The sequence below is a fragment of the Chanodichthys erythropterus genome, chromosome 4 (genome assembly GCF_024489055.1).
Source record: "Chanodichthys erythropterus isolate Z2021 chromosome 4, ASM2448905v1, whole genome shotgun sequence".
Taxonomy (NCBI): Eukaryota; Metazoa; Chordata; class Actinopteri; order Cypriniformes; family Xenocyprididae; genus Chanodichthys; species Chanodichthys erythropterus.
In genome coordinates this window covers 28623201-28895448 of record NC_090224.1, presented here as the reverse complement: position 1 = coordinate 28895448, position 272248 = coordinate 28623201, and the positions used below count along the sequence as shown (strand labels likewise).

The following is a 272248-nucleotide window of genomic DNA, read 5'->3' as shown; positions in this document are numbered from 1 at the left end:
ACCATGACTTTTACATCCAGATAAACACTTTAAGACAATAAATACACGATTGAGACAATGAATGCATGTATTGCCTCTGAATTTGCGTCTGAATAGCGCTCCCTCCGTAGGCGTGGCCGCATTAGCAGATAATGAGCTGAATCACAGACTTCTGACATGGCTCTCTTTTCATACAGATTACATAAACACAGAAGGTTTGTTTTCAATTTGACTTACATGATTTAAAACCTGACATCTTAACGTTTTTTAGACATAAGTTTAATTTTTCTGTGATTAATATTAGTGATTGACCGATATTGATTTTTTATAACCGATACCGATACCGATTATTTGCATGTTTATGTACCCGATAACCGATATGCAGAACCGATATTTATTTACTGTTATACTTCTGTTTTTGACAATTATTACAACACAAATGAGCTGAACAAACCATTTTATTTATAACAATCACTCCCTCGGAGTGAATAATATTAGCTGGAATATATAACATTGTCAGGAAAGTAACAAACAAAACAGCATACATCATTGCATTTTCCAACTAGTGTTATTAGGGCCCGAGCACCGATGGTGTGAGGACCCTATTGGAATTGCTCCGTTTATTATTATTATTATTATTATTATTATTATTAGGGCCCAAGCGAAAATTCGCGCAGGGCCCTCTTGTTCTTCTAAGGATTATTATTTTTTTTTATTTTTTTTATTTTTTTTTTTCCCGTCTTCCGGGGCTTTTTGGGGGCCTTAACATGCTCAAAAACTCTTGAAAATTGGCACACACATTGGAATCCGCGGCCATTAGGATGCCGGAGAGGCTGGTACCCGGGCGTGGCAGGGGGGCTCGACAGCGCCCCCTTGAAAAAAGTCTGAAAATTTGGTCCATATATTAAACATGCTTGCACGTATTAGTATGAAACTCGGTACACATATAGACCTCATCGGGCCGAACAACTTTCGCGCTCTAAGTTAATCGCCACGCCAACAGGAAGTCAGCTATTAAGGGTTGTTTGAAAAACGCATGCTCTGGAATTTGATATACTCCTCCTAGACGATTAATCCGATCGCCACCAAACTCGGTCAGCATGAAGTCAAGACACTGATGATTAAAAATTGCCAGGGGATTTTTGACATCTCGAACGGTTTGGCCGTGGCGAGGCAACGAATTTATGGCGAGAAAAAGGAAACAGGAAATGTGTTATAACGTCTGCATACATATATTGATCTTTATGAAACTTCACGAGTGTGTTGGTTGTAGTAGTCTGATCACATGGATGTGACTATTGTGAGTCAAAGTTATAGCGCCACCAACTGGCAGCAGGAAGTGTATCACTTTTTGAAATGCTTTGAGATCACCCTCTTATTTTTACCTGATTTGCTTCAAACTTCATCAATGTAATGGCAATACACAGCAGATGTAGACCTATGACAGGATTTTTGATATTTGAAATATTGTTGCCATGGCAACAGGTCAAACTGTAATAATATTCTTGAGTGTTTTTGAGGCTCTTAACATGCTTCAAATTGCATGAAACTCGACACACACATCAATATTGTCAACCAGTAGACATGGACAAAGCCATAGAAATGGGCGTGGTGGAGGGGCTCAGTAGCGCCACCTTTTGACAAAAGTGGGGGGGTTAGTTTTTCCTACAGTCACCAAACTCGGTACACATATTGTTCTCATCAAGCCGGACAATTTTCTAATTTACATTCATTAGCTCCGACCAACAGGAAGTTGGCTATTTTTGTTTGAATGTTAATTTTTTGAAAAAACAGGCTATGAATTTTATACTACTACTCCTACAGGATTTATCCAATTTACACCAAGCTTTTTTTAACTTGTTGCTAACACATCGAAGTTGTTTAATTGCAAACGGATTTTGGATACCTCAAACGGTTTGGCCGTGGCGAGGCAACGAATTTATGGCAAGAAAAGGGAAACAAAGTGTTATAACTTCTGCATACATTAATTGATTTTGATGAAACTTCGGCTTAGTCTTCGTTGTACAAGGCTGATCACATGGATGTGACTATTGTGATTCAAAGTCATAGCGCCACCAGCTGGAAGCAGAAAATGTGTCACTTTCAGCATACATTGAGATCACCCTCTTATTTTTACCTGATTTGCTTCAAAATTCATCAGAATAATGTTAAAACTTGGCACATGTAAACCTTTGAAAATGAGCTGGGAGGAGGGGCTCTATAGTGGCACCTTGTAGTGCAGTAAATGTGGAGTGAATTTGACATAGTCCTTTGATGTTTTACCGTTTTAAATGCCTATTGCCCGCCGTGCACAGTTGCACTGAAGCCACCGGGGTGGCGGTGCCACCGGGCTTGGGCCCGCCATCGCTGCTCGCAGCTATATTTATTTTTATTTATTTTTTTCCCCGTCTTACGAGGCTTTTTGGGGGCCTTAACATGCTCAAAAACTCTTGAAAATTTGGCACACACATTGGAATCCGCGGCCATTAGGACGCCGCAGAGGCTGGTACCCGGGCGTGGCAGGGGGGCTCGACAGCGCCCCCTTGAAAAAAGTCTGAAAATTTGGTCCATATATTAAACACGCTTGCACGTATTAGTATGAAACTCGGTACACATATAGACCTCATTGGGCCGAACAACTTTCTCACTCTAAGTTAAACGCCACGCCAACAGGAAGTCAGCTATTAAGGGTTGTTTGAAAAACGCATGCTCTGGAATTTGATATACTCTTCCTAGACGATTAATCCGATCGCCACCAAACTCGGTCAGCATGAAGTCAAGACATTGATGATTAAAAATTGCCAGGGGATTTTTGATATCTCGAACGGTTTGGCCGTGGCGAGGCAACGAATTTATGGCGAGAAAAAGGAAACAGGAAATGTGTTATAACCTCTGCATACATATATTGATCTTTATGAAACTTCACGAGTGTGTTGGTTGTAGTAGTCTGATCACATGGATGTGACTATTGTGAGTCAAAGTTATAGCGCCACCAACTGGCAGCAGGAAGTGTATCACTTTTTGAAATGCTTTGCGATCACCCTCTTATTTTTACCTAATATGCTTCAAAATTCAGTGTAATGTCAATACACAGCAGATGTAGACCTATGACAGGATTTTTGATATTTGAAATATTGTTGCCATGGCAACAGGTCAAACTGTAATAATATTCTTGAGTGTTTTTGAGGCTCTTAACATGCTTCAAATTGCATGAAACTCGACACACACATCAATATTGTCAACCAGTAGACATTGACAAAGCCATAGAAATGGGCGTGGTGGATGGGCTCAGTAGCACCACCTTTTGACAAAAGTGGGGGGGTTCGTTTTTTCTACAGTCACCAAACTCTATACACATATTGTTCTCATCAAGCCGGACAATTTTCCAATTTACATTCATAAGCTCCGACCAACAGGAAGTCGGCTTTTTTTGTTTGAATGTTAATTTTTTGAAAAAACAGGCTATGAATTTTATACTACTACTCCTACAGGGTTTATCCAATTTACACCAAGCTTTTTTTAACTTGTTGCGAACACATTGAAGTTGTTTAATTGCAAACGGATTTTCAAACGGTTTGGCCGTGGCGAGGCAACAAATTTATGGCAAGAAAAGGAAACAAAGTGTTATAACTTCTGCATACATTAATTGATTTTGATGAAACTTCGGCTTAGTCTTCGTTGTACAAGGCTGATCACATGGATGTGACTATTGTGATTCAAAGTCATAGCGCCACCAACTGGAAGCAGAAAATGTGTCACTTTCAGCATACATTGAGATCACCCTCTTATTTTTACCTGATTTGCTTCCAAATTCATCAGAATAATGTTAAAACTTGGCACATGTAATCCTCTGAAAATGGGAAGGGAGGAGGGGCTATATAGCGGCACCTTGTAGTGCAGTAAATGTGGAGTGAATTTGACATAGTCCTTTGATGTTTAACCGTTTTAAATGCCTATTGCCCGCTGTACACAGCTGCCCTGAAGCCACCGGGGTGGCGGTGCCACCGGGCTTGGCCCGCCATCGCTGCTCGCAGCTATATTTATTCTTCTTCTTCTCCAAAGTGAATCTCATTTTAGAGGGCCTAAATGTGCTCGAAAACTCACGAAACTTTGCACACGCATCAGAAGTGGTGAAAATTTACGTCTGTTATGGGTTTCGGAATTGGGCGTGGCAAAATGGCTCGATAGCGCCATCTAACGTACAGCCCCCCTCGCTACATTTCACTAGGGTTTTGAAATTCGGTACACACATTTATAAGCCCAAACCCTACAAAAAAAGTCTCTCTGAGCAAAATACGAAACTGAACAGGAAGTCAGATATTTTGAGTTAATTCACCGTTTTTTGCATTTTCCAGACGTTGTACTTTAACGAACTCCTCCTAGATCTTTTATCAGATCAAAGTCATATTTGGTCAGTCTAATCTAAAGGCCTTTGCGATGTTAAATTGCGAAGATCTAGAGTTTTCACTGAAGGGCGTGTCCGAGGCGGCCTGACAAAGTTTGATGTTTCGCCATGAAACAGGAAGTTGTTGTAACTCGGGTATACAATGTCGGATCTGCCCCAAACTTCACGTTTTATTAGAGTCCTGGCCTGAAGACCTCTTCATGACAATATTCAGTTATAGTCATAGCGCCACCTGTAGGCAACAGGAAATGGCATGTTTTACACTGTGATTAACTCCTCAGAGATTTAACCAGATCAACATCAAATGTTATCAGTCTAATCTTAAGACCTTAACAATGATAAATATCAAAGATCTTGAGTTTTCGGTGAAGGGCGTGTCCGTGGCGGCCTGACAAAGTCTGATGTTTTGCCATAAAAGAGGAAGCTGTTGTAACTCAGGCATACTATGTCTGATCTGCTCCAAACTGCACATGTGTGATAAGAGTCCTGGCCTGAAGACATCTATATGACAATATTCAGCTAGTCATAGCGCCACCTGCTGGCAACAGGAAATGGCATGCTTTACACTGTAATTCACTACCAGATTCACATTTCATTATGCCACAAAGTACCAAACATGCTAGAAACATGTTAAATCATGCAACACTTGGCTGAGTGCTAATGTATGCGTATAACGACACGAAAGAAACAGGAAGCTGTTGTAACTCAGGCATACAATGTCCGATCTGCTTCAAACTTCACATGTTTGATGAGAGTTCTTGCCTGAAGACATCAATATGGCGATAATTTAGTGATGATCAAAACACCATCTGTTGGCCATAGGAAGTGTGGCATTTCGAAATGACTTAATGGCATAATTCTCCTGTATTAACTCGCTTACATGTCGCCCACTGATCACTGTTTTCCTAAGGCCAACGGGTGGTGGTGAGCCCGGGTGCGAGGGCCCTTTCATCGCTGCTTGCAGCTTTAATTTATGTTTGTCTTTCTTCAGAAAAAAAATAAATGAAATATATAAAAAAAAAAAAATGAGCAGGGAAAGTTTCTGAAATTTGGTTGATTTTGACACAATTACCCAAATGTGTTAATGTCTGAGAACCTTATAGGCTACATCTTTTATATACATACTTAACCCTCCTATTATCCTCAAAAATCAGCTATGCCAGTTCCCCACTGAGGTCAATTTGACCCCAGCAATTAAAAACCTCCAGAATATGATTTTATTTTCAAAGGTTTATGTATCAGGTACTTTATGTTTCTTCTAGTGTTGTCAAAAGTACCGGTAGTTCGGTACCAAGTCAGTACTGAAATTTTGAAAATGTGACGATACCAGTATTTCTGTAGTACCGAGAATCCGGATATATTCGGTACCCACTGATAGGGCTGTGGCAGTATTTACGTGAATATGACATGAGTGAAGCACAAAGCTTTTTTTACAGAAGAAATAATAGCTAGGTTAGCAATTAACACTCTGAGGTCTGAGGGTATCGCCGGCGATACCACCGCGTTTTTTTTCTTACCAGTGTGAAAGAGACTCAAAATACTCCATTAATGTTGCACATACAATTAAGAGTTATACACCATTTTAATCTGTGGAATATTTTCTTTTATTTGTGTACACTCTTGGCATGTGACTGTATCAAATGTTCATGTTGCGATTAATTGATGAAGCTTTTATCATGGTATACGGTATTATCACGATATTAAAATAAGTTGCAATACCATTTTTGTCATAGTTTAACAGGTTTAAGAACTCTTTTTGTAATAACTGAAACTGAAAACTGAAATTTTCAAACAGATTAAAATGCAAAAGAATTAGGCTATAAAGAACAACAGATAACACTTTACTCTATTTAATGCATTAACTAAGATTGAGCAATAGCTACATTTGATACAGAAAGTATTTTTTGTTAATGTTAGTTTAGAAACAACTGATCATTGTTAGTTTTATCTCAGGTCCATTAAATAAGTTATTTTGATTTTAGTAATGTTATTAAATAGTAACTAAGAAATTAACATTAATTTATAATAATTAATACTTTATAAGTATTTTTATTGTCAGTTTAGTGATAATGAATTAACATGTTAACTAATGAAGCTGTAGGTTTTCAAAGTTTTACTGAACAATAACAAATAATCAGAACATTTCTAATCATTAGGGCATGTTGTAGTCCAAATTAAAATATAAAAATGTTTAGGTTTGGAAATAAATATCCTTTTAAGTCTTTAAGTATTCAGTATTTGGTGCTGTGATGAACAACCAGTGGTGTATAAAGTACTCGAAAACCATACTTGAGTAAAAGTATAGTTATCTTACCAGAAAATCACTTTGGTAGAAGTCAAAGTTGCTGTTTAGAATGTTAGAGTAAAAGTTTTAAAGTATGTGATATTTTTTGTACTTAAGTACGAAAAGTATTTTTTTGATATTAAACGTACTTAAGTATTGAAAGTAAAAGTACAAGTAAATGTGTATAGAACAATTCTTATATTTTTTGCTCCTTTGGTATTTTACAGTTTGAGCAGCATGATTATGTTCAGTTTTAACTCTTACATTTTGTTTCTTTGAATTAAAAAAATGGCTAAATGTTTATTGTATTTTTTAAATATAAAAAATACTAAATATATTAATTATACATTGATCGTTGTTAATGTTAATTCATAGTGCATTATAACTAATGTAAGAGAACTTTAAAATGTAAAAATGTAAATGTCGAAATTAACAATGAACAATACTTTTATTAACCTTTAATTTACAAATGGACTCTTATTGTAAAGTGTTACCATTTCATAACAGTCATGTTTAAAACTTACCATCTTTACACACAAAGGCACAGCATGGGTCAATTATATGTATACTTTCACACATTATTTGCCTCTATTTTAGAAAACTTGATGATCTAATCAAAATATGTGTTACAGTGCCATTAAAAAGAACAAATCGAATGCATTTCTGATAAATGTTTCTGTCGCTGCATGATGAGGATACAGTTTAAATATGCAACTTCACTGGATAACGAATGCATAACAGCCAACAAATGGATATAAAATAATGCAAATGAATGGTAACAATCGTGACATTAAACAGTTGGTATTTTTGTCACATTGTTTTAAACGCTTGAGGTACTACTAATGTTAGCCTCGACGGAGAACATACTACTGTTCTCCACAAATGCAGCATCTAACTAATTACTTTATAATGATATGAAAACATGTACTGTTAAGTACACTATAACATACCGTTTTGTTGTTCGTTTTAAATCCGTTTTTGAAGTGCCCCGCTCTGTGCAGCGCGCATAGAGGCAGCGCGCAGCCTCACGTCACGTGTCAAAACAAACAATACGAGGCATATGTAATAGTTTTTATTTCGCCTCTAGAGGCCACTCTCGTACTGTATAATGACAGCGCATATTCTCAGCCGCTCCAGCAACGGATGCAACCCGGAAAATGAAATTAACCGCGGTTGTGCGAGCACTTGCTTGCAGTCTGTGTTCTTCCGACTTTATTTTGTAGTAAGTAACGAAAATGCTTTGGGAAAATGTATCGGAGTAAAAGTATACATTTTATTTAGGAAATGTAGTGGAGTAAAAGTAAAAGCTGACAGAAATATAAAGACTCAAGTATTTTTTGAGAGAATCTGTACTTTACTTAAGTACTGTAACGAAGTATTATTACTTCGTTACATTACACCACTGTGAACAACACTGAGATTACAAAAAAATGAATGGCTGTTTAAAGCATTTTAAAAACTTCACTAGCGCAGTTACTTTGTTTGCACGGTTTCCGTGGTAACCGCTGCACACTGCTGTTCCATCAGCGCCCTCTGCTGTCAGACAGTTCCGCCATGTGCTTCTCGTGCACGTTGGGATTGTTTACATCTGAGCGCGTGTCCTTTTGACGCAGAATACAGCGGTGTTGTGCTTTTTATACGATTGATGGGTAAAGTATTCTTAATTGCCTTATAAAAAAATTAATAATTGGTAATAAATTATTATTTACGGTATTCTGAAGTGCCGACGATTACAATATCGTGCATATTCATTATCGCGATTTATCGCATTACCGAATATCGGCACAAGTCTAGTACACTCAGAGTAAAAACTAACATGATGCATGATCTCTTGTCTCCCTCTGAAGGAAGTCCAATCTGATAGTTCTCAGAAAATGAACTGTAACTTAGTGAATACTAATCACAAAAAAATTTGACTTATGTCTATAAAAAACGTTGAAATGTCAGGTTTTAAATCGTGTAAGTCAAATCGAAAACAAACATTCTGTGTTTATGTAATCTGTATGAAAAGAGAGCCATGTCAGAAATCCGTGATTCACCTCATTATCCGCTAATGCGTACACGCCCACGGAGGGAGCGCTATTCAGACGCAAATTCTGAGTCAATACATGCATTCATCGTCTCAATCTTGTATTTATTGTCTTGAAAAGTGTCTGTTATTTCCTGGATTGCCTATTCTTCTTTAGCATTGGCATTTGTGGACTAAAAGTGCACAGAGCGCCCTCCGGCTGAAAGTATGAATTGTAAACACAGTATCCAGCGTTCACAGTGACGACAATAAATAATGAATAAATACTCCTCTGTATAGAAAATTGACAAACATGAGAATCCATCAATATTTCTCCAAATGTGCATGCTTTTAAGCTAAAAGCCTATATGAAATGCCATAGAGGTAACAATTGTTCAGACACTTTGCATCACAGAAATACATTATATTTTAAAGAATATAATAGAATACCATTATTTTAAATTGTAATATTTCACAGTATTGCCGTTTTTTCTGTATGTTTGATTTACACCATGATGAGATTTGAATCATGATCACAGAGGGTTTTTTCACAGCCTACCTGACTGAAAGGCCTCATTAATATGAAAGTACTTTTCAGGTAATTATTATGTGATTCTTTTGTCTTCTCAGGTGAGAATCACCCATTATACATGAGGATTCACGCCTCCACGCATACTGTGTTCACAAGACTTCTGGGTATTTGAGGTTGTAGACGAGAGTTTTTGCTTCAAAATTAGGTAAAAATTATGCTGCCTGCTTGTTCATATAAAACAATAGAGAGATTAAAATTTTCTGAAACATCTTTGGTCAAGAAACAAAGATTTAATATACATTTTGGCTTTATTTCAGTGACTTAAGTTTTTTGTTTTTTCAATAACCCTGCATAAACATTATTCCTTCAAAAATACAAACATGATACATGTTCCTCACATATTATTGTAGCCTAGTTTGTGCTGAATACAGTGTAATGACACTTTTTCCATTAATATGTTTATGAACAACTGAAAAAAGCACAAATGTCAGGGCATGTCAAAACTTCTCCAGGGTCCCAAAAATCCTCAGACCCCTGAGGGTTAATTGTGACATCGAAGCCATGGAAACATTTTGGTTCATGCCGAATGAGAGAGGTACTTGAGTCCATACATTTAAGCTTTGTATTCTGTTTTGCAAATCGCGATATTAGCTGAGAATTTAACAATATTCCATTAGTTATTCCACTCAACATGGAATCAGTTTCTTTTCCCAAATATTCACTCACGCAGGGGATTATAAAAGTTTCTTTCATTCGCATTTAGGCCTATTATAGCCTATTCGCATTCTTTACTGTGGTACAGTACAAAAAACAGTGTAGGACAGAAACCTTTTTGCTTGCACGTCAATTTATTTTTAACAGTTTGCACTTGTTATTAGACTTTATAAGGCGCGTCAAGTTTATCTGTATAGCACGTTTCACACACCAGTGATTTTTACTTTCGCTTTCTCTGGCAGCGCAAAATCAAACATAGCCTGAATGTCTGAAGATAAAACTCGCTCTTCAGACCTTTTACAACAAGTGTCAGTTGCTTGTAACATAAGGAGATAACATAACATTATTAAAGAGAAATGGTCTCTTTCCTGCTCGTGTCCCCATTCCTCTTGAAGCGCAGAGCGGTCTATATCGAAGACCATAATAACGGGACTTTGGCTATGTGATGCATCTTTGTGTGGAAATAAAAAAAACAAAATGTTCCTTTAAATAATATTTTACTTTCTTATTATTTAGGTTACCATTATTTACCTATACATTTCATAGTTTTACAGGCTTGCTTGTTGTTTCATTTACGGAATAGTTAAAATAAACACGCACATCCGTTACCCCTGTTGAAAAAAAACAGCAGATCCTGGTAAGGTAGGTTTTGAAGCTAGTATGCTGGTTTGAGCTGGTTTATGCTGGTCCAAGACCAGCATGGACCAGCACTTGACCAGCATAAACCACCTCAAACCACCAGCTTCAAAACTTACCTTACCAGCATGCTGTTTTTTTCAACGGTACAAAATGGATGTTTGAGCATTCATTTTTATTTGTTCCAACAAATTTTGCTGTGGTACCGAAATTGGTACCGAGAACCGTACAATTTTCATGGTATCGTACAGACTACTGGAATTTTGGTACCGTGAGAACACTAGTTTCTTCATTGACTACTCAAATAGCTATTTAAATAAAACAACACCCCCCACTCCCCCCCGACAAAAAATGGAAAATGGACAAAAAATGGTTAATTAATACATTCATGGCTTTATTATATTATATTATATACTATAAATTATAATTCCCCCCTCCCCCAACATTATTATGATGTAATACTTACAGGTATGGTTATGATAGGTTAGGGCCGCAAAGCAGATGAAAGTTGTTTGAAGATTAAAAAACTGCATTTTATAATGACCTCAGTATTTTATAATAATATAATATAATATATAATATATTTGCCATCAAGGGTAATAATGTGCAGTATGTTCAGAGGCAAATTTGACACTCCCTTGGGACCGCCTCACCCATGGGTGGTCTCAAGATGCTTCACTGTTGGCATGACACAGGACTCATCATGGTAGTGTTCACTTTTATTTCCCTGGACTATTCATTTTCCAGATGTCTCAAACAGTCGGATGGGGGCTTCATCAGAAAAAATTACTTCTTTCCGTCTTCTGCTGTCCAATAAATAATATTTAATAAACACTGCAGAATTCCATCAAAAAAAAATGTGTCCATGTTCATTTTATGGTGACTTTAAGAAATATAGGGTATAGCATTTCAATTAGTAACGTCTACGTAAAGAAACACGAAATGTTCGTGCATGTGTTAAACACTTAATATCACGACCCTAGAACAATGACCCTGTCTGTCTTTCTCCCTGCAACCGGTCTTTCTCTCCTTAAACCACAACGAAGACCGTCAGTGTCATATGATTTATAAAATCAGACACAATACTGATTTACTGCTTTCATTATACACGTTTTTGGCTTGTGTGCTAAATGTAACACAGGAATAGCCAACAGATAGGGTTTGGGTTTTAAGGTATATGATCGGAGTAAACACGTCCACATGGCGTTCAGACCGTGTTGACAACATGGCGCATACCCTCTAGAACACCAAGAAATGTGTTCCTTCCCCACTTATTTAATGCACACAAAAAAAAAACCCACAGGCCCAGAAACTGCATTTAACTCCAGTATAATATATATATTTAAGACTCGAGCGATAACGTCAGCAACAGTTTTCACGCAACATGAACACACAAATGAATGCATGCATACCTGCTGGTGTTGCCCCAAAGATCCGCACCACGGGCACTTTCTTGACATCGTTCTCTCTGAATTCAGAATAACAGACGTCCAGCTCTCTGATCGGGCTGCTCATGTAATAATCCGCCGTGACGATCCTCAATGAAAACATTGTTGTCCTGCAGAACCGAACATGAGATGCTATTGACAAATTAAGATAACGGTAGCAGTCGATCCTAGTTGTTCCTTAAATGTTCACCGATGTTTTGTGTTTCTGCAGAGAGCTGCGTGAACCAGGCGGCTTTGAACAGCGCGTGATTTCCAGAATAATGGAGCGCAAACATTCGATAATCCTATGTTGCAAATGATTCCCAAAGATCACAACCGTATAATTCCTACCCAGACTCTTCAAATACAACATGTATTCCAATTTAAAAGAAAATCGAATGTTCACTCCCCCGACTCTATACGATCACGACACTGTTGGGTAACCGTAATCATTCCCATCCAACCCATATTCACGTATAGTGCACTGTCTATGAGTGCACTGCAGCATTCCTTGCAACTAGAGCTGGGTCAGCCAGTTCACTTCACTTCTGCTGAGAAAGGAAGCTCCACGCTGTCTCTGCCCTTATTGGTCCGGACCAAATACAATGCGCCTTCTGATTGGCTTACAAGAAGATAAGCGCACTGATTGGCTTGTGTTAGGCGGAAGTAACAGAGACGTTAAAACGCATTAAAAGCCTCAGATTAATTATAAATGTGTTCGTAAAATGGTCGAACAGACACCGACGACATGAAAATAAACGACGGACCACGCCAGCTTTTATTTTATTATCTACTCGGATATGCTGATGAGAGAGGCAGTTTATATGCTCTGACGTTGTTCCAATCAAACTACTACTAGTGCTACTAACGTTACCTGTTGGTTTTGAGGATTTTTTATGTGTGAGTGTGCATAGCTGCATTTATCTCACTGATCTATATAAATTACATTTATATTAGTGATGGGAAACTGAGGCATTCTGAAGCGTTTGAGGCGTTTATCAAACTGTGCCAAACGCGAAGCTTTTCAACACCGTGCACACTAACGACATCTTGTGGTCAAAAGGTGAAAAAGCTGCCTTTGCGTGATATAGGAGTAGGGGGAGGCTGCAGACCCAAGAAGTCCTCGCTGCAGCCTGTAGCACGATGACGTAGCTGGATCAGATCCAATACGTACTGGACGTTGTTACGCGTCATACACGCATGCGCAGTACCGATCTCTGGATTATAACGTGCATGCGCTGGTCTTGAGTGACACGCATAATATTGTATTGAGATGATGTTCTAACCTCTGTAGTAGTATTGATGAATAAGTAATTATTTACATAAATATGATGCTTAAGTCATCGTAGTTTCTCTACACACATGCAAAATAGTTGTCTGGACAACATTTTAAATCACACAAGTTTAGTTTTTAAACCTAAATTTGATAATGTCACCACAAGTATTATTCTTTAATGTGTGTATATAGAACATTTTAAAATAAAGCCATTTTATTTTATTCAGGTATATTTGCTGTTGAGTGGAAGCAAAAATGAGTCAAATAATTGTCTCTGTAATTTTAATCCTAAAAAGGTATCATACAATAAAGTCTGTATACAACTTATAATACAAGTACACATTCAAGGGAAAATGCAAAAATATTAACAGCACCAAGAAAAAAAAAATTCTGTAAGATGTCAAAAAAAAAGCCTAATATTTTTGTCTAGTTTTCAACATTTATCTGTACAACAAATTAAGAGGAATCTTAGTTTGTTGTTCAGCATCTGCAAGACATGAAACTACCTTTATATATATATATATATATATATATATATATATATATATATATATATATATATATATATATATAAACAAAAAAAACAAACAAACATGATTTTAAATTTAATATACAAACTGATCACAGCAGTCAGATCAAGCAGTTGTCACTCAAGTGACCTAAATAGTGAACTTTGTTAATAGTTGTCCTTGGGGCTATAGTAATTACCCTTACAGATGAAGCAGTCTGCTGAGCAGTAACCTTCAAACTCTTTGATTAAGTAAAATGCACGAAGGATTCCTTTCCTTCCATCTCCAATATATCCTGGTGGGAAGTCTTTAAAGCTGCAGTCCGCAACTTTTTTTGTGTTAAAAATTTACAAAAATTATATAATGAGAATATACAACATGAATCCATTTTCCAAACCGTGTTTTTGTGTTACCCTGAATCATTATGGTACACTTATAATAAGTGTTTATATTCTGACTATTTCAGACCGGACTGGTAGGACTCGCCGCAGAGTATCACAGCAACTGCGTGACTCACCATAGACATACACAGAGAAAAGTAGCTCCGGCTACAATGTTCTTCTGCAAGACGCGTGCAGTTCTGTTTATTAACCACTAGAGTGCCAAAAATCGCAACAAAGGCAACTGGTCACTTTATATGGCACTCGATACATCTCCTTGTAGTCACTGGAGTGTGCACTCCAGTAGATAACACCTATTGTAAGAAAGAGATTTAAAGTAATAACAAGTTCTGAGCAAAGCTTAAAATGCATTTGCAGCTTAAACTTAATATGTAGAACTATCTACTGGTAAAAATCTAAAAATAATAAAATGAAATTACTTACTGTCAAGCCAGGCAAAATGAGCCTCTTTTCTAAATGATCCCTCACAAACAGCATCATGGAAAAGCCAGCACATCAGAGACAGTCTGAAGAAAGCCATCTTCTCCATCTTCTTTGACCACATTCATGAGAATATGTCTCAGGATCTCAGGTGGCATCTGCTGGAAAACAAAATAGTTTGATATTATTCAATATTAAAATACTAGTCAAATAATAGCATACATTTAACATGTTCAAAATAAAAGAATTTGAAATAGGGATAACTCTCACCTTACTTATGTAATCAGCTTCCACTTCAAATTCTCCGAAAGAAAGAAAGAAAAATTATATTCACACCAATACATCATTCATGAAATATTTATGGAAGATGGATCTTGAACATTTTATCAACAGTTGTCAGATCAGTTGTTGCAAAACTATTTTTTAGTTAAAGTTATACCTGTCTCCATTTCTTTGCACCTTTTTCTGAGTAGCTTTCTTTCAGCATCTGATCTGACCACCTGATTATATATATTAAATAAGAAGAAGAAGTGAACTACAGTCTGCCTAGAAAGCATTTACTCAACACAGGAAAAAAAAAATCACCATAAAACACCAAATACTGTGGAAATTAACATTATTAAAGAGAGGATAAAAAACCCTGCTACTTCTACTCCTCCATCACCTACTACTAATAAATATGTTTTATTTATTGGGAGTACTTGCAAATAGGCTTACTTCACAGGATAATTTGTTAGCAGGAGCAAGCACCACCATCTCCTTACTGCAGCCATGTCAGACTGGAAAATATGCTTAATGTAAATCACAATCACCCTTTGAGAATAAACTTTTTCCCAAATTATTAATTTTGATAGCTCACCTCAGCAAAATCAAAGACACCTCCCATTACAACACAGAGTACGTACAGCAACATTAATAGCAAGTTACATCAAAACAGACATAAACAACATTAATGAACTTTAATTAAATGGTTTTGTTTGATTGTATCAATATCCTCAGTTTGTTGGATATTGATTTTGCTCATAAACTAAAAAAAAAAAAATCACAATAAAAGAGAGCAATCTGACAAAGCTATCAAGGAAAATAAACATTACTTATTGTTAACAAATAATTCTTCCTGGCATCAACACAAACACTCCACAGTTATTTGAACAATTCTGCCTTGGAGCACCCTGTTGAGTTAAATTGAAATAAACATGAAAAAATTATTCAAAAATAAACAAAGGGGTTGAATATCTAAAATGGAATTTAGTGATGGCAACAAGAAAACTGCTTACGTTGAGATCATCACGTCCATACTCTTTCCACGGCCCAGGATGTAGTTGCTGTGCAAGTAGTCTACAAAGCATTTAAACAACAATTTAAACAAAAATGGACTAAAAATAAAATAACAAAAACAAACAAAATGGGGTGGAACAACCCCAAACAAATTCATGGCTCATTTAGACAATTTTATCCTTGAACTATAAAAAATATTTCCAGCAATTAGGTAGATTTAAATAGTTTAAGAATCAATGAAAAATGAGCCATAAAATAAAATGCATGCAAAAGGATGTATGGCACAAAACAGAACTACCATAATCCTGAACTTCTTTTGAACTCTTAATATTTTATTTTCTGAAAAAAAAAAAAAAAAACCTGTAGGGATCAATGTAACGACAATCGCTGAAGTCAGTGCCGTGCAGTGAATCAAGCAAATACATCTCTCTGCTTTTTGGTTTCATGATCTGTAAAACTGGTTCTATTAGATGATTCTTGGAAGATACAACTGTTAGTTATGTCAAAATATCTTTTACTGTTACTTGCATTAAGGAGAACTGATAATTTAAACACAATAGACTTACACATATCATCCAATGGTTTGATGCCCAGGAAGGCAGTAAGATGAAGTAATGATCTGCTATATGGTCCTAATACAGAAAAAACATTTTTAAATGTCAGTCATATTACGGGTAAGTTAGTTGAAGGGTCTGCACACAATGGTGGCAACCATGTCACTGACACATATGAGCTAAACAATGGACCTTTATGTTCTGTTAGATTCCATTTAAAATTACAGTTAATAAAGGATTACTTATGCACATTTTCTCACAATTAAAAAGCAGGTATTCAAAATCTGAAATAATTTCAGAGAAACCAAATTTAATATTTGCTCATCACAAAACAAAACATCATGATTGTGCATGTGATAATACTCACAGTCCCATGGTAATAAAATCTGATCTGTCCAGAACTGTTGCTCCCACTTGAGCCAAAAATTGTTGTGATTCCTTTTCATTTAAAGCATTTTTTATATAGAAAAACAAAAACAATTTTAACCCTTTGATGCACAAGCTATGAAAACCCCTTCTAATGCGCAACATGGGTCAAAAATGACCCGTATTCATTTCCTATGTAATTTCAATCATGGTTGAGTGTTTCTTCGCTGAATCTTTGAAAGAAATGTATTTTGTCATTTATTTATTCCAGGTATTCCTTAAATATCTTGTTTTTGATTTTAACAAATCATTGTGTTTATTTTTTCTTTCTTTTTTTCATAAACAAACACAGGTTTTGTATTTCTACATCAATTTTACACACATGGGTCAAAAATTACCCATATAGAAACCTTTGCAAATTTTCGCAAGAAGGAACATATTTACTGCAGACAACTGTTCATCCGCCACACATTTCATGTCTCAACATGGCTGCTTTTGTATATTTGATGGATGAAAGACATATTATATTTCATATAATAGGCTGTATATTATATTTCATAATTTGTATTTTTTGTCATAAACCAATGTTACTGGTCACCTTTTACATCTATCAGTGTTCCTGAAAAGTAACAGTTTTGAACAAGGTTTCTGTCCAACAGTGAAAATATATAATAAGTGTATCGATCAACAGTGATTTTGAATTTCTTTATCTAGAGTGTTAATGGCTGGTCCTCAACAGAACTGAGGTGGATGATGACATCACTGTAAAAAAAGCTGAAAGTGTACTTTGCGAACAGTCAAACGCAATTTAAATGTGTATGTGCAGGGTTGCACATACACAGTTACAGAAATCCGGCGGAAATTATAAAAAGTTACAAAAATCTGTATGCTGACCCTCACGTACACATAAAAAGTGAAGTATACGTTGGCCTTAAGAAAGGTAATGACACACACATTCAAAAAAATTCATTCAAAAAGAAAGGAAAAATTAAAATAAGGATTTGGTTATTGAGTAATAGATGGAATAATGAATGATAAAATTAATTTATTGTAATATATGCGATATAGAAAATAACTAATTCGGGTCACTTTTGACTCATGTTGTATTTGTCCAAAACTGTTACATTTCAGGAACGCTGACAGACATAAAGGATGACCAATTGCATTGATTTATGACAAAAAATTAAAAATTATGAAATATATAGCCTAATATATTAAATATAATAAGACTTACATCCATCAAATATACAAAAGTAGCCTTGTTAAGATGTGAAATGTGTGGCAGATGAACAGTTGTCTGCAGTAAATATGTTCCTACTTGCAAAAATTTGCAAATCTTAAAGATTTCTATATGGGTCATTTTTGACCCATGTGTGTAAAATTGATGTAGAAACTGTGTTTGTTTATAAAGTAAGAAAGAAAAAATGAACATAATGATTTTTTTACAATCAAAAACAAGATATTTAAGGAATAACTGGAATAAATGAATGATAAAATACATTTCTTTTAAAGATTCAGCGAAGAAACACTCAGTCATGACTGAAATTACATAGGAAATGAATACGGGTCATTTTTGACCCATGTGTGTAAAATTGATGTAGACAGACAAAAACTGTGTTTGTTTATAAAGTAAGAAAGAAAAAATGAACATAATGATTTTTTTACAATCAAAAACAAGATATTTAAGGAATAACTGGAATAAATGAATGATAAAATACATTTCTTTTAAAGATTCAGCAAAGAAACACTCAACCATGATTAAAATTACATAGGAAATGAATACGGGTCATTTTTGACCCATGTTGCGCATTAGAAGGGTAGTGATACAAAAATGATTTTTATTAAAAAAGTAAGAAAGAAAAAATTAAAATGAGGATTTGTGATGATCAAAAACAAGTTAATTGAGGAATACCTGGAATACTGAATGATTAAAATAATTTCTTGCAAAGATATAGAAAATAAAAACTCAGCCGGGTCATTTTTGACCCATGTTGTGCATCAAAGGGTTAAGTATGTTACATACAAATATATACATTTTGCATAAAAATCCAAAATAATTCAACATACCATCTTCATTTGGTCATTTGCTTTGTGGATGCATCCAGCATGCCCTGTTTGGCTGCACATTTCGTAGGGCTGTCATGTCCATCACTGAACCTTGGCTAGTGTCTGAAAAAAGACAAAATATTATGATCCAACTGTATTTATTAAGTGAAGTGAGATTTTGCAAGTGCAGTGTTTATCATGACATTACTTACAGTGTACTTGGTCTACTTGTGTAATATCAGAGGTGTGTCTATACTTCGGTAAAGTTGGTTTTATATTCGCACATTCGGACTTCCGCTTTCAATAACTTTGTGAATCAGCATTAAAAAAGGCTAATTTAATTTTATTATCGTTACTGACTGTTATGAGCACAAAGTACAACACAATTTTCTGTAGAACTCGACAGCAAACAAACACACTTACCTCTATGGAGTGCTGTGACGTCATCGTTAATCTGAGGCACCATCTACAAAGTGCAAGTTTCGATTGACAGCGTGATAAAGACTCACTGTCCATGGTACTTAAGTCTAGTGATGGGACGGTTGATACCGAGGCTTCGAGGCACAAATTAATTAATTTAGATGAGATTAGTTTATATTAGATATAACTGATTCAAGACAAGAGTGATTCCGTATGTCACGGACTTCCGAAGCTTTGGTCAAGTGCTTTTTCAAACCGTAGATATGTGATTTAGATGATTTAGATATGGTGGAGAAACAAGTCTGACCACCAGATGTCGCTAATGCGCATTATGTGGAACTGGAACTGTCTGTGTGCATCAAAACAGCCTTAGACCTTCGATACTGAACTTTTTCAGATAAAATGACTTCATTAAACACTTTTCATTTGTTCTTTACATTAATATAAATATTTTCCAACTTCTTTTGAAAGGCTGTGAGTGTGTTATCAAAAGCTATTGAACTGGAACTGTGTGTGTCCATCAAAAAAAAAAAAAAGCCTTAGACCTTTGATACTGAACTTTTTCAGTTAATATGACTTCATTAAACACTTTTCATTAGTTCTTTACATTAATATAAATATTTTACAACTTCGTTTGAAAAGCTGTGAGTGTGTTTTCAAAAGCTATTGAACTGGAACTGTGTATGTGCATCAAAACAGCCTTAGACCTTTGATACTGAACTTCTTCAGTTAATATGACTTCATTAAACACTCTAACATCAAGATGGAAATATCCTTAATGCAGACAATATTTAAGGACATTGACGAAAAATACTTCAAAATACCAGGCTACATACAGCATTTCAGTGTGAATCGGTTCATTGTTCATTTGTACTCTGAGTTGAGGATCAGCATTCTTGTGCATCATTTGCGAAGTAAGTCTCCTGTGTCCCTCTATCTTGATGCCACTGGTGGTGTAGTGTCAAAAATTCCAGAACAGCCCAAACCGGTGTTGTACTATGCGCTCACTCTTCCAGGAAATGCAGGTCGAGATGCACCACCACTGCCTATTTGTGAAATGCTCTCCAATGAAGCACTCAGTACCACCAATCACATTTTGGCTCATGCAATTCACTTTGCATTTATCAAAGTACACCCAAATAAAAATTCACCAGGTCGAAACTGATTATAGCTGGGCTTTAATACAAAGTGTGATGCTCGCTTTCAACAAAGAGCACATCAGCACTTACCTCAACAGAGCATATAACTTCTGCATGAACAAAAAAATCAGTGGATGAAATGAAGTCATATATTGTACTACACATTTGCTCTGCTCACATCCTGAAAGCTGTCAGACAGGCAATCTGTAGGCAAACAGATGACAAAGGACTGAGATACTTTGCCATATATGCTTTTGCAAGACAAAATGCCAGCAACATGACTTAAAGGTACAATATGTAACATTTTTGCAGTAAAATATCCAAAAACCACTAGGCTAGTGTTATATATTTTGTCCAGCTGATTACTAACAATATCTGTAATGTTTTCAACTACTTGTAAATCATGAGAAAATTCCCATTCTAAACAGTGACACGGGGCAGTGCAGTCGCCTGTCAATGACGTCAGTTACCTTTGTTACCGCCTTTACTGACGTAGAAACCACATGACAACAGTGCCGTGGACAAATGCGGAAGTAGAGTCTAGCGTCCAGCAAACCCATAGCAAACCACTAGCTTGCTTCAAGCAGTTCCTTATTTACTTCTTGCACGTTTTATGGTGGATTGTGTTACTTATTTATGGAACATAATTACTGTTTACCATCTGCCGCTGGTTCTGTCGACAAGGACAGCTCCCGTAAACTCATAACCGGAAAAGCGGCGCCGGCGGCTGTGTCATAATAAAAGTCTCGCTGCTCGCGAGGCGTGTGTTGATCAATCGCTCCAGCTCCTCGTTCAGCTCCCGCAACACTCGGTCCTGCTCTGCTTCATACTACAGTAACGTTAATAATCGCATCCACAAACATGAGTTCTTCCAGACTCCAATCCCTATTCTTTTGCACCGTCCATTGAGATGGAGACCACATGTCCCAAGTTTCCGCTCTAAAACTTGGCGTCATCAAACTACGCCTTTGTTTTGAATAGGCTTCTAGCGACCTCTAGCGGAAAAAAATATCACAAATTGTACCTTTAATCAAGAAAGGTGTTCCGTGCATTATGTGCCTTGCTCACAACCCAACAAAACACAGACCTCATCAAAGAAAGTCTGCGTATTTGGAGAGTGTCATTTCAAGATCCAAAGAGGAGCCACTGGAAGAAACTCCCCAATCTGAAGACTAGGAAATGTGTAAAAGTGAAGACAGAACACATGCAATGACCATCAGTGGCAAATCACCATTCTATGCCTTTTTTCAGCAGATTATGAAAGAGGTGAAGGAAGAAATGGTTGATGATGACACAGGGTTGGCAACAGAAGACAACCCATACTTTTGTCCAGGCATCCCCCAGTCCTCTTTGGTATACCTTGCTATCTTTCCTCTTTGGAGTGTTGGGAGACCTGATGGATGAATGTCATGAACAGTACATGGAGACAACAAAGAAACAACCAAAAACAAGAGATGCCAACTGTCACATTGAAAGGTGGTTTGGAATTGTCAAACATTCCATAATGCATAAAGAAAAAAAAGTCAAACCAGGGACCTTCATAAGAAAAATGCACAAGTCTCTACAAGCGAGGTATACAGAGCATATCATCAAGCATGAACTTCCTCAAAAGCTTGTGCGGCAACCTGAGGCACCTTTGAACCTTGATCAGTCTCAAGAAACTTGGAAGAAGGAAGAACGTTTCCCATCCACCAAATCCAAATTCTTTTCTGTTCCACATAAAATACCTGCTCCCCAAAAAGAGGATCAAGAAGGATGTGGAAGTGGAAACTTCAAGTTCTGATGCATGTCAGCCTCCTGCAGATGGACTCCATGTAGATGAACAGGTAATGAAGTCATTAGAACAAAACGTTAAACTATTAATTGCATATATGAAGGTACGCTATTATTTACTCTATGAACTTCATATCATTACAGATCCAGATGCTATTGAAGAAGAAGGAACATACAGAGCTGCTAGTTGTTGTAATTGTTCAGACTCCTAGCCAGTATCTCGAGTTCCTTTTACATCACAAGGAATTCAATGCACTGAGGCCACATGAATGGTTATTTGGAGAGGTACACATTACAGAACAAAAATCTAAATGCATAATTACAATTATATTTGTATGTAACAGTAAATGTTGTCCTCAATGTATGTCAATCAAGTAATGTGATTCAAATTGAAATGCTTTATCATTTTAGACTATTGAGTGCTATTTCAGAACTGTACTTAAGGAGGATGCAAATCTCTACCAGCTAAGCCATTACACCACAGGTGTCATTTTAAATGGCACAAGAGAGCAGATGGAACAGCAAGGATTTTGAAGAGTGCAACTACTTATGATATTTAATTTTCACATGTACACTGCACAGACATGATCTTTTAAATTTTTGATAAACAGGTCAACTTAGAGCAATATGATGGGGTCATCACTTTTGTCAATATCACCAAAAATCACTGGAGGTTTGTGGTAAGTAAAAGAGTGCTAATTTCAATGATAAGCTACTACATATGCCCATTTAGACATGTTTGATCTTTCAGTGACATTTATTTGCTAATTTATTTGTTTCTTTTTATCCAATTTAGTTTGTATATGCTCAGACTGACACCCTTTTCATGCTTGACTCTCTGAGTGGTACAAATGAAATGAAATGAAAAGGCCTGCCAAAAATTCGGGTATGATAGTCTGTTTTAAAAAAGATATTTAGCATGTGTAGATCAAAAACAGTAATAATGGAAACTAAGCAAAGTTCATGTTGTGTAAGACTATAATCACACACTGCAAAAAGAATTACCCCCAAAAGAGAAGCAATGCATTAAGTGTGAACGCAAAGAAATACGTCACAAAAATGATCAATGCTCAAACTGTGGATACAGACAAAGAGATCCAGTAGATGTGCTCTACGACTGGGTATTGTTTATCCGGCTGTTGACTTTTCGTTTTAAGTGAAAGCATGTGTTTTCACAACTACATTTAATAATTACAACATTGTGCAAATAAATCTAACAACATTTCCTATTTTCCTCCCAGGTTCAATGTGAAATTTATCTGAGGTGGTATCGTCTTAAAGTGCCAGCACAGGAAGAACCATGGACTTGTGATTTGTGTCTGTAATTCAGTTAGAGGAGCTTATGCTGAAAGTGTTCTTACATTGTAAGAAAAAATGTTTTGCCTATTTGATATGTTATGTAAATGCTTTACACTTTTTTAGTATTTGGTATAGGCTTCATATTGTTGTGTTGCTTGTTGTCCTCTGCTGGTCTTTTATGTGAATGAATTTTGGGGGAAGAAATACTTGCATTTGGGAGGTTGAAATATTTGTGATATTGGGTAGTTTACTTTTTATTATCTACAAAAACATTTAAAACACCTAAAATGTTTTTTTTTTCTTCTATTTTTTCATAATTAGGATGCAAGTGAAGTGATATGAACAATGTAAGGGTTTTCAATAACAACCTCTTTTACTTTAAGAAAGTGTTGTGGTTTATGCTCTATGTAAAAAAATGACTTGTCAAAGATCTTTGATTACAGAAGTATTTTTACTTTATTGTACAAGGAGATAGCCTCTTCAGGAGACCGCTCCTGATTTCTGCTATCGTCTCACTATATATACAGGCAAAAGCCCTTCGCCATACATTTTATAGATATTCTGAGAAATTTAACATTTACCATGTGACACATATTCTTCAGCTTGAAATATACATTTCCATACATGTAAACACATTCCTAAATTTTCTCATACAGCATACTTTTTTACTAGCAAGCGCACACCCTTTCTGCTCTTTGTTCATGTATGATTATATTTGTGGAGTGAGACATGCTTATATTATGCTGTATTATTATCAATTTTACTATAATAAAATCTTCTTCAAAGGCAACTATACATTCGTGTTTTACTTTCGTATTATTTTGAACATTATTTTGTTTGTTTTTATAAAAAAATTCATAATCATTTATAGTTATGTATGCAGTTGTCATTGATTTATCATTATTATGGTAGTACTTTAAAACATAAATAATACACAGATACAAAACATAAATTACTCATTAATCAAACATACTCAAACATACTCATAGTGTTTAATATAGTAATATTGACTGGAAAAGGATACTTTTTACTCTTAAACTGTAATAAAGCTATTTTGTATTGACACACTTATAAAATTAATATCTTTTGAAAAAATTATCATATCAGTGTAAAAGAGGTTGCAAAATATTTATCTCAATGTACAGAACACACTAATAGTGTTTAATATAATAATATTTACTGTAAAAGTGTAGTTTGTACCCTTAAAGTGTAGTAAAGCTATTTTGTATTGACACATTTCTAAAATTAATATCTTTGGAAAAAAGCATCAGAACAGTCTAAAAGAAGTTGCAAAATATTTATCTCAATTTAAAGAACACAGTCACAGTGTTTAATATAGTAATATTTACTGTAAAAGTGTAGTTTGTGCCCTTAATGTGTAGTAAAGCTATTTTGTATTGACACATTTCTAAAATTAATATCTTTGGAAAAAAGCATCATATCAGTGTAAAAGACGTTTACAAATATTTATCTCAATGTAAAGAACATAGTCATGGTGTTTAATGTACAAATATTGCCTGGAAAAGGATACTTTGTACCCTTAAAGGGTAATAAAGCTAATTTGTATTGACACACTTATAAAATTAATATCTTTTGAAAAAATTATCATATCAGTCTAAAAGAAGTTGCAAAATATTTATCTCAATGTAAAGAATATAGTCATAGTGTTTAATATAGTAATATTGACTGGGAAAGTGTAGTTTGTGCCCTTAAAGTCTAATTAAACTATTTTGTATTGACACACTTCTAAAATTAATATCTTTTGAAAAAACCATCATATCAGTCTAAAAGAAGGGGCAAAATATTTATATCAATTTAAAGAATATAGTCATAGTGTTTAATGTACAAATATTGCCTGGAAAAGGATACTTTTTACTCTTAAACTGTAATAAAGCTATTTTGTATTGACACATTTCTAAAATTAATATCTTTGGGAAAAAGCATCATATCAGTCTAAAAGAAGTTGCAAAATATTTATCTCAATGTAAAGAACACACTTGTAGTGTTTAATATAGTAATATTTACTGTAAAAGTGTAGTTTGTGCCCTTAATGTCTAATAAAGCTATTTTGTATTGACACACTTCTAAAATTAATATCTTTTGAAAAAAGCCTCATATCAGTCTAAAAGAAGTTGAAAAATAGTTATCTTAATGTAAAGAACAGTTGAAAAGTGTTTAATGAAGTCATATTAACTGAAAAAGTTCAATATCAAAGGTCTAAGGCTGTTTTGATGGACACAGACAGTTCCAGTTCAATAGCTTTTGATAACACACTCACAGCCTTTCAAAAGAAGTTGTAAAATATTTATATTAATGCAAAGAACAAATAAAAAGTGTTTAATGATAATTTTAACTGAAGAAGTTTAAAACATAAATGACACACAAACAAAACATAAACGACTGGTTAATCAAGCTACTTAATACCACTCCCCTTCACCGCTGGAAAAAAAAATCACGAACGTGGGCTATATAAAGGTATCTGTCACATCTGGAATGATGATCTGGCGTGGAATGATCATAAAATCTAGGCTAGGCAGGTCAGTTAATACCGTTTAAAAAATTACTATTAAAACGTGGTGGAAAACATGTGTATCTTTCATTTCCAATGTGTATATCGTAATGTATTACCTTGAAAAATATTTATTGTCAAATGTGTTGAATGTAAAGTCCTCTGAGGAATTACACCATTCAGTGTGAATTTATCTGAGAATATTCTTAAATAAGGAAATCTATTCAGTGATTGGTCCATGCCTATGTCGTCATCCAAAATACCATTTGTGGCACAGCAAAGTGTCGTGAATCATCTCTAAGACGCTGACGCTCTGACACTTAAGATGTAGTTCACTTAAATTATGACTGAGATGCTTCATGAGTAACTTTTAAGCGCAGATTTGAGGCAAGATTTTTTTTCAGTAGTGTTCTTGTGAATAATTGTCAGAGGCTTGATAAAGATGGGTTACCATGATGGTGATTGGTGGTTCCAGTAGTTGGCCACTAAACGTTTAAACGTTTGGTTTATGCTTGGCTGCTGAATCTGTGTGTGTTAAAACACAATTGAAGCAATAAACTGAAGTGGTAATATATGAGTAGAAATATTTTTTTTTTTTAGATGTCATTAATTATATCTTGTTTTATCAATGAGTTTGAAATATAATAATTAATATGAGCCCTTAATAAATTTTATTCGCTAATCCGGTGATAGTACAACACGGATGTACTATCAACAACTGTACTGCAGGATTGAAAGAAAGAGGACTCTAATGAGAAATATAGATATCAGTAATCAGCATATGAATCTCAACAATGGTGACAATAAACAAAATATTCATAAAGATAAATTCGACATAAAAAGCGAATAAAACACAACAAAAATCACAGCAAACAACTATCGTTTTCCAACAATAGTTAGAAAAAAATATATTGTACAATTCAGTTGCATTATTTATTAATAGTGTGATGCATTCTGGGAGGTTTTTTTGTTTTGTTTACCATGGTACCCAGCATGCATTGCGGCATGAAACTTTGGTCACCGTTACTGAGAATCATGGGTTGATTGTTGATGTGTTCTTGTGTCACTGCAGAAAAGACTTAATATTTAAATTTATTAATATAGTACATGTTAACAATTATATTCAAATTAACACTGCATAAGGAAAATCCATGATTCGTATATAACCGTAATTTCCGATCTTTTATCTTTTCATAACATTACAAATATTGATATACTGCAAACATGTTTGTTAAACAAACTGTCTCAGCAACCAAAGAACGCCACTACTTATAACAAAACTTTACAGACCAATAAATGGAAACATCAATCACCATCACGGTAACCTTAAATGAAAGAAATATAAAAGTTGTGTTAATTAACAATAAGAACTGCTGCAGACGTCTGACAGAAATAAATGTCAGTGAAGTTAGTAATAAGTGAAGCTGGTAATGCTGTTTGTGGAGTTCTTTAATCCTCCTCTGCTGAGATATTAAGATATTTAATGTCTTTTGCCTTCAGTTGATTTCAGGCTGGTCGATTTGTTGCTATAAGTTGCTAAATTACGTTGTGATTTCATTGCGTGATGACATCATCACGTAGCCACAAACGCAAATCTCCGTTTTTGTGAAGTAGACACATAAAAAATAATTTTGTAATATGTTCAGATTTTGTAATATTTCAATATAGATGTGTTCATAAAAAAAGGATATACAAATATGATTTGTAAAAGTAGTAACATCTTTATGATCACATAGCCTATTACTTTTTTTTAATGCAGTAGCCTACAAATTGGGTGAATAAACATTGTGGTACCCTACCTTTCTCATAAATGTCCAGTAAACCATCTTGAAAAAAAGTTTTTACACTACTTTTTGAAGTGTTCACCCAAGTTAAACATCCTGTTTGCTGTTATACTTTGTGAATGCTTGTCAATAATCGGATTGATTCAGTACCATGGACAGTGATAATTCTGCAGGACTAAACATCCTTCAATGCACATGATTTGTGATATTGTGAGAGTTTATTGTTAAACGAAGGTGTCATACAACAGGAAAATATAAAAGATAGTTTAGAAGTTTAGCCATTTATTTTATTTAACACGTGGTGAACACTGTTTTTATTACCACTTCAAACCAGAGAAACAGAGGTGAATAAAACAGCAATACATGGGCTGTATGTTCTGTAGGTATAGAAACAGAAACAGAAAAATATCTATATTCTATATTGTACATAGTTGGATAAAATGTATAGTCTGTTTGCACAAAATAAAACAATATCGAACTTTTGAGACGCTCCCTATGTGGTTTTCCGCACAACATTGGACATTCAGCAGACATTCAGCAAGTAAGCGATTAAACAATATATGGCCGTCTTGTTCGATTCTGGAAAATGTACAGATTGATAATAATTAGCTGTGAATAGCATGCCATGCTTTGTATTTGCAAATATTCACTTCAAAGCACATATAATTAGACAAATCTTAAACGCGGAAGTCCGAATGTGCGAATATAAAACCAACTTTACAGAAGTACTGATCACTTGGTGATACAACTATTCTATTCAAAAATGTGTGTCCTGATGGCATGAGCATGTTCAGGAAATAATTGTTTTTGCAGTCTATTCACATAGTACTATGTACTGAAGTAACTGTTATAAGATGAAAATGAAAATCGCTGTGAGCATTATACAAGTCATGTCAGCTAAACAAGTTTACACCGCTTCGGATACATAACACTACGGATGACTATAAAACAACAAATAAAGATTAATTAACATAGAATCACTGTTGTTAATTAATCCACCGTTTTTTCTGTAGATTCTTCTTGGAAGACCAAAGAACGTGCGATCGCTCGCTCGCCACCTCTCTGAGCATGCATCTATGACGTCGCCAAAACACACCTTCGCGCATGCGCTTAACAACGCCCAGTACGTGTTGGATCTGATCCAGCTACGTCATCGTGCTACAGGCTGCAGCGAGGACAGTCTCGCTTGGTTGGCAAGCATCCAGATGGCAGATATTTGTGTGGAGAGTTGGAATCTGTGAAGCATGTAGTAATGGAGTGTGTAATTCATAGTGATGCAAGAATCCACATGTTTTCTGATCTGTTGGAGTCTGGATTTTTACTTCACACTGGACTTTATAAGAGGATTTAATATATTAGATGGAGTTAATCAGATGACCTGAGGAGGGCAGCAATACGCCTTTGAAACGTCTAAGGTGCTGCAAATTACACTAGAAGAAGAAGAAGAAGATCTGCATCTGCCATCCATTCCTCCAACCACCAGAGGGAGCGATCTCCTGAGTACCGAATACTGCTGGTTCTTCTTGCACCACTTCATGTTTCTATCTGTAAGCCATGCTGTTTGTTCATCATGTTGCGAAGAGTCTTTACCGTGCGTTTTTGTTACCCTGTTTGGTTTGCCATGTGTATGTTTCTCTCCCTGTTCTTGACCATGGTTTTTGGAATACGACCTTGGATTAGTTTGCTGTTTGGATTGCCGCTACTGTTATCGACCCCGTGTATGCTTATTGAACACGCTGCCTTTCTTGAACCATACTTTGTTTGTGTCACTGTGTTTAATAAAACACCACATATGGATTCAACTACTCAAGCGAGTCAGTCATCGTTACAAATAGTAAAGTGTTCATGTACCTATAATATCTGCATAATATCTTCACAATTATGAAAAGAACACATGATAGTAATGGAACTGGAACTTCTGTCCAGGTTGTCACAGCATCTTGTTTACTGCCCTTGAAACAATTCAAATATAAACGATTATTATACATATAAATATAACTTTGCCATGCTCATTTCAGCCCCAGTGGTGAACACAATTATGTTCAGAAAATTCTGCCAGAGTCAAATTTAGTTTTGTTTTATTCCTCAAAGAATCAGCGTATTTGAATGAATCAGATGATTAAATTATTCAATTAGGCTACCCATTCATAATTGCAGTATTTTGCTACATTAAATGAATTATTAGCATTTTGAACAAACCGGTTGAATAAAGGATTTAACTCGCAGTGACTTGCCGCCACCTACTGGTGGCTTTAGTTCCAATAAATGTCTAAATATGTATAAAATTGATCCTAGATCAGGTAAAAATCATACTTTTTTTATTTTTTTGCCATGTTTTTATTTTATTTTATTTTATTTTATTTATTTTTTTATTGCAGAAAGAAACAAGTACAATAAGGCAATACATAATCTTAAGAAAATCCAATAGAGCAGAGCACAACAAAATATAAGAGTAAAACGAGGGAGAAAGAAGGAAAAAAAATTTAAAAATTACACATTAGGGTCTTCTAGTTTAAATTTCCTCAATAAGCTAAGTAGTTTTCTTCCTGTTATGCATTTTAACAACTTTAAAGATTTACAGTACAACCAAAATTCTTTTTGAAAGACAGAAAATAATGGTTTTGTCTTAAGGAACTTACATTTGTGAATGAAAAATTTACCCAAAATAAGAAAATTATTTAGCAAATATTAAGGTGAGAATTCACCTTAATAGGAACTTTAAGCCACTCATTCATATCAGACCAAAACGCTCTACTAAATATACATTCAAGGAAAAGCTGTACAGTTGTTTCAATGTCAGAATTACAGAAAGTACAATTATTGTGGTCAATATTAAATCTATGTCTAAGAAATTCTGACGATGGATAGATATCATTAAAAATTTTAAAGTGTACTTCCTTGGCTTTGGGGGGTATGGGGAAAGAGAGATATAAAGTTCTTAATTTTTGAATGGAATTCTTGGGGAAAATTTGATTTACGTTATTTCAAATGGCTTGATTTGGAAATTTATCTTGGGTTAATAAAGTTCTGATTAATTTATTTGGCAAGCTACTTGTAAAAAAAATCTTGGCCATTTATTTTTAAAGATGGTAAATGCAGAGCTTGAGTTAGATTGGGCACGGTGTGACTAACCATCTGTACAAAAGCCTTTGCAATGCAGTTCAATACCATATTAAATTGTTTGTAATCACAATAAAAGTTATATTTTTCACAAAAAGTTTTGTGATTCATAAAACAACCTTCCTTATCTAATATGTGTCACAGATCCCCTGTCTCCCTGGACTCCATTTCCCAGCATCCTCCTGTTCTCCACACCTGCACTCACTTCCTTCGTCATCTCCCCATCATCACGGATCACCTGCACCTGGACTCTATTATCAGCACTCCCTTTATATTGCACTCACTCCCGTCACTCCTCGTCTGTTCTCTGTTTAAGTTAAATGTTTGTTCGGTGTTCTCTGCCTTCTGTTTATTAAAAGTATTGTTGTTATATTGGAAATCCGTATCAGCCTCATCTCTCTACCTGCATACGTAACAATAGGTGAACAGCAGACCAAATACCTCTCTCCCACCATTCTTTCAAAAAGAGTGACTTATTCCTAAATAAAATTGTTTATGTTTATCCAGTATAAAATAACCTGTTTATGAAATTCTGACAGTTTAAGAGGGAGTTTTGGTATTGAAAAATCACAACATAACAGAAATTCTATCCCACCAACACTTTTAAAGATATTCCTATAGGAGTGCAAAACCAGAAACTATTGTTATTTATTAGAAAGTTTTTAAGTCAATTAACTTTGAAAGTACCATTCATGCAATCAAAGTCTATGGCCTGTAAACCCAGGTAAAAATCATACTTAGCAGCGAACCATTGAAACCAGTGAACCTTCATGCGCAGGTAGTGCATGTTGTAACTGCTTGGGCACTTTCCCATTGAGAATGGACAACAAATTTCGATCGAAAGTAGGCTATCCAGATAGAGATTTGTTGCCCATTCTCAATGGGAAAGTGCTCAAGCAACATTGCCCGGCGACATTGTTCAAAAATTGCCCCGTGTATCATCACCATTACAATGTGCCGCGCTATTATAATGCTGTTCTATGACGTTAGTAATATAATTCACATTAATTACTTTTATTAATTTTATTGAGAAACAGGTATATAAAAACTGAGAGTCTTCAGAAATGTGAAGTTTATTTCAAGAAATGTATTCTGGCTCGTCTGTTCTCCTCATATATTTGCCCACATTGTTTTGAACTATAGGCTACTGTAGCTGTGTTTAGTGGTTTGTTCATTGTCAAACTCAAAAATTTGTCAGTTTTAATTTTTAAAAAATGCCATTATTTTATATGAAAATATACAAGCTAATTGTATTTTATTGACAAACTATTTTAGTTTGTCTTGTATATTTTTTAAATTATATTAGGCTAATATTTTAAGCTGTCATATAGGTTATGCTACAAAGTACACCATGTTGTGTGAAATTAATGTGGAAAAAAAAAATTACTACTTAGGCTAAGTTTACGGTTGTGCTCCGCTCTCCCCTACATTTTGGGCACGGTAAGCGAATTGGTACGCAGCGAATTGCGGATATCTCAGTTATTTATTATTATTATTATTATTATTATTATTATTATTATTATTATTATTATTATTATTATTATTATTAATTGTATTAATTTTTCATGTTTTGTCTTCATTCATTTACATTTATGGAGAATTTACTCATAACGTCTATTTTCGATAGTTCATTTTTTCTCAGCCATTTGACTATCAACTAGGCTATTCAATGTTTTATGAGTAGTTCTTTCATAATAGGCTATAGTGCACACGCTTCTGGTGAAAGGTGAAATCCTGCCTAGTTTATGCGTTGGATTTCAGATCATCCCGTTGTTCCAATTTGGATGGCCAGACTTTTCGCTCCGCAATATTTGCATAAAGAGAATGTAGACTTCCCCTAATTTGCATAGAAGTGAACATTTCCTGAATGAACCGAAAGCAGGTGTGACGCTGTTCAGGAAGAGACGTGTACAGGCTCTAAACAGGTAAGAAACCGACGAACCTGTAATCATTAAATGAGTTGATGCATATGTTTGAACATAAAACTTTTGATCTATTTTAAAATAAAATGTTGCCTTGAACTTTAAAGTAGGTTCTACTGTATGTACTTTGATGATTGGGATTGTTTCATAAAGAGAGGTCAGTTTTCAACTCTGGCCTCATACGAGGCTTCATGAATAGGCTAAATTAGCTACTTTTTATTTATAGCGCCATGTTTGGATTCATCTAATTATCTGAACGGTGTTGTATGATTTTGTGTTATTTTTTATCCAATAGATATCACAGTCTTAATTCAAGAAAACGGGAGAAAAGCAATGGAATCTTCTCAAGGTAAATCTGTTTTGGAAAGCTTTATTTTGCAGTATTCATTCCAGCAGCATACTGTATCACATTACAAAGAATGAATCATCACCAAGCCTTCCAGAATATTTCACCCCAAAACAACAATAAAATATTTTACACAAAGAAATCCTATTTTACAGGAATATGTGAATTAAATTATATGAATCAAAACTGAGCATATTGAGAATTACAAACAAATGTTAAACTTTCAAAATAAAACATTAAAACACATTATGGTTTTTAATTGTTCTTAATTTTCTTTATGAAAAACATTCATTTCAGTTAATCAGACCTGTATACATACATGTATACATGTTTCTCAATTGATTTTGGTTATATTTATTAGGCTATATTTTACAGTGGAATTTATGCCGACCCGTAACAGTACCAAACAGGAGTGTCGCTAATCTTTTGTAACATTTAGTAACTGTAGAACCATGAGTCCATACTATAAGATTCCTTCCTTCAGTGATTTAAAAAATGACCACTCTGCCTGCCAAATAACAATTACCGCAACACTAAAACCAGTTGAGAAGTGTACAAGCAAAGGTCAGGATCAAACACATTTAAAAAAAAATCAATAAACAATAAACAAATCAAACACATTTGATCAAAGCTTATTCACTTATTCATAATCACTTATTGTTCATAGTGCAAGAAATTAACTCTAACAACAAAATCAAAGCCATTTATTAATACACTGTAAATCATGCTTATCAGGTATGGGCAGTATTTATGATACATGTATTTCAAATACGTATTTCAAATACAAAATATTATTTTGTAATTTGTATTTGATAGGGTTGATTAAAATGGCTTTGTATTTTGTATCAAAATACTTTCTTAGTGTTTTGTATTTTTGTAGTTTTAAAATACTGTAAAATACTTTGTAAGAAGTCTACATGATGACATCATAAAAATGTGGCCTCTGATTGGTGCTTACTCAATAGTTTGCCCAGACTTGTTGAGTTCAGAACAGATCTTAAGTTTTGGTGTTTGTTTTAATAGCCTAGGCTAAATAGTTTACCAATTTACATAATGTTCTTGAAAATTATTATACCAAGCAGCAGCCCCCTATATTTATGATTAACAATCAAATGATTAATTAGTGCTATGAATACAGGTGCCATAAGTTGTCTTCTTATGAATGACTTGTTTGTCATTGAGTCAGTGTTGTTGATGCAAAGAAGGCCCTTCGTTACCAACACCAAATAACTAAATTAGGATACAATTATGAGTCATTTGCAAACAGTTAAACATTAAACTGTGGGTTACTATAAAACGAACCTTCATCTGGGAGATCACAGGGATATGGGAATATTTGATCTGTTAAAGCCACAATATGTACATTTTCGCCACTAGAGGTCGCTTATTCGGTGGCTTATCTTTGTTTTTGTGGAATCATGGGATGTGTTGTATTTACGTCTACAGACAGTGGAAAAGAATTGGGATGGGACTCAGAAATCATGTTTATGGATGAGAGTATTAACGTTACTGTAGTATGAAGCAGAGCAGGGCCAAGTGATGTTGGAGCTGAACGAGACCGCTGGAGTAATTGCTAAAGAGAGACAAATGCGTCGAGAGAGACGAACGCGTCGAGAGAGCAGTGGAACTTTTATTATGCTATAGTCGCCGGTCTAGTGTATGTGGGGTAATGCAGCGCTGTCTATCATATTAGATACATATGTGATGAAAGTTGTTATAATGCTACTCTGCGTTCGCTCAGCGGCTGCAATGAGACACTTGTTGCACACTGCAGTAAGCTAGATCGATATTAGTCATGGTAAAACATGGTACTTGCGGTAAATCAAGAAAACGAGAAAAACAATTTAAACAAGAAGCTGTATAACATGATTAGTTTTCTGTCGATTAATGAATCCAAACAGTTCCTCATCTGTCTAATAAAACATATAATATATTACATATAATATGTTTTATTAGGCAGATGAGGAATATAAAGCGTCTTTGGTGTTTCCATGGTTTCTACAAAATAAAACCAGAAATCGAGGGTAACACTGGTATGATGTCATTGATAGGTGACGCACGGACACAGCCCGTGTCCTGGTTAAAATTGCTTATTTCTCTGGATTTAAACATTCTTGGAAACATTTGGGATAATGTAAGTACACAGGTCCATAAAATATATAGCATTGTTCTAGTGTTTTTTGGATATTTTAATCAAAAATCCTACTGTACATATTGTGCCTTTAACTGGTGGCATATTTCAGATTTAATGCATGACTCAGGCAGAGAAAAGCTATCAAACATTGTTTATTTAATCAACTGAGTCAGTGTAATGGTGAAGGGATAGATCAAATAGGCTAACTGAATTTCATGCTCCCTTGTAAAAGTATTTTTTAGTATTTTTAAAACACAAAAATACAGTAGTTTATTTTGATACACTTAAAATGAAGGTATTTGATATTTTATTTTAAAATACATTTTGATGTATTTTTGCCCAATCCTGATGCTTATAGGCAGTAAGCCTTATGTAGGTCATACAGTACACCAGAGGTGGAGATTCCAGGGGTCAGAAAGTAAAAGTCCTGCCATATTTTCATTCCACCCACTGAAGCATTAATGAGATAATTAAGTGATTAATTGAGTGATGATTGCCCATTATTGAAGACACCTGATGATAAAAAGCAGAATCACCAAAGGAGAAAATCACAATTTTTAAGTTACCATCATCGAGGTCAGGGTTTGTTTTAGTTGAGCTCTTGATCCTTGACTTTTTAATGTTACATTTTGTTTGGGCAGTTTTAACTGCATTAAAACCAAGCAGACAAGCAAAGTTAAAAGATAATCAGGTGTTGTTGGTTATGTTTTTACATAAACATTATTTGATTTGAATCACTGAACTCATTTAGAGCCCAATCTCTGAGTTAGATTTACATTATTGATTACAGCAGAACTGTGATTCTACAGCACAAGCTCAGCTTTTACAATAAATTTTTTTTAAGAGTTCTGATTTAAAAAAAAAAAAAGCAGAGCTCATTTAAACACACAGACATCAAGAATCATCCTGTGAATCTCAACAGTGGTGGCCATCATAAAGCATGTTGCAGTGCATTCTGGGAGCCACCAATCAAAATTCATCCATGGCTCCCATCATGCATTGCTGCATGAATAAATTATGAGCTTAATTGTCTTAGTAATTTCATTTATTCTCACTATTAAATTGTTGCTGTTTTTCTGTGACTTTTAGTAACTTGTTTTCTAATGTTCAGAGTTGATCTGTTTATCAGAATATGTTGCTTGTCACCGTTGTTGAGATTCACAGGCTGATACTTGATGTCTGTGTGTGCCTAAAATAGTTTTTTTTTTTTTTGTGATAAGGACAACTTTAAAAAAAAAAAAATTCTGTATTGTATAAGCTGATCTTCTGCAGAATCACAGTGCTGCTGTAATCAATAATGTAAAACTAACTCAGAGATTGGGCTCTAAATGAGTTCATTGATTCAGATCAAATAATGTTTATGTAAAAACATAACCAACAACACCTGATCATCTTTTAACTTTGCTTGTCTGTTTGGTTTTAATGGAATTAAAACTGCCCAAACAAAATCTAATATTAAAAAGTCAAGGATCAAGAGCTCAACTAAAACAAACCCTGACCTCGATGATGGTAACTTAAATATTGTGATTTTCTCCTTTGGTGATTCTGCTTGTTATCATCAGGTGTCTTCAATAATGCTCAATCAGCTCTCAATTTATCACCTAATTATCTCATTAATGCTTCAGTGGGTGGAATAAAAATATGGCAGGACTTTTACTTTCTGACCCCTGGAATCTCCACCTCTGCCCCCTGGCTGTGAAGAGTATCACAGAGAGTCTCAGACACTAGTTTGCGTTGTTGACTCAAGGACGTGAGAGCCCGGAGTAACATGAACATCCAAACTATAAAACCTTATGAATGTGTGTGGTGAGGACCAACCTGCCGCATCACAAACACGTTGCAAGGGAGCACCCCCTGCCAAAGCTCTAAAAGAGGCAACCTCCCTGGTGGAATGAGCCCTGATACCTGTTGGCGAAGTGTGACCACGCACCTCATAGGCAAGGGCAATAGCATCTCTCACCCAATGTGATAAGGTCTGTTTCATGGCGCCTGCACCCTTGTTATGGCTGCCATGACAAACAAACAGTTGCTCTGACTTATGCCACTGCACTGTAAAACTCAATAAGTTCAGAATACTCAAAACATTTGAGGAAACTTATTACCTCAAAACATTTAAGTTAACTAACTTATTTTTTTTAAGTTAGTAGAACTTAATTTTTTTGTGACAAGTGGGGCGGGGCCGAGAGCCATGGAAGTGGAGCAATGCTAGTGTGGTGCACAGGTGTCTCTCATTAACAATCACATCACTGGCATTCCTTCGCTCCCACAGTTCTCAGCCTCGCCCTACTCAAGTACATATAGTTAATTTACATAAACATCACATTCAAGTCTTGGTTAAATGTTAGTTAGCAAAAAACACATGCTATTATAATTATCAAAGAGACTGTCAATATATACTTGCATGTATATAATCAAACAACATACAGTATATGTGGTCTTAAAAGTTTTGCAGCCCATCCTCAACCTAACCACACGGTCTACTCTTCACCAGAATGGTAACCCTACAAAACTAACATAACAGAACCCCCTGTCAATCCCAACATAACACAACATTAAACACTAACTTATGTCTCCCTATGTTAATTTTATGCAAAAACACACAAAATAACACTTTATTTCAACATTTAGACAGTCTGATGCAAAGCATGCTGGGAATTAGAAATCTGCTGCAACTAAAACAGTTTAGTTTACTTGAAATATGTCAGTGCTGTGAACTCAAAAGTAAAAGAAAGTTTTAAATACTCATAACTGTTAATTTAACTGAACTAATTTGTTTAATTTAAGTTTGTCCTACTCAAACGAATTAAGTATTTTGAGCATTAGGGTTTACAGTGTGGCTAGTGCGGTGGACGTAGGTCTGAAGAGCATGGACTGGATACAGTCTATGAAGTCTCTCCTGCTCCGGCGTTGTGAACGGCAGAGGGCAGAAGGCTTCGAGAGTGGCTGGATGCAAGGTCGAGATAGGTACCTTCGGCAAATAGTCAGGATGAGGATGCAAAATAGTTTTCACCATTCCTGGGGCAAAGTCTAAACAGGATGGCACAATGGACAGAGCCTGCAAATCCCCAATTCTTTTTAGAGAAGTTATAGCCATGAGAAAAAACATTTTAACAGCTTGTCAGAAAGTGACTCTAACGGTTCAAAGGGGGTTTCAACCAGGCCCTCCAGGACTATTGCTAGGTCCCATGAAGGGATCCTGGTTCTAGAAGGAGGCTTAAGCTGCCTGGCTCCTCGAACGAAGTGAGAGAGCAGGACATGCTTGCCCAAAGGCACCCCGTCAGTCAGAGCATCGCAAGCCGAAAGAGCGGCCACATAAACCCTGAGTGGCGCGGCATGTGCCTGTTGATAATTTCTCTTGCAAAAAATCCAGAACTGTGGCAATTTGGCAGCTTAATGGATCTGCATTGTGTGCAGTACACCAACTTGCAAAGACACCCCATTTGTTGGCATAACTTGATCTAGTGGAGGGAGCCCTAGCACTCAAAATGGTCTCAATAACGTCAGGTGAAAGCCCTGTATCCCTCAGTTGGTTCCACTCAGGGGCTAAACATGAAGGTTCCACATCTCTGGCCAGGGATGAAATATTGTCCCCTGCACCTGAGACAGAAGGTCCCTCCTCTCCGGTATCGCCCAAGGCGAGCTGTCAAGGAGAGATATTATCTCAGAGAACCATATTCTGTTCGGCCAAAGCAGTGCTATCAATAAGAGTCAAGTCCCTTGTTGACGAACTCTGGCTAGAACTTCTGGGAGCAGAGCAACTGGAGGAAAGGCATACAGGTGCAACGAAGACCATGTATGTGCCATCGCATCCAGACCAAGGGGGGCTGGGTGACTCAGAGAGAAGTAAAGGGGACATTGCGCTGTCTGTTGAGAGGCGAAGAGGTCCACCTCCGCTTCTCAGAATCTCAGCCATATCTGTTTCACTACGTCGGGGTGAAGTTTCCATTCCCCGCTCTGTAGTTTCTGTCTGGACAGTAAATCCGCTTCCACATTCTGGTTCCCAGGAATATACACTGCCCTCAGTGACAGGAATTTGTCCTGGGCCCAGAGGAAGATCTGTCATGCTATCTTGTTCAGATGGCGCAAATGCAGACCTGCACTAGGACATGACAGCCTCTCAGCTGCTGGAGAAAGTATTTCAGGGCCAGAAATACAGCCATCAGCTCTAGGCAGTTGATGTGCCGGATGAGCTGATGGCCCTCCCATTCCCCTTGGGCTGGATGGCCACTTAAGACCGCTCCCCAGCCCGTCAGTTAGGCATCTGTCATTAGCAATCTGCGACGACATGGTGCCCCTAGAGTGGGACCCAAGGTAAGGAACCGGGGTCTGAGCCACATAGATAGATTACGAAGCCCACGACGCGTAACCCTTACTTGCCTTAGGGGTTTGGCCCTTGGATGAAACCCCTTTGGCTTTGAGCCACAACTGAAACGGTCTCATATGCAGCAGGCCCATAGGGATCACCGAGGACACTGATGCCATGACACCTAACATTTTTTGAAACTGTAGAACAGTACGATCTTGGCCTAGCCTGACATTTTTCAGGGTGTGTAGAATGGTTTCAACTCGAGCTGGAAACAATTTTGCCCGCATCGTGGTCAAATCCCAAATGAATCCCAAATATGTCATTCTCTGGGTGCCACAGAGAATGCTTTTCTTCTTGTTGAGTCTCAACCCTAGAGAAACTAGATGAGCTAAAACAACATCTCTGTGTTTTAACGGCATCTCTCATGACTAGTGCTAGTATTAGCAGGTCGTCTATGTAATTCAAAATGAAAATGCCCTGGAGTCGCTACGGAGCCAGTGCTGCATCCATGCAGTTTGCCCAGCCAACACAGCATGGTGGGGCCCAGATGGGTGTCACCTGGGCAGCCTAACTGAGGCCCAGACATTTTTGTCCACGGTTTCCATGTAGGCCCCACATGGATTAGCCCAGATGAACTGAACACTGCTCAGTGTGCACACTACAGGCTGTTAAATGTAACACAGAAACATGCTGGAGTTAATGAGATAATTAGGTGATAACGAGCAGAATCACTGAAGGACAGAGAAACAACAAAAACTACGACTTCAGCCAACGGCCTTCGATGAAATCAACTGAAGATAAAAGACATTAAATCTCTGAAGATCTGATTAAACATCTCCACTAACACATTACCAGCTTCATTTATTACTAACCAGATTCACTTTATTTCTGACATTCATCTACAAAAGTTGTTATTGAGATTTACCAGAGGTTTAGATGTTGATGATTTGTTGAAAATACATTTGGTTTGATGTCACCGTGATCGAGGTCAGCGCTTACTTCAGTTAGGCAGTTTGACTCTTAACTGTTTTAATATTTCTCTGACTGCTCTTACTGTTTGTTATGGCAAGAAAAATAAGAGACAATGTAGTCAGCTGCTAAATGATAAAAATGTAGTTATTTAGTGGCTTAATTCACTGATTTAATGACTGAGCTTTTTGTGAGTGAAATGTGATTAACTTTGTGCTGAATCCTTTCTTGAATTACAACCATAGAAATGTTTTAATCAGAAAGTTTGAAAAATATATTATTCCCTAAACAATTCAATGCTCCTTTAAGATTGACTTACACAGACACCAAGAATCAGCGTATGATTCTCAACAATGGTGACATGTTTCATGCTGCAATGCATTCTGGGAGCCATGGATGAGTTTTGTATGAGGCACCCAGAATATATTGCAGCATGAAGCATGTCACCATTGTTGAGAATCATACGCTGATTCTTGATGTCTGTGTGTGAATAAATTTTGCAGGTATTTTAAGGGATTTAATGTACATTGTATTTTTCAGATTTCTTCTTCTGCTCTTTTTTTTTTTGTTGTTTTGGAGGAGATCCAGTACAAAATTAATAACTTTTTATCATATAAAGCTCAGTGAGCTAAGCCATAACACGATGACAATTATCATTATATCATTGAACAGCTGACAACAGCTAAATATATTGTCACTTGCTTTTCTTGCCATAATAAACAGCAAGAACAGCCAGAAAAACATTGTTACTAAAACAGTCAAGAGTCAAACTGCCTAACTGAAGTAAGCGCTGACCTCGATCACGGTGACATCAAACCAAACTTATTTTCAACAAATCATCAACATCTAAACCTCTGGTAATTCTCAATAACAACTTTTGTAGATGAATGTCAGAAATAAAGTCAGTCTGGTTAGTAATAAATTAAGCTGGTAATGCTGTTTGTGGAGATGTTTAATCAGATCTTGAGAGGTTTAATGTCTTTTATCTTCAGTTGATTTCATTGAAGGCTGTGGCTGAAGTCGTAGTTCTTGTTGTTTCTCTGTCCTTCGGTGATTCTGCTCACTATCACCTAATTATCTCATTAACTCCAGTATGTTTCTGTGTTACATTTAACATCCTGTAGTGTGCACACTGAGCAGTGTTCAGTTCATCTGGGCTAATCCATGTGGGGCCTACATGGAAACCGTGGACAAAAATGTCTGGGCCCCAGTTAGGCTGCCCAGGTGACACCCATCTGGGCCCCACCATGCTATGTTGGCTGGGTGTGCAGGGGTGGTAGGGCTAAGCTGAATGGAAGAACCTGATATTGGTAAGCTTCACCCCCGAAAGCGAACCTCAAGAACCTCCTGTGCTGTGGCAATATTTCGATGTGAAAGATCGATCACATCGAAAGATCGATCGTGACAAACCGCGCTGTTGGATTTGCGACATGATCATCTTCACGGTTAACATCTTGAACTTGAGAGCTTTGACTGAACGGTTCAAGCCTCGAAGATCTAAGATTGGACGCAGCCCCCCCATACTTTTTGTGAACTAGGAAGTATTAGCTGTAATAACCTGACTCTCTCTCTCTGTAGAGGGGGAACACATTATATGGCCCCTTTCTCCAGAAGAGTTTGCAGCTCTTGTGACAGTAACATCGCTTGCCCAGGCTTCACGGTAGTGGAGACCACGGCGTTGAAACGCAGAGGACGATGAAAAAATTTGATTCTGTATCCAAATTTTACTGTCTTTAGTACCCACGCGGAAATCCCTGACAGTAGTTTCAACGCTGAAACTCTGAAATGGGCACTAATTTTGACACTTCCTTTTAAAGGAATGTTAGGTGTTCCGCATCCTGTTCCGCATCCTGTACAGGAGTTAACAGAACACCTAACATTTAGCTGGAAACCGCTGCCCCCCGAAACACCAGAGGTGGCGGGGAAGGAGAGTTTATGTGGAGATGTCGAGAAGGAGCGGGTTTTAGATGTACTACCCGCCCCGTCCCGAGGGGTGGGCGCAAGACTGTCAGGACTTTTTTGCAAAACATTCCTGAAGTCTTGCCTGGGAGGTTGTGAAGGGCGGCGAGACTTTATGAGGGGGAGCTCGACTCATGGAAAAGCATTTCCCTGCGGCTCTTTGGTACTAATAACTGGGTTGTATCTTCTTTTGACTGAGTGTCTTGGGTCACTCGATACAACCTATCTTTAATAATCGCAAAATAGGGATAAGTCAGTGGTCGTCCAGGCTGGAGAGGCTGACCGTCGATCGTGCTGACCCTCTCAAACGCATTTTTCAGCGTGTCATCGTGAGACTGCTCCAGGGGAAAATCATCACGGTCCGAGAGAATCAGTCTCCCGATTCCGCTCTGTTCCCCTGAGGCAGTCACCACTGGTCCCCGATCAGTCTCCCCCGCCTGCACTCGCACTTCCTTTCCCCGCGAGCATCTACTCCAAGAGGCACCCGAACATAAATGTCCCAATAATTTATTAAATGCGGGCCGATTCGTCCCCAAAATTATCGGGTGCCGGAGGTGCGGATTAACTGCCACCTCCACACTATGCTCCTGTCCCCTAAATACAATCCTGACTGACACCAACGGATAACTCGCGACACGAACGGCCGATAATCCGTTCCACCCCGCCCCCGGGGCGGAACACGAGGCGGGCCGGGTGGACGGGACCTAGGTAGAGGGACTGGAGAGAGAGAGAAGAGGAAGAGAGGGAGAGAGAGAGACAGATGGCAGGGGTTCGCCGACCCCTGGGCACGCCACCAAGTGGTCCTCCGCCAATTGGATGGCCGAATCCAGCGACGTGGGCCGGTGGCACTGGACCCACTCGGCGGTCTTCTTCGGAAGCCGAGTGGTGAACTGTTCCAGCACCACCCGATCGAGGTCTTTGGAAAACCCCTAGCTAATTCATCTATCGGTGAGAAACTCTATAATTTAAAACAAGGATCCAAATCTGTGACTGATTATGCCTCGCAGTTCAGAACGCTAGCCGCTTGCAGTTGATGGAATGAACAAGCCCTCATCACCTTGTTTCATCAGGGGTTGGAACCCAGAGTGCGGTTGCATCTCGCTGCATACGAGGATTCCATCAGCCTTGAACGCTTTATCCAACTCGCCATCCGCGTAGGCACTCGTATGCAGTCGTGTCTCGAAGAGCACCAGGGCCAGGCACTTCCCAACATCCTCCTCTGTCGTTTCCAAACCTGTCAGCTCCCCAGAATCAGCCAGCGAGCCCATGCAAGTGGATAATTCACGTCTCTCACTCTCCGAATGTCAAAGAAGGCTGACCATGAATCTGTGCCGGTATTGTGGTGCTCCTGGGCATGTAATCTCTGCATGCCCAATCCGTCCTCCTCGACCAATGGTGAGTGCCATCATTCCCTCCATTAAGAAGATGAAACCACTCACTAATGTGGTAAACCTTACTGCTGTTAATGTATCTGTTCCAGTGGTGGCGCTCCTCGATTCAGGGTCAGAAGGAAACTTCATCTCAGGCTCCCTCTGTCGACAACTCAAACTCAAAACCTCGCCCTCTCCGACCATCTATCAAGTCCACTCCATCACTGGCAAACCCCTGAGCCGTAAAAGGATCAGCCGCTGTGTGGGACCCCTTCAGCTCCGTGTGGGAATTCTACACGTCGAGGACATCCAATAAGCTGGTTCTGGAGCATTCCACCGCTGACGTGGTTCTAGGGCGCCCATGGCTCGATCAGCACAGCCCCAGCATCTCCTGGCGCACGGGCGAGATCCTGAAGTGGGGCGAACAATGCTTCTCCAATTGTTTCTCCAAGTCTCCAATTCTCAAACCTCCACATTCCAAGAAGATCTCCATCTGCACTACCTCCATTGAAAGCCCCATAGAGAAACGCTCCGTGGACATCCCATCCTGTTACGCCCCCTTCAGTGACGTCTTCTGCCTGCAACGAGCCTCCAAGCTACCTCCACACCGGCCATGGGACTGTGCCATCGATCTGTTACCGGGTGAGCCAGTGCCTAGGGGAAGGATCTACCCCCTGTCAGTGCCGGAGGAGAAGGCCATGGAGGAATATATTGAAGAGGCCCTTAACCAAGGATACATCCGCCCGTCTACTTCCCCTGCTGCTTCAAGCTTCTTCTTCGTGGCAAAAGAGGACGGAGGCTTGCGGCCCTGCATCGACTATCGCTCTCTAAACAAAATTACTGTCAAGTTCTGGTATCCACTTCCCCTCGTCCCAGCGGCCCTGGAACATCTCCGTGGTGCCACTGTGTTCACAAAGCTGGACCTCCGCAGCGCATACAACCTCATCCAGATACGCGAGGGGGACAAATGGAAGACCGCCTTCGTCACGCCCACCGGCCATTACGAATATCTGGTCATGCCCTATGGTCTGGTCAACGGGGCGTAATCCGTATTCCAGGATTTCATTCATGAGGTGCTCCGGGAGTTCCTCCACAAGTTTGTACTGGTGTACATAGACGACATCCTCATCTACTCCCGGAGCCTGGCCGAACATCGCCACCACGTTGCGGAGGTCCTCCAACGCTTATGGCAATTCCTTCTATTCCTCAAGGCAGAAAAGTGCTCCTTTCACCAACCCTCAGTCCACTTCCTGGGATACTTCATAGATCGCAGTGGCATCTGGGTGGATGAGGGGAAGGTAGAAGCCGTCAAATCCTGGCCCATTCCCACAACCATCAAAGAACTCCAACGTTTCCTAGGTTTTATCAAGAACTATAGCTCCATCGTCAATCCACTCACCAACCTCCTTCGTCATCAGCCCAAGTCTCTGTCCTGGTCCGAAGATGCCACCAACGCCTTCGAAGCCCTCAAGAGTGCCTTCACCGCCGCTCCCCTCCTCGTCCACCCTGACCCTGACCTGCCATTCATCCACCACAGGAGTGGGAGCGGTACTTTCACAGCAGCAGGGGCAACCAAGTAGACTCCATCCATGTGCCTTCTTCTCCCACAAGCTCAACCCGGCGGAGGTCAACTACGACATCAGTGACCGCGAGCTCCTGGCCGTCAAGCTTGCTCTGACTCCCTCCAATCCTCCAATCACCCTTTTCAAGTACTAACCGACCATAAGAACTTGGAATACCTCAAATCCCCGTCAAGCTCGCTGGGCCATGTTTTTCTCCAGATTCGACTTTACAATCTCCTATCGTCCAGGCTCCAAGAATATTAAGGCGGACGCCTTATCTTGTCTCCACGCTCCAGATGAGAAGAATGAAACTCCTGAGACCATCCTTCCAAAGTCTATCTTCGTGAGTCCTATCCAGTGGTCAGAAGAAACTTTGCCCTCCTCCAATGCCTCCTCCTACACTCCACCGGGTTGTCCCCAAGGTCTCCAGTACATCACCGGGACACGACGCACACCACTTGTTCACGCAGCTCACTCGTTACTTGGCACTGGCCACCCGGGGGTCAACGAGACCCTCTCGCTGCTTAAAGAGCGCTTCTGGTGGCCCAACATGGCAAGGGATGTCAGAAGGTACGTGCAGGGCTGCAGGGAGTGCGCCATCTCCAAGAGCCCTCGTCATCTGCCAGCCAGCAAGCTCAATCCTCTGCCCGTTCCTGAGCGACCGTGGTCACACCTGGGAGTGGATTTCATTACGGATCTCCCAGCATCAGACGGCCACACCTGTGTCCTCGTAGTAGTAGACCGCTTCTCCAAGGCCTGCCGTCTAATCCCCCTGAAAGGTCTACCTACCACCCTAACCACAGCAGAACTCATGTTTAACCACATCTTTCGATATTATGGAATCCCCGAAGACATCGTATCAGACAGAGGGGCCCCAATTCATTTCCCGTTTCTGGAAGGCCTTCTTGTCCCTCCTGGGTGTGACCGTCAGTCTGTCATCAGGATACCATCCTCAGAAGAACGGGCAGACAGAACGAAGGTCCAGGAGATCGGCCGCTTCCTGCGTACCTTCTGTCACGGCCACCAGGACTCCTGGAACCAGTATCTGGGTTGGGCCGAGTACACACAAAACTCCCTCTGACAGCCTTCCACTGGACTAACACCCTTTAAGTGCGTACTCGGCTACCAACCCCCACTGTTCCCCTGGGACGGGGAACCCTCCAACGTTCCTTCAGTCGACTACTGGTTCCGGGAGAGCGAGAGGGTATGGGACTCGGCTCACCACTAACTGCAGAGGGCCCTGCGCAGACGCAGGATGACAGCTGACCTTCAGCGCTCCAACGCCCCATCCTATCAGCCGGGGCAGAAGGTCTGGCTGTCAACCAAGGACATCAGGCTGCGTCTGCCCTGCAAGAAGCTGAGTCCTCGCTTCATTGGCCCATTCACCATCACCAGACAGATCAACCCCGTCACGTATCGTTTGCAACTTCCACTTCAATACAAAATTCATCCAACCTTTCATGTCTCGCTGCTAAAACCTCACCACCCTTCTGTTTCTCCCTCCACAGAACCTGACGTGGCAGCCGCCGAGCCCCCCCTTCCACTCATCCTGGACGACGGAGCGGCATACGAGGTTCACGAGATACTAGACTCCCGGCGTCTTGGTGGTCTTCTGGAATATCTAGTCGACTGGGAGGGCTACGGCCCCGAGGAGCGCTCATGGGTCCCTAGAAACGATATCCTTGATCCCAATCTTCTACAAGCATTCCACGCCAGCCACCCGGACAGACCTGCCTCAAGCCCAAGAGGACGACCACCACGACGTTGGGGTCCTCGGCCCTCAGGAGCGGGTCGTGGGAGGGGGGGTACCGTCACAGACATGTCAGGTTCCACCTCCCTCCAATACCCACGCACTCAATCACCGGAGTACTAATCACCGCCACCTGCACATCGTCAGCACTAATCACCACCTCCTCAAAAACCCCACACTCACACACAGTCACTGTCCGGTCTCGTTCGTACCACAGCTACATGTGTACTTACCTCAAGGACTCCAACTTGCTACTTACCTGTTTCCATCGTCTCCAGTGTCTCCAGTATTCCTCGTGTGCTTCTCCAACTGTGTGTGAGTGTTCCCTGTTTTCAGTCTCCAGCGTGTTCATCCTGACTCTTCCTACAATCAACAAAAGGACAGTATTACCATTCTATCATCTCTTCAACTTCAGTAATTGCCATATACTCACCCATTTCTCTGCTGATATCAATAAAGATACTTTATTTGCTTTTACATCTGCCTCCGCGCCATCTCTGTTGTAACAGATACTTTTTCAGGATTCTTTGATGAGCAAAAAGTTAATTATCAGCATTTATTTAAAATAGAAATCTTTTGTAACAATATACACTACCATTCAAAAGGGATCAGTAATTTTGTTTCTTTCTTCTTTCTTTTTTTTTTTGAAAGAAATTAATACTTTTATTTAACACGGATGTGTTAAATTGATAAAAAGTGATAGTAAAAATTTATATTGTTAGAAAAGATTTATATTGATATAGATATTATATTTATGCTGTTCTTTTTAACCTTTTATTCATCAATGAATCCTGAAAATATTAAAGGTGCCCTAGAATCAAAAATTGAATTTACCTTGGCATAGTTGAATAACAAGAGTTCAGTACATGGAAATGACATACAGTGAGTCTCAAACACCATTGTTTCCTCCTTCTTGTATAAATCTCATTTGTTTAAAAGACCTCTGAAAAACAGACAAATCTCAACATAACACCAACTGTTACGTAACAGTCGGGATCATTAATATGTACGCCCCCAATATTTGCATATGCCAGCCCATGTTCAAGGCATTACACAAGGGCAGGCAGTATTAACGTCTGGATCTGTGCACAGCTGAATCATCAGACTAGGTAAGCAAGCAAGGGCAATAGCGAAAAATGGCAGATGGAGCAATAATAACTGACATGATCCATGATTACATGATATTTTTAGTGATATTTGTAAATTGTCTTTACAGATGTTTTGTTAGCATTTTGCTAATGTACTGTTAAATGTGGTTAAAGTTACATTGTTTCTTACTGTATTCACGGAGACAAGAGAGTCATCACTATTTTCATTTTTAAACACTTGCAGTCTGTATAATGCATAAACACATCTTCATTCTTTATAAATCTCTCCAACAGTGTGTAATGTTAGCTTTAGCCATGGAGCATTATCAAACTCATTCAGAATCAAATGTAAACATCCAAATAAATACTATACTCACATGATCCAACGCATACATGCAGTATGCATGACGAACATCTTGTAAAGATCCATTTGAGGATTATATTAGCTCTGTGAACTTTGTAAATGCACTGTATTATAGAGTCGCGAGCTTGGGGCAGGGAGCGCGCCATTTAAAGGGGCCGCAGCCTGAATCTGTGAATAGTTAATGATGCCCCAAAATAGACAGTTAAAAAATTAATTAAAAAAAATCTTTGGGGTATTTTGAGCTGAAACTTCACAGACACATTCAGGGGACACCTTAGACTTATATTACATCTTGTAATATAAGCAACACAACTGTTTTCAACATTGATAATAACTGAGTATCAAATCAGCATATTAGAATGATTTCTGAAAGATCATGTGACACTGAAGACTGGAGTAATGATACTGAAAATTCAGGTTTGATCACAGGAAAAAATATATATTTTAAAGTATATTAAAATAGAAAAACATAATTTTAAAATTGTAATAATATTTCACAATATTCTAGTTTTTTCTGTATTTATTATGAAATAAATGCAGCCTTAATGAGCATAACAGACTTTGTTCAAAAACAATAAAAATAGTAATGTTTTCAAACTTTAGAACGATAGATAGATAGATAGATAGACAGATAGACAGATAGATAGATAGATAGATAGATAGATAGATAGATAGATAGATTGTAAACTGTAATTAGTTTACTTAGAAAGCTTAAAGGGATTGTTCACCCAAAAATGAAAATTTGATGTTTATCTGCTTACCCCCAGGGCATCCAAGATGTAGATGACTTTTTTTCTTCAGTCGAACGCAAATTATGATTTTTAACTGCAACCGCTGCCATCTGTCAGTCAAATAATAGCAGTAATTGGGAACTTGAACAATAAGAGTCGAAAAAAGTTCCATAGACAAATCCAAATTAAACCCTGCAGCTCATGACGGCACATTGATGTCCTAATACACGAAACGATCAGTTTGTGCGAGAAACCGAACAGTATTTATATCATTTTTTACCTCTAATACACCACTATGTCCAACTTCGTTCAGCTTCCGCTCTGACAACGGAAGTGATGTCTTGCGCTCATTGAAGTATATGGGCGAGACATCACTTCCGTCATTACAACGCATTTTTTGACCTCACTAACAGGAAGATGAACGAAGTTGGACATAGTGGTGTATTAGAGGTAAAAATTATATAAATAATGTTCGGTTTCTCGCACAAACCGATCGTTTCGTGTCTTAGGACATTAATGTGTCGTCACGAGCCGCAGGTTTAATTTTGATTTGTCTAAGCAAGTTTTATTTACTGTTATAGTTGAAGTTCCCATCTACTGCTATTATTTGACTGACAGACGGCAGCGGTTGCAGTTAAAAATCATAATTTGCGTTCGACTGAAGAAAAAAAGTCACCTACATCTTGGATGCCCTGGGGGTAAGCAGATAAACATAAAATTTTCATTTTTAGGTGAACTATCCCTTTAATTAAACTGTTGGGTTTACTTAAAAAGCTTAAGGAAACCGATTGCCTTAAATTTAGCAAGTAAGTTAACTCATCATTTTGAATTGATAAAACTAGCTACCACACAGTACAGAGTACTTAGAAATCTTGAGTATTCACTGTAAAATGTAATTAGTTGAGTTTACTTAGAAAGCTTAATTAAACTGTTGGGTTTAGCTACCACACAGTACAGAGTACTTAGAAATCTTGAGGATTGGTAATTCAGTTTTACAAACTGAGTACTTAGTTCAGTCATGTTAAAAATCTTGTTCACATTATGTAGAAACTGCCTTACATTTCTCAAGCATTTTTTACTCAGTTGCAACAATGGACCATACATTTATTTGTATTTATTAAACTGGAGATACTGTTGAAAATAATAAAGTTTGATGTCACCATCATGGTGGAAAGTGTTTGCTTTAGTTGGGCTCTTGACTTTGACTTTTAACATTAGTGTTTCTCTGGCTGTCGTTGTTGTGGCCAGTCTGCAGTGTTCTAAGATGATTCTGTTCCTTCTCAAAAAAGCTCTCAGAGTCCGAAGTTCCAGGTCTCCAAAAGATATTCTTTATTGCCAGGCAACAAAGTGAGATGTCAGCTTCTCATCAGGCATCGCATCTGATCTAAACAGCGTTAATCAGCTCGTTTTATATGTTTTTCTTATCGTTACAGAGCCAATGAGCTATCTTTTTCTTTTTGCTCCACCCTGGCGTTTTGCCACCATTATCTATGAATACCCCCTAGCTTTGGTTTTAATGGTGGCGGATCGCCAGCCGCTATATTTTTTAAAAAAGCATGTTTTAATGGTTTCTTTGGTACTTTCCATAACTTACTATTGTAATTTGCATTGAATACACTTATATTTCATTTACGCTTGATGCTCTCTGTGCAGAAAACCCGGTGCTTTCCAGTGTTGTTCATACAAGCTATTCTCTACTGGTAATACGTTAATAATCAATGAATTTTCCAAACACATAACCCCTTTGGGGCTCTCTTTAGCCCCACCTCTATGCCCTTATCCCAGAGCATGTCCTCATAGGTCAGCCTGTTTCCTTCTTCTTTCTTAGTGACCAAGAACAGTCACCCATCTTTTTCTACCAAGTGACCTTCCCATGGGGACACACTCCAGAGGAGAATGAGACCAAACATCTTCCCCCTTTGTTTGTCTAGAGAGGAGTAAAAGATCCCATCTCCCTACCTAAAACCTTCTTTTAGGGGGATACTTCTTCACATTTCAACTGATTCACAAGCTTTGGTTATATCAGTAGATTAATGCACTTAAGTGATTACACCATACAGTAATAGAATAATGGCAGTAGTAGAATGCACATATATAAATATGTATATATATAGTCCCACGATGCCAGAGGAACTCTCAGGCGCTTCCGGTGGCCTGGAGCGCTATCTGGGCTGCTCCACCGTTGCCAGAGGTACCTGGACCTGCCTAAGGTACTATCTGGAGTTGGAACTGACAGCGGGTTTTTAAACTACCAGTAGAGTCAGCCCTTGCTGCTAAGCACTGAGGTACTCGTCGATCCTTCTTCTTCTCACCAGTGGAACGTGAGTGCACATTACATTCAAAAGTGAAATTTTTTAGAGGTTAAATGATAAAAACAGAAAAACTTTCATATTCTTTTCTTTTTAATCGGGTTGCATCATCCCTCGGTGGTGTGCCGGATGATGGCCTGCTTCTGACCTTCATTCGTCCCCTCTCATTCTTTAAAGTGATATTTAATAGTGTGCAGGTATTCTATAATAATGGAAAAACAAAAATGAAAATAAAAATTGGAAGGGGGTTTATGCCAAAATAACAAACAAAACATCCACTTACTAACTGTCTACTCTACCCATTATCTGAAATGCTTACTTGAGTTTTTGCTCCAAAAGAAAATACATGTTCTTGACTACCTCCCTCTCTATCAAAAACAGCATTAAATTCAGGGTCAAAAATAAAAAAGTGGCACCCCTTCCATTTCTCCCAGTTAAGGGTTTCTTCACGGGAATTCGTCCAACTCATCCAGACCTGGACCTATTGGATACACTCCAGTTGTCGTGGTGCATCCAATGTCAACCCCAGATTGTTTTACAGACACATTCACCATCTGCTTAGCTGCTGCACCTGCCATCATTGATCTGAGAAAAGGTAACACACAACAGAACAACAGTACAAAAATTCCAATAGCAACTGCTATTATTACTCCCACCTTTACCAGCCATTCTTTCCATGAGCCAAAGAGAGAGTCGAACCATTCTCCAATTTTTCTGTCTCTTCCAGAATTTACAGTGACCTCTGTTCTCAACCTCTTTAGCTTCTTCATGGCTTTGGTAAAGGATCCATCAGGTGCTATATTGTTTGGGATAAAGGTACAACAGTCAATTCCAAACATCACGCAAACCCCGCCTTTTTCCGCGAGTAACCAATTCAGCGCTTGTCTGTTCTGCCAGGTCATCTTACTGGTGTATTTCAATTGTTCTCCCAGAGTCATCAGAGCATCATCTGTGTAATTAATAAATCTCTGCTGATTATAGTAAATGTAGTTAATCCATTCAGCATTCTTATTTGGGGTTATCCAGACAAATATAGACTCAAATCCTGATTTCACTTCATCTCTTGCTTTAAATTCATGTGGTATGCCTCTAGGCTTGCCTATTGCGTCTATTATCACATTAGGATCTGGTTTGTATGCTCTTTTGGTTCTATGTCCGGGAGTTACATGCTGGCTTGGTGTTTCATCATCTGGGTCCCAATCAATCATTGTTACTTCTTGAGCTAGTCTTACTCTAGCACATATCCCTTTCCACCCTTTTGGTAAGGTGGCTCTTAGTCGTTTGCCTCCACAAATCAAAAAATGATCAGCAATTGTTTCATCTATTGCTTCAAATTGATCTATTATTGGGAAGGCTAGGGTGGCATTTTCACAGGCTTCTTTAGTTGTAATAACTGTCATGTTAATATTTACAGTAGCTGTAGCATATATTCCACTAAATGTTTTATGTACACCTGGTTTGTAATACATATCCCTATCCAAGTGCCAAATTATTCCACACTGTCCTTGAAAGGTTCCATAATCTACATCTCCTTTTGACTTGTTAAAACATTCATATATCAAAGTTTGGTCAAAAACATAGTTACTGGGAGTTTCTCTTCACCTTAGATCAATTCTTACATCTAATTTTCTACATTCATCTCCCCAATATTCTTGCTCATAGTACCTGTGATAGTATTTACTTCCCAGTAATGCCAGACACTCTGCAGGGCAATAAGGAGCAACTCGCCCTGATATATTTACACAGTGATTCGAGTAAAATCTGGCACAGTGTGCAAAGCTATATTCGTCAGGCACCACTGTTAATTTTTTCAAGGGAGATGGTGAGCACAACAAACAAGTCTTTCTCTTTGATTGTTTGGCAGTATATTCTGCCCACTTGTACCACTCATTGTGATAAGCAATGTCCAACTATTTTTCTTTGTGCATTTCTAAAGCCATATCATACCCTAATCCTTCATAGTCAGTGTCATTCAGGTCAGCATCTCGTTTCCTTATAGATCTATTTACAACAGTACCTTGAGTTGAATTAATCATTTTGAGTTGGATCACTTCCGATGATCTCCTCAAGGTCTTGAAGATTGAGGGTGGGAAAGTCTCCTGTGAGGTTGAGACCTGGGAGGTCACTGGCTGGGGATCCGCTGTCTGCAGTGGGCAGGTCAATACCTTGGAGTTCGGTGAGGAATCCATTTGGCTGAAGTTGTTCACTGGTGGAGGGTCCTGCCTCAGGAGATTGGTCACCTGACGGCTCTGGATCTGTGGTAGCTGATTCAGCAGGTACATCAGCAGCAGGATCAATGTCAAGACCCTCCTCCCCATTTTCACCTGCTTGTGGGGCATCATCCTGTCCCCGCATCTCATCTTGTGTCTCAGGTTGCTCAGCTTCCCTAAAAGGAGGTTCAGCAACAACATTACTAGATCCCTCACCTGGATCCCCTGGCCCCTCCCCTTCTTGGGCATCTTGGTCTGCATCTTCTTCTGCGTCCCTACCTCTTCTTCTCTCCGTCTCAGCCTTGGCACCCGAGTACAATGATTCAAATGATACCAAGTCGTTCTTCCTTCTACTTGGACTGCAGTTGGAGTTGCTCTTACTACAGTATAAGGTCCTTCTCGCCTTGGCTCATTCCATCTTCTCCTAAAAACTCTCAAATAGACCTGATCTCCAGGAAGCACAGGACAGGGTGCCTCTTCCTCCTCTCTTGGCCCCTCTATTTTGCTCCTGAGTATGTATGGCTTCATGTATGGCAGTCAAATGTCTCATATAGGCCCTTATTTCAGTTTCAAGCTGTTCTAGGGGCGGTCCTTCATACAGGCCCCTCAAATGGGGTGCATGCATTAGTCTCCCTGTCAACATCTCATGGGGAGTCAGATTTGTCACTCTGTTAGTTTGCATGCGATAACTCATAAGGGCAAGGGGTAACGCATCTACCCAGTTAAGTTTTGTATCTGCACAAATCTTGTTGAGTTTGGCCTTGAGGGTGCCATTAGCACGCTCAACAATACCCTGGGAGGAAGGGTGGTAAATGCAGCCTAACCTCTGCTTGATTCGTAGCTGTTGTATTACTGTCTTTACTGTTCTTTGAATGAAGGCTGAGCCATTGTCAGAACTAATCTGGGATGGAATGCCAAATCTTGGGATGACCTCTCTGGTCAAGGATCTGATTACTGTCTTAGCTCCTTGATCTGCTGAGGGTTCTGCTTCCACCCATCTACTAAATCGGTCTATTATCACTAGCATGTATCTTTTCCCCCTTACAGATTTAATCATGTCCACATAATCTAGTACTAGGTGTTTGAAGGGTCCCTCTGGAACTGGTATTGAGCCTAGTGGTGTTGCTGTTCCTCTTCTAACATTGTTTTGTGCTCAGACTTCACATTCACTTAAGTACTCATCTACTCTTTGTTGTATATAGGGTGACCAGAATCCCTGTCTTTTTATTTTCTTTAAGATCTCCCCCCTTGCGCAATGGGCAAACCCATGCGCATCCGTGATTAAAATGTTCAATAATGGGTTTGGAGCTATCATGAATCCTTCATGAGAGCGCCAAAGTCCATTAGCATCTCTTGTTGCCCCTCGTTGTTGCCATATTGCTACTTCATAAGGGGGTGCTCTGTTTTGAGTGCTCAAGAGTTGGAACCGGTTGGATTAAAACTGATGGTGACATCACAGCCAACTGACACCCTGAGGCCTGTTTGGCAAAAGAGTCCGCAGCATTATTTTCTTTTATTACAAAATCATTACCTTTCTTATGTGCCTGACATTTAATGATAGCCAACCTTGTTGGGTACATTATAGCCGAAATCAATTTAATAATTTGGTCTCCATGTTGGATTGGTGTTCCATCACTCTTTTTGAACCCTCTTTGTTTCCACACTGCTCCAAATAAATGGCATACTCCATGTGCATATGCAGAGTCAGTATAGATGTTTGCTACTTGATCTCTTGCCAATAGACATGCCTCAGTAAGTGCCCGTAATTCTGCCAACTGTGCTGAGCATGGCTGTTCACAATGTTTGAGTAAGACCGGGATAAAGTCATCTCCTTCTCTTTTTACAACTGCAAATCCAGCATGGTTCCCCAAATGATCTCTAAAACATAATCCATCAGCAAAATAGTCAACATTTGCATCAGAAATTGGAAGTGATTCCAAATCTGGTCTCAATCGAGTGAAAGCCAGAGATTCTGTCACATACTCATGTGGGGTTCCTTCTCCCTCCAAAGGGATGAAGTTTGCTGGATTTGTTGTTGTACATCGTTTGATAGTAATGTCAGGATATGTTAACAGGCTAGAATACGTAAGGCATCTTGCCTGTGTCAAAACAAATCTTCCTTTTTCTAACAGTTCAGCCACCTTGTGGTGTGTATATATAATGACTGGGTAGCCCATTGTCACAGTGGATGCTTTGTCATAAGCAAAATATACAGCTGCTAAGCCTTGCTGATAGCATGGCGGGTAGTCTTGGGCTACACTATCCAATTTGGTACTATAGTAAGCAAGTGGCTGCTTTTTCCTGCCACTGCATGTCTCTTGCATTAGTACTGCTGAAGCATAGCCATCTTTTCTATCAGCAACATATAAATGAAATACCTTACCATAGTCTGGTGTAGCAAGTGCAGGAGCAGTTTGGAGCTCCTTTTTTAATGTTTCGAAGGCAATCAGTGCCTCAGTATCCCATACAAGTTTTGCTCTGAGATTTTGATGACCAGCTTGTTTCATCATCGCCCGTAATGGGGCTGTTTTTATTGCATATTCTTCAATCCAATCAGCACTAAACCCTGTCATACCTAAAAAGGTCATCATTTGGCCCACAGTTTGGGGCTGTGGTGCTTTGCTAATTCCTTCTAATTGGCTTGGAGAAATTGCTTTTGTCTGGTGAGCAATAATTCGGACTAAATATTCTACTTGTGTCATACAATACTGTAACTTTTCTTTTGAGGCCTTGTGACCTCCTTCTGCTAATTTAGTGAGCACTTTGATGGAATCTTGATGGCACTGTTCCAATGTTGTTGAGCAGATTAATAAATCATCCACATATTGTATCAGTGTGCTATCCAGTCTCAGATCTTCCAAATCAACCTTTAATACTTGGTTAAATACATGTGGTGAGTGTTTGAACCCCTGGGGCATCCTGGTGTATGTATACTGTTTACCTTGGTAGGTGAAGGAAAAAAGGTGTCTGCTCTCTTCCGCTAGAGGAACGCTGAAAACGCAGAACAGAGATCAATAACTGTGAAGTAATTAGCAGCAGGTGGAACATTCGTCAACAACGTGTGTGGATTTGGGACCTCAGCCGACCAATCTTCCACTACCTCATTCACTGCCCTTAGGTCATGGACTAACCTCCACTTTGACTTATTGGATTTCTCAACAGGTAAAATGGGCGTGTTACAATAGCTAACTGTTTCAATTAACCCTCTGGAGTCTGAGGCTGATTTGGGGCCTGGAGAACTTTTGACATGCCCTGACATTTGTGCTTTTTTCAGTTGTTCATAAACATATTAATGGAAAAAGTGTCATTACACTGTATTCAGCACAAACTAGGCTACAATAATATGTGAGGAACATGTATGTACATGTTTGTGTTTTTGAAGGAATAACATTTATGCGTGGTTGTTGAAAAAACAAAAAACTTAAGTCACTGAAATAAGGCCAAAAAAAGTATAATAAATCTGTGTTCATAAGACTTTAGGGTATTGGAGGTTGTAGACTAGAGTTTTTGCTTCAAAATTATGTAAAAATTATGCTGCCTACTCCTTCATATAAAACAATATATTGATTTAGTTTTTGTAAGACACTTTTTGCCAAGAAACACAGTATGCGAGGAGGCGTGAATCACCACTGAAAATGGGCCATTCTCACCTGAGAAGACAAAAGAATTGGATAGTAATGAGCTGAAATGACTTGCATATTAATGAGGCATTTCAGTCAGGTAGGCTGTGAAAAAAAACCTTCTGTGATGTCTCAAGCTCATTATGATATATGAAACATACAGAAAAATATTATTACAATATAAAGTAATGGTTTTATATTATACTTTAAAATATAATGTATTTCTGTGATGCAAAGAGTCTGAATATAGACTTTTAGTTTAAAAGCATGCACATTTGGAGAAATATTGGATTCTCATATGCTTATGTCAATTTTCTATACAGAGGAGTTATATTAACTTAATATTCATTGTCATTACTATGAGCACTGGTGTTTTCAATTCATCCTTGAAGTCGGAGGGCGCTCTGTGCATTTTAGTCCACAAATTCATCTAAAAGAAGAAGAGGCTATTCCATGAATGGAGTTTCCAATACATACTGCAGCCGGAGGGCGCTAAAGAAACAAAAACTCATCTAAACTTCATCTGTAGAAGACAATTAAACAGGAAGTAACTGCATGTCTTCTAGAGATCGCTAACCATGACTTTTACATCCAGATAAACACTTTTCAAGACAATAAATACACGATTGAGATAATTAATGCATGTATTGACTGAATTAGCGTCTGAATAGCGCTGGCTCCGTGGGCGTGGCCGCATTAGCAGATAATGAGCTGAATCACGGATTTCTGACATGGCTCTCTTTTCATACAGATTACATAAACAAAGAAGGTTTGTTTTCGATTTGACTTACATGATTTAAAACCTGACATCTTAACGTTTTTTTAGACATAAGTGTAATTTTTTTGTCATTAGTATTCACTAAGTTACAGTTCATTTTCTGAGAACTATCAGATTGGAGTTCGTTCAGAGGGAGAGGAGAGATCACGCATCATGTTAGTTTTCTTTATTTTACAAAAAGCACAACATTCTGTTTTTACTCTGAGTGTACACAAATGAAAGAAGATATTCCACAGATTAAAATGGTGTATAACTCTTAATTGTATGTGCAACATTGACGGAGTATTTTGAGTCTCTTTCACACTGATAAGAAAAAAACCACGGTGGTATCGCCGGCGATACCGTCAGACCTCAGAGTGTTAACACCCCTGCTTTAATTAACCCTTCAATTGTTTTCCTAATCCCTTCCATTGCTTCAGGCTTGAGTGGGTATTGTTGTTTCCTGGGTAACTGAACACCTTGCTTTGTCTTAATTCTCACTGGGTTGGCAGATTTTACTAAACCTACATCTGTATCATGTTTGGACCACAATTTCTGTGGTACTTTTTGTTCCATTTCCATCATCAATTCATCCAATTTGGAATTCAATTCTCTTTTCGTTTCCCTAGTTTCCACTATCATTTTTGGTATTCCCCTCATTTTAGTCTGACAGAGAATTTTAAGATACATCATATCTGTAGTTTGAAAGATAAATGGGTTTTCTGTGGCCTCCCATGCTTTCCCTTTTGCATGTAGCATCATTGGTCCTAAGTCCTCAGGTCGACATCCCTCACTTATGTACAGAGTAACATGTGGAGTTGAATTATCTACCTTAAACCAATCTTGGACAAACCTATTTTCTTCAATTTGTAAGGCTGCTCCCTTTGATCCCACTACTAAATACTCAGAGTTTAAGGGTATTTCCAGTTCTATGGTCTGATCTAACCACTGTTTTTCTAGCTCAGGGTCTCTGGTAGGGTCATATCTCATTGTGCAATGAAATTCAGTTTCAGGTATGACTGGATTCTTAAGTTGTTTTTTTATATATTTTCCCCATTTGTTAATAGTTTCTCCTACTTCTTTTTCCAGATTCCCTAGCCAATATATATTTGCCTGTGGTTCTTGTGAGCTTTGTTCTTCTGTTACTACCATCTGTCTAATTCCCTTGTCATCTATCTATATTCCTTCTGGAGAGCACCATATCTGTAGTTTCAGTTTGCATATTGCATCTCTTCCTAACAAATTAATTGGTGTCTGTTCTGATATTAGGACTGGAATCTTTATTTCAGAGTCTTTGACTTTTATGGTGAAAGGGCCGTCATTTGGATTAGCTGCGTTTGTCCCGAGAATCCTACTGTCTTGACATATTTGCCAGACTTGGGAAGATGAGAGGCATATTTTGGGCTTAAACAAGAGAAAGTGGCCCCCGTATCAAGCATCATTGGCGTTATCTTGTCCTCTACTTTAACCTGCAGCATAGGTTCTTGATCAGCATCAGAAGATATCATTGGAAGCTGATTCCTCCCTGTAGGATTCTCTGGGCATCCCTAATATCCTTGATTTGGGCCTCGCCATGGATTGACGGGGCCTGATGTGGGGCTCTGAAGATTGTGTTGCCATGGTTGCTGCATTTGTCCTGTAGGTGGCATATTCAATGGCCATGGGTTGATTGGACAGTCCTTCTTGTTATGTCCGAATTGGTTGCATCCCCAGCACATTCCTGGAGGACCATTCTTCTGTTGAGTGTTGAACTGTCTCCCTCTTCCTCTTCCTCTTTGTTGTTGTTCAGCTGGGTTCCTGTTGTTTTGCTGTTAAGGTAAGTAGATTACAATTGGTGCATTTGGTTGTTGCACACCTCCTGCGGGTGCAGGCGTGTTCTGAGAGACTGGTGCTGGTACTGATGCTGGTGCTGCTGCCATTACTGGAGCCTGTGCTGGTGTCACAACTGAAGCTTGCATAGGTGGGCTTGACATGTTCACTGTGGCCATCACTGCAGTTTGGTCTTCACTACTCTTCAAGGTAGCTTGAACTTTTTTCTTCTTGTTGGCCAGGTCTTCTAGCTGTAGTTGAGTCAATTTTGTTTGCAGTTCTCTTTCTTGGTTCTTCAGTTTTTGTTCATTCTTCATGTATTGTTCCACTGCATGGGCCACATGGTCACAGAACTCCTTTGTTGTCTTTGAGTTCAGACCTACTACATCTTCCAATCTTGCTTTCACTGCTGAGGGCATGGCTTCCACTATGGCAGTTCTGAAAAGTGTTGTCATCACTATGTCTCCTTCTGGATCCTTTTCCAGTTATTCTTTCCATCTTCTTAATTGTTTCTGGATGTAGGAAGTAGGGTTCTCCATTTCTCCCAGCTGTTCTCCTTTCAGTAGCTTGGGATCCATTTGTGTCGGGTAGTGTTTCCTCAGTACTCTCCATATCATGGATTGGTACTGATCAAAGGTAGTGGCATCCTTCCTTGTTCCTCCTACTGCAGACTTCAAACCTGCATCCTCAAGGATCTCGTTGGTCTTGGCTCCTCTCACGCTCTTTGCCAGTAGGGCCTTGATGTCTCCAATGGCCAGTATCTTTCCCATTGTTTCTGCTTCCAATAGTCGAATCCATTTTCCAGCTCCTTCATGTATGTCGGGTAGATGAGCCACAAGTCCTTCCAAGTCTTGTCCCGCCCAGGGCACGCATTGCGCCTGTTCCCCCTTAATCAGAATGGGGAGTTGCTTGTTCTTCTTTTGTAGCATAGGTACTTGGGATACAGGGGTCGTCAAGTCATGTGTGACCTCCGGTTGCAACATTGAGTTGTGTCCTCCTGGAGAGTATCTCCCTTGTGCTTGAAAGGAGTTTAGATCACCCCAATTCCCTGCCAGGTTTCCTATTTGGTATGGTGTTAGGATTGGCATGGACTCTGCAGGGGATATGAGTTGTCTCTCTTTACTGTTTCTCCACATTGGATCTTCTGGAGGTATTTTCTCAAGTCGAAGGGTTCCTGAGACCCTTCTATATTCCTCCTGTGAGCTGTTTCTTCTGTGTCTTCCTACAGGGCTGGCTGAGCGTGCTCTTCTTCTTTGCCAATGTTCGTCCTCCTCTTCCTCAAGGTTCCTTCTCAGGTGTCGAGCCCTTCTAGTTAGGCGTCTTTGTTGTTTTTCCAGGCTTAGCTTTTCTGCAGCTTCCTGAAGCTTGTTCAACTCATGATCCAATAAATCCACACCGCCACTTTCTTCCTGTTCTTGTGCTATGAATTCATTGTCGTCATCTCTTCCAGTTCTGTTTAGCTCCTGTATGGCTTCCCCCATGTAGAAATAGGGATTGCTCAATAATGGATTTCTTTTTCCTCCTCCTTTTCGTTCTTCTTCTTGTCTTTTTTGTTTTACATAGGAACAGTCCATCAGTTGGTTCCTTTGTTCTTCTTCCCTTTGTTCTTGTTGTTGTTGTGTCTTTGTGTTCGCTGTTAGCCTTCTCTTCATTGGTACAGGCTTATTAGCTTTTTTCTGTCCATTGTTCTTTTGATAATCTCCTTGCTCATCATCTTCTTGGTGGGCGTACTCCTCTTCTCTTTCTCTCATTTGTTGTTCTTCATCATCTTCTTCATCATCAGTTTCATCAATACTTAAATATCCATCCACCTCTAATGTACCTCTTACCATAGGCATTTGCTTTTTTACTTCCTGATAGGGAGGTGCATAGGGAGGTGGGCGCTCCGCCTTTTCTTCCATTTTCTTTTTCTGCTCTTCCATTTGTTTCTTCTTATGATCTTTTATTGCTTGCTGTATGAAGAGATCTAAAACCTCCTGCTCTTTTTGTCTCTTTTGTTCTCTTTTCTTAGTTTTGTCATGTGGTTTATGGTTTTTTATTAATGCTTTCATTTCTCTACACATTGCTACATCAAATGTTCCCTCTGCTGGCCATTTTGTTTTTAATTTTTTGGTCCTTTTTTCCCACTTTTTTGATAATTTCTTAATAATATCTCTACATATGGGGTATTGTGTTATTGTGTTGTTCGTTCTACTGGTATGTCTGTTTCCGGTGACTTCGAAGCCATTGTGTCTTAAGACCAATCTTTTACCTCTTTAACCCCAGTTAAATCATATTCCAATTTAATTTTAATTCTTCACCGGATTAGTCAGATGAGGACCACTAAAAGTATCCGACCCCTGACCTTCACCGGACTTGCACTGGGTTGAGGACTTTAAAACAATAGTTTGATGGTCTTTCTTTTTCTCATGTATTTTAAAATTGCTTTTATTTGTACCTCAGTCAATGGCTTCGGAGTCACGTCTTCCAGATCCAGCCAACTGTAATTGTTGCGTTTCCAAATAATGTCTTCCCCCAAGCAGATCAATTCAAAACTCCAGAGCTCGTTCTCCTCAACTCTCCGCCCAATTGCTGTTATTCCTCCTGCCCAATATGAATAAGTGAGACATGGGGTTAAATTTGCATTAAATCCTCCTACTACTGTTATTGAAATTTGTAATTGTGCTTTGGGAAAGGTAATAAAATCCAATGGCTCAAACACTTCAATCAAACTTTCTCTTTCTCTAGTATTCAAAATCCTCCTCCCCTTCCTCCCCCTCTTTCGCTTCTGCTTCTCTGCTTGAAGGTCTGTCATCTTCCACAGTCACTGGCTGCTCCTCCACTTCCCTTTTGCCCCTCCTTATCTCCACCCACAAGTGATGTATGTGCTCTTGGTTTTTTCCTTAGCACCACTGACACTGTCAGTTTTCCCACCGTCCAATTAGTGGTTGTTACACTTTTGACTCCTTTTTTCCCTACTTTAAAAATCCTGTCACTTTCCCACTGTACTGGCCTTGTGCATGTACTTACAATTTTTCAGTATAGTTGCTCCCCCCAAATCCTGAGGCCAACGATACCCAACATTTCTTTTCAAATAGGGAATGAGAATTGGGTCTAATTCTATTTCTGCTGTTGTCAGCAATGTCTCCAGAAGTGTTGTTCTGGGATGGCAAAATTTAGCTAAATATGGCCTTAGTTTTTCAAGCGTTATTTGCTTTTTAATTTCTTCACTCCAATTCACTAAAGGCCATTCCTTTTCAATCAATTTTGCATTGGTGACTTTTACCAAATCTCTCAGCAACTGTTCTTTTTTCTGTTCAGTGAGTTCCCCTCTCTGCCCATTAATGTCTATATATTCAGTTTCAAGCCAAAAATGATTTCGTATCCCTTGGGACTCTTTTAATGCTTGTCTAAATTTGGTTTCTTCTCTTTCTAGCCTCAAATACTCCCTCATTCTATCCTTCTCATATTCTGAGACAAATAATTCAAACATGGGTCCTGGCCAACTGTTGCTTCTTAGAAAGGAATCTCTCTGTTTCTGCTCTACTGCACACACGCACACACCTCTCTCCCCTCCTCAAGCTCACGGATACTTCAATGAATGACTCTTTTCAATAAATTTTCTCACATTTTACATTTCCATTTTTGTTTTGATTCTCATTATCCATTAATAAGCTTGTTTTCCCAATTCACAAAAATAACTTTAAATACTTTCATCAATTCTAAGCATACTTTTTCCTCAATGCAAATTATACAAAGCCAAAGAATTCTTCTATCCACCTTATTTTTATACACTTATTATACAACACAGTTACTGGGCTGCCCACTCTTCACAAGGCTTCCCTGACACACATCAAACAACAAACGCACTTCTGCGCACACACATTCCTCTGTGCCTCCTTCAGGCAGACAGAGATGCACTTCTGCATAAAACACTTCTTATGTAGCCAACTTCTGGCAAAACGCACTTCTGCGTGTAAAATACTACTTCTACAGCCAACTTCTGGCACAACGCACTTCTGCGTGTTGAATACTACTAATCTACGCATGCGCTATCTTCAAAGACCTGGAAATTGTTCCTCATTTAATTATTCAAAATAAATCATTTTAATCAATTTAAATTTAGGTTCGTTTGGCTGAGGTCTTATAGTTACCACCCAGGCACCAGCTCACAAGGGGCCATGCAAAACAAATATAAGCAAAAGTGCTTACCTCTTTGTTTTGGCGCCTTTTTGTTTTGTAGGGCCTCCTGCAGCAGTCCTGCCGTGGGGGCCACTTCTGACCTCTCGCTGCTCCTGGCTGGGGCTCGCCAATTATGTTGTGGCCAGTCTGCAGTGTTCTAAGATGATTCTGTTCCTTCTCAAAAAAGCTCTCAGAGTCAGAAGTTCCAGGTCTCCAAAAGATATTCTTTATTGCCAGGCAACAAAGTGAGATGTCAGCTTCTCATCAGGCATCGCATCTGATCTAAACAGCGTTAATCAGCTTGTTTTATATGTTTTCCTTATCGTTACAGAGCCAATGAGCTATCTTTTTCTTTTTGCTCCACCCTGGCGTTTTGCCACCATTATCTATGAATACCCCTCAGCTTTGGTTTTAATGGTGGCGGATCGCCAGCCGCTATATTTTTTAAAAAAGCATGTTTTAATGGTTTCTTTGGTACTTTCCATAACTTACTATTGTAATTTGCATTGGATACACTTATATTTCATTTACGCTTGATGCTCTCTGTGCAGAAAACCCGGTGCTTTCCAGTGTTGTTCATACAAGCTATTCTCTACTGGTAATACGTTAATAATCAATGAATTTTCCCAACATCGTAACTCAGTGTTTGTAAGACACAGATGTTATGGTGAAAAAAGCCAAGCGAAATACTGGGATTGATCTGTACTTATAATGTCATCATCAAAAATCCACAGATTTCATTCCAAGGTTTGTACTTGATCAAAAGTGTGCTTTGTTACTATAAACAATTAAATATTTTATTACTGAAACTAGATCAAAAGACTGAGCACGGTTGAGATGATACATTTTTAATATTATATATGTCAAAAAAACATTTTGGGCTACTTTTAGACACACAGAGACATCAATAATCAGCGTGTAAATCTCAACAACGGTAACATGCAATGCATGCTGGGAGCCATCATAGTATAAAACTCATCCATGGCTCCCAGCATGCATTGCAGCATGAAGCATGTCACCGTTGTTGAGATGCGTACACTGATTCTTGATGTCTCTGTGTGTCTATATAGTCCAAAATGTTTAGATTATATTATGTTTAGATAGATAGATAGATAGATAGATAGATAGATAGATAGATAGATAGATAGATAGATAGATAGATAGATAGATAGATAGATAGATAGATAGATAGATAGATAGATAGATAGATAGATAGATAGATAGAGTTACATTAAATTAAAAAATAGTTCAGATGTCATTTTCATTTACTCAGTAATACACATACATACATATATGTGTTTTGTAATTTTTTTTTATGTACAGATGTTCAACCACTTGTTTTGGTAGGTTTCTATATCAAATAAAATAGAAATGTTCAGGTTCGAAGCCTGGGCGAATAGACGTCAAATATGTCATGTAATTTGACATCAATTTGACACCATCCATAGAAATCAATGCTTTTTTACGCTTTTATAAAACAACGATTACAAGAGAAAACAGATTTGTAGCTGATAGTCATGCTTCGCAATAATAATAATTTACTCATACGAACCTCTTTGCATACACCGTATTGAACATTATTGAAAGCAGAACTCCGAATATGTTCCAATAAAACCAACTTTCGCAGTACTTCTTACTTAAAATAATTAGTTAGTGCCTTTAAAAGTTGTCTGAATCAATTCAAATGTATAGTCAAGATTATTGCTTACGTCTATCATGCACCAAACACAAACCTCTCTCTTTGTCCAATTGTTTTGTTTTCTCAGACCCCTGTCCACATCTTAGTATGCCTGTAGAGACTGATGAGTCTATGACTTTGTCTTCTCTCAACCTGGTCTGGCCTGCATGCCAGCAGTGCCAGTCACACATCACTAAAGAGGCAGGCAAAAGTGATAGATTCAGCCCTGAGATGTGTGTCCATGATGTAAGCAGGCTGGATTATCTAGATGGTTGCTGTGGGCTTACTCCTGACGTTTTAAGGGTTAGTCCCTTCAACAAACTCTCCATAAGTGATTCACAACACACAGCGAGTCCTGCGGGCCTGCCCAGTCTCTACTTGCCTCAAAGTTCAGGAAGACACATTCAGAGAGACTGTAGAGCCCACATAGAAGATCTGAGTGAAGACTTCTCAGGCATCAACATTCAGAACCACTGCAATTCCGCTGTCCTATATTCAAATGCCCGAAACCCTGTGAGTGAGGATGAGGAGAGTCTGGAAAAGCCTAGTCCTCTTCGTTCTGACCTGGGTGAGAATTTCTGCAGGTATTCTCCACCAAAACAGCCAGGATTTTATGGTATGTCTGTTACTGGAATGATTTAAGTGGTTATGATATGAGGAATTTTCTTTAATCTGGTTTTGACATACAAGATTTTTTTACAGAAATTCTGTGTTGTAAAAACATAAAACTTTATCAATTATGTTAAAGTCTTTTAATCTTTTAAAATGTAATAAAATGACATTTGAACAATTCCTTTTATGGCATAATAAAGTGCTGGATAACATGTTTACTGTTAAAATTAAAACATGGAAGAAAAAATGTCATTATTATTATCTCTTTGAGAAGTACATTCTACTGTGCAATAGTAATATATTTCTCACAATTTATTCAAGTTAAACTGAAATTTTACTTTGAAGACCTTTGTGTTATTACCCCAGAGGTTATATATTAGAAATAAGGTCAAAGAAATCTTTTAAACTTTTAAAATCATTATTTACAGAATTTGCATTATTATTTACATTGTTTATATTAATACAGTCACTGTGATTTTGCCAAGCAAGTCTGTTCCTGAATCATCATCCTTACCATATCCGTACCCCTAAACCTAACTCTACCCATAAGTTATCCCTAAAATCAGAGGGAAAATATTAAAACTGATATAGAAGCACCTAACCCTGGTTGTAAGCCAAAACATAAAATTGTAACCTGGTTCCTCGAAACTGATTGGTAGATTGGAATGTTGTTCTAGGATCAACATAGATGTTGATCCAGGAACATGATGCACTTGGTGAAATCACATTCACTGTATTGACAGATTGTGGTAAGAGAAAATGATCAATGAAAATATTCAGTGCTCAAGATCTCTCACTTTTATGGGATTTTTTTTTTTTTTTTTTTTTTTTTTTTTTGCTTGACTGAATATTCTAAAAAGGATGAAAAGTGTTTTTATTTAATTAATTTACTTATATTTTTGACCATTATATTTTATATTTTATATTTCACATTCATAATTTCAAGTTTACTGATAAAAAAACTAAACTTTATTTCACATGTTTATTACCCTTATTCTGATTTTTATATTTTAGATTTAGCTTGGCTGACAGCAAACACTAAAAAAAAATAACTTAAAAGATTCAATTAATAAAATCCTGGTAACAATTTGCACATTTTAAGTAAATTTTACTGCTACTGCTCTGTACAACTTATCTGTTATTATCAAGTAAAATCTACTTACTATTGAACTTAACATTCATAAGGAAATTAAGTAAATAAAACTTAATTATATTTATTTTTCACATATATAATTAAGTAAAATCTACTTAACTAAGTTAAATAAATTTAACAAAATTAACTTTTTACTCAAATAATATAACATTGAATTAAACCATGCTTTTAAAGTGTATGCTTTACTTAGAAACATTTAAGTAAATGATACAATAGATATCATGCAGACGCCATATCCGTATATACATACGGTAACATTCGATAGATTGTTTTTGAGTATAAATGTTTCATTTTGAGTAGAAAATGAACTGCCAGATGTAACAAAAGCAATGATAAAACAGTGTAAATACAACTTGAAAACAGCAAAAAAAAATCAACCTTATTAATTATTCATGCCCCAGTGCATGATGGGAATACCAGTATCAGAAAAGTTGAGTAGGTTTTACTTAATTTTATATCATTGATATGAGTACTAATATAGAATGTACATTTTTCAATTCTTGCCTGAACTATTTCATGTAGAAATTACATGTTTTTTCTGTAGTATTACTTCACCACAGAACAATTTTTATCAGTGTATGTGGATTCAAACACTCTACACTTTTAGATTAAAATTTACTTAATATTTCTAAGTTTGTGCAATGAGTAAAAAATGTAAATATTTCAAGCAAGTACATAATAAGAGTTACTTTTGCCACCTAGTTCATTAGTTCATTCATTACTTGAATTAAATGTGTATATATTTCAGATTTTACTTGGGAAATTCTAGTTCCCATTCAGTCAGTCACGTTCAACGTTACATCGATACTGACGTAATGGAGTCATGCTTGGGGGCCCCAATCACCTCCAAATGGTACAAAACCAGCCAATGGAGATTGACCAGTGAGATTTACATGCCACTCCCAATCTGAGGGTTATAGTGGGAGCTTCTTTGTTGGGTCCGCACCCCACGAACCTCCCACTCCTCCAGCACGCTATGTGCCGTCGAGTTGCCGGATGCTCATGCGGCTGCCTCAACTGAGGTACCCCATTGTCACATTCGGCACTCCGGATGAGGATCTGATGTCAATCGCTGCATCGGAGAGCAGGCTTTTGTCCTCTGGACAGGATTAGGACGCCGAACTAGCACCTTCCAGGATGGTCGTTCAGGCGGAATCGGATTCAGAGTTGATGGCCATGCTTGCCCGGGCCGCCGCGGACATTGGGCTTGAGTGGAACCTTCCTCCGTGTCCAGAGAGCTCGTGGCTGGATGATTGGTTCCTGGGTGCGGGGCGTGGTTCTCAGCCACGTGCTGCCCCAGTGCCATTCTTCCCGGAGGTGCATGAGGAAATTCGGAAGACATTGAAGGCACCTTTTACTGCCAGGAACCGTTCTTCCGCTTCCACTCTCACTTCCGCCTCCACTCTCACTATCACATTACGTAGACATTCCACAAGTGGAGCATGCAATTGTGGTGCACTCCTGCCCACAATCTGCTGCCACCTGCCGGAATCATCCGCATCTCCCGTCCAATGCAAATAAGACGACGGCAGATCTGGCTGCTAAGGCTTACTCTGCCGGCCTCCGCCCTGCATGCCATGGCCATCTTGCAGGTCCAAGATGGCCATGGCATGCAAGGATTGTTGCAAGAACTGCGCACAGTGACTGACCTCACCCTCCAGGCAATGAAAGTCACGGCCAGACAATGTCTCCTTACTCTCAGCCACATTCTCATTCACCTCAGGGATGCACTGCCTCCTCACACCTCCCTGCCCCGTCCCTCAGGGCACCCTCGGAGCCACATCACTGTCTACCGGAGTCCACCGCACTCACTGCCTCTACCTCGGGATACTCTGCTTCCCGGGTTCGGACACAGTGCTCCACACTGCCCCCCGCGGGTACGTCTGTTGCCCGGATGAAAAGCATGACTTGATCATCAGGTTCCTGAGAGGCACTAGGAGGTCAAATCCTCCTAGACCTTGCTGTGTTCCCCCTTGGGACCTCTCTGTCGTCCTTGCGGGCCTCCCTTCGAGCCCCTTGAGTCAGTCAAGCTTAAAGATCAGTCTCTGAAGACAGTGCTCCTGACCACGCTTGCTTCCTTCACGAGGGTCGGGGACCAGCATGCATTTTCGGTCAGTGAATCGTGCCTGGAATATGTGCCTCAGGTCATCCTGAGACCCAGGCTTGGATATGTGCCCAAAGTTCCCACTACTCCCTTCCGGGACCAGATGGTGAACTTGCAAGCACTGCACCTGGAGGAGGCAGACCAAGCCCTTGCATTGCTTTGTCCTGTTCGCGCTCTGCATGCTTATGTGGACTGCACACAAAGTTTCAGAAGCTCAGAGTGCTGCTCTGGAGGTCAGCAGAAGGGAAAGACTGTCTCTAAACAGAGGTTGACCCACTGGCTAGTGGATGCCATCGCCTTGGCGTACCAGTCCCAAGGCAAGCTGTGCCCCCTCAGGGTGAGAGCTCACTCTACTCAGGGTGTTGCTTACTCCTGGGCATTGGTGCATGGCGCCTCTTTGGCAGACATTTGCAGAGCTGCGGGCTGGGCAACACCGAACACATTCACTAGATTTTATAATCTCAGAGTGGACCTGGTGTCCTTCCATGTGCTGTCTACAGCAAGTTAGCCAAGGGTTCTCACTTGTCGCAGCATTTCCCTCCACGGAGGGGATGCGAGCGCTTTTTCTGCTCCTCAGTTCATTTCCCAAGATGGCGAACCCCGTGGAGTTCCTCCAGCATTTTGCAACAGCAGCAGCATCTAGGTTACAGCATTTGTGAGCAGCATTTGCACTGGGCACACCATAGCCTGCCAGCATCTGCATCTCCAACACTCGTAACACGATTCAGTGATATGCCGTTTTCCATTGGGACCCTATTACGTTACTATCGACATAGCGTCAAATGTGACTGACTGTATGGGAATGCCTAGGTTACTATTGTAACCCCCATTCCCTGAAGGAGGGAACAGAGACGTTACATCCCCCTGCCATGGCCCTGATCCACTGCTGAATGGCCGGGATACCTATCTCGGCTCCTCGGTCCTATTTATACCCGGATGTGCCTGGTGGGTGTGGCGCGTCATGTAAATCTCACCTGCCAATTCCCATTGGCTCTTTTTGTACCATTTGGAGGTGATTGGGGCTCCCAAGCAAGACCCCATTACGTTAGTATCGGCATAATGTCTCAGTTCCCTCCTTCAGGGAACGGGGCATACAAAAGTAACCTAGACGTTCTCATTGAATTTTAATTTTACTAAGTAAAAACTATGATGGTTAATCTAATATAAATTACTATACCAAAATTTTTTATTTATTTATTTTTTTTCAGTGAATGCTAAAACCATGATGAAAAAAAAAAAAATGATGGAAATAAAGATAATTGTCCAGTAGATTATATATATATATATATATATATATATATATATATATATATATATATATATATATATATAATATGTACGTGTTTGCTTTGTGTGATTCATCAAGAATTTTCATTTTGGTGGATTACCACAGAGACTATTTTGAAAGCCTGTATTCTTCTTTTCAGTTAGCCAAAATATTTAATAAAGACTAAAGGGGAAGAGGAGGTGTAGAACTTTTAGAATGATGGTTGTTTCAATTCTGTGGAAATCTGCAGAGCTTTATGCACACAGATTCCAGGTGGGCCTGAATGAGTAGTCTCTGCAGATAATGCAACCATAACTGAACTGTGTAGAAATTTAATTCTGTGTTTACCATTACTCTTATATATACCATATATGTTCATATGTATCATTTTTATAGATGAATACCCACCAGAGGTTTTATATCACTGGCGCAAACAGCCCAACTATCCGCTGTATCAGCCCCTACCTGAGCATGCAAGGCATTATGTTCAGAACAGGTAACTTCATAAACATTTTTTTACAATACATAATGTGCCATCTACCTAACTTAAATTCCGGTTTTAAATTAAAGTAGTTAGTTGACAAAAGTATTTTTTCCTGATTTTTAACATACTGTAAAAGAGCTTGATATACTATATAAGCTGCAAAGACTTTGTGAAATTGTGATGTCAGATCTCAGACAGATGGATACATCAATTACTTCTTTGCAACATTGACAGTTATTGAACTGAATTGAATCAACATTGAACAAAATTGAGCTGAATAATGAGTCTTCCTTACAGCAGAAAGTGAAGCGGTTTCATAATTGATGCATTTTGCAACATTAAAACTGTTATTTTCCTGTTTATATTATGAAGCTGCTTTAAAACAATCTGTATCATTTAAAATGCAATATGTGACTTGACTGTTGAGGATGTACTCTGTTACAGTTTTTTTGGATTACTTAAGCACGATTTTCAAAACAGGGCTCGTGTTTTTAAAACACTACACACAATTAGCACAACTACACACACAATTAGCAAAACACTACAGATTCTTTGCATAATTAAACACTCTTGTAAAAACTATACACATCTGTTTAAAAAACACACTTTGTTACCATATGAAACACACACGTTTCACATTACTATACTCTGTTTGCACGAGTTACACTCTGCTGTGATAAACCTAAAACACTTTTAGCACTTCTACTTCCCTATGATTAGAGTAGGCTACCATCAACAAAGTACAAATATAATGTAAATTCACCAAACACTACACAAGACCAATGTTGCAGACTGAAGAAAGTCATTTATTTGTCAACACTCCCAAAATGTTGACCTGGAGATTCATAATACTGTAACAAAATGTCACTTTACGTATTATACTGTAAGTTTACTGTAAAAAAAACAACAAAAAAAAACTAGACATTATCTCTTCGCCTAGCTGGATCTGGCCAGAGAATTTCATCAACATCGCAGGCAATGTTGTCATTAGCAAGACACCTTGGAAAGAAACGTCTTGAATGACGAATCCATCCTTGCATTGCTGCTACCTCCATCTGGTCACAGGCCTCCTCCATGGCTTGGATGAGGGGTACCTCAGCCTGGAGACGGAGATCATATACCTTCCACCGCCATGCCGAGAAAAACTCTTCTATAGGGTTGAGGAATGGAGAGTATGGTGAAAGATATAGGACGGTGAAATGTGGATGTTGCTGAAACCAGTTCTGAACCAGAGCAGAGCAGTGGAAAAAACACATAGTCCCAGACAACAATGTATTGCATATGATCGATTTGATTTGCTGCTGTTATGTTGTGCAATTGGTCCAAGAATGTAAGTATGAGTGCTGTGTTGTAAGGGCCCATATGGGTATGGAGGTGGAGAACCCCATTCTGTGTAATGGCTGCACAGAGTGTTATATTACCCCCACGTTGCCCTGGGACATTGACTATTGTTCTACTGTTCTCGTCAGGTTGAACCCAGCCTCATCTACGTAAATGAACTCATGCTGGATCTCCTCTCCATCCATTCGTAAAACTCTCCGAAGAACAGTGTCAGGCAAAATTGTGTAGTTCAGTGTAGATCTAGTATACATATAAAATTATGAGACAGTATGCAAGATCACACTGCTAGTGAATACCAGAGGTGGAGATTCCAGGGGTCAGAAAGTAAAAGTCCTGCCATATTTTTATTCCACCCACTGAAGCATTAATGAGATAATTAGGTGATAAATTGAGAGATGATTGAGCATTATTGAACACACCTGATGATAACAAGCAGAATCACCAAAGGAGAAAATCACAATATTTAAGTTACCATCATCGAGGTCAGGGTTTGTTTTAGTTGAGCTCTTGATCCTTGACTTTTTAATATTAGATTTTGTTTGGGCAGTTTTAACTCCATTAAAACCAAACAGACAAGCAAAGTTAAAAGATGATCAGGTGTTGTTGATTATGTTTTTACATAAACATTATTTGATCTGAATCACTGAACTCATTTAGAGCCCAATCTCTGAGTTAGTTTTACATTATTGATTACAGCAGCACTGTAGTGATGGGTCGTTCGCGAACGAGCCGACTCTAAGAGTCGGCTCTTTTATGTGAACGTCGGGAGCCGGCTCACATATCTGAAGAGCCGACTCTATTTTTCAAAATATAGCCTATAGAAATTAAATCATTATGTAATGAATGGTTTTAATTTTATTTAAAACAATAGACTAATAATTCAAAGAACAACACAAAAAATTATAATTAGGCTATATAAGCACACACACTCTTTCGTTTCGACTGTCTGATCAGCCTCATGGTCTGTAGTCGAAACTCGGAGGAGAGGAAAAACAGCATTTCTGAATGCAAATCTCTCATAAAATAAAAATATGGCCAGCAGTGTGTGTGTGTGTTCATTATGAATAATATATCCTAACTAGTGAGAGCTCATATGGCAATAAAAAAAGAGAAAAAGAGGGACCAGTTTAATCCTTTCAGTTATTTATTTTTCTTTAATATTTAATATGGGTTCTATTATGTTGTTCAGATTTTATTTGTTTTGAATGTTGGTTCTATACATTAAAAAGTTGTAATTTAAATACAAATGTTTAATAGTATTTTTTTTTTATAACAAATCAATGCATTTTTAAAGAAATTGTGAGACATTGTGAGTATGAGTTCATTTAATAATTTAATTAGAACTGTTTTCACACCTATCATAATCAAAGTCATAGTTAAAACATGTATTATTTAAAGAGCCGTTTGTGAGCCAAAAGAGCCGGCTCTTCTCAGGGAGCTGAGTCAAACGAGCCGGCTCACGAAAAAGAGCCGGAATGCCCATCACTACAGCATTGTGATTCTGCAGAAGATCAGCTTATACGATACAGAATTTTTTTTTTAAAAAAGTTGTCCTTATTACAAAAAAAAAAAACTATTTTAGGCACACACAGACATCAAGTATCAGCCTGTGAATCTCAACAACGGTGACAAGCAACATATTCTGATAAACAGATCAACTCTGAACATTAGAAAACAAGTTACTAAAAGTCACAGAAAAACAGCAACAATTTAATAGTGTGAATAAATGAAATTACTAAGACAATTAAGCTCATAATTTATTCATGCAGCAATGCATGATGGGAGCCATGGATGAATTTTGATTGGTGGCTCCCAGAATGCACTGCAACATGCTTTATGATGGCCACCACTGTTGAGATTCACAGGATGATTCTTGATGTCTGTGTGTTTAAATGAGCTCTGCTTTTTTTTTTTTTTTTTAAATCAGAACTCTTAAAAAAAATGTATTGTAAAAGCTGATCTTGTGCTGTAGAATCACAGTTCTGCTGTAATCAATAATAGTGATGGGATTTATGGCTCTTTGAGGGGATCCAGATCTTCGCGATCCGTTCCTTTCAAAGAGCCGTTCAAAAGAACGGCTCTTTTGGCTCTTTTTAAATATTTAGTCAGTTTTAAGAAGCCAGCTTGGGGGCATCTCAGTTTATCCTGGAAATAATCACTGGGAGGAATGATGAGGTGAGATTTGTAGTCAAATAATTAAAACTCAGATATCACACACCAATATCTGAGTTTGAATTATTCTGAAATATTGATTATTACCTTATTTGTCATGTGTGGACTATATTCCATAGGGTTGCACAAATCCCTCTGCTTAGACAGTGACATCACTATTTTGGATTTACCTTTAGTACAAAGTGTGTGTGTGTGTGTGTGTGTGTGTGTAAAGCTATGTTGACTTATGCTATTCATACAATACCTACTCACAAATAAACATCAAAAACAAAGCCAGCTGCAATGAATTTCTGTGCAAAACAGCTTTTACTACAAACACTTCCACACAAGAACATTGTTATCACACAAGAACATTTTGATAGAAAACAAAAAATATTTAAAGTAGATAAAATTAGAATAAATAAAATGGAAATGTCTACATACTACATAGTATGTAGTACAGCTTTTACTACAGTATGTATGTAGTACATACTATCACTACTGTAAACTGCAAATAGGACATCAGCCCCTTCAAGTCACTGAACAATAACAAAGTGGGCTGCAATGAATGTGACGGCAGCGTACACACGTCATGGCTCCGCTCCTACCCAATGACAGAGGAACGCAGGGTTTTTTTCCACTGGAGTACTCACGTGAAGGATGCGTGCACAACTAATAACTAATATCATCACGCTATAAAGGGTTGGCCTGCGCTGGGTGGGTGCGCCCCTCCCCCTATATTATAGGGCCTATAACTGTTCTGTCTCGCAGAGAAGCTCATTTGTGTGCATCTGTGTGAAACACGCATAGGAAAAAAGAACGACAGAAAGAACGGCTCCCCTCCAGCCGCGACTCGGCTCCCATCGTTCATGTTTATGAGCCGTTCAAAAGAATCGGTTCGTTCGCGAACGTCACAACTCTAATCAATAATGTAAATCTAACTCAGAGATTGGGCTCTAAATGAGTTCAGTGATTCAGATCAAATAATGTTTATGTAAAAACATAACCAACAACACCTGATTATCTTTTAACTTTGCTTGTCTGTTTGGTTTTAATGCAGTTAAAACTGCCCAAACAAAATGTAGTATTAAAAAGTCAAGGATCAAGAGCTCAACTAAAACAAACCCTGACCTCGATGATGGTAACTTAAAAATTGTGATTTTCTCCTTTGGTGATTCTGCTTTTTATCATCAGGTGTCTTCAATAATGGGCAATCATCACTCAATTAATCACTTAATTATCTCATTAATGCTTAAGTGGGTGGAATGAAAATATGGCAGGACTTTTACTTTCTGACCCCTGGAATCTCCACCTCTGGTGAATACATACTTCTGCATAATCATGCCGAAGTCATTTCACCCTTTCGGAATTCCGCTCGAAAGGCACACGATAAATTTGCTTCATTTGAATATGTTTTTTTTTAGGATGCGTGCCAGTGTTGATGTTGAGGCCTGATGGATATCGTTGAAAGTGGTGTGGTTATTGACAATGTTAGCTTGGAGCTGATTGAGTGTTATAGCATTGTTGGCCAAAACCATGTTTACTATCTCCCTCTCTTGCTGTTCTGTGAACTTAGGAGGCCTTCCCCCTTGTCGTTCCCGACCCTCAATTCTATGTAGAAAAAAAACAGTATACAATAGTACAGTAATTTCACAGGAAAAGGTAACAGAAGTGCTGATAGTGCATAGAATACAGTACTGTAAGCAGTTACTGAAACCGTGCAGATGTTTTTGATATGATGATATTTTTACAATACCTATTTTCCAGTCGAAATGTTCTTATCACACTTGCCACTGTGTATCGGCTTAGATTTGGCTGTACTCGCAGTCTAGCCTCCCTCAGTGTCAGGCCGTGGTTGACAACGTGGTCAACCAGTGTTGCGCGGATCTCATTTGTCACTTCATTTGTCAGATTCGGTCCACTTTGAGCACCATCTTGTCTTCCTCTTCCTCTGCCTCCAGCATGGCCTCCTTCTCTTCCTCTTCCTCTGCTGATTCCTCCTCTGTTGATTCCTCTTCCTCCCCTTCCTCCTCCTTCTTTTCCTCTTCCTCTGTTGATTCCTCCTCTGTTTATTCCTCTTCCTCCCCTTCCTCCTCCTCCTCCTTGTCCTCCTCCTCGTTCTCCTCCTTGTCTTACTCTTTCTCTGACTCTTTCTCTGACTCTTTCCATTGTGCTTAAGGCCAATGAACTCACCTGCTGCTTTTTATAGTGCTTATACACCTGATTGGTGTGTCTACAATTAAGCAAACAAGTGTTTGCACACCTGATGACTGTGTTGAACCAATTGGTTGGACGGTGCGGTAATTTGACAGTCAGTGCTTTGGTATTGCAAGGAAGTGACTTCATGATAGATTTTTGTGTGTAGTGTATGCAAATCACTGTGTGCAGAGATGGGCGTAAATACTTGGAAATGTATTTAAAATACAAATACAAAATACTGTGTGGAAAAATGTATTTAAATACAAATACAAAATACTGTGTGGGAAAATGTATTTAAATACAAATACAGTATTTTGTATTTTGAAAATACACAAAATACATGTGAAATTGAAGATTCAGTGCAGGTATCCCTGTTAGGCTGAAATCTATCTGGGCCTATTCTGAATGCCAAAAAGCATTTAGATGTGTGCAACTACTTAGAAACTTTCGTTTTAATTTTATATACCCTTCCCCTGCCCTGTAGGAAATAAAAAAACTACAAATTTTTTTTTTTTTTTTTTAACTTTTATTATGTTTTATCATCATCATTAAAAGCCAATGTGACAATGTGTAATTTGTTAAGCTAATTATAAATAGTCACAGTGAATTAAAGGTGATAGAGAGGATTTTTTCGTCGACTGAGAATCCAAAGACTGTTACTGAGTTTTTGAAATGAGCGCATGCGTAAGAACAGCCCCCCTCCTTCGAAGGAACGCCTCCCAAAACTCGTAAACACTCGTATTGGAACACGAGTGTTTACCACCGGCATTCGCTGTGTTGTGTTAGTGGATTCATTATGTCGGACTCACCGCAGGTAACTCATAATCTGCAGTTGTTACTCCTGTCTCCGGACAAAAACACTGCATGGAGCACCTGTGGAGTGTGGAACGTTACTGGAGCACGCAGCCGCGCTCGTGTCTCACAAGGAACGTCATGGCAGTGATTGACAAGCCAGAGGGCCAATCGTTTACGCGATTGGCTGATGTTTTTAAGGCCCTACCTCGTGCACAGATGATGTATATTACAGTTTTTTCCAATTGCTAACACACAATTTTTCAAACTAGTCTGGTTTTATCAAAACACTTAACAATTCACAAAACCACACACCCAAACTGCAAAATACCTCATATATCCTGCAAAATGAAGCACTGCAACCGAAACTACACAGAGCATTATCAAAATCAAACTTTTGCATGAAATGGCACACACTTCATTCATATTACCAGATTTTTGCCTAACCACCTACACACTGTTGGGCATAATGAAAAGCACCCCCATCTTTAGTATGCTTTGCCATAATACTAAAATATGTATCAGATTGTTCACATGCACAGAAATATTTGCAGATACACACACATGCTGTTGCAACATTTTTATTTTTTTTCCTTCACTACAGTAAACAAGTCAGTACAACATAAGCACAGCAGATATATTTACATGGGACTGAACAAAAATATTCTTACAAAAAAAGTAAACTGAAAAAGAAAATTTCTGAAAAAAATATATATTACAGTAAAAAAAAAAAAAAAAAAAAAAAAAAGGCAAGAAAAATAATTAGGCAGCATCTTGCCGCACAGCCGGGTCTGGCCACAACGCCTCGTCAACATCACAGGCAATATCTTCCCTTGCCAGACATCGAGGGAAGAAGCGCCTTGAGTGCCTTATCCATCCCTGAATTGCACCCACATCAATCTCATCACATGCCTCTTCCATGGCCTGCACAAGAGGCATGCGCACAAAGGGCTGCCGGTCGTATACCTTCCACCGCCATGCCGAAAAGAATTCTTCTATGGGGTTCAGAAATGGTGAGTATGGTGGGAGGTATTGCACGAGAAATGTTGGGTGGTCAGCAAACCAGTTTTGGACTGGGGCTGCACGATGAAAGCTCACGTTGTCCCATACTACAACGTACCGGTTTCTTTGATGGTCTGCATCATTCATACGCTCTGGTGGTATGAGAATGTTGTGAAGTCTGTCCAGAAATGTGAGAATATGGGCTGTGTTGTATGGTCCAAGTTTGGCATGACGGTGGAGGACACCATGCATATTGGAGATGGCAGCGCACATTGTGATGTTCCCACCACGTTGGCCAGGAACATCTATAATGGCTCTGTGGCCAATGAGGTTTCTCCCTCTTCTTCTGGTCTTTGCTAGGTTGAACCCAGCCTCATCTATAAAGATGAACTCATGTGGGATTGCATGAGCATCCATTTCCAGTACTCCCTGAAAACAAAGAACAAAAATCACTCAATATGGTGTTATCCAGTACACTGGGAAACAATGTTGTGTGTAGTGTACTGCAGTTAATATAGTACTTACATCCACATATGCTCGTCTGAACTCTTTGTTTCTTTGAGAGTTTCTCTCAAACGGCACCTTATAAAGTTGTTTCATTCTGATTTGGTTTCGCTTGAGAATGCGAGCCAATGTGGACAGACTAACTCGTTGAATGTTGTTGAATAAGGTGTTGTCTTGGATGATGTGGCTTTGAATTTCTCGTAATCTGATTTCATTATTTTCCAAAACCAAGTTTACAATGGCAGCTTCCTCTACCCCGGTGAACATTTGGCCCCTTCCTCCACCATGGTGTCGTCTCTCAGTCCTTTAGAAAAAATAAAATAAAAATATATATAGGGTTTGGACAATGCAGCCTAAATATTTTCCCCCACAGTAGAGTACATTGTACAGGAAACTTGTACAGTTCATGAATGGCTGATGTCATACACTAAGTAAACAGGTGTCACTCAACTGATACACTATGACATGGGGTATACTACATGTGTACTACATGAAATTTTGGTTACATACCTGTTCTCCAGTCTAAAGGTCCGGATGACAGAGGCGACAGTAAAACGGCTCAAGTTTGGCTGCACTCTCTGTCCAGCCTCACGCATTGTCAACCCATGGTTGATGACATGATCTACTAAGTTTGCTCTGATTTCATTTGAAAGTGTTTGTCTTCTTTGGCCATGAACTCCTCTACCTGCTCTACCCCTACCTCTCACTCTTCCTCCCCCTCTTATTCTCAACCTCCCTCTTCCTCTTCCTCTTCCTCTCTCTGCAATGTCTTCCATTGTTGTTGTAAAAAAAAAAAGGTTCTCATCTGTGGTCTTTTCATAGTGCTTACATCCTGATTGAAGTGTTAACAATTAACCACTGAGGTGTTTGGCCAGGTGGCACATGTAATTGGCCAATTAGCTCATGTAGTGTCATTTTGAATGGCAGTGTTTTGAAATGGCAAACATGTGACTTTATGTCAGATTGTTGTGTCTTATGCAGAGAACTGTATTTAGTGAATTTAAAAAGTGCTATTTTGAAATGCAAAATGTGTGTAAAACAGAAAAGGTGTTTAGACTTTTGGAGACTTGAGAAGTTTTGCTCTCTGTGTGTCAGTTTAAATAATTGTGCTGTGCATGTCATTTTAGTGTGTTAGCAATTGGAAAAAGCTGTAATATTATTCCTTTCAGTGCACCTAATAAATAGTCTTTTATCAGTTAGTAAAGACAGTTTCAAGTAATATTGCAAAATATATAAAACAAAACATCCTCTTTAGCACCTTTAAGAAACTACATAGGCCTACTGACTTTTAATTCCTTACCTCATTTCTGCTCTCTCTGTCATTCTCTCTCTCTCTATCTGTCTCTTTCTTAAGTGCTTGCTTCCTTGCTGGTAATTACAAATAAACTTATATAGTGCAAAATAGCAGCCATTTATATACTTACTTCTGACAAGGTTACAATACAATGACAAGGTAGTCTATTACTTATGTTGAACACTACTAAAAAAAAACTGTAAAACTGTGGGAACCTTTTCTGCTATATAGCAAAGAATAGGGATGGGTGATATGACCAAAATCTTAATTTTACTTCACAGTAACAATATATGGCATGGTTTCACAATTATCAATATCAGTTTTGATACCACAGCAAAAACTGAATTTCAAACTCTTTTGATGTTTTTTTTTTTTTTTTTACGCAAGTAGTATAGTAACTTTTATGTTTATTTAATGTAAAGTTTATTTGTTTCTATATACATAATTAGAAAATATAAAGTTTATCTAAGAAATCATTTGGCACTTTTTTTTGGTGAACAATAAAACTAAAAGTGTAGTGTATCATTCATCATTGTCATCACAAATGCACACAATCACTACACTAAACTGATGGAGACAGACAATGATTAACCTAATTATTTCGTCTCTACATAAACAAAAATTTGCATAGATGGGAAAACCCAATCACAATTTGGAAATGTGTCCAGTTACATTTTCATAAAGCACCATCTTTGTAAAATTTAAAATGTTTACATTTACAAAATGAGCCTGCATAGCAGAAATAATGAATAAAGTAATGGTCTGTGTTTACAGTTTTTTACGATTGCTTACACAGTAAAATTAAACTTTTCCCACAATTAGCAAAACCTTACACTCAAGGAGCAAAACACAAAGCTAGATCTGCACAACTATAAGCACATTCTCAGCCTCACACTTTTTGCAAAACACTACACACATTGTTTTGCACAACACTAAACACACTTCTCTACATTAGACACAGAAATCTAACATAATGTCACTTCTGTGCCATTTCAAGACACTGCTTTCCAAAATACCACACCTATAAACCAATTGATCAAACACAGCCGTCAGGTGTGAAGACACTTGGGTGCTTAACAGTAAACTCAACAATCAGGTGCTATAGTACTATAAAAAGGTAAAATGTGAGTTTATGAGTCTTCAACAAAATGAAAGGCAATGTTGCAGTAAGAGGGAGAGGGAGAAACATAATTTTGAATCATTTTGAATGTCCCGGGCCAACGCGGTGGTAACCCAGCTAACAGGGAACGTTTCCATAACTTTCACTAACGTTATGTTACAGTTTTTTCCAATTGCTAACACACTAAAATGACATGCACAGCACAATTATTTAAACTGACACACAGAGAGCAAAACTTCTTCTCAAGTCTCCAAAAGTCTAAACACCTTTTCTGTTTTACACACATTTTGCATTTCAAAATAGCACTTTTTAAATTCACTAAATACAGTTCTCTGCATAAGACACAACAATCTGACATAAAGTCACATGTTTGCCATTTCAAAACACTGCCATTCAAAATGACACTACATGAGCTAATTGGCCAATTACATGTGCCACCTGGCCAAACACCTCAGTGGTTAATTGTTAACACTTCAATCAGGATGTAAGCACTATGAAAAGACCACAGGTGAGAACCTTTTTTTTTACAACAACAATGGAAGACATTGCAGAGAGAGGAAGAGGAAGAGGAAGAGGAAGAGGAAGAGGAAGAGGGAGGTTGAGAATAAGAGGGGGAGGAAGAGTGAGAGGTAACGGTAGAGCAGGTAGAGGAGTTCATGGCCAAAGAAGACAAACACTTTCAAATGAAATCAGAGCAACCTTAGTAGATCATGTCATCAACCATGGGTTGACAATGCGTGAGGCTGGACAGAGAGTGCAGCCAAACTTGAGCCGTTTTACTGTCGCCTCTGTCATCCGGACCTTTAGACTGGAGAACAGGTATGTAACCAAAATTTCATGTAGTACACATGTAGTATACCCCATGTCATAGTGTATCAGTTGGGTGACACCTGTTTACTTAGTGTATGACATCAGCCATTCATGAACTGTACAAGTTTCCTGTACAATGTACTCTACTGTGGGGGAAAATATTTAGGCTGCATTGTCCAAGCCCTATATATATTTTTATTTTATTTTTTCTAAAGGACTGAGAGACGACACCATGGTGGAGGAAGGGGCCAAATGTTCACCGGGGTACAGGAAGCTGCCATTGTAAACTTGGTTTTGGAAAATAATGAAATCAGATTACGAGAAATTCAAAGCCACATCATCCAAGACAACACCTTATTCAACAACATTCAACGAGTTAGTCTGTCCACATTGGCTCGCATTATCAAGCGAAACCAAATCAGAATGAAACAACTTTATAAGGTGCCGTTTGAGAGAAACTCTCAAAGAAACAAAGAGTTCAGACGAGCATATGTGGATGTAAGTACTATATTGACTGCAGTACACTACACACAACATTGTTTCCCAGTGTACTGGATAACACCATATTGAGTGATTTTTGTTCTTTGTTTTCAGGGAGTACTGGAAATGGATGCTCATGCAATCCCACATGAGTTCATCTTTATAGATGAGGCTGGGTTCAACCTAGCAAAGACCAGAAGAAGAGGGAGAAACCTCATTGGCCACAGAGCCATTATAGATGTTCCTGGCCAACGTGGTGGGAACATCACAATGTGCGCTGCCATCTCCAATATGCATGGTGTCCTCCACCGTCATGCCAAACTTGGACCATACAACACAGCCCATATTCTCACATTTCTGGACAGACTTCACAACATTCTCATACCACCAGAGCGTATGAATGATGCAGACCATCAAAGAAACCGGTACGTTGTAGTATGGGACAACGTGAGCTTTCATCGTGCAGCCCCAGTCCAAAACTGGTTTGCTGACCACCCAACATTTCTCGTGCAATACCTCCCACCATACTCACCATTTCTGAACCCCATAGAAGAATTCTTTTCGGCATGGCGGTGGAAGGTATACGACCGGCAGCCCTTTGTGCGCATGCCTCTTGTGCAGGCCATGGAAGAGGCATGTGATGAGATTGATGTGGGTGCAATTCAGGGATGGATAAGGCACTCAAGGCGCTTCTTCCCTCGATGTCTGGCAAGGGAAGATATTGCCTGTGATGTTGACGAGGCGTTGTGGCCAGACCCGGCTGTGCGGCAAGATTCTGCCTAATTATTTTTCTTGCCTTTTTTTTTGTTTGTTTTTTTTACTGTAATATATTTTTTTTCAGAAATTTTCTTTTTCAGTTTACTTTTTTTGTAAGAATATTTTTGTTCAGTCCCATGTAAATATATCTGCTGTGCTTATGTTGTACTGACTTGTTTACTGTAGTGAAGGAAAAAAAATAAAAATGTTGCAACAGCATGTGTGTGTATCTGCAAATATTTCTGTGCATGTGAACAATCTGATACATATTTTAGTATTATGGCAAAGCATACTAAAGATGGGTGTGCTTTTCATTATGCCCAACAGTGTGTAGGTGGTTAGGCAAAAATCTGGTAATATGAATGAAGTGTGTGCCATTTCATGCAAAAGTTTGATTTTGATAATGCTCTGTGTAGTTTCGGTTGCAGTGCTTCATTTTGCAGGATATATGAGGTATTTTGCAGTTTGGGTGTGTGGTTTTGTGAATTGTGTTAAGTGTTTTGATAAAACCAGACTAGTTTGAAAAATTGTGTGTTAGCAATTGGAAAAAACTGTAAAGTTTTGTAAATGTTAGAAAAAAACATTTCTAAAATAATGTTTCAAGAACATTCTTTTACAGTTTTTTCCAATTGCTAACACACAATTTTTCAAACTAGTCTGGTTTTATCAAAACACTTAACACAATTCACAAAACCACACACCCAAACTGCAAAATACCTCATATATCCTGCAAAATGAAGCACTGCAACCGAAACTACACAGAGCATTATCAAAATCAAACTTTTGCATGAAATGGCACACACTTCATTCATATTACCAGATTTTTGCCTAACCACCTACACACTGTTGGGCATAATGAAAAGCACCCCCATCTTTAGTATGCTTTGCCATAATACTAAAATATGTATCAGATTGTTCACATGCACAGAAATATTTGCAGATACACACACATGCTGTTGCAACATTTTTATTTTTTTTCCTTCACTACAGTAAACAAGTCAGTACAACATAAGCACAGCAGATATATTTACATGGGACTGAACAAAAATATTCTTACAAAAAAAGTAAACTGAAAAAGAAAATTTCTGAAAAAAATATATTACATTAAAAAAAAAAAAAAAACGGCAAGAAAAATAATTAGGCAGCATCTTGCCGCACAGCCGGGTCTGGCCACAACGCCTCGTCAACATCACAGGCAATATCTTCCCTTGCCAGACATCGAGGGAAGAAGCGCCTTGAGTGCCTTATCCATCCCTGAATTGCACCCACATCAATCTCATCACATGCCTCTTCCATGGCCTGCACAAGAGGCATGCGCACAAAGGGCTGCCGGTCGTATACCTTCCACCGCCATGCCGAAAAGAATTCTTCTATGGGGTTCAGAAATGGTGAGTATGGTGGGAGGTATTGCACGAGAAATGTTGGGTGGTCAGCAAACCAGTTTTGGACTGGGGCTGCACGATGAAAGCTCACGTTGTCCCATACTACAACGTACCGGTTTCTTTGATGGTCTGCATCATTCATACGCTCTGGTGGTATGAGAATGTTGTGAAGTCTGTCCAGAAATACACTGGGAAACAATGTTGTGTGTAGTGTACTGCAGTCAATATAGTACTTACATCCACATATGCTCGTCTGAACTCTTTGTTTCTTTGAGAGTTTCTCTCAAACGGCACCTTATAAAGTTGTTTCATTCTGATTTGGTTTCGCTTGAGAATGCGAGCCAATGTGGACAGACTAACTCGTTGAATGTTGTTGAATAAGGTGTTGTCTTGGATGATGTGGCTTTGAATTTCTCGTAATCTGATTTCATTATTTTCCAAAACCAAGTTTACAATGGCAGCTTCCTGTACCCCGGTGAACATTTGGCCCCTTCCTCCACCATGGTGTCGTCTCTCAGTCCTTTAGAAAAAATAAAATAAAAATATATATAGGGCTTGGACAATGCAGCCTAAATATTTTCCCCCACAGTAGAGTACATTGTACAGGAAACTTGTACAGTTCATGAATGGCTGATGTCATACACTAAGTAAACAGGTGTCACCCAACTGATACACTATGACATGGGGTATACTACATGTGTACTACATGAAATTTTGGTTACATACCTGTTCTCCAGTCTAAAGGTCCGGATGACAGAGGCGACAGTAAAACGGCTCAAGTTTGGCTGCACTCTCTGTCCAGCCTCACGCATTGTCAACCCATGGTTGATGACATGATCTACTAAGGTTGCTCTGATTTCATTTGAAAGTGTTTGTCTTCTTTGGCCATGAACTCCTCTACCTGCTCTACCCCTACCTCTCACTCTTCCTCCCCCTCTTATTCTCAACCTCCCTCTTCCTCTTCCTCTTCCTCTTCCTCTCTGCAATGTCTTCCATTGTTGTTGTAAAAAAAAAAGGTTCTCACCTGTGGTCTTTTCATAGTGCTTACATCCTGATTGAAGTGTTAACAATTAACCACTGAGGTGTTTGGCCAGGTGGCACATGTAATTGGCCAATTAGCTCATGTAGTGTCATTTTGAATGGCAGTGTTTTGAAATGGCAAACATGTGACTTTATATCAGATTGTTGTGTCTTATGCAGAGAACTGTATTTAGTGAATTTAAAAAGTGCTATTTTGAAATGCAAAATGTGTGTAAAACAGAAAAGGTGTTTAGACTTTTGGAGACTTGAGAAGAAGTTTTGCTCTCTGTGTGTCAGTTTAAATAATTGTGCTGTGCATGTCATTTTAGTGTGTTAGCAATTGGAAAAAACTGTAATCGACATTTTTTGACGAGGGCAGCAGGGATGTTCCCTAAAAAAAAAAAAATATGGTTTCCTAAATGTTCTGTGAACGTTCGCCAAATAACATCCCCCAAACCTTAAAAGAGCTCCACATTGTGACCGTCTCTGAACGTTCTGAACGTTCTTATTAGACAACGTCCTTAACACCAGTGGGGATGTTTTGAGAATGTTCTGGGAACGTAAAATGTCTAGCGGGGCAGGGTGCTGTGAACGTTCAGAAAATAACGTTTTCATAACATTTCCAAAATGATAGAATGGAATATTCCTCTATCGTTCACATAAACCAAGAAAAAACGTTCTTAAAAACAGTTAATTTGAACGTTCCAAAAATATTACAAAATAACGTTTTTATAACATTTCCAAAATTATAGAATGGAATGTTCCTCTAACGTTAACATAAACCAAGAAAAAACATTCTTGATACATTAAAAAACTGGACGTTTTGAACGTTTAGAAAACATTCCGAAATAACGTTTTCATAACATTTCCAAAATGATAGAATGGAATGTTCCTCGAATGTTTTTTCTTGGTTTATGTTAACGTTATTGATACATTAAAAAAACTGGACGTTTTGAACGTTTAGAAAACATTCCAAAATAACGTTTTCATAACTTAAAGAAACAAAACGTTAACAAAACGTTCTGACAACTCCTTTTTGTTAGCTGGGAACATCCCAATGTACTGTATGTTGCAATCACACAGAATGTGGTCCTCCACCTGCATGCCAACTTAGGCTCTTACAACACGGCCCACATATTCACATTTTAGACAGAAATCAAAAGCACAAAATTGTCACAGCAGAAGACCAAATGGATGCAGAGCAGATGAGATACATTGTCATATGGGACAATATAAATTTCCACCTATCTGCCCTGCTCAAAAAACTGGTTTCATTAGCATCCACAATTTTTACTCCAATACATCCCACCATACGGTCCCTTCCTTAAACCCATTGAGGAGTTTTTTGTTTGTTTGTTTGTTTGTTGTTTTTTTTGGCATGGAAGGTTTACAATCTCCAGCCTTCTGTCAGGATGTGCCTCATTCAAGCCATGGAGAAGGCCTGACTGAACTGATGCAGGATCTGTGAAAGGATGGATTCACCTTTCAAGAAGATTCTTCCCTCGCTGTCTTGCGTGAAAGGACATCGCCTGAGATGTGGATGAAGCGCTATGGCCAGATCCAGCTAGGCCAAGAGATGATGCTTTGGTGTTTTGTCTCCACAAATATTTTTGTTCGTATAATATATTATATTTAGAATATGTTCTAATTTTCAGTGCAAAATATAACCTTTGAAAAGGCATTGATGTATTGAATGGTTTTACAATGTGGTGAGAAATTATATATATATATGTTGTGTTAATTGTGTGTAGTGTTTTGACAAACCGGGCCCTGTTTTCAAAATTGTGCTTAAGCAATCGTAAAAAACTGTAATACAATCGTTAATTGAAATAAAATAATTAATGAATTAAAAAACATTTATAACATAGTATTGTTCAATTTAGTGTTATACATATGTTATCATATTAATATGTTTTGTTCTAATGTCTCAAGTCACAATTTCAAGTTTACTGGGTTTAACTTGATTATTTGGTAAGGGTTTAAGAAGTGTACTAAAAAACTTTTTCACATGTGTCGTCAAAATGACCTACAACCTAATCAGTTTACATGTGAAGAAATCCATGTATTTCACAAACTTCTCACAAGACGAGTGTTTGACATAGTATAAGAGGTGTTTGACAAATTATTCGGCAAACTACTTCCTCTCATTGCTGCTTTTTGGTGGTTTGGAGAACAATTACTCAGAGTCGCCCTCTGTCGTTTCACAGAATTATACAACAGAGAACACGTCAAGCATAAACTAGTCTGGTCTGAACTAGTTGATGCATGAAAACAACACCCCGATAAAGAGGTTGACTGTCTCAAAGTATTTTGAGTATTTTGAAAATACAAAAATACTCATCTTAAATGTATTTAAATACAAATTACATTTGATTTTTTTCCAAAGGCTTTAAAATACAAAATACAAAATAGTATTTTGTATTTCAAATACGTATTTTAAATACATGTTTCTGAAATACTGCCCATCCCTGACTGTGTGTAGAGTTTTGCAACAAGTGTGAGGTTGACAATGTGCTTATAGTTGTGCAAATATGGGCTGATGTTTTGCTTCTTGAGTGTAAGGTTTTGCTAATAGTGTACTACTTTTAATTTTAGTGTGTAAGCAATCGTAAAAAAACTGTAATTATTGTGCCTTTTGCCCCAACAGCAGGGGCCTTTTTACCCCAAATACCATACTTTTACATATTCTTCCGTTATTGAAAAACTGTTGCTTGAATTACCTTGAACAAAACTAAAAATCATTAAGAAGACTTTTGTCTGAAAATACGAACATTAATTTAATCAATTCTCAGTTGCTTCTTAAATCAACAACATTTAAAAAAAACATCACACATTAGATCAAACTACCTCAGAATCAACTTTGCATTGCTGCCCGCGATCGCGTCAAGGATCAGACAAATTTACACATGCATCTTGAAAAGCGGATATTTAGGAAAGTGCTGTGGCAAGTTTTTGTGCCATCTAGTGGTTAAGAGGAAAATAAAATCAAAGGCGCCTTTTGCCCCGTTCTACCCTACTATCGATACTTAGCAAAAACTAATGCTAATTAATGTAAAGTCAGCAATACAAAAATAACAAAGAAAGTAATTACAAACAAATCTGACAAAAAAAATACAACAGAACAAAAATACAAATTAGAGTTTTTGAAACTATGGCTCCATTTCTCAAGCTCCACATACAAAACCACACAACGTGCAACACATATCTTTCAAAAGCAAAAAGTTCATTCAAAACTATTTAAAACAGTCAATCAAATGCAAAAATAACTGGCAGATGAGTGAAGACACAAGTGGGAATCCAATATCAGATGAGAAGAACACACACAGTCAGTCACTGATGATGATGAATAACTTTCATTTTCTTTGTTGTAGACAGACGAGGGGATCCAGAGAAGGAGACTGGAGATGAGGATCACACAGGTAGATAAAAACAGGTAGGTATCCGGATGAGGAACACAGAGGAAGTCCAAGATGAGACTAGATAATGTGTTTGGTGAGTACTTAAATACTGTGCAGTTTAGATCAGTGACAGGTGCATGGTGATTAGTAATTGGGTGATCGGGAATGTTGATACTGGGTGAGGATGGAGCCTGGTGATTCTGTGACAGTACCCCCCTTTCCATGGTCCGCTCCTAAGGGCTGAAGAATCCAACGACGATGACGTGGGCGACCCCTGCTGCACGGTGCTGGTTTATCAGGGTGAGTACTGTGAAAGGTGGTGAGTAGCTCGGGGTCCAAGATGTCACTTCTAGGCACCCAAGAATGTTCTTCAGGACCAAAGCCTTCCCAGTCAACCAAGTAATCCAAAGCATCACCATGGCTTCGGGAGTCAAGGACCTCTTGCACAATGATGACTGTCATCAGGCTCTGTGGGAGAAGGAGAAACAGGTGAGTGGTAGAGTTTTACCGGAGATACATGGAAAACTGGGTGTATAGGATACCGATCTGGGAGTTTGAGTTGGAAGGATACTAGATTGATCTCCTTGATTTCAAAGGGGCCAATGTACCTGGGACTCAGCTTTTTACTGGGTAGACGTAACCTGATATTTTTGGTTGACAGCCATACCTTCTCACCAGGATGAAAACTGTGAGCGGATGTTCTGCGGGTGTCAGCATGATGTTTCTGCCTCCAAATGGCGCTCCGCAGATGATGGGCTGAGTCCCAGACCCTCTGGATCCAGTGATTGACAGATGGTACGTCTAATGGTTCTTTAGACCATGGGAACATGGGTGGCTGGTGATAAAGTACACACTGGAATGGAGTAAGGCCTGAAGCTTGTTGGCGGAGTGAATTTTGTGCATACTCGGCCCATACTAGAAACTGGCTCCAGAAGTTCTGGTGGTTATGGCAGAAGGTTCGGAGGAAGCGGACGATCTCCTGTACCTTCCGTTCTGTCAGCCCATTCATCTGTTGGTGATGACCATAAGTCTGTCTTCAGGTTATATCTAGGTGTTTCATGAAGGCTTTCCATACTGTGGAGATGAACTGGCGGGCTCTATCGGGTACAATGTCCTCAGGTATCCCGAAATATCTGAACACATGATTGAACAGAAGTTTGGCAGTTTCCATGGTTATAGGTAAACCTTTCAGGGGAAGACAGGATTTAGAAAACCAGTCAACAATCACTAGGATGCAAGTGTTATCTTGAGAAGCTGGAAGATCCATGATGAAATCAACTCCTAGATGTGACCAGGGACGATTAGACACAGGCAGAGGAAGGAGTTTACCGGAAGGTAGATGTTGTGGTGTTTTGGAGATGGAGCAATCCATACATCCACTCACGAACAGATAGCCGATTAGTAGGACTCTCGATGGAGGTAGAACACACTGCAACCTTTAATGGTTCTTTCTGTAGATGAAGAGGAAGTGAAGGAAAACAGGAAGAATTACATTATCACTCCATTTCTTAATCTCACCAGTTTCCCAAGAGAGCTCTGGATGATGTTGAATTAACCACGGTCGCCCTAGGACAATATCCGCAGTAGAATTCTCCAGAACCAGTAAAGAGATTTTTTTTTTGGTGTGGTACACCCACACCCAGAAGGAGAGGTCAAGCCCTGAACCGGATCTTGGAACGATTAACCCTCTGGAGTCTGAGGCTGATTTGGGGCTTGGAGAAGTTTTGACATGCCCTGAAATGTATGCTTTTTTCGGTTGTTCATAAACATATAAATGACAAAAGTGTCATTACACTGTATTCAGCACAAACTAGGCTACAATAATATGTGAGGAACATGTATGTACATGTTTGTATTTTTGAAGGAATAATGTTTATGCGTGGTTATTGAAGAAACAAAAAACTTAAGTCACTGAAATAAGGCCAAAAAAAGTATATTAAATCTGTGTTCACAAGACTTCTGGTTATTGGAGGTTGTAGACTAGAGTTTTTGCTTCAGAATTATGTAAAAATTATGCTGACTACTCTTTCATATAAAACAATAGAGAGATTTTAATTTTGTAAGACACTTTTTGTCAAGAAACACAGTATGCGTGGAGGCGTGAATCTGCATGAATAATGGACCATTTACACATGAGAAGACAAAAGAATTGCATAATAATGACCTGAAATGACTTGCATATTAATGAGGCCTTTCAGTCAGGTAGGCTGTGAAAAACCCTCTGTAATCATGTCTCAGCTCATCATAAACAGCAATACTGTGAAATATTATTACAATTTAAAATAATTGTATTCTATTATATTCTTTAAAATATAATTTATTTCTGTGATGCAAAGTGTCTGAACAATTATGTTACCTCTGTGGCATTTCATATAGGCTTTTAGCTTAAAAGCATGCACACTTGGAGAAATATTGATGGATTCTTATATATTTATGTTAATTTTCTATACTGAGAAGTAATATTTATCGTCATCACTATGAGTGCTGGATACTGTGTTTTTAATTCATACTTGCAGCCGGAGGACGCTCTCTGTGCACATTTAGTCCACAAATTATTCTAAAGAAGAAGAGGACATTTCAGGAATGGTGTTTTTAATTCATACTTGCAGCCGGAGGGCGCTCTCTGTACACCTTTAGGCCACAAATTCATATAAAGAAGAAAAGGAACTAGGAACTAACGGCATGTCTTCTAGAGATCGCTAACCATGGCTTTACCATCCAAATAAACACTTTTCAAGACAATAAATACACGATTGAGACGATGTATGCATGTATTGCCTCTGAATTTGCCTCTGAATAGCGCTAGCTCCCTGGGCGTGGCCGCATTAGCGGGTAATGAGCTGAATCACAGACTTCTGACATGGCTCTCTTTTCATACAGATTACATAAGCACGGAATGTTTGTATTTGACTTACACGATTTAAAACCTGACATTTCAACGTTTCTTTAGACATAAGTGTCATTTTTTTTTGTCATTAGTATTCATAAGTTACAGTTCATTTTCTGAGAACTATCAGATTGGACTTCGTTCACAGGGAGACGAGAGATCAGGCATCATGTTAGTGTTTTTTACTCTTAGTGTACACAAATAAAAGAAGACATTCTATAGTTTCAATTGATATATTACTTGTGTCTCTATGCAGTATAAACAATCCCTGGGTCAGCCGTCTTCTGCGCGAATGGGTGGATTCGATCTGCATGGGTTCTGGTTCTGGAGAATATTGTGAGTCTGGTTCGAAAGCTGGATGAATTTCTCAAGACCCATGGTGTCATCATAAGTAACGAGCTGCAACTGGAATGGAGGAATAAGCCATTGACAATAAGTGGTGCGCAGCGATCTTTCATTCCAACCAGAACTTGAGAGCATATTCAGAAATAGACAGTTTTCTTTGTTGCAAATGATATGACTGGTCACCAAATGGAAGTATCACCAGCGGGCTTACCAAACACCTCCCGGAAGTAATTCATAAATTCCTCCACAGATTGTGTAGTGGGGCCAGACTGTTGCCAGTCTCAGCCCATTTCAGCACTTTTCCTGTTAACAAGGAGATAATAAAAGCTGTCTTCACTCTCTCCATAGGAAATCATTGCGGCTGCAACTCAAGGACTAGCGATCATTGTAGTAGAAATCCATTGCACTCCTCCGCCGAAACAGATTAGGGCGCCGAGTTGGCCATGGGACTAGTGACTACAGTAAGCGGCGAAGAAGTGACAGATTCAGTGACTGTTGTGGTGGTGACAGGATGGTTGAGTGTGTGATGAAGATGATCCACATGAGCTTGAAACGGGTCCAGTGGTAGTACTCAGTCTGCCATTTTGTCTAGGTCTGGTCCTCTGTCAGGAAACACAGATAAGATAATGGCAAGTAAGACAGTAAGTTTATTTATTTAAAACAGTCAATGGATTGCAGAAACAAACGGCAGATAACACAAGCGGGGATCCAATATCAGGTGAGAAGAACAACACACACACAAACAGTCACTGATAATGATGATGAATAACTTTTCTTTTCATTGTTGTAGATAGATGAGGGGATCCGGAGAAGGAGATTTGAAATGGAGAACTGGAGACAAGATCACACAGGTAGGTAACAACAGGTAGGTATCAGGATTAGGAACAAAGAGGAAGTCCAAGACGAGACTAGACAATGACTGTGTTTGGTGAGTGCTTAAATACTGTACAGGTGAGATGAGTGACAGATGGACAGTGATTAGTAATCGGGTGATTGGGAACATTGATACTGGGTGAGGGTGGAGCCTGGTGATTCTGTGAAACACACACACACACATAGTTTGTATGGCCCCCATGTGCTTGTCCTAATGAGACAATGGATGGTTTTCCTGGGTATTTCCTCCCAGATCTGGACCAGGGCATCACTGAGCTCCTGGACAGTCTGAAGTGCAACCTGGTGGTGTCGGATGGACCGAAACATAATGTCCCAGAGGTGTTCTATTGGATTTAGATCAGGCAAGCATGGGGGCCATTCAATGGTATCGATTCCTTCATCCTCCAGAAACTGCCTGCATACTCTCACCACATGAGGCCGGGCATTGTCGTGCACCAGGAGGAACCCAGGACACACTGCACCAGCGTAGGGTCTGACAGTGGGTCCAAGGATTTCATCTCGATAGCTAATGGCAGTCAGGGTGCCATTGTCTAGCCTGTAGAGGTCTGTGTGTCCCTCCATGGATATGCCTAGACCATCACTAACCCACCACCAAATTGGTCATGCTGAATGATGTTACAGGCAGCATAACGTTCTCCACAGCTTCTCCAGACCCTTTCATGTCTGTCACATGCTCAGGGTGAACCTGCTCTCATCTGAAAAGCACAGGGCACCAGTGGCGGACCTGACAATTCTGGTGTTCAATGGCAAATGCCAATCAAGCTCCACAGTGCTGGGCAGAAGATGTCAGGCCCTCAGGCCACCCTCTAGAAGTCAGTTTCTGATTGTTTGGTCAGAGATATTCACACCAGTGGCCTGCTGGAGGTCATTTTGTAGGGCTCCTGCAGTGCTCATCCTGTTCCTCCTTGCACAAAGGAGCAGTTACTAGTCCTGCTGATGGGTTAAGGACCTTCAACGGCGCTGTCCAGCTCCCCTAGAGTAACTGCCTGTCTCCTGGAATCTCCTCCATGCTCTTGAGACTGTGCTGGGAGACACAGCAAACCTTCTGGCAATGGCACATATTGATGTGCCATCCTGGAGGAGTTGGACTGCCTGTGCAACCTCTGTAGGGTCCAGTCTCATCCTCATGCTACCAATAGTGACAATGACCCTAGCCAAATGCAAAACTAGTGAAAAACAGTCAGAAAAGATGAGTAGGAAAAAAATGTCAGTGGCCTCCACCTGTAAAACCATTTCTGTTTTGGGGGTTGTCTCATTGTTGCTCATCTAGTACACCTGTTGTTAATTTCATTAACACCTAACCAGCTGAAACAGATTACAGAGTGTGTATGTGAAGTTTTAGCTCAAAATACCCCACAGATAATTTTTATAGCATGTTAAAATTGCCACTTTTTGGGGTTGACCAAAAACGCGCTGTTTCAGGCTGTACCCTTTAAATGCAAATGAGCTGCTGTGCTCGGCCTAAGAGGGCGGAGCTTCAAGAGCTCATTCTCCGGTGTCAGGATTCAGTCAGGATGCACTATAATGTCAGAAACTGCAAGTATATGCGGCGTGGGGATAGAACAGGTATAGTTTAGTTCAATTACAGTTATAACTTATATTGTCTTCTTGTTTTTATACACTATATCAGTACAAGCCTGTTTACTGATGAGTTTTATAATGTTTATTGTACTTCACACAAAATATGAAGCGTCTGTCTTCACTCTAGAAAATCACTGTATGAGCTTAATAAAACACAGTGCAAGTGTGCATTAAAATATTATCCATAAACTCTCTCTCTCCCTTGCATTAAATGTAAATGTAAATGTCATCAAGATACACAGCGAAGTACACAGAAATTTCTCGGTTACGTATGTAAAGGAGACGTACGTCAGTAGTGACCGACGAATTGGGATATTGCTAGAGAGCCCTATCAGCTTCGAGTGAACTAAAACAAGCCAACAGAATTAGCGTGCGATATTTGCATAATGCGCACCACCTCCGACAGGTGTATATAAATAGGAAGCAGATGCAATCGCAGTCTGTTTTTCGCTGAGGAGACAACTGGTGTCCGCACAACAGCGAGGGTACAGAAACTGTGGCGACGGGACGTACGTCTCTGTTCCCTCCTTCAGGGAACGAGGGTTACATATGTAACCGAGACGTTCCCTTTCAGTTGGTCACATTCGATGTACGTCAGTAGTGACCAACGAATTGGGATCCCAAATAAAGCGCCACAGTTACGAAACCCCTTCCAGTGCCCAGCGCAAGCTCTAGCCACCCGTCGCACCAATTAGGACTGTCTATGTACACACGCAGGGCGCAGACAGGACAGAGCAGAAGGCAGCGCTTGCAGGTTCACTACCTGATCTCTGAAGGGAGTGGTAGGAACCTTGGGCACATATCCAGGCCAGGGTCTCAAGATGATGTGAGAGTCACCGGGCCTGAATTCTAGGCACGATTCGTCGACCGAAAATGTGTGCAGATCCCCTACCCTCTTAAGCAAAGCCAATACAACCAGGAGGACGGTCTTAAGAGACAGTGCTTTTAACTCGACAGATTGCAAAGGTTCGAAGGGATGACCCCGGAGAGATGTAAGAACCAGGGTCAGATCCCAAGAGGGTATGGATGGAGGGCGAGGACGATTTAATCTCCTCGTCCCCCTCAGGAACCTGACGTGCTTCCCCAGGGACTTGCCATCTACTGCATGGTGATGTGCGGTGATAGCGGCAGCATACACCTTGAGGGTGGAAGGAGACAGCCTTTGCTCCAAGCCCTCTTGCAGGAAGGAAAGCACAGATCTGACCGAGCATGATCGGGGGTCCTCTCGGTGAGAGGAGCACCATTCAACGAACAGGTTCCACTTTAATGCATAGAGGCTCCTCGTGGAAGGAGCTCTAGCGGAAGTGATGGTGTCTACGACCGCTTGCAGGAGATCACTCAGAACCTCCGCATCCCATCCAGGGACCACATGTGGAGGTTCCACAGGTCAGGTCACGGGTGCCATAGGGAGCCCCGTCTCTGAGTCAGTAGGTCCTTCCTCAGAGGAGTCGGCCAGGGAGGGGCTGTCGTGAGAAGCATTAGGTCCGAAAACCAGGTCAGAGTGGGCCAGTATGGAGCCACTAACAAGACCTGCTCCTCGTCCTCCCTGACCTTGCACAGGAGCTGTGTGAGAAGGCTCACTGGGGGAAACGCATATTTGCATAGGCCCCGGAGCCAGCTGTGTGCCAGGGCATCCGTGCCGAGCGTGCCGCCGATCAGGGAATAGAACCACTGGCAGTGGGCAGTTTCTGGGGAGGCAAACAGATCTATCTGGGCCTCGGCGAAGTGCTGCCAGATCAGCTGGACCACCTGGGGATGGAGCCGCCTCTCGCCCGCAAGTGGAAGCTGCCGTGAGAGCTCGCCGGCTGCACGGTTGAGCACTCCTGGGACATGAATGGCACAAAGTGACCTCAGATGCTTCTGACTCCATAGCAAGAAATGGGGGGCGAGTTGCGACATGTGACGGGAGTGTAGACCACCCTGATGGTTGATGTACGCAACGGATGCTTGTCTGAAAGCAGCTCCTTGAAGCGGCCCAGTGCAAGACGTACTGATAGCAACTCCAGGCAATCGATATGCCAGTGCAGTTGAGGCCCCGTCCAAAGACCCGACACTGCATGCCCGTTGTACGTGGCCCCCCATCCGGTGGCATAGGCATCTGTGGAGACCACAGCGTGCCTGGACACCTGTTCGAGGGGCACTCCCTCCCGTAGGAATGAGGGGTCCGACCACCGGATGAGGGTGCGACGGCAGCTTGGTGTCACGGGGACATGGAGCGTACCACGCTGCCACGCCCTTCTCGGGACCCAGCCGCAGAGCCAGTGTTGAAGTGGCCTCATATAGAGCAATCTGAGCGGCGTGACCTCGGCTGCAGATGCCATATGCCCCAGGATCCTCTGAAAGTCTTTCAGTGGGGCCGCTGTCCTGCGCTTGAGCATACTCAGGCAGTTCAACACCGACTGGACGTGCTCCTCGGTGAGGCGCGCAGTCCGGCGACTGAGTATAGCTCGAGACCGAGATAAGAGATCCTCTGCCTGGGGGCGAGTTTGCTCTTGTCCCAGTTGACCCGAAGACCCAACTGGCTGAGTTGAGCTAGAACCATGTCCCCGTGTTCGCACAGCTGCTCTCGCGAACTGGCCAGGATCAACCAGTCGTCGAGGTAGTTGAGGATGCGAACGCCCTGTTCCTTGAGGGGAACAAAGGCCGCCTCCACAATCTTCGTAAAGACATGGGGTGACAGGGCCAGCCCGAAGGGTAGGACTTTGTACTGATATGCTCGACCCTCGAACGCAAACCGTAGGAAGGGTCTGTGGCGAGGCAAAATCGAGACATAAAAGTATGTGTCCTTCAGGTCGATCGCTGCAAACCAATCCTGGGGACGGACGCATTCAAGAATGCGGTTCTGCGTGAGCATCTTGAACGGCAGCCTGTGAAGGTACCGGTACAATGAAGTAAGGGCTGTAGAACCCCTACTTCATATTGGCTGGAGGGACCGGCTCGATTGCATCCTTCGCCAGGAGGACAGCAATCTCCGCCCGGAGAACAGGTGCGTTGTCCAGTGACACCTGAGTGTAGTGGACACCCCTGAAAACCGGGGGATGCCGGGTGAACTGAATCGCATAGCCGAGTATGATAGTATGAATGAGCCAGCAGGATGGGCTGGAAAGCGCTGTCCACGCTTCCAGACACCGAGCCAGCAGGACCAAAGGCACCACAGACGTACCGGGGGTGAGGCAGCGAGGCAGAGTACGGGGACCTGACTCGGACGGCATGGAAGCGGCCCGGATTGTGGTCAGACTCTGCGAGGTAGCAGTGTGAATGGGAGATGGCACACGGGGCACGGCCTGCACCATCACACTGGCACCTGCTGGCGATGTGAGAGGGGGCTGCGCGTGGCAAGGCTGGGCCTCGCACGCTGACAGCCGCAAGCAGAGTACGGGGACCCGACTCGGACGGGGTGGTCAAACTCTGCGAGGTAGCAGTGTGAATGGGAGACGGCACATGGGGTGCGGCCTGAACCATCACACTGGAACCTGCTGGTGAAGTGAGAGGGGGCTGAGAGTGACGAAGCGGCGCCTTGCACACTGCCAGCCACACTGCCAGCCACACCCTCTTAGGACCTGGAGGATCAGATAACAGTTCTACTTCGTGGGTACCAAAATTTTCCACCCAGCCCTCCTCCGGGGAGGGATCACCCCCTGAAGAACTGTTTACCTCAGCTCCAGGTCGCCATTTCTCCAGGACCGCTTCTCGCTTGCCAAGCGGGTTGGCTACGGTGAGTGGGCTGGGTTTTAAGCCAGCTTGTGAGATGAGAGCATTGAGAAGGCGTACTTTGACGACGACACACCTCTGCAAGACTGGCCAGGGGTGTTTCCGGACCACCATAGTGGACATTGTCTGGCCAGGGGCCTGCGCTATGACTTGCATCATGTGTAGCTCAACCCCGATTCAGAACTACCCATATGCAATGAGTGCTTTGGCCTTCCACAGACTTGCCGGGGGCCAAGAAGCTACCAGAAGCTACCAGCTATGTGGGACAGTGAACGTGGCCGTCTAACTGGACGACACACGGTGCACTGGGCGCCGACGTGGCCATGTTGTTATTAAACATGAACCACCAATGTGGCCGTCAATGAGGATAGGAAACGTCCACCTCCAGAAACGCACAGACAGAATGACGTCTTGAAAAAGACGCAGTGTCTGTCTGTGAAGCTCTTTTAGAGGGGTACACCACTCCCCGAACACACCGTGAGGAACCGGCCCAAATCACAACAGACAACTGTGTTTTATATGGGAAATTCAGTTGCTGTTAAAACAGCAGTTGAGAGCTTAAGCTCAGGCTCCCCGGGAAGCTCGCGACCTCCCTGTTGTGCCTTAACACCAACACAAACAGATGCTGAATCTTCAAGAAGACTGTTAAGTTTCACTCTTGTGAAGTCTGAAAGCTGGACACCAACTGTTGGCTCCGAAGCGAAAGACAGAGTGCGATTGCATCTGCTTCCTATTTATATACACCTGTCGGAGGCAATTATGCAAATATCGCACACCAATTCCATTGGCTTGTTTTAGTTCACTCGAAGCTGATAGGGCTCTCTAGCGATATCCCAATTCGTCGGTCACTACTGACGTACGTCGAACGTGACCGTCTGAAAGGGAACACTCGTTATAACTAACAGTAAACAAATATATAAAGACATTATGCCTTTTTGGGTGGTGCTTAAACTGGTAAACTTTATATCCGTAAATCAACTCCGATGAACTGTAATAAAGTGCCCTCACCTTTATTACTGCCATATCACTGTAAAAAATTGTCCTGTGAATTTACAGGTAAAAAAAAGTTGCCAATACTTTACTGTTAATTTTACAGTCCTTTACCGTAATCTGCATTGCAGTATGTTTCTTTAAAAATACCATGCACTCAATTAAAACACGAGTTAACTAATTTCATCTGCAGAAATCAACTGCCTTAAATTGTCTGCCAATTAAATTCATAAACTAATATTTATAAGTAATATTTATATAAGTGTGCTATTCACTTGAACTTGTTTTATTTGAGTCCACTAAAAAAAAGAAATAACCAAATTAAACAAAATCATTAAAACTAGAAACATCAAGTCAGCTTAAATCTCTTGCAAATAACTGCTAGCTAATAACAGCACATGTGCAATTACAATTAGCTAAGAGATTGTCATTGCATCAGCAACTAGACAGTTACTGCCTTTAAATAAATCAACATGCAGCATAACATCAGTGCCTCTGGATCATCACTGAAGCACAGGCATTACTCTTCTGCACAATGGTGACACACAAGACAACAGAAACCCTTTAAATCCCAACAAAACATTAAACACCGACATCTAGTGCAAAAACATAAAAAAAAAACTAAAAAAAAACACTTCAATTCAACACTTACTCTGATCAGTTATTGAGTTGTATTAACTTTCACTAATAGGCTACTTCAGTGAAATTAACTTTTCATTTAATAAATTTGACTGTTACGTTTTACAGTACATTGCTGTTTTTTCATGATTTTACAGAAAACTACGGGCAACAGAGTTGCCAATAAATTACTGTTTTTCTACAGTTTGTTGCTGTAAAATTAATTTACAGTTTATTACTGTAGAAAAGTGTTTCTCTATGCATGCTTATTCATCTTACACCTTTAACCCTTTAAACCCCACAACAAAATCCTCAGTGTTTAATGAACACATATGTGTCGACACTACAGAATGTTAAAGTAACACTAAAGCGGTGTTGAAGTTAATGACATAATTAAATGATTAATTAAGTGATGATTGAGAAGTAGTGACAAACATCTGCTGTTAAAAAGCAGAATCACTGAAGGAACGGAGGTCAGTGCTCACTTTAGTTGTGCTCTTGACACTTGATTTGTAGCATTAGTTTCTCTTTGGCTACTGTAAATGTGTTTTTTAAAGACAATTGTTATAGCATGAAGAAGCTAAGAGAAAATATAATAGTGTGTTGTTATGTTATGTTTTGATTATGACATGATCATTATGTAACACTTAATTCACTGAATTCATCCAGTGTCTAATCCGTTATCAGAAATGTTGTTGTTTTTTTTTTTAGTAAATTTACTTTTATATTACTCTGTGATACTACAGCAAAGGATGAAGCAGTGCTGAGCAATCAGTTAAGAATTTTTAAACTCATCATTTACAAAACATGTTTGATCTATAGTATCACTTAGATTCACACAGGCATCAAGAATCATCACATGAATCTCAACAACGGTGACAATCAACAAAAAAGATAAACAGATCAACTCTGAACATCAGAAAACACACTACTAAAAGTACACCATTTTTTACAGCAATTTTTTACAGTGCAGTATCACTCTGGAGACTGTATATGTTTTGTATTGTCCCTTTGTATTGACATTCTTCACAAAGCAGTGTGGTGTGAAATGATTTGCGCAGACATAAACAAATTTCGGTAGAGTTGAAGGAGCATTTTCTTCAAAATCAAAATGAATTGTACTCGGTTACTAACGTAACCTCGGTTCCCTGAGATATGGAACGAGTACTGCGTATGGGGGAAGAGTCTCCCTTTTTCCCCGCTACTGAAGCCATTTCAATAACGCAGTGTAACTGCACCGTCATTGGTTCACTTATAGACAAGTTGTTGAACCAATGCCGGCGTGGCTCAGCTGCGCGGCCTATGGGAAGAGAGCGCGCGCACATTCCCGCCAAAAGGGGCGGGGTAATGTGCTATATAAGCGAGCGAATCGCCATAGGCCATCAGGCCATATCGACTGAAGCGACGACCTAAGCCGCAGCCTCGTGGCATGGCAAGTAACGCAGTACTCGTTCCATATCTCAGGGAACCGAGGTTACGTTAGTAACCGAGTACGTTCCCTTTCGATATTTCACTCGTACTGTGATGGGGGAACGAATTCAACCGCGCCGTGCCACGGCTGGGGAACGACAGAACTTGAGCAGGCACCAGAAAGGGCCGAGGACAAGTGAAGGCCGAAGCCGTCGTACCCTGTTACACTACGGAGGAGAGAACTCCTGAGTTTGTGATGTGCAAAAAGCGGAATATTAAGGGGCCGCAAATTTACACTGAAAGGACCCGAGCATGCAAGGTCGGAACGTCCAACTGGTAGAATCTGACGAAAGTGGATGGCGAGGACCAGCTGGCCGCCTCACAAATGTCTTTGATAGAGACTCCACTGGACCAGGCCCATGATGAAGCCATACCTCTAGTGGAATGGGCTCTAACTCCAATGGGGCAAGTAGCGCCTGCAGAGGAGTAAGAAAGGGCTATGGCGTCAACGATCCATCGTGATAGACGCTGCTTCGAGACCGGAGACCCTTTGGTGCGGCCACCAAAACAAACGAATAGCTGATCAGATTGCCGGAAGGGCTGTGATCGCTCGATGTAGAGGCGCAAAGCCCTAACAGGGCATAGTGATTCTAGCTCTGGCTCGTCTGATGAACGGGGAAGCGCAGAGAGTGAGATCACTTGTGCTCTGAACGGCGTAGAGAGCACCTTGGGAACGTAGCCAACCCTTGGTTTAAGCACGACCGTAGAGTCGTTAGGCTTGAATTCAAGGCATGCAGGGCTCACAGAGAGTGCCTGCAGATCGCCAACGCGTTTAACCGATGCCAATGCAAGTAGCAGGGCGGAATTTAAGCGTTAAGGGCTTGAGGCCTGCTAGACTTAATGGCTCAAAAGGAGGACCTTTAAGAGCCCTGAGGACCAAAGAGAGGTCCCAGGGGGGAACGGTGAGGGGACGAGGAGGATGCAATTGCCTAGAACCCCTCAGAAACGTAATAATCAAGTCGTTCCGCCCTACAGATTGTCCAGCAATGGGCGAGTGAAACGCCGCAATGGCTGCTACGTAAACCTTGAGCGTGGAAGGGGCTCGCCCCGAGTCCAGTCGCTCTTGGAGGAAAGTTATTATGGAAGATACTTTGCATTCCTCCGGGTCTATGCTGCGTGTAGAACACCAGCTAGCAAAGACCGACCACTTCTGGGCATAGAGACGTCTTGTGGACGGAGCTCTTGCCTGTGAAATGGTATCTAGCACATTCCTGGGGAGGTCAGACGGCTCCCGTCGAAGATCCACAGATGTAGAGCCTAAAGCTCTGGCTGTGGGTGTCAGATTGTTCTGTTCGCCTGAGAGAGGAGATCCCGTCTCAGGGGAATTGGCCATGGGGCTTTCGTGGAAAGCCGAAACAGCTCCGAGGTCCAAACCTGGCTCCTCCAGAGTGGGGCCACCAACAGAACTTTGTGTTCGTCCTCTCTGATCCGTCTGACGACCTGAGGGATCAGGGCGATAGGAGGAAAGGTGTAAAGAAGGGTATTGGGCCAGATGTGGGCCAATGCGTCGTCCTTCTTTGAGAAATAAGTTGGGCAATGAGAGTTGTCTCCTGAGGCAAAGAGGTCCACTTCTGCTTTCCCGAAGAACTCCCATATGGTTTGAACAGTCTGGGGGTGGAGCATCCACCCATCCGAGGGGATGTTGTTCCGAGACAGCATGTCTGCTCCCAGATTGCTTTTCCCAGGTATATCCCAGGAGTCGCTTTGAGTGAGCGAACACTTGGGGAAGCCCATTCCAGAAGGCGTTTCGCCAGAGCGCATAAGCGGCTGGACGAAAGACCCCCCTTGCGATTTATATATGAGACCACTGTCATACTGTCCGACTGGACTAGGACGTGGCGATCCGTCAGACGAGAATGGAAGGCTTGGAAGGCTCGTATCACTGCCAATAATTCGAGGCAGTTGATGTGAAGGTGGCTTTCCTCGTGTGTCCACGAGCCGAAAGCCGGGCTGCCCTCGCACAGGGCGCCCCAACCTGAGTTGGATGCGTCTGTCGAGAGAACCGTCCTTCGTGTTACCGCCTGTAGGGGTACTCCTAGAGTGAACCAAGTAGGGTTCATCCAAGGTTTCAGAGCCATCAAACAGGCCTGATTGACCTTGAGGCGAAGGCGCCCGTGACGCCAAGTGTAAGGAGGGACCCGGGTTTTCAGCCAGTACTGCAGGGGCCGCATGCGAAGCAGGCCGAGCTGGAGCACTGGGGAGGCAGAAGCCATGAGCCCTAGCAACCTCTGGAAAAGCTTCAGAGGGAGGTAGGCCATGTTCTTGACGGAAGCCGCGAGCTGCTGAATGGCCAGAGCGCGCTCTGGTGAGACTACCGCTGTCATGCGGACCGAGTCGAACACTGCACCCAGGAATGAAATTCGTTGAGTAGGGAGTAGTGAGCTCTTGGCTAGGTTGACCCTGAGACCCAGGCACTGTATGTGGCTGTGGAGCACGGATTCTAGTTCTGAACGCGAGCTGGCCAGGATGAGCCAGTCGTCAAGGTAATTCAAAACTCGTATTCCCATCAGTCTCAGAGAGGAAAGAGCCACATTCATGCACTTCATGAAAGTGCGGGGGGCCAGGGAGAGCCCGAAGGGGAGGACCGTGTACTGATAAGCCACACCCTCGAATGCGAATCTCAAGAATCGCCTGTGATGGGGGGCTATCTGGATGTGTAAGTAAGCGTCTTTCAGATCCAGCAAGCAAAACCAATCCTCGTGGCAAATCTGTGCGAGGATTTGTTTCAGCGTCAGGACTTTGAACTTGGGAAGCGGAGGGAGCGGGCTTCGTCTGCTGAGCCGGCGCAGGCCTGGGGCGGCTAGAAGCAGACGCAGAGCTTGAGCGCTTGGGTAAGAAGTGTCTCATGGCCTGAGACGACTTCTGTGCAGCTGTGCAGCTGTGAAGCGCTCCGTGAATCCCTCCACTGCTGGCCCAAAGAGTCCTGACGGGGAGACGGGGGCATCCAAGAAGGCCGTCTTGTCCTGATCCTTGATTTCCCTCAGGTTTAGCCACAGGCCACCCTCCAACACAACGAGACTGGCCAAAAGGCGCATCAGTGCCAGACTCGTCCAATGAGCGTAGGAGTTTGGCCTGGAATACTTGGAAGATGGCCATGGAGTGTAGTGCTGAAGCAGCTTGGCCCGCTGAGGCGTAGGCCCTTCCTGCCAGGGCGGAGGTCGTCCTGCAGGGCTTGGACGGGAGGGCTCTCTTCTTCTTCCATCCCACAACCGCGGGAGGACAGAGGTGAGCGGCCACTGCTTCATCCAGGGGCGGCAGATGCTCGTAGCCCTTCTCTTCTGAGCCGTCCACAGAGGTGAGGGCTGAGCGGTGCGAAGTATGCAGGCGGGCAGAGTAAGGGGCGCGCCACGACTTCGTGAGCTCCTCGTGGACTTTTGGGAAGAAGGGAGCGGAGCGCTGGCGAGGGGCCTGACGACGACCTGGGAGGAACCACTCGTCCAGGCGGCTCCGCGATGGCTCCTCTGGGGGGGCCCAGTCGAGGTCGAGGTCTTTGACGGCCTTGGACAGGACACGGAAGAGCTCGGCGTCCTTGCCCATACCGTGGTCGATGGGCTCCAAGGAAGGCAGGGGGGCGGGGTCGTCCGACTCGCCAACCCAGGCTTCTGGCTCAGAGGCTGCCATGGACACAAAGTCGAAGAGGGGCTCTTCGTCGGATCCACCAAATGAGACGAGGTCGCTCGCATCTGCTGAGGGACGCTGGTCAGGGCGGGAGAACAAGATGGGGGATTGCTCTCTGCTGGGAGGGGGTGAGGCACGCGGGTGCTGAGCCGACGTGGGCTCGCCCATCTCCATGCGCTGAACCGCTCTGCCCCGCGGTCTCTTCCTCACAGGAGAGGGGGACGGGAGGGCGCGAGCGGCGGGGTCTTCCTGTTTGAAGAAGGCGGCCCGTGAGGGCAGAGACGCGAGACTCATAGACTCGCAGTGCGAGCATGAGCCGCCAACGAGCGCGTTATCCGCGTGAGACTTGCCCAGACATCCCACGCACTCGTTGTGCCCGTCTTCTTCGTACAGAGGGGCTCTGCACATACCACAGGAGTGGTGTGGCATTTAGAAATGCCGTGCGCCGTGAAAACGGCGATTGGGAGGCTCTGATGGCGAGGGTCGGTGCTTGAAGCGGTGAAAACCGTTGGAAAGATGCTCGAGAGCGGTTACTGCAACCGCGGGAGGACGCTGGGAGGGCACGCCGGATGGCGACAGGAGACCCGCTGGGAAGTGGCCGGTAGCAGGAAGTGGGAGGCGGCGGCTCGTCGACAGCGCGAAGGCGGCGGTCGGCGAGGGCGCGGGCGCTGCGGGGATCCGGCGAGTCGGCTGGGTCCGCTGCAGGGCCTTGTCAACGGCGGTGAAGCGTCTTCTCATGCGGCGAGCTTCTTTCCCGGCGAGCAGGCTTCAGCGAGGATCAGCGAAGAGAAGTTCAGTCGTCTCTGAAGGAGAAAGGACTGATGGCCTATGGTGATTCGCTCGCTTATATAGCACATTACCCCACCCCTTTTGGCGGGAATGTGCGCGCGCTCTCTTCCTATAGGCCGCGCAGCTGAGCCGCGCCGCCATTGGTTGAACAACTTGTCTATGAGTGAACCAATGACGGTGCAGTTACACTGCATTATTGAAAAGGCTTCAGTAGCGGGGAAAAAGGGAGACTTTTCCCCCATACGCAGTACGAGTGAAATATCGAAAGGGAACCACCTCGTCTTCAGCGGCTCAGATTTAGGGAGTAAATGGAGATCCATCCAGCTACATAACACCTAAAATGCTTGGGAGATATTCTCGTCAGTGCAGCAATGGCAGACTGTACAACTGGCTGTGAACTCAGGGCGGATCTATGTTAAAACGGCAGTGTCTGTCAACATTCATGGGCGGGGCCTGTGGCTTTTGTGACATCACACTGCCAGGGATCTGGAAACAGCCTGTTCTAAGACACTGCTTATGATTTATGGGGGTTAAAAAAAAAAGGAGTGGTTGGATTTTTATCGTTATAGGGTGGTTGTGTACACACACTGCCAACACACATTCATGTCCAAATACCATGCAAAAGTGAATTTTGCATAATAGGTCCCATTTAAAGCATGTAATGTGCTTGTAGTTTTGCAGACTTGATCTGAAGATTCAGTACATGAGTGAATGGTTTCACTGGGTGGGCCTCAAGTACCACTTTTACCCTCGGTTTCACAGACAAGGCTTAAGCTAGACCCAGACAAAAATGTTCGAGCTTTTTTAAATGAAAGCAACAAAATCATATTTTGATTTTGTACTACACAAGCATGTTAATTGTGCAACTTTGTGAACAACTATCATGTCGTGGTTTGAAGTGCAATTAAGTCTGCTACAAAAAGTTAGTTCCCTTTCAAAAGAGAACTCGCACTGCGTCAAAACACTATTGGGGAACGTCTCCATGTGAACCGGTGTCTAAAACGCTTATCAAATCACGGCAATCGTATTGACCGGCGACTCTTCTTGAGGGAAGAGAGACCAGCATTTGGGCCTGGTGATTCGGGTCCTGGTCGTGCTGAGGCAGAGCGGAGGCTCAGATCATAGGGCTCCCAGATGGAGCTTGCTGAAGAGTTTGAGAAGGGTATAAGCCTCATACGTTATTCGGCAGTTGATGAGAGTAAGCTGCTGGGAAAGGATGTGTTGTCTTCTTCATTCTAAGGTCCAGCAGTGAGTGCTCTTCCACCAGAGCAGGAGATGGCTAATAAAGATAGAGAGGGTGAGTTTCCTGAATCCTCTCAGCCACACTGCCCCACGTAAGCAGAGCTGTTGGAGGTTATGGAACACGCTGCTGGCAGGTTGCAGTTGCCCTGGGAGTGCGTTAAGAGAGAGGCTCGTGCGGTCGGCTCAACGATTGGTTTCTCTCAGGCCATAATCCTCCAGCTCCCTTGGGTCTTCCATTCCTTCCTGATCTTCACACTGAGATCGAGAAGGCATGGAAGAACCCATATTCAGCACGCATTCATGGACATCAGTGGGCTAATTTAGCAGATGGCAAGGGATTGGGCGAATATGGGCATGTGTTGATGCCACCGATTGACCAAATGTTCACGAACGTGTTGGGTCGGGGCAGGCATCAACATACCTTGCCATCTAAGCCCCTTAAAGTGCGCCCCACCACAGATCTCACTCTCCAGGCCACCAAACAGACTGCTGCCGCGATCGGTCGATCAATGGCAGTGATGGTGGCCATGGAGAGTCATCTGTGGCTGAATCTGGCCGACATCGGGGAGAAAGAGAAGGGATTTTTATAACTAGTAATTAGGGGTGTCGCAATATACCGGTATTGACGATAACCGTGATATTCAAAGCATGAAATATCGATATCGTGTTAATTTAGGGTGTGACGATTATACCGGTTTTGGCGATAACCACGATATTTAAAATTAATAGGACGCTTATGATATGATGACATGTAAATACTCCAGTGCCAGTACCTGGTTGAGCACTCAGGTGGCAGTATTGCACCTTAATGCTGACGCCTGTCAAACAAGAAGAAGACGCAGCACGCAGCTATTCCGAGCGGGAGAGTGAGAGGCTCTGTCTGCACCTGAAAAAAGTAAATAAACTCGACAGTATGGGAGTTTTTCGGCTCCTTAGACAGCCCAATCCGCAGGATTTGCCTAGCTACAGTCAGTGCGAAGGGTGGCAACACCATCAACCTCTTGCCCACCTCCGTGTCCATCACCCTGCAGATTACTCCATTTTACAGAGAGTAAGTTGCGATTATTTTACTAGTCATGGAATGGGAAATGTTATATTAACCTGTTAACAGCGATTTTCTGTGTTCACGTATTTAAATAGAAGGTGATTATTTTAAGTACCGCGTTTTCTTTATTCGTCTTATGTGCGTGACGAATTTTTAGGATTGCGAATACGAAAAAACGCATGCGAAAATTTCGGACTCAGTGTGCAAAGGCCTTTACTCAGCGTGATGTAGATATGCATGCAGTTATTTGCCCTCAAAATTCAAGATACACAGGCATTTTTTGCCCCGACAATTTTTTGTCATTATATCATATTATTAGATGTAGTTGTTTTACAATATCACACGAGCAAAACTGCCGTTTTCCCCAAATCAGCACAAATGCAATGTTCCTTCAACTTGTTAAATGAGCAATGTGAGTTACATTTTAGACACAGTATTGTTAATATTGTTTGTTTTGTTCTTTATTTTGCCAATGAAAATTTAAAAATTATGAACAGCAGAACAAAGCCCCATGCAACAGAAATGTTTTTGTTATACTGACTGTATCAGCATTTAGAACGAATGAATCTGAGCTTTGTTCCTGAATGAAGTCATGAATCAGTCATTTGAACAAATCGTTTGACTCACTCACTCATTAAGACAGTGACGTGCTGCCACCTACTGGCAGTTTAGATTAGTTTCATATTTAAGGGACATTAAAAAGTTAAAATTAGAAAAATGTATTTAAATATTTAAATATTAAATTAAACTTATGTAGACAAATTGTAAATGCTGTGTAAATATATGTCACTTCTCATTCTGTGTCACCTCTCTATTACAAAGATGGATTTTGTTGATAATGATTTCATTTGATTGGAAACAGCCATAATGTATAGGCTACTATGCTAGTATTAATTTTTATTTCTTCAGGTCTTAAAAAAACCTTAAATTTGACTTTAAATAATGTGCAGCAACCCTGAAAGAGAAAAACTAAATAAACAAAGTAAAAATTATTTAGACTGATAAAATTTTCCCCCCAAGGATTCTATAAATATTGCAATATATCGATACTGTGATATTTTTTGGCCACAATAACCGTGGTGTGAAAAATCCAATATCGTGACAGCCCTACTAGTAATGTATTAGGGTCCTGAAGTTCCCATCGTAGGTTGGCTAGAACTATATTTGTAAATACCGTTTCAGTCTTCTTAAGTGGGTGTGTTGGCTTTGCTTATTGTGAATTCTCTGGTGAGGCCACCACTCATTTCAGCTACCCATCAGAGAATTTAGTTACTGTGTTGAGTGAAATGGCTTCCTCCCAGAACGGGAGTGTTTTTGAGGCCACTGCTGTGTTAAGGGCTGGCCCTAATCAGGCTGCCTTGATAGCCATCTCATGGTAAAGTAGCTTGTCTCCTCTCATATAAGGCTTGAAGAGTAGATGTGCAAGAGACTACATTGCGTTCCAAATTATTATGCAATTGACATATCAGTAAGATTTCAGTACAATAAGCATTCAGATTTTAGTTTTCTAAGAAAATATTTGTTTGTTTATTAATCCATGTCTTTTTAGATAACTGGTATCAATCTCAGACAAAATAATTTGCCAGATCTATGGAAACCCTACTTAGAGGTTGTTCCACATTATTAAAGGGATAGTTCACCCAAAAATGAAAATTATGTCAGTAATTACTCACCCTCATGTTGATATAACCATGTAAGTCTTTCTTTCATCTTCGGATCACAAACTAATATTTTTGCGATTAAATATGAGCGGTGGAATACTCCTCCATTGGCTTTAAGGGGGCCCAAACTTGTCCGTCCAGAAAGTCAGTGAAGAAAATGTTTAAATAGTCCATGCCACTACAGTGGCTCAACCGTACGTTTCTCAAGCGACGATAATACTTTTTGTGCGAAAAAAACAAACAAAAGAATGACTTTATTCAACTATTCATTTTCTCTCTTGTAGGCCTCTGACGTTAGTTCACCAGAGCTCCATGACGCATGCGCGAGAACTAAACTGACGACGGTCTTCTTCTACTACTACTTGTTACTGGCTGCTCACTCCTTAGGAGTATTGCCGCCACCTAGTGTTCAAGATGAAGTGCTGGCATAGCCGGAAGCGCTAAACTTTGTTTACAAGCACGTGAACGCGCGCACTGTATGTAAGCTATTGAATTCGACATTGATCGAATGTGATTTGAATTGCTGTTGATTTCAGTAATCTTTTTTGTTTAACTGATTTGAAGTCGTCTGGAGAGAAATGTTCACTGCACAACTTCATGTGCTTGACGAAATTAATCGGTAAATTAACATCCCGTTGAACAGCCAGCAGCCATAGATTCAGTCGCTCACAAGATTTGATTAGAAACGGTGAAAGGTAAGCCGTTCATTTTGTGGCAATGTTAAGGCACCTTTACGTTTACTAGTAACGTAAGTTACTAGTAAACGTAACTTTTTCACGATTCAGACATCCAGGAAATGCACACTTTCTAACCATTGTAAACAATTACTTAGAGCGAGACCAAAAGCATGATCAATGTCGAATTCAATAGCTTACATACAGCGCGCGCGTTCACCTGCTTGTAAACAAAGTTTAGCGCTTCCGGCTATGCCAGCACTTCATCTTGAACACTAGGTGGCGGTAATACTCCTAAGGAGTGAGTAGAAGACCTTCTAGTAGTAGAAGAAGACCGTCGTCAGTTTAGTTCTCGCGCATGCATCATGGAGCTCTGGTGAACTAACGTCAGAGGCCTACAAGAGAGAAAATGAATAGTTGAATAAAGTCGTTCTTTTGTTTGTTTTTTTCGCACGAAAAGTATTATCATTGAGAAAACGTACGGTTGAGCCACTGTAGTGGCATGGACTATTTAAACATTTTCTTCACTGACTTTCTGGATGGACAAGTTTGGGCCCCCTTAAAGCCAATGGAGGAGTATTCCACTGCTCATATTTAATCACAAAAATATTAATTTGTGATCCGAAGATGAAAGAAAGACTTACATGGTTGTATCAACATGAGGGTGAGTAATTACTGACAGAATTTTCATTTTTGGGTGAACTATCTCTTTAAAGGGATACTCCACCGTTTTTTCATATTAAACTATGTTATTCCCTTAACTAAGACGAGTTGATACATACCTCTCTCGTCTCAGTGCATGCACTAAATCGCTCTGTCTTGCGGAGAAACTTTGTTAGCACTTAGCTTAGCCCAGTTCATTCAATAGGGGCCAAGCAGAGAAGCTACCAAACACCTCCACGTTTTCCCTATTTAAATACAGTTACTCGAGTAGTGTAACTCGACCTAGGACGGTGACACAAAACAAAATGTTGCGCTTTTCTAAGCGTGTAAAATGGATAACTATATTGTATGGCGGAATACCATAGCAAGTGCTCGGGAGCACTTTGACTTGGCGCAGTAATATCTTCACTCGTGAAAAGTCCTCTCACCGGCCCCCGCTCCCTCTCCTCCTCCCTCTCATTTCTGTCAATAGAACCAACGTGACTTTTACAGGAGAGGGAGCGGGGGTTTCGCCGCAAGAGCGATTTAGTGCACGCACTGAGACGAGAGAGGTATGTATCAACTTGTCTTAGTTAAGGGAATAATATAGTTTAATATGAAAAAACGGTGGAGTATCCCTTTAAGCAAGTCACAGTTCTCATGCAATATGGGGAGGAAGAAAGATCTTTGTGAAGATGAAAAGCATGAAATGGTGCAATGATGTGCAAAAGCCATGAAAATAATTAATATTGTGTGAAACTGAATGGAGATTATCGAATTATCATAAGATTTGTGAGTGATTTAGAGCACAGCAGAACTTGGTCAGATAAAGGCTTATTAATGAAAGTTCCTATTAAAAAAAAATTATTGTATTAAAAGGGCAGCTATAAAAAAAAAAGCCAGTGTTGAGCAGCAAACAGGTATTTGAAGCTGCTGGTGTCTCTGGAGTCTTGAGAACCTCACCATGCAGGCTGGCAGTTGTGCGTAAAGATGCATTTTAGACACCACTAACCAAACCTAACAAAGAGAAACATTTACAGTGGGTGTAGAAATACATTTTCAAACAGTTTCTGTTACAACAGAGACACAGAGGCAGACGTAAAAGCAATGCAAGCAGGTTTATTGTCAAACAGCAGAGTAATGGAATATGACTGGGTGAATAAACAGGTCTTGGAAGATGAAGAGAGCGTAATACTGTCCTGGTAATGTGTTGCAGATGCGGTTGGAGTTCGGCGTTGGAGGTAGTGATGGCCGATTTCGAAACACATGCTTCATGAAGCTCCGAAGCTTCATGAATCATTTGTTTCGAATCAGTGATTCGGAGCGTGTATCAAACTGCCAAAGATTCACCTGAGAAGCATTGAACAAGTGTCTATGGGTTTTACCTGATCTCTGGTCAGTTTTATAAATTTGTAGATGTTTTAATTAGACATTAGAATAATTAAAATTAATAATGGTAGTTATTAATCTCTTATTGGCCTGTTTAGCTTGAGCCATGGAACAGAGAAACAAGCCTTGAAAATTGATAAAAGAACAGATATACAGTCACTCTATATGTAGCCTAATCTTATTAGAGAATTAGTTAATTGCATTTAATAGATTTTACTTTCAATAAAACATTTGCAATAGATTTGTAAAAGGTGTTTTTACTGCATGTTTAGTTTGAGTTTTGTTGCATTTACACTCTTTTGACCACTAGGGGTCACCGTGGAGTCAAGTGTCAGATTGTTTCGAAGCCTCGAATCCTCACGGCACATTTGATTCAACTGCTTCAGTGTTTCACGAAGCCTCGCTCTGCCCATCACTAGTTGGAGGATGATGGCGGAGACACTCACACACACAGGCAGGTAGGCACACGAGGAGAACATGAGATGAAGGAGATGGAGGATACGACTGGAATAGGTAAGTATGGCGTTTGGAGTCCTAAAGGTAAGCATACACGGATTGTAGTGCAAACAAGACCGGACAGTGAGTGTGTGTGTGTGGTGGTTTTGTAGTGGTGGTGATTGCAGTGCTGATGAGTCACAGGTGGCGGTGATCAGTAGGCTGGTGATTGAGTGCGTGGGTAAGGGAGTGAGGTGGAACCTGATGTGTCTGTGACAGTTTTATTGTTGTGGTGGGTTTTTTTTGCGGCATGGGATAGTGCATAGTGCATTGTACAATAGTTCATTGTACTATGCACTATCCTCCTTTTTATACCATAGCTGCAAATGGCCAGTTATGAACTCCACATATCTTGCAAAAGTCATTTTAATACCCTCCATCTCACTTCCCAGTATTCCAGCCCAAATCATCACCCACCAGCTCCCTGCTGACGTCGCAGTCTTGTTGGAATGTGGTGGCCATTCACCAACCATCCAGAAATCCATCCATTTAGACCTTCCATTGTAGTACGGCATTAGTCAGTGAATAAAACTATTTAAAAATGAGTCTTCATGTATTTCTAAACCCACTGTAAATGTTTCTCTTTGTGAGGTTTGGTTTGGAGTGGCTGAAATGCATCTTTACGCACAACTGCCAGCCTGCATTAAGACTCCAGAGACACCAGCAGCTTCAAATACCTGTTTGCTGCTCAACACTGGCTTTTTTTATAGCTGCCCTTTTAATACAATTAATTTTTTTGACAGGAACTTTACTCAATAAGCCTTTATCTGACCGAGTTCTGCTGTGCTCTAAATCACTCACAAATCTAATGATAATTTGATAATCTCCATTCAGTTTCACACAATATTAGTTGTTTTCATGCCTTTTGCACAACATTGCACCATTTCATGCTTTTCATCTTCCGAAAGATCTTTCTTCCTCCCCATATTGCATGAGAACTGTGACTTGCTTAATAATGTGGAACAACCTCTAAGTAGGGTTTCCATAGATCTGGCAAATTATTTTGTCTGAGATTGATACCAGTTATCTAAAAAGACATGAATAAATAAACGAACAAACATTTTCTTAGAAAAACTAAAATCTGAATGTTTATTGTATAGAAATCTGAATGATTTGTCTCTTGCATAATAATTTGGAATGCAGTGTAGTGCTTGAACTTCAGATAGATCAAACGTCTATCGTCGGCTCACGGGCCGCCTGCTATTGTTTACCTGGGTAAGCATCGCTCCTCTGAGCTCTGTATGTAGTTAGCAGCAGTGCATTGGCTCTCAGTGTAAATTCAGGCCACCTTAGCTGTTTATACAGGTTAAGTGATCCTGCCTCCTCTCGATATTGTGAGTCATTCTGTAGAGGCTGCTGCTCTTTATGAGCCTCAGGTTGATTTATGCTTGTGTGCTGGCCCTCACCAGGACCACATTAATAGCTGATCTAGGCTAATACTAGGGATAGTGGAGGTGGTCTGCTAGCCCCTGAACCCTCATTATCTGAGTGTAGGTTCTTTTTAGCATCCCTAGTGTTGGCCTCCTCTCATTGTGAGAGTTGTCCGGCCAAGGCCCGTCCCCTTTCTGCATTTGGGGTAAATGCATGTCAAGTCAAGTCATCTACATTTATATAGTGCTTTTTACAGTATAGATTGTACAACAATTTGGGATCTTGGAAGCCAGCAATGACTTGCTATCAGGTTGTTGGCCTTAGTAGGCCTCCCTGGAGAGTGGGTCTCCAACAATTGGTACTTGGCAGCTAGCAATGACCTGCTATCAGATAATTCAATTCAATTCACATTTATTTGTATAGCGCTTTTCACGAGACATATAGATAAGCAGGACTTGGGCCCAATCCCAATTCTATTTAATACCCCTTCCCCTTCCCCTTCCCCTTCCCCTTACCCCTACGCCTACCCCTTCTCCTTGCCCCTTGAAACAGAGTGTCAAGGGGTAGGGCTGAAAATATTACCCTAAGAAATGGGACACCACTACTAGACCGTTACACGTCATCATAAGTCGTCGCTAGCTCCTACGTCATAGATGCGCCGATGTTTATCACACACTTCTAAAAGCCAATTCACACCGCACCGACAACACTAGTCTGTTGGAGTTTGTTGGATCGGTGTGATACCCCTGTTGGCGTCTGTTGGAGTTTTCACCCGACTGAACATGTTTAATAGGCGTTTGTCGGGTCGTGGAATGTCTGCGCGGTGTGAACAGTTTTCCAACAGACGGCAACAAACTCTGATGTAATCTGACCTGGCCACGAACCGTTGCCATGACGATGAGGCAAGTCCCCTGCAAAGACAGCTGTTTGATCGCGCCCGCGCCTCACACACAACACAACAAAGCAGTGGAAACGTGACATTGCAGCTTGTTCATTATAAAAAATAAAATACTGTTAAAAAATAAATAAAATATACAAAAGGTACAATAGTCCATAGTGCAATCCGTGCCATTCAGCAAGAGCAGCTGCTCCACTTCACCGAAAGAGAGAGTTAACGTTAACCACTATGAGAGCAGCGCAGGTTTACCTTCAGTTTCGTTTTTAATAGTTTGTTTTGGCTTGTTTAGCTACATGGTTGTATATGCTTATGGGTCTCGTTAACAAAAAGGGTCGCGCTAAAAAATTTTTTGTTGGTGCGGTGTGAATTGGCCTTTTAAGATGCCATCAATAGCTGTAGTGATCTCTGTTGCTTGGGCGACAGCTATTTTTTTTGCATTTGTCTTCAGTTCTTCGCATAAGACAAAGGAGACGAGCCTGCGTGTTTCCTCAGGAGTCCCTGGTTGATACAGAACATACAATACTGATGAATAAGCACGCAAACTGAATGCACTTTTTGTTTATATCATGTAACGTACACGTATTTATGGACGTAACCACAACAAAACAATACATTAATCAGGCATGCGGCAAAAAGATAAGTTAGCTGCCACCGGATTTGAATTTATGTTGTCAAATCAACGCGGGTTTCAATAAAATATAAAAAAAATATGTTGTGGAACTATCATAAAGTAAAAAATATTAGCGAACTGTTTTCATAGCGATTTTTACAAATCTTTTTTTCGGAGAACATAACCGCATACATGAACACAAGATTAAAGGCAACATAAAACAAATGATTATTTATTACTAAAATACTGTTTACCGTAAAAAAATACTTACATTTATGGGTCTCTCTGCTCGCTCGGTCGGCCAAGTTGGAAATTTATCATACCCCTTCGTCTGAAGTGTGGTCCCGAAAAATCTTTGTTTGAAGGGCTACCTGGCCCTTCCCCCTACCCCTTCACGTGAACGCGCGAAAAAAAGGGGAAGGGGAAAGGGGAAAGGGGAAAGGGGTAAGGGGTAGAATTGGGATTGGGCCTTGGAAGGCCTCTCTGAGGGCAAGTCCTCGACAGTGTGGGTAGTTTTTTAGCCAGAAAGACTTGCTATCGGGTAGGGTGCTTTAGCAGGCCTCCCTGAAGACGAGTCCCCAGCAGTGTGGGTATTTGCCAGACTGCATTGGCTTGCTATCAGATGGTTGGCCTTATCAGGCCTCCCTGAGGGCAAGTCCCCAATGCTTGGGTACATAGCAGCCTGCAAGACTTGCTATCAGGTAGTTGGCCTTAGCAGGCCTCCCTGGAGAGTGGGTCCCCAGCAATTGGGTAATTGGCTGGCTTTAGCAGGCCTCTCTGAGGGCGAGTCCCCAGTATTGTGGGTATTTGGCAAACAGCATTAACTTGCTATCAGATGGCTGACCTTAGCAGGCCTCTTTGAGAGTGAGTCCCCAACATTTGGGTACTTAGCAGCCAGCTAGACTTTCTATCAGGTAGTTGGCCTTAGCAGGCCTCCCTGAAACCGAGTCCCTAACAATTGGGTACCTGGCGGCTAGCATCACTCACTATCAGATAGCTGGCCTTAGCAGGCCTCTCTGAAGGTGAGTCCCCAATGATTTGGGTATGTTAAGCCAACAAGATTTGCTTTCCCCTCACTAGGGTCCCTTTAGAGCACACAGCCTCCTCAGTGCTTTGAAAAATAAGCGCTCTGTAGATCCTAGGATCGAAGCAGAATCCTCTTGTTAGCAGGGGTTGAAAAGTGCTATGCTGAGTCCTGCTCTCCAGGATCTCTACAATCTGGTCTGAGTTGGTTTACTGCCAGTTTGCAGTCCCTCTTTCTGGATGACTCTTCTGGAGGCAAGTGTTTCAGAGACTCTGTTCAGAAAACAGACAGGTTGTTGGCCAGACTAGGTTTCTAAAAAAGTAAGACCAGGTCGGCCTCCCTGGTAGCACTCAGGGTTGACTATGTTCCCTTGAGAAGTGAATGGCTGGAATTCCCTCTTGCTCCCTAACCACATTCCCTTAAAAGGACCTCTTCTATATGATGTTGTTGGTTCCAAGTCTTTGAGTGGCCTTGGCAGGTTTTCATTGTTTGGATGTGTTCTTTGAGGCTATAGCTTGGGCTATGAATGTAGGGAGTGCTGTCACTTACAGCCCAGTTGTGACCCGTAGGGAGAGTGGTTCTGGCATTTCAATTGAAATAGCTTGTTCTGACAGTTTTCACTGACATCCTTGGCATGCACTCCCCTCAGAATGGTATCATTCCCCAATAGTGTTTCGACTCAGTTGTGAGTTCCCTTTCGAAAGGGAACATCTCAGGTTACGCATGTAACCAAGGTTCCCTGAGAATCGGAAATGAGACTCTGCTTTTCCCTGTCATACCTTGGGGCTGCCTGCTGAACAGTCCCTTCAGACAATAAGTGGATGACATGTTATCTAGGCGCCCCTTATTAATGGGTCACATCATTTTGATGTCATGGGCTGTCACCAGTCAATATGGTTGCAGTGATTTGATTAAGCGTTTCAGACACTGGTTCACGCAGAGGTGTTCCCCAATAGCATTTCGACGCAGTGTCTCGTTCCCTGTTCTCAGGGAACCATGGTTACATGCGTAACCTGAGACGTTTTCCCAGTTACAAACACTCTCTAAATTTACATGCTATAACTCACATAGACAACTAGCATTGCAGTAACATAAACAATAATGCAGTAAATAAAAAATCATCATTGTCCACTTAATTGCGCCGTGGAGGAAGCTGAAGCCCTGCCCCAACACCATTTTTCAAACTGCAAGAGTTAGCCTACTCAATATTTTAAGTTTGACTTGCCCTGTGAATATCCAAATGTTTTTGCTTTCTTTTGGAGGCCCATCTCTAGACAAGCGGCTGCTGTGAGGCCCCCTCAAGTCACATCCCATCAGAGCACAGCCCCTGTAAGAGAGCTCATGTCAGAAGTGTGTGTCCAGCCGTCCCAACCAGCTGCCGTCGGCCACCTTCAAACAATGAAGCGCAACATCAGTCTTCCTGATGACTGCAGTGAGTGATGTATCAAAGACAGATTTTCAGCCTATCACCTTGAACTCTGACAACCTATATAACTTTTATGATTTTCAGGAGATGTTTTCATAACATACTCTGTGGACACTGCAGCAGAGTTGATGCCCTTTGTGAGTTTTTTGAATAATCAAGGATTCAGACCAGCTGTAAGATTGCCGCTTTTTTTTCTTATTTACAGTATAATTTCATCAAACCTTTATTGTTTTTCACATGTGTATACTAGATATATAAAACAAAGAATATTCTTTTATTTTTTTTAGATAGATATATTTGAAGACAGAGTTAGAGAAATGGACATCAACAAATGGATGGACAGTTTTTTAAAAAATGTAAGAATTTATTATTATTATTATTGCAACAGAAAAAGAGCTAAAGTGTTTTAAAAGTGATGTGTGTAATATAAAAAGAAAAACAGCTTAATATGTAAATACATGTAAATACTTGTAAGCATTCATAGATTGTTTCTTTCAAAAAGTGTAAATACAGTGACTTTTGATACTATCAAAACATTGCTCTTTTTGTTTAAACATCAGTCATAACTCTACCACTGGTACTTCACCTTTAATTGACTTTTTGTTTCATAGTTGAGTTCTTACCTCTGGGTGCTTTTGTTAGACTTTAAAACAAGAAAAAACTAAGCAAAAATGAAGGTGAATCAGGGTATCTTCCGTTTATTCGTTTTTTGATTTAATATTGAAATCAGAAAAACGAGAAAACGGCTCGGGTTACTGGTGTAACCCTTGTTCCCTGAGTAAGGGAACAAGACGCTACGTTGAATGACGTGATGGGAACCCTCTGTATGATTGCGTCATGAAGCACCTCTGTATCCAACAGTGATGAGACGAGACGTCAGAGGCGGGTGACGTCACGGACCAGGAAACTATAAAGCATACCCAGAACAAAGAACGCTAGCTTCTGGATTATGGCTGCAGCAAGAGGCTCACAGGTATGCTGGGGGTACAGCAACGTGACGTAGTGTCTCGTTCCCTTACTCAGGGAACAAGGGTTACACCAGTAACTCGAGACCTTCCCTTTTGTGGGAACTATCAATGCTACGTTGAATGACGTGATGGGAACGCTGTCCCAACTACGCCGTATCACAGAGTACCTGTCTGTGATCTTGTGGACAGGAACCCGGAGTAGAACTTACGTCTAGGTTGTAAAACCTGATTAATGTGTGCTGGGATGACCATCCAGCTGCATCACATATATCATTCAATGATACTCCTGACATTAATGCCTTAGAAGCCGCCATACCCCTAGTGGAATGAGCACAGACAGCTAGAGGATATGGCTGACCAGATGCTTCATAGGCAAGTGAGATGGCCTCAACCACCCACTTGCTCATCCTCTGCTTAGATGCTGGGCCCCCCTTCTTAGGGGACCCATAACATACAAACAACTGGTCTGTTTTCTGCCACCGGGCAGCTCTGTGGATGTATGTATCTAAAGCCCTATCGGGGCAAAGCAGATTGCGTTTCTCCTGATCTGGATCTACAAAAGGAGGAGGACAGAAAGCCTGGAGTACAATAGGACCCGGGACGTTAGTGGGGACCTTTGGCATGTAGCCAGGTCTAGTGTGCAGGAAAGCCTTAACCATACCAGGCGCAAATTCCAGACACGAAGGAGCAACCGACAGTGCTTGTAAATCTCCTATCCTTTTAAGAGACGAGATTGCCAGAAGAAATATCCTTTTTAGAGTGAGGAATTTTTCTGATACCTCTTCTAGTGGTTCGAAGGGAGCCTAAGCTAACCCCTCTAACACTATAGCCAAGTCCCAGGCTGGAGTTCTTGTACGCACTGCAAGCCTCAGCCTCAGTGTGCCAGGAAGGAAGCGTATGACAATGGGGTCTCGACCCACAGAGGAACCCCCTACAAGAACATGATAAGCCGAAATGGCTGCTATATAAACCTTCAATGTTGAAGGAGATAACCCTTCCGAGAACTTCTCTTGGAGGAACTGAAGCACAAAACTGATAGATGACTGGACAGGGTCCACATTCCGTTGACTACAGCATGTAGGAAACAACTTCCATTTATATGAATATAGCTTCCTTGTGGAGGTAGCTCTGGACTGAAGGATGGTCTCCACAACCTCGGTTGGGAGACCAGAGTCTATGAGCCTTGCCCCCTCAGAGGCCAGGCCCACAGTTTCCATAGCTCTGGGCGGGGATGGAGTATCGTGCTGCCCCTTGAGACAGGAGATCCTACCTGAGAGGAAGCTCCATTGGGGAGCCGTCTATTAGAGACACTAAGTCTGCAAACCATATCCTGGTCGGCCAGTACGAGGCCACCAGTATCAGGCTGACCCCTTCCTGGTGTACCTTGTCCAGGGAAATGCATACAGACGTAGCCTCGGCCACATCTGCAGCATAGCATCCAGACCCAGAGGTGCTGGGTGCGTTAGGGAGTACCACTGTGGACACTGGGCTGACTCTCCTGAAGCAAATAGGTCGACTTCCGCTTGACCGAAGTTTTTCCAGATGAGCTCCACCACCTCGGTGTGGAGTCTCCACTCCCCGGGCCTTGGCCCCTGCCTCGACAGGGCGTCTGCTCCCACATTTAGATGCCCCAGAATATAAGCTGCTTTCAATGAGAGGAGCTTTCCCTGGGCTCACAGGAGGATCCAACGGGCCAAGTTGCAAAGTCGGCGAGACCGCAGACCCCCTTGGTGGTTGATATATGAGACCACCGTCGTGTTGTCCATATGGACCAACACGTGATGATCCCTCAGGTCCGTGAGGAAGTGTTTCAATGCAAGAAATACCACCATCATCTCCAGCCGATTTATGTGCCAGGAGAGCTGATGGTCCTCCCATAAACCCTGAGCTGAGCAACCACTCATGATCGCCCCCCAGCCTGTGAGGGAAGCATCTGTCATAAGCATTACGTGAGAAGTCCCCAACACAGGTCCCTGGGACAGGAACCAAGGCTTTTTCCACATGACCAGAGCACGAAGGCATCGTCGCGTGACTTTGATCATGCAAAAAGGATTTCCCCTCGGAGAAAACCCCTTGGTCCTGAGCCACCACTGTAAGGGTCTCATGTGCAGAAGGCCAAAAGTTATCACGTTGGATGCAGCTGCCAAAAGACCCGTCAGTCTCTGAAACTGTTTTACAGTGAATGACTGGCCTAACTTCACCCCATTCACGGCGAGAATGGAACTCACACGAGCAGAGGATAAATATGCCTGCATCGTGGTGGAGTCCCACACTACCCCTAAGTAGTTGGTAATTTGACTCATAACCAGCACACTTTTCTTTGCATTGAGCCTCAGCCCAAGCTTCTTCATGTGCGACAGAGTCTCAACGGAGCCAGAGCTGCATCCATGCACTTTGTGAACGTGCGGGGTGATAGAGATAGGCCAAAGGGAAGAACCTTGTATTGGTAAGCTTCGCCCCCGAAAGCAAACCTGAGGAACTTCCTGTGATGAGGATGGATGGATATATGAAAGTATGTGTCTTTCAGGTCTATCGCCACAAACCAGTCCTCGGACCTGATCTGTGGGAAAATCTGTTTGAGTGTAAGCATTTTGAACTTTAACTTTCGTACAGATCAATTTAGCACACGTAAATCTATGATCGGACGTAACCCTTCATCATTCTTTGGAACAATGAAGTAGCGGCTGTAAAAGTCTGACAGCTTGCTGGAAGGAGGAACCCTTTCTATAGCTCCTTTTTGCAAAAGTGTCATAACTTCTTGTTCCATAACCAGAGACTGTCACCACTGTGGGAAGAACCCCGTTGAACCTGGGCGTCCGAGAGCCAAACTGTATTTTGTAACCCTGTTCTATTGTGAGCAGCACCCATTTCGAAATGTTCGGGAGAAGTTTCCATTCTTCCATAAATTCTACTAAGGGAATCAGTCTCTCGAGACTGGTCTCTGGTGTTTTTTGAGCACTTGGCTCATTTGTCTGGCGCGGCGCACCGGCAGACAAGCGAATCAAGTGACAACCGACCCTCCTCGGAGGATCGGTGGAGATCCTGACGCACACTGGGTGGCAGGGATGGCAGGACAGCCAACGGATACCAGATTTTTTAATATCTGAACACCTCTGGAAGGTCGCTGATTGTTTGCGTGTCTCCTGGAACCTATCAACGACAGTAGATACTGCGTCGCCGAATAGGCCCACAGGAGACAGCGGCGCATCCATAAGGATATTTTTGTCCTTGTCTTTCATGTCCGACAAATTGAGCCACAAGTGCCCCTCCGTGGCCACCAAGGCTGCCATAGAGCGGCCGATTGACTTGGCCGTTTCCTTGATGGTCCAGAGAGCTAGATCTGTCCCTTTATGCAGCTCTTGAATGCACTCAAATGTCGCTTCCCCACTCTCATCAATTTCCCCCAGCAGATCAGCCTGATATGCTTGTAAAATTGACATGGTATGTAGACAGGCTGCAACCTGACCCGCTGCCGAATAAGCTTTGCCCACCAGCCCTGATGTAGTTTTTAAAAGGCTTGGTGGGCAATATCGGGGTCTTAAGGGACGATGCAGACGCGGGCGAGAGATAGCTCACAAGCGTCTCCTCAACCCGAGGCATCGCCCCATAGCTGTTGTGTTTCAGCCCCATAATATTGCTGTAAAGAGATGTTTGGGGGCTGAAAACATATACAACATGCCATGTTATATTGCACTGGTCTGTTCCACGACCTCGACACCTCAGTGTGGAGGTCGGGAAAGTACGGCAGACCCTGACACTGGGGTAGTGACTGTGCGGGGAGGAAGCGCTCATCGAGTATGCTTTTTGGTTTATACTCGCTCCTCTACGTGGGCCAGTCTTTTTTCAGCTTATTGACTGCCCTAGTCACTACCTCCAGCAGCTCCTCATAAGCTGGAGATGAGGACGGCGGTTCCTCATCACCAGCTTCGACGCTCTCCACATCAGCCTCCTCAGAGGAAGACACGTTGAGCATGGAGGGAAGGGGGGAAGAAACCGCAGCGCGTGCTTCCATAACCAGAGGAGAGACACTGGGTCTGGCAGGTAAGGGAAAAGATAAGGCAGAGCCCGTCTCAACCCCTCGAGAGCTGCCTGTGCGTGCTCAACTCCCAGGCAAATTACACACATCTCGTGTGTGTCCCCACCCGAGATGAATCAAGTGCAGGGAGGCACACACTTTGTAAACTGCTGTTTGTCCTTCTTAGTGTCTTTTTCCACCATTATATATGTATATATATATATATGTGAGTGCTTGCTGATTCTTGTCCTCAGACGAAGATATCAGAACGTGAGATAGACAAACAACACCAAATAAGACACACAAGATACAGAGAGTGCTTGCTGAAGACAACAGAAGCTAGCGTTCTTTGTTCTGGGTATGCTTTATAGTTTCCTGGTCCATGACGTCACCCGCCTCTGACGTCTTGTCTCATCGTGGTTGGAAACAGAGGTGCTTCACGACGCAATAATACAGAGGGTTCCCTTCACGTCATTCGACATAGCATCGATAGTTCCCACGAAAGGGAACCACACTTTTTTTCGTTTTTCATTTTTAAAAAGAAAACGAAAAAAACTAAAAATTGGCTTGATTTTTAATTTTTTAATTCTGGGGTTGAAAACAAATAATCAGCCTGAATATTGATTGGTCAACCAGAAATCAAACCATGTCGTCATCAGTTGTTCATCCGTTCCGCTCAACAGAATAATAGTCCCTCGCTCTACAGCTGTACAGATTTGTAACATGTTTATTCTACATTTCATCTCTTTCTCATCAAATAACCAGACTAGTGAATGGCTTGACACAAATCATACTGGTGCAGAGTCAGGGCTTAATTCTGTGTAGACATAAATTCATCTACACGTGAAATATTAGTTTATGTCATAAATATTAATTTACTTTGCAGCTGCAAACAACTACCCCCAGCCTACAACTTTGGCACAATGCTTGTTTTATTTAACTGACCAACTATAAAAATCTAGCAAAACTGCTTGACACACTGGGCAGCGTGGAGCGAATGTACAATACATTGAAGTAAAAGTACCAGCATCGTACCAGCAGTCTTTTGTTTTATTCAACATGGGATGAATTTGAAATGTTATGACAGATAGGCTATGAAAATATATTTATTTCAATGTATTTTACAGTCACAGCATATCTATTAGGCCTATTCTATTTTGAGTTTTTTTTTTTTGTATATATATATATATATATATATATATATATATATATATATATATATAGAGAGAGAGAGAGAGAGAGAGAGAGAGAGAGAGAGAGAGAGAGAGAGAGAAGTGTAGGAAATGGGAATTAATATTGAGTACTGTTGGAAATCTCAGAAGCATAGACCAGGAGACTTTGGGATCTCTTGAAGCAGAAGTTACTCTTTATTGAGAAACATGCTGTGCGTTGCTGTGGTCATCCAAAATCTAACTAAGGCAGTGACTTGGTAGTTCATATACATTCAAGGGGGAGGGATACATAGAGTAGAGGTGTGAACAATCTAAACAAAGGATGCAAATGCAGTACAGGAATCAGATCATTGCCTACATTTCCCAGCCATGATCTAATCAGCATAACTGTGTAATTCAAATGCGTAGGTGCTAATCCAATCAGTCTGGCAGTATCACCTATACCTTTACATTATCATAGAGACAAAAGCACAGCTGTATCTTGAGCTGGTCATGCCACATGGCCAGGAAATGCATGAGACAAAAGGTAAGTGTCTCAGACACCTGGTCTGCCTGCCTTGACACAATATACATAAAGTTTTTAGTTCATATACTATTACATTGGAACCTAGATATAACATAGAACAAATTTGTAATTCCACAGTTCCCCCTTTGAGAGTTCTAATAACTCTCACAAAATAAAAATTTAGACGCTTAAAAGTTTCATTCTTGTAACCTTTGATCGTTACAGGCACATAGCACTTGCTCTGTGTTGATTGTCTTTAGTGATGAATGGCATGTTGACACAGTCATTTCTTCGTGATGAGTGTGAGTCATTTGTTGAATGAAACACTTGATACTGTGGACGCATAGATAGTAAACTAGTAGGAAAAACAACAGCAGAATTGCTATTTCCTTGATCCACAGCCAAGGTTTACCTAACAGGTTTCCGAACCATGAAGAATTATCTTCAGTCATCTGGTGTAATTTTGCTGAAAGATCAAGAATGTCTTGTTGGATTTTGTTCAAGTTCTCTGTTGGATCCATTAATCCGGTGCAGCACTCAGGTCCGATAATGGCGCATGCTCCCCCTTGCGTTGCAAGAATGTAATCCAAAGCCACTCTGTTCTGTAAGATCATTATCTTGTGCGAAGCGAGAGTGTCTGTAATGTTACCTAGAGCCAAAGCAGTATCGTTGGCCAGTTTCTGTACAGAATTCGATAAGCTTCTGACTTGATCAAGGGCCTGCATGACACCATAAGATGGGATTAATGCACCAAGAGTTCTTGACCACCATGTTTGGGCACAAGTGAGTCCTGGAATGCAGCCATCTTCTTTGTTTGTGGTAGGAGCTGAATTATATAGATGTGGAGAGCTTGGGGTGGAGTGTGTATTTTCTCTGATAGCTGGTAGAACATAAACCAGGGTGCACCTGCCGTTGAATCGGCTGGGTAGGATGTTGTAGACAGAAGTTCCACATAACCAAAAGGTGCCAGTCGGTGGAGGAATCATACACCACTGATTTATTGCAAAGAATTTTGGGAGAGATGGTGTCCGGTGAAGACACCCTTCTAAGTCCTTTTCCTCTCTCCCTGCTGATGGAGTAATGTCCACATGGGATGCTGTTCTATTTTCGACTACAAGGTTGCAATGTTCACAAGGAATTTCACCCAATGGAGTCGAGGCTGGAACATAATTTTCCACGCACCAAGGGAAAATAATTGGCAAGAGTAGATCGGTCATGATGGGAGTAGCTGAAGTTAGGTTGCAGGATGGTAATCCAGGAATGCAACATGGAGAAGCTGGAGGAGTTGTGATGTTGTGACATGCACTCTTGTTGTATATTCCACTGGTATGAACTTCGAATAGGGTACATGTGTCACAGTTGGAGATGGGGTGTGCCACCCATGCAATTCCTGCTCCTACTGAATGTGGGTGGGGCATGCAAACATTCTTTCCAGCAAACAAGGCATTTCTTGACATATTCATCACCTCTAAGAATATGTTGTTTCTGGAGTCTACACTTTGTGCGATGTCCATGATGATTACTAGTATGGCAATCTTGATCATGTTGATGGATGACTGAAGTTCCCGTATGTGATTCTCTGCGTTGTGTATTTATTTATTTATTTTTTATTCCGTGACAGTCGGCTCGGTAGTGGGTCTAGTTGTCTTCATACGCAGGTCAGGAGGTCGGTGCATATGGGTCTCGGGACAGCTATCAAGTGGTATCTTCGCAGAGTAAGAAAGAAAACAAAAGACAACAGAGCAGTTTGTGTTGTAAAAGTCTGCAAACACTAGGGTTGTATCCTCTGTTCAATCTAAGTCTGCTATTGTTGTTCTTTCTTTCCCTATTTCTTAATTCCTGTGACACCTAAAGAACAGTGAGGTAAGGATGGACTAGTGAGTGGGGGAAGGCCTATGAGGTATTCTTCACCGCAGGATTAACCCCCGATGCCTATTGCATTCGGTTCTTTCCTGGGCTCCTCACTGGTCCGTGTGTCCTATCCTATCCCTGTAGGTGGGGGAACAACTTTACAGTGTGACACATGAGTCCAGGTTTTCCTTCCCTGACACAACACTGCAGCAGCTGTAATCAGCATCACTTGATGTGGTCCTTGCCACTTAGGCTCTAACGGCTTGTTTCTGAATGTCTTTATCATGACCCACTGACCTGGGATGATTGTGTGTCCACCTTCTGGTGGAGTCTGCCAACAAGACTCAACTCTCTCTCTGGCACTCTGTACTGCCTTTGTGAGGTTTTCACAGTAAGTGATCAGAGCATCTGAGGCAATGTGTACATCAGCATTTCTAAGATCAATCACACCTGGCATCTGCATTGGGCGTCCTGTAATAATCTCATGCGGGCTCAGTCCTACTGATCTGTTAGGTGATGCTCTCATGCTACACAGTACCGCTGGCAGTGCCTTGACCCTTGGTACTCCTTCCTGATGCATTTTGCTTAGCCTGGTTTTGATTGTTCTGTTAGCTCTCTCAACCTGTCCTGATGCTTGTGGCCTGCAGTGAAGATTCCACTTAATTTTCATCATTTAGACACTTCCTTGACTACCTGTCCTGTAAAGTGTGTACCTTGATCTGAGTCAATGTAATCTGGTAATCCCCACCAGGGAATAAAATCAGTGACAAGACATTTAGCAGTATGTGCAGCTGTAGCACGCCCTGTTGGATAAGCTTCTATCCATCTTGAGAACTTGTCTATTACTACCAAAACATCAGTTTTTCCCTTACAAGTAGGCAACGAAATGTAATCAACTTGCAGGTGACGAAATGGTCCTGGTGGAGCTGGGGTATGTGTTGCTGCTGTAGTTGCTGCTGGCACATCATTATTTTTCTGACATGTAACACATCTTTTGACTGTTTCGGTAGCTACAAATTTATGAATTTTGGATTCCACCATTGTGGATTCCACAATAGAGAACCTGTGATTCATCATTGCTGGACCACTGTGACCCAAATTGTGTATTTGTTGAGCCAAATATGGCAGCAGTGATTCGGGAGCAACATACTTTCCCCCTTTGGTCCAGCAACCAGATGAATCCGCTGTGGCTCCTTTGTCTAACCATGTCCATGCTTCATATAGAGGAACGTCTTTGTACAGATCAATTATTGATTCAGGAGGCAGAATTGTCTTCTGTGCTGTACTACCTGAACACACTTGTACTGTTGCATAATAACAAGCCTGTTTAGCAGCTACATCAGCAAGAGCATTACCTTTAGCTTCCGTAGTATTAGTTGTGAGATGTGCTTTCACTTTGATCACCGCTAATTTCTTTGGAAGTTTCATGGCAAACATTAGATCTTTCACTAATCCACTCTGAGGTCTGACGGCATCGCCGGCGATACCACCGTGGTTTTTTTCTTATCAGTGTGAAAGAGACTCAAAATACTCCATCAATCTTGCACATACAATTAAGAGTTATACACCATTTTAATCTGTGGAATATCTTCTTTCATTTGTATACACTCAGAGTAAAAACAGAATGTTGTGCTTTTTGTAAAATAAACTAACATGATGCGTGATCTCTCGTCTCCCTCTGAACGAACTCCAATCTGATAGTTCTCAGAAAATGAACTGTAACTTAGTGAATACCAATGACAAAAAAATTACACTTATGTCTAAAAAAACGTTAAGATGTCAGGTTTTAAATCATGTAAGTCAAATCGAAAACAAAACTTCTGTGTTTATGTAATCTGTATGAAAAGAGAGCCATGTCAGAAATCCGTGATTCAGCTCATTATCCGCTAATGGAAACTCCATTCATGGAATAGCCTCTTCTTCTTTTAGATGAATTTGTGGACTAAAAATGCACAAAGAGCGCCCTCCGACTTCGAGGATGAATTGAAAACACCAGCGCTCATAGTAATGACAATGAATATTAAATTAATATAACTCCTCTGTATAGAAAATTGACATAAGCATATGAGAATCCAATATTTCTCCAAATGTGCATGCTTTTAAACTAAAAGCCTATATTCAGACTCTTTGCATCACAGAAATACATTATATTTTAAAGTATAATATAAAACCATTACTTTATATTGTAATAATATTTTTCTGTATGTTTCATATATCATAATGAGCTTGAGACATCACAGAAGGTTTTTTTCACAGCCTACCTGACTGGAAGGCCTCATTAATATGCAAGTCATTTCAGCTCATTACTATGCAATTCATTTGTCTTCTCAGGTGAGAATAGCCTCCTCGCATACTGTGTTTCTTGGCAAAAAAGTGTCTTACAAAAACTAAATCAATATATTGTTTTATATGAAGGAGTAAGCAGCATAATTTTTACATAATTTTGAAGCAAAAACTCTAGTTTACAACCTCCAATACCCTAAAGTCTTGTGAACACAGATTTACTATACTTTTTTTGGCCTTATTTCAGTGACTTAAGTTTTTTGTTTTTTCAACAACCACGCATAAATGTTATTCCTTCAAAAACACAAACATGTACATACATGTGTTCCTCACATATTATTGTAGCCTAGTTTGTGCTGAATACAGTGTAATGACACTTTTTCCATTAATATGTTTATGAACAACTGAAAAAAGCACAAATGTCAGGGCATGTCAAAACTTCTCCAAGCCCCAAATCAGCCTCAGACTCCAGAGGGTTAATGGGGGATCCAGCAGAAGTTAGAAACTGTCTACTCTGCCAAATGACACCAAAATCATGAGCTATCCCAAAAGAATACCTGGAATCAGTGTAGATATTTGCTACCGATCCTGAAGCTAGCGTGCATGCTCTAGTTAAGGCTACTAGTTCTGCAGCTTGAGCTAAAAAATTATCTGGAAGTCGACCTGAAGCTACCACTTCAGTGATGGAAGTTACTGCATAGCCTGCTCGTCTGTTACCCTTAATAACTTGAGCTGAACCATCAACAAACAACTCCAATTCTGCATTTTCTATAGGAGTTTCTTTTATTTCACTCATAGCTGCAAATGTAAGCGTAACACAATCGTGAGTCATTTCTCCTTCATCCTCTAACACAACTTCAGTCATTGCAGACATCATACATGAGGATGGGTTTGTGACTGGCGCACGTTGTAAAACAATGTTCGGGGCTGTGAGAGTTGTTAACCAATTTCCCCAACGAGAGGAGGTGACAGAAGTGACTTTTGCTTGATTCATTAGTGCGGACACTGTATGAGGGCATCTTACATTTACCATCTGTCCTAATACCATTCCCGATGAAGCCTGAAGAGCTAGATGAACTGCCTGCACTGCTCTAAGACATGGGCCCATCCCTTGAGCGATTATGTCAAGTTTACCAGAATAGTAATGAATGGGGCGTAAACTGCCCCCATGATCTTGCATTAGACATGCAGTCATAAAGCCTAAGTGTTCATGGACATAAAGCACAAAGGGCCTATCAGATTGGGCAATTCCTAATGCTGGTGCTTGACATAGTGCTCTCTTCAAATCATTGAAAGCTTTGAGATGAATTTCTTCCATACAAACAGTATCAGAATCTTTAACCTGGCCTTTCAACAAGTCATAGAGTGGCTGAGCAATTGAGGCATAGTCTTAAATCCAAGGTCTACAGTAACCTGCTGTTCCTAAAAATGATCGGAGTGTTTTAATGTTAGTAGGTGGAGTTATGGCTTTGACTGAAGCAGCTCAATCCTGTGTAATGGATCTATTTCCTGCACCAATTGTTTGACCCAGAAATGTGACTTGGTTTTTAGCAATTTGAGCTTTGTGAAAGCTGCATTTGTGTCCTCTTTTCTGCAAATAGTCCAACAATGCTGCCAATTCAGTTTGATGTACCTCGTGATCTGTAGAGGCAATCAAAATATCATCAACATATTGAATCATAGTGGACTGTTTGACTGGACATTCTGGATCACACAAGTCACGTCTGACAGCCTGATGGTATATAGTTGGGGAATTCTGAAATCCCTGTGGTAACCGTGTCCACTTGTATTGCTCATAGTCAACTGTGAAAGCTAACCATGCCTGGCTGTCAGAGTGCAATGGTACAGAAAAGAATCCATTATACATATCAATTACTGAAAAAACCTGGCAATCTAATGGTAGGCCATTACAAATTGTAGATGGATCTGCTACTAAGGGGTGATTTTATCAATATGTTTATTGGCTACTCTGTAGTCTATGGTGAGTCTCCATGTCCCATTGGATTTCTTGATGGGCCATAAGGGTGAGTTACAGGGACTGTTAGTCTTAACTAGCACTCCTTGCTTTAGCAATTTTTCTACAATAGGTTTGATTTCCTGTATAGCTTCCTTATTGATCGGATATTGTTTGGTAACAGGAGGTGGAGTTCCTGTCAATTTGACTGGTTCTACACCTGTCAAAAACCCACAATCATCCTTGTCTTTAGCCCAAATTGGATGATTCTGTAAGAAAGCATACTCAGGAGTGGTCGCATTATTAGTAGAAACTTGTGCTGAGGAAATTTTTATGCTAGCAGATTCTGAGGACAGGTCTAAAGTTAGATGCACTTGTCTCAGTAGATCCATGCCTAGAATTGCACTTGTATTTAATGGAGCACATAGCAATTTCGTAGTCAGAGTCTTTAGGCCTAACTGTACCTCTTTGGACAGGGTTTCTACAAAACAGAATCTTCAACTATTACACCAGTTAAACAAAGTTTAGTTTTCTTGTACGGGATGTTTAAACCTTCAGCCAATTTTGTAGAAATTACTGTAATTTCTAAACCTGTATCAAGCAAAAAGTCAATCTTTCTCTTGTATGCTACCTTTCACAAAAATTCTTTGGTCATTGTGATGGATTACAGGGGAAAGGTAGTTACTCACAGCCCCAACAATTAGTTTTTTTCCTTTTCTTTTTGTGCTTTTAGAAGAGCCTGAGCGAGCTGTCCTAAAGTTTCAGTGTAACTTGGTGGGACTACTTCAGGGTTGTAGGCAGGCTGAGAAGGAGCAGAGTTATGCATATTGTTTCTTTTACTATCTTGCAACTTCTTCCTACACTCTTTCTCCCAGTGATCTGCTTTTTCACAGTAGTAGCATTTGCCTTCTTTTCTATGCCATCTATTGTCTTGATTTGTTGTGCTAAACGTAGCTGCTGCTTCTCTCACTTTTGCCTTAATATCAGCATCTCTTTCCCATGTAGCTAAGCTGTCTAGGTTAGCTCTGATGGTTTTGTTAGACCAAGTTGGATCTAGGAATGGCAAGGCTTTTCTGTATTCTACTAAAAGGCCATCTGACCACATGCGGACTAAGGGTCCCTTGTCATCTAGCACACATTCAGAATCATCAACTATTCCACTGTAAGTCACAGCTGACTGACAAAACCTTTCAGTGTATTCACTCACAGGTTCTTCTTTCCTTTGCACAAAGTTAGTGATTCTGGACCAGTCTATTTTGGGTCCCATGATATTCTATATAATTTTCAAAACACCTTCTCTCAAATCGCCTTTACTGACATGTTGTAGTTCAGAAGTAACAGCAGACTCAAAACTGTTGAATTCAGTTTCATTTAGAATTTGTGACATCAGCTGTGTGACTTCTGTCAATGACATGTCATAGAGACGCATTTTGCTTATCAATGCACTTCTAAATTCAGGAAAATTTGTGCGTGCTGAGGGTAGTCTGGGATAGTCTCTCTACATCTTTAGGACTCAGCGCCTTGGCAGACTGACTAACTTCATCCCCATCAGTTTTTGCTGCAGCTTTGTAGCGGTTCAATTTCTTAGTCAAAGAAGTTAATCTAGCACGGAGCTCTTTGTTCTGTTCCTCTAGCTCTGAGTTACGCTGAGACTGTTGTGTAGCTAGCGTTAAACCAAATTCTCTATGGCAGCAGATAATGCCTTTCACATTGTTCTTGCAAATACATGCTCCTAGTACCTTTTTACACTCATCTTGTCTGGATGGACAAATCTTGTCTGGATGGATCTCATATTTCTGAGTGAGTTCTTGTCTAACTTTCTCAGTGACTATTAGGTTCATTTGCACTCCTAACTGTGATTTGAATTCACTATCTGACCACAAAGGAGTCGCAAGACCACCTTTATCAGTTGTGGGGATCAGTCTAGTATTCTTTCTAAACATTTTGTGAGTTCCTTGGTTACCACACAATCAAAACACTAAAACTTCTCTGATCAGCAGAGGGCACACTTGTTAATACAGATCAACTATTGTCAACCTTCGTTGAAGAGAGGACAACACAAATTATTAGCACTTTACACTAATTCTTCCCTGTCTGAACAAAGGATACCAATTTTAACACATAATGCTAAATCTTCTCTGCCTAAACAGAGGATAAACAACCTTCCCTTATAAAGCAGAGGATAAAACTTCCCTAACTTTACAGAGGATAAACCAATATTAGCACGTGATGCCAATCTTCCCTGCCTGAACAGAGGTTACCAATATTAGCACTTAATGCTAATCTTCCCTGCCTAAACAGAGGATAAACTTCATCTCTAAAAGAACATTTTTAGAGGATAACTTAGTTAACCAAACCCTACAGCTGTGTTAACTCTTCTCTGACGGCGCAGAGGATTACACATTTGTAGATTGTCTGGTCTTAATGGTTCTTTTGGATAGAGTATCACTCACCAACCCTTGGGTCAACAGGAAAATTCAGCCTGGATCTTCTTTTGGATCACATCTTTGTTGTGCTTGAAGTTTCAATCTGGATTGAGGTGAGAAGCTCTATCCGGGTCACGGCACCAAAACTGTTGGAAATCTCAGAAGCATAGACCAGGAGACTTTGGGATCTCTTGAAGCAGAAGTTACTCTTTATTGAGAAACACGCTGTGCGTCGCTGTGGTCATCCAAAATCTAACTAAGGCAGTGACTTGTATATAGTTCATATACATTCAAGGGGGAGGGATACATAGAGCAGAGGTGTGGACAATCTAAACAAAGGATGCAAATGCAGTACAGGAATCAGATCATTGCCTACATTTCCCAGCCATGATCTAATCAGCATAACTGTGTAATTCAAATGTGTAGGTGCTAATCCAATCAGTCTGGCAGTATCACCTATACCTTTACATTATCATAGAGACAAAAGCACAGCTGTATCTTGAGCTGGTCATGCCACATGGCCAGGAAATGCATGAGAAAAAAGGTTAGTGTCTCAGACACCTGGTCTGCCTGCCTTGACACAATATACATAAAGATTTTAGTTCATATACTATTACATTGGAACCTAGATATAACATAGAACAAATTTGTAATTCCACAGTACTAATGAATGTCACACAAAATGGTGATTTATTTTCTCTGACAACTAAACTTCCAATGCAAATCAGAACCGTTGTACAACTGACTCCTAGCACACAGAGCAGTGTTTCATTCCTGAATGAATCTGAGTCTTTGAACAAATCAGTTGACCGAGTGATTCAATGGCCTAATAGATTATAGAGATCCACTTGATATTTATTTCTGAACGAATCAGTGTTTTGAACGAATCAGTTGAATAAATGACTCATTCATTAGCACAATGACCTGCCGACACCTACTGGCGACATTAATTTCATAATCCAAATATCGTTTAATTTTGTCATTCATTTAATATTTCTGTATTCAAAATGTTGTTATAAAAGGCAGCATAGACGAAAGCGGATAATTGAAACAGTTAACAGTATATCATGTAAAAAATAAAATTATATATATATATATATATATATATATATATATATATATATATATATATAATAAAAATAAACTAAAATAAAATGAAATAATAATAATTATAAAAATAAATAAATTAAAAGAAATTACAGCAGTGTGGTCAAGTTCAGAATTACAGTATCAACATGTGAGCATTTAAGGATACATATCTTCATTGTCTTATAGTCCATGCCAAGACAGTTCAAGGAAATGGAATGATTTCAAGCTTCTGGAATGATTTAGATTTACCTTTAAACATATTTCCAATCTTTTCCAGAAGTTTAGTTTCTTTGATCAGGATTATCCAGTCCTTAATTAGAGGTGGTTCAGTACTGACCTATTTGTTCATAATTGTTTTTCTCCCTAACATCAGTAAAGTTTTAAAGATATCTGAATATTCCGGGCAAGAGGAGGGCAATACACCCAGCAAGCACATGAGTGGGGATGCTGTAACCTGTTTACATATTTGTAGTGAATTAACTTAAATGGGAAATATTAATAATTATTCATAACTCAATATGATTTATTAATTATGATTAATTATGAATATGTAAATCTGTTGATCAGATTAACTGGATATAGCTACATTAATCTTAATATTACAATCAATTAACCTGTGGTCCAGGGAACACTAAGTGTTGATTGTTTAATAATTCTAAGAAATGTTCATTTCCATGTTATGGAAAAATACATTCTTATTGTACAGTGCTACTTAGAGCATAGATTCGGGATCTAAATCACTTAAGAGGCAATTGATTAGCATATGGAGTCAGAACCAAACATATATTGTGCACAATCTTTATTAACTAACTCACAAACACATAACTAAACTAACAAACACATAACATACAACAAAGGTCACACACACATTGACACAATCATACACACACACTCCGTTGAACCGGAGGAGGTACTGTTACTAGAGCTGTAGGAAAAGTCAAAGACAATCTGTAAAGGAATCATCAGTTTCTTCAGCAATGGCAAAGGTAAATCTTACAAATTAATACTAAATCACTGTTTAGTGTTAAAATGTACGATACTTGCAAGATGCCTTTAGGCTGAGGAGCGTCGGATCTGCAGGTTGAGGATAAATCTTGAGGTTTTCGTCTGAAGTTGTTGCCAGTCTTTTCTATGTTTGGTGATGAGCACATGGCTGGGTGTTCATAGGCCGGGGCCTACTGGCCTTGCGGGCCTGGCCTAGGCTGGCCGCAAGGAGATCCGTTCGGTCGTCCAGAAGTAAGGAAAAGAGAGGGAGTGGCATTTTTCACTGGCTTTTAACCTCTGGTCAAAGTCACACCTCTCAGTTGTTGACCGGACCAATGAAGATGTTGTAATTCCCCCCTTGAAGGGGCTTTTACGACTAAGCAGATTAACAAGCTGGGTTTTTGAATAAGAACTATTAAAGATTCTTGTAATACTGATGTGTTGCACAGGTATGGACATACCGCATACACAAGCATTTAAATCTTCCCGCTTTGAACATATAGACACTAAACATGGCATGATTGAAGTTACCTTAAATGTATCATAAAACATACACATAAATACGTGAATACAATGATTGTAATGCAGCAACAGTAATAATGGATAATATTTCATTTCCTGGGATTGTGCCTGTTCATTTTTAGAACAGTCTGTATATACATTAATGCAAGAGAGTCTGTGTTATGTGTGAATAATGCAGGAAAAATGCACATTTTTGTGTGTCTCTTCTCTGCTCTCCATGCGGCATTTATTGGTGCAATAAAACTGGTAACTCGGGGGATGGGGACAGTCGGATCCCAGAGTGAGCTTAAAACTATTGGTGAACTAACAAATAATTGTGTCTGATTTGTCTCAGTCATTACATATTATAGACAGTTTATCACAAATGCCATTCCAAAAATCAGCAACCACAGATAATGGAAGAATGTTCCAATGCTATTTTTGCATTTAGAACATTGGGGAGATACAGTAGTATTTATTTTGCGATATTTATTTGGCAACATATAGGCTCTATGTACAATATTAAATTGCATTTCTTTAAATCTTTTGCAGACTGAGATATTTAATGGTAATCTTCCCAGACATTTTCGTAAATGTCACATTTTAAATTCTTACTCCATGTCTTCTGCAATAAAACCAAATTGTCTGCTTTGTGATGGCTTACCATAGAGTAAAATTTGGATATGAAGTGTTTAACTTCGGTATCCTTAAGAAAAAAATCGATCCTAAAAGAAATCTGAGCTATTCAGTGTAAGACTAGAATGTCTAGTCTGGACAAAATGTCTTATCTGCAAATATTTTAAAAAGTCCTTTTGGGGGATATTATACTTTAAGCGTAGCTCATTAAATGACATAAAAACACCTTTGTGGAATAAGTTGTGTATCCTGTATATTCCCACATGAATCCAGTTTCTAAACTGAGAGGTGAAATGGTGAAAATTTGTTTTACCTGTCAGTACGGATAGTATGGGCAAGCTCTGATTATACTTGAGAGACCTTCTAATCTGTGACCATGTTTTGACAACTGATAATGAGTGGGTTTCCTTTTACCTGGTCAGGGATTCGGGTTTTCTGGTTTAATAAGTTAACCAAAGAGACTGGGTTACAGAATTGTTGTTCTACATCTAGCCACAGAGCATCTTCAGGTTTATGTATCCAATCTAGGAGAGTCCTAGCCTGTATTGCCCATTAATAAAATTTAAAGTTTGGAAGTGACCATCCATCTGTATCAGTGGGCAATTGTAAAGTTTGTAGTTTAACTTTAGGTCGTTTACTGGCCCAAATAAATTTAGACATAGCTTTATTAAGATCTTTTATATCGGCATTTGTCAAATTAAAAAAAAGTCATGGATAACAGGAATAAAATTTTTGGGAAGATTATCATTTTTATAAGGTTTATTCTTCCTGAAAAAGAAACGTCTCGGGTTACGGATGTAACCCTGGTTCCCTGAGTAAGGGAACGAGACGCTGCGTGAAACGCATTGGGAACCTTCTGCGTGATATCGTCATTGAAGCACTCCTGTATCCAACCAATCGTGTAACGAGACGTCAGAGGCGGGTGACGTCACGGACCAGGAAACTATAAAGCATGCCCGGATGCAGAGAACGCTAGCTTCTGTGGAAAATCTGAAGCAAGCACTCGCAAGCATGCAGGGGTACGGCGAGAGACGCAGCGTCTCGTTCCCTTACTCAGGGAACCAGGGTTACATCCGTAACCCGAGACGTTCCCTTTCGTGGGAACTATCGACGCTGCGTGAAACGCATTGGGAACGCAATCCCAACTGTGCCGTACTTCAAATGCTTGTTATGTTAGCTCGACAGTACGGAGGACCCCGGAGTGGAGCCTACATCAAGGTTATAATATTTGATAAATGTGTGCTGGTTTGACCATCCAGCTGCATCACAAACGTCACTCATAGAGACGCCAGACATCAAAGCTCTTGATGCCGCCATACCCCTTGTGGAATGAGCGCGGACGTTAAAAGGAGAGGACTGTCCAACCGCTTTATATGCAAGTGAGATGGCCTCAACCACCCACTTGCTCATCCTCTGCTTGGACGCCGGTCCACCTTTATTAGGAGAACCGTAACAGATGAACAATTGCTCTGTTTTACGCTCTGTGGACATAAGCGTCCAAAGCCCTCACTGGGCAAAGCAGATTTAGTTTTTCCTGATCCGAGGATATAAAAGGAGGAGGATGAAAAGCTTGAAGCACAATGGGACCCGGGACATTGGTGGGGACCTTAGGCACATAGCCAGGTCTAGCATGAAGAAATGCTCTCACCATTCCAGGAGTGAACTCCAGATATGAGGGGGCCACTGAAAGGGCCTGAAGATCTCCAATTCTTTTTAGAGAAGTAATAGCAAGTAAAAATTTGCAGACACCTCCTCCAGTGGTTCAAAGGGAGCCTCAGCTAACCCACATAGAACCACTGATAAGTCCCAGACCAGGGTCCTTGTGCGCACTGGAGGCCTCAGCCTCAGTGTACCACGGAGGAAGCGTGACACGAGGGGGTCTCGACCGACCGAGGAATCCCCCCCAACATGATAGGCTGATATAGCCGCAACATAAACCTTCAAGGTTGAATAGGATAAGCCCTCCGAGAATTTTTCTTGGAGAAAAGATAGCACAAAGCTGATAGGAGCACGGGCAGGGTCCGTTTCATGTTGTCTACACCAGGTAGAGAATAGATTCCACTTATAAGAGTAAAGCTTCCTCATGGAGGGAGCCCTGGAGCTAAGTATGGTCTCAACAACCTCAGATGAGAGACCAGCCTCTATGAACCTGTCCCCCTCAGAGGCCAGGCCCATAGTTTCCATAGTTCTGGGCGGGGATGTATTATCGCACCGCCCGCCTGAGATAGAAGATCCCGTCTCAAGGGGAGCTCCATCGGAGCGCCGTCTATCATGGACACCAAGTCCGAGAACCATATGCGGGTCGGCCAGTATGGGGCCACCAGTATCAGGCTGACCCCTTCCTGGCGTACTTTCTCCAGGACTCGTGGGAGCAGAGCGAACGGGGGAAATGCGTACAGACGTAGCCTCGGCCACGTCTGTACCATGGCATCCAGACCCAGGGGTGCTGGATGCGTGAGGGAGTACCAGAGCGGACACTGGGTTGACTCTCCCGAAGCAAACAGGTCTACTTGTGCTTGACCATAGTTTTTCCAAATGAGACCCACCACTTCTGGATGGAGTCTCCACTCCCCGGGCCTCGGCCCCTGCCTCGACAGGGCGTCTGCCCCCACATTCTGACTCCCGGGGATATAGGCTACCTTCAACGAAAGCAGCTTCCCCTGAGACCACAGGAGGATCCGACGGGCCAAGTAATTTAGTTGGCGAGACCGTAGACCCCCCTGATGGTTTATATAAGAGACCACTGACATATTGTCTGTGCGGACCAGCACATGATGGTCTCTCAGGTCTGGGAGAAAGTGTTTTAGTGCTAGAAACACCGCCATCATCTCCAGCCGATTTATATGCCAGGAGAGTTGATGGTCCTCCCAAAGACCCTGAGCTGAGCGACCGCTCATGATCGCTCCCCAGCCCGTGAGGGAAGCGTCTGTCGTAAGCATTGCGCGACGACCAGAGGCTCCCAACACGGGACCCTGGGACAGGAACCAGGGGTCTTTCCACACGGCTAGAGCACGAAGGCATCGCCGTGTGGCTTTGATCATTCGAAAAGGGTTCCCCCTCGGGGAAAACCCCCTGGTCCTGAGCCACCACTGTAGGGGTCTCATATGCAGGAGGCCAAAAGGAATTATGTTGGACGCAGCTGCCATTAGACCCAACAGTTTCTGAAACTGTTTCACAGTGAGAGACTGGCCTAACTTCACCCCTTTTACGGCTGACAGAACAGAGCTCACACGGGCAGGAGTCAGACGTGCCCGCATTGTTGTGGATTCCCACATAACACCTAGATAATTGGTGGTCTGAGCCGGTATCAGCACACTCTTCTTGGCATTGAGCCTCAGCCCAAGCCTTTTCATGTGAGACAGAACAACATCTCGATGTTGAACTGCTTGTTGCTCTGAGCGAGCTAGAATCAACCAATCGTCGATGTAATTCAGTATGCGAATGCCCTGGAGTCTCAAAGGAGCCAGGGCTGCATCCACGCACTTCGTGAATGTGCGGGGTGATAATGATAGGCCAAACGGAAGAACCTTGTACTGGTAAGCTTCGCCCCCGAAAGCAAACCTGAGGAACTTCCAATGAGAAGGATGGATGGACACATGAAAGTATGCATCTTTCAAGTCTATCGTCACAAACCAGTCCTCGGACCTGATTTGGGGAATGATCTGTTTGAGTGTAAGCATCTTGAATTTCAGTTTTTGTACAGACTGATTTAACACCCGTAAATCTATGATAGGACGAAGTCCCCCATCCTTCTTTGGAACTATGAAGTAGCGGCTGTAAAAGCCTGACAGCTTGCTGGGAGGAGGAACCCTTTCTATAGCTCCTTTTTGCAAAAGTGTCATAACTTCCTGTTCCATAACCAGAGACTGCTCGGGGGTCACCACTGTGGGAAGGACCCCATTGAATCTGGGCGGGCGAGACCCGAACTGAATTCTGTACCCCTTTTCTATCATGAGCAGCACCCAATTTGATATATTCGGTAGAGTTTTCCATTCTTCCAGAAAATCTACTAAGGGAACCAGTCTCTCGAGACTGGCCTCTGGTGTTTTTTGAGCACTTGGCTCGGCGCTCTGAAACGGCGTGCCGGCAGAAGTCAGCCGAATCAAGTGTAGGCCAACCCTCCTCGGAGGGCGCTGGATGGAAGCGGGTGCCAGGTGTTTCAACACCACGCTTCCTCCAGAAGGGGGCCGCCCTCTTGGGTCCTGACCCACAGATATCAGGACCGCTTTTTAGAAGCCTTCCGTGCCACAATGACAGCCCGCAGGTCGGTCTTGGGCTGAGAAGGCTTCTGTGCAGCCCGCCCCTATCCCCAGAATCTACGTGGGGGAGCACGGGTGGCCACACTGATCTTTTGCTGCGCTCTGTGGTGCGCTGAGGAGCTCGTTGCGGGCCGAGACTGCTCCCGCTCAACAGTCTCGGCGGGGATTTTAGACCGGCGGGGGAGGAACCTCTGAAACGCCGCAGATTGTTTCTTGGTCTCCTGGAACCTCTCGACGACAGTTGTGACTGCGTCACCGAAGAGGCCCGCAGGAGACAGCGGTGCGTCCATAAGGGCAGACTTATCTCTGTCCCTTATGTCGGAGAGGTTCAGCCACAAGTGCCTCTCCGTGGCCACCAGGGCTGCCATAGAACGGCCCACTTCCTTAGCCGTCTCCTTGGTGGCACGGAGAGCCAGGTCTGTCGCCATGCGCAGTTCCTGGATGCACTCAAATGTGGCCTCCCCGCTGGTATCTATTTCCCCCAGCACTTCAGCTTGATAAGCTTGCAGCAGCGCCATGGTGTGAAGACACGCTGCTGCCTGCCCTGCTGCCGCATAAGCTTTGCCCACCAAGTTAGATGTAGTCTTAAGGGGCTTGGTGGGCAACGTCGGTGCTTTTAGGGACGACGCCGACTCGGGTGAGAGATAGCCCGCGAGCGTCTCTTCAACCCGGGGCATCGCCGCATAGCCACACTGTTTCAGCCCCACGATATTACTATAGACCGAGGTCTGGGGGCTGAACACTCTATGCTGAACCGGTCTTTTCCAAGATCTAGACACCTCAGTGTGTAGATCTGGAAAGAACGGCAAGCACCGACGTGGAGGTAATGACCGCGCGGGGAGAAAGCGCTCATCGAGTTTGCTTTTGGGTTTTACATCTCCCCGCTCTGCTTCTGGCCAGCTAATATTTAATTTGGCAACAGCTCTGGCCACTACCTCCATGAGCTCCTCATCTGCAGAGGAAGAGGATGGCGGTTCCTCATCCGCTGCTTCGACACTCATCACGTCAAAGACAGATGAAGTGCCGATGTCTCTCCCCGAGGGGAAGAAACCGCTGGGCGTGCTTCCACCACGGCAGGAGAGACAGTGGGTCTGGCAGCTAAAGGGAGAGATAGGGCGAAGCCCGTCTCAACCCCCGCTGCCAGATCCATTTGTGAACCCCACGAATGGAGCCTTCGCTCTGCCTCGGCAGCAGCGGGACCCGATCCGCGGGGAACACCAACCGAGGCACCCTCCGCTTTATCAAAGAGTGCCCGGCGAGATCGCAGCACTCTGAGGGTGAGCCTCTCACAATGCACGCAGACAGCTCCCTCGAGAGCTGCCTGCGCGTGCTCAACCCCCAGGCAAATAACACACATATCGTGTGTATCCCCGTCGGGGATAAAGCGAGTACAGGGATGCACACACTTCCTGAATCGCTTGCTGCTTTCATCTGCCATTTCTTATATATTTGTGTCTTATGGGTGTGTATGTATGTATGTTTATACTGCAACTCTTGTCCTCAGACAAAGAGAGAGAGAGAGAATGACAAACAATAAGACGCACAACAGCGATCTTAAACACACACACTTGTTGCTGCAACTCTTGTCCTCAGACGAAGAGTGAGACCAGAGAAATATATATATATATATATATATGGACAGACAACAATAAATAAGACACACGGGATAACATAGAGTGCTTGCTGAAGATAACAGAAGCTAGCGTTCTCTGCATCCGGGCATGCTTTATAGTTTCCTGGTCCGTGACGTCACCCGCCTCTGACGTCTCGTTACACGATTGGTTGGATACAGGAGTGCTTCAATGACGATATCACGCAGAAGGTTCCCAATGCATTTCACGCAGCGTCGATAGTTCCCACGAAAGGGAACGGGGAGTTTTGACCATTTTGTTAAGTCTTCCTTGACACGGGATATAGATGTTTTAATATTGGCATCATAAAGTTGTGAGAGTTTAGATGTAATACGGAAACCTAAATATTTTATACCTTTAGGAAACCATTTGAATGGTTTAACAAAATTAGGTTCAGATGTGTTTAGTGATCCTAATGGCATTATCTCTGATTTGTGAAAATTAACTTTATACAAGAAATGACTCCAAATTGCTTAATACAATCCATTAGTTGCGGCAATGACATTTGTGGGTTAGTTATAGTTAGCAAAATGTCATCAGCATAAAGCAATATCTTTTGCTGTCTATTACCGATATTAACACCGTGAATTTTTAGATTATTTTGAATGTAAACTGCCAGGGGTTCTATTGCTATGGCAAATACTAAAGGGGACAAGGGACAGCTCTGACGAGTTCCCCTCTGAAGCACAAATGAGTCAGAGAGAATGCCGTTAGTTAATACAGCATCCTTAGGTGATGTATAGAGCAATCTAACCCATTTTATAAAGTTTTCACCAATCCCAAATCTGGTCATGACATCAAACATATAACTCCACTCCACCCTGTCAAACACCTTTTCGGCATCCATTGCTAGTAAAATTCCAGGTATGGAGTTTTGATCAAGATGGCATATAATATAATCTTCTAGTATTACAATAGGAGTGGCGGCCTTTTATAAATCCTGTCTGGTCTGGGTCTATAATGTTGGGAATTACATGCTCAAGACGCTTAGCCAGGATTTTAGCCAAAACCTTTAAATCTACATTTTACAAACTGATTGGTCTGTAAGAGCTGCATTCCTCTGCATCCCTCTGCATCCTTTTCTTTTTTATGTATTACAGTGATATTAGCTGCATTCATATAATGGATAGCTTGGATGTCTTGCGAATTATATGTCCCTATCTGCCTTACTAGTGAGTAATTGGTATAATTGAGCTATCAAAGATTTAAGTTCAACAAGAAGTTGGGCTGATTTTGAGGAGTGGATAGGAATAAAATGTATAAGCCTTAACAGTAGGACTTAAAAATCTCCATATATTATTCAGACCAAGCTCTTGACATGAGGTTTTAATAATACTAGCAGTTTTAGGGGCTGTGTTAGCTGCAGGTGATTTATCCATATCTGGGTTAAGGTAACAGTTAAAGTCCCCTCCGAGGATTACATTGTTACAGTCTAGGCATGCTATTTTATTATAAACCTGGGAAAAGTAATCATCATCGTATGTATTTGGAGCATATATGTTTGCTATCACAACCTCCTCTCCATGCAACAAGCCCTTTATAATAACTATTAGACCTTCTTTATCAGAATAGCTCATTTGTAGTTGAAATTAATTTTTATGGATCAGTATTATTACGCTACGCTTTTTGGTGGAGAAAGATGAATAATAAAGTTGGCCAACCCAGTCTCTGCCAAATTTTTGGAGCTCAAGATCATTCAAGTGGGTTTCTTGTAAAAGAGCAATATGAATTTTGTCCCTTTTCAAAATATTTAGGATCTTCTTTCATTTAACAACATTGTTGACGCCCTTTACGTTCCACGTACGTATCCTTATGTTCGAGCTATTTGTATTACTCATTGATAGTTAGTATACCAATTAGATGTGTAGGTATTAACTGCTTTAAAATGTTATATAAAAAACATAACAATAAATGGTTAAAAAAGAAAACCACAACAGCTTGAATCATAGAAAACAAAAAACCTCCTGCATGAAAACAGAACTGTGCAGGTGGACAAAAAGCTTTTAGCCCCAAACATGAACGGGGGATGTAATATTGTGAAAACACAAAAAAATACTACATTTGTGAAACTCTCACATTCATTGGCTGGTCCTGTTAAGGGAAGCCAGAAAAACATCAGGCAGAGAGGTAACAGCATGGGAGTCTAATGTTCATAATTTCGTGTCACGAAAATGTTTCCTCTGCGTGTCATAAGTGTATCGTTTGTGTCAACATTGCTCCAAGCCAAACAGGCTAACGTATATCACAGTCGTCCGCATTAATTGCAGAATATATTAAACAGCACTTTACACATTTCGTACGACATAAGTACCTGTGAGGGGATACTACAGTCGCTGAGTCGATTCCAAGAAGGCATTCACCTCCGCGGGCGTAGACAGGTAAGTGTCTTTGCCGACTGCGTTGAACACTCTTATAGTGGCGGGGTAGATGAAGGCATATTTGAATCCTGCTTCCCGCAATCGTCTTCGGGCCTCTGCCGTCTCCACTCTCTTCTTCTGCACGCCAACCGAGAAATCTTGAAAAAACGACACTTGCTTCCCCTCAATGCGAAGGTCACCCGAACATCTCGCTGCTTCTAAAACCAGTCTTTTATCTTTGTTGTTGTGTAGTCGAACGATCACAGGTCTCGCTCTCAGATGTTCACCTTTGTTTCTCAGTGGTCCAGTTCGATGCACCCTTTCTAGTTTTATCCGTCCATCCTTTGCGTTCATATTTAGAGTGGCCGGGATCCAAGTCTCAAAAAAAGCTGTCAGGTCGCTCCCCTCTATGCCCTCTTTGAGCCCAATGATTCTGATATTCTGACGTCGGCTTCGATTTTTAAGGTCTTCTACACGTTCAAGTGTTTTTTGCAAGGACGACTCGATAGATGCCAGGCGCGTTGAGCTGTTAGCTTGGTTATCTTCGTGGTCAGAGATTCTCTGTTCGGCCTGTATATTTGCTTCATGCTGCCCAGTGCATCGAGCAGCTTTGCTAGATTTTTATAGTTGGTCAGTTAAATAAAACAGGCATTGTGTCAGGGTTTGGCTGTCGGCGCCACCCAAGCGCCTTGCCCTGCCGGCGCCACCCAAGCGCCTTGCCCTGCCAGCGCCTCCCCAGGCTCTTGCCCTGCCGGCGCCTCCCCAGTGCCTTGCCCTGCTGGCGCCACCCGAGTGCCCTGCCCTGCCGGCGCCACCCCAGCTGTCTGCCCTGCCGGCGCCACCCGAGCGCCTTGCCCTGCCGCCGCCTGCCAAGCTGTCTGCCCTGCTGGAGCCTGCCTGGATGGTCCCTCCAGTACCGCCCTGGCCCTCAGCCAGGACCCCAGACCAGCTGAAGCCCCCTGGTCTGTCCCGCCGGTCCCGCCCTGGTCTGTCCCGCCAGTCCCGCCCTGGTCTGTCCCGCCCTGGCCCTCAGCCGGGACCCCAAACCTGCCTGAGCCTCCCTGGCTCAACCCTCCCATCCCTCCCTGGTTTCTTTAAAGACTTTTCATTCTGTTTTGTTGTTTTGCTAGCTGACTTGGCTCCCCTCCCTCCCTCCCTCCCCTCTTTGTCTTTGTGTTTTGAAGTTTTTGTCTTGTTGTCTTGTTGTCATGTTGGTGTTTGTCTTGTGTTGTCGTGTATGTTGGTCTTGTGTTGCCATGTTTGTCTTGTGTCCCCATGTTTGTCTTGTGTAGTGGGGTAGTGTCAGGGTTCGGTCACTTCGGTCTAGTTTATTTCTTGGTTTTGTGACAGAGCTCTGACACTCCCGTTCTTGTCGTGTTTTTGTGTGAGCGTACAGTCTCGAGTGTTTCTGTGTTTCACGGGCTGCGTGCTCTCATGTTGTCTCGTTTTGTGTGAACACGTGGCTTATGAGTTTCATAGTCACGTGTTCGTGTCTCGTCTTGTGTAAGCACATGGCTTGTGATTTTTGTCTTCATTGGCCATGTGCTTGTGTCTTTGTTTTGTTTGGTGTGAGCACATGGCTTGTCATGTGTTTCTTTGTGCCATGTGCTCTCATGTCTATTGTCTTGACCCCGCCCACATTGTTATCTCATTATTGGTTGATTTGCCCCACCTGTCCTCCCTCATTTCCTGCCTTGTTTGCTCTCCTATTTATTCTCCTTGTGTTTGCAGTCCTGTGCTGGTTCGTTGTCACTGAATGTTGTATATTCCTTCGTGTTTCCTTCAAGTCAAGTCAAGTCAAGTCAAGTTTAAGTTATAGTCTGTTTTCCCCCTCGGGGTTGTTTTTGTTGTGTTTTTGTTTTATTTCATTATTAATAAAAGCCCTCTTTCTTCCTGCAATTGAGTCCTCGCTCCTTCCCACCTGACACATTGTGCCAAAGTTTCAGGCTGGGCTAGTTGTGTGCAGTGTAAATTAATATTTATGAGAAAGAGATGAAATGTAGTTGCAAAAAACACGTTAAGAATACATACAGCTGTAGAGCGAGGGACTATTATTCTGTTGAGCGGAACCGATGAACAACTGATGACGACATGGTTTGATTTCTGGTTGACCAATCAGCAGAAAGAGGCATTTCATTTCCACCCACATGTAGAGATCGAATATTCAAACTGATTATTCATTTCCAACCCCAGAATGAAAAAATGAAAAATCAAGTCAATTTGTTGTTTTTTTGTTTTCTTTTTAAAAATGAAAAATGAAAAAAAGTGTTGTTTTCAGGGCAGAGCACTTAAAAGGGCTTGCGCAGGATACCTATAGGACAGGGTGGCCTGGACAATGGGGACTAAAATACTGTAGTCATCCTCCCAATCCCATATAGCTAAGGTGCCTAGGATGCATATAGTGGGCATAAAATGTAGTTATACCCGGACATGGTCGGGGACATAACAGAAAAAACATAAGCTAGTCACAGTGGTGAGGCTTACGCAGAAAGGACATTTGTCTGAAGCTCAGGAATGTCCAGGTTATAAACCCTGACAAATGTGGAGAGAATAACCATCTGCGCCTTCAAGGGGGTGGATAGCTGCGACATAGACCTTAAGGGTAGAGGGATTACGGCCTCTATCCATTAAGTCTTGAAGGAAGGACAATATCTGTGATATGTCACAAGTCAGTGGATCCACGCTGCGGGCCATGCACCAGGCGGCAAAGATGGACCATTTGAGGGAGTAGAGACGTCTTGTTGACGGAGCTCTAGCTTGTGAGATGGTGTTTAAGACATTCTTGGGGAGGCTTTCAGGCTCCCATTGAAAATCCACACGTGAAGATCCCACAGCTTGAGCCTGGGGTGCCATATCATTCCTCTCACTTGAGAGAGGAGGTCTTGCCTCAAAGGAATTGGCCATGGTTTCTTGGACATTAACTGAGACAGGTCAGAGAACCATGGTTTCATCCTCCACAGAGGAGCCACCAGGAGGACCTTATGAACCCTCTCTCATTTGTTTGATAACCAGGGGAATCAGAGCGATCGAGGGAAAGGCATACAAGAGGAGGCTGGGCCAGTTGTGGGCCAGTGCATCCCTGGTTTTTGAGAAACATATTGGGCAATGATAATTGTCTTCTTAAGCGAAGAGGTCGACCTCTGCCATCCCATTTTCTGAACTGTGTGGGGGTGGAGCGACCATTCCTCTGAGGGAAGGTTGTTCCGGGTCAACATGTTCGCCCCTGTGTTCAGTTCTGTACATATGCTGCTCTCAGTGAGAGCAGGTTGCATTGGGCTCACTCTAGGATTGTTTTTGCTAGAGTGAAGAGGGGCTTTGAAGAGAGCCCACCCTGGTTATTTATGAAGGACACCACTGTCATGTTGTCTGATCTGACCAGGACGTGGTGTCCCACCAGGAGAGGAAGGAAAGCTTGGAGAGCTTGATATACCATCATCATTAACAGACGGTTGATATGATGCTCGCTTTCCGGGCCGTTCCAAGTGCCAAAGGCCGGACGGTTGTCACACAGAGCTCCACCAACCCATCTTTGAGGCATCTGTGAAGACGACCTTCCTCCTGTTCATCGTCCCGATTGCCACGCCCTGCTTGAACCAGCAGGGGGTCTTCCAAGGGGCCAGGGTTGCGACGCACGCTGGTTCACCTTGAGCAAGCAGCGACCATGTCACCAGGCTTGGGACAGGACTTGTGGCTTCAGCCAGAACTGCAGCGAGCGCATGTGAAGCAGGCCCAGCTGTAGAGCTGGTGATGCTGAGCTCATTAGACCAAGCATCTTCTGAAATGCTCTGAGTGGCCGAGAGCTGCCTGGCTGGCCAATGAGTACACCCGACCAGCAAGGGCAGACGTAGTGCGGCAGGTGGGCAGGTGGATGGGTGGGCAACCTTCGTTTTCCATCCAATGGCAGCAGGCGGGCACAGGTGTGCGGCCACAGCTTCATCCAAAGGAGGTAGCTTATTATAACTTTTCTGCTCGGCACCGTCAACTGAAGTGAGAGCGTGAGAGGCAGGAGGATGTAGGCAGGCTGAGTATAGGGCGCACCTCGACTTCGTGAGCTCATCGAAGAAAGGCGCTGCCCGCTGAGGGGGCACATGATGGCATCCAGGCAGGAACCACAGGAAGCACTCGGGTGAGTTCAGAGTCGATGGACAGCCTGGCATCGATTGGCTCCAAAGACGGCAAGGGGGCGGGGTATTGAAGCGTGCCTGACCACTCCTCGGCATCCGAGGCCGCTATGGACATGCTGTCATTCAGCGGCTCTTCATCAGATCCCCCAAAAGAGACCAGGTCGCTCGCAATGGCAGAGGAGCGATGGAAGTGTCAAACCTTTCTATGTGGAGAGAGTGAAGTATGCGGGACTTGAGCCGACGTAAGCTCACTTTCATCCGAGCTCTGGGATCCTCTGCCCCGCTGTTTTTTCCTCACATGTCCCTGGGAGGAAAAAAATGGGAGGGCACAAGGGCGGAGTCACTCTCTGAAAAGAAAGCAATCCACGAGCGCAAAGAGGCCAGACTCATACAATCGCAGTGAGAGCAGGTCTGTGAAGCGTGGGGTTGATCAGCACTGCACGAGAGCAGTGATCTGAGTGGCGAGCTGGCAGAGCGGCGAGAGAGCTGCAGGCTGCTCGTGGGTGGCAGGTGCTAGAGAGCGGTAAGCTGCTTAAGAGCAGCGAGCAGATTAGAGGCGAGCTGATCAAACTGCTGCAGAGCAGCGAGCTGATCAGCGCCAAATTCCAGCTGCCTGCAGTTGAAGGCGGCTTCAAGTCTCGTAGTCTCAGCGAAAAGATGATATCCGCGTCGCTGAAGGAGAATGAATTGATTTGCCATGGTGAGACGGCCACTTATATAGCTTGATACCCTGCCCCTTTTGGTGGGCTCTGCCACGTCATCATTGATTTGTTTATTTTAACTTCACGAACCAATGGCTGTGCAGTTCCACTGCGTGATTGAAAAAGGCTTCAGAATTTGTCTAAAAAAGGAGTTTTCCCCATATGCGTTTCATCTTATGTATAAGACATTTGACGCAGTACAAGTGTAGTATTGAAAGGGAATGGAAGATACCCTGATTAAGGTGTTTAATTACTTTGAAATTGATTTCTTGAAAAAACTGAATGTAGTATTGTAGTCACAGTCTTGGGCTGTAGTTACATTGAGCAATATAACCTGTGCATGAGTGCTGTTATGAAAATTAGCATGGTACACATTCTATAAACAAGTAATTATTATTAAGCAATGTCAGGCAAAATTGGCCAGTATGTTTGTGTGTTTATATTCTCTGCTTTCTGCTGGAATAATTTGTTTTTTTTGCAGAAGTCAGTGCTAATCATTGTAGTGATCAGTCCAAAGTATAAGATAGATGTTGAAGGAGACGGATCTGATCAACATGGACTACACACCAAATACATACACACTCAGGTGAGAGCTGGTTGACAGCTTTCTTTTCTGATCCTTATATATAGATCTGTGTGAAAGTTTCTTAAATGAATTTAATTTATAAGGTTGTTCTTGTAGTTATAACTAACTCACATTGTTTAAAATATTTTAAGATATCTCTAGTACACTTGAAAGATGTAATATTACGACTGAAACTGACAATTCCTTCCTGTGACGTTCTCCTGTCATGACTCTTTAAAGAGGCTGTGGACACTATTTGTCTTAGTAACTTATCTATTACAAATAGTAGTTTATCACATGGCATTTTTTCCAATGGGGATTAATCACACCTGTTTAAACATATCTTAAAGAAAACAAACTTGGATTGAAGTATGCTATTTCAGATGTAGCCCAGAATTCTGATGTCAGTCTGATGGTCTGGCTATGTGAGACTACTAAGGGCCAAACTCATGCTACCTTCATAATCCCTGAGATGTTCTATTAAAATACCATGTTCTTTGGTATCAAAAGCTGTGCACAAATATAATTACATTAGAGCAACACTTTATTTTAAGTGGACAGCAATACATCTAGTCATGTTTGGCAACTTTTTTAATATGTTTTTTTTTTTTTTTTGCCTTTTTTGCCTCTATTGAGATATGATAGTACAGAGAACTAACAGGAAGTAAAGTGGTAGGGTGGAGCAGAGGGTGAAGACAGGATCAGCAAAGGTACAAGCCTGGACACAAACTTGGGTCACCTGAAGTGTAACTGCAATACAGTGTGCTGCCCACAAAGCTATCGGCTCCAACAGTTACGCCTAGCTACCTGACAAATATGTTTTCAGTATCATTAGGATGTGTAAAAATAAAGGTAAATTGGAGATCACAGTTTGTTTGTTTTTTGCAAACAGATTAGATTTAAATTAAGTCTATGCATTGTCAATGTACTGAACCATTTACACAGATTTTAAACTATGAGACCTAAAAGGGATTGTTATCCTGTGGCTCTGGTGGACAACATTGGTATTACAGCCTTATTTCCCATTGATTTAAATGGATGATCTTTTAAAAATTCCTATTAGTGAATTTGTGCAAGTGGGCATCGCCAGACCCATTAATTAACTTATATTTTGTAGTGTTCTTTTGTCATAAGTTTCTGTGGATGATGCATGCCATGTTTTGCGCAAATCAGATGAAAGGCCTAGAAGTTTGTAAAAGTAATTTTTTTTTAAACTAACTGGAATTGTGAATTCACTTTGAAATGAAAATTAGCCCAACCTTTATTCACCGTCAAGCCATCCTAGGGGTATATGACTTTTTTGTTTCTGATGAAGACAGTCGGAGAAATATTAATAAATATCCTGATCCATCTGAGCTTTATAATGGCAGTGATAGGGATCAATGAGTATGAGCTGAAGCGAGTGCTTCCATCCACATTCCATTCCATAAATAGGTGCTCCGCATGGCTCCGGCATGTTAATAAAGGCCTTCCGAAGTGAAGCGATGCGTTTGTGTAAAAAATATCCAAATTTAACAAGTTATGAAGTCGAATATCGAGCTTCAGTCCAGACTGCCTTGCGTATTCAACGTACGCAGAAAGTGTAAACCTCTTGCAGTTCACAAAGCTTACACTACGTCATGCGCCTTCCCTATTAAACTTACGGAAAAAGTGTAATTGATGCAACGCCAGTTTACACTTTCTTTGTAACTTGTATACGAAAGGCGGTCTGGCGGAAGCTCGATATTTGACTTCATAACTTGTTGAATATGGATATTTATTTTACACAAACACATCGTTTTGCTTCAGAAGACCTTTATTAACACTTCGGTGCCATGTGGAGCACATATTTATGATGGATGGATGTGGATGGAAGTATTTTGATCAGCTCATACTCATTGAACTGCCATTATAAAGCTCAGCTGCCTCAGGATATTTATGCAATTCCTGTATGTTCATCAGAAAAAAGAAAGTTATATACACCAAGGATGGCTTGAGGGTGAGTGAAGTTTGGGCTAATTTTCATTTCAAAGTGAACTAATCCTTTAAAGCAGTGGTTCTCAACCGTTGGGGCGCGCCCCCCAGAGTGGCTACTGGATGGGAGGAAAAAAACCTGAAAAAAAAAATGTGCAAATTTTTTTTTATCACTAAACTACTGTCATAAAAAGTTATAGTATTGTATATACATAACTCCTGAATAAAAATTAAAATGTGTTTGGACTGATTAAAAAAAAAAAGTTTTGAACAAATTTGATCGGTTTGTCAATAGTGAGCGCAAATGCAGGTGATAAGCGGTTTTATTAAGCGAGTCATTGAGTCGTTCATTCAAGATTCGTTCAAACGGCCGATTCATCAAGAATTAGACAGATGTTTGTGAATGGGTCATTGAATCTTTGACTCAAACGATTTGTTCAAAAACTCGATTGAGTGTTGCTGTGAGATGCGCTATGTTGTGATCTTTGTTTGGATTCATCGGATCTATTTTCGCTGCTAAAATAGACCAAAACAGTCATTATTTCGTCTAAAATGTAAGTGACTTAATATATTAACTTGTTTGTTGAACTGATATCAGTGTCACATTTTCAATCGTGAGGTGATGGTCAATTAAGTGATGGTCATTTGTCAGCTCTCTTGGTCGTCAGGTCGTGTGATGTATGTTGCTGAACTGTATTCAAATGTTATAAATATAAAAACACCACATTTTGAAATTTAACTGCAGTATGTCAGTTTAGTTTATTTGTGTGTGCTGTGGATCCAGATCTTGGAAAACGGCGCTCATTTGTTTGATTTCTCCTGCGCAAGCCTCAAAAGTTTAAGGTCCTTGCACCTGACTGAGTCCGAAACTGTCATATTCGTTTTTTCATATTCGTCATTTGGTGGATCAATTGTCAAAAACCCCTCAAAATATTTGCTACAGATGCGAAAAATGCCGAAAATCGAACCAAACGTATAACGTTAGGCTGCAAACGTATAAAACGTGAGGTCGTATTTAGTTTATATATATAACGTTATACACACAGGGTGCGATTTGTAGGAGGGGATGGGGGGAATTTCCCCCCTTCTGGTCTATGTATCCCTCCCTCTGGTGAAATATTTTATCCCCGGTGGGGTAATGCTACTCCACAAACCACCAACAGATATAAAATACCAAAAATAAAAATCTTTTTTCAAATATCGCCAAGTAAAACGCTGTGTTTATAGAACTGTCTCTTTACCAACACAACAAACTGGACACTTTTCAGACGCGCATTCCGACTTTGTCTCAGTGCCAGGCTCAAGTCAAACGAGGGAGGGAGCTTCAGTTGAACAACAGTGAATTGCGGTTAGATGAGATTTTGTCAGGCTATGTCTGTAAAACTCAGAAAAATGGCAACCTGGTCTCATAGGAGAGACGTACCAGTGGGCACGTTTTGGCGAGACACAAAATTACGTACCGACGAGTACGTCTCGCTGTCTTCCGACAGAAACGAACGCTAGAGGCCGGTAAAACGTCGATAAGCGTTTTTGCTCATTTTCACGCACGGTTTCGACGACGGCCGGGGTCGGTTTATGGATTCTTAAAGACTCGTTTTGGCGTGTCCTCCCGCAATATCATGTCACGACTTCAAAACGCATCTGACCAGAGTGCCCCATTTGTAAATGAACGTACTTTGGACTTTCCGGCTCTACGCGTTTCGTTTTTTTTGGCCGTAACCAAGCTTGCTCGGTAGCTCGGCCGATACGGAGTTGGAGTTACGGCGAGGAGTCGACTCCCCCTGCCTGGGTACGAATCCCGCGAAAGGCGACTGACGGCAAAAAAAAAAAAAAAAAAAAGAGAGCTCAAAGAGAGATCTAAAGGAGCTGAAAAACGGACCCTTCTTACGTCACGTTTGCTTTTGTTAACACTATCGGGTAGGTTTAGGCGTAGTGTCGGTGGGAAGCTATTTTAAAACGCAACGGAGCGCAAATGTCAAATCGAGAACCGCGGCGATTCGTCTGAAAAGCAACGTCATAAAAACGTACCGCATTCACCCTATTATCTGCTCCGGCAAAAAAACAACAAAAAAACACGCTTTTGGCGCCGCTTAGTGGACATTTCAGAGCAAAACTACAGCGATATGTACTCACTGGTACGTTTTCGTCATGAGACCAGGTTGCATATAGCACTGTGGTTTTTAACAAATTTAAAAAAAATTTTTTTAAAAATTAAAAACATCCTCTGTTTTTTTTCACAAATCGCACCCTGTATATATATAAACGCATAAACTAGTCAGAATATAGGCTACAGTGAAAGCTTTCTTTTAGTTTTTGTGAAATGCTTGCAAGCACTGGGGCCCCAAATGCAATGAACCAGCTTGGGGGGGCCCAGCTTGCACAAGGTTGAGAACCCCTGCTTTAAAGCAAGGATTCATATGAAAGAATTTTGATTATCACACACATTTGCTGAGTTATTAGCTAAAATGTAAAGCAGCTTATTATATAGCACCACCTTGTGGCTGATTTTCACAAAATTTGGTACACATATTCATTTTCAAACAATGTTTGAATATGCCCATTTTTGTAATGGTAGGCCAGATCAGATTTTATGATTTTAAGATATTATGATGTTGCCAAATAAGGTATCAGTCAAATAGGACAGATCTGATTGCCTGTGTCAGTCAAGTCAAGTCACCTTTATTTATATAGCACATTACACAATTGTCATTGGTCATGGTTGTAGACAAGCGCACAACGAAGGAGAATCCAATAAACAGACTTTAGTGAAGACATTCAGGGGAATGAGAAGCAATACAACACCATAAACACAAATGCGAACCCGAACCGACCAAGACTAAGGGAAAACACAGGGTATATATACAAGGCAAACAAAGGGAACTTAAGATAATTAACAAGACATACCTGAAACAAGGACACTAATCAAATTAGAAACCATGACAACTAAATAATGGTGGGAAAACTAAATAAAGGAGGACATGTGACTAACAGAACAGTGCAAAACAGACAGACATGTGACAACAATACAGATTGTCAACATTCTTTTTATAATATTTAGTTCAAAATCCATCAGACCCTGGCGACTTCATAGAGGTTATTGCAACTTTGACCTTCTCTTGCGTAATGGGAAGGTCTTGAGACTCTGATTGCAGTACATCTAATTTAGGTACCTCTGTATTAGAAAAAAAAATGTTTCAGTTTTTCTCCATCCAGGCTATTTGAAGATGTATATAAATGTTTATACAACTTCTGAAAAACATTGTTTAGTTCCTTTGTCAAATACCATATAATGACATAGTATCTCTTAATAGCCCGAATAATATTAGCTGCATTTTGTTGTTTTAATTGTCTAGACAGGAGCTTGCCCACTTTTTCACATCCCACATAAAACCGTGTCTGTAGTCTAAATATTCAGCATTTTTATAATATTATATGTCATATAACTGAAATTACACATATCCTGATACAAATCATTAGAGTAATATCAAGTCAAGTCAAAACACCTTTATTTATATAGCGCTTTTTTCAATGCAGAGTGTTTCAAAGCAGCTTTACAGTGATAGCAGGAATATACAGCAGCTCTGGAGAAAACTGGGATGACATCATCTAGACTTAAACTTAAACTTACAATGGTGTCAATGCAGGCTGATCAATAATACTGTTGAATATTAAGTGTTCCCAACTAAGCAAGCCAGAGGTGATAGTGGCAAGGAACCCAAACTCCAGCAGGTGACAAAATGGAGAAAAAAAACCTTGGGAAAAACCAGGCTCAGTCAGGGGTTCTGTTCTCCTCTGGCCAACAGTGCATAATTTATGATTCAAGCAACATTTCAGGTCAGAAGTCAGATTGGGATCGAAACATTCAAAATATGTAATCCAGTTCCATCTGGCTGAAGATTGTATTAATCATGCTGGTATGGAGACAGGTTTGTTGAGGATCTGTGCCATTGGCTGTTGTTTCGATGAGGCCTTCACAGGGGATAGTCTAGTTGACAAAATCTTACAATACTGATATTATGTATGTGTTGTGCTCGTGTTTAGGGGCAGGTCCTCCATCTGATCTGGATACGGCCCAGATCCGACTGACTACAGTCAACCTTGGACTAAACAGAGAGACTAAATTTAGCATAGATGCCATTCTGCTAATGATGTAACAAGTACATGGGTTCCTGGTTCCTGGTGAGCTAATTTATGCAGCCCAACAATCATTTAATAGATTTGAAATTAGAAATTGATAAAGCGCATGCCAGGTTGAAGAGATGTGTTTTTAGTCTAGATTTAATCTGAGAGAGTGTGTCTCCTTCCCGAACAATGCTAGGAAGACTGTTCCAGAGATTAGGTGCTAAATAGGAAAATAATCTACCGCCTGCAGTTGATTTTGATATTCTAGGTATTGTCAACTGGCTAGAATTAGAGATCGCAATAGATGTGAAGGACTATAATGCATTAAGAGCTTGCTCAAGTTCTGGGGAGCTAAACCATTTTGTGCTTTGTAAGTAATTAGAAAGAATTTAAAACGTATACAGTACAGTGTCTCATAGGGAGCCAATGCAGTGCTGACAGAACCGGGCTAATATGGTCATACTTCCTGGTTCTAGTAAGAACTCGAGCTACTGTGTATTGGACCAACTGGAGTTTGTTAATTAAGCATGCAGGGCAACTACCCATTAGAGAATTACTCTTGTCATGATCACCGTATGCTCCTGTCAGTTCCCGGACTACACTTCCCACAATCCTCTCTACCTATCACATGCACTCATCACACCAATCACCTGTTGCCACATCCACACCGATCACCTCACCCAGCTGCTGCTCATTATCAGGACTATAAAGGACTTCCACTCACACCACCTCACCGCAAAGTATTGTTAACTGTTGTTGCAATTTCCAAGCGTTTATTCCCTGTTTGCCTGTCTGTTCTCGACCTTGTCTGTTCCTGTTTTTGATCCGTTGCTGCCTGTCCTGATCCTTGCCTCGTATACTGTTCTGTGAGTGATATCTGCCTGCCTTTTGACCTACCGCCTGTACCCTGACTACGACCCTGCCTGTCCTTTGCTGCTCCTGTTTGTTCCTGATTGACCCTGCCTGTACGACCATTCTCATTCTTAATAAAACGCTGCACTTGGATCTCCTGCCTGAGCCTCCCTTTCACAACAACTCTAGCCTTGAGGTCATGAACGCTTGAACTAACTGTTCCTAACAGCACGAATATCCATTAACACTAATAAAGAGATACAACCACGATCTGATGATAAGAGCAAATAATTTGTTACTCTAATGGGAGCAGTCTTAGTACTATGGTATGGTCTAAATCCTGAGTGGAAATTTTGGAGATACAATTTCTTTCTAAAAAGGAATGTAGTTTTCTAGTATTTTTGACAGAAAAGGTAGATTCGAGATCAGCCTGTAATTGACTAATTCTCTAGGATCAAGTTGTGTTTTTTTAATAAGAGGTTTACAAATAGCCAGCTTTTTTTTGTCAAAGTTTTTGGTATGTTTTCCAGTGTTTTGAAGTTGAATTAACCCTTTACTAATAATAGTAAAGGGTTAGTTCACCCAAAAATGAAATCGGTTTCTTGTGTCTTAAGACATCAATGTGTCGTCACAAGCCACAGGGTTTAATTTGGATTTGTCTGTCGTGTTTTATCTACTCTTATAGTCCAAGTTCCCGCTGACTTGCATTATAACACTGACAGATGGCAACGGTTGGAGTTAAAAATCATCTTTTGTGTTCTACTGAAGAAACAAAGACACCTACATCTTGGATGCTAGCAGATAAACATCAAATTTTCATTTTTGGGTGAACTATCCCTTTAATTTTATGAAGTGACGAGAATACTTTTTGTGCACAAAAACAAAACAAAAATAACAACTTTATTTAACAATTTGAACCGTTGTTATGCTTAGTTGATGTAGTGAACGCTGTGCAGCACTTCTGTGTTCTATGTCAGAACTCATTATTGGCCATCTCCTGATCTAAAGGAATAATGAATGTTTTCATGCACACACATGGAAAAAGAAAAAAATCTATCCTACAGTGAGATATATTTCCATTATGAGTATATTTACATTAGGTTAACAGAGTGCTCAACTTATGTCAACTTGAGTTAAGTAATCAGATTACTTTTTCAAGTAACTAGTAAAGTAACGCATTACTTTTTCAATTTACAACAAAATATCTAAGTTACTTTTTCAAATAAGTAACGCAAGTTACTTTGTTTTCAGATTTATTGACTGACAGCTCTCTTGTTCCCATGTTGAGAGAAATAGGGTGCAGAGTTGTTTTGTGTGCTGTTTAAACATAATGGTTATTGTAGTTTTAGACTAAATGTGAACATGCATTTAGACCTCTCACTTGCATGAAAACATTCATTATTCCTTTGAGTAAAAACAATAAAATACAGTCTCAAAATTTTATGCAAACCTGCAATAATTAAATATATTAACTTACACAAATTTACTTTATGTATTTAATCTCACTTTACTAAGGCTTTGCTGCTGACATTCAATGATCCAATTCAACTCTACTAATAAGCAAAAATTACTTTAGATTAAATTTTGGAAATAAGAGTGTTGAACTTCCTTCTCCTGTATCCTATTTTTCTTTAATCCAGAATGGCAACACAGCTGAAAGGTTTGTTTGATCTGTGTCCTCTACTGTACAGGTGAAAATATACATTTACTTCAGCATGAGGCTTATTCATTTCACTTTTGGTGTGAAAAGGCTTTAACACTTTTTTTGTTGTTATTAGAAAAACAAACCAAGCAAGCCCAGCCCAGGTGTGAAAAAAGTAACTCAAAAGTATTGTAACACATTGTAACACATTACTTTTCATAAAAACAAACAGTAACGTAATTAGTCTTTTAGGGAGTAATGCAATATTGTAATGCGTTACTTTTAAAAGTAACTTCCCAACACTGCCCAAAACTATTTTAATTCCTGTCATTTAACCTCTATGACTATCTTTTTCTTCTGTGGAACACAAAAGAAGATATTTTTAATGTCAGTAAGGTCCAAACAATATTAGACCCCATTGACTTGACACGGACACATTTTTCAAATATTTTATTTTGTGTTACACAAGAAGAAGAATGTCATACAGGCTTGGAAGGACACGAAGGTGAGTAAATGATGAGAGAATTTTAGTTTTTGGCTGAACTATTCTTTAAAGCCAAGATAAGTTTGCATCTGTGTAAAATAATATTTTATATTAAAATTTATATTCTTACAGTATATGTAAGAAAATGTATACTCATACAGTTTTGGTATGTCATAAATTCACTTCTCCTCTGGGTTAGCTGTGCATGTTTTTATTGTTTTCTTCTTCTTTTTTTTCAGATCCAAAATGAATTCATCCTGCAGAGATGTCTGAACTTCAGACTGGTACCAGTGCTGTTTCCCAATGCCAACCAAGTAAGCTTCCAAAAACAAAACTTTTGTTCTAAGGGCGTGAGACGAATATGTATAGAAAGAAAATATAGAAATAAATATGAAGATGACCATAAGTTTAAAATCTGTTGCTTTCTCTGTAGAGTCATGTTCCACTGTGGCTGCAGAGTACTCGTCTGTACCGGTGGCCTGAGGATGCTAAGGACCTGTTACTGCGTTTACTCAGAGAAGAGAAATACATTGTCCCTCCGCTGGGCAAAGAGCTGACACTCACTATCAAACCCCTATAAGCATTGATTAAATGTGAACATACATTTAGACATCTCACTTGAATGAAAACATTCATTATTTTTCAAAATAAGTAAAAACAGTGAAATACAATCTCAGAATTTTATGCAGACCTGCACTGTTAGACCTTGCTGTAGAAAAATAGCCAAATTCTGACAATAATAAACCATTTTCCATTAAAACAGTAATATACTGTAGAAAACAATGCATTCTAGGTAATATTTGTCATCTTTGAGAAAATAGACTACAAGAGGCTGTGTTCTAAATCACATCCTATAGTCTCATTCACTATTCCCTGCATTAGTTCACTAATATAGTCCACTTGACAGAGTTAATTAAAAGAAGTGAGTGAATTCAGAAACTTTATGAACACCATCAGCAGAATCACTGAAGGACAGAGAAACAAGACCAGAAAAATGACATGAGCAGAAACACAAGAACTACAACTGACTTCAGTTTGACATCATACATGTACAGAAGTTCTTGTTGAGAATTAACAGATATGGATGTTGATGTTTTATTGAAAACAAAAATTTTTTGAAGTTTGCAGTCACTATCGTTGTGACAAGTGTCTGCTTTAGTTGGGCTTTTACATTAGGTTTCTCTGGCTGCTGTATTAAATAACATTTGATAAACAGAAAAAAGCCAACATGAAGTTGATCAGGTTTGTTGGCTGTTGTGATGATTCTGTGATCATCTTGGACTTCTGTGTTTAGTTTTTGATTTAATGGGTATTTTATACTATATCTGTGATTCAACAGTGTAAGAACCAGCAACATTTCAGTAATCAGTTATTTAGGAGAATATATTAGTCTCATATTGCATACAATATTTTGAGTTTCTGCATAACTTGCACAGCAGAAACATCAACAATCAAAATATGAATCTCAACAATGGTGACATCCAAAAGTTTAATGTTGCAATGCATGCTGGATGCCAGCATAGTACAAAACTCCCAGCATGCACTGCAGCATGAATAAATTATGCAGCTGAATGGTCCTTTTTTTATTGCCACCATTGTTGAGATTGATGTGCTGATTTTTGATATCTGTGTGTGTGTAAAAATTGTTGCAGCTGTTTTTTGTTCATGGTGTTTAAAAGTAAACTCTTTTTAGTTGATTGCTGTTGTAACTCTGGCTTTAGTTTCACAGTGGTGATAATGTAAAATATGAGTCTGTTAATAATGTAACAATGGATAAAACACAGTACGTATTCTGTGAATCAAAAGACTTTGTGATGGTTATGTCTTCAACAATATACAATTATCGGCACTCAATGATATATATATTTATTTTTTTTCTGCAAAAATTTTAATAAAATATCAACATCCAAACTTCTGTTAATTCTCAATAAGATCTCTTTTGTAAAAAATAAAGTTAATCTGATCAGTAATAAGTGTAATAATGTGTAATGGCTGGAAGATAGTCGTAGTTCTGCTCGTAGTTGTAGTTTCTTCTATTTTCTCCATTTGTTATTATTGTTTATTATTATTATTATTATTATTATTATTATATCTCCAGTATTCTATTTTTTCCATTCTTGTTTCTCTTTTCAGTGGTTCTGCTTGTTAACAGCAGGTGTTCATCATTAATGCTCAATCATCACTTAAATATTAACTTAATTATCTCACTGCAACACAGCATCTATGTTACTTTTACTCTGTAGTGTGGACACTAGAGGATGTTCATGTGGGGTTGAAAGGGTTAAAGGTCTAATATAAAAAGACACACCCACAAAATGTATTTTAACAGTTACAAACTGTAAGTTAAAAAACAGTTATATACTGGCAACACTGTTGCCAGTAGTTTACTGTAAAATTGAGTTTTGTGGGTCACCATTGTGCTGAAGAGTAGAGCCTGCACTTTAGGAGAAGATCAAGAGGCGTTGGTGATATGCTTTGTGTTGTTTTATTTAACAGATGACCGTGTAGTTGCTGATGTAGTAAAAATCTTTTTATTTCAAATGGTTTAAGTGAACTATAAAGAAATAAGTTCATAGTAATAATATGCTCATATTATTAGCATGTAATAAAAATTATCTTGTAAATTTAAATGGCAGTCTGACAATTTGAAGCAGTTGGTTTCTGCAAATGAAATGAGTTAACACGAGTTTAATTTAGTGCATGGTATCTTTACAGTAACATACTGTAGATTACAGTAAATAACTGTACAATCAATAGTAAATCACTGGCAACAGTGTTGCCAGTATTATACTGTAAAAAAAAAGCCCGGCAAGGTCTTACAGTGTGTAATAATTAAATATATTAAATTACAAAAATATACTTTATGTATTTAATCTCAATTTATTAACCAATGGCTTTGCTGCTGACCTTCAATGATCCAGTCCAACCATACTAATAAGCAAACATTGCTTTAGATTAGATTTAGAAATAAGAGTGTTAATCTTTTTTCTCCTTTATCCTATTGATCTTTAATCCAGAATGGCAGCACAGCTGAAAGGTTTGATTGAGTTTTGCCTCTGCTGTACAGGTGTAAATATGCATTTCCTTCAGCCTGAGGCTTATTCATTTCACTTTTGGTGTGAAAGGGCCTTAACATTTGCCAAAAATATATTTTAAAAATTCTTTTGATTTGGAGGTGAAATATAGTCTGGACATTACAGCATATATGATAACTCAATAACTCAAAAATGTTCACACTTATTCCAGTAACACTTTACAATAAGGTTCATTAGTTAAACATTAGTTAATGTATTAAATAACATGAACTAACCATAAGAAATACTTTTGTATAGTTGTTCACTGTTTGTTCATGTTAGTTCACAGTGCATTAACTAATGTTAAAAAGATTTTAATAATGTATTAGCCCGGCAAGTATGGTTGAAATGAACATTAACAAAGATTAACAAATGTATGTGAAGTGCAGTTCCTTATTAGTTCATGTTAACTAATGTAGTTAACTAATAAACCTTATTGTATGTGATCATGTGTTCAAACCAACTGTACAAAATAACCCAGCACAGAGTGTACTGGTGGCACAGAAGCACTAAATGTTGATATGGATAATACCTTGAAAAAATCTGAGAGGTGAGGAGGAAGAGAATGTGTAAGAGATGGTGGACGAGGAGGAAGAGGATGAGGAAGAGAAAGCGCAAAGTGTGGACACTGTTGTGTTGTGTTGTCAAGGCTGGATCCAGCACACTACAGATGGCCTGGCAAGAGATTACATTGCCTGTGATGTGGACAAAGTCCTCAGGCTGGACCCAGCATGAAGACGTGATGCTGAGGCAGAATGAATCTGAATGAATGCATACAGTATCAGTTTATTCACCTTACTACTGTAATATTACAATACTTTTTTTTTAAATAATTGCAAAATTAATTTACTGCATTACAATATACTTTTTTATATAACTGCATTCTTTGGATGCTGTGATCTCCATTTTTTGATGTAGTGTCTTATGAATGATCTGTAGTGTTTATATTTTGACTGGCTGTGTGTATGATCTGAAAGCATTATTTGATTTTGAGCACACTGTTAAAATTTTAGTGTGAAATTACAGTATATTCCAGGTTAATAATTGCATGACTTTCACAGTAATTCCACAGTAGGACTTCTCTTGTATCTAACTGCACTCTTGGAATATCGTACTGTATTTCTACAGTGCATATGTACTACGAAAGTACCCAGCATAAAGTGCGGCATTAATAGATTTTGCTGTGGAGTTTCTTGATTTTTGTTGGTTTTATCTGTGCTGCTAAATCATTTTTGGTTCACTTATAGCAGTTTGTGTTTGTTTATTTTGTAGTGTTCAGAATTTATCTTTTTTGTTATTACAGTTTTTCTTGTTTGCTAACACACTATAACTGGTTCAGTTGGCCTAATTTCCCAAACCATTTGTTCAACAATGATTTTTATTTAATGCATTATTGTTTATGTTATTGCAATGTTGTGGTTGTCTCTGTGAGTTATAGCATGTAAATTTAGAGAACATTTTTAACTGTGAAAACTAACTTTGTAGCAGACTTAACTGCACCTCAAACCACAGTCGTTCACAAAGTCCACACTAACTACATATTCGTTTGAAAAGGCATCTTTTTCTCTATGTTTTGGCCTTCCACACTGAGATGGCATATTTATTAACAAAAAAGCTTTTTTAAAACTCTCTCCAGGTGGCAAAATTTGAAAACGTCATTTTCACTTCGTAGTGTGGACTGTGAAAACATAAGTATTTGAAAACGATGATGTATGTTTAGTCATGTAACGCCAGATATTCATGTTTATACCGGTATTGTGCCTGTTATGTGCCATTCACTTTCACACAGTTGCTAAAATATGTTAATTTGCACACTCTTCATAGCGTGAGATCTTTATTATTGTTCTGTCTGTATCTCAATGAGCTTTTATGAAGGTTTATACATGTGCAGTGTTACGAGCCCCTCTTTAAAATCTAGGGGTAAGAAGAGGTGTGTAACAACAAAAAAAAAAACATGGAGAGAATGAGAGAACTGCCATCTCCAGAGGGCTGTTTCATAAAATAAGATTAGAAAACAAGCCAGGCTTATATTACTTAGTCAGACTTTTTGTCAGCGAATTCTGTTTCATAAAACAAACTTAAATTAGTTCAAACTCAGTTACCCTGGCAACTTATGCTGGGAAACTAGCCTGGTCTGGAGCAGGCTAACTGTCAGGCTAAGCTGAGCTTCTCTAACACTGACCAATAGGAAAGCAATGATGTTACAGCTGACTCTCTCACATACAATTTTTTGACTTTATTAACATATATATATGTGTGTGTGTATTATATAATAATATATATATATATATATATATGAATTCAGGTTGATTGTGACACTTTTTGCTATTGAAATGAATGGGAAAAAGTGTCCTAATAAACCTGAATTTTATATATATATATATATGTGTGTGTGTGTGTGTGTGTGTGTGTGTGTGTAAAACCTACAGGTTTTCCTTTCTTACTGTCTAAATGTTTTGAGCCCAATATTTAATTAGATTGTTTTTTTTACATTTCTCTCTGGTTTTGTTTGGCAGTAGTACTCTTTATGGTTATTAGAAGAGCAGAAATTAAGATCACAAAATTAAAAACATATAAATAAGTATGCACAGACTAAATTTTAATTGGTAAGATGAATCTAAACTCAGTAATTGTCCCAAAGTATTGGTTTACCGCATTACAATTGTCACGATCACCATCTGTTCCTGTCATGTTCCTGTCACATCCCGGACTACATTTCCCATGATCCTCCATTGCTCATCACCTGCACTCACTTCACAATCACTCCACACTATCACCACACCCAGCTGCAGCTCATTATCAGGACTATAAAGGACTTTCACTCACACCACCTCACCGCGAAGTCTTGATTTCCTTGTGTGTCATTTCTGAGCGTTTATTCCCTGTCTGTTCTGCCTGTTACCGTTTGGACTGTTACCCTGTTTATCCCTGTCTGCCGCCTGCCTCGACCTCTTGCTTGTATACCGACCTGTGAGTGATATCTGCCTGTCCTGATCATTGCCTGTTCCTTGACCACGATTCTGCCTGTTCCTTGCTGTTCCTGTTCGCTCCTGATTGACCCTGCCTGTACGACCACTCTCACTTGTAAATAAATGCTGCACTTGGATCTCCTGCCTGAGTCTCCATTCGTAACAGAAGACTTCGCCACTACCAGATCCAGCAGCTTCGGTGAGCGTCTTTCCCGTTTCAACATGGACCCAGCAATGCAACTGATCAGCCTCCGCCAAGGTACCCGTACCCTCGAGGTGCACATTCAGAACTTTTTGGATATTGCTTATCTATCTGATCTGCCGGACTGTGCCCTCATTGACTTCTTCGCTTACGGATTAAACGAACCACTAAAGGACTGTGTACTCACCAATGGTCCCCGCGGATCATTCATAGACTTCCTGGACTTTGCCTTGCTTGCAGTTGGTTCGACTTTCACTGTGGGAGTCGCAGAGGATTCCGACACAACGGTGAATCCTGTAATGGCTGCCAAGCCCGAGAACACACACAAAATGGCGGCCTCTACCACAAGTCACGTCGCCGCTGATCGCCCAGAGCAACGTCACGCCTTCGCTGATCGCCCAGAGCAACGTCACGCCTTCGCTGATCGCCCAGAGCAACGTCACGCCTTCGCTGATCGCCCAGAGCAACGTCACGCCTTCGCTGATCGCCCAGAGCAACGTCACGCCTTCGCTGATCGCCCAGAGCAACGTCACGCCTTCGCTGATCGCCCAGAGCAACGTCACGCCTTCGCTGATCGCCCAGAGCAACGTCACGCCTTCGCTGATCGCCCAGAGCAACGTCACGCCTTCGCTGATCGCCCAGAGCAACGTCACGCCTTCGCTGATCGCCCAGAGCAACGTCACGCCTTCGCTGATCGCCCAGAGCAACGTCACGCCTTCGCTGATCGCCCAGAGCAACGTCACGCCTTCGCTGATCGCCCAGAGCAACGTCACGTCGCCGCTGATCGCCCAGAGTCACGTCACGTCTCTAGATCAGTCAGGGAGCGGAGAGGACTGCGTTGCAGTGTGGCAGATCCGCCGATGACTTCAGCTCGAGCGGCTGGCATCCCTAAGCATCCACCAGCCGCTTCGCACCCAAGCCAGCCGGTCGCTACGCTCTCAGGCCCGCCGGCCGCTACGCTCTCAAGCCCGGTGGCCGCTTCGCTCTCAAGTTCATCTATTGCAACGCTCTCAAGTTCATCTATTGCAACGCTCTCAAGTTCGCCTATTGCAACGCTCTCAAGTTCGCCTATTGCAACGCTCTCAAGTTCGCCGGTTGCCATGGACTCAAGCGCCCTGGACGCGATGGACAAGATGGCTGCTTTGCCAGTGCCTACGGGCAAGATGGCCGCCTCTTCGGTGCTCACGGAGGTAGGGGGCGTTCCAGCCATGGAGTCCACCCCAGAACCCGCTTCAGCCAGTGAGTCTGCTCCAGAAACCGCTCCAGTCGGTGAACCATCGCCTCATCCTCGGAAGAGGAGGAGGAGGAGGAAGAAGGCTCCTTCTGTTCTTCCCCCTCTTACGCCCAAGCGTCTTGTCCTGCCGGCGCCACCCGAGCTCCTCGGTCTGCCAGCACCACCCAAGCTCCTCGCTCTGCCGGCGCCACCTGTGCTCCTCGCTCTGCCGGCGCCACCTGTGCTCCTCGCTCTGCCGGCGCCACCTGTGCTCCTCGCTCTGCCGGCGCCACCTGTGCTTCTTGCCCTGCCGGCGCCACCTGTGCTTCTTGCCCTGCCGGCGCCACCTGTGCTTCTTGCCCTGCCGGCGCCACCTGTGCTTCTTGCCCTGCCGGCACCACCTGTGCTTCTAGCCCTGCCGGCGCCATCCGTGCTTCTAGCCCTGCCGGCGCCATCCACGCTTCTAGCCCTGCCGGCGCCATCCACGCTTCTAGCCCTGCCGGCGCCATCCACGCTTCTAGCCCTGCCGGTGCCATCCACGCTTCCAGCCCTGCCGGCGCCACTCAAACTCCTTGCGCTGCCAACGCCACTCAGGAGTCTTGCCCTGACGGCTTCACCGACACGCCTGGCCCTGCCGCCGCCACCCGAACTCCTTGCCCACGAACCTGCGACGGGCCCCGCTGAAATCCCCAAGAACTTTTTGGGGGGGGGCAGTATACCTAGGGGTGGGGAGTTTGTGGGTGGGAACCCTGCACGGCCGCGGTCATCAGCGGTCCCTGAACTGCCCAGACCACCTGACCCGCCGTGGTCGCCAGAGACTCTTGACCTGCCATGGCTGCCCAAGCCACCTGAACTGCCGTGGCCGCCCGAGCCACCTGAACTGCCGTGGCCGCCCGAGCCACCTGACCTGCCGTGGCCGCCCGAGCCACCTGACCTGCCGTGGCCGCCCGAGCCACCTGACCTGCCGTGGCCGCCCTTGCCACCTGACCTGCCGTGGCCGCTCTTGCCACCTGACCTGCCGTGGCCGCCTTTGCCACCTGACCTGCCGTGGCCGCCCTTGCCACCTGACCTGCCGTGGCCGCCCTTGCCACCTGACCTGCCGTGGCCGCCCTTGCCACCTGACCTGCCGTGGCCGCCCTTGCCACCTGACCTGCCGTGGCCGCCTGAGCCACCTGACCTGCCGTGGCCGCCTGAGCCACCTGACCTGCCGTGGCTGCCCGTAGCACCTGACCCGCCATGGTGGTCGAGTTCCTGGAACCTGCATTGGGGACCCTGTTCATGTCCGCATACCAGTCCCCAATGCACCCACCCCCCCCTCCCTAGCTGTTCCATTTACGTCGCGAGGACGCGCCTTCCGGGAGGGGGGCGTTATGTCACGATCACCATCTGTTCCTGTCATGTTCCTGTCACATCCCGGACTACATTTCCCATGATCCTCCATTGCTCATCACCTGCACTCACTTCACAATCACTCCACACTATCACCACACCCAGCTGCAGCTCATTATCAGGACTATAAAGGACTTTCACTCACACCACCTCACCGCGAAGTCTTGATTTCCTTGTGTGTCATTTCTGAGCGTTTATTCCCTGTCTGTTCTGCCTGTTACCGTTTGGACTGTTACCCTGTTTATCCCTGTCTGCCGCCTGCCTCGACCTCTTGCTTGTATACCGACCTGTGAGTGATATCTGCCTGTCCTGATCATTGCCTGTTCCTTGACCACAATTCTGCCTGTTCCTTGCTGTTCCTGTTCGCTCCTGATTGACCCTGCCTGTACGACCACTCTCACTTGTAAATAAATGCTGCACTTGGATCTCCTGCCTGAGTCTCCATTCGTAACAACAATAGTCCATTTACAGTTACTATCATAAAAAATACACATACTTGTAGGTTTAAACTTGTACATAAGGTACATTTAATGTCCAACATCAAATATTTTAGCGAAATGTATATTTTAGAATTATTGCTTCTATTGCATTCCGTCTGTTTAGCGCGCATGCGCTCAGCAGCGCTCGTTCCCTGTGAAGTTTAGCCGCAAAATGGAAATATTTACTTTCTAACATTTACAGATGGAGAATAAATTTGTGTAAAATAAGTTATGCACTGAGGAAAACACCATGTCTCAAACGCATAAAATAGCACAAAATGTATGCCCTTTCCTGTGGTGGATCGATTTGATCCATGATCTACCTCTAGGGCTGCTTTAAAAAACCGTGCACGCGAAATTATCTTGACTAGGTGAACCTGGATCGAATTAGCAGGACTGCGTGAACTTCAATTACCTTTTATGAAACCGTTTTAGCCCAAACTCATTTGTTAGGTTAATTCAAGTCAGGTTTTGGAGTTTAATCCTCGCTTTTCTTAGCATCTTTTCTTAGCAACAGCCCTCGGGTCCCAGGGCAGACACAATAATGCTCAATAACACAAGATTCAAAAAGAACAAGATTTAAAATACGGATAAGAAAAGATAAGAAAATATGGTTCTTAAATAAAACAAAGGCATCCACCTCCCTATAGAACTAAAAAGAAAAGACTTAGGGTGCTTTCACATTAGCACTTTTGGTGCGCACCCGGGTTCGATTGACGTCAGAGTTCGGTACGTTTGGATGATGTGAACACGGTCTTCTGAACTCGGCTGCGCACCCGCGAAACGTACCCGAGTCCGCTTAAAAAGGGTGGTCTGGGGTGCGGTTCAAGTGAACTCTGGTACGGTTCGCTTGTGATATGAATGCAAACGTACCAAATTGCGGAAGTGAACCGCTATTAATGCTGTATTATTTGATAAAAATGTGAGTTTGTGTGTGTTTCACTCACTTTCCTGATGAGCGTGAGTCACGTGCTGCAAACAGAGAGCTGTAGCGTAGCTTTTCTCATTTCTGCTTGCCTTCAGCATTGTACATTCGCGGCAGATAGACGCAAGAGCCGTTATGAACAAAACCAACGGTTCAAAAACAAAAATATAAAAGTGAGGAGAGCAACGTTATGCATTTTGCCGCATTCTCCTGTGCCATCGTTACTAAGCAACGTAGTAAACAGCTGCTGGTTTGATGACGCAAACGAACCGCGGGTCGGACCCAAATAATATAATGTGAACACAGTCCAGTGGGGGCAGGGGGAGGGGGGAGCAATCGAACTCGGGTTTGGTCCAGGCAATCGAACCAAGTGTGAAAGCACCCTTAGAGTAATGTAACGTCTGGACCAATCAGCCACACAATTATTCATTGTATTTAATGAATTACCCATAAACTCACTCTCACTATCAAAGTTCTCTCAACTCATCCCCCTAAAACTGTAACCAGCATCCCAATGTTGCTAGCACACAGGCCAACCTAGGTGTCCTGTTACAGTTATATGGTACTTTTATGATCCAGAAGAATTCTGGAGAGACTAGTGACTCATTCTTCCTGAGAAGGACAAATAAACTCTCTTAATCCTATGTATTCTCTATATAACCACTTGGTAATGTATAAACATGTATCCAAGTTTCCCATCTCATGACTTTCCTTTTATAGGCTTTATTCTATGTATTAATTCTCTCTTTTGAACTATTTTGGTATTAATGTTCCATAGTTGCAAATGTATAGTTAACTGAGATCACATTGGCAGCATGCTTGGTATCTACGGACTCCAACTTTCATTTCCTATTTGGTAATTTATGTTACATGTTACCAACTCTGTGACACATTAGTATTATAAGAATCTAGAAGGTTATTCTCTCATTCATCCAATCCAGTGTCTTATGCTAATATCTTGCTACAGAACAAAGACTCGTAAAACTTCCCTCTGAAAGGGGAACTCCTTATTGGCTCAGACACCTCAAGAGGGTTTATATTCACTGATCACAAGGAACCCCCTCTCTTCCTGCTCGTCCTCCTCTTCTTTTCTTTTTACTGACAAATGCTGACGTCAAGATGATGCTGTAAGAAGCTAGAAGCTTCTAAGGAACCCCAAGCTTGTGCCAGGCCTCGGCCTAGACCTTCCATTCACCAAAGATCCTCTGAATCCAACTGGTTCTCTTTCATCAAGACAATATCAGCAAAGATTCAACGGAAGCCTCCACAAATTGCATCAGGACAGTTTTAATTCAACTTGGAGAGACATGCAAGTATCAAACTTAGTCTCATTATCGGATACATTGAGTATCCTTACCCTTTTGAAAGAAGGGCCTGTTAAAACTAAACTGATGGTTTGCTCAAGGCTGTTGATCTGCTGAAATATACAACAATGCTGTAACCTCTTGCTTCCTGTACTCTGCTTTAGCCCTCTCTCTCTTGGTAAACTGTATGCATGTATGTGTGTGAATGTTAGAGTAGTTTGAGTGTTTAGTCTAGTTAATAAAGTCTTGTTCATGTCACACGTAAGGTTGTCTGTGTTTTGCGCTCATATACGGGAGTCCCTATTCATGTTGGTCCTGACTACAGGCTTTTAGTAGAATAAGATTGTTATTTCCCATAACCTGGAAATGAACATTTCTTAGAATTAATAAACAATTAACACTGTGTGTTCATTGAACAACAGGTTAATTGATTGTAATATTAATTTTATTACATTAAGTTAATTTTATTAACTGATTAAAATATTAATAATTAATAATAACTAGTTATGATTAATTATTCATATTTATTTTGAGCTAATTTGCTACAGTAACAAGATAATTAAGGCAACAGAATAGAATAACTGTCAAGTTCACAAATAACTCTTAAATTAATTGAAAAACTCAGTACCGCTCAGATTACACTCAAGTCTCAGGATTGCAAGAATTAGCTGAAACACTAGACAGCTCAGGTAAACCAGTCAACTGAAGCCCACTTGTTGTAAAGTTTTAAGTATACACCCGTTAGCTGAAACTCTTCACAGTTCTTTACCTGAACACTACAGGCAAAACAATATACACAAAAAAAAACAAAAAAACAACAGCACTGGGACCAGAAAATGGTCATATCTCTCAGAAGAACGCCTTAGTCTCTCTCTTGGACTGGAAGTCCTCAGATTCATTTATACTCCACCTAACGTGCTGCAACAGGGTTCAGGTGGTACTCATGAGCCTGTCAAGCAAACAGTAGGAGGAGCAAGAGCAGCATAGAAACAAAAAAAAACAGAGCACTCTGGGAGAAACAAAAAAAAAATAAAGATACACAGTTCAAAAAATAAATTCTTACATCCCTATGGACGTAACAGCTGTAAGGTGAATTTAAGCGTTTTCCAATGTTTGTTTTGGAAAATGCTTGAAAACGTCTCAGGTTACAGATGTAACCCTGGTTCCCTGAGTAGGGAACGAGACGCTGCGTGGTAACGCATTGGGAACCTTCTGCGTGATGTCGTCACTGAAGCACTCATGTATCTAACCAATCGCGTAGCGAGACGTCAGAGACGGGTGACGTCACGGACCAGGAAACTATAAAGCATACCCGGATGCAGAGCACGCTAGCTTCTGGATAAGTCTGAGACAAATGCTCGCAAGTATGCAGGGGGTACGGCAAGAGACGCAGCGTCTCGTTCCCTACTCAGGGAACCAGGGTTACATCTGTAACCTGAGACGTTCCCTTTCGTGGGAACTGTCGACGCTGCGTGGTAACGCATTGGGAACGCTATCCCAACTGTGCCGTAGCGGCAAATACTTGCCAGGTTATCTTGGCAGAACTGATGACCCCGGAGTGGAGCCGACATCAAGGTTATAAAACCTTACAAACGTGTGCTGACATGACCAGCCAGCCGCGTCACAGATGTCACCGATGGAGACAAATGACATCAAAGCTTTTGATGCCGCCATACCCCGCGTAGAATGGGCACGGACATTCAGAGGAGAATTCTGTCCGGCCGCATCATATGCAAGTGTGATGGCCTCGACCACCCACTTGCTCATCCTCTGCTTAGATGCAGGGCCCCCTTTCTTAGGGGACCCATAACAGACAAAAAGCTGATTGGACTTACGCCACAGGGCAGCTCTGTGGATGTAAGTATCCAAGGCCCTTACAGGGCAGAGCAGATTTAGTCTTTCCTGATCCGAAGATTTAACGTGGTAGGGACCTTAGGGATTCTAGGATGCAGGAATGCTTTCACCATTCCTGGAGCAAATTCAAGGTATGAGGGAGCAACTGACAGTGCTTGTAAATCTCCTATCCTTTTCAAAGAAGTGATAGCAAGTAGAAAGATAGTCTTTAGAGTGAGGAACCTCTCAGGAACCTCCTCTAGTGGTTCAAAGGGCGCCTCAGCCAACCCTTGTAAAACCACAGCCAGGTACCAGGCCGGAACCCTTGTGCGCACTGGAGGCCTCAACCTCAGTGTGCCACGGAGGAAGCGAGTGACCAGGGGGTCTCGACCCACCGAAAGGCCACCTACAAGGGGAATATGAAAGGCAGATATAGCCGCAACGTAAACCTTCAATGTTGAAGGGGATAGGCCCTCCGAGAACTTTTCTTGGAGAAATGTAAGCACGTGGCTAATAGAGGCGTGGACAGGGTCCACATTAATACGTCTGCACAAGGCAGAGAACAGATTCCACTTGTATAAATAAAGCTTCCTCGTGGCGGGAGCTCTGGAGTTTAATATGGTCTCCACAACCTCGGTTGGGAGACCAGCATCTACGAACCTGGCCCCCTCAGAGGCCAGGCCCATAGTTTCCATAATTCTGGGCGGGGGTGTATTATCCGGCCACCCGCTTGTGACAGGAGGTCCTGTCTGAGGGGAAGCTCCATTGGGGAGCCGTCTAGTAGGGACACTAGGTCCGAGAACCATATTCTGGTTGGCCAAAAGGGGGCCATCAATATTAGGCTGACCCCCTCCCGGCGTACTTTCTCCAGAACTCCCAGGAGCAAGGCGAGAGGTGCTGGATGGGTGAGGGAGTACCAGAGTGGACACTGGGTTGACTCTACCGAAGCAAATAGGTCGACTTCCGCTCGACCGAAATTTTTCCATAGGAGATCCACCACTTCTGGGTGAAGTCTCCACTCCCCGGGCCTTGGGCCCTGCCTCGACAGGGCGTCTGCTCCCATATTTTGGCGCCCTGGGATGTAAGCTGCTCTCAGTGCGGACCAACACATGATGGCCTCTCAGGTCTGGGAGAAAGTGTTTTAATGCCAGAAACACCGCCATCATCTCCAGTCGATTTATGTGCCAGGAGAGCTGATGGACCTCCCATGAGCCCTGAGCTGGACGGCCACTCATGATCGCCCCCCAGCCCGTGAGGGAAGCATCTGTCGTAAGCATTACGCGACGACCAGAAGTCCCCAGCACGGGTCCCTGGGACAGGAACCAGGGATCTTTCCACATGACCAGAGCACGAAGGCATCGTCGTGAGACTTTGATCATGCAAAAAGGATTTCCCCTCGGGGAGAATCCCCTGGTCCTGAGCCACCACTGTAAGGGTCTCATGTGCAGGAGGCCAAAAGGTATCACGTTGGACGCAGCTGCCATCAGACCCAACAGCCTCTGGAACTGTTTTACAGTGAGTGACTGACCTAGTTTCACCCCTTTCACAGCTGTTAAAATGGCACTCACACAAGCGGGAGACAGATGTGCCCGCATCGTGGTGGAGTCCCAAACTACACCCAGATAAGTGATAGTTTGAACCGGAACTAGCACACTCTTTTTTGCGTTGAGCCTCAACCCAAGCCTCTCCATGTGACGCAGAACAACATCTCGATGCTGGACTGCCAGTTGCTCTGACTGAGCTAGAATCAACCAATCATCAATGTAATTCAGTACGCGGATGCCTTGAAGCCTCAGCGGGGCCAGAGCCGCATCCACGCACTTCGTGAATGTGCGGGGTGATAACGATAGGCCAAACGGAAGAACCTTGTACTGGTAAGCTTCGCCCCCGAAAGCAAACCTGAGGAACTTCCTGTGAGAAGGATGGATGGACACATAAAAGTATGCATCTTTCAGGTCTATCGCCACAAACCAGTCCTCGGACCTGATCTGTGGGATAATCTGTTTGAGTGTAAGCATCTTGAACTTGAGCTTCTGGATTGAGCGATTTAACACGCGTAAATCTATGATAGGACGTAGTCCTCCATCCTTCTTCGGAACAATGAAGTAACGGCTGTAGAAGCCTGACAGCTTGCTGGGAGGAGGGACCCTTTCTATAGCTCCTTTTTGCAAGAGTGTCATAACCTCTTGTTCCATCACCAGAGACTGCTCGGGGGTCACCACTGTGGGAAGGACCCCATTGAATATGGGCGGGCGAGACCCGAACTGTATTCTGTAACCCTTTTCTATCATGAGCAGCACCCAATTTGATATATTTGGAAGTAGTTTCCACTCTGCCAAAAAATCTACTAAGGGAACCAGTCTCTCGAGACTGGTCTCTGGTGTTTTTTGAGCACTTGGCTCGGTGCTCTGACACGGCGCACCAGCAGACAACCGAATCAAGTGGCCGGCCCTCCTCGAATGACCGGCAGGGACCGCCGTGCCCTGATGCACACTGGGTGGCAGGGTTGACGGACTGTCCCCTGAGGGTGCCGAAGGAGAGCGGGGATTAGATGTATTTTTTCCCAGCTTCCTCCGGAGGGGACCACCCTCATTGGGTCCTGACCCACAGATGTCAGGACCGCTTTGAAGCCTTCCTGGCGATGATAACGGCCGGCAGGTCCGTTTTGCCCTTGGAAGGCTTCTTGTGAGCGGACCGCCCCGGTCCCCAAGCTGTTTGTGGGGGAGCTCGAGTGGCCACGCTCACTTTCTGTTGCGCTCTGTGGTGCGCTGAGGAGCTCGTGGACGGCCGAGGCTGCTCCCGCTCAGCAGCCTTGGGGGGAATAGAGCGGCGGGGGATGAACCTCTGGAACGCCGCTGATTGTTTTTTCGCCTCCTGGAACCTCTCGACGACTGTATTTACAGCGTCGCCGAAGAGGCCCGCAGGGGACAGCGGCGCGTCCATAAGGGCAGCTTTGTCTCGCTCCCTTATGTCCGAGAGGTTCAGCCACAAATGTCTCTCCGTAGCCACCAATGCTGCCATAGACCGGCCGATTTCTTTAGCCGTCTCTTTGGTGGCACGGAGAGCGAGATCAGTTGCCATCCTGATCTCTTGGATGCAATCATAAGTGGCCTCCCCGCTCTCATCAATCTCCCCCAGCAGGTCTGCTTGATAGGCTTGAAGCAGCGACATGGTGTGTAGACATGCCGCCGCCTGACCTGCTGCCGTGTATGCTTTGCCCACCAAGCTTGATGTAGTTCTTAAGGGCTTGGTGGGCAACGTCGGGGCTTTTAGTGACGATGCCGACTCGGGCGAGAGATAGCCCGCGAGCGTCTCTTCAACCCGGGGCATCGCCGCATAACCGTGCCGTTTCAACCCCACTATATTACTATATACGGATGTTTGGGGGCTGAATACGCGATGCTGCACGGGCCTTTTCCACGACCTCGACACCTCGGTGTGGAGGTCCGTGAAAAACGGCAAACCCCGACGCTGGGGTAGCAACCGAGCGGGCAGAAAGCGCTCATCTAGCTTACTTTTTGGTTTAGGTTCTGCCCGCTCTGCTGGCCAATCGATCTTTAACTTGGCAACAGCCCTGGTCACTACCTCCAGGAGCTACTCATATGCTGGGGAAGAGGATGGCGGGTCCTCTTCCCCAGTCTCGACGCTCACCACATCAACCTCCTCGGAGGAAGAGAGGTGAAGCGCTGATGCCTCTCTCCGGGGGGAAGAAACCGCAACGCGTGCTTCTGCCGCCTGAGAAGAGACACTGGGGCTGGCGGGTAAAGGGCGAGATAAGGCTTGGCCCATCTCAACCCCCTCCGCCAGCTCCATCTGCGAACCCCACGACAGCAGCCGGCGCTGCGCCGAGGCACCCTCCTCGAAGAGGGTTAGTCTCTCGCAATGCATGCAGACAGCTCCCTCGAGAGCTGCCTGGACATGCTCAACCCACAGACAAAAGACACACATATCGTGTGTGTCCCCGTCAGTATTCGACATTGAAGTTTTTATATACTCTCACTGACACCTTCTGATTTCACATCAGCCATATAGAAGTCTATATTTGACCTACTGAACATATTTCTGGCCCAATTTTGAACTTTCTATACATAGTCATTGACTCCACTACTGAGTTTTTTCAGCCATAGAGGAGTACATTTTAGACTTGATTGGACTTTTTCGTTACCGAGAGTCCTCGATCAGGAAATGTATATACATGCCTCATTTTGATGTTACTTCAGTCATAGAGTATTGCATATTTGACATAATGGACATATTTCTGGCTGAAAAGTACTCGATTTTGAACTTTCAATACACACTCATTGATTCACTTTGATATTATTTCAGCCATACATGAAACCATTTTGACCTACTGAAAAATATTTCTGGCAAATTAGTCCCTGATGATGAAATTTCTATACAGACTCATTGACTGTGGGTGATACATCAAACAGACAGTAGGCCATATTTGACCTACGGAACATATTTCTTGCCCAATCTTGAAATTTCTATACATAGTCATTGACTCCACTTCTGAGTTTTTTCAGCCATACAGGAGTACATTTTAGACTTGATTGGACTTTTTCGTTCCCGAGAGTCCTCGATCAGGAAATGTATATACATGCCTCATTTTGATGTTTCTTCAGTCATAGAGTATTGCATATTTGACATAATGGACATATTTCTGGCCAAAGAATACTCGATCCTGAACATTTTACATATACTTACTTACACCTTCTGATGTCACATCAGCCCTCAGTCCATATTTGACCTAATGAACATATTTCTGGCTGAAAAGTACTCGATTTTGAACTTTCAATACACACTCATTGATTCACTTTGATATTATTTCAGCCATACATGAAACCATTTTGACCTACTGAAAAATATTTCTGGCAAATTAGTCCCTGATGATGAAATTTCTATACAGACTCATTGACTGTGGGTGATACATCAAACAGACAGTAGGCCATATTTGACCTACGGAACATATTTCTTGCCAAAAAAGTATTCGACATTGAAGTTTTTATATACTATCACTGACGCCTTCTGATTTTACATCAGCCAGATAGAAGGCTATGTTTGACATTATGGACATATTTCTGGCCCAATTTTGAACTTTCTATACATAGTCATTGACTCCACTACTGAGTTTTTTCAGCCATACAGGAGTACATTTTAGACTTGATTGGACTTTTTCGTTCCCGAGAGTCCTCGATCAGGAAATGTATATACATGCCTCATTTTGATGTTTCTTCAGTCATAGAGTATTGCATATTTGACATAATGGACATATTTCTGGCCAAAGAATACTCGATCCTGAACATTTTACATATACTTACTGACACCTTCTGATGTCACATCAGCCCTCAGTCCATATTTGACCTAATGAACATATTTCTGGCTGAAAAGTACTCGATTTTGAACTTTCAATACACACTCATTGATTCGCTTTGATATTATTTCAGCCATACATGAAACCATTTTGACGTACTGAAAAATATTTCTGGCAAATTAGTCCCTGATGATGAAATTTCTATACAGACTCATTGACTGTGGGTGATACATCAAACAGACAGTAGGCCATATTTGACCTACGGAACATATTTCTTGCCAAAAAAGTATTTTCGACATTGAAGTTTTTATATACTCTCACTGACGCCTTCTGATTTCACATCAGCCATATAGAAGTCTATATTTGACCTACTGAACATATTTCTGGCCCAATTTTGAACTTTCTATACATAGTCATTGACTCCACTACTGAGTTTTTTCAGCCATAGAGGAGTACATTTTAGACTTGATTGGACTTTTTCGTTCCCGAGAGTCCTCGATCAGGAAATGTATATACATGCCTCATTTTGATGTTACTTCAGTCATAGAGTATTGCATATTTGACATAATGGACATATTTCTGGCTGAAAAGTACTCGATTTTGAACTTTCAATACACACTCATTGATTCACTTTGATATTATTTCAGCCATACATGAAACCATTTTGACCTACTGAAAAATATTTCTGGCAAATTAGTCCCTGATGATGAAATTTCTATACAGACTCATTGACTGTGGGTGATACATCAAACAGACAGTAGGCCATATTTGACCTACGGAACATATTTCTTGCCCAATCTTGAAATTTCTATACATAGTCATTGACTCCACTACTGAGTTTTTTCAGCCATAGAGGAGTACATTTTAGACTTGATTGGACTTTTTCGTTCCCGAGAGTCCTCGATCAGGAAATGTATATACATGCCTCATTTTGATGTTACTTCAGTCATAGAGTATTGCATATTTGACATAATGGACATATTTCTAGCCAAATACTCGATCCTGAACATTTTACATATACTTACTGACACCTTCTGATGTCACATTAGCCCTCAGTCCATATTTGACCTAATGAACATATTTCTGGCTGAAAAGTACTCAATTTTGAACTTTCAATACACATTCATTGATTCACTTTGATTTCAGCCATACTCAATTTTGAACTTTCATTACACACTCATTGATTCACTTTGATATTATTTCAGCCATACATGAAACCATTTTGAACTACTGAAAAATATTTCTGGCAAATTAGTCCCTGATGATGAAATTTCTATACAGACTCATTGACTGTGGGTGATACATCAAACAGACAGTAGGCCAGATTTGACCTACGGAACATATTTCTTGCCAAAAAAGTATTCGACATTGAAGTTTTTATATACTCTCACTGACGCCTTCTGATTTCACATCAGCCAGATAGAAGGCTATGTGTGACCTACTGAACATATTTCTGGCCCAATTTTGAACTTTCTATACATAGTCATTGACTCCACTACTGAGTTTTTTCAGCCATACAGGAGTACATTTTAGACTTGATTGGACTTTTTCGTTCCCGAGAGTCCTCGATCAGGAAATGTATATACATGCCTCATTTTGATGTTTCTTCAGTCATAGAGTATTGCATATTTGACATAATGGACATATTTCTGGCCAAAGAATACTCGATCCTGAACATTTTACATATACTTACTGACACCTTCTGATGTCACATCAGCCCTCAGTCCATATTTGACCTAATGAACATATTTCTGGCTGAAAAGTACTCGATTTTGAACTTTCAATACACACTCATTGATTCACTTTGATATTATTTCAGCCATACATGAAACCATTTTGACCTACTGAAAAATATTTCTGGCAAATTAGTCCCTGATGATGAAATTTCTATACAGACTCATTGACTGTGGGTGATACATCAAACAGACAGTAGGCCATATTTGACCTACGGAACATATTTCTTGCCAAAAAAGTATTCGACATTGAAGTTTTTATATACTATCACTGACGCCTTCTGATTTCACATCAGCCAGATAGAAGGCTATGTTTGACCTACTGAACATATTTCTGGCCCAATTTTGAACTTTCTATACATAGTCATTGACTCCACTACTGAGTTTTTTCAGCCATAGAGGAGTACATTTTAGACTTGATTGGACTTTTTCGTTCCCGAGAGTCCTCGATCAGGAAATGTATATACATGCCTCATTTTGATGTTTCTTCAGTCATAGAGTATTGCATATTTGACATAATGGACATATTTCTGGCCAAAGAATACTCGATCCTGAACATTTTACATATACTTACTGACACCTTCTGATGTCACATCAGCCCTCAGTCCATATTTGACCTAATGAACATATTTCTGGCTGAAAAGTACTCGATTTTGAACTTTCAATACACACTCATTGATTCACTTTGATATTATTTCAGCCATACATGAAACCATTTTGACCTACTGAAAAATATTTCTGGCAAATTAGTCCCTGATGATGAAATTTCTATACAGACTCATTGACTGTGGGTGATACATCAAACAGACAGTAGGCCATATTTGACCTACGGAACATATTTCTTGCCAAAAAAGTATTTTCGACATTGAAGTTTTTATATACTCTCACTGACGCCTTCTGATTTCACATCAGCCATATAGAAGTCTATATTTGACCTACTGAACATATTTCTGGCCCAATTTTGAACTTTCTATACATAGTCATTGACTCCACTACTGAGTTTTTTCAGCCATAGAGGAGTACATTTTAGACTTGATTGGACTTTTTCGTTCCCGAGAGTCCTCGATCAGGAAATGTATATACATGCCTCATTTTGATGTTACTTCAGTCATAGAGTATTGCATATTTGACATAATGGACATATTTCTGGCTGAAAAGTACTCGATTTTGAACTTTCAATACACACTCATTGATTCACTTTGATATTATTTCAGCCATACATGAAACCATTTTGACCTACTGAAAAATATTTCTGGCAAATTAGTCCCTGATGATGAAATTTCTATACAGACTCATTGACTGTGGGTGATACATCAAACAGACAGTAGGCCATATTTGACCTACGGAACATATTTCTTGCCAAAAAAGTATTTTCGACAATGAAGTTTTTATATACTCTCACTGACGCCTTCTGATTTCACATCAGCCATATAGAAGTCTATATTTGACCTACTGAACATATTTCTGGCCCAATTTTGAACTTTCTATACATAGTCATTGACTCCACTACTGAGTTTTTTCAGCCATACAGGAGTACATTTTAGACTTGATTGGACTTTTTCGTTCCCGAGAGTCCTCGATCAGGAAATGTATATACATGCCTCATTTTGATGTTTCTTCAGTCATAGAGTATTGCATATTTGACATAATGGACATATTTCTGGCCAAAGAATACTCGATCCTGAACATTTTACATATACTTACTGACACCTTCTGATGTCACATCAGCCCTCAGTCCATATTTGACCTAATGAACATATTTCTGGCTGAAAAGTACTCGATTTTGAACTTTCAATACACACTCATTGATTCACTTTGATATTATTTCAGCCATACATGAAACCATTTTGACCTACTGAAAAATATTTCTGGCAAATTAGTCCCTGATGATGAAATTTCTATACAGACTCATTGACTGTGGGTGATACATCAAACAGACAGTAGGCCATATTTGACCTACGGAACATATTTCTTGCCAAAAAAGTATTCGACATTGAAGTTTTTATATACTATCACTGACGCCTTCTGATTTCACATCAGCCATATAGAAGTCTATGTTTGACCTACTGAACATATTTCTGGCCCAATTTTGAACTTTCTATACATAGTCATTGACTCCACTACTGAGTTTTTTCAGCCATACAGGAGTACATTTTAGACTTGATTGGACTTTTTCGTTCCCGAGAGTCCTCGATCAGGAAATGTATATACATGCCTCATTTTGATGTTTCTTCAGTCATAGAGTATTGCATATTTGACATAATGGACATATTTCTGGCCAAAGAATACTCGATCCTGAACATTTTACATATACTTACTGACACCTTCTGATGTCACATCAGCCCTCAGTCCATATTTGACCTAATGAACATATTTCTGGCTGAAAAGTACTCGATTTTGAACTTTCAATACACACTCATTGATTCACTTTGATATTATTTCAGCCATACATGAAACCATTTTGACGTACTGAAAAATATTTCTGGCAAATTAGTCCCTGATGATGAAATTTCTATACAGACTCATTGACTGTGGGTGATACATCAAACAGACAGTAGGCCATATTTGACCTACGGAACATATTTCTTGCCAAAAAAGTATTTTCGACATTGAAGTTTTTATATACTCTCACTGACGCCTTCTGATTTCACATCAGCCATATAGAAGTCTATATTTGACCTACTGAACATATTTCTGGCCCAATTTTGAACTTTCTATACATAGTCATTGACTCCACTACTGAGTTTTTTCAGCCATAGAGGAGTACATTTTAGACTTGATTGGACTTTTTCGTTCCCGAGAGTCCTCGATCAGGAAATGTATATACATGCCTCATTTTGATGTTACTTCAGTCATAGAGTATTGCATATTTGACATAATGGACATATTTCTGGCCAAAGAATACTCGATCCTGAACATTTTACATATACTTACTGACACCTTCTGATGTCACATCAGCCCTCAGTCCATATTTGACCTAATGAACATATTTCTGGCTGAAAAGTACTCGATTTTGAACTTTCAATACACACTCATTGATTCACTTTGATATTATTTCAGCCATACATGAAACCATTTTGACCTACTGAAAAATATTTCTGGCAAATTAGTCCCTGATGATGAAATTTCTATACAGACTCATTGACTGTGGGTGATACATCAAACAGACAGTAGGCCATATTTGACCTACGGAACATATTTCTTGCCAAAAAAGTATTCGACATTGAAGTTTTTATATACTCTCACTGACGCCTTCTGATTTCACATCAGCCATATAGAAGTCTATATTTGACCTACTGAACATATTTCTGGCCCAATTTTGAACTTTCTATACATAGTCATTGACTCCACTACTGAGTTTTTTCAGCCATACAGGAGTACATTTTAGACTTGATTGGACTTTTTCGTTCCCGAGAGTCCTCGATCAGGAAATGTATATACATGCCTCATTTTGATGTTTCTTCAGTCATAGAGTATTGCATATTTGACATAATGGACATATTTCTGGCCAAAGAATACTCGATCCTGAACATTTTACATATACTTACTGACACCTTCTGATGTCACATCAGCCCTCAGTCCATATTTGACCTAATGAACATATTTCTGGCTGAAAAGTACTCGATTTTGAACTTTCAATACACACTCATTGATTCACTTTGATATTATTTCAGCCATACATGAAACCATTTTGACCTACTGAAAAATATTTCTGGCAAATTAGTCCCTGATGATGAAATTTCTATACAGACTCATTGACTGTGGGTGATACATCAAACAGACAGTAGGCCATATTTGACCTACGGAACATATTTCTTGCCAAAAAAGTATTTTCGACATTGAAGTTTTTATATACTCTCACTGACGCCTTCTGATTTCACATCAGCCATATAGAAGTCTATATTTGACCTACTGAACATATTTCTGGCCCAATTTTGAACTTTCTATACATAGTCATTGACTCCACTACTGAGTTTTTTCAGCCATAGAGGAGTACATTTTAGACTTGATTGGACTTTTTCGTTCCCGAGAGTCCTCGATCAGGAAATGTATATACATGCCTCATTTTGATGTTACTTCAGTCATAGAGTATTGCATATTTGACATAATGGACATATTTCTGGCCAAAGAATACTCGATCCTGAACATTTTACATATACTTACTGACACCTTCTGATGACACATCAGCCCTCAGTCCATATTTGACCTAATGAACACATTTCTGGCTGAAAAGTACTCGATTTTGAACTTTCAATACACACTCATTGATTCACTTTGATATTATTTCAGCCATACATGAAACCATTTTGACCTACTGAAAAATATTTCTGGCAAATTAGTCCCTGATGATGAAATTTCTATACAGACTCATTGACTGTGGGTGATACATCAAACAGACAGTAGGCCATATTTGACCTACGGAACATATTTCTTGCCAAAAAAGTATTTTCGACATTGAAGTTTTTATATACTCTCACTGACGCCTTCTGATTTCACATCAGCCATATAGAAGTCTATATTTGACCTACTGAACATATTTCTGGCCCAATTTTGAACTTTCTATACATAGTCATTGACTCCACTACTGAGTTTTTTCAGCCATAGAGGAGTACATTTTAGACTTGATTGGACTTTTTCGTTCCCGAGAGTCCTCGATCAGGAAATGTATATACATGCCTCATTTTGATGTTACTTCAGTCATAGAGTATTGCATATTTGACATAATGGACATATTTCTGGCTGAAAAGTACTCGATTTTGAACTTTCAATACACACTCATTGATTCACTTTGATATTATTTCAGCCATACATGAAACCATTTTGACCTACTGAAAAATATTTCTGGCAAATTAGTCCCTGATGATGAAATTTCTATACAGACTCATTGACTGTGGGTGATACATCAAACAGACAGTAGGCCATATTTGACCTACGGAACATATTTCTTGCCAAAAAAGTATTCGACATTGAAGTTTTTATATACTATCACTGACGCCTTCTGATTTCACATCAGCCAGATAGAAGGCTATGTTTGACCTACTGAACATATTTCTGGCCCAATTTTGAACTTTCTATACATAGTCATTGACTCCACTACTGAGTTTTTTCAGCCATACAGGAGTACATTTTAGACTTGATTGGACTTTTTCGTTCCCGAGAGTCCTCGATCAGGAAATGTATATACATGCCTCATTTTGATGTTTCTTCAGTCATAGAGTATTGCATATTTGACATAATGGACATATTTCTGGCCAAAGAATACTCGATCCTGAACATTTTACATATACTTACTGACACCTTCTGATGTCACATCAGCCCTCAGTCCATATTTGACCTAATGAACATATTTCTGGCTGAAAAGTACTCGATTTTGAACTTTCAATACACACTCATTGATTCACTTTGATATTATTTCAGCCATACATGAAACCATTTTGACCTACTGAAAAATATTTCTGGCAAATTAGTCCCTGATGATGAAATTTCTATACAGACTCATTGACTGTGGGTGATACATCAAACAGACAGTAGGCCATATTTGACCTACGGAACATATTTCTTGCCAAAAAAGTATTTTCGACATTGAAGTTTTTATATACTCTCACTGACGCCTTCTGATTTCACATCAGCCATATAGAAGTCTATATTTGACCTACTGAACATATTTCTGGCCCAATTTTGAACTTTCTATACATAGTCATTGACTCCACTACTGAGTTTTTTCAGCCATAGAGGAGTACATTTTAGACTTGATTGGACTTTTTCGTTCCCGAGAGTCCTCGATCAGGAAATGTATATACATGCCTCATTTTGATGTTACTTCAGTCATAGAGTATTGCATATTTGACATAATGGACATATTTCTGGCCAAAGAATACTCGATCCTGAACATTTTACATATACTTACTGACACCTTCTGATGTCACATCAGCCCTCAGTCCATATTTGACCTAATGAACATATTTCTGGCTGAAAAGTACTCGATTTTGAACTTTCAATACACACTCATTGATTCACTTTGATATTATTTCAGCCATACATGAAACCATTTTGACCTACTGAAAAATATTTCTGGCAAATTAGTCCCTGATGATGAAATTTCTATACAGACTCATTGACTGTGGGTGATACATCAAACAGACAGTAGGCCATATTTGACCTACGGAACATATTTCTTGCCAAAAAAGTATTTTCGACATTGAAGTTTTTATATACTCTCACTGACGCCTTCTGATTTCACATCAGCCATATAGAAGTCTATATTTGACCTACTGAACATATTTCTGGCCCAATTTTGAACTTTCTATACATAGTCATTGACTCCACTACTGAGTTTTTTCAGCCATAGAGGAGTACATTTTAGACTTGATTGGACTTTTTCGTTCCCGAGAGTCCTCGATCAGGAAATGTATATACATGCCTCATTTTGATGTTACTTCAGTCATAGAGTATTGCATATTTGACATAATGGACATATTTCTGGCCAAAGAATACTCGATCCTGAACATTTTACATATACTTACTGACACCTTCTGATGACACATCAGCCCTCAGTCCATATTTGACCTAATGAACATATTTCTGGCTGAAAAGTACTCGATTTTGAACTTTCAATACACACTCATTGATTCACTTTGATATTATTTCAGCCATACATGAAACCATTTTGACCTACTGAAAAATATTTCTGGCAAATTAGTCCCTGATGATGAAATTTCTATACAGACTCATTGACTGTGGGTGATACATCAAACAGACAGTAGGCCATATTTGACCTACGGAACATATTTCTTGCCAAAAAAGTATTCGACATTGAAGTTTTTATATACTCTCACTGACGCCTTCTGATTTCACATCAGCCATATAGAAGTCTATATTTGACCTACTGAACATGTTTCTGGCCCAATTTTGAACTTTCTATACATAGTCATTGACTCCACTACTGAGTTTTTTCAGCCATACAGGAGTACATTTTAGACTTGATTGGACTTTTTCGTTCCCGAGAGTCCTCGATCAGGAAATGTATATACATGCCTCATTTTGATGTTACTTCAGTCATAGAGTATTGCATATTTGACATAATGGACATATTTCTGGCCAAAGAATACTCGATCCTGAACATTTTACATATACTTACTGACACCTTCTGATGTCACATCAGCCCTCAGTCCATATTTGACCTAATGAACATATTTCTGGCTGAAAAGTACTCGATTTTGAACTTTCAATACACACTCATTGATTCACTTTGATATTATTTCAGCCATACATGAAACCATTTTGACCTACTGAAAAATATTTCTGGCAAATTAGTCCCTGATGATGAAATTTCTATACAGACTCATTGACTGTGGGTGATACATCAAACAGACAGTAGGCCATATTTGACCTACGGAACATATTTCTTGCAAAAAAAGTATTTTCGACATTGAAGTTTTTATATACTCTCACTGACGCCTTCTGATTTCACATCAGCCATATAGAAGTCTATATTTGACCTACTGAACATATTTCTGGCCCAATTTTGAACTTTCTATACATAGTCATTGACTCCACTACTGAGTTTTTTCAGCCATAGAGGAGTACATTTTAGACTTGATTGGACTTTTTCGTTCCCGAGAGTCCTCGATCAGGAAATGTATATACATGCCTCATTTTGATGTTACTTCAGTCATAGAGTATTGCATATTTGACATAATGGACATATTTCTGGCTGAAAAGTACTCGATTTTGAACTTTCAATACACACTCATTGATTCACTTTGATATTATTTCAGCCATACATGAAACCATTTTGACCTACTGAAAAATATTTCTGGCAAATTAGTCCCTGATGATGAAATTTCTATACAGACTCATTGACTGTGGGTGATACATCAAACAGACAGTAGGCCATATTTGACCTACGGAACATATTTCTTGCCAAAAAAGTATTCGACATTGAAGTTTTTATATACTATCACTGACGCCTTCTGATTTCACATCAGCCAGATAGAAGGCTATGTTTGACCTACTGAACATATTTCTGGCCCAATTTTGAACTTTCTATACATAGTCATTGACTCCACTACTGAGTTTTTTCAGCCATACAGGAGTACATTTTAGACTTGATTGGACTTTTTCGTTCCCGAGAGTCCTCGATCAGGAAATGTATATACATGCCTCATTTTGATGTTACTTCAGTCATAGAGTATTGCATATTTGACATAATGGACATATTTCTGGCCAAAGAATACTCGATCCTGAACATTTTACATATACTTACTGACACCTTCTGATGTCACATCAGCCCTCAGTCCATATTTGACCTAATGAACATATTTCTGGCTGAAAAGTACTCGATTTTGAACTTTCAATACACACTCATTGATTCACTTTGATATTATTTCAGCCATACATGAAACCATTTTGACCTACTGAAAAATATTTCTGGCAAATTAGTCCCTGATGATGAAATTTCTATACAGACTCATTGACTGTGGGTGATACATCAAACAGACAGTAGGCCATATTTGACCTACGGAACATATTTCTTGCCAAAAAAGTATTTTCGACATTGAAGTTTTTCTATACTCTCACTAACGCCTTCTGATTTCACATCAGCCATATAGAAGTCTATATTTGACCTACTGAACATATTTCTGGCCCAATTTTGAACTTTCTATACATAGTCATTGACTCCACTACTGAGTTTTTTCAGCCATACAGGAGTACATTTTAGACTTGATTGGACTTTTTCGTTCCCGAGAGTCCTCGATCAGGAAATGTATATACATGCCTCATTTTGATGTTTCTTCAGTCATAGAGTATTGCATATTTGACATAATGGACATATTTCTGGCCAAAGAATACTCGATCCTGAACATTTTACATATACTTACTGACACCTTCTGATGTCACATCAGCCCTCAGTCCATATTTGACCTAATGAACATATTTCTGGCTGAAAAGTACTCGATTTTGAACTTTCAATACACACTCATTGATTCACTTTGATATTATTTCAGCCATACATGAAACCATTTTGACCTACTGAAAAATATTTCTGGCAAATTAGTCCCTGATGATGAAATTTCTATACAGACTCATTGACTGTGGGTGATACATCAAACAGACAGTAGGCCATATTTGACCTACGGAACATATTTCTTGCCAAAAAAGTATTTTCGACATTGAAGTTTTTATATACTCTCACTGACGCCTTCTGATTTCACATCAGCCATATAGAAGTCTATATTTGACCTACTGAACATATTTCTGGCCCAATTTTGAACTTTCTATACATAGTCATTGACTCCACTACTGAGTTTTTTCAGCCATACAGGAGTACATTTTAGACTTGATTGGACTTTTTCGTTCCCGAGAGTCCTCGATCAGGAAATGTATATACATGCCTCATTTTGATGTTACTTCAGTCATAGAGTATTGCATATTTGACATAATGGACATAATGAACATATTTCTGGCTGAAAAGTACTCGATTTTGAACTTTCAATACACACTCATTGATTCACTTTGATATTATTTCAGCCATACATGAAACCATTTTGACCTACTGAAAAATATTTCTGGCAAATTAGTCCCTGATGATGAAATTTCTATACAGACTCATTGACTGTGGGTGATACATCAAACAGACAGTAGGCCATATTTGACCTACGGAACATATTTCTTGCCAAAAAAGTATTTTCGACATTGAAGTTTTTATATACTCTCACTGACGCCTTCTGATTTCACATCAGCCATATAGAAGTCTATATTTGACCTACTGAACATATTTCTGGCCCAATTTTGAACTTTCTATACATAGTCATTGACTCCACTACTGAGTTTTTTCAGCCATAGAGGAGTACATTTTAGACTTGATTGGACTTTTTCGTTCCCGAGAGTCCTCGATCAGGAAATGTATATACATGCCTCATTTTGATGTTACTTCAGTCATAGAGTATTGCATATTTGACATAATGGACATATTTTTCTGGCTGAAAAGTACTCGATTTTGAACTTTCAATACACACTCATTGATTCACTTTGATATTATTTCAGCCATACATGAAACCATTTTGACCTACTGAAAAATATTTCTGGCAAATTAGTCCCTGATGATGAAATTTCTATACAGACTCATTGACTGTGGGTGATACATCAAACAGACAGTAGGCCATATTTGACCTACGGAACATATTTCTTGCCAAAAAAGTATTCGACATTGAAGTTTTTATATACTATCACTGACGCCTTCTGATTTCACATCAGCCAGATAGAAGTCTATGTTTGACCTACTGAACATATTTCTGGCCCAATTTTGAACTTTCTATACATAGTCATTGACTCCACTACTGAGTTTTTTCAGCCATACAGGAGTACATTTTAGACTTGATTGGACTTTTTCGTTCCCGAGAGTCCTCGATCAGGAAATGTATATACATGCCTCATTTTGATGTTTCTTCAGTCATAGAGTATTGCATATTTGACATAATGGACATATTTCTGGCCAAAGAATACTCGATCCTGAACATTTTACATATACTTACTGACACCTTCTGATGTCACATCAGCCCTCAGTCCATATTTGACCTAATGAACATATTTCTGGCTGAAAAGTACTCGATTTTGAACTTTCAATACACACTCATTGATTCACTTTGATATTATTTCAGCCATACATGAAACCATTTTGACCTACTGAAAAATATTTCTGGCAAATTAGTCCCTGATGATGAAATTTCTATACAGACTCATTGACTGTGGGTGATACATCAAACAGACAGTAGGCCATATTTGACCTACGGAACATATTTCTTGCCAAAAAAGTATTTTCGACATTGAAGTTTTTATATACTCTCACTGACGCCTTCTGATTTCACATCAGCCATATAGAAGTCTATATTTGACCTACTGAACATATTTCTGGCCCAATTTTGAACTTTCTATACATAGTCATTGACTCCACTACTGAGTTTTTTCAGCCATAGAGGAGTACATTTTAGACTTGATTGGACTTTTTCGTTCCCGAGAGTCCTCGATCAGGAAATGTATATACATGCCTCATTTTGATGTTACTTCAGTCATAGAGTATGGCATATTTGACAATATGGACATATTTCTGGCAATTTCTGGCTGAAAAGTACTCGATTTTGAACTTTCAATACACACTCATTGATTCACTTTGATATTATTTCAGCCATACATGAAACCATTTTGACCTACTGAAAAATATTTCTGGCAAATTAGTCCCTGATGATGAAATTTCTATACAGACTCATTGACTGTGGGTGATACATCAAACAGACAGTAGGCCATATTTGACCTACGGAACATATTTCTTGCCAAAAGAGTATTCGACATTGAAGTTTTTATATACTATCACTGACGCCTTCTGATTTCACATCAGCCAGATAGAAGGCTATGTTTGACCTACGGAACATATTTCTTGCCCAATCTTGAAATTTCTATACATAGTCATTGACTCCACTTCTGAGTTTTTTCAGCCATACAGGAGTACATTTTAGACTTGATTGGACTTTTTCGTTCCCGAGAGTCCTCGATCAGGAAATGTATATACATGCCTCATTTTGATGTTTCTTCAGTCATAGAGTATTGCATATTTGACATAATGGACATATTTCTGGCCAAAGAATACTCGATCCTGAACATTTTACATATACTTACTGACACCTTCTGATGTCACATCAGCCCTCAGTCCATATTTGACCTAATGAACATATTTCTGGCTGAAAAGTACTCGATTTTGAACTTTCAATACACACTCATTGATTCACTTTGATATTATTTCAGCCATACATGAAACCATTTTGACCTACTGAAAAATATTTCTGGCAAATTAGTCCCTGATGATGAAATTTCTATACAGACTCATTGACTGTGGGTGATACATCAAACAGACAGTAGGCCATATTTGACCTACGGAACATATTTCTTGCCAAAAAAGTATTCGACATTGAAGTTTTTATATACTATCACTGACGCCTTCTGATTTCACATCAGCCAGATAGAAGGCTATGTTTGACCTACTGAACATATTTCTGGCCCAATTTTGAACTTTCTATACATAGTCATTGACTCCACTACTGAGTTTTTTCAGCCATACAGGAGTACATTTTAGACTTGATTGGACTTTTTCGTTCCCGAGAGTCCTCGATCAGGAAATGTATATACATGCCTCATTTTGATGTTTCTTCAGTCATAGAGTATTGCATATTTGACATAATGGACACATTTCTGGCCAAAGAATACTCGATCCTGAACATTTTACATATACTTACTGACACCTTCTGATGTCACATCAGCCCTCAGTCCATATTTGACCTAATGAACATATTTCTGGCTGAAAAGTACTCGATTTTGAACTTTCAATACACACTCATTGATTCACTTTGATATTATTTCAGCCATACATGAAACCATTTTGACCTACTGAAAAATATTTCTGGCAAATTAGTCCCTGATGATGAAATTTCTATACAGACTCATTGACTGTGGGTGATACATCAAACAGACAGTAGGCCATATTTGACCTACGGAACATATTTCTTGCCAAAAATGTATTTTCGACATTGAAGTTTTTATATACTCTCACTGACGCCTTCTGATTTCACATCAGCCATATAGAAGTCTATATTTGACCTACTGAACATATTTCTGGCCCAATTTTGAACTTTCTATACATAGTCATTGACTCCACTACTGAGTTTTTTCAGCCATAGAGGAGTACATTTTAGACTTGATTGGACTTTTTCGTTCCCGAGAGTCCTCGATCAGGAAATGTATATACATGCCTCATTTTGATGTTACTTCAGTCATAGAGTATTGCATATTTGACATAATGGACATATTTCTGGCTGAAAAGTACTCGATTTTGAACTTTCAATACACACTCATTGATTCACTTTGATATTATTTCAGCCATACATGAAACCATTTTGACCTACTGAAAAATATTTCTGGCAAATTAGTCCCTGATGATGAAATTTCTATACAGACTCATTGACTGTGGGTGATACATCAAACAGACAGTAGGCCATATTTGACCTACGGAACATATTTCTTGCCAAAAAAGTATTCGACATTGAAGTTTTTATATACTATCACTGACGCCTTCTGATTTCACATCAGCCAGATAGAAGGCTATGTTTGACCTACTGAACATATTTCTGGCCCAATTTTGAACTTTCTATACATAGTCATTGACTCCACTACTGAGTTTTTTCAGCCATACAGGAGTACATTTTAGACTTGATTGGACTTTTTCGTTCCCGAGAGTCCTCGATCAGGAAATGTATATACATGCCTCATTTTGATGTTACTTCAGTCATAGAGTATTGCATATTTGACATAATGGACATATTTCTAGCCAAATACTCGATCCTGAACATTTTACATATACTTACTGACACCTTCTGATGTCACATTAGCCCTCAGTCCATATTTGACCTAATGAACATATTTCTGGCTGAAAAGTACTCAATTTTGAACTTTCAATACACATTCATTGATTCACTTTGATTTCAGCCATACATGAAACCATTTTGAACTACTGAAAAATATTTCTGGCAAATTAGTCCCTGATGATGAAATTTCTATACAGACTCATTGACTGTGGGTGATACATCAAACAGACAGTAGGCCAGATTTGACCTACGGAACATATTTCTTGCCCAATCTTGAAATTTCTATACATAGTCATTGACTCCACTTCTGAGTTTTTTCAGCCATACAGGAGTACATTTTAGACTTGATTGGACTTTTTCGTTCCCGAGAGTCCTCGATCAGGAAATGTATATACATGCCTCATTTTGATGTTTCTTCAGTCATAGAGTATTGCATATTTGACATAATGGACATATTTCTGGCCAAAGAATACTCGATCCTGAACATTTTACATATACTTACTGACACCTTCTGATGTCACATCAGCCCTCAGTCCATATTTGACCTAATGAACATATTTCTGGCTGAAAAGTACTCGATTTTGAACTTTCAATACACACTCATTGATTCACTTTGATATTATTTCAGCCATACATGAAACCATTTTGACCTACTGAAAAATATTTCTGGCAAATTAGTCCCTGATGATGAAATTTCTATACAGACTCATTGACTGTGGGTGATACATCAAACAGACAGTAGGCCATATTTGACCTACGGAACATATTTCTTGCCAAAAAAGTATTTTCGACATTGAAGTTTTTATATACTCTCACTGACGCCTTCTGATTTCACATCAGCCATATAGAAGTCTATATTTGACCTACTGAACATATTTCTGGCCCAATTTTGAACTTTCTATACATAGTCATTGACTCCACTACTGAGTTTTTTCAGCCATACAGGAGTACATTTTAGACTTGATTGGACTTTTTCGTTCCCGAGAGTCCTCGATCAGGAAATGTATATACATGCCTCATTTTGATGTTACTTCAGTCATAGAGTATTGCATATTTGACATAATGGACATATTTCTGGCCAAAGAATACTCGATCCTGAACATTTTACATATACTTACTGACACCTTCTGATGTCACATCAGCCCTCAGTCCATATTTGACCTAATGAACATATTTCTGGCTGAAAAGTACTCGATTTTGAACTTTCAATACACACTCATTGATTCACTTTGATATTATTTCAGCCATACATGAAACCATTTTGACCTACTGAAAAATATTTCTGGCAAATTAGTCCCTGATGATGAAATTTCTATACAGACTCATTGACTGTGGGTGATACATCAAACAGACAGTAGGCCATATTTGACCTACGGAACATATTTCTTGCCAAAAAAGTATTTTCGACATTGAAGTTTTTATATACTCTCACTGACGCCTTCTGATTTCACATCAGCCATATAGAAGTCTATATTTGACCTACTGAACATATTTCTGGCCCAATTTTGAACTTTCTATACATAGTCATTGACTCCACTACTGAGTTTTTTCAGCCATAGAGGAGTACATTTTAGACTTGATTGGACTTTTTCGTTCCCGAGAGTCCTCGATCAGGAAATGTATATACATGCCTCATTTTGATGTTACTTCAGTCATAGAGTATTGCATATTTGACATAATGGACATATTTCTGGCTGAAAAGTACTCGATTTTGAACTTTCAATACACACTCATTGATTCACTTTGATATTATTTCAGCCATACATGAAACCATTTTGACCTACTGAAAAATATTTCTGGCAAATTAGTCCCTGATGATGAAATTTCTATACAGACTCATTGACTGTGGGTGATACATCAAACAGACAGTAGGCCATATTTGACCTACGGAACATATTTCTTGCCAAAAAAGTATTCGACATTGAAGTTTTTATATACTATCACTGACGCCTTCTGATTTCACATCAGCCATATAGAAGGCTATGTTTGACCTACTGAACATATTTCTGGCCCAATTTTGAACTTTCTATACATAGTCATTGACTCCACTACTGAGTTTTTTCAGCCATACAGGAGTACATTTTAGACTTGATTGGACTTTTTCGTTCCCGAGAGTCCTCGATCAGGAAATGTATATACATGCCTCATTTTGATGTTACTTCAGTCATAGAGTATTGCATATTTGACATAATGGACATATTTCTGGCCAAAGAATACTCGATCCTGAACATTTTACATATACTTACTGACACCTTCTGATGTCACATCAGCCCTCAGTCCATATTTGACCTAATGAACATATTTCTGGCTGAAAAGTACTCGATTTTGAACTTTCAATACACACTCATTGATTCACTTTGATATTATTTCAGCCATACATGAAACCATTTTGACCTACTGAAAAATATTTCTGGCAAATTAGTCCCTGATGATGAAATTTCTATACAGACTCATTGACTGTGGGTGATACATCAAACAGACAGTAGGCCATATTTGACCTACGGAACATATTTCTTGCCAAAAAAGTATTTTCGACATTGAAGTTTTTATATACTCTCACTGACGCCTTCTGATTTCACATCAGCCATATAGAAGTCTATATTTGACCTACTGAACATATTTCTGGCCCAATTTTGAACTTTCTATACATAGTCATTGACTCCACTACTGAGTTTTTTCAGCCATAGAGGAGTACATTTTAGACTTGATTGGACTTTTTCGTTCCCGAGAGTCCTCGATCAGGAAATGTATATACATGCCTCATTTTGATGTTACTTCAGTCATAGAGTATTGCATATTTGACATAATGGACATATTTCTGGCTGAAAAGTACTCGATTTTGAACTTTCAATACACACTCATTGATTCACTTTGATATTATTTCAGCCATACATGAAACCATTTTGACCTACTGAAAAATATTTCTGGCAAATTAGTCCCTGATGATGAAATTTCTATACAGACTCATTGACTGTGGGTGATACATCAAACAGACAGTAGGCCATATTTGACCTACGGAACATATTTCTTGCCAAAAAAGTATTCGACATTGAAGTTTTTATATACTATCACTGACGCCTTCTGATTTCACATCAGCCAGATAGAAGGCTATGTTTGACCTACTGAACATATTTCTGGCCCAATTTTGAACTTTCTATACATAGTCATTGACTCCACTACTGAGTTTTTTCAGCCATACAGGAGTACATTTTAGACTTGATTGGACTTTTTCGTTCCCGAGAGTCCTCGATCAGGAAATGTATATACATGCCTCATTTTGATGTTACTTCAGTCATAGAGTATTGCATATTTGACATAATGGACATATTTCTGGCCAAAGAATACTCGATCCTGAACATTTTACATATACTTACTGACACCTTCTGATGTCACATCAGCCCTCAGTCCATATTTGACCTAATGAACATATTTCTGGCTGAAAAGTACTCGATTTTGAACTTTCAATACACACTCATTGATTCACTTTGATATTATTTCAGCCATACATGAAACCATTTTGACCTACTGAAAAATATTTCTGGCAAATTAGTCCCTGATGATGAAATTTCTATACAGACTCATTGACTGTGGGTGATACATCAAACAGACAGTAGGCCATATTTGACCTACGGAACATATTTCTTGCCAAAAAAGTATTTTCGACATTGAAGTTTTTATATACTCTCACTGACGCCTTCTGATTTCACATCAGCCATATAGAAGTCTATATTTGACCTACTGAACATATTTCTGGCCCAATTTTGAACTTTCTATACATAGTCATTGACTCCACTACTGAGTTTTTTCAGCCATACAGGAGTACATTTTAGACTTGATTGGACTTTTTCGTTCCCGAGAGTCCTCGATCAGGAAATGTATATACATGCCTCATTTTGATGTTACTTCAGTCATAGAGTATTGCATATTTGACATAATGGACATATTTCTGGCCAAAGAATACTCGATCCTGAACATTTTACATATACTTACTGACACCTTCTGATGTCACATCAGCCCTCAGTCCATATTTGACCTAATGAACATATTTCTGGCTGAAAAGTACTCGATTTTGAACTTTCAATACACACTCATTGATTCACTTTGATATTATTTCAGCCATACATGAAACCATTTTGACCTACTGAAAAATATTTCTGGCAAATTAGTCCCTGATGATGAAATTTCTATACAGACTCATTGACTGTGGGTGATACATCAAACAGACAGTAGGCCATATTTGACCTACGGAACATATTTCTTGCCAAAAAAGTATTTTCGACATTGAAGTTTTTATATACTCTCACTGACGCCTTCTGATTTCACATCAGCCATATAGAAGTCTATATTTGACCTACTGAACATATTTCTGGCCCAATTTTGAACTTTCTATACATAGTCATTGACTCCACTACTGAGTTTTTTCAGCCATAGAGGAGTACATTTTAGACTTGATTGGACTTTTTCGTTCCCGAGAGTCCTCGATCAGGAAATGTATATACATGCCTCATTTTGATGTTACTTCAGTCATAGAGTATTGCATATTTGACATAATGGACATATTTCTGGCCAAAGAATACTCGATCCTGAACATTTTACATATACTTACTGACACCTTCTGATGTCACATCAGCCCTCAGTCCATATTTGACCTAATGAACATATTTCTGGCTGAAAAGTACTCGATTTTGAACTTTCAATACACACTCATTGATTCACTTTGATATTATTTCAGCCATACATGAAACCATTTTGACCTACTGAAAAATATTTCTGGCAAATTAGTCCCTGATGATGAAATTTCTATACAGACTCATTGACTGTGGGTGATACATCAAACAGACAGTAGGCCATATTTGACCTACGGAACATATTTCTTGCCAAAAAAGTATTCGACATTGAAGTTTTTATATACTATCACTGACGCCTTCTGATTTCACATCAGCCAGATAGAAGGCTATGTTTGACCTACTGAACATATTTCTGGCCCAATTTTGAACTTTCTATACATAGTCATTGACTCCACTACTGAGTTTTTTCAGCCATACAGGAGTACATTTTAGACTTGATTGGACTTTTTCGTTCCCGAGAGTCCTCGATCAGGAAATGTATATACATGCCTCATTTTGATGTTACTTCAGTCATAGAGTATTGCATATTTGACATAATGGACACATTTCTGGCCAAAGAATACTCGATCCTGAACATTTTACATATACTTACTGACACTTTCTGATGTCACATTAGCCCTCAGTCCATATTTGACGTAATGAACATATTTCTGGCTGAAAAGTACTCAATTTTGAACTTTCAATACACACTCATTGATTCACTTTGATATTATTTCAGCCATACATGAAACCATTTTGACCTACTGAAAAATATTTCTGGCAAATTAGTCCCTGATGATGAAATTTCTATACAGACTCATTGACTGTGGGTGATACATCAAACAGACAGTAGGCCATATTTGACCTACGGAACATATTTCTTGCCAAAAAAGTATTTTCGACATTGAAGTTTTTATATACTCTCACTGACGCCTTCTGATTTCACATCAGCCATATAGAAGTCTATATTTGACCTACTGAACATATTTCTGGCCCAATTTTGAACTTTCTATACATAGTCATTGACTCCACTACTGAGTTTTTTCAGCCATAGAGGAGTACATTTTAGACTTGATTGGACTTTTTCGTTCCCGAGAGTCCTCGATCAGGAAATGTATATACATGCCTCATTTTGATGTTACTTCAGTCATAGAGTATTGCATATTTGACATAATGGACATGGATTTCATATTTCTGGCTGAAAAGTACTCGATTTTGAACTTTCAATACACACTCATTGATTCACTTTGATATTATTTCAGCCATACATGAAACCATTTTGACCTACTGAAAAATATTTCTGGCAAATTAGTCCCTGATGATGAAATTTCTATACAGACTCATTGACTGTGGGTGATACATCAAACAGACAGTAGGCCATATTTGACCTACGGAACATATTTCTTGCCAAAAAAGTATTCGACATTGAAGTTTTTATATACTATCACTGACGCCTTCTGATTTCACATCAGCCAAATAGAAGGCTATGTTTGACCTACTGAACATATTTCTGGCCCAATTTTGAACTTTCTATACATAGTCATTGACTCCACTACTGAGTTTTTTCAGCCATACAGGAGTACATTTTAGACTTGATTGGACTTTTTCGTTCCCGAGAGTCCTCGATCAGGAAATGTATATACATGCCTCATTTTGATGTTACTTCAGTCATAGAGTATTGCATATTTGACATAATGGACATATTTCTGGCCAAAGAATACTCGATCCTGAACATTTTACATATACTTACTGACACCTTCTGATGTCACATCAGCCCTCAGTCCATATTTGACCTAATGAACATATTTCTGGCTGAAAAGTACTCGATTTTGAACTTTCAATACACACTCATTGATTCACTTTGATATTATTTCAGCCATACATGAAACCATTTTGACCTACTGAAAAATATTTCTGGCAAATTAGTCCCTGATGATGAAATTTCTATACAGACTCATTGACTGTGGGTGATACATCAAACAGACAGTAGGCCATATTTGACCTACGGAACATATTTCTTGCCAAAAAAGTATTTTCGACATTGAAGTTTTTATATACTCTCACTGACGCCTTCTGATTTCACATCAGCCATATAGAAGTCTATATTTGACCTACTGAACATATTTCTGGCCCAATTTTGAACTTTCTATACATAGTCATTGACTCCACTACTGAGTTTTTTCAGCCATACAGGAGTACATTTTAGACTTGATTGGACTTTTTCGTTCCCGAGAGTCCTCGATCAGGAAATGTATATACATGCCTCATTTTGATGTTACTTCAGTCATAGAGTATTGCATATTTGACATAATGGACATATTTCTGGCCAAAGAATACTCGATCCTGAACATTTTACATATACTTACTGACACCTTCTGATGTCACATCAGCCCTCAGTCCATATTTGACCTAATGAACATATTTCTGGCTGAAAAGTACTCGATTTTGAACTTTCAATACACACTCATTGATTCACTTTGATATTATTTCAGCCATACATGAAACCATTTTGACCTACTGAAAAATATTTCTGGCAAATTAGTCCCTGATGATGAAATTTCTATACAGACTCATTGACTGTGGGTGATACATCAAACAGACAGTAGGCCATATTTGACCTACGGAACATATTTCTTGCCAAAAAAGTATTTTCGACATTGAAGTTTTTATATACTCTCACTGACGCCTTCTGATTTCACATCAGCCATATAGAAGTCTATATTTGACCTACTGAACATATTTCTGGCCCAATTTTGAACTTTCTATACATAGTCATTGACTCCACTACTGAGTTTTTTCAGCCATACAGGAGTACATTTTAGACTTGATTGGACTTTTTCGTTCCCGAGAGTCCTCGATCAGGAAATGTATATACATGCCTCATTTTGATGTTACTTCAGTCATAGAGTATTGCATATTTGACATAATGGACATATTTCTGGCCAAAGAATACTCGATCCTGAACATTTTACATATACTTACTGACACCTTCTGATGTCACATCAGCCCTCAGTCCATATTTGACCTAATGAACATATTTCTGGCTGAAAAGTACTCGATTTTGAACTTTCAATACACACTCATTGATTCACTTTGATATTATTTCAGCCATACATGAAACCATTTTGACCTACTGAAAAATATTTCTGGCAAATTAGTCCCTGATGATGAAATTTCTATACAGACTCATTGACTGTGGGTGATACATCAAACAGACAGTAGGCCATATTTGACCTACGGAACATATTTCTTGCCAAAAAAGTATTTTCGACATTGAAGTTTTTATATACTCTCACTGACGCCTTCTGATTTCACATCAGCCATATAGAAGTCTATATTTGACCTACTGAACATATTTCTGGCCCAATTTTGAACTTTCTATACATAGTCATTGACTCCACTACTGAGTTTTTTCAGCCATACAGGAGTACATTTTAGACTTGATTGGACTTTTTCGTTCCCGAGAGTCCTCGATCAGGAAATGTATATACATGCCTCATTTTGATGTTACTTCAGTCATAGAGTATTGCATATTTGACATAATGGACGTATTTCTGGCCAAATACTCGATCCTGAACATTTTACATATACTTACTGACACCTTCTGATGTCACATCAGCCCTCAGTCCATATTTGACCTAATGAACATATTTCTGGCTGAAAAGTACTCGATTTTGAACTTTCAATACACACTCATTGATTCACTTTGATATTATTTCAGCCATACATGAAACCATTTTGACCTACTGAAAAATATTTCTGGCAAATTAGTCCCTGATGATGAAATTTCTATACAGACTCATTGACTGTGGGTGATACATCAAACAGACAGTAGGCCATATTTGACCTACGGAACATATTTCTTGCCAAAAAAGTATTTTCGACATTGAAGTTTTTATATACTCTCACTGACGCCTTCTGATTTCACATCAGCCATATAGAAGTCTATATTTGACCTACTGAACATATTTCTGGCCCAATTTTGAACTTTCTATACATAGTCATTGACTCCACTACTGAGTTTTTTCAGCCATACAGGAGTACATTTTAGACTTGATTGGACTTTTTCGTTCCCGAGAGTCCTCGATCAGGAAATGTATATACATGCCTCATTTTGATGTTACTTCAGTCATAGAGTATTGCATATTTGACATAATGGACATATTTCTGGCCAAAGAATACTCGATCCTGAACATTTTACATATACTTACTGACACCTTCTGATGTCACATCAGCCCTCAGTCCATATTTGACCTAATGAACATATTTCTGGCTGAAAAGTACTCGATTTTGAACTTTCAATACACACTCATTGATTCACTTTGATATTATTTCAGCCATACATGAAACCATTTTGACCTACTGAAAAATATTTCTGGCAAATTAGTCCCTGATGATGAAATTTCTATACAGACTCATTGACTGTGGGTGATACATCAAACAGACAGTAGGCCATATTTGACCTACGGAACATATTTCTTGCCAAAAAAGTATTCGACATTGAAGTTTTTATATACTCTCACTGACGCCTTCTGATTTCACATCAGCCATATAGAAGTCTATATTTGACCTACTGAACATGTTTCTGGCCCAATTTTGAACTTTCTATACATAGTCATTGACTCCACTACTGAGTTTTTTCAGCCATACAGGAGTACATTTTAGACTTGATTGGACTTTTTCGTTCCCGAGAGTCCTCGATCAGGAAATGTATATACATGCCTCATTTTGATGTTACTTCAGTCATAGAGTATTGCATATTTGACATAATGGACATATTTCTGGCCAAAGAATACTCGATCCTGAACATTTTACATATACTTACTGACACCTTCTGATGTCACATCAGCCCTCAGTCCATATTTGACCTAATGAACATATTTCTGGCTGAAAAGTACTCGATTTTGAACTTTCAATACACACTCATTGATTCACTTTGATATTATTTCAGCCATACATGAAACCATTTTGACCTACTGAAAAATATTTCTGGCAAATTAGTCCCTGATGATGAAATTTCTATACAGACTCATTGACTGTGGGTGATACATCAAACAGACAGTAGGCCATATTTGACCTACGGAACATATTTCTTGCCAAAAAAGTATTTTCGACATTGAAGTTTTTATATACTCTCACTGACGCCTTCTGATTTCACATCAGCCATATAGAAGTCTATATTTGACCTACTGAACATATTTCTGGCCCAATTTTGAACTTTCTATACATAGTCATTGACTCCACTACTGAGTTTTTTCAGCCATAGAGGAGTACATTTTAGACTTGATTGGACTTTTTCGTTCCCGAGAGTCCTCGATCAGGAAATGTATATACATGCCTCATTTTGATGTTACTTCAGTCATAGAGTATTGCATATTTGACATAATGGACGTATTTCTGGCCAAATACTCGATCCTGAACATTTTACATATACTTACTGACACCTTCTGATGTCACATCAGCCCTCAGTCCATATTTGACCTAATGAACATATTTCTGGCTGAAAAGTACTCGATTTTGAACTTTCAATACACACTCATTGATTCGCTTTGATATTATTTCAGCCATACATGAAACCATTTTGACGTACTGAAAAATATTTCTGGCAAATTAGTCCCTGATGATGAAATTTCTATACAGACTCATTGACTGTGGGTGATACATCAAACAGACAGTAGGCCATATTTGACCTACGGAACATATTTCTTGCCAAAAAAGTTTTTTCGCCATTCAAGTTTTTATATACTCTCACTAACGCCTTCTGATTTCACATCAGCCATATAGAAGTCTATATTTGACCTACTGAACATATTTCTGGCCCAATTTTGAACTTTCTATGCATAGTCATTGACTCCACTACTGAGTTTTTTCAGCCATAGACGAGTAAATTTTAGACTTGATTGGACTTTTTCGTTCCCGAGAGTCCTCGATCAGGAAATGTATATACATGCCTCATTTTGATGTTTCTTCAGTCATAGAGTATTGCATATTTGACATAATGGACATATTTCAGGCCAAAGAATACTCGATCCTGAACATTTTACATATACTTACTGACACCTTCTGATGTCACATCAGCCCTCAGTCCATATTTGACCTAATGAACATATTTCTGGCTGAAAAGTACTCGATTTTGAACTTTCAATACACACTCATTGATTCACTTTGATATTATTTCAGCCATACATGAAACCATTTTGACCTACTGAAAAATATTTCTGGCAAATTAGTCCCTGATGATGAAATTTCTATACAGACTCATTGACTGTGGGTGATACATCAAACAGACAGTAGGCCATATTTGACCTACGGAACATATTTCTTGCCAAAATGTATTCGACATTGAAGTTTTTATATACTATCACTGACGCCTTCTGATTTCACATCAGCCAAATAGAAGGCTATGTTTGACCTACTGAACATATTTCTGGCCCAATTTTGAACTTTCTATACATAGTCATTGACTCCACTACTGAGTTTTTTCAGCCATACAGGAGTACATTTTAGACTTGATTGGACTTTTTCGTTCCCGAGAGTCCTCGATCAGGAAATGTATATACATGCCTCATTTTGATGTTACTTCAGTCATAGAGTATTGCATATTTGACATAATGGACATATTTCTGGCCAAAGAATACTCGATCCTGAACATTTTACATATACTTACTGACACCTTCTGATGTCACATCAGCCCTCAGTCCATATTTGACCTAATGAACATATTTCTGGCTGAAAAGTACTCGATTTTGAACTTTCAATACACACTCATTGATTCACTTTGATATTATTTCAGCCATACATGAAACCATTTTGACCTACTGAAAAATATTTCTGGCAAATTAGTCCCTGATGATGAAATTTCTATACAGACTCATTGACTGTGGGTGATACATCAAACAGACAGTAGGCCATATTTGACCTACGGAACATATTTCTTGCCAAAAAAGTATATTCGACATTGAAGTTTTTATATACTCTCACTGACGCCTTCTGATTTCACATCAGCCATATAGAAGTCTATATTTGACCTACTGAACATATTTCTGGCCCAATTTTGAACTTTCTATACATAGTCATTGACTCCACTACTGAGTTTTTTCAGCCATAGAGGAGTACATTTTAGACTTGATTGGACTTTTTCGTTCCCGAGAGTCCTCGATCAGGAAATGTATATACATGCCTCATTTTGATGTTACTTCAGTCATAGAGTATTGCATATTTGACATAATGGACATATTTCTGGCCAAAGAATACTCGATCCTGAACATTTTACATATACTTACTGACACCTTCTGATGTCACATCAGCCCTCAGTCCATATTTGACCTAATGAACATATTTCTGGCTGAAAAGTACTCGATTTTGAACTTTCAATACACACTCATTGATTCACTTTGATATTATTTCAGCCATACATGAAACCATTTTGACCTACTGAAAAATATTTCTGGCAAATTAGTCCCTGATGATGAAATTTCTATACAGACTCATTGACTGTGGGTGATACATCAAACAGACAGTAGGCCATATTTGACCTACGGAACATATTTCTTGCCAAAAAAGTATTCGACATTGAAGTTTTTATATACTATCACTGACGCCTTCTGATTTCACATCAGCCAGATAGAAGGCTATGTTTGACCTACTGAACATATTTCTGGCCCAATTTTGAACTTTCTATACATAGTCATTGACTCCACTACTGAGTTTTTTCAGCCATACAGGAGTACATTTTAGACTTGATTGGACTTTTTCGTTCCCGAGAGTCCTCGATCAGGAAATGTATATACATGCCTCATTTTGATGTTACTTCAGTCATAGAGTATTGCATATTTGACATAATGGACATATTTCTGGCCAAAGAATACTCGATCCTGAACATTTTACATATACTTACTGACACCTTCTGATGTCACATCAGCCCTCAGTCCATATTTGACCTAATGAACATATTTCTGGCTGAAAAGTACTCGATTTTGAACTTTCAATACACACTCATTGATTCGCTTTGATATTATTTCAGCCATACATGAAACCATTTTGACCTACTGAAAAATATTTCTGGCAAATTAGTCCCTGATGATGAAATTTCTATACAGACTCATTGACTGTGGGTGATACATCAAACAGACAGTAGGCCATATTTGACCTACGGAACATATTTCTTGCCAAAAAAGTATTTTCGACATTGAAGTTTTTATATACTCTCACTGACGCCTTCTGATTTCACATCAGCCATATAGAAGTCTATATTTGACCTACTGAACATATTTCTGGCCCAATTTTGAACTTTCTATACATAGTCATTGACTCCACTACTGAGTTTTTTCAGCCATACAGGAGTACATTTTAGACTTGATTGGACTTTTTCGTTCCCGAGAGTCCTCGATCAGGAAATGTATATACATGCCTCATTTTGATGTTACTTCAGTCATAGAGTATTGCATATTTGACATAATGGACATATTTCTGGCCAAAGAATACTCGATCCTGAACATTTTACATATACTTACTGACACCTTCTGATGACACATCAGCCCTCAGTCCATATTTGACCTAATGAACACATTTCTGGCTGAAAAGTACTCGATTTTGAACTTTCAATACACACTCATTGATTCACTTTGATATTATTTCAGCCATACATGAAACCATTTTGACCTACTGAAAAATATTTCTGGCAAATTAGTCCCTGATGATGAAATTTCTATACAGACTCATTGACTGTGGGTGATACATCAAACAGACAGTAGGCCATATTTGACCTACGGAACATATTTCTTGCCAAAAAAGTATTTTCGACATTGAAGTTTTTATATACTCTCACTGACGCCTTCTGATTTCACATCAGCCATATAGAAGTCTATATTTGACCTACTGAACATATTTCTGGCCCAATTTTGAACTTTCTATACATAGTCATTGACTCCACTTCTGAGTTTTTTCAGCCATACAGGAGTACATTTTAGACTTGATTGGACTTTTTCGTTCCCGAGAGTCCTCGATCAGGAAATGTATATACATGCCTCATTTTGATGTTACTTCAGTCATAGAGTATTGCATATTTGACATAATGGACATATTTCTGGCCAAAGAATACTCGATCCTGAACATTTTACATATACTTACTGACACCTTCTGATGTCACATCAGCCCTCAGTCCATATTTGACCTAATGAACATATTTCTGGCTGAAAAGTACTCGATTTTGAACTTTCAATACACACTCATTGATTCACTTTGATATTATTTCAGCCATACATGAAACCATTTTGACCTACTGAAAAATATTTCTGGCAAATTAGTCCCTGATGATGAAATTTCTATACAGACTCATTGACTGTGGGTGATACATCAAACAGACAGTAGGCCATATTTGACCTACGGAACATATTTCTTGCCAAAAAAGTATTCGACATTGAAGTTTTTATATACTATCACTGACGCCTTCTGATTTCACATCAGCCAGATAGAAGGCTATGTTTGACCTACTGAACATATTTCTGGCCCAATTTTGAACTTTCTATACATAGTCATTGACTCCACTACTGAGTTTTTTCAGCCATACAGGAGTACATTTTAGACTTGATTGGACTTTTTCGTTCCCGAGAGTCCTCGATCAGGAAATGTATATACATGCCTCATTTTCATGTTACTTCAGTCATAGAGTATTGCATATTTGACATAATGGACATATTTCTGGCCAAAGAATACTCGATCCTGAACATTTTACATATACTTACTGACACCTTCTGATGTCACATCAGCCCTCAGTCCATATTTGACCTAATGAACATATTTCTGGCTGAAAAGTACTCGATTTTGAACTTTCAATACACACTCATTGATTCACTTTGATATTATTTCAGCCATACATGAAACCATTTTGACCTACTGAAAAATATTTCTGGCAAATTAGTCCCTGATGATGAAATTTCTATACAGACTCATTGACTGTGGGTGATACATCAAACAGACAGTAGGCCATATTTGACCTACGGAACATATTTCTTGCCAAAAAAGTATTTTCGACATTGAAGTTTTTATATACTCTCACTGACGCCTTCTGATTTCACATCAGCCATATAGAAGTCTATATTTGACCTACTGAACATATTTCTGGCCCAATTTTGAACTTTCTATACATAGTCATTGACTCCACTACTGAGTTTTTTCAGCCATAGAGGAGTACATTTTAGACTTGATTGGACTTTTTCGTTCCCGAGAGTCCTCGATCAGGAAATGTATATACATGCCTCATTTTGATGTTTCTTCAGTCATAGAGTATTGCATATTTGACATAATGGACATATTTCTGGCCAAAGAATACTCGATCCTGAACATTTTACATATACTTACTGACACCTTCTGATGTCACATCAGCCCTCAGTCCATATTTGACCTAATGAACATATTTCTGGCTGAAAAGTACTCGATTTTGAACTTTCAATACACACTCATTGATTCACTTTGATATTATTTCAGCCATACATGAAACCATTTTGACCTACTGAAAAATATTTCTGGCAAATTAGTCCCTGATGATGAAATTTCTATACAGACTCATTGACTGTGGGTGATACATCAAACAGACAGTAGGCCATATTTGACCTACGGAACATATTTCTTGCCAAAAAAGTATTTTCGACATTGAAGTTTTTATATACTCTCACTGACGCCTTCTGATTTCACATCAGCCATATAGAAGTCTATATTTGACCTACTGAACATATTTCTGGCCCAATTTTGAACTTTCTATACATAGTCATTGACTCCACTACTGAGTTTTTTCAGCCATACAGGAGTACATTTTAGACTTGATTGGACTTTTTCGTTCCCGAGAGTCCTCGATCAGGAAATGTATATACATGCCTCATTTTGATGTTACTTCAGTCATAGAGTATTGCATATTTGACATAATGGACATATTTCTGGCCAAAGAATACTCGATCCTGAACATTTTACATATACTTACTGACACCTTCTGATGACACATCAGCCCTCAGTCCATATTTGACCTAATGAACACATTTCTGGCTGAAAAGTACTCGATTTTGAACTTTCAATACACACTCATTGATTCACTTTGATATTATTTCAGCCATACATGAAACCATTTTGACCTACTGAAAAATATTTCTGGCAAATTAGTCCCTGATGATGAAATTTCTATACAGACTCATTGACTGTGGGTGATACATCAAACAGACAGTAGGCCATATTTGACCTACGGAACATATTTCTTGCCAAAAAAGTATTTTCGACATTGAAGTTTTTATATACTCTCACTGACGCCTTCTGATTTCACATCAGCCATATAGAAGTCTATATTTGACCTACTGAACATATTTCTGGCCCAATTTTGAACTTTCTATACATAGTCATTGACTCCACTACTGAGTTTTTTCAGCCATAGAGGAGTACATTTTAGACTTGATTGGACTTTTTCGTTCCCGAGAGTCCTCGATCAGGAAATGTATATACATGCCTCATTTTGATGTTACTTCAGTCATAGAGTATTGCATATTTGACATAATGGACATATTTCTGGCCAAAGAATACTCGATCCTGAACATTTTACATATACTTACTGACACCTTCTGATGTCACATCAGCCCTCAGTCCATATTTGACCTAATGAACATATTTCTGGCTGAAAAGTACTCGATTTTGAACTTTCAATACACACTCATTGATTCACTTTGATATTATTTCAGCCATACATGAAACCATTTTGACCTACTGAAAAATATTTCTGGCAAATTAGTCCCTGATGATGAAATTTCTATACAGACTCATTGACTGTGGGTGATACATCAAACAGACAGTAGGCCATATTTGACCTACGGAACATATTTCTTGCCAAAAAAGTATTTTCGACATTGAAGTTTTTATATACTCTCACTGACGCCTTCTGATTTCACATCAGCCATATAGAAGTCTATATTTGACCTACTGAACATATTTCTGGCCCAATTTTGAACTTTCTATACATAGTCATTGACTCCACTACTGAGTTTTTTCAGCCATAGAGGAGTACATTTTAGACTTGATTGGACTTTTTCGTTCCCGAGAGTCCTCGATCAGGAAATGTATATACATGCCTCATTTTGATGTTACTTCAGTCATAGAGTATTGCATATTTGACATAATGGACATATTTCTGGCCAAAGAATACTCGATCCTGAACATTTTACATATACTTACTGACACCTTCTGATGTCACATCAGCCCTCAGTCCATATTTGACCTAATGAACATATTTCTGGCTGAAAAGTACTCAATTTTGAACTTTCAATACACACTCATTGATTCACTTTGATTTCAGCCATACATGAAACCATTTTGACCTACTGAAAAATATTTCTGGCAAATTAGTCCCTGATGATGAAATTTCTATACAGACTCATTGACTGTGGGTGATACATCAAACAGACAGTAGGCCATATTTGACCTACGGAACATATTTCTTGCCAAAAAAGTATTCGACATTGAAGTTTTTATATACTATCACTGACGCCTTCTGATTTCACATCAGCCAGATAGAAGGCTATGTTTGACCTACTGAACATATTTCTGGCCCAATTTTGAACTTTCTATACATAGTCATTGACTCCACTACTGAGTTTTTTCAGCCATACAGGAGTACATTTTAGACTTGATTGGACTTTTTCGTTCCCGAGAGTCCTCGATCAGGAAATGTATATACATGCCTCATTTTGATGTTACTTCAGTCATAGAGTATTGCATATTTGACATAATGGACATATTTCTGGCCAAAGAATACTCGATCCTGAACATTTTACATATACTTACTGACACCTTCTGATGTCACATCAGCCCTCAGTCCATATTTGACCTAATGAACATATTTCTGGCTGAAAAGTACTCGATTTTGAACTTTCAATACACACTCATTGATTCACTTTGATATTATTTCAGCCATACATGAAACCATTTTGACCTACTGAAAAATATTTCTGGCAAATTAGTCCCTGATGATGAAATTTCTATACAGACTCATTGACTGTGGGTGATACATCAAACAGACAGTAGGCCATATTTGACCTACGGAACATATTTCTTGCCAAAAATGTATTTTCGACATTGAAGTTTTTATATACTCTCACTGACGCCTTCTGATTTCACATCAGCCATATAGAAGTCTATATTTGACCTACTGAACATATTTCTGGCCCAATTTTGAACTTTCTATACATAGTCATTGACTCCACTACTGAGTTTTTTCAGCCATACAGGAGTACATTTTAGACTTGATTGGACTTTTTCGTTCCCGAGAGTCCTCGATCAGGAAATGTATATACATGCCTCATTTTGATGTTACTTCAGTCATAGAGTATTGCATATTTGACATAATGGACGTATTTCTGGCCAAATACTCGATCCTGAACATTTTACATATACTTACTGACACCTTCTGATGTCACATCAGCCCTCAGTCCATATTTGACCTAATGAACATATTTCTGGCTGAAAAGTACTCGATTTTGAACTTTCAATACACACTCATTGATTCACTTTGATATTATTTCAGCCATACATGAAACCATTTTGACCTACTGAAAAATATTTCTGGCAAATTAGTCCCTGATGATGAAATTTCTATACAGACTCATTGACTGTGGGTGATACATCAAACAGACAGTAGGCCATATTTGACCTACGGAACATATTTCTTGCCAAAAAAGTATTTTCGACATTGAAGTTTTTATATACTCTCACTGACGCCTTCTGATTTCACATCAGCCATATAGAAGTCTATATTTGACCTACTGAACATATTTCTGGCCCAATTTTGAACTTTCTATACATAGTCATTGACTCCACTACTGAGTTTTTTCAGCCATAGAGGAGTACATTTTAGACTTGATTGGACTTTTTCGTTCCCGAGAGTCCTCGATCAGGAAATGTATATACATGCCTCATTTTGATGTTACTTCAGTCATAGAGTATTGCATATTTGACATAATGGACATATTTCTGGCCAAAGAATACTCGATCCTGAACATTTTACATATACTTACTGACACCTTCTGATGTCACATCAGCCCTCAGTCCATATTTGACCTAATGAACATATTTCTGGCTGAAAAGTACTCGATTTTGAACTTTCAATACACACTCATTGATTCACTTTGATATTATTTCAGCCATACATGAAACCATTTTGACCTACTGAAAAATATTTCTGGCAAATTAGTCCCTGATGATGAAATTTCTATACAGACTCATTGACTGTGGGTGATACATCAAACAGACAGTAGGCCATATTTGACCTACGGAACATATTTCTTGCCAAAAAAGTATTCGACATTGAAGTTTTTATATACTATCACTGACGCCTTCTGATTTCACATCAGCCAGATAGAAGGCTATGTTTGACCTACTGAACATATTTCTGGCCCAATTTTGAACTTTCTATACATAGTCATTGACTCCACTACTGAGTTTTTTCAGCCATACAGGAGTACATTTTAGACTTGATTGGACTTTTTCGTTCCCGAGAGTCCTCGATCAGGAAATGTATATACATGCCTCATTTTGATGTTACTTCAGTCATAGAGTATTGCATATTTGACATAATGGACATATTTCTGGCCAAATACTCGATCCTGAACATTTTACATATACTTACTGACACCTTCTGATGTCACATTAGCCCTCAGTCCATATTTGACCTAATGAACATATTTCTGGCTGAAAAGTACTCAATTTTGAACTTTCAATACACACTCATTGATTCACTTTGATTTCAGCCATACATGAAACCATTTTGACGTACTGAAAAATATTTCTGGCAAATTAGTCCCTGATGATGAAATTTCTATACAGACTCATTGACTGTGGGTGATACATCAAACAGACAGTAGGCCATATTTGACCTACGGAACATATTTCTTGCCAAAAAAGTATTTTCGACATTGAAGTTTTTATATACTCTCACTGACGCCTTCTGATTTCACATCAGCCATATAGAAGTCTATATTTGACCTACTGAACATATTTCTGGCCCAATTTTGAACTTTCTATACATAGTCATTGACTCCACTACTGAGTTTTTTCAGCCATAGAGGAGTACATTTTAGACTTGATTGGACTTTTTCGTTCCCGAGAGTCCTCGATCAGGAAATGTATATACATGCCTCATTTTGATGTTACTTCAGTCATAGAGTATTGCATATTTGACATAATGGACATATTTCTGGCCAAAGAATACTCGATCCTGAACATTTTACATATACTTACTGACACCTTCTGATGTCACATCAGCCCTCAGTCCATATTTGACCTAATGAACATATTTCTGGCTGAAAAGTACTCGATTTTGAACTTTCAATACACACTCATTGATTCACTTTGATATTATTTCAGCCATACATGAAACCATTTTGACCTACTGAAAAATATTTCTGGCAAATTAGTCCCTGATGATGAAATTTCTATACAGACTCATTGACTGTGGGTGATACATCAAACAGACAGTAGGCCATATTTGACCTACGGAACATATTTCTTGCCAAAAAAGTATTTTCGACATTGAAGTTTTTATATACTCTCACTGACGCCTTCTGATTTCACATCAGCCATATAGAAGTCTATATTTGACCTACTGAACATATTTCTGGCCCAATTTTGAACTTTCTATACATAGTCATTGACTCCACTACTGAGTTTTTTCAGCCATACAGGAGTACATTTTAGACTTGATTGGACTTTTTCGTTCCCGAGAGTCCTCGATCAGGAAATGTATATACATGCCTCATTTTGATGTTACTTCAGTCATAGAGTATTGCATATTTGACATAATGGACATATTTCTGGCCAAAGAATACTCGATCCTGAACATTTTACATATACTTACTGACACCTTCTGATGTCACATCAGCCCTCAGTCCATATTTGACCTAATGAACATATTTCTGGCTGAAAAGTACTCGATTTTGAACTTTCAATACACACTCATTGATTCACTTTGATATTATTTCAGCCATACATGAAACCATTTTGACCTACTGAAAAATATTTCTGGCAAATTAGTCCCTGATGATGAAATTTCTATACAGACTCATTGACTGTGGGTGATACATCAAACAGACAGTAGGCCATATTTGACCTACGGAACATATTTCTTGCCAAAAAAGTATTTTCGACATTGAAGTTTTTATATACTATCACTGACGCCTTCTGATTTCACATCAGCCATATAGAAGTCTATATTTGACCTACTGAACATATTTCTGGCCCAATTTTGAACTTTCTATACATAGTCATTGACTCCACTACTGAGTTTTTTCAGCCATACAGGAGTACATTTTAGACTTGATTGGACTTTTTCGTTCCCGAGAGTCCTCGATCAGGAAATGTATATACATGCCTCATTTTGATGTTACTTCAGTCATAGAGTATTGCATATTTGACATAATGGACATATTTCTGGCCAAAGAATACTCGATCCTGAACATTTTACATATACTTACTGACACCTTCTGATGTCACATCAGCCCTCAGTCCATATTTGACCTAATGAACATATTTCTGGCTGAAAAGTACTCGATTTTGAACTTTCAATACACACTCATTGATTCACTTTGATATTATTTCAGCCATACATGAAACCATTTTGACCTACTGAAAAATATTTCTGGCAAATTAGTCCCTGATGATGAAATTTCTATACAGACTCATTGACTGTGGGTGATACATCAAACAGACAGTAGGCCATATTTGACCTACGGAACATATTTCTTGCCAAAAAAGTATTTTCGACATTGAAGTTTTTATATACTCTCACTGACGCCTTCTGATTTCACATCAGCCATATAGAAGTCTATATTTGACCTACTGAACATATTTCTGGCCCAATTTTGAACTTTCTATACATAGTCATTGACTCCACTACTGAGTTTTTTCAGCCATAGAGGAGTACATTTTAGACTTGATTGGACTTTTTCGTTCCCGAGAGTCCTCGATCAGGAAATGTATATACATGCCTCATTTTGATGTTACTTCAGTCATAGAGTATTGCATATTTGACATAATGGACATATTTCTGGCCAAAGAATACTCGATCCTGAACATTTTACATATACTTACTGACACCTTCTGATGTCACATCAGCCCTCAGTCCATATTTGACCTAATGAACATATTTCTGGCTGAAAAGTACTCGATTTTGAACTTTCAATACACACTCATTGATTCACTTTGATATTATTTCAGCCATACATGAAACCATTTTGACCTACTGAAAAATATTTCTGGCAAATTAGTCCCTGATGATGAAATTTCTATACAGACTCATTGACTGTGGGTGATACATCAAACAGACAGTAGGCCATATTTGACCTACGGAACATATTTCTTGCCAAAAAAGTATTCGACATTGAAGTTTTTATATACTATCACTGACGCCTTCTGATTTCACATCAGCCATATAGAAGTCTATATTTGACCTACTGAACATATTTCTGGCCCAATTTTGAACTTTCTATACATAGTCATTGACTCCACTACTGAGTTTTTTCAGCCATACAGGAGTACATTTTAGACTTGATTGGACTTTTTCGTTCCCGAGAGTCCTCGATCAGGAAATGTATATACATGCCTCATTTTGATGTTACTTCAGTCATAGAGTATTGCATATTTGACATAATGGACATATTTCTGGCCAAATACTCGATCCTGAACATTTTACATATACTTACTGACACCTTCTGATGTCACATCAGCCCTCAGTCCATATTTGACCTAATGAACATATTTCTGGCTGAAAAGTACTCGATTTTGAACTTTCAATACACACTCATTGATTCACTTTGATATTATTTCAGCCATACATGAAACCATTTTGACCTACTGAAAAATATTTCTGGCAAATTAGTCCCTGATGATGAAATTTCTATACAGACTCATTGACTGTGGGTGATACATCAAACAGACAGTAGGCCATATTTGACCTACGGAACATATTTCTTGCCAAAAAAGTATTTTCGACATTGAAGTTTTTATATACTCTCACTGACGCCTTCTGATTTCACATCAGCCATATAGAAGTCTATATTTGACCTACTGAACATATTTCTGGCCCAATTTTGAACTTTCTATACATAGTCATTGACTCCACTACTGAGTTTTTTCAGCCATACAGGAGTACATTTTAGACTTGATTGGACTTTTTCGTTCCCGAGAGTCCTCGATCAGGAAATGTATATACATGCCTCATTTTGATGTTACTTCAGTCATAGAGTATTGCATATTTGACATAATGGACATATTTCTGGCCAAAGAATACTCGATCCTGAACATTTTACATATACTTACTGACACCTTCTGATGTCACATCAGCCCTCAGTCCATATTTGACCTAATGAACATATTTCTGGCTGAAAAGTACTCGATTTTGAACTTTCAATACACACTCATTGATTCACTTTGATATTATTTCAGCCATACATGAAACCATTTTGAACTACTGAAAAATATTTCTGGCAAATTAGTCCCTGATGATGAAATTTCTATACAGACTCATTGACTGTGGGTGATACATCAAACAGACAGTAGGCCAGATTTGACCTACGGAACATATTTCTTGCCAAAAAAGTATTCGACATTGAAGTTTTTATATACTCTCACTGACGCCTTCTGATTTCACATCAGCCATATAGAAGTCTATATTTGACCTACTGAACATATTTCTGGCCCAATTTTGAACTTTCTATACATAGTCATTGACTCCACTACTGAGTTTTTTCAGCCATAGAGGAGTACATTTTAGACTTGATTGGACTTTTTCGTTCCCGAGAGTCCTCGATCAGGAAATGTATATACATGCCTCATTTTGATGTTACTTCAGTCATAGAGTATTGCATATTTGACATAATGGACATATTTCTAGCCAAATACTCGATCCTGAACATTTTACATATACTTACTGACACCTTCTGATGTCACATTAGCCCTCAGTCCATATTTGACCTAATGAACATATTTCTGGCTGAAAAGTACTCAATTTTGAACTTTCAATACACACTCATTGATTCACTTTGATATTATTTCAGCCATACATGAAACCATTTTGAACTACTGAAAAATATTTCTGGCAAATTAGTCCCTGATGATGAAATTTCTATACAGACTCATTGACTGTGGGTGATACATCAAACAGACAGTAGGCCATATTTGACCTACGGAACATATTTCTTGCCAAAAAAGTATTTTCGACATTGAAGTTTTTATATACTCTCACTGACGCCTTCTGATTTCACATTAGCCATATAGAAGTCTATATTTGACCTACTGAACATATTTCTGGCCCAATTTTGAACTTTCTATACATAGTCATTGACTCCACTACTGAGTTTTTTCAGCCATACAGGAGTACATTTTAGACTTGATTGGACTTTTTCGTTCCCGAGAGTCCTCGATCAGGAAATGTATATACATGCCTCATTTTGATGTTACTTCAGTCATAGAGTATTGCATATTTGACATAATGGACGTATTTCTGGCCAAATACTCGATCCTGAACATTTTACATATACTTACTGACACCTTCTGATGTCACATTAGCCCTCAGTCCATATTTGACCTAATGAACATATTTCTGGCTGAAAAGTACTCAATTTTGAACTTTCAATACACACTCATTGATTCACTTTGATATTATTTCAGCCATACATGAAACCATTTTGACCTACTGAAAAATATTTCTGGCAAATTAGTCCCTGATGATGAAATTTCTATACAGACTCATTGACTGTGGGTGATACATCAAACAGACAGTAGGCCATATTTGACCTACGGAACATATTTCTTGCCAAAAAAGTATTCGACATTGAAGTTTTTATATACTATCACTGACGCCTTCTGATTTCACATCAGCCAGATAGAAGGCTATGTTTGACCTACTGAACATATTTCTGGCCCAATTTTGAACTTTCTATACATAGTCATTGACTCCACTACTGAGTTTTTTCAGCCATACAGGAGTACATTTTAGACTTGATTGGACTTTTTCGTTCCCGAGAGTCCTCGATCAGGAAATGTATATACATGCCTCATTTTGATGTTACTTCAGTCATAGAGTATTGCATATTTGACATAATGGACATATTTCTGGCCAAAGAATACTCGATCCTGAACATTTTACATATACTTACTGACACCTTCTGATGTCACATCAGCCCTCAGTCCATATTTGACCTAATGAACATATTTCTGGCTGAAAAGTACTCGATTTTGAACTTTCAATACACACTCATTGATTCACTTTGATATTATTTCAGCCATACATGAAACCATTTTGACCTACTGAAAAATATTTCTGGCAAATTAGTCCCTGATGATGAAATTTCTATACAGACTCATTGACTGTGGGTGATACATCAAACAGACAGTAGGCCATATTTGACCTACGGAACATATTTCTTGCCAAAAAAGTATTTTCGACATTGAAGTTTTTATATACTCTCACTGACGCCTTCTGATTTCACATCAGCCATATAGAAGTCTATATTTGACCTACTGAACATATTTCTGGCCCAATTTTGAACTTTCTATACATAGTCATTGACTCCACTACTGAGTTTTTTCAGCCATAGAGGAGTACATTTTAGACTTGATTGGACTTTTTCGTTCCCGAGAGTCCTCGATCAGGAAATGTATATACATGCCTCATTTTGATGTTACTTCAGTCATAGAGTATTGCATATTTGACATAATGGACATATTTCTGGCCAAAGAATACTCGATCCTGAACATTTTACATATACTTACTGACACCTTCTGATGACACATCAGCCCTCAGTCAATATTTGACCTAATGAACATATTTCTGGCTGAAAAGTACTCGATTTTGAACTTTCAATACACACTCATTGATTCACTTTGATATTATTTCAGCCATACATGAAACCATTTTGACCTACTGAAAAATATTTCTGGCAAATTAGTCCCTGATGATGAAATTTCTATACAGACTCATTGACTGTGGGTGATACATCAAACAGACAGTAGGCCATATTTGACCTACGGAACATATTTCTTGCCAAAAAAGTATTTTCGACATTGAAGTTTTTATATACTCTCACTGACGCCTTCTGATTTCACATCAGCCATATAGAAGTCTATATTTGACCTACTGAACATATTTCTGGCCCAATTTTGAACTTTCTATACATAGTCATTGACTCCACTACTGAGTTTTTTCAGCCATACAGGAGTACATTTTAGACTTGATTGGACTTTTTCGTTCCCGAGAGTCCTCGATCAGGAAATGTATATACATGCCTCATTTTGATGTTACTTCAGTCATAGAGTATTGCATATTTGACATAATGGACATATTTCTAGCCAAATACTCGATCCTGAACATTTTACATATACTTACTGACACCTTCTGATGTCACATCAGCCCTCAGTCCATATTTGACCTAATGAACACATTTCTGGCTGAAAAGTACTCGATTTTGAACTTTCAATACACACTCATTGATTCACTTTGATATTATTTCAGCCATACATGAAACCATTTTGACCTACTGAAAAATATTTCTGGCAAATTAGTCCCTGATGATGAAATTTCTATACAGACTCATTGACTGTGGGTGATACATCAAACAGACAGTAGGCCATATTTGACCTACGGAACATATTTCTTGCCAAAAAAGTATTTTCGACATTGAAGTTTTTATATACTCTCACTGACGCCTTCTGATTTCACATCAGCCATATAGAAGTCTATATTTGACCTACTGAACATATTTCTGGCCCAATTTTGAACTTTCTATACATAGTCATTGACTCCACTACTGAGTTTTTTCAGCCATACAGGAGTACATTTTAGACTTGATTGGACTTTTTCGTTCCCGAGAGTCCTCGATCAGGAAATGTATATACATGCCTCATTTTGATGTTACTTCAGTCATAGAGTATTGCATATTTGACATAATGGACATATTTCTAGCCAAATACTCGATCCTGAACATTTTACATATACTTACTGACACCTTCTGATGTCACATTAGCCCTCAGTCCATATTTGACCTAATGAACATATTTCTGGCTGAAAAGTACTCGATTTTGAACTTTCAATACACACTCATTGATTCACTTTGATATTATTTCAGCCATACATGAAACCATTTTGACCTACTGAAAAATATTTCTGGCAAATTAGTCCCTGATGATGAAATTTCTATACAGACTCATTGACTGTGGGTGATACATCAAACAGACAGTAGGCCATATTTGACCTACGGAACATATTTCTTGCCAAAAAAGTATTTTCGACATTGAAGTTTTTATATACTCTCACTGACGCCTTCTGATTTCACATTAGCCATATAGAAGTCTATATTTGACCTACTGAACATATTTCTGGCCCAATTTTGAACTTTCTATACATAGTCATTGACTCCACTACTGAGTTTTTTCAGCCATAGAGGAGTACATTTTAGACTTGATTGGATTTTTTCGTTCCCGAGAGTCCTCGATCAGGAAATGTATATACATGCCTCATTTTGATGTTACTTCAGTCATAGAGTATTGCATATTTGACATAATGGACGTATTTCTGGCCAAATACTCGATCCTGAACATTTTACATATACTTACTGACACCTTCTGATGTCACATTAGCCCTCAGTCCATATTTGACCTAATGAACATATTTCTGGCTGAAAAGTACTCAATTTTGAACTTTCAATACACACTCATTGATTCACTTTGATTTCAGCCATACATGAAACCATTTTGACGTACTGAAAAATATTTCTGGCAAATTAGTCCCTGATGATGAAATTTCTATACAGACTCATTGACTGTGGGTGATACATCAAACAGACAGTAGGCCATATTTGACCTACGGAACATATTTCTTGCCAAAAAAGTATTTTCGACATTGAAGTTTTTATATACTCTCACTGACGCCTTCTGATTTCACATCAGCCATATAGAAGTCTATATTTGACCTACTGAACATATTTCTGGCCCAATTTTGAACTTTCTATACATAGTCATTGACTCCACTACTGAGTTTTTTCAGCCATAGAGGAGTACATTTTAGACTTGATTGGACTTTTTCGTTCCCGAGAGTCCTCGATCAGGAAATGTATATACATGCCTCATTTTGATGTTACTTCAGTCATAGAGTATTGCATATTTGACATAATGGACGTATTTCTGGCCAAATACTCGATCCTGAACATTTTACATATACTTACTGACACCTTCTGATGTCACATTAGCCCTCAGTCCATATTTGACCTAATGAACATATTTCTGGCTGAAAAGTACTCGATTTTGAACTTTCAATACACACTCATTGATTCACTTTGATATTATTTCAGCCATACATGAAACCATTTTGACCTACTGAAAAATATTTCTGGCAAATTAGTCCCTGATGATGAAATTTCTATACAGACTCATTGACTGTGGGTGATACATCAAACAGACAGTAGGCCATATTTGACCTACGGAACATATTTCTTGCCAAAAAAGTATTTTCGACATTGAAGTTTTTATATACTCTCACTGACGCCTTCTGATTTCACATCAGCCATATAGAAGTCTATATTTGACCTACTGAACATATTTCTGGCCCAATTTTGAACTTTCTATACATAGTCATTGACTCCACTACTGAGTTTTTTCAGCCATAGAGGAGTACATTTTAGACTTGATTGGACTTTTTCGTTCCCGAGAGTCCTCGATCAGGAAATGTATATACATGCCTCATTTTGATGTTACTTCAGTCATAGAGTATTGCATATTTGACATAATGGACATATTTCTGGCCAAAGAATACTCGATCCTGAACATTTTACATATACTTACTGACACCTTCTGATGTCACATCAGCCCTCAGTCCATATTTGACCTAATGAACATATTTCTGGCTGAAAAGTACTCGATTTTGAACTTTCAATACACACTCATTGATTCACTTTGATATTATTTCAGCCATACATGAAACCATTTTGACCTACTGAAAAATATTTCTGGCAAATTAGTCCCTGATGATGAAATTTCTATACAGACTCATTGACTGTGGGTGATACATCAAACAGACAGTAGGCCATATTTGACCTACGGAACATATTTCTTGCCAAAAAAGTATTCGACATTGAAGTTTTTATATACTATCACTGACGCCTTCTGATTTCACATCAGCCATATAGAAGTCTATATTTGACCTACTGAACATATTTCTGGCCCAATTTTGAACTTTCTATACATAGTCATTGACTCCACTACTGAGTTTTTTCAGCCATACAGGAGTACATTTTAGACTTGATTGGACTTTTTCGTTCCCGAGAGTCCTCGATCAGGAAATGTATATACATGCCTCATTTTGATGTTACTTCAGTCATAGAGTATTGCATATTTGACATAATGGACATATTTCTGGCCAAAGAATACTCGATCCTGAACATTTTACATATACTTACTGACACCTTCTGATGTCACATCAGCCCTCAGTCCATATTTGACCTAATGAACATATTTCTGGCTGAAAAGTACTCGATTTTGAACTTTCAATACACACTCATTGATTCACTTTGATATTATTTCAGCCATACATGAAACCATTTTGACCTACTGAAAAATATTTCTGGCAAATTAGTCCCTGATGATGAAATTTCTATACAGACTCATTGACTGTGGGTGATACATCAAACAGACAGTAGGCCATATTTGACCTACGGAACATATTTCTTGCCAAAAAAGTATTTTCGACATTGAAGTTTTTATATACTCTCACTGACGCCTTCTGATTTCACATCAGCCATATAGAAGTCTATATTTGACCTACTGAACATATTTCTGGCCCAATTTTGAACTTTCTATACATAGTCATTGACTCCACTACTGAGTTTTTTCAGCCATACAGGAGTACATTTTAGACTTGATTGGACTTTTTCGTTCCCGAGAGTCCTCGATCAGGAAATGTATATACATGCCTCATTTTGATGTTACTTCAGTCATAGAGTATTGCATATTTGACATAATGGACGTATTTCTGGCCAAATACTCGATCCTGAACATTTTACATATACTTACTGACACCTTCTGATGTCACATCAGCCCTCAGTCCATATTTGACCTAATGAACATATTTCTGGCTGAAAAGTACTCGATTTTGAACTTTCAATACACACTCATTGATTCACTTTGATATTATTTCAGCCATACATGAAACCATTTTGACCTACTGAAAAATATTTCTGGCAAATTAGTCCCTGATGATGAAATTTCTATACAGACTCATTGACTGTGGGTGATACATCAAACAGACAGTAGGCCATATTTGACCTACGGAACATATTTCTTGCCAAAAAAGTATTTTCGACATTGAAGTTTTTATATACTCTCACTGACGCCTTCTGATTTCACATTAGCCATATAGAAGTCTATATTTGACCTACTGAACATATTTCTGGCCCAATTTTGAACTTTCTATACATAGTCATTGACTCCACTACTGAGTTTTTTCAGCCATACAGGAGTACATTTTAGACTTGATTGGACTTTTTCGTTCCCGAGAGTCCTCGATCAGGAAATGTATATACATGCCTCATTTTGATGTTACTTCAGTCATAGAGTATTGCATATTTGACATAATGGACGTATTTCTGGCCAAATACTCGATCCTGAACATTTTACATATACTTACTGACACCTTCTGATGTCACATTAGCCCTCAGTCCATATTTGACCTAATGAACATATTTCTGGCTGAAAAGTACTCGATTTTGAACTTTCAATACACACTCATTGATTCACTTTGATATTATTTCAGCCATACATGAAACCATTTTGACCTACTGAAAAATATTTCTGGCAAATTAGTCCCTGATGATGAAATTTCTATACAGACTCATTGACTGTGGGTGATACATCAAACAGACAGTAGGCCATATTTGACCTACGGAACATATTTCTTGCCAAAAAAGTATTTTCGACATTGAAGTTTTTATATACTCTCACTGACGCCTTCTGATTTCACATCAGCCATATAGAAGTCTATATTTGACCTACTGAACATATTTCTGGCCCAATTTTGAACTTTCTATACATAGTCATTGACTCCACTACTGAGTTTTTTCAGCCATAGAGGAGTACATTTTAGACTTGATTGGACTTTTTCGTTCCCGAGAGTCCTCGATCAGGAAATGTATATACATGCCTCATTTTGATGTTACTTCAGTCATAGAGTATTGCATATTTGACATAATGGACATATTTCTGGCCAAAGAATACTCGATCCTGAACATTTTACATATACTTACTGACACCTTCTGATGTCACATCAGCCCTCAGTCCATATTTGACCTAATGAACATATTTCTGGCTGAAAAGTACTCGATTTTGAACTTTCAATACACACTCATTGATTCACTTTGATATTATTTCAGCCATACATGAAACCATTTTGACCTACTGAAAAATATTTCTGGCAAATTAGTCCCTGATGATGAAATTTCTATACAGACTCATTGACTGTGGGTGATACATCAAACAGACAGTAGGCCATATTTGACCTACGGAACATATTTCTTGCCAAAAAAGTATTCGACATTGAAGTTTTTATATACTATCACTGACGCCTTCTGATTTCACATCAGCCAGATAGAAGGCTATGTTTGACCTACTGAACATATTTCTGGCCCAATTTTGAACTTTCTATACATAGTCATTGACTCCACTACTGAGTTTTTTCAGCCATACAGGAGTACATTTTAGACTTGATTGGACTTTTTCGTTCCCGAGAGTCCTCGATCAGGAAATGTATATACATGCCTCATTTTCATGTTACTTCAGTCATAGAGTATTGCATATTTGACATAATGGACATATTTCTAGCCAAATACTCGATCCTGAACATTTTACATATACTTACTGACACCTTCTGATGTCACATTAGCCCTCAGTCCATATTTGACCTAATGAACATATTTCTGGCTGAAAAGTACTCAATTTTGAACTTTCAATACACACTCATTGATTCACTTTGATATTATTTCAGCCATACATGAAACCATTTTGACCTACTGAAAAATATTTCTGGCAAATTAGTCCCTGATGATGAAATTTCTATACAGACTCATTGACTGTGGGTGATACATCAAACAGACAGTAGGCCATATTTGACCTACGGAACATATTTCTTGCCAAAAAAGTATTTTCGACATTGAAGTTTTTATATACTCTCACTGACGCCTTCTGATTTCACATCAGCCATATAGAAGTCTATATTTGACCTACTGAACATATTTCTGGCCCAATTTTGAACTTTCTATACATAGTCATTGACTCCACTACTGAGTTTTTTCAGCCATACAGGAGTACATTTTAGACTTGATTGGACTTTTTCGTTCCCGAGAGTCCTCGATCAGGAAATGTATATACATGCCTCATTTTGATGTTACTTCAGTCATAGAGTATTGCATATTTGACATAATGGACGTATTTCTGGCCAAATACTCGATCCTGAACATTTTACATATACTTACTGACACCTTCTGATGTCACATTAGCCCTCAGTCCATATTTGACCTAATGAACATATTTCTGGCTGAAAAGTACTCAATTTTGAACTTTCAATACACACTCATTGATTCACTTTGATTTCAGCCATACATGAAACCATTTTGACGTACTGAAAAATATTTCTGGCAAATTAGTCCCTGATGATGAAATTTCTATACAGACTCATTGACTGTGGGTGATACATCAAACAGACAGTAGGCCATATTTGACCTACGGAACATATTTCTTGCCAAAAAAGTATTTTCGACATTGAAGTTTTTATATACTCTCACTGACGCCTTCTGATTTCACATCAGCCATATAGAAGTCTATATTTGACCTACTGAACATATTTCTGGCCCAATTTTGAACTTTCTATACATAGTCATTGACTCCACTACTGAGTTTTTTCAGCCATAGAGGAGTACATTTTAGACTTGATTGGACTTTTTCGTTCCCGAGAGTCCTCGATCAGGAAATGTATATACATGCCTCATTTTGATGTTACTTCAGTCATAGAGTATTGCATATTTGACATAATGGACATATTTCTGGCCAAAGAATACTCGATCCTGAACATTTTACATATACTTACTGACACCTTCTGATGTCACATCAGCCCTCAGTCCATATTTGACCTAATGAACATATTTCTGGCTGAAAAGTACTCGATTTTGAACTTTCAATACACACTCATTGATTCACTTTGATATTATTTCAGCCATACATGAAACCATTTTGACCTACTGAAAAATATTTCTGGCAAATTAGTCCCTGATGATGAAATTTCTATACAGACTCATTGACTGTGGGTGATACATCAAACAGACAGTAGGCCATATTTGACCTACGGAACATATTTCTTGCCAAAAAAGTATTCGACATTGAAGTTTTTATATACTATCACTGACGCCTTCTGATTTCACATCAGCCATATAGAAGTCTATATTTGACCTACTGAACATATTTCTGGCCCAATTTTGAACTTTCTATACATAGTCATTGACTCCACTACTGAGTTTTTTCAGCCATACAGGAGTACATTTTAGACTTGATTGGACTTTTTCGTTCCCGAGAGTCCTCGATCAGGAAATGTATATACATGCCTCATTTTGATGTTACTTCAGTCATAGAGTATTGCATATTTGACATAATGGACATATTTCTGGCCAAAGAATACTCGATCCTGAACATTTTACATATACTTACTGACACCTTCTGATGTCACATCAGCCCTCAGTCCATATTTGACCTAATGAACATATTTCTGGCTGAAAAGTACTCGATTTTGAACTTTCAATACACACTCATTGATTCACTTTGATATTATTTCAGCCATACATGAAACCATTTTGACCTACTGAAAAATATTTCTGGCAAATTAGTCCCTGATGATGAAATTTCTATACAGACTCATTGACTGTGGGTGATACATCAAACAGACAGTAGGCCATATTTGACCTACGGAACATATTTCTTGCCAAAAAAGTATTTTCGACATTGAAGTTTTTATATACTCTCACTGACGCCTTCTGATTTCACATCAGCCATATAGAAGTCTATATTTGACCTACTGAACATATTTCTGGCCCAATTTTGAACTTTCTATACATAGTCATTGACTCCACTACTGAGTTTTTTCAGCCATACAGGAGTACATTTTAGACTTGATTGGACTTTTTCGTTCCCGAGAGTCCTCGATCAGGAAATGTATATACATGCCTCATTTTGATGTTACTTCAGTCATAGAGTATTGCATATTTGACATAATGGACATATTTCTGGCCAAAGAATACTCGATCCTGAACATTTTACATATACTTACTGACACCTTCTGATGTCACATCAGCCCTCAGTCCATATTTGACCTAATGAACATATTTCTGGCTGAAAAGTACTCGATTTTGAACTTTCAATACACACTCATTGATTCACTTTGATATTATTTCAGCCATACATGAAACCATTTTGACCTACTGAAAAATATTTCTGGCAAATTAGTCCCTGATGATGAAATTTCTATACAGACTCATTGACTGTGGGTGATACATCAAACAGACAGTAGGCCATATTTGACCTACGGAACATATTTCTTGCCAAAAAAGTATTTTCGACATTGAAGTTTTTATATACTCTCACTGACGCCTTCTGATTTCACATCAGCCATATAGAAGTCTATATTTGACCTACTGAACATATTTCTGGCCCAATTTTGAACTTTCTATACATAGTCATTGACTCCACTACTGAGTTTTTTCAGCCATACAGGAGTACATTTTAGACTTGATTGGACTTTTTCGTTCCCGAGAGTCCTCGATCAGGAAATGTATATACATGCCTCATTTTGATGTTACTTCAGTCATAGAGTATTGCATATTTGACATAATGGACGTATTTCTGGCCAAATACTCGATCCTGAACATTTTACATATACTTACTGACACCTTCTGATGTCACATCAGCCCTCAGTCCATATTTGACCTAATGAACATATTTCTGGCTGAAAAGTACTCGATTTTGAACTTTCAATACACACTCATTGATTCACTTTGATATTATTTCAGCCATACATGAAACCATTTTGACCTACTGAAAAATATTTCTGGCAAATTAGTCCCTGATGATGAAATTTCTATACAGACTCATTGACTGTGGGTGATACATCAAACAGACAGTAGGCCATATTTGACCTACGGAACATATTTCTTGCCAAAAAAGTATTCGACATTGAAGTTTTTATATACTATCACTGACGCCTTCTGATTTCACATCAGCCATATAGAAGTCTATGTTTGACCTACTGAACATATTTCTGGCCCAATTTTGAACTTTCTATACATAGTCATTGACTCCACTACTGAGTTTTTTCAGCCATACAGGAGTACATTTTAGACTTGATTGGACTTTTTCGTTCCCGAGAGTCCTCGATCAGGAAATGTATATACATGCCTCATTTTGATGTTACTTCAGTCATAGAGTATTGCATATTTGACATAATGGACATATTTCTGGCCAAAGAATACTCGATCCTGAACATTTTACATATACTTACTGACACCTTCTGATGTCACATCAGCCCTCAGTCCATATTTGACCTAATGAACATATTTCTGGCTGAAAAGTACTCGATTTTGAACTTTCAATACACACTCATTGATTCACTTTGATATTATTTCAGCCATACATGAAACCATTTTGACCTACTGAAAAATATTTCTGGCAAATTAGTCCCTGATGATGAAATTTCTATACAGACTCATTGACTGTGGGTGATACATCAAACAGACAGTAGGCCATATTTGACCTACGGAACATATTTCTTGCCAAAAAAGTATTTTCGACATTGAAGTTTTTATATACTCTCACTGACGCCTTCTGATTTCACATCAGCCATATAGAAGTCTATATTTGACCTACTGAACATATTTCTGGCCCAATTTTGAACTTTCTATACATAGTCATTGACTCCACTACTGAGTTTTTTCAGCCATACAGGAGTACATTTTAGACTTGATTGGACTTTTTCGTTCCCGAGAGTCCTCGATCAGGAAATGTATATACATGCCTCATTTTGATGTTACTTCAGTCATAGAGTATTGCATATTTGACATAATGGACATATTTCTGGCCAAAGAATACTCGATCCTGAACATTTTACATATACTTACTGACACCTTCTGATGTCACATCAGCCCTCAGTCCATATTTGACCTAATGAACATATTTCTGGCTGAAAAGTACTCGATTTTGAACTTTCAATACACACTCATTGATTCACTTTGATATTATTTCAGCCATACATGAAACCATTTTGACCTACTGAAAAATATTTCTGGCAAATTAGTCCCTGATGATGAAATTTCTATACAGACTCATTGACTGTGGGTGATACATCAAACAGACAGTAGGCCATATTTGACCTACGGAACATATTTCTTGCCAAAAAAGTATTTTCGACATTGAAGTTTTTATATACTCTCACTGACGCCTTCTGATTTCACATCAGCCATATAGAAGTCTATATTTGACCTACTGAACATATTTCTGGCCCAATTTTGAACTTTCTATACATAGTCATTGACTCCACTACTGAGTTTTTTCAGCCATACAGGAGTACATTTTAGACTTGATTGGACTTTTTCGTTCCCGAGAGTCCTCGATCAGGAAATGTATATACATGCCTCATTTTGATGTTACTTCAGTCATAGAGTATTGCATATTTGACATAATGGACATATTTCTGGCCAAAGAATACTCGATCCTGAACATTTTACATATACTTACTGACACTTTCTGATGTCACATTAGCCCTCAGTCCATATTTGACGTAATGAACATATTTCTGGCTGAAAAGTACTCAATTTTGAACTTTCAATACACACTCATTGATTCACTTTGATATTATTTCAGCCATACATGAAACCATTTTGACCTACTGAAAAATATTTCTGGCAAATTAGTCCCTGATGATGAAATTTCTATACAGACTCATTGACTGTGGGTGATACATCAAACAGACAGTAGGCCATATTTGACCTACGGAACATATTTCTTGCCAAAAAAGTATTTTCGACATTGAAGTTTTTATATACTCTCACTGACGCCTTCTGATTTCACATCAGCCATATAGAAGTCTATATTTGACCTACTGAACATATTTCTGGCCCAATTTTGAACTTTCTATACATAGTCATTGACTCCACTACTGAGTTTTTTCAGCCATACAGGAGTACATTTTAGACTTGATTGGACTTTTTCGTTCCCGAGAGTCCTCGATCAGGAAATGTATATACATGCCTCATTTTGATGTTACTTCAGTCATAGAGTATTGCATATTTGACATAATGGACATATTTCTGGCCAAAGAATACTCGATCCTGAACATTTTACATATACTTACTGACACCTTCTGATGTCACATCAGCCCTCAGTCCATATTTGACCTAATGAACATATTTCTGGCTGAAAAGTACTCGATTTTGAACTTTCAATACACACTCATTGATTCACTTTGATATTATTTCAGCCATACATGAAACCATTTTGACCTACTGAAAAATATTTCTGGCAAATTAGTCCCTGATGATGAAATTTCTATACAGACTCATTGACTGTGGGTGATACATCAAACAGACAGTAGGCCATATTTGACCTACGGAACATATTTCTTGCCAAAAAAGTATTCGACATTGAAGTTTTTATATACTCTCACTGACGCCTTCTGATTTCACATCAGCCATATAGAAGTCTATATTTGACCTACTGAACATGTTTCTGGCCCAATTTTGAACTTTCTATACATAGTCATTGACTCCACTACTGAGTTTTTTCAGCCATACAGGAGTACATTTTAGACTTGATTGGACTTTTTCGTTCCCGAGAGTCCTCGATCAGGAAATGTATATACATGCCTCATTTTGATGTTACTTCAGTCATAGAGTATTGCATATTTGACATAATGGACATATTTCTGGCCAAAGAATACTCGATCCTGAACATTTTACATATACTTACTGACACCTTCTGATGTCACATCAGCCCTCAGTCCATATTTGACCTAATGAACATATTTCTGGCTGAAAAGTACTCGATTTTGAACTTTCAATACACACTCATTGATTCACTTTGATATTATTTCAGCCATACATGAAACCATTTTGACCTACTGAAAAATATTTCTGGCAAATTAGTCCCTGATGATGAAATTTCTATACAGACTCATTGACTGTGGGTGATACATCAAACAGACAGTAGGCCATATTTGACCTACGGAACATATTTCTTGCCAAAAAAGTATTTTCGACATTGAAGTTTTTATATACTCTCACTGACGCCTTCTGATTTCACATCAGCCATATAGAAGTCTATATTTGACCTACTGAACATATTTCTGGCCCAATTTTGAACTTTCTATACATAGTCATTGACTCCACTACTGAGTTTTTTCAGCCATACAGGAGTACATTTTAGACTTGATTGGACTTTTTCGTTCCCGAGAGTCCTCGATCAGGAAATGTATATACATGCCTCATTTTGATGTTACTTCAGTCATAGAGTATTGCATATTTGACATAATGGACATATTTCTGGCCAAAGAATACTCGATCCTGAACATTTTACATATACTTACTGACACCTTCTGATGTCACATCAGCCCTCAGTCCATATTTGACCTAATGAACATATTTCTGGCTGAAAAGTACTCGATTTTGAACTTTCAATACACACTCATTGATTCACTTTGATATTATTTCAGCCATACATGAAACCATTTTGACCTACTGAAAAATATTTCTGGCAAATTAGTCCCTGATGATGAAATTTCTATACAGACTCATTGACTGTGGGTGATACATCAAACAGACAGTAGGCCATATTTGACCTACGGAACATATTTCTTGCCAAAAAAGTATTTTCGACATTGAAGTTTTTATATACTCTCACTGACGCCTTCTGATTTCACATCAGCCATATAGAAGTCTATATTTGACCTACTGAACATATTTCTGGCCCAATTTTGAACTTTCTATACATAGTCATTGACTCCACTACTGAGTTTTTTCAGCCATACAGGAGTACATTTTAGACTTGATTGGACTTTTTCGTTCCCGAGAGTCCTCGATCAGGAAATGTATATACATGCCTCATTTTGATGTTACTTCAGTCATAGAGTATTGCATATTTGACATAATGGACATATTTCTGGCCAAAGAATACTCGATCCTGAACATTTTACATATACTTACTGACACCTTCTGATGTCACATCAGCCCTCAGTCCATATTTGACCTAATGAACATATTTCTGGCTGAAAAGTACTCGATTTTGAACTTTCAATACACACTCATTGATTCACTTTGATATTATTTCAGCCATACATGAAACCATTTTGACCTACTGAAAAATATTTCTGGCAAATTAGTCCCTGATGATGAAATTTCTATACAGACTCATTGACTGTGGGTGATACATCAAACAGACAGTAGGCCATATTTGACCTACGGAACATATTTCTTGCCAAAAAAGTATTTTCGACATTGAAGTTTTTATATACTCTCACTGACGCCTTCTGATTTCACATCAGCCATATAGAAGTCTATATTTGACCTACTGAACATATTTCTGGCCCAATTTTGAACTTTCTATACATAGTCATTGACTCCACTACTGAGTTTTTTCAGCCATAGAGGAGTACATTTTAGACTTGATTGGACTTTTTCGTTCCCGAGAGTCCTCGATCAGGAAATGTATATACATGCCTCATTTTGATGTTACTTCAGTCATAGAGTATTGCATATTTGACATAATGGACATATTTCTGGCTGAAAAGTACTCGATTTTGAACTTTCAATACACACTCATTGATTCACTTTGATATTATTTCAGCCATACATGAAACCATTTTGACCTACTGAAAAATATTTCTGGCAAATTAGTCCCTGATGATGAAATTTCTATACAGACTCATTGACTGTGGGTGATACATCAAACAGACAGTAGGCCATATTTGACCTACGGAACATATTTCTTGCCAAAAAAGTATTTTCGACAATGAAGTTTTTATATACTCTCACTGACGCCTTCTGATTTCACATGAGCCATATAGAAGTCTATATTTGACCTACTGAACATATTTCTGGCCCAATTTTGAACTTTCTATACATAGTCATTGACTCCACTACTGAGTTTTTTCAGCCATACAGGAGTACATTTTAGACTTGATTGGACTTTTTCGTTCCCGAGAGTCCTCGATCAGGAAATGTATATACATGCCTCATTTTGATGTTACTTCAGTCATAGAGTATTGCATATTTGACATAATGGACGTATTTCTGGCCAAATACTCGATCCTGAACATTTTACATATACTTACTGACACCTTCTGATGTCACATTAGCCCTCAGTCCATATTTGACCTAATGAACATATTTCTGGCTGAAAAGTACTCAATTTTGAACTTTCAATACACACTCATTGATTCACTTTGATATTATTTCAGCCATACATGAAACCATTTTGACCTACTGAAAAATATTTCTGGCAAATTAGTCCCTGATGATGAAATTTCTATACAGACTCATTGACTGTGGGTGATACATCAAACAGACAGTAGGCCATATTTGACCTACGGAACATATTTCTTGCCAAAAAAGTATTTTCGACATTGAAGTTTTTATATACTCTCACTGACGCCTTCTGATTTCACATCAGCCATATAGAAGTCTATATTTGACCTACTGAACATATTTCTGGCCCAATTTTGAACTTTCTATACATAGTCATTGACTCCACTTCTGAGTTTTTTCAGCCATACAGGAGTACATTTTAGACTTGATTGGACTTTTTCGTTCCCGAGAGTCCTCGATCAGGAAATGTATATACATGCCTCATTTTGATGTTTCTTCAGTCATAGAGTATTGCATATTTGACATAATGGACATATTTCTGGCCAAAGAATACTCGATCCTGAACATTTTACATATACTTACTGACACCTTCTGATGTCACATCAGCCCTCAGTCCATATTTGACCTAATGAACATATTTCTGGCTGAAAAGTACTCGATTTTGAACTTTCAATACACACTCATTGATTCACTTTGATATTATTTCAGCCATACATGAAACCATTTTGACCTACTGAAAAATATTTCTGGCAAATTAGTCCCTGATGATGAAATTTCTATACAGACTCATTGACTGTGGGTGATACATCAAACAGACAGTAGGCCATATTTGACCTACGGAACATATTTCTTGCCAAAAAAGTATTTTCGACATTGAAGTTTTTATATACTCTCACTGACGCCTTCTGATTTCACATCAGCCATATAGAAGTCTATATTTGACCTACTGAACATATTTCTGGCCCAATTTTGAACTTTCTATACATAGTCATTGACTCCACTACTGAGTTTTTTCAGCCATAGAGGAGTACATTTTAGACTTGATTGGACTTTTTCGTTCCCGAGAGTCCTCGATCAGGAAATGTATATACATGCCTCATTTTGATGTTACTTCAGTCATAGAGTATTGCATATTTGACATAATGGACATATTTCTGGCCAAAGAATACTCGATCCTGAACATTTTACATATACTTACTGACACCTTCTGATGACACATCAGCCCTCAGTCCATATTTGACCTAATGAACACATTTCTGGCTGAAAAGTACTCGATTTTGAACTTTCAATACACACTCATTGATTCACTTTGATATTATTTCAGCCATACATGAAACCATTTTGACCTACTGAAAAATATTTCTGGCAAATTAGTCCCTGATGATGAAATTTCTATACAGACTCATTGACTGTGGGTGATACATCAAACAGACAGTAGGCCATATTTGACCTACGGAACATATTTCTTGCCAAAAAAGTATTTTCGACATTGAAGTTTTTATATACTCTCACTGACGCCTTCTGATTTCACATCAGCCATATAGAAGTCTATATTTGACCTACTGAACATATTTCTGGCCCAATTTTGAACTTTCTATACATAGTCATTGACTCCACTACTGAGTTTTTTCAGCCATACAGGAGTACATTTTAGACTTGATTGGACTTTTTCGTTCCCGAGAGTCCTCGATCAGGAAATGTATATACATGCCTCATTTTGATGTTACTTCAGTCATAGAGTATTGCATATTTGACATAATGGACATATTTCTGGCCAAAGAATACTCGATCCTGAACATTTTACATATACTTACTGACACCTTCTGATGTCACATCAGCCCTCAGTCCATATTTGACCTAATGAACATATTTCTGGCTGAAAAGTACTCGATTTTGAACTTTCAATACACACTCATTGATTCACTTTGATATTATTTCAGCCATACATGAAACCATTTTGACCTACTGAAAAATATTTCTGGCAAATTAGTCCCTGATGATGAAATTTCTATACAGACTCATTGACTGTGGGTGATACATCAAACAGACAGTAGGCCATATTTGACCTACGGAACATATTTCTTGCCAAAAAAGTATTTTCGACATTGAAGTTTTTATATACTCTCACTGACGCCTTCTGATTTCACATCAGCCATATAGAAGTCTATATTTGACCTACTGAACATATTTCTGGCCCAATTTTGAACTTTCTATACATAGTCATTGACTCCACTTCTGAGTTTTTATCAGCCATACAGGAGTACATTTTAGACTTGATTGGACTTTTTCGTTCCCGAGAGTCCTCGATCAGGAAATGTATATACATGCCTCATTTTGATGTTTCTTCAGTCATAGAGTATTGCATATTTGACATAATGGACATATTTCTGGCCAAAGAATACTCGATCCTGAACATTTTACATATACTTACTGACACCTTCTGATGTCACATCAGCCCTCAGTCCATATTTGACCTAATGAACATATTTCTGGCTGAAAAGTACTCGATTTTGAACTTTCAATACACACTCATTGATTCACTTTGATATTATTTCAGCCATACATGAAACCATTTTGACCTACTGAAAAATATTTCTGGCAAATTAGTCCCTGATGATGAAATTTCTATACAGACTCATTGACTGTGGGTGATACATCAAACAGACAGTAGGCCATATTTGACCTACGGAACATATTTCTTGCCAAAAAAGTATTTTCGACATTGAAGTTTTTATATACTCTCACTGACGCCTTCTGATTTCACATCAGCCATATAGAAGTCTATATTTGACCTACTGAACATATTTCTGGCCCAATTTTGAACTTTCTATACATAGTCATTGACTCCACTACTGAGTTTTTTCAGCCATACAGGAGTACATTTTAGACTTGATTGGACTTTTTCGTTCCCGAGAGTCCTCGATCAGGAAATGTATATACATGCCTCATTTTGATGTTTCTTCAGTCATAGAGTATTGCATATTTGACATAATGGACATATTTCTGGCCAAAGAATACTCGATCCTGAACATTTTACATATACTTACTGACACCTTCTGATGTCACATCAGCCCTCAAGTCCATATTTGACCTAATGAACATATTTCTGGCTGAAAAGTACTCGATTTTGAACTTTCAATACACACTCATTGATTCACTTTGATATTATTTCAGCCATACATGAAACCATTTTGACCTACTGAAAAATATTTCTGGCAAATTAGTCCCTGATGATGAAATTTCTATACAGACTCATTGACTGTGGGTGATACATCAAACAGACAGTAGGCCATATTTGACCTACGGAACATATTTCTTGCCAAAAAAGTATTCGACATTGAAGTTTTTATATACTCTCACTGACGCCTTCTGATTTCACATCAGCCAGATAGAAGGCTATGTTTGACCTACTGAACATATTTCTGGCCCAATTTTGAACTTTCTATACATAGTCATTGACTCCACTACTGAGTTTTTTCAGCCATACAGGAGTACATTTTAGACTTGATTGGACTTTTTCGTTCCCGAGAGTCCTCGATCAGGAAATGTATATAATGCCTCATTTTGATGTTAATTCAGTCATAGAGTATTGCATATTTGACATAATGGACATATTTTTGGCCAAAGAATACTCGATCCTGAACATTTTACATATATTTACTGACACCTTCTGATGTCACATCAGCCCTCAGTCCATATTTGACCTAATGAACATATTTCTGGCTGAAAAGTACTCGATTTTGAACTTTCAATACACACTCATTGATTCACTTTGATATTATTTCAGCCATACATGAAACCATTTTGACCTACTGAAAAATATTTCTGGCAAATTAGTCCCTGATGATGAAATTTCTATACAGACTCATTGACTGTGGGTGATACATCAAACAGACAGTAGGCCATATTTGACCTACGGAACATATTTCTTGCCAAAAAAGTATTTTCGACATTGAAGTTTTTATATACTCTCACTGACGCCTTCTGATTTCACATCAGCCATATAGAAGTCTATATTTGACCTAATGAACATATTTCTGTCTGAAAAGTACTCAATTTTGAACTTTCAATACACACTCATTGATTCACTTTGATATTATTTCAGCCATACATGAAACCATTTTGACCTACTGAAAAATATTTCTGGCAAATTAGTCCCTGATGATGAAATTTCTATACAGACTCATTGACTGTGGGTGATACATCAAACAGACAGTAGGCCATATTTGACCTACGGAACATATTTCTTGCCAAAAAAGTATTTTCGACATTGAAGTTTTTATATACTCTCACTGACGCCTTCTGATTTCACATCAGCCATATAGAAGTCTATATTTGACCTAATGAACATATTTCTGTCTGAAAAGTACTCAATTTTGAACTTTCAATACACACTCATTGATTCACTTTGATATTATTTCAGCCATACATGAAACCATTTTGACCTACTAAAAAATTTCTGGCAAATTAGTCCCTGATGATGAAATTTCTATACAGACTCATTGACTGTGGGTGATACATCAAACAGACAGTAGTCCATATTTGACCTATGGAACATATTTCTTGCCAAAAAAGTATTGGACATTGACGTTTTTATATGCTCTCACTGACGCCTTCTGATTTCACATCAGCAATATAGAAGTCTATATTTGACCTACTGAACATATTTCTTGCCCAATCTTGACATTTCTATACATAGTCATTGACTCCACTTCTGAGTTTTTTCAGCCATAGAGGAGTACATTTTAGACTTGATTGGACTTTTTCGTTCCCGAGAGTCCTCGATCAGGAAATGTATATACATGCCTCATTTTGATGTTTCTTCAGTCATAGAGTATTGCATATTTGACTTAATGGACATATTTCTGGCCAAAGAAGTTATGCACTGTTTCCTTGCTTTGTGCACACAAACTAACTTCCTTATGCACTTGAAGAGCTAACACGTAACTATTTGTGTTGTGATGAATAAACTAAGGTTGTGCATTGAGATTTAACACATTACATATACATGTACTGTTGCATTGCAATGCATAAAAAAACCAACATGTAACTTGTGCGCTGTTTCCTTGCGTACAAAAACTAACTTATTCCGTATGCATTGAAGAGATAACACATAAGTGAAAAAACTAGTCCGTTATGAGTTATTGAGATATAACACATAAGGTGCATTGCTAGTTATCCCGTGTTACAGTGAAGAGATAAGACGACAGGTGCGTGTTGCAAAGCGCTGCATACAGAAACTAACGCTTTCCTTTTATTATTGTAGAAAAAACAAATAACATATGTTGTTGTTTTGCAATGCATCAAGAACTGTTTAATTGCATTGCTTACAATAGTTACGTTGTGCACAGAGGAAATTAATATAACATATGTGCTCTTGCATTGCAACATGTATGATATACACTGTTTCATTCCATTCTTTACAACTTATTGCTCATGCATTGAAGATATAACACATAAGTCGATGTGTTGCGATGAATTAAGTAACTCGTCGGTCATGCACTGAGATTTGACACATTTCATGTGCATTGCATTTCAGTAAGTTTATTCCGTTTCGCTGCAAAGAGAAGAAATCTACAGGAGCTAACTCATCCATTATGCATTGAAGAGATAACAAATAACGTGTATTGCATAGCAGTAACTTGAGCTTAACTTAACTTGTGCAGTGAAGTAGTTATAACACATGAAAGGTGCTTGTTGCACTGCATTGCATACACATAACATTTGCATTAAATTGCAACATGTAAGTTTTTGCGCTGTTTCCTTGCATCCTTATACAAGAACTAACGTATTACTCATACATTGACTCCTTGTTTTGTGATGAATAAGCTAACTCAGCCGTTATGCACTGAGATATCACACATAACATGTACATTGCATTTCAGTCAGTTATTCCGTTTTGCTGCGAAGGGAGAACACTACAGGTGTTTGTTGCACGGCGCTGCATACAAGAACTAACTTTTTCCTTTGTGCATCGAAGAGAAAACAAATCACATTGCATTGCATACAATAGTAAAAAAACATATGTAATGTAGCATTGCAACATGTACGATAGGCACTGTATCCTTTCATCCTATATAAGGACTAATGTATTGCTCAAGCACTGACGAGATACATAACTAGTTGTTTTGCGATGAATGAGCTAACACAGCTGTTATGCATTGAGATATAACACATTACATGTGCATGACATTTCAGTAAGTTATTCCATTTCGCTGTGAAGAGATAACGACAGGTGCTTGTTGCACAGCGTTGCATACATGAACTAACTCTTTGTGCATTGAAGACAAAACTGTTTCACTGCATTGCATACAATAGTTAACTTTTTACGCTGTGCATAGAAGAAATTAATATAACTTATATGTTGTTGCATTACATGTTGTAAGACTGCGGTCACGCCATCTGCGCTTCGGAGAAACGTGGTCACGCCATCTATGCTTTAAAATGTATGGCGCGTCTACATGAGGTTGCGTGGTAGGTGTTTCATGTCGGTAAAAATATTTTTAAAATTCATTAAAAAATAAATAAAATCAAACTGTTTACTGCAAACTTCACATGATTCTTGTTATACATGTTCCCAAGAACCACTGTGGTGATTGTCATGTTCTTTTACTGTTTTATTATTTAATAATTACATGCCAAATTTATGACATATATGGTTTACGTTGCTATACAGACACATTTTAAAAATTCATAAAAATATGAAATCAATTTGTTTTCTGCAAACTCCACCTGATTCTTGTTCTACATCTCCCCAAGAACCACTGTGGTGATTTTCAAGTTCTTTTACTGTTTTATTATTTAATAATTACATGCCAAAATTATGACAAATATGATTTATGTTGCTATACAGACATTTAAAAAATTCATAAAAATATGAAATCAATTTTTTTTCTGCAAACTCCACCTGATTCTTGTTCTACATCTCCCCAAGAACCACTGTGGTGATTTTCATGTTCTTTTACTGTTTTATTATTTAATAATTACATGCCAAATGTATGACAAATATGGTTTATGTTGCTATACAGACACATTTTAAAAATTCATAAAAATATGAAATCAATTTGTTTTCTGCAAACTCCACCTGATTCTTGTTCTACATCTCCGCAAGAACCACTGTTGTCATTTTCATTTTCTTACAAAGGAGATTTAAAGGCTCAGTGATCTTCTGTGCTGTTCTCTAATGTTTTAAAGTTACTACTGAGGTAGTTTTGACACTGTGAAATATTTTATTACATTATTTTTGTTTTATAAAAACATTATTTGTTGTATTTTGGCACTCCTGTAATCCAGTGTTGGCACTGGTAAATCTTTATTCAGCAACGTTCACACTTTACAGAAAGTAATTTTTATATCAGATTGCATAGGCTTAGTTTCATTTTACTGTACAGTTATGTTTTCTGGAGGAGTACAGGGATTTTTATTGAAGAGGTTTACTTTTAATTTTATATCAAGTTACGCATCGTAAAGTTTCATTTTTTCCCCCCTTGAAATAAATATGTTCATGTATCCTTTAAATCTCCTTTGTAAAGCTTTACGGGGCATAAATAGTTCTCACTTTAGATGAGCTCACAAAAATAGTTAACTGAACACTTCTAAATGTTTAATAACTACCTGAATTAATCATGAATTACAGTTAGAAAATATGTGTTAATACAGCATTTATTAACACACTGAGTAACTATTACTATATATGCATAAATGTAAGATGCATAAATGTAAATGTAAGATGCATAAATGTACATTTAAATTGTTTATTAATCATTTACTTTATAAATGATCTTATGAATCACTGACAATTCCTACATAACTGGTTTGTGTATAATGTAATATTTCAGAAGTGATAAATTGATCATTCATAAAGTATGAAAATACAATTATTAAACTCATTATAGATATGATTATAAATCAAGAACAAAGCATTTATAGGTGTATTTGAAAAAACTGCTAACTCTTAATGCTTCATAGTGTGAGTTATTCTAAAGTGTTAACATATATATATAAAAATATATATATATATATATATATATATATATATATATATATATATATATATATATATATATATATATATATATATATATATATATATATATATATATATATATATATATATATATATATATATATATATATATATATATATATATATATATATATATATATATATATATATATATATATATATATATATATATATATATATATATATATACATATATATATATATATATATATATATATATATATAAATTCCTCTATACATTTTTGGGGTGACAGTACAATATGTTTTGTTGACTTGAAAGGGGTCATAATGAAATATCTTTTCCATACAGATGTCAGAGATCATGTCTGTATGGCGAGGTAGTACTATACAATGAAAAAGTTAAACAACATGAAAATCACCACAGTGGTTCTTGGGGAGATGTAGAACAAGAATCATGTGAAGTTTGCAGAAAACAAATTTATTTAATATTTTTTGAATTTTTAAAATGTGTCTGTATAGCAACATAAACCATATTTGTCATAAATTTGGCATGTAATTATTAAATAATAAAACAGTAAAAGAACATGAAAATCATCAGAGTGGTTCCTGGGGAGATGTAGAACAAGAATCAGGTGGAGTTTGCAGAAAACAAATTTATTTCACATTTTTATTAATTTTTTTAATGTGTCTGTATAGCAACGTAAACCATATTTGTCATTAATTTGGCATGTAATTATTAAATAATAAAACGGTAAAAGAACATGAAAATCACCACAGTTGTTCTTGGGGAGATGTAGAACAAGAATAAGGTGGAGTTTGCAGAAAACAAATTGATTTCATATTTTTATGAATTTTTAAAATGTCTGTATAGCAACATAAACCATATTTGTCATAAAATTGGCATGTAATTATTAAATAATAAAACAGTAAAAGAACATGAAAATCATCACAGTGGTTCTTGGGGAGATGTAGAACAATAATCATGTGAAGTTTGCAGAAAACAAATTGATTTCATATTTTTATGAATATTTTAAATGTCTGTATAGCAACGTAAACCATATATGTCATACATTTGGCATGTAATTATTAAATAATAAAACAGTAAAAGAACATGAAAATCACCACAGAGGTTCTTGGGAAAATGTAAAACAAGAATCAGGTGGAGTTTGCAGAAAACAAATTGATTTCATATTTTTATGAATTTTTAAAATGTGTCTGTATAGCAACGTAAACCATATTTGTCATAACTTTGGCATGTAATTATTAAATAATAAAACAGTAAAAGAACATGAAAATCACCACAGTGGTTCTTGGGGAGATGTAGAACAAGAATCAGGTGGAGTTTGCAGAAAACAAATTGATTTCATATTTTTTTGAATTTTTTAAATGTCTGTATAGCAACATAAATCATATTTGTCATAATTTTGGCATGTAATTTTTAAATAATAAAACAGTAAAAGAACATGAAAATCACCACAGTGGTTCTTGGGGAGATGTAGAACAAGAATCAGGTGGAGTTTGCAGAAAACAAATTGATTTCATATTTTTATGAATTTTTTAAATGTCTGTATAGCAACATAAATCATATTTGTCATAATTTGGGCATGTAATTATTAAATAATAAAACAGGAAAAGAACATGGAAATCATCAGAGTGGTTCTTGGGGAGATGTAGAACAAGAATCAGGTGGAGTTTGCAGAAAACAAATTGATTTCATATTTTTATGAATTTTTAAAATGTGTCTGTATAGCAACATAAACCATATATGTCATAAATTTGGCATGTAATTATTAAATAATAAAACAGTAAAAGAACATGACAATCACCACAGTGGTTCTTGGGAACATGTATAACAAGAATCATGTGAAGTTTGCAGTAAACAGTTTGATTTTATTTATTTTTTAATGAATTTTAAAAATATTTTTACCGACATGAAACACCTACCACGCAACCTCATGTAAACGCGCCATACATTTTAAAGCATAGATGGCGTGACCACGTTTCTCCGAAGCGCAGATGGCGTGACCGCAGTGTTATTTGCGGCGTTTTAGACTAAAAGACGGCGCAAAATACGGCGTTATTTAGTACAAGCGCCGTAAATGACGGCGTTTTCACCGCAGAAACGCCGTTAATATCGGCGGTTTTTGATCCGACCCAAAACGCCGTTCATTTCGCCGTTTGGCGTTCCATATTACGCCGTCAGTCACGGCGCTCCAGTCTGTCAAAGACGGCGTAAAAAGCGGCGTTTTCTATAATATTCAAACCAGCCCCTCCTTTTACTACACAGCCCAGCCCCATTAAAACACGGTAAGACCTGTGTGTAGTAGAATGTCGATCCATCTTAATATTGATCAATGTTTCATCAACACACACACACACACACACACACACACACACACACACACACACACACACACACACACATACATACATACATACATATATATATATATATATATATATATATATATATATATATATATATATATATATATATATATCTTTTTTTTTTTTTTTTTTTTCTCGATCCAGCATGTCACAAAGGGTTATTCTGAGTTGAACGAGCGGACTGAGCGAGAATCTTCAGAGAGGCGCTCTCACTATGGAGGGAATATATCCGCTCCGCTCACATGCTCTGGTCTGTAGCACATGTGTGCGCTGTCATTGTGGCGTCTTCCCCGCCCCCTTGTTATTCCATTCACCATCTCGTTATTGTTTCACTCTTCACCTGTTCGGCATTAATCAAGTCCTCTATTTAATCCCCTCTCGTGTGCTGTCTTCTGCCAGATCGTTGTTTGTGCGTTGTGCCAGCAAGCTTCCAGCTTTGCCTCATGTTCTGTCGTGTCGTGTCGTGTCGTGTGGATTCCTGCCTCTTTGTTTTTGTCGTATCGGAGTTTTTCAGTTTTTGTTTTTCATCTTTTAGATGCTGTTTTGTTTTTCTCCTCTTCTATTGAATTCCCAGACTGGTCTCTCCTGAATTCAGCCCTGGTTGCGCTCTCCGTCTTCCTGCACGGATCGCTGTGTCGTTGCCCGGTCTCACACGCTGCCTGAGCGCCACCCGCATTCCGCCTCAACTGCGCCCTCTGCTGCATGACACTGTTCCATTCAGGCTCTTCAGCGACTGTGTAATTCTCTGTAAAACGCAGCTCTAAATTTGTTTCTGAGATTGCTCCTGTCTGGATTATAGACTGCTTTTGTGTTGATTATTTGAAAGATCTGCTTTTATTTTGACTCTTGGAGAAAAGACTTTAAATAAATCTTTTGAGAGCCTGCAGACTGAGTCCGTGTTCTGATCTGACCTGACAAGTATACTTTATTATAATGATATTTAGTAAGTCTTAGTACATTAAGCCACGTGAAGCTTTTTCTTATAACGGTTTTCTATGGGAGAAAAAAGCTTAACGTGTTATAAAACGCGTTAAGATCATATTCTGGGCTCATCTGATTTTTTTTTGCACATAGTATACTTTATTATAATGATATTTAGTAAGTTTGGTCTGTTAAAATCACTGTCTTAGTACATTAAGCCACGTTAATCTTTTTCTTATAACGGTTTTCTATGGGAGAAAAAAGCTTAACGTGTTATAAAACGCGTTAAGATCATATTCTGGGCTCATCTGATTTTTTGCACATAGTATACTTTATTATAATGATATTTAGTAAGTTTGGTTTGTTAAAAGCTTTGTTAAAGCTTGTCAGTATTGGTGTAGGAAGTAAGTCCCGTTGCAGATAGTTTTGACGCATCGCGAAACGGTTCGAATCCACCTTTTGCCAAGCTTGTTCTTCTCCCTTTTCCCATCGCATATCAAATTGGAAAGGCATTTATTTTCTATAATATATATATATATATATATATATATATATATATTAGGGCTGTCAAAATAACGCGTTAATTTCGATTAATTAATCTGAGAAAAAATAACGCGTTAAAAAAATAACGCAGATTAAACCATTCCGTATTGACCTTTGAACCTGGAGCCGTTCTAGCCACAATTCGACTGTAAAATGAAGACGAGACGAGAACGCGGTGGCGCTGCCTGGATCATTGACTGGAACATTTACTTATAAAAAACGGCCTGATGGAAGTGTTGATAAAAATAAAGTCTGTCTGCAGCAAGGAATTTGCATATCACCGGAGTCGTCCACTCTAAAGTAGGCTACCACATCAATGCAAAGCATCCAGGAGTTAACGTTAATCCGGAGCTATGTCGTTAAAGTAGATATTTCATGCTTTCTATAGAAATATTTCTCATGTCTCTGAGGCAAGCAGCCTATACGCTGAGTTTCGGTTCATTAGTGTAAGATGCGTTCCAGTTCACGCGCCAGTGATCGCGCCCGCGCCTCCATATCATGATTATATTTTCTGCTATATTTGCTTCTTATTTATTACATCCAGGTAATTGGTTGATGAAACATTGATTAAAATTAAGATACAATTTTTACAAAACGAAATTCACTTTAAAGAAATGCTTTCTACCAAACATAACTTCATGAAGTACTCAAAATCATGTCTGACACACTCCATGACTCCCGATATATTCACTTTTAATAATCAAATAGATGAATTTAAAACATAACATAGGACTATTTCAACATAAATATGAAACTACGTTTTCTTTAATGGCTAACACGTAGCTTATAGTACAGTACAGAGAAATTTCATGTGTGAATTACCAATTCAAATGTGAAAAAAAAAAGCAATTAAATGTGTTATTAAAATTAAAAGATGAAATTTAAAATGATGGGTAATAATGGATTATGACGTATTTTTTACGAACCTGTCCGTCAAAATGACGGACAAAGTTACAGTCAAATGCAGCCTCTGGTGTTACGGCACACATCATCAAATCTTCTTCCTGAAGCACTTATGAATTTATTTCCTTAGCATATTAGGTCAGATTGTTGATTGTTATGGCCATTATTTGAACAGTGAAAATAATAATAAAAGAGTTTTTGAACTTTAATGTCACTAATGCTGATTATTCATTGATTCATTTGAATTGAAATATTTAATACTTTCACAGCAAAAATTATGTATGCGATTAATTTAGATTAATTAATCACAGAGTAATTAATTAGATTAACATTTTTAATCGTTTGACAGTCCTTTTGCATATCACCAGACTCCGGTGATATGCAAATTCCTTGCTGCAGACAGACTTTATTTTTATCAACACTTCCATCAGGCCGTTTTTTATAAGTAAATGTTCCAGTCAATGATCCAGGCAGCGCCACCGCGTTCTCGTCTCGTCTTCATTTTACAGTCGAATTGTGGTTAGAACGGCTCCAGGTTCAAAGGTCAATACGGAATGGTTTAATCTGCGTTATTTTTTTTAACGCGTTATTTTTTCTCAGATTAATTAATCGAAATTAACGCGTTATTTTGACAGCCCTAATATATATATATATATATATATATATATATATATATATATATATATATATATATATATATATATATATATTATAGAAAATAAATGCCTTTCCAATTTGATATGCGATGGGAAAAGGGAGAAGAACAAGCTTGGCAAAAGGTGGATTCGAACCGTTTCGCGATGCGTCAAAACTATCTGCAACGGGACTTACTTCCTACACCACCACTACTGACAAGCTTTAACAAAGCTTTTAACAAACCAAACTTACTAAATATCATTATAATAAAGTAGCTATACTATGTGCAAAAAATCAGATGAGCCCAGAATATGATCTTAACGCGTTTTATAACACGTTAAGCTTTTTTCTCCCATAGAAAACCGTTATAAGAAAAAGATTAACGTGGTTTAATGTACTAAGACAGTGATTTTAACAGACCAAACTTACTAAATATCATTATAATAAAGTATACTATGTGCAAAAAAAAATCAGATGAGCCCAGAATATGATCTTAACGCGTTTTATAACACGTTAAGCTTTTTTCTCCCATAGAAAACCGTTATAAGAAAAAGCTTCACGTGGCTTAATGTACTAAGACTTACTAAATATCATTATAATAAAGTATACTTGTCAGGTCAGATCAGAACACGGACTCAGTCTGCAGGCTCTCAAAAGATTTATTTAAAGTCTTTTCTCCAAGAGTCAAAATAAAAGCAGATCTTTCAAATAATCAACACAAAAGCAGTCTATAATCCAGACAGGAACAATCTCAGAAACAAATTTAGAGCTGCGTTTTACAGAGAATTACACAGTCGCTGAAGAGCCTGAATGGAACAGTGTCATGCAGCAGAGGGCGCAGTTGAGGCGGAATGCGGGTGGGGCTCAGGCAGCGTGTGAGACCGGGCAACGTGTTATAAAACGCGTTAAGATCATATTTTGGGCTCATCTGATTTTTTGCACACAGTATACTTTATTATAATGACATTTAGTAAGTTTGGTCTGTTAAAATCACTGTCTTAGTACATTAAGCCACGTTAAGCTCTTTCTTATAATGGTTTTCTATGGGAGAAAAAAGCTTACGTGTTATAAAACGCGTTAAGATCATATTTTGGGCTCATCTGATTTTTTGCATATAGTATACTTTATTATAATGATATTTAGTAAGTTTGGTCTGTTAAATTCACTGTCTTAGTACATTAAGCCACGTTAAGCTTTTTCTTATAACGGTTTTCTATGGGAGAAAAAAGCTTAACGTGTTATAAAACGTGTTAAGATCATATTTTGGGCTCATCTGTTTTTTTGCATATAGTATACTTTATTATAATGATATTTAGTAAGTTTGGTCTGTTAAAATCACTGTCTTAGTACATTAAGCCACGTTAAGCTTTTTCTTATAACGGTTTTCTATGGGAGAAAAAAGCTTAACGTGTTATAAAACGCGTTAAGATCATATTTTGGGCTCATCTGATTTTTTGCACATAGTATACTTTATTATAATGATATTTAGTAAGTTTGGTCTGTTAAAATCACTGTCTTAGTACATTAAACCACGTTAAGCTCTTTCTTATAATGGTTTTATGGGAGAAAAAAGCTTAACGTGTTATAAAACGCGTTAAGATCATATTTTGGGCTCATCTGATTTTTTGCACATAGTATACTTTATTATAATGATATTTAGTAAGTTTGGTCTGTTAAAATCACTGTCTTAGTACATTAAGCCACGTTAAGCTCTTTCTTATAATGGTTTTCTATGGGAGAAAAAAGCTTAACGTGTTATAAAACGCGTTAAGATCATATTTTGGGCTCATCTGATTTTTTGCATATAGTATACTTTATTATAATGATATTTAGTAAGTTTGGTCTGTTAAAATCACTGTCTTAGTACATTAAGCCACGTTAAGCTTTTTCTTATAACGGTTTTCTATGGGAGAAAAAAGCTTAACGTGTTATAAAACGCGTTAAGATCATATTTTGGGCTCATCTGATTTTTTGCACATAGTATACTTTATTATAATGATATTTAGTAAGTTTTGGCTGTTAAAATCACTGACTTAGTTGTAACCCTTGTTAAATAATTGTTTATAATTAGTATTATTTATTATAAGATTGCTTAAATAGAATATGATTATTCATATGGCAGAAATTATTTATAAATGTACAAATATATGTAAATATTAATATCTGAATTAAGTTAAGGAATGAGCAAAGGCCAATCGGAGCGTTGCATTGTCAGCTCCGCCCCTTTTCCTACGGATCGCGTTGCACAGTTCAGATGAGAGACGGGGAGCAACGGAGAAATTTGATCAGACGTGTGTGTGTTAAATGGTGAAAAATACGATTCCTAATAATGTTTAAGGTTCACATATAAACTGGACAAATTAGAGCTCAATCTCAAGATATTAGACGATCCAGCATGATTGTTGATTTTGACTCGGTGAATTTACAATGTTATAATTAGTCTTTAAAAAAAAAAAAAACGATTGACAACACATTATTTTATTTGTTTCATGTACACGAGACAGAATTGTGTTATATTGTAATATTGTATGGGCTGGATTGTAATTTGCAGTGGATTATATCAGACCGCATGGTGTATTGAGTGTTCACTGCCGTTCGCTGACGCCATTTTGTGCGTGCCTGTGAAAGAGAAAAGAGAGAAAGACGTGAATGGACAGGTATTTGAATATAATGTCACTTACAGTGATTTCATTCATGGAAGTATTTTATTTGTTTCCAGTGTTATGTATAATTGTTGATCATTACTGATATACAATATTGAATGCATATTCTGGTTTGTGAGCAGGCCAGGTTTTTTTTTCTGTGTGAACAGTTTCCAAGTTGGATTTCCCTAATCGATGGTGAGCCTCCCACTTCGACCCTGAAAGGATCACGAACCTAGAGGAAAGGACAATTTTTCCATTCCGTTGTTTTTCTTCAGAAACGTAAGAGAGAACACATTCCCAGAGACTGGTTCTTTGTATTTTTTTTTTATGGGACTGAAACATTTCAGTAGCACAATTGAGAAACTTTAAAACTGATCAATCTTTCAATTGATAACTTTGAAACTAGACACTGATTTCAGTGTGGGTTATATGTGATATCACTGAGATTTGGTTTCATTTGTATTCACATTGATTGTGATTGTGATTACTGTAAATTAAAAGTAATTTAGAGAGTGCACCCAGGGTATATATATAGTTTATTGTATATTTTCTCTTTTTGTTTGTTGTTCTGTGAATTAAAAAAAAAAAGGGAAATACTGAAAGGAAAAGAAATAACTGAATATTCAAAGTAAAGTTATTTTTGATTCAACTTACCTTTTGTCTCTGCGTTTTGCTCAGTATCACCGCCGCCTCCCTTTACGTACCATGCAGTCTTCTGATTGTATTTCTCTGGTCCATTAGTGAGTGAGTAAATACCCGCTACAATTGTGGCGAGCCAGCCAGGAGGTGACGCGCTGTTGCTGAGTATTAGCAATTGTGATTTTGAACAATTAAATTTTCACCTTGTGACTCTTTTAAAAAAAAAAAAAAAAAAAAAAAAAAAAAAAAAGGATATAGTTGAGGCAGAGGGCATTAAAGTTCCAAACTCTCTGATTGTTAGTGGCTTAACTAACAGCGAGCGTGATGAAGAATTAATTGACCTTCTGAAAAGATATGGTTCTTTTGCCAGAACGCTTCTCATTAGCGACAAAGAGTCTTACCAGAGCACAATAATTGAATATAACAGTGGTCAAGCTTTACAATCTCTTGAAGACCAGCTGCCTTATACTCACCAGCTCTCCAGTGATCCAAATATCACTTACCACGTGAGGGCATTGTCTAGCGTCTTTACACAGCAGTTGGGCAGTAGCATCACTAAATCCTACCTGGAAGGATTGAAAGAGATTGCAAAATTGAGTGGAACCAATTTTGAAGCAGTTTTAAGCCAGATGCTATCTCAAATGAGTGCAGAACTTACACCAGTGTCCACTGATCTTGCAGCTGGAGATGGAAACCCAAATGAGCCACCATCCCCAGCACTCCCTGACGAGGGCGTTGGTGCAGCACCTGTTAAGCCAAGTCAGGTAGATGAACCCCAGTCACAGTATACGCCTATTAAATCGAATGGGCCACCCCTCTTTACCTCTCAACAGGTACTCAATCCACCTGAAGTCCAGAAACTCATAGTTGAACACGTTGTGAGGAGTGGTGAAGTGGCTGCCCAGGGGCCTGTACAATCCCGACTCCGAGTATTCTCCGGTAAATGTCCCAGACCTGGTAACGAGGTTGATTATGATACTTGGCGCTACAGTGTGGAGCTTGTTCTAAAAGACCCTGGCTTATCTGATCTGCATGTGTCCAGGAAGATAGTGGACAGTCTCTTGCCACCTGCAGCTGATGTTATAAAACATCTAAACCCTGAAGCTCCCTCCTCAGCTTACCTTCAGTTGCTGGATTCTGCTTTTGGAATTGTCGAGGATGGGGATGAACTCCTTGCAAAGTTTATGAATACCTTACAGGACGCCGGAGAGAAACCATCCGCTTACCTGTATAGATTGCAGACAGCCTTGAGGGTGACTATCAAAAGAGGTGGAATTACTCCTGAAGAGGCAGACAGGCACCTCCTCAAGCAGTTTTGTAGAGGCTCCTGGGATAATGATTTAATTACTGATCTGCAGCTTGAGCAAAAGCGCAACCATCCTCCTTCTTTTGCACAGCTTCTACTCATGTTACGTACGGAAGAAGACAAACATACAGCGAAGGTCACTCGTATGAAACAACATCTTGGGTCTTCTAAACAGAGAGCCCTGATACATTCCCAACGAACGTGGGTCTCTGCTGAAATGGAGCAAAGAGAAACTTCAAATGCGGCTACACTTACAACTGAAACACAAGAGCTCAAGATGCAAATAGCTAAGCTCCAAAGTCAGTTAGCCAGTTTCACGGCCAAGCCAAAAACTCATAAGAACTTCTCAATGCAAGAAGCAGCAAATAAACAGGACAAAAAGAAGACAGGAACTGTTGGTGCTGCAAGTGTGACTCCACTTAGTAAGAAACCAACAGGCAGGCCGAGGCCATGGTACTGTTTTTCTTGTGGGGAGGATGGCCACGTTGCATCTTCTTGCACTTCCGAGGGGGCACTTGTCACTACCAAACGTAAACTTCTAAGAGAGAAGCAGCTTCAGTGGGACTCTCAGAAATCCACCCCCAACCCTGATTTAAACTAGAGCCAGCCCTTGTTGAGGGACAGATGGGGGCTGAATTGAAATCAAACCGTCCCGCTGTTAAATGTATCTCAAACAAATGTCAATCTTCTAGGAAGCAAAGCATTAACCTGCCAAAGGGTTTGGTGGGTGCTAGATGCATTGCAGAAATCAGCATAGCTGGTGAAAAGTGTCATTGTTTATTGGACACTGGGTCACAAGTTACAACCGTCCCCAAGTCCTTTTATGAGCAGCACCTCTCTGAATATCCCCTTAACTCTGTCAATGACATCTTGGAAGTAGAAGGTGCCAATGGCCTTTCTGTCCCATATGAAGGCTTTGTAGAAGTGGACATTACCTTTCCAGAGGAGTTTATGGGTGTGAGTGTTGAAGTACCTACAGTAGCCCTAGTAGTTCCTGATGTGAACCCTCACAATCAGCCTTTGATTCTAATAGGCACAAATACCTTGGATGTTCTCTACGAGCAACATTTGAACGTGAATTCCCCAATGTTTCAACCATCTTCATTTGGTTACTGAGTGGTTCTGAGGACACTCGAGACGAGACATAAACAAAACACAAGTGGTCATGTGCGGTTGAGGAGTAAAGTACCTGAGGTCATGGCTGCAGGTCAGACTGTAGTTGTGGAAGGTTCCCTTGCAGTGCCCTGTGGGGTTGATAAGTGTGTCATGGTAGAGCATCCATCTAATTCCTCTTTGCCTGGTGGGGTATTTGTCAAACGCTGCCTACTTACCTTTCCTAAAACCCAATCTTACCGCTTACCAGTGGTGCTTACGAATGAAACTGAACATGATATAGCAATCCCGCCAAGGTGCACAATAGCTGAGCTTCATGTGGTTGACTCTGTACTCCCTCCGCCAATCACCCCTTCACAAAATAAACACTTACCTGTGCAGGAGCTTGATTTCACTTTAAATTTTGGCAATTCACCACTACCACAAGAATGGAAGGACCGTATCACTAAAAAGCTCAGAGGAATGCCTGAAGTTTTCAGTCAGCATGACTTAGACTTCGGACACACCCAAAAGGTGAAACATCGCATAAACCTTAATGACAAGACTCCTTTTAAACAAAGAGCACGGCCAATCCACCCACAAGATGTTGAGGCTGTCCGCAAGCATTTGCGTGACCTTCTTGTGAGTGGAGTCATTCGAGAGTCTGAATCACCCTTTTCCTCACCCATAGTGGTGGTGAGAAAGAAGAACGGGGATGTGCGACTATGTATAAATTATAGAAAGTTAAACCTCCAGACGGTAAAAGACGCGTACGCCCTTCCCAATCTTGAGGAAACTTTTTCAACTCTGACAGGTTCCAGATGGTTTTCCGTACTTGATTTGAAATCTGGATACTACCAGATAGAAGTTGAGGAGTCTGACAAGCCCAAAACTGCCTTTGTTTGCCCACTGGGGTTTTGGGAATTCAATCGTATGCCCCAAGGTGTCACCAACGCACCAAGTACTTTTCAAAGATTAATGGAGAAATGTATGGGGGACATTAATCTGAAAGAAGTACTGGTCTTTTTGGACGACCTAATAATATTCTCTGACACCCCAGAGGAGCATAAGAGACGACTACTCAATGTTCTACATCGCCTCAAAGAGTACGGGCTGAAACTTTCTCTGGAAAAATGTAAATTTTTCCAAACCTCTGTTCGTTATCTGGGACATATTGTGTTGGAGCATGGGGTAGAGACTGACCCGGAAAAGATCCAAGCCTTAAAAACCTGGCCGAGTCCCAAGAATCTTAAAGAACTGAGGTCATTTTTGGGCTTCTCAGGCTATTATCGCCGGTTTATTAAGGATTATTCGAGGATCGTGAAACCACTCAATGACCTCACCTCAGGGTATCCACCATTAAGGAAAAGTAGTAAAAAGAGTGATAAAAAGGGACCGTACTACAATCCTAAGGAGCCTTTTGGGGGTCGTTGGACATCCTTTTGTGAGGAAGCTTTCCAGTCCATCATTGAGAAGCTTACTAGTGCACCTATCCTACTTTCTTCATACAGATGCCAGCACCAATGGGTTGGGAGCTGCACTGTATCAGGAGCAAGGTGGGCAGATACAGAAGCACACCCAGAAGGTCTGCTCGCAAATTGCATTTGCGAGCAGAGGGCTGTCACACAGTGAGTCAAGGTATCCTGCTCAAAAACTAGAATTTCTTGCCCTTAAATGGGCAGTAACTGAAAAGTTTAGTGATTACCTTTATGGCAGCCAATTCACTGTCATCACTGATAGCAATCCTCTCACTCATGTTCTTACCACCGCAAGATTAGATGCTACAAGTTATCGCTGGCTAGCAGCTCTGTCCACTTTTTCATTTAAGCTGCAGTATAGGGCAGGCAAACTGAATGTGGATGCCGATGGTCTTTCAGGGCGACCTCAAGAGCCATTTCCGGAAAACCCTTAGTCTCAAAAAGAGCATGAAAGGATACAACAATTCATACAGCATCAGCTTTCCAACGCAGAAGGTTCTGTCAGCACCACGGAGGTAGTTCGGGCCATCTGTGAGAAGCACCTCGTTCAGCAGTCAGCTGATGCCGGGCCAGGCATTGCTCTCATAAGCTCGCTTGCACTCCATTCCGATGCTGTACCCACCTGTTATGAACAAGAAGATAGTTCTGATTGGTTACCTGTTATACCTCACCTTTCAGACCTAGGTGACGAACAAAGGGCCGATCCAGTTCTTCAAGTGGTGATGTCACACTTGGAATCAGGAGAAAAACCTTCACCAGCAGTAAGGAAAGAACTTCCTGGTCTTTCTTTTTTCTTAAAAGAGTGGAATCGTCTTGAGTTAAAGGACGGAGTACTCTACAGAAGACGGAAAGACAATGATTCCATCACTTACCAGCTAGTGCTCCCTGAAGAGCTAAGATCCTCTGTGATGAGTAGTTTACATGACAGTATGGGTCACATGGGGATGGAGAGAACTCTGGACCTGGCCAGATCCCGATTTTACTGGCCAAAAATGGCAGCTGAAGTGGAACAAAAGGTCAGGACATGTGGTCGTTGTGTGCGAAGAAAGTCCTCACCTCAAAAAGCAGCACCGCTGGTCAACATCCAGGCCACCAGACCATTACAATTAGTCTGTATGGACTTTCTCTCGTTGGAACCAGACCGGAGAAACACGAGGGACATCTTAGTGATCACAGATTTTTTCACTAATTTCACTATGCGGTGGCAGTCCCTACACCAAATCAAAAGGCGAGAACAGTAGCAAAGTGTCTTTGGGAGAACTTTATTGTGCATTATGGGTTTCCTGAACGCCTACATAGTGACCAGGGCCCAGATTTTGAGTCACGCACAATCAAAGAACTTTGTGACATCAGGCATTAAGAAACTTCGAACAACACCCTACCATCCTAGGGGAAACCCTGTTGAACGCTTCAATAGGACTCTACTAGATATGCTTGGCACATTGGATGAGAAAGACAAAACTCATTGGAGAGATTTTGAAAAGCCATTAGTTCATGCATATAATTGCACAAAGCATGAAGTTACAGGGTACACCCCCTACGAATTGATGTTTGGGCGCCAGCCTCGGTTGCCTGTCGACCTTGCCTTTGGATTACCATACCAGGACCGTCCACAGATATCATCTGAAGTCAAACATCTGAAGTCTCACCTGGAAGAAAGCTATTTGCTTGCTTCCCGTAGAGCATTAAAGAGTGCGGAAAGGAACAAAATCAGGTTTGACAAACATGTGACAATTTCCTCCTTGGAAGTTAATGATCGTGTGCTGGTGAGAAACGTTCGGTTGCGTGGTAAGCACAAATTAGCAGACAAGTGGGAGCCCGAGGTGTATGTGGTAGTAAAGCGAGCAGGAAACTTACCTGTCTACACTGTTCGTCCTGAAACAAAGGATGGTCCTCTCCGTACGCTCCACAGAGACATTTTGCTTCCTTGTGGATTCTTGCCATCACCAGAAATTTCAAGCCCTACCTTGACCAAGCCTACCTCCAAACCTAGGACACGCCAGAATCCTGGTATTCAGTCATCTGATGATGATAATCCATTCCCTGACTCGGAGGATGAAGATCTTAATGGGAGGTATGATGTTTTTCCAGTTGTGGAAACAGTACGGTTCTCAGCGGTCCATGACATCGGTAGGTCAGACGGAGCTGTGGATATTTCTTCTGATGCTGACTTAACTAACCAAGAACCTCCAGATGTTGATACTGTGCAAAGACATCCAGTTGAACACCTACCTGTTGATCCTCCCAACGAATTCTCACCTGTTGATCCTCCCGATGAACTCTCACCTGTAGATCCTCCCGACGAATGCTCACCTGTTGATGCTTCAGGAGTTTCTGAAACAAATAATGTACCTGAAAAAGACCAAACTGAAAAAGAAAAGGACCTACCTGTTTGAAGTGAAGATGAATTTGAAGCGACAAACGTTGCTAAAACTACTGTTTCTGTGGAAAGGGGAGAACAACAGCCAGGAGATGAGGGGAAACAGAATGCAAATATTCCACTCAGACGCTCTAGTAGGCAGAGAGAGGAACCTGAGAGACTTACCAACTTTCAGCTTGGAAACCCCCTGTCTTATGTTGTTCAATCTTTGTTCCAGGGGTTAAGTACTGCCCTTGTTAGCTCCCTCAATAGTTTTGAAAATACAGGCCCCCTTTCCAATTTACCTGATGCTTCACCAAATGTAGTGACTAATCAGCCACTCAGAGCATGCAAAGGGACTTGCATGATTTCAGGGGGGGAAAGTGTAACCCTTGTTAAATAATTGTTTATGATTAGTATTATTTATTATAAGATTGCTTGAATAGAATATGATTATTCATATGGCAGAAATTCTTTATAAATGTACAAATATATGTAAATATTAATATCTGAATTAAGTTAAGGAATGAGCAAAGGCCAATCGGAGCGTTGCATTGTCAGCTCCGCCCCTTTTCCTACGGATCGCGTTGCACAGTTCAGATGAGAGACGGGGAGCAACGGAGAAATTTGATCAGACGTGTGTGTGTTAAATGGTGAAAAATACGATTCCTAATAATGTTTAAGGTTCACATATAAACTGGACAAATTAGAGCTCAATCTCAAGATATTAGACGATCCAGCATGATTGTTGATTTTGACTCGGTGAGTTTACAATGTTATAATTAGTCTTTAAAAAAAAAAAGATTGACAACACATTATTTTATTTGTTTCATGTACACGAGACAAAATTGTGTTATATTGTAATATTGTATGGGCTGGATTGTAATTTGCAGTGGATTATATCAGACCGCATGGTGTATTGAGTGTTCACTGCCGTTCGCTGACGCCATTTTGTGCGTGCCTGTGAAAGAGAAAAGAGAGAAAGACGTGAATGGACAGGTATTTGAATATAATGTCACTTACAGTGATTTCATTCATGGAAGTATTTTATTTGTTTCCTGTGTTATGTATAATTGTTGATCATTACTGATATACAATATTGAATGCATATTCTGGTCTGTGATCAGGCCAGGGTTTTTTTTCTGTGTGAACAATTTCCAAGTTGGATTTCCCTAATCGATGGCGAGCCTCCCACTTCGACCCTGAAAGGATCACGAACCTAGAGGAAAGGACAATTTTTCCATTCCGTTGTTTTTCTTCAGACACGTAAGAGAGAACACATTCCCAGAGACTGGTTCTTTGTATTTTTTTTTATGGGACTGAAACATTTCAGTAGCACAATTGAGAAACTTTAAAACTGATCAATCTTTCAATTGATAACTTTGAAACTAGACACTGATTTCAGTGTGGGTTATATGTGATATCACTGAGATTTGGTTTAATTTGTATTCACATTGATTGTGATTACTGTAAATTAAAAGTAATTTAGAGGGTGCACACAGGGTATATATATAGTTTATTGTATATTTTCTCTTTTTGTTTGTTGTTCTGTGAATTGAAGAAAAAAAAAAGGAAATACTGAAAGGAAAAGAAATAACTGAATATTCAAAGTAAAGTTATTTTTGATTCAACTTACCTTTTGTCTCTGCGTTTTGCTCAGTATCACCGCCGCCTCCCTTTACGTACCATGCAGTCTTCTGATTGTATTTCTCTGGTCCATTAGTGAGTGAGTAAATACCCGCTACATAGTACATTAAGCCACATTAAGCTTTTTCTTATAACGGTTTTCTATGGGAGAAAAAAGCTTAACGTGTTATAAAACGCGTTAAGATCATATTTTGGGCTCATCTGATTTTTTGCACATAGTATACTTTATTATAATGATATTTAGTAAGTTTGGTCTGTTAAAATCACTGTCTTAGTACATTAAACCACGTTAAGCTCTTTCTTATAATGGTGTTCTATGGGAGAAAAAAGCTTAATGTGTTATAAAACGCGTTAAGATCATATTTTGGGCTCATCTGATTTTTTGCATATAGTATACTTTATTATAATGATATTTAGTAAGTTTTGTCTGTTAAAATCACTGTCTTAGTACATTAAGCCACGTTAAGCCTTTTTCACGTTAAGCGTTTTAGAATGTCCCCTCGCGGGCTTTAACTTCGCGCACGAGCAGATCAGTTTCTTCGCTTGAAAAGCGTTCAGCTTTTCCGCCAACAAATTCCGGCATGTAAATAGCAATCCGCCATGGCGCGAGTGCATCTCGCTCTTAAAGGGAAGGGGAGATGACACTCTGATTGGTTTATTGAACGTTACGCCCATTACTCATTAAGAGAATAGGGACAACCCATTTCAAAAATGCGCCCGGCGCACGGACCGTTTTTCCGTCGTTAGAATATCAAAAGTGGATTTGGACACGCCCTGAGTGCACCTGCGCCGTGCGCTTCACACTTTTCGTTTAGATCATTAAAATAGGGCCCAATATGTTTAAATTATGCGGGGTTTCTCCTTTACTATTGACGCTTGCTGGTTAGTGCGCGATGCATTCTTTGATACCTGGCTGTCTCAAGTCTGCACAAGTCACCTCTCGATGCATCCTCGATAAAAGGGGCGGATCAAGAACACATCCGGGGATTTGAACTGAACTTGGCTAGATGCGAGCTTTGAATTGGAACAGTACTTGGACAGCGACTGATGACGTTTCACAAGTCCACAAGAACACAAGTACAGACAAGTACGCATATTGAGAAACAGCCTCGGTTTTGAGAAACGGCCTTAGTCTGGCGCTGTAATGACGTATGGTTCTGCGGTTCTCTAGTTGGTTATTGTTGGGGGTTTCACACTAACTAAAAACCATAGACTGTAAGCTAAAAAAACCATTAATATACAGTAGTCAGCATTTGAAGTGGATCAAAAAGGTTAATCAAAGTTGTCCTTAGAAGAAGGTTTTAGGACAACTTTGATGAAGGGTTTTGATCCGCTTCAAATATTTGAATGAAACTTTACAATGCACAATGCATATTTCTAAATATTAAGCCTAAAATGTGTTTAATATCACTATTAGTAAGGATGGTATGATCACTGTATAATTTGAATGCAAGATATATATACTTGCAATAGTTCCACTTTAGCATAATCAAACATACATAAGTATATCTTTAGTTGGACCTCAACAACAACAAAAAAAAAATGCTTGTTCCAGTTTAGCAGACTTTAAATATACCAATTTAGTATACCAAAAGTACAATTGCATGGTAGTTATATTAAATACATGCAAATGTAAATGCATTTGTAGTACATTTAGCATAAAATAAATGTATTTCAAAAAGATTTTAGTATATTTATTTTTCACTATGGTCCGTCATTAATAAGTAACTATGCAGGAAGTAATGCAGGACTAATGATTAGTACTACATTAACACTTCAGCTACTTCTATTAACTAATATAGAAACAAGCTTAACTAATCAGTAAGTAATATAAAATTTAGAAGATAGTTCCTTATTAGCTAATCAATAATTACCTAATGAGATTACCATCATTTATAACTATTAACTGATAAATTGTAAAACATTATCGTGTGTCTAAGACGTAATCAGTCATCATTTTTACTCTGAATATAGTTATAAAATGCATCATTTTTTACTCAAGTGTTACCTAGCACTATGCAGGAACAACTAGAGATCAGGACCATTATTTTAATGTGAAAAACATATTTTTCACTTTAAAATAATGATCCAGATCACTAGTAGTTCTTGAAGAATGACTAGGTACTTGAGTAATTAGTGATGCATTTTATGACCATGCTGAGAGTAAAAAAAGACAATTGCTCACATCTCAGACACTTTAATGTTGTGAATAATTAATTAGTAATTAATGGTGCTTGCCAAAGGCAAAGCTCCATTCTTATTCTCCTGCATACTTATTATTCTTCTTCCACACAAAATTTCGGCGCGCTACTCCTCCCGCAGATTTTGTCACAGACCCATGAATGAGGTGTCAAATCGTGCGGATTATTGAGGAATGGTGTGCTAAGACTTTTGTAAGCGATCAGGTGTACGATGTTCCTCCGGCGGGCGAAAAAGTAGCCAAAAAAATCCCATAGACTTTGCATTGCAACAAACTTTGACGAGTCATAGCTCCTATCGAGAATTTCGTAGAAACATGTGGGTCACCACGTTTAAAGAGGCTGACAGGCTCTGTCAGACCATACCTCAAAATGGGGTGTAAGTTGTACCCCTGGGGCGCAAGAGCTGTCCAAATTTCCCCATAGACATACTATGGTGAAGCCGTGCCCATGAAACTTTTTTTTTTTTTTTTTTTGCAAAACAAGAACAATATACATACAGAGGATCACAATGTGTTCAACTATTATGTATTACATTCATATTAGCATCAAAGGAACAACAGAAAGAAGAAACAAACAAAAAATAAATAAATAAAAAACTACAGGGGAAAAAAAAAACAAAAAAACTTAGTGTTCCAAAAAGAAAAGGATTCAAAAATTCTATACATCTGTATCGCTTTTTTATTTCTTGCATCTTTTAGGGCCTCAATATAATGCTTCAATTCAATTTTAAACAATATAATGTTAGGTTTATTATTATTCCAGTTCTGTTTGTATATGTGATATTTTCCATACATAATTATTAAGTTAATCATCAAATTTAGCTCCAAAATCTTATTTTTATATAACAAAAATATATCTTTCCCTGACAGTTGAATCTTTAATTTTGTTAATTTAAATATTAGATATTCAATATCAATCCAAAATGACTGGGCAAATACACATTCAAAAAATAAGTGTTTTATGGATTCTTCTTCTGAATGACAAAAGACACATGTAGGGCCCTATCTTGCACCCAGCGCAATTGACTTTGTACACCGACGCATGTGTCATTCCTATTTTGCACCCGCGCAAAGCGCGCTTTTCCCTCCACAGAAGCACGTCGCTAAACTAGTGAATGGGCGGTTCAGCGCAAAAAAGGAGGCGTGTTCCCTGGTGCTATTTTGCTGTTCCATTAAACAATTGCGCCACTGACCAGAAAAAACCTAGTCTAAAGTCAGTGGCGCGTTGAGCGTTGCGCGTTGCGCGTTGTTCATTATGCTATTTTAAGGGCGCATGCTTGACCATAATGTATAGCGTGCACAACGCGCATACACTTTGCTCATGTAATCTACACAGATGCAACAGTTATTTTTGCAAATCATAAATTGTTACACTAAAAAAATATTAACACATGAGATGACGTAAATCATTGTGGTGTGCACTGGTGTCAAAAGTATTCACATTCAATACTCAAGTAGAAGTATAGATACTAGGGTTTAAAAATACTTCTGTAGAAGTTGAAGTATCAACTCAAGCTTTTTACTCAAGTAAAAGTGTAAAAGTACTGGTTTCAAAACTACTTAAAGTATAAAAGTAAAAGTAATGTAAGGAAAAAAAATGCCATTAAGGACAAAAGCTTAGGCCGTGTCACAGGGGTCTATTGTGCACTCCACCTCCTCAAAATATCATCAATAACCTTTATTGGAATGTAAATGTACATCCAAGCTTAACTGCAGGAATCTGTGAGGGCAGCGGACAAGAAAAATGTGGGTAGTTTTGGTGTACCCAGGGCAGGCTTAGTAACAATCAGGGGTTGACATTAACACCCGCCAACCCGCCAAAGTTTTCAGCTCTTTCAGTTCACACCGCACCGACAAATGCCAACAAACTCGTCTGTTGGAGTTTGTTGGATAGGTGTTGGCGTTGGCTGGAGTCTGTTTTTACCAGACTGAACAAGTTTAATCGGTGTTTGTTTGGTCGTCTGAGCATCCAACAAATGGCAACAAGCTCTTGGTGCATTCCAAATGGGATATATCGCCCTCCGAAGGGCACTTCGGAGTGAAAACAATCATGGCCGCCATATTGAAGGGTCGTTCCAAACCGAAGTGTTCAAAACTGGCCACTTTAAAGGGCCCTTCGGAATGAAGGATTTCGAAGGGTACAACTGATGGACACTTCGGACCCCCATGATCCTTTGCACAGTGAAGTTGTTTGTCATCACAGAATGGGTACAGGAGGCTCGGAGTTCGATTTTACCTATAAATGTATGTATAGTATTTTTCTATACTACTGTAATATTTATACGAGTTAAATTTAGTACATTGTTATGGTCAAAACGACATTGTACTTAAACAAAAATACTTTACAGCTCCCTTTATCAGTCCATTCAAATGTTTCAAATACATAGACACATTATACATTATGGTGCGATAAACCAAAAATAAATAAATAAACTAACGTTAAACAAAGGGCACAGCTTGCGCAATCTATCCTCCTTGATTGTCTCGTTAAGATGACGCAGAAGTGCGTTCCAAAAAAGGAGTATTTTTGACCAACACCCTTCATCCCTTCAAAGCTCTCACTCTGGAGGGTAAACACTTTGAAGGGATTAGGGCATAGGGATGAGCCCCTCCGAATGGAACGCAGGGCCTCACGTAATCTGACATGGCCATGAACCGTTGCCATGACGATGAGGCAAGTCCCCTGCAAAGACAGCTGTTTGATCGCGCCCGCACCTCACACACACACACAACAAAGCACTGGAAACGTGACATCGCAGCTTGTTCATTATAAAAAATAAAATACAGTTTAAAAAAAAAACATATAAAAGGAACAATAGTCCGTAGTGCAATCTGTGCCATTCAGCAAGAGCACTGCTCCACTTCAGTGAAAGAGAGATGTACCTATAAGGGGCGTAAATCGCGGGGGGGACGGGGGGGACGGGGGGGACATGACCCCCCCTATCTGAGTGCTGTCCCCCCAAAAAAATATAATGAAATACCACTCTAAGTATTGTAAATAAATGATATATTTTTAAAAATAATTGTGTAAGAAGTAAAGCAATACAAACGCAAACAGGCATTTTAAGTTTAGAAACATTTTGAGTCACCCCTCCCTTGCCTCACAGTGGTTTGGTCCACCGCGCACGTCACACTCGTGCGTGTAGAAATCCGGCGGCGCCGGCGGGAGAGAAGACACTAGGCTTGTTTGAGATGAGAACCGATCACCGGTGATCACCGCGAGATGCATGCCGGTTAGAAATGTGTCCGAGGGTGGGCCGCCGTGCTCTGATGTCATGCTGACGTGTGTCAAAAACCTCTCGCGAGGGCGAGGCGGACGTGTCGGATTCTGCAGTCGAGCGCAGTTGCTCTCCACCGACTGTGCTGACCAAAAGCACGATGGGAAACGACTTGATGACAACACAGATTAAAGCTTATTGGTTTAAACAACCGTGATGTATTGATCTGTTTTAAAATGTTTGATTTTAAAACAATAATATCATGTTTTTATGTGTATAACTTATGTGTGAATAGTCCTAAAGTCTCTGACAGTGCGATCACTCTGTGGGTATTATGTGATAGTTATCAGATTTATAAAAATATATAAAAACATGTCTGTAATTAAAATAAAAATGATTGATCCACACATCTTTCGAATGGAAATAAATAACAAGTACTTTGGGTGTATTGTTCATTATGTTTATATATAAAAAGAAACAGAACTTAAATTACATCAAGTTTATCAGCAAAAAAGCACGAGTGTGAATCCCGCGATATCCGCCTTTGATCTCGTAGGTGTGTGATCCTCTTGATCCACTACGAGAGTTCTCGTAGAGAACTGTCCGTCTTGCCTGCACTTTTTTCACTCCTCCCCTTACTGCAGCCGCCTACTCTCGGCTGAACTTCAGGCGAGGCTAGGCGCATCTCAAACAAGCCTACTGACAGACGGTAGTTGAGAGGAGCTTTAGTAAGTAAGCTGTTAAGGCTATTTTATTCAAAAACATCGGATGAAGTGGTTATTTTTGCTTTAATGCTGACGACGTTGAGTAATTAGTCATAACAAAAAAAGCAATGTGATAACATGATTTTCCGTGAGTCCGCTATTTTAGCAATTATAATGTTAACTCACCTAGCGTGTTTGGTAGCTTGGTTACAATAGCTTGTTGGATACTATGTCTCCCCCACCAACAACAATTAACAGTGTGATAAGAATATGTGAACTATAATAAGGCTAGAAGATTTACTGTTGTGTGTTGGGTTTTGCTCAAAGTATATTCATCGTATTTTGGTGACTTGGTTGTAAAAAACTTCAAAAATATTCCAATAAATAAATGATTTTGAATATTTTGGTCAATTTAGTAAGTTTTTTTATTGAACCAAAGAGAAACATTGAGCATAATGGCAGTCTACATGCTACATTAATAATAGTAGTAAGGTTTTCTTCTGTGTAACATTACATATATCGTACTCGGTTACTAACGTAACCTCGGTTCCCTGAGATACGGAACGAGTACTGCGTATGGGGGAAAGGTCTCCTTTTTCCCCGTTACTGAAGCCTTTTTCAATAACGCAGTGTAACTGCATCGTCATTGGTTCACTCATAGACAAGTTGTTGAACCAATGACGGCGCGGCATAGCCGCTCGGCCTATGGCGACAAAGCCCACGAATATTCCCGCCGAAATGGGCGGGGTAGCTATATAAGCAGGCGCGTCGCCATAGGATTTCAGGTCATTCGACTGAAGCGACGACACTGAAGCCGCAGCCTCGTGGCACGGCATGTAACGCAGTACTCGTTCCGTATCTCAGGGAACCGAGGTTACGTTAGTAAGTAAGCTGTTAAGGCTATTTTATTCAAAAACATCGGATGAAGTGGTTATTTTTGCTTTAATGCTGACGACGTTGAGTAATTAGTCATAACAAAAAAAGCAATGTGATAACATGATTTTCCGTGAGTCCGCTATTTTAGCAATTATAATGTTAACTCACCTAGCGTGTTTGGTAGCTTGGTTACAATAGCTTGTTGGATACTATGTCTCCCCCACCAACAACAATTAACAGTGTGATAAGAATATGTGAACTATAATAAGGCTAGAAGATTTACTGTTGTGTGTTGGGTTTTGCTCAAAGTATATTCATCGTATTTTGGTGACTTGGTTGTAAAAAACTTCAAAAATATTCCAATAAATAAATGATTTTGAATATTTTGGTCAATTTAGTAAGTTTTTTTATTGAACCAAAGAGAAACATTGAGCATAATGGCAGTCTACATGCTACATTAATAATAGTAGTAAGGTTTTCTTCTGTGTAACATTACATATATCGTACTCGGTTACTAACGTAACCTCGGTTCCCTGAGATACGGAACGAGTACTGCGTATGGGGGAAAGGTCTCCTTTTTCCCCGTTACTGAAGCCTTTTTCAATAACGCAGTGTAACTGCATCGTCATTGGTTCACTCATAGACAAGTTGTTGAACCAATGACGGCGCGGCATAGCCGCTCGGCCTATGGCGACAAAGCCCGCGAATATTCCCGCCGAAATGGGCGGGGTAGCTATATAAGCAGGCGCGTCGCCATAGGATTTCAGGTCATTCGACTGAAGCGACGACACTGAAGCCGCAGCCTCGTGGCACGGCATGTAACGCAGTACTCGTTCCGTATCTCAGGGAACCGAGGTTACGTTAGTAACCGAGTACGTTCCCTTTCGATACTTCACTCGTACTGCGTATGGGGAACGAATTCAACCGCGCCGTGCCACGGCAGGGAACGACTGGACTTGCCTTGGACACCGCGAGGGAACCAGAGGACAAGTGAGAAGGCTGGAGCCGTCGAACCCTTGTTACACTACCAAAAGGGGAGTTAACTCCCAGTGTGGTAGGAAGCGGAGCTCAATAGAGGCCGCTGGATCATACCGAGATGACCGAGCTTGTAAGGTCGGGACATCCAAATGATAAAATCTGACAAAAGTGGACGGCGAGAACCAGCCGGCTGCCTCACAGATGTCTTTAATCAAAACTCCACTAGACCAGGCCCAAGAGGAAGCCATTCCTCTAGTAGAGTGGGCTCTAACTCCTATGGGGCAGTTGAGGCCCATAGAGGAGTAACAAAGAGTGATAGCATCGACTATCCGACACGCAAGACGTTGCTTTGAGACTGAAGACCCTTTGGTGCAGCCACCAAAGCAGATAAAGAGCTGATCGGATTGCCGGAAAGGCTGTGATCGCTCAACGTAGGTCCTTAGTGCCCTGACTGGGCAGAGCAATTCCAGCTCTCGCTTGTCCGACGAGGGAGGAAGCACTGAGAGGGAAATGACCTGTGCTCTGAATGGAGTCAAGACCACCTTAGGGACGAAGCCATGCCTAGGTTTCAAAACGACTTTGGAGTCGTTGGGCCCGAACTCAAGGCATGCAGGGCTCACGGAGAGGGCCTGCAAGTCACCAACTCGCTTAACCGATGCTAGTGCAAGTAGCAGAGCGGTTTTGAGCATCAGGGGCCTGAGGTCAGCTGAACGCAGTGGCTCAAAGGGAGGCCCTTTAAGATCTCTGAGGACCAAAGAGAGGTCCCAGGTGGGAACAGTGAGAGGACGAGGAGGATTTAATCGCCTAGAACCTCTCAAGAAACGCACCAGGAGGTTGTTTCGTCCCACTGACTGGCCAGCAATAGGAGCGTGAAACGCTGCAATGGCTGCTATGTAAACTTTGAGCGTTGAAGGTGTGCGACCCAGACTCAAACGCTCCTGGAGAAAAGACAGTATCAGAGATACGTCACACTCCACTGGGTCTATGTTGCGTGTAGAACACCAGTCAACAAAGACCGACCATTTCTGGGCGTAGAGGCGTCTCGTGGACGGAGCTCTCGCCTGAGAAATGGTATTCAGCACGTCCCTGGGGAGGTTAGCAGGCTCCCGTCGAGGGACCAGAGGTGCAGAGCCCAGAGTTCTGGCTGGGGATGCCAAATCGTCCTGTTCGCCTGAGAGAGGAGGTCCCGTCTCAGGGGGATCAGCCACGGGGCTTTCGTGGAAAGCCTGAACAGCTCTGAGGACCAAACTTGGCTCCTCTAGAGCAGGGCCACCAGGAGGACTCTGTGCTTGTCTTCCCTGATTCATCTGATGATCTGCAAGATCAGAGCAATCGGGGGAAAAGCGTAAAGGAGGGTGCTGGGCCAGATGTGAGCCAGCGCAATGTCCTCCTTCGAGAAATAAATTGGGCAGTGAGAGTTGTCTTCTGAGGCGAAGGTCTACCTCTGCCTTCCCGAAGAACTCCCAGATCGTGAGAACCATCTGGGGGTGGAGCATCCACTCGTCTGAGGGGACATTGCTCCGGGATAGCATATCTGCTCCCAAGTTTGTTCTCCCGATTGTGTGAGTCACTCTGAGCGACTGAAACCTTGGTAATGCCCATTCCAGAAGACGCTTCGCCAGAGCGCATAAGCGGCTGGACGAAAAACCACCCTGGCGATTTATGTATGACACCATTGTGTCTAAAAGGCGCGAAGGGCTCGAATCACTGCCAACATCGAGGCAGTTGATGTGCAGATGGCTTCTTCATGAGACCACGAGCCGAAGGCTGGTCTGCCCTTGCAAAGAGCACCCCAACCTGTGTTGGGTGCATCTGTTGAGAGCAACGTTCTTCTGAACACCGCCTATAGGGGTACACCTTGACTGAACCATACAGGGTTCATCCAGGGTTTCAGAGCTGTCTAACAGGCCTGATTGACCCCGAAACGCAGGCGGCCGTGCCGCCAGGCGTGAGGAGGGACCCGGAACTTCAACCAGTATTGCAAAGGCCGCATCCGTAAGAAGGCCGAGCTGCAGAACCGGGAAGGCGGAAGCCATCAGCCCTAGCATCCTCTGGAAGTACTTCAGAGGGAGATAGGCTCTGTTCCTGACCAATGCCGCGAGCTGCTGAATGGCCAGAGCGTGCTCTGGCGATACTACAGCCGTTATACGGGCTGAGTCGAAGACTGCACCCAGGAACATTATATGTTAGCTGGGGAGCAGTGAGCTCTTGGCAAAGTTGACCCTGAGACCCAGACACTCCATGTGGCTGAGTAGCACGGATCTGTGATGCTCCAGCTCAGCTCGTGACTGGGCTAGGATGAGCCAGTCGTCGAGAAAATTGAGAACCCGGATTCCCAACTGTCTCAGTGGGGAAAGCGCCACGTTCATGCACTTGGTAAAAGTGCGAGGAGCTAGGGACAGCCCGAATGGAAGGACCATATATTGGCAAGCCACGCCTTCGAATGCGAATCTCAAGAATCGCCTGAGATGGGGGGCTATCTGGATGTGAAAGTATGCATTTTTCAGGTCCAGCAAGCAGAACCAGTCCCCGGGGCACACCTGCGCGAGGATCTGTTTCAGCGTTAACATCTTGAACTTCCATCTCATGAGGGAAAGGTTCAGGAGTCTGAGGTCTAAGATGGATCTAAGACCGCCATCACTCTAGGGAATGAGGAAGTAATGGCTGTAAATCGCTCTCTGAGGGGAGACCATTTCTATAGGCCCCTTCTCGAACAGAGACATCACTTCGGCTCGGAGGACGTGAGCGTCGTCCGTGTTCACTGAAGTGGGAAGCACCCCGCAAAAACGCAGGGGTCTGCGAGCAAACTGGAGCGAATAGCCTTGAGATATTATCCCCAGAACCCCCTTGATACTCCGGGGATGGCCTGCCAGGCCCGCGTGACAAGGGGTTGAATGCTGCCGGTTGGCGGGCCGCTGGAAGGGGGGCCTGCATACCGGCTAGTTTTTAGAAATGCTCATGCATCCTCATGAACGTGGCTTGCGGGGTGAAACCGGCAAACGACACGCTGAGAAACTCAGTAAACAGATATATGCTTCTTGGAAAAATATACATGTGTCCAACCTGAGTCAGGGGAGAGCATCAAGATATATTCCACAGAGCGGTGTCAGAAGTGAGACCGCTCTACCTCAATGAACATGGCTTGCAGGGCAGAGCCAGCAAGTCACATGAACAGAGGTCCAGCATAATGAGCATGTTAGTTCCACCAAGCACAAGTGAGCATTGAGCTCGCTTTCAGTGAGCGCATACATCCTCATGAACGTGGCTTGCAGGGGCAGGGCCGGCAAACGACACGCAGAGAGACTGGAATAATATGCTACATCAACTGATATGCTGAATATAAATAACATAGGTCTCACGTAAGATAGGTGAGAGTGTCGTTATATTTCTCAAAGGACGCTTGCAGGGCAGAACCGGCAAGCAACGCGCTGAGAAATTCAGCAAACTCGGCAGAAATACGCTGTATCAACTGTATATATATACACACACACATAAATATATATATATATATATATATAACATGTGTCTCACCCGAGACAGGGGGAGAGCGACATGTTATATTTCTCAATGAAGCGGCTTGCCGGGCATAACCGGCAAGCAACGCATAGAAAAACTCAGCGCAAACAGCAGAATCAGCTCCATTAATACAGTATAAAAACATGTTTCTCGCCCGAGTCGGGGGAGAAGGTCACGTTATATTTCTCAATCGACGCGGCTTGCGGGGCGGAACCGGCGAGCGAGGAAATATACACTCACACAAATAGAAAATGTATCATGAGTCTCGCCTAAGTCAAGAGCATCATGTCAAATTCAGCTGAGAGATTGTTAACTTCTGCAAAAATCTGCTATATAAACTGAATGTTTATAACATGGGAGTCACCCAAGAGGGGGAAAAGTGACATGTTATATTTCTCAATAAACGCGGCTCGCGGGCAGAACCGGCGAACAACGCATACAGAAGACTCAGTGCAAACAGCAGAAGGATGCTCCATTAAATTAAGCATATAACATGTTTCTCACCCAAGCTAGGGAAGAAAGACATGTCATATATCTGGATTAACGCGGCTCGCGGGGGAGGGACCGGCGAGCGACGCACATAGGGAGAAATAAACTCACTCAGATAGAAAATGTATCACGAGTCTCGCCTAAATCAGGGGAGAGCATCATGTCAAATTCAGCTGAGAGAGCGAGAGCTCGCATCCTCAACGAGCGCGGTTTGCGGGGGAGGACCCGGCAAATAACGCGTTCGGAGACGGCATTTGAAGCAAACGCCAGCGAGAAAGTAGAAAAATAAGTTCTGTACTCACCTGACGGAAGACGGCAGGGAATAAGCTGAATGCTCTTAGATGCTGAAGGCGGCACGAGGGCGGCGCGGTGAACAGCTGCTAGAGAACGAAGATCCGCGGAGCGATTGGCTCTGCATGTGCCACAGTTGTGGCGCGGCATTGTAGGCAACGCCGCCGCCGTGAAAACGGCGATTGTAGCTCTTTTAGAGCAGCGAGAGCCGCTGGGAAAGCTCTTTTAGAAAGCGACGTTTAGCCGCGGGAAAAGCTCTTTGAACGGCGCCGGAGAGCGGCAGGAGACGCGCTGAGAGGCGGCCGAAGCGGGAAGCGGGCGGCTCGAGAGCGGCGCTCGAAGCGGCAGTCTGCGAGGGAGCCGGCGCTGTCTTCGCTCGGCGGTCTCAGCTCAGTCCGCTGCGGGAGCCTCTTCAACGGCGGCGAGAACTTCTCCCAGGCGAGCTTCTTCCAGGCGGCGAAGGCTTCAGCCGGAGATCAGGGAAGAGTGATATGAAGTCGTTGCTGAAGGAGAGAGAACTGAAATCCTATGGCGACGCGCCTGCTTATATAGCTACCCCGCCCATTTCGGCGGGAATATTCGCGGGCTTTGTCGCCATAGGCCGAGCGGCTATGCCGAGCCGTCATTGGTTCAACAACTTGTCTATGAGTGAACCAATGACGATGCAGTTACACTGCGTTATTGAAAAAGGCTTCAGTAACGGGGAAAAAGGAGACCTTTCCCCCATACGCAGTACGAGTGAAATATCGAAAGGGAACCAGGGGTTAAATTGGGACTTCTTATGTGGGGGGGCTCTGTGGTTTCAGGCTTTCGAGGAGTGCACATGAGTATGCAAAGCCTACAAAATCTTATCAATTGACAAACTAAAAATAAGTCGACAGAGCTCTCTGCTATGAACACTAAAATGCAGATCAAAATCATTCTATATGTTTGCAGTGTGCAAAGCTACATCTGATAACAAAATCTTTCTGTAGGCCTAAAGGAGAGCATATCAATACAAAATACAGGGCATTGTCCTTTGGACAAGTAAATTGGTCACTTGTCCGACCAAAAAAGTTGTCTGGAAAAAATTGGATTTTTTTTTTGGTGTAAATTGCTCTTGAGAAATTTTATGTTTATTGTCCCCCCCTACTGTCCGATGAAATTTACGCCCCTGCCTATAACACCATGAGAGCAACGTAGGTATTGTAAAGTGTACACTATTTCATCATTAACTGATGAGTTACTAACATTTGTAGATCCTTTATTAACATGACTTACCATTAACAA

General features: G+C 39.9%; 3 protein-coding genes across 12 annotated transcripts in view; 2 read left to right on the top strand and 1 right to left on the bottom strand.

Moving 5' to 3' along the window:
- rev3l (REV3 like, DNA directed polymerase zeta catalytic subunit) overlaps positions 1–12492 on the bottom strand; it is a 341728-nt gene extending 329236 nt beyond the window's left edge. For all 7 annotated transcript variants that reach the window (XR_010894996.1, XM_067384680.1, XM_067384681.1 and 4 more), the window contains exon 1: positions 11971–12492. Coding sequence is in view for 6 of the 7 variants with exons in the window: in XM_067384680.1 (XP_067240781.1) it covers positions 11971–12109 (139 nt within the window). In the remaining variant the exon portion in view is untranslated. The remainder of the gene's footprint in view (positions 1–11970) is intronic.
- A 20258-nt stretch (positions 12493–32750) lies between these two features.
- Positions 32751–165422, top strand: traf3ip2a (TRAF3 interacting protein 2a). Of its 4 annotated transcripts, XM_067384676.1 has the most exons (10): positions 32751–32804; positions 33097–33150; positions 66013–66540; positions 71457–71556; positions 119010–119179; positions 119258–119346; positions 119461–119529; positions 151111–151215; positions 160487–160561; positions 160681–165422. In XM_067384676.1, the coding sequence occupies exons 2-10, from the start codon at positions 33135–33137 to the stop codon at positions 160825–160827; spliced, it is 1299 nt and encodes a 432-aa protein (XP_067240777.1). In that variant the 5' UTR covers positions 32751–32804; positions 33097–33134; the 3' UTR covers positions 160828–165422. The 4 variants fall into 4 exon arrangements, with proteins under 4 accessions (XP_067240777.1, XP_067240778.1, XP_067240779.1 ...); XM_067384677.1 differs by lacking the exon at positions 119461–119529; XM_067384678.1 differs by lacking the exon at positions 151111–151215.
- Positions 82989–84352, top strand: LOC137018699 (uncharacterized). The gene is made up of 2 exons (XM_067383405.1): positions 82989–83255; positions 83352–84352. Exons 1-2 carry the CDS (start codon positions 83010–83012, stop codon positions 84018–84020), a joined length of 915 nt encoding a protein of 304 aa, XP_067239506.1. The 5' UTR covers positions 82989–83009; the 3' UTR covers positions 84021–84352.
- Positions 165423–272248: the final 106826 nt, after the last annotated feature.

What these genes read in the sequence shown, in the direction of transcription:
- traf3ip2a (XM_067384676.1), top strand. An exon ending in TGGACAGTTTTTTAAAAAAT is followed by an intron (nt 119,530 to 151,110) that starts GTAAGAATTTAT and finishes TTTTTTTTGCAG; the next exon opens with AAGTCAGTGCTAATCATTGT. An exon ending in CCAAATACATACACACTCAG is followed by an intron (nt 151,216 to 160,486) that starts GTGAGAGCTGGT and finishes CTTTTTTTTCAG; the next exon opens with ATCCAAAATGAATTCATCCT.
- LOC137018699 (XM_067383405.1), top strand. Translation starts at nt 83,010, where the DNA reads ATGTTCACCGGGGTACAGGAAGCTGCCATTGTAAACTTGGTTTTGGAA. An exon ending in TCAGACGAGCATATGTGGAT is followed by an intron (nt 83,256 to 83,351) that starts GTAAGTACTATA and finishes CTTTGTTTTCAG; the next exon opens with GGAGTACTGGAAATGGATGC.